Source organism: Orcinus orca, chromosome 3, assembly GCF_937001465.1.
Source record: "Orcinus orca chromosome 3, mOrcOrc1.1, whole genome shotgun sequence".
In the NCBI taxonomy this organism is placed as follows: domain Eukaryota; kingdom Metazoa; phylum Chordata; class Mammalia; order Artiodactyla; family Delphinidae; genus Orcinus; species Orcinus orca.
In genome coordinates, this window is record NC_064561.1 from 1,891,388 (window position 1) to 2,162,358 (window position 270,971).

At 58.6% G+C, this 270,971-nt stretch overlaps 14 protein-coding genes and 1 non-coding gene across 64 annotated transcripts in view; 9 read left to right on the forward strand and 6 right to left on the reverse strand.

The window, feature by feature from the left end:
- Positions 1-13,234: 13,234 nt before the first annotated feature.
- TCF3 (transcription factor 3) lies at positions 13,235-49,025 on the forward strand. Of its 17 annotated transcripts, none has more exons than XM_033417533.2 (19): positions 13,235-13,531; positions 15,442-15,573; positions 18,770-18,842; positions 32,062-32,135; positions 32,295-32,373; positions 35,092-35,159; positions 36,420-36,549; positions 37,221-37,270; positions 38,487-38,589; positions 38,672-38,841; positions 38,932-39,064; positions 39,474-39,532; positions 39,634-39,712; positions 40,491-40,564; positions 40,921-41,082; positions 41,157-41,259; positions 43,830-43,959; positions 44,154-44,342; positions 46,631-46,764. In XM_033417533.2, the coding sequence occupies exons 2-18, from the start codon at positions 15,502-15,504 to the stop codon at positions 44,326-44,328; spliced, it is 1,734 nt and encodes a 577-aa protein (XP_033273424.1). In that variant the 5' UTR covers positions 13,235-13,531; positions 15,442-15,501; the 3' UTR covers positions 44,329-44,342; positions 46,631-46,764. The 17 variants fall into 17 exon arrangements, with proteins under 17 accessions (XP_033273424.1, XP_033273421.1, XP_033273422.1 ...); XM_033417530.2 differs by lacking the exon at positions 46,631-46,764 and adding an exon at positions 46,189-46,327 and having other exon boundaries at positions 44,154-44,349; XM_033417531.2 differs by lacking the exon at positions 46,631-46,764 and adding an exon at positions 46,192-46,325 and having other exon boundaries at positions 44,154-44,349.
- A 4,757-nt stretch (positions 49,026-53,782) lies between these two features.
- On the forward strand, positions 53,783-57,617 carry LOC101276993 (cytochrome b-c1 complex subunit 10). Its single transcript, XM_004286338.4, has 3 exons — positions 53,783-53,940; positions 56,815-56,963; positions 57,463-57,617. The coding sequence occupies exons 1-2, from the start codon at positions 53,891-53,893 to the stop codon at positions 56,933-56,935; spliced, it is 171 nt and encodes a 56-aa protein (XP_004286386.1). The 5' UTR covers positions 53,783-53,890; the 3' UTR covers positions 56,936-56,963; positions 57,463-57,617.
- A 6,274-nt stretch (positions 57,618-63,891) lies between these two features.
- Positions 63,892-75,219, forward strand: MBD3 (methyl-CpG binding domain protein 3). 9 transcript variants are annotated; one of them, XM_049708110.1, is made up of 6 exons: positions 63,899-67,920; positions 69,900-70,059; positions 70,654-70,752; positions 71,617-71,707; positions 72,166-72,343; positions 73,489-75,219. In XM_049708110.1, exons 1-6 carry the CDS (start codon positions 67,517-67,519, stop codon positions 73,679-73,681), a joined length of 1,125 nt encoding a protein of 374 aa, XP_049564067.1. In that variant the 5' UTR covers positions 63,899-67,516; the 3' UTR covers positions 73,682-75,219. The 9 variants fall into 9 exon arrangements, 7 of the variants coding, with proteins under 7 accessions (XP_049564068.1, XP_049564067.1, XP_033273399.1 ...); XM_033417508.2 differs by having other exon boundaries at positions 63,903-67,920; positions 70,615-70,752; XM_004286336.4 differs by having other exon boundaries at positions 63,908-64,238; positions 70,615-70,752.
- Positions 75,220-78,973: 3,754 nt separating this feature from the next.
- Positions 78,974-80,867, reverse strand: MRPL54 (mitochondrial ribosomal protein L54). Its single transcript, XM_004286335.4, has 3 exons — positions 80,708-80,867; positions 79,911-80,067; positions 78,974-79,330 (listed from the first exon to the last, which is right to left on the reverse strand). The coding sequence occupies exons 1-3, from the start codon at positions 80,823-80,825 to the stop codon at positions 79,198-79,200; spliced, it is 408 nt and encodes a 135-aa protein (XP_004286383.1). The 5' UTR covers positions 80,826-80,867; the 3' UTR covers positions 78,974-79,197.
- A 776-nt stretch (positions 80,868-81,643) lies between these two features.
- Positions 81,644-88,837, forward strand: APBA3 (amyloid beta precursor protein binding family A member 3). Of its 2 annotated transcripts, XM_004286334.4 has the most exons (11): positions 81,644-81,804; positions 82,430-83,032; positions 83,121-83,160; positions 86,037-86,182; positions 86,314-86,400; positions 86,497-86,658; positions 87,015-87,194; positions 87,314-87,526; positions 88,179-88,298; positions 88,386-88,526; positions 88,615-88,837. In XM_004286334.4, exons 2-11 carry the CDS (start codon positions 82,457-82,459, stop codon positions 88,684-88,686), a joined length of 1,737 nt encoding a protein of 578 aa, XP_004286382.1. In that variant the 5' UTR covers positions 81,644-81,804; positions 82,430-82,456; the 3' UTR covers positions 88,687-88,837. The 2 variants fall into 2 exon arrangements, with proteins under 2 accessions (XP_004286382.1, XP_033273398.1); XM_033417507.2 differs by lacking the exon at positions 87,015-87,194.
- Positions 88,838-88,925: 88 nt separating this feature from the next.
- On the reverse strand, positions 88,926-118,548 carry TJP3 (tight junction protein 3). Of its 4 annotated transcripts, none has more exons than XM_004286333.2 (21): positions 118,370-118,548; positions 106,077-106,133; positions 105,852-105,961; positions 105,016-105,118; positions 104,435-104,783; positions 102,630-102,733; positions 101,415-101,574; positions 101,029-101,137; positions 98,343-98,401; positions 98,040-98,106; positions 97,735-97,891; positions 96,793-96,901; positions 96,412-96,649; positions 95,602-95,813; positions 94,373-94,468; positions 91,986-92,056; positions 91,355-91,565; positions 91,167-91,267; positions 90,542-90,829; positions 89,533-89,579; positions 88,926-89,154 (listed from the first exon to the last, which is right to left on the reverse strand). In XM_004286333.2, exons 2-21 carry the CDS (start codon positions 106,122-106,124, stop codon positions 89,052-89,054), a joined length of 2,742 nt encoding a protein of 913 aa, XP_004286381.1. In that variant the 5' UTR covers positions 106,125-106,133; positions 118,370-118,548; the 3' UTR covers positions 88,926-89,051. The 4 variants fall into 4 exon arrangements, with proteins under 4 accessions (XP_004286381.1, XP_033273396.1, XP_033273395.1 ...); XM_033417505.2 differs by lacking the exon at positions 118,370-118,548 and adding an exon at positions 110,106-110,305; XM_033417504.2 differs by lacking the exon at positions 118,370-118,548 and adding an exon at positions 110,094-110,305.
- TRNAG-UCC (transfer RNA glycine (anticodon UCC)) lies at positions 90,177-90,249 on the forward strand. The gene has a single exon. It is a non-coding gene; the product is annotated as a tRNA-Gly (tRNA).
- A 3,907-nt stretch (positions 118,549-122,455) lies between the features above and the next one.
- On the forward strand, positions 122,456-182,514 carry PIP5K1C (phosphatidylinositol-4-phosphate 5-kinase type 1 gamma). Of its 7 annotated transcripts, XM_049708108.1 has the most exons (19): positions 122,456-122,673; positions 151,260-151,291; positions 152,717-152,809; positions 154,658-154,788; positions 155,609-155,726; positions 160,846-160,998; positions 162,298-162,597; positions 163,338-163,543; positions 165,248-165,331; positions 166,566-166,614; positions 168,490-168,574; positions 170,229-170,390; positions 171,194-171,332; positions 171,423-171,455; positions 172,614-172,718; positions 175,213-175,312; positions 176,732-176,809; positions 179,362-179,445; positions 179,741-182,514. In XM_049708108.1, exons 1-19 carry the CDS (start codon positions 122,580-122,582, stop codon positions 179,741-179,743), a joined length of 2,049 nt encoding a protein of 682 aa, XP_049564065.1. In that variant the 5' UTR covers positions 122,456-122,579; the 3' UTR covers positions 179,744-182,514. The 7 variants fall into 7 exon arrangements, 4 of the variants coding, with proteins under 4 accessions (XP_049564065.1, XP_004286377.2, XP_033273360.2 ...); XR_007476543.1 differs by having other exon boundaries at positions 176,732-179,445; XM_004286329.4 differs by lacking the exon at positions 176,732-176,809.
- A 1,563-nt stretch (positions 182,515-184,077) lies between these two features.
- CACTIN (cactin, spliceosome C complex subunit) lies at positions 184,078-197,188 on the forward strand. Its single transcript, XM_004286326.4, has 10 exons — positions 184,078-184,410; positions 186,739-187,222; positions 189,860-189,955; positions 190,414-190,559; positions 191,340-191,502; positions 191,589-191,703; positions 194,856-195,048; positions 195,560-195,682; positions 195,773-196,053; positions 196,554-197,188. The coding sequence occupies exons 1-10, from the start codon at positions 184,238-184,240 to the stop codon at positions 197,042-197,044; spliced, it is 2,265 nt and encodes a 754-aa protein (XP_004286374.1). The 5' UTR covers positions 184,078-184,237; the 3' UTR covers positions 197,045-197,188.
- Positions 197,189-201,904: 4,716 nt separating this feature from the next.
- On the forward strand, positions 201,905-212,585 carry TBXA2R (thromboxane A2 receptor). 3 transcript variants are annotated; one of them, XM_033417541.2, is made up of 4 exons: positions 201,905-202,482; positions 206,905-207,134; positions 207,276-207,773; positions 211,829-212,585. In XM_033417541.2, the coding sequence occupies exons 2-4, from the start codon at positions 206,988-206,990 to the stop codon at positions 212,072-212,074; spliced, it is 891 nt and encodes a 296-aa protein (XP_033273432.1). In that variant the 5' UTR covers positions 201,905-202,482; positions 206,905-206,987; the 3' UTR covers positions 212,075-212,585. The 3 variants fall into 3 exon arrangements, with proteins under 3 accessions (XP_033273432.1, XP_004286375.1, XP_049564070.1); XM_004286327.4 differs by having other exon boundaries at positions 206,905-207,773; XM_049708113.1 differs by lacking the exon at positions 201,905-202,482 and having other exon boundaries at positions 206,903-207,773.
- Positions 212,586-213,303: 718 nt separating this feature from the next.
- On the reverse strand, positions 213,304-219,576 carry GIPC3 (GIPC PDZ domain containing family member 3). Of its 3 annotated transcripts, XM_049708105.1 has the most exons (7): positions 219,186-219,576; positions 218,247-218,432; positions 217,952-218,132; positions 216,646-216,758; positions 216,271-216,365; positions 214,226-216,152; positions 213,304-214,153 (listed from the first exon to the last, which is right to left on the reverse strand). In XM_049708105.1, exons 1-7 carry the CDS (start codon positions 219,426-219,428, stop codon positions 213,488-213,490), a joined length of 3,411 nt encoding a protein of 1,136 aa, XP_049564062.1. In that variant the 5' UTR covers positions 219,429-219,576; the 3' UTR covers positions 213,304-213,487. The 3 variants fall into 3 exon arrangements, with proteins under 3 accessions (XP_049564062.1, XP_033273431.1, XP_049564063.1); XM_033417540.2 differs by having other exon boundaries at positions 213,304-216,152; XM_049708106.1 differs by lacking the exon at positions 213,304-214,153 and having other exon boundaries at positions 215,870-216,152; positions 216,284-216,365.
- Positions 219,577-222,197: 2,621 nt separating this feature from the next.
- Positions 222,198-227,796, reverse strand: HMG20B (high mobility group 20B). Of its 5 annotated transcripts, none has more exons than XM_033417501.2 (10): positions 227,707-227,796; positions 227,371-227,426; positions 226,775-226,883; positions 226,084-226,287; positions 225,325-225,445; positions 224,933-224,979; positions 224,580-224,652; positions 224,139-224,354; positions 223,379-223,511; positions 222,198-222,682 (listed from the first exon to the last, which is right to left on the reverse strand). In XM_033417501.2, the coding sequence occupies exons 2-10, from the start codon at positions 227,406-227,408 to the stop codon at positions 222,205-222,207; spliced, it is 1,419 nt and encodes a 472-aa protein (XP_033273392.1). In that variant the 5' UTR covers positions 227,409-227,426; positions 227,707-227,796; the 3' UTR covers positions 222,198-222,204. The 5 variants fall into 5 exon arrangements, 3 of the variants coding, with proteins under 3 accessions (XP_033273392.1, XP_004286372.1, XP_033273393.1); XM_004286324.4 differs by having other exon boundaries at positions 222,198-222,853; positions 227,707-227,795; XR_007476579.1 differs by having other exon boundaries at positions 222,545-222,682; positions 223,379-223,615.
- A 9,461-nt stretch (positions 227,797-237,257) lies between these two features.
- MFSD12 (major facilitator superfamily domain containing 12) lies at positions 237,258-252,535 on the forward strand. Of its 6 annotated transcripts, none has more exons than XM_033417495.2 (9): positions 237,258-237,666; positions 241,422-241,632; positions 243,390-243,528; positions 243,649-243,831; positions 244,122-244,214; positions 244,299-244,391; positions 244,788-245,137; positions 246,285-246,415; positions 246,531-252,535. In XM_033417495.2, exons 1-9 carry the CDS (start codon positions 237,369-237,371, stop codon positions 246,551-246,553), a joined length of 1,521 nt encoding a protein of 506 aa, XP_033273386.1. In that variant the 5' UTR covers positions 237,258-237,368; the 3' UTR covers positions 246,554-252,535. The 6 variants fall into 6 exon arrangements, with proteins under 6 accessions (XP_033273386.1, XP_033273387.1, XP_033273390.1 ...); XM_033417496.2 differs by having other exon boundaries at positions 244,788-244,958; positions 245,043-245,137; positions 246,285-252,535; XM_033417499.2 differs by lacking the exon at positions 246,285-246,415 and having other exon boundaries at positions 244,788-244,958; positions 245,043-245,137.
- TEKTIP1 (tektin bundle interacting protein 1) lies at positions 244,501-250,467 on the reverse strand. The gene is given in 5 exon segments (XM_012539317.3): positions 244,501-247,550; positions 247,649-247,675; positions 247,678-247,770; positions 247,868-248,133; positions 250,332-250,467. Coding segments are annotated over 5 exon segments (648 nt in total). The 5' UTR covers positions 250,415-250,467; the 3' UTR covers positions 244,501-247,371.
- A 1,295-nt stretch (positions 252,536-253,830) lies between the features above and the next one.
- Positions 253,831-270,971, reverse strand: part of FZR1 (fizzy and cell division cycle 20 related 1) — a 28,763-nt gene continuing 11,622 nt past the window's right edge. For 2 of the 3 annotated variants that reach the window (XM_049708238.1, XM_012539316.3), the window contains exons 2-14: positions 260,272-260,353; positions 258,990-259,115; positions 258,828-258,891; positions 258,621-258,748; positions 258,044-258,126; positions 257,465-257,648; positions 256,576-256,641; positions 256,006-256,108; positions 255,719-255,903; positions 255,336-255,569; positions 254,932-255,036; positions 254,392-254,493; positions 253,831-254,032 (exon numbers count right to left, since the gene is read on the reverse strand). In XM_049708238.1, coding sequence (XP_049564195.1) covers positions 253,991-254,032; positions 254,392-254,493; positions 254,932-255,036; positions 255,336-255,569; positions 255,719-255,903; positions 256,006-256,108; positions 256,576-256,641; positions 257,465-257,648; positions 258,044-258,126; positions 258,621-258,748; positions 258,828-258,891; positions 258,990-259,115; positions 260,272-260,340 — 1,491 coding nt within the window. In that variant the 5' untranslated portion in view covers positions 260,341-260,353 and the 3' untranslated portion in view covers positions 253,831-253,990. The remainder of the gene's footprint in view (positions 254,033-254,391; positions 254,494-254,931; positions 255,037-255,335; positions 255,570-255,718; positions 255,904-256,005; positions 256,109-256,575; positions 256,642-257,464; positions 257,649-258,043; positions 258,127-258,620; positions 258,749-258,827; positions 258,892-258,989; positions 259,116-260,271; positions 260,354-270,971) is intronic. The other variant, XM_004286321.4, reaches the window with a different exon arrangement.

A 270,971-nucleotide genomic window follows, 5' to 3' on the forward strand; every position in this document is an offset into this window, starting at 1 on the left:
CACTCTTCAGAAGCAGTGATGGAAGAATATTCTAGAAGCAGTGATGGTGGAACAGTCTAGCAGCGGTGACAGTGGAATCTTCTAGAAGTGGTGATGGGGAATATTCTAGAAGCAGTAATGGTGGCCTGCAGTAGCAGTAATGGAATATTCTAGAAGCAGTGATGGTGGAATAATCTAGAAGCACTGACAGTGGAATCTTCCAGAAGCGGTGATGGCAGCCGGCTCAGGAGCTGGAATGTGGACTTGCCTGGCGTGCTGTGGACACAGCCCTGGTTTCCAGGGCCAGCTCTGACCAGTGCCCAGCCAGGCGGCCTTGTTGTCAGCCGTAAATTGGGCTGAGGAGCAGGTCACATGTCGTGAGTGCTCGGAAGAACAGGCCTGGACCTGACTTGGAGTCACTGTGTGCCCAGGGCTTGCTTGATCTCTGACCCTGCTGACCCTACCCCCAGGGACCCTCTCTCCCCCTCCACACCTTGCCACCCCCACCCTGGCTGAGGGACCCCTGTCCTAACCCTGCAGCATCCCCCCACCCCGCGCTCCAGGCCTGACCCCACTTCCTTGTCACTGTCCAGGTCCAGGGTCGGGGCTGCCGGGGTGAGAGGAGACTGATGGAGCCCCTGACCCCATGGCCACCGTTGCCAAGGAGATGGCCCCTGGGGGCTGGGCGGGGGTGGCCAGGCCGGGGGTGACAGGGGGACAGAGAGAGGGAGGAGTGGGAGGTAGGGATAGAGGGAGGGGATGGACAGACAGAGGGAAGGACAGAGGCACGGAGGGAGGGGCGCACATCAGAGCCTCCTGGGCAGCATGTCAGCTCTACCAACAGCTGCGGGGTGGCCCGGGAACCGGCATTCACCCTCCCTGTAGTCCACCTTTGATGCACCACTGATGGCCTTCTGTGTGCACACTGGGCTTGGACCACCCGGGGTCAGCCTGCCTCCATGGTGGCCTCTCATCCGTGCACGCCCAGGAGACCAGGCGAGGCATCCTAGAAGAGGGGCCAATGGCACAGGGCCCCACAGGATGAATAGGAGTTTGAGGGGTGGAGAGGGAACAGTAAGGAAGAGTGGTGTGAGTAGAGAGGAAGGGGTGGGAGGCTGGGGTATCAGGCAGGCTCCCTGATGGTGGCACTTCTCCGAGGCTGCCGGACTGTGGCTGGTTGTCAGAGCCGGGCATAGATTTCCCATAATCATGGGGACTGCTGGGCATGTCCTTCAGACAGTCGGGCCTCTGAGCTGTTTCTCAGGTAGGTGCCCATGGGGTGCTGGACGTGAGGGGTGACTTCACAGAGCACAGGTCATCATGGGGGAGAGGCAACAGCCGACACCGAGACCTGGGCAACAAAGGAAAGAAATGGGGTGGGGGACCTTGTGGGGGCCAGTGCTGGCCAGAGGTGACGCCAAGCGGGGGACATGCCAGCAGAGTCCTGGGGAGGTCTGGGCCAAAAGCCACAGCAAAGGCCTAGATGTCAACTCGGCCAGAAGCTCCCTGTGCAGGAGCTGGGAGTTTGGAGCAGGTGACATGGAGCCTGTGGCCACCGATGGGAGGAGATTGAGGGTAGGCCATAGAGAGAGCAGGGAGGGAGAGGGATGGGCGTCAAGACCTCGGGGAGGAAGAGGACGGCTTCACGGTAGTCAGGCAGCTGAATTGGTAGGAGGGGGTCCTGCTGGGACCAGGGTCTCCGAGGGGGGGGCCGAGTGTGGGCTGTGGCTTTGAGTAAGCACAGGTGTGTACACAGATATACACATGAGCATGCGTGAGCACACGTTCATGTGCCCCATCACAGTGCACATGTGTGAGTGCCCCATCACAGTGCACATGTGCGAACACGCAATAAACATGCCAGAATATGTGGACACGTGTTTGCCAGGACATGCGGATATGCCAGGCAGCACGTGGAGACTTACACGTGTGACCATGCCGGAGGGCAGGCGGACAGATCTAGGCACAAAGGAAACGTGGACGTCTGGGAATGGCCAGCACGTGTGCACACGCATGAAAAAACATAAACACGCCTCACGGGTGCAAACACAAATGTGCGTGCATGTGCATGGACACGCCAGGGCACACGTACAGATGTGAACACAGCTGAGCACTCTATACCCAAACGAGCTGTTGCAGCCCGTGTGGGCACCCACGTCAACGTAGACACGCCAGCGTGCAAGCAGGACCGAGCGCGTGAGCACAGCTGAGAGCTGCGTACACGCGAGCACATTGTACTCGCACGTGCGAGGACCCGCCCGGGCACGCGTGGACTTACCTGCGCGAGTCGCAACGCCGCCAGCACTCAGAACCCACGGGCACAGGGCACGCTCGTGCGCAGATGGTGGCCGCTCACAGCAGGCGCCCCGCGGGTTTCTGGGCGGCGGGCGCCCCCTAGTGGAAAATGGCCGCGGCCCGGGCCCGGCTGCGCGTTTGTCCCGGGTAGCGCAGAGGAGGGTACAGACCGGAAGACCCCAGACCCCAGCGCCACCGGGTCAGGCCGGGAGCGTAAAGTGGTCAGCTTAGGGTGAGAATGGGACGGGAAGGTTTGGAGAAGCAGGGCGGGAGGGGTCTGGACAGGGTCAGGACAGGGCAGCCGGGTCGGGCCCCCATTTCTTTTCTCACCATTGAAGCCTCTCCATCCCGCCCATTGGCGTCCAAGCGCCCGGGTCCGGGGAGTCTGGCCCGGCTCGGTATCCCCGCACCCGGGGGCTTCCCGGGGTCCCCCAGCGCGCGGTGGTCTCCATAGGGTGAGGGCTCCGATGCCGGAGGAAAACCGGCAGCCCCACCTCGGGGCGCCACCAGGTGGCAGCACGCGCCCAAGTGCTCACCTCGGGCCTGAACCTCAGGACCCCGAGTCCCCAGGGTCCAGCCCCCGCCCCCGCGGCCCCTGGGAGGGGAGCGGTCTTGGGAGGACCCTGTGTGACCCCGAGCACGCGGCCTCGTCGCTCTATGCCTCGGTTTCCCAGCTTCGTGATGGGGACCTGGAGGTGACAGGGCTGGACACATGCGTGGGCAGGGTGGCTCAGAGGACCGCTCAAGAGGTGACCTTGTAGGGAAAGGAGGAGCACACCCGGCGCGGGGAGGGAGCGGGCTGCATGTGCTAAGAACCCGAGGTGGGCAAGTGGGAGCTGGAAGGCGTCCTGAGCCTGGGTTGAGAGAGCCTGGGGCCAACTGTGGGGCGCACCGCACCCACCACGGGGGCTGCAGGGAGTGGGGGTGGGGGCGGGGCTTCTGGCCTGAACGCAGGAAGTGGGGATGACTGCTGCATCCAGGGTCTATGAGAGAATCCGCAGGTTTTAAGGCAGTCTGATCCTAAATTCTCAACTTTCCCATTATGGGATGCTCAGGATGGAGCCGCCTGCAGAAAATTCCAGAATCCCCATTCCCGCCAGGGTTGATGCCCCAGTTTCAGGAGCAGAGACCTGGAGACCCCTCGGGGACATGATCCCTGTGACCTGAGGGTCAGGGATCCTGTCCCCAGAGACCCAGCCCCCCCCACCCCTGCCCAGTGAGGAATGCCCCTTCCTCACCCCTCAGCAGTTCCAGAGTTTGTGCACCTTTAACATAATGCGGCAAAATTAGCAGCTCTGCCTGCATTAATATGCAAAAATGCAAATCAGGGGGTGATTAAGCCACAGCCCCCAGAGGATATTTCTGCCTGGATGGATTCTATTGTCAGGGAGGTGCTGGCAGAGGTGGGGGGCTGTGGCCTGGGTGGTAAGGGTCCTGGGGGGGAGGGTCACCCAGCTCCCTGCCTCTGCAGCGTCCTCCTTGCAGCTTGCACACCCTGGGGGGCCGGGGGGGTGGGTACGGACACAGTGGGCAGGGTCAGCCAGCTCAGCTTGCTGTGAGACCTGGGGGTGGGGACCCAGGAACTTGGCTGAGGGTGGCCCCAGGCCTCAGGGCTTCTGCATAGGCTGGGGCCCCCACCAGGATCGCTCCTGGCCTCTGTATCCTCTCCCCGGGGCCCTCTCGGGCCACCCAGCTTGGACCCCCGACAGGTTTAGATGCCTATAACGTGGCTCCTTGGTGACTGTTTCTTCCCAGGCTGGCTGTGACCCACCCCCACCCCCACCCCCGTGCCCTGGCCCAGAGAGGGTGCCCACAAACACTCTACAGGTGGGAGACTTGCTCGGGGTCCCCCAGCCCATGAGAGGTGTGTCCCAGGCTCCCCATCTGGGGAGGGATAGAGACCACAGTGAGGGTACAGAGGCCTGGGTGTCCTTCAGTTCAGGGAGTCATGCAGGCGGGTCTAAGTGAAGGGGGGATTCTAATGCTCTGAAATGGGGCCAGCCCCGCCCCCAGCCCCGACGGAGGAGGCAGAGAGCGAGAGAGGGGAGACAGAGACAGAGACAAAGAAACAGAGACCCAGAGAGACAGAGGGGGACGGGCAGAGAGAGAGATAAAGAGAAACAGAGACCGAAAGAGAGAGAGAGAGGGAGAGAGACACAGTCCCCGTGCAGCCCCTCCCCGCAGAGCCCCAAGCTGGCGCAGGGCCAGCCACCAGCTGCTGCCTTCCCCTCCCCCTCCCCCTCCCGCCCTCCCTCCTGCACTCCGGGTGGGGGTTGGGCCCCAAGAGCCCCAGCTGCTGCTGCCACACAAGCAGGCCCGTTAGGCGCCCCACCAGCTGCCCCAGGACCCCGCAGCCCCCTGAGAGGGAGGAAATGCCTTTGCCTGTGCGGGGGCTTCTAAGTGCCTCTCTCTGCCTGACCTCAGGCCTCTCCCTCTGAGCCTTGGTTTTGTCACCTGTGAAATGGGGACCACCATCCTCCCCAGCCTCTCCACCCAGTGGGTGCCCACCGTGTGCCAGGCCCAGGCCTGGGGGCTGCCCTGCAGGAACTGGGGTGGGGGCACTGAGCAAGCAAATCAAACAGTCCTGGGCATTGGTGGGGCGAGGGGCGAGGTGAAAAGCCAGCATAATAGGCTGGAGAGTGAGGGAGAGAGGTGCTCCCGTCCAAGGGACCAGCCCTGCAAGGGCCCAGCCGTGCAAGGGCCCAGCCGTGCAAGGGCCCTGAGGTCAGAATGAGGCGTGGTGTCCAAGGAGCAAGGAAGAGGAAGCCAGTGTTGCTGCAGGGGCTGGAGGGAGGCCAGGTCAGAGGGCACAGTCGGTGCTTCTGCCCCCAGTTTGCTCCTTCTCCGGATCGCCCCCCACTGAGGCCTGCCGGGACCCCAGCCCTGGCTGGGAGGTGTCATTGTCCAGCCTGACACAGCCAGGCCCCAGGCAGGGAAGGAATTAGGAGCTGGTTGGTCTGGTGGGTGAATTTCTCGTTCTTCTCTGTGCCCATTCTGCAGACCTTATAAGTGAGGCACAGAGAAGTCACGGGCCGCCTGGGGCCAGCTGGGGGTGGGAGGAAGCCAAGGAGCAGTCAGGGGCCAGGCCCCACCCAGACAGCAGGGTGATGGGGAGGTCAAGCCAGAGAAACCAAGAGCTGGGTGGTTCCGAGGGTCTGAGGTAGGACCTCCACTCTCCAGGCTCCATGCAAAGGGGGAAACTGAGACAGGGACCTTCAGAGGGGATGCTCCGTCACCCCGCATTACCCAGTTCCTCTAGGCAGTGCTTGGGGCCGTCCCTGCCCTCGGGGAAGGGGGCCCTCCCTCCGCGCTCCCCTAGCACCTGCTGGGAGACCAGGCAGCCCAGCCTCGCCCCTGGTGGGTGGCGTGCTCACCAGTCCACTTTACCTGGTGAGAACTTGGGCCCCGAGTAGGGAAGTACCCCACGCTGGACTCTCTCCTCAGTGCTCCCTGTACTTGGCGTAGTCTCAGGGTCGCCCTTTGTGGGGGGGCCTCCCTGGGGCACCTCCCTGGCTTTCCCCCCCAAGGACCCCGGGGCAGCTGGAAGCCTGCTCCTTCCAGGGAATGCCCAGTGAGCCTGGTCCCCGAGGGGGTCAGGGATCCCCCAAGTGGAAACCCACCCCACCCCATCCCATGGCTCTTCAGAGACCCAACTTCAGCCATGAGTTGAAAATGAAACTTTCTTTTAAGTTAAAAAATACCAGAACACACACACTCACACAGAAATACAATCCAACCTCTCAGCTCATCCCACCTCTTGAATATAAATATAAAGTAAGAACTGAAAGTTCCCCCTCCACCCCGCACCCAGAGGAACCGCGGAACCCTTGGGGCATTTCCTCCGCCTGTATTTCTTCAATACACACTTTTTTGCGTCGCAAAAAACTTTACTCTCAAAATGGCACCATGGGTCTCGAACTTGTATTTTGTCTGAACAGTCCACCTCGGATGTCCTTCTGGCTCAGGACAGGTGTGCAAACTCCCTCTGCTGTCAGGCAGGATGGTTTTCCTTGTCCAGTCACATTGGAATTTTCTCACGCATCCCCGGTTGCCCGCACGGGTTGTTGGGTTGTTTCTGAGTATTAGCTGCCACAAACCTTGTTCTAATGAACACCCTCATTTTTATTAGATTCCTGAGTGTTAGGGCTGGAATTGGAGGGAGTTCAAAGGGATTCAGAGCTTCTGTTTTGTTTTGTTTTTTTTTTGCGGTACGCGGGCGGGTCTCTCACTGTTGTGGCCTCTCCCGTTGCGGAGCACAGGCTCCAGACGCGCAGGCTCAGCGGCCATGGCTCACAGGCCCAGCCGCTCCACGGCATGTGGGATCTTCCCGGACCGGGGCACGAACCCACGTCCCCTGCATCGGCAGGCGGACTTGCAACCACTGCGCCACCAGGGAAGCCCAAAGTGGTTTCTTATTTGCATATTTGTTTACACTTTTTTCAGTCATGAGTGACTAAGCTTCTTTTTCTCTGTCTCTCCAGTGGCCATTTGTGTGTCTTCATGTGTGAATGAATTGTTCCTTTCTTTGCACAGTTTTCAGTTTGGTTGTTTTCTTATTGATTTGTAGGAACTCTTTGTATACGAAGGACCCAAATCCTTATTCTCTTACCATGTGGAAAATATTTTCTCCCCAGATGTCCCACCTCATCTAACCTCACCTGTCGGTTTGTTACAACTCAGAAGCATATTTATGGAGTTACATTTGAAGATGTTTGTCCCTTTATACCTCTGGCTTTTCTGCCTTTTCCACCCCCAAAGAAGGTAAGGAGGTGGGGGGAGATGGGAGGCCAGCCTTTTCAGAGTTTCCTCCAATCCTGGGAGCACAGGGAGCTCAGCTGAGTCAACAGATCCCACCCCACACACGCTCCCTGCTGGCTGCACAGGACAAGTAGGGGCCAGGTGGAAAGATTGCAGGAGATGCTGGGCAGAAAAACTGCATCATGTTGATGGGTGACACCATTGACTTGCCCCTTGTAAGCACCTACCCAGGGACCCTGCCCTCAGATGGTCCTGAGCATGGAGCCCTGCTGAGTTCGCCGCCTGGTCAGGTGGCTTTGGTCATGTGGCTGCATTCCTCTGGGCATCAGTTTTACCATGTACAACACGGACGCCGTATGGTCACTGCCTCACAGGGCTGAGGTGAGATTCAGTGAGATGATACCTGCAGGGAAAGTGCCACTGAACAGTTCCTGGGGCCCGGAGATGACCCAGTCCAGCTCTGCCCAGGGTCATACAGCCAAGACTTGGGGTGGGGTGGGGGTGGGACTTGAACTCAAACCTGTTGGGGAGCAGGGCTGAGGGGCTGGGAGGAGTCCTCACGCTCCGGGTCCTCCCCGGGACACCCACCTGTCTGGCCCCAAACCTGTCCCTAGGAACCAGGAGCCCTGCTGGACCTCGGCTGCCTCACTGCCACCCTCCAGGCCTCCACAGCACCTGGTATGCCCCATGCCTCGTGGCGTGACAGTGAGCAAGGAAGCTTGGGCCGCCACCCGGGAGCCCTTAATCTGGCGCGAGTGACGGGGTGACAGAAACGGCAAAAAGACGGATGAATGGTGACAGGAGTTATAAGACAGGCAGGGGGCCTGGCCTGCCCTGCTGGCTGGGAAGGCTTTCTGGAGGAGGTGGCACCCAAGCTGAGGGCCGAAGGATGAGGAGGAGAGAGTCAGGCACAGCAAGAGGAAGGGTGACCCGGGAGGAGGGCACAGCCAGGACAAAGGCCTGGAAACTCACGGGGGGCTGGGGAGGGGCAGGCAAGGGGTCCCAGCTCCAGACAGGGTGGCCGGGACCAGGGTCGGTGCCAGGGCTCTCCAGGGCCCTCAGTGCACACCAGGGAACAATTTTGATCCCCCAGGCCACACCCGGCCCTGGCCCCAGCTGTGCCCTCTTCCTGATCACCCTCCCTCAACCTTTCAGTCTCAGCTCCTGTGTCCCCAAGGAAACCACGTTGCCCTCCTGGCTTTCCCCAGCACCCTTGAGTAAAACCCACACCCCTTAGTGTGGCAAGGTGCTGGCAGCAGGATGTCCCCCTGTTCCTGGAAGGCACCAGGGAACAGGTGAAGGAGCTTGGGCGGACAGGTGAACCAGGTATAGGAGGCTGGCCTGCCTTAGGCAGGGGCCAGAGCCTTAGTTTGCCCATCTGAGCAATGGGTGGTTCCCACCGCATGAAGCTCAGGGGAGCTGCAGGGCACTGGGGAGAAGGGTGTCTGTGCCCTGGGTAGCTAGGAGCACCCCCATGCCGCCACAGGCAGAAGTCAGTGGGGCCACCCTGTGGGTGGGGCCATGGGCAGCAGCAGGTCCCCTGCCCTGCCCCCCTCGCCCACCCCCACCCCCGCCCCAGAACTGGGCCGAACAATGCCTGGGGGCCAGTCCAGGGGGAGGCGCCCAGTGTTGACACAGGCCGCCCCGGAATGTGGTGGGACAGGCCCCCAGGGCCCCTGAGTCAGGAGCTGTGGGCACCGGGCCAGGAGGAGGAAGGGCAGCCCTCGACAGGTGGCACCAGCCCCCCGGGGCGGATGGGCACAGGGCAGGGGGAGGGGGCAGGTGGGGGGCCCGGGTGGGAGAGGCTCAGTGCGGTCGGGCTTGGGCCAGGGCCAGGGGCTCAGCTTGGTCTCAGGGTTTGATCCAGGGTAGGGGCTCAGAGCAGAATTGGGGCTCAGCTTGGGGCGGTGCTCATTCATTCATTCGTGCAGCCCCTCGTGGCCAAGCCCTGGCTCTGCCCCCTGGGGCTCTGTCCCCTGGGGCCTTGGCAGGGCTGGGACTGGGACGCGGGCTTCCTGTGCCCCATTCATCCCTGTCACTGGCCCTGAGACGGCCCTGCTCAGAGGAGGGCACCACTACTGAGGCAGTGAGGTCCCAGGCCTCACACCCAGTGCCCATAGGTGGCTGCCTCCTCACCCCCACCCCAGGCAATCCTTCTGTTACCCCTCAAACGTACCCCCAGCCCACCCAGCTCACCACCCCACGGCCAGCCCCTCTCTCCCCTAAAGATCATCCTTCCTCCTCCCCTTTGAACTTGCAGCCTCCAAATGGCACCACTGGGACCGCTTCTCTCTCCTGCTCAGATCCCCACGAGGCTCCATAGTGACCCCACCATGGAGACCCAGTGCCCCTGACCTTCGCTCATTTTCCCTCCAATTGTCTGGGCTCCAGCCTCATGGCTTCCTGAAGTAACCTGTGCAGTGCCCCCACTCCCAGTGCTTCCTATTCTTCACCCACTGATATCATTCATCTTTCTGGTCACATCCAAGTGTCGCTGCCCCAGGGAACCCACCGCAGAGAAGGGCAAGTTTAGAGCCCCTCCTCGTGCCCCGGCAATGGGGAGGACGAGGCTGGGGCTCCAGGCACCCACCCCGCCCAGCCCTCCTGGCCCTCTGGCTCTCTAGGACAAGCTCAGGTGGAGGGACGGGGTCCCCTCCTTATGCCCACGGCTGTGAGCGCCAGGGGAGGCAGGCTTGGGGAGTGGCCAGCAGTGCTGCTTCATCGTCCACTTTATGCCCGCCACGGCCAGCACCTCCTCCCTCCTCTGCAGAGGGTAAGAAGCCCCCCACCCTGTATCCAGCGAGAGCCCTTGGCCCCAGACCCGAGCAACAGGCCCTGCAGAGACCTCTCTCCCAGAATCCAGGGAGAATGAATGAATGAATGAATGAATGAGCCCCGATGATGTCTGGGGTGGGGGTCATGGTGAGCGTGGACAAATCGGGGCCAGGCCCCTCCACAGGGGTGGCTTACCAAGCCCCCAGCTCCAGAGGCAGTGCCGCCCCCTGCTTCCCTCGGGACCCTGAACCTAGGTTTGTGTGTGGGGTCTGGCTCGACTGATAAGGGCCCCTCCCTTCCTCCCGGGCTTCAGAAAAGCAGGGAGGGGCTGGGTGGGGGTGGGAGAGTGTTGGGGGTGGGCTTGTTCACAGCCCAGGAGAAGGTGCCCACTCTGGAGACAAATAAGCACGATGTCAGCAGGGTGGCCCCCAAGTCCTAAGTCCAACTGCTTTCTCTCCGTGCTCAACCGTGGCCTGCACAACTACTGTCTTCTGGAAGTTTCCACCACCATCCCCATGTTCTGTCCCCAGCTGCCCCACTCGCTGGTGGGAATCTGTCCTTGGCATGAGTTTGCTCAACCAGGAATGGGGTCCTCCTCCTCCTCTGGGTCCCTAACCCCGGCAGCGCACAGTAGGTTTGGCTTGGGGGGAGGAAAGGCAGCCCCAGGTGGGGAGGCAGGTCCCTGGCTCCAGCCTGCCTGCCCGGCTGGCACCCAAAGGAGAACAAAGGCCGCAGTCAGGAGGGGGGGGGGCGGGCTGTGGCTGGCCTCGAGGGGCCCCTGGCACCAGCTGCTGGCTGCCTGTCCCCATGCCAGGGCCCTGTAGGGCACACCCGGGCCTCGGGGCTGGGCAGAGCTTGTGGCCGAGTGGGGCCCCCACGGGCTGCTCCTCCCGGTGACTCAGCCCCAAGCTGGGTCTCCCCAAGGAAGACAACGGTGGCCTGTGGGTGCTGGGAGGGCCTTCTGGCAGGTGTGAGCCCCAGGGTGGACTGGGCCCCAGGGAGGAGATTTCTAAACCTCATTTTCCTCATCTGTACAATGGGTTTAATCACTCAGGCGTGAGGACCTGACAGCCAAACATATGGATGGAAAGAGCACATTTGGGACTAAAGGGAGGAGCCTTTTAAAAAAATTAATTAATTAATTTATTTTTGGCTGTGCTAGGAATTTGTTGCTGCGCACGGGCTTTCTCTAATTGCGGTGAGCGGGGGCTACTCTTTGTTGCGGTGCACGGGCTCTAGGTGTGTGGGCTTCAGTAGTTGTGGCACGTGGGCTCAGTAGTTGCGGCTCTTGGGGTCTAGAGTGCAGGCTCGGTAGTTGTGGTGCACAGGCTTAGTTGCTCCGCGGTATGTGGGATCTTCCTGGCCCAGGGATCGAACCTGTGTCCCCTGCATTGGCAGGCGGATTCTTAACCACTGCACCACCAGGGAAGCCCTGGGGGGGGGGGGAAGCCCTGGGGGGATGCCCTGGGGGGGAAGCCCTGGGGGGATGCCCTGGGGGGGAAGCCTTTGATGGCTCATCTTGCCTTGGAGGATGGGGACTGGACAGGTCACAGTCACCAATGTGCGCCAGTGTCCAGCACCAAGCTTGGCACACTATCTGTGCTCAGTATTTGCATGGCCCATGAATGGATCATTCCCCTGCTTCGGTGGGTGTGTCAACTCCAGGAACACTGGCCCCATGCGGGTTAGAACCTTAGCATTGTTCGGGGAGAGGGTGCTGGCCCGACCTGAGTGAGGCTGGGGTCCCGGAGGGGCCTCAGCCTCAGCCTGGTCCTTGAGAAACCCCTCAGGCTAGGAGGAAGCCAGAGCAGACCATGGACTTGTGCGGTCATGGTTGGCCCAGGGAAAGACTGTGGGCTGAGGGGACCCTCATTTCGGACACCTAGGTCTTACAGTGGGGAGAGGCCGCAGGATGAACACACATGTCCTCAGCACCTACTCTGTGCCCATCAGCACCTACTCTGTGCCCATCACCCTTCCATTCTCCTGATGGGGAAACTGAGGCCAAGAGAGTGGCAAGAACTTGGCCGAGGTCACAGTGATGCTGGGAGGGATGAGGGATTTGAACCCCGACCCCAAGACCCTCAGTCCTCTCCCCAGACCTGTGGCACATGGAGGCGCTCTGGCCCAGACGGGGTCAGGGTGAAGGTCAGCCCAGTTTGCATGTAGCAGGAAGAGGCTTTATTAAAGGAGCCCCATGAGCTCCCCACCTGCCCCTGGGGTCTTCTCCACCCCCCTCCCCCCAGGACCCCCACTTTTCTTCCTTCCTTTCAGCCCTGCTCCCTGGACCGAGGGCTGCCCTGAACTGTGGGAACTCAGGGCTGCAGATGGGGTGGAAGAGCCTTCCAGGCAGAGGGCACAGCCAGGGCAATGGCCCAGAGATGAGAATGAGCATGGCAGGTTCTGGAATAGTGAGGAGGAGGAGGAGGCCGCTGAGGCTGGAGCCCAGTGGGCCAGGGGTACCCGTGGCCTCTTCCCAGCCTGCAAGGGAGTGTAGCTTTCTCTCTGAGGACACAGGGGGCCACGAAAGATTGTGTTATTTTAATTTATACTAATTATTATTTTTATTCTGTAGGGTCTATGGTTCCCAAAAGCTGAAGAGCCCCTGGCTGTGTGTGTGGGGCCTTGGGATCTAAGTGGACTCTCAGACCACTGAGAGTCAGAAGCCCTGGTCCGGCCTTAGTACTGCCCAAACTCAGGTCCAGATCCCATTTTATGGATCAATAAACTGAGTCTCAGGCAGGCAAAGGCAACCAGCAAGTCAGAAGCACAGAGCGGGTTACACGTGGGGCTGTCTGACCCTAAAACAGAGCTGGCATCGGTGGCCTGGCAGGTAAGATTAGTCTGAATCGTTCTCGGGGGGTCTGAAACGCTCGCCACACCCAGCACCGGGGTCCAGCATTAGGAACTCAGATACGACCGAGCCAAAACGGCCGTGCGGGCGGCCACGCAAACCTGAAAATAAAACTGCAAGCCCCACCCCCTACCGCTTCTCGCGGCCTCTAGCTCAGAGAGTCCTGCCTCTTCCTTCATTGGGACGAGCGAAGGGGGCGGGGTGGAGGCGGGGCCTAGTTACGAAAGGCCGAGGGCCCCGCCAATCAGGCTTTCGCACTCTCCGATTGGCCCCGGTCGCTCTGCCTTATCTTTCCATCTCACTGCCCTACCCGCTTGCGTCAGGCAGTGCACTGAGACCACGTGCGCCTCCGCGCTGGAAGATAGTCCCTGCCCTCGACCCCGGCCGTTGGCCGACGGAACCCCAGCGCTCCCGCTCCAGGCTCCTGACTCCGCGGGACCTCAGCCGCGTTCAGCGGAAGCGTGGGGCGGGCGGCGGCGGCCGGGCGAGCGGGCAACGGCGGAGGGATCCGCGGACGGCGGCGGGGCGGGGCGCGCGCGGGGCGGGGCCTGGCAGGGGCGGGAGGCGGGGCGCGGCGCGGGGTGGGGGGCGGAACATGTCTCCCACCGCAGGAAGATGAGGCAGCGGCGGCGGCCGCGGGCGTAGCGGGCCGGACCGAGCCCAACGACGCGGCCGGCGGGCACCGCGGGCTCCTCGCACGCCGCCTCCGCCAGCGCCTTGGCCGCGTAGGGCCCGCGGGGCGGACACGCGGGGAGCCGGGCCACGCGCCGCCGCCCACGCGCGCCCTTCGGGGCCGCGACGCCCCTTTGTCCGGGGGGGCCGTTCATGCCGCCGCCCCCCGTGCGCTGCGGGCCGGGCCACGCCGAGCAGGTGAGCGCGCCGGGACCGTCCGCCGCTTGGTGTCCGGCGGGCCGGGCCTTCCTGCACGGCGGCGGGACGCGGGGACGCGGGGACCCGGGGACGCGGGGCGGGGGCGGGCGGGGGGCGGGGGGCGGCGCGGCCGGAGTCATTGTTCTCCAACTTTGCGCGCTGGAGGGGGCCGGCGACGTGGAGTGCGCGCTCGGGCCCGCGCGCCCCCGCCGGCCGGCACTTCGGGAAAGTTTGCGGAGCCGGGCGGGGGCGCGGGGGGCGCCGCGGGGCCGCCCAACTTCGCGGCGGGGCAGCGGCGCACAGGCCGCGAGCGCCCCTTCCCCCGGGGGCCCGGCCGGCGGCGGAGTTTGGAGGGAAGCGAGTGAGGGAGAGGGAGCGTCCTTTTGTCTGCGGGGAAGGTGCGCCTGCGGGCTCGGGCCGGGGGCCCCATCTGTTCCGCGCTCCGCGGGCACGGGCGGCAGCTTCGGGGCGAGCAGCGCGGTGGCAGCGGCTGCGCTCCGAGCTTCAAAGGGTTCCCGGGCTGCGCCGCCCGCACCGGCTGCGGGGGGTGGGGTGGGGATTGGTTTCCCGGGCCTCCTCCCACCCCTCCCCCCCCAAAGGAAGACGTTTCTGCTTCTCTGCTCCCAGGGTGGCTTCACACGTCCTTCGAGTCCCCTTCGAGCCCCCAAAAGTTCTCGTGACATCCCAGAAGTGTTTCAGCTCTTCTAGAGAAGCCTGTTTAGCCCCCCCAGATCTGCCTTAAAATCGGTTTCAGCCACCCCAAGAAAAAGTGCGGTTTCGTACTCTTCAAAAAAAGTCAGTTTCACACGCTTTCCAAAAAAGAAAAAGCTTCGCGGGGGAGGGGTTGCGCTGGGGCATCCGTTTCACACTCGTCTTCAGTTGGCAAACAAAGCGGGGGTTTCTCCGCTTCTGAGGTCGGGTCTCCCTCGATCTCGGAACCCCCTTTCGCTCGCGACCCCCGCCCGCACCTGGGGCTCGGGGAAGAGAAGCTGGAGGGACTTCACTGTCTGACTGTGGGACGGAGACCCTGTCTTCCTCTCTTTTCAGGGTGTGGGATGGGGCCCGGCAGGTGGATCCCCCCCATGCTAGAATGGAGCCCCTAGGGACCATGCGGGGTGGGGGGAAACCCTGGTCTTGGGACCCCCACCCCCGCAAGGGATGTTTTCAAAGTTGCTTAAGAATAATTCCCGGATACATCGTGACAATAAAACAATCTAGGGTGTTGTTTTTTTTTTTTTTCCAGAATTTGGTGGTTTTTTATGGGGGGGAGGAGGTTAAGTGTAGTGGGAAGCTTTGCGGGTAGGTCCCTGCGCGGGGCGTCCCCCCTATTTAGTTGTGGAGCAGGAAGGAGGTTTCGCCGTCTTGTGGATTTCTTTTGCTTTGAATTTGGGGGTGACCGGGCCTTCAACGTGCTCTGACAGCTGCTGGGGGGGGTGTCACCAAATTTCCCTTGGGGCGGGGCCGGGTCGCCCCTCCCCCTTCCTGGGGTGGGGCCAGTGGAAAGCCTGAGGGTGGGTGGAAATGGGAGAGGTGGCGGGGGAGAGGGGCGGGTTCTGGCTAAGCTGGGAAGGGGCCACTCCACCCCGCATCCAGTTTAAAATTTGCAACTTGATTCCTTGGTGGTCGCAGAGGGAGTTCAGGGAATGTACTCTGCGCTCCCCCCACATTGTTCAAACTCCCTGAGGGCTCTGGGGAGGGGTCTCTAGGGGCCCCAGTCCCTGAATTCTGGCTGTCCCACCCCCATGTCTCAGAGTCTGGGAGGGACGCAGCCTTGGAAGACCCAGATCCAGAGCAGTTAGAGGGGCTCTTAAAGAGCTCTCCCCCATCTGCTCACCTTGGCCACTGTCACTCATAGCTCTTCTTTTCTCCACCCCTCACCTCTCCTTGCATCCGTTGCGGGCACCCTGCAGGGCTGTCTCTAGGCCTGAGGAGCCCACCCCCGGCCCCTGGCTCCCCGTTGCCGCTGGAGAATGAACCAGCCACAGAGGATGGCGCCCGTGGGCACGGACAAGGAGCTCAGTGATCTCCTAGACTTCAGCATGGTGAGCGGCCCTCTCCGTCCCCCCCCCCGTCGTCTCCCCCCTGCCCCCCGCATGCCCAGCTGTCCACACTCCTGCGCCCCCCAGACATTGGGAAAGAAGCTTGTGCCAAAAACACTGCCAGCATCTGGACCTCAAGCTCCTATGGGTTAAAGAGCCCCAGGTGGGGCTAGGGGAATTGGGGCGCCCTCGGATGGATGTGTTGACGCCTCCGCGGCGGGGTGCAGCTTTGGGGCCCTTGTCGGCTTCCAGAGGCACCCGTCGTCATCCAGCTGTTTGCCCAGGCACAGAGTGGGTCCAACCCACCACTTTTCAGTTGGGGAAACTGAGGTCCGGAGCGAGGGAGGGACTGCCCATGGCCTTTAGCTTTTCTCTGGGGAGGCTCGGCTGTGAGGCCCCAGCTTGGCTCTGGGCATGCAGTGACCTTGCCTTGGGACCTGGAAAACTGTGTGATCGGGGTTATTCATGCTCTCGTGGGTGCCAAAGATGGTGGGAGCCCATAGTCTAGGTGTCCTCTGTGGAGACCTTCTGTAAATGAGGAGAGGTCACAGGCAGTGGACGTGTGATTCCTCAGTTTATTGACACGAGAGCCAGTGCCGTGGGTCTACGGGGTGGGGGGGGGCAGGGGGATGTCCTCACACTTCCCAGGCGGTGTGCTCCATTTGACACAGCCCGTTCCCTAGCCAGGCCGATGGAGGTTCAGAGAGGGTACTGCCTTCCAGAGGTCACACAGCTCAGGCGGGCCCAGGGAGGCTGGGAGCTGGACCGTCCCTTGGAGGGCTGGGGGCCTTGGTTTGCCTGTCTGTGCAGTGGGCCACCTGTGTCGGGGGGAGGGGGGGTGGTCTGCGTTTCCTCACAAACCCAGGAGCTGTGTGTGGACTCCCTAAATCCTGCCCCCACCCCTCCCCCAGCGAGCACTATTTTGGTTTGAAATGGGTTCAGGGAGGATGCTTTCGGTCTGAATTTAATTCTCTGCCGGTATGAGGCCTAGGCCACTGAGGTCTGTCGAAACAAAAGTCCCCAAACTGAAACGACATCATCCGCCCTGCGGAAAAACACAGCCCACGGGACGGAGCGGCCGCGGCTCCGGAAGGGCCATGCCGGTATTTTTAAGCCCCGTTTTATTTTTGCGTCCCAGCTGAGGAATCAGGGGTGCTGCTCAGTTGTTTTTTTGTTAAACTGACAAGTCACAGACCACTGGGCCAGAACAGACCGGCTTGGGGGTCAGGGGAGGGGGTGGTACAGGTTCTGATCTCGCCCCCCCCACACCCACAGCCTCAACCACTTGCCCACCACCCCCTGCTGTCCAGGGGGTCCAAACTCCCCCGCCCCCCAGCTCAGACCCATTTCACAGATGAGGAAGGTGAAGCTGAGCGTGCGAGGTGCCCAGTGTGTGTCCTCTGGGAAAACCCAGAACTGGATTTTTGTTCGACCTCCTTGTTCCCGTGAGGAGAGAGGCCCTGAGGCAGCCCCCCATCACAGGAGGCTCACACCCTTTTCTTCCCACCTGCCCCAGAGACACTGAGTTAATTTGTTTTTCTGAAACAAATTTTCGACTGAAAAGATTTTGAAGGGAAAGCGCTTCCTTGGGGTAGGTCCCTCTAAAGTCAACGAGGCAACTGCCAGTTCAGTGCCAGGAAAAGCGGCTCCTCCTAGCTGGTAAAACTGCACCTCTGCCCCAGCCCTGAGCTTCGCCTGCTAAGCTGGTGGCTCCGAGGGGGTGTGGGCCTCAGGTGGTCCCTGGGTCTGACGACAGCCGTGAAGGGCGAGGGGCCGGGGAGGGTGCTGTGGGCTTGCCTGGTGGCCCGACCGTGCTCCTCTGAGCTTTGCGCGTGCAGAGGCCCTTACGTGCCCACGATGCCCACGTGCGTTTGGGTTTCATAACAGCCCGCATGGTGCGAACGCTGCATCCGTTTCACAGAAGGGAATACTGAGGCTCCGAGGGGGGTGTGGGGGCCTGGCTGGGCTGATCACAGACCTTCAGTGCCCGCAGGACACAGACCAGTTCCCTCCACCCACCCCACCCGCCCCGCGGCAAGTGCCACGTCAGCGGCCCCTGGCACCCTGGAGGGCGAAACAGAAACAGAATTGAGCACCACCCCGCTCAGACTCCTGATCCCCAGGCCTGCCCCTCCCCCAGCGCAAGCCTCAGTGTCCCCAGCAGGAAAGGGGCCCGCCTTGAAGCCAAGGCCCTGGGTGCGGTGAGCACAGCCCTGCCCCCGGAGAGGACTACAGACCCCGTGAGAACCCGAGTCCTGGGTGTGCCTGGGTGCACACCTGCCCCGAGTCTGCACTCGCCCTGCCAGCTCAGCCTGTGGCCTCAGTTTCCCCTTCTGGAGAACAGGGTGTGGGGGCAGGACCCCCTTTCCTGGGTCACTCCCAGGGCTTGTGATGCTGCCCCAAGTCATGCCCACAGAACGCACACCCCCATGTCCTGCTTGTCAGCCGCTCCCCACAGAGCATTAATGCTGATTGCGGCCACTCTAAATTGCTTGGTCCCCAAAAGAACCTCTGAAACTCAGGCCGTTGGGGCAGGGCAGGGTCATGGTTTGTTTCTTCTGCAGCACGAGGGTTTGTTGATGTTGGGTTTTCCCAGTTAATGCTGCTAAGCTGTTTAATCTTGAGGGACTTAACACTGGGTTTGGGTGAGCGAGTTGGGGGGGTCGTGGCCATGCACTCACACTCGGTGCCCGCCCACCCGGGAGAACTGTACTGTCGTTGGCCGGGAAGGGTGCAGCTCTGAGCCCGGAGCCCGGCTCGTGGGGGCCTCCCCGCTCACTATCACAGTGGTGGGGCCTGGCTGTCTTCCCTGCACTCCCACCGCTCGGGGTCAGGGGCTCGTGGGGAGGTGGATGCCGGGCTCCTAGGGTGAAGGTCGGGGTCCGCGGCTGGGACACGGGTGGGACAAGCGATCCACCTGGGAGTGTAAATGATCTCATTTTTTATAAAGCCAAAACTTGAAGAAAACTTTGGATCACTTTTAAGCGGATACATTGTATCAAATGCCTTCATGTTATTTCATTCCCATAAAACAAATACAGAGGTAAACAGGGGAGTTTTCCCTGCTCCGGAGGGGCACCGGGGAGCCTCTTCCCACCAGGGCCCTCGGGGCGCCTCGGGCCTCCTGGGGGACAGGACCCCGGCAGAGCTGTGGCCCTGGGCTGTGCACCCCCCCCTCACCCCCTCTTTCTCCCCGCAGATGTTCCCCCTGCCGGTGGCCAATGGGAAGAGCCGGCCCACCTCCCTGGCCGGGGCCCAGTTTGGAAGCTCAGGTAGGACCCCGCTGGCTGCCTGGGGGCTTCTTGTTTGCTTGAGGAGATCACCGCGTGTGAAGGGTGGGCCCATGGAGGGTGAGGGGGGGCGACCGTGGGGTGGGGCTGGCTGCCGGGCGCAGCCTTGTGGACTAGGCACTAAGGGGAGAGGTGTTTGGGGGCAGCGCTCAGGCCCGCCAGGTGGAGTGGGGGTGAGGGGCCTGGGGCGGAGGTCCAGGTGCCCATGTGGGCGTGCGGTAGGGGGATGGTGAGCCTAAGGGAACCCCAGGAGGCGGCTGTCGCTGTGCTTGTGTGACTTGCCTTGGGGCTAAGGGAGGGAGCCCCGTGGTCAGCATGGTGTCACCGTCCACCCTGCCCCGAGAGCCTGGCCCCTGGTCCGGGTGTGGGGGACTCTGTGACTCACGAGGGCCTGGGTGAGCTGGGCACTTGAGCCTCCAGGGTCTCCTTGGCCCCAGTGGGGTTCTGGGTGTCCAGTCCATCCCCAGCGAGGGAACCTGAGGCCCAGGAGGAGTGTGATATGGAACCCCAGCTTTCTCCAAATCCTGCTCTGATCCTGGCTGTTTTCATTCAAGTATGTATTAGGTGCTGATCGTTGATGAGACCTGGCACTAGCGTGATCACCTGGCCTGGTTTGTTCGAGGTCTGGGGGGGGTGTTCCTGGGATCTGGGACTTTGAACGTTCCAACTGGGGTCATCCCAGGCACACCTGGATGAGCTGGTCACCCTGCCTGGTACTGAGTGCAGAGGACATGGCCCAGGGAGGACAGATGGCATGGCCTCAAGGAGCATAGAGCAGGGGTCAGGTTGCAGAGTGGTGGGGAGGGCAGTAGGGGCTGTCTCCACAGAGGTGTTTGGATGTTTGAGCAGAGGCGTGGGGGCTCAAAGGCCCTGGGGCAGCACCATGCCTGGCGAGTTGGAGGAACAGTGAGGAGGCCTGTGTGGATGGAGCAGAGTGAGGGAGGGGGAGAGGGAGGAGGGGTGGGGAGAGGAGGGGGGGAGGGCAGGCCGTGCAGGGCCTTGTGAACTCGGGCTTTTGAGAGGAGCCACGTGCATGGGGAGGAGCCCGCTCTGGCTGTCGGGAGGATATAGGGGACCCCTTGGGCAGGCCAGAGCTCTGCACGGACTTCAGTATCTTTTTGGGGTCTTGGGATGGGGGCCGTGTCCCCCCACGTCTCTGGGGTCCAAGATGGAAGGGTCTGTCTTTTCCAGATTCTATCAGGGTGTCTAGTGGGCTCTGGCTGGAGGAGGAGGGGGTTTCAAGGGTGGTTTGTACTCCCCCCACCCCCCCCTGCAAAAGGAGGGACATCGTGTTGCTGACCCCACTGCCCCACGCTGGCCTTCCTGTCCGCCTGAGGAAGTGGCCTCAGGGCTGGCCAGAGTCCTCCCTGAAGTGTGGAAATCCCCACAGGCCACCCTGCCTCCCCATTCCCAAAACAGCCCTGGGGAGCAGGGGGTGCTGCTGCTCCCCTGCCTCAGGCAGAGGGTCAGGCCCCGGCAGGCTTCCTGGAGGTGGTGGCACAGTCCCTCCCTCATCTTCCCCCAGGTCATCCCCCTGCTCTCTCCTGTTGCCCAGTGTCCACTTGGGGCCAGTAACCCCCAAGGAAGGGGCCCCTCCAGGACACCCCATGCCTGGCCCAGCCTGACTGGGACCCCTGTGAATTTTGCAGGTTGATTTTGTGTGGTTTCTGCAGCCGCAGCCCGCTCAAGGGCCCTGCCCTGGCCACTTCAGGTGGGGAGGGTCCAGCCTTGTCCCGCTGCACATCGGGCTGAGTTTTCTTCTTCCCCACGAGGGTTGTGGTGTGGTTGGTCCAGCCCAGGAGGTCTCCAGTTCTGGACACACAGCTGGGGACCCCTTTCCCCAATTCATTTGAGCAGTTAGTGCTGTCTGGGGCGGGGGAGGGGGCACAGGACCGGGAGCCCTAAGACCTGAGCTTAGAGGTTCCCTCCTTGCTGCCACTTCAGGCACAAGGCAGGCCGTGTCACCTGACACAGGTGGTGTGACTGCAAGCCTCAGTTTCCTAGTCTGTAAAATGGGAGTCTCACCATCGGCAGAGGGTTCAGCGAGTCCTTGGGCGTGAAAGTGCCTTATAAACTGAGGCGTGGGGCGCATCTCGGTGTCTGCCTTGAGGGGGTGCAGGGGTTCGCAGCTCCAGACCCGGGAGCCACAGGAACTGAGACTGGTCCCTTTGGGGGGCTCTCCCAGCTCTGAGCTCATTTCCCTACTCCCTTGTTGGTGGAGATGGAGACTCCAGGGGAAGGTGGCGGGGGTGGAAAGGTTGGTGGTCCAACAGCGGGATAGGGCTTGGGGAAGTCACCCCTTTCTGAGCCTCAGCTTTTTTCATCTGTAAGATGGGTCACCGCCCTGCAGACGGGCAGTGCCGCTTTAAGGGGACAAGAGTTTCTGAATGCTAGTAGGTCACGCTCAGCCACATTCTCCCCTTCACCCTCCTTGCACGTCTTGGCCTAGTGTCTCTCTACTTAGAATTCCTTTGAGTCAACTTGCTTCTTTTAGATTCACTTCGAAAGGGCACTTCACGTTAGGAGAGGAGCAACCCAGGCCAGCGGGGACAGGTCTCTGAGGAGGGGTCTCTGAAGGTCTCGGGAAGAGGAGCTGAGCGTGTGGGGTGTGCGGGCTGCTTGCGCCGTCCCTGAGGCCAGAGGATTTCTCCTCATCATCTAGAGCAGAAGACTGCAGAACGGGGATAATTTTTCCACTCCCTCCTTTTTGGGAAACCCCAAGGCACAGATCTCTCAGTGGCAGCACGTCCTCTGCCACAACCTACAGGGTCCGAGGCCCCACGAGATATGGGGAAACACCTGCTGACACCGGAGGAGACGACGTCTTCCCTGTTTTCCTGTCTCACAGCTTTCCTGGTCTGTGTGACTCTAAAGGTAACGTGCCCTTGGGTACAAACCTAACAGGTAGGCAAGGCGGCATCTACCCTGGTTCAGCACAGCTGTGCGGTTATGGCCTCAGAGTAAGTTCCCGGCTAGAACTGCCAGCCGTGGACTTGCTTCCACAGTAAGAATGTCCCTCTGGCGTCCCAGTGCTGGCTGTTTCCAACCTCCTCCAAATGTGCCGTTTCAATGGGCATTTACATGTTAATCATGGGCGATTATCTTTCCAAAAGCAGATTGGCCAGATGAGTTATTTTTTGATGAATTTCTGATCACTACCCCCTTTTTTTCTTGGATTTAGTGAACTTTTTATTTTGAAATAGTGATATATTCACAGGAAGTTGCAAAGAAATGTGCGGGGCGGCCCCACACGCCCCTCCCCAGCCTCCCCAGCTGTCAATCCTGCAAGTTCCTCACATGACACCAACTCGGGAGGCTGACCTTGGTACGATCTACAAGAGTTTATTTGGATACTGTAGTTTATTCACAAGATCTGCGTGCCCACATTTGTGTGTGTGTAGTTCTGCTTGGTTTTATCCCGTGTGTAGTGCCATGAAGCCACCACCGTGGTCTGTTCAGAATTGTTCTATCGCCTCATGACCTCCCACCTGCTGTCACCCACCACCCACCACCCCTCACCCTAACGACCCCTGATTTACTCTTTTCCATCTTCCCAACTTTGTTGTGTCGAGAATGTTACATACATGGAACCATACAGCATGGAACCTTCTGAGATTGGCTTTTTCTGCTGAGCACAGTTCCTTGGAAATCCCTCCAAGTTGTTGGCTGGATCAACAGCTTGTTCCTTTTTATTGGTATCTGGTGAACTTTTTAAAACAACAGCAACAGTAACACTTATCAACAGCAACTTAAGTCAACATTTGTTGAGCGCTGTATGCCAGGCACTGAGCCTGGATAGTTTATTCTGAGTCCTCACTCCTCACAGGTTGGTGAAATAAGGGCGATTGTCATCCCCATTTTACTTACGATGAAGCTGAAATTCAGAGTTTATTAACCATCTCAGCTAGCCACCCAGTGTTGTTTCCCTGTAGTGTCTTGTACTGCTGCACTGTGCTGCACTTACTGATTTGTAAGAGCTTTTTATAGAGGAAGGATGTTAGTCTTTTGTGATCTGCAGCCTTTTCCCTAAGTTTTCACTTATAACCGTTGTTGATGATGGAGACTTTTAATTTTCCTCAGTGCTTTACAGGTTTCAGTTTTATGTTGTCAAGTCTTCTATGTTGTTCTAGCTTTGGTGCCATTTCTGCAAAATCCTTGAGAATTAGATGACACAGTCCATTCTGCATTGCAGATGTGACAGTCATGAATGTGCCTGTACCTCATTCCATCAAGTTGAGGAATATACGGGAAAAGATGCTGGAGGGCAGAAAAGCATGCCTTTGCAGTTCTTGGCAGAGCAAAAAAGTGAAAAATAAGTGGGAGGTAGAGAACCTCAACAGTGAAGTGATCAAGGTTGAGCTTATGCAGCAGTTCCTGGCCAAGGGCACACATCCAGCTCACCCGTGGGAGTGCTCAGAACACACACCCCTGGGCCCTGGACCCAGAGACACTGATAAAAAGCCTGGGATGGGGCCTGTAAGAGTTTCCAGGCAATTCTGAGGGGCACCTCCAGTTAGAAGCCCTTACCTTTAAAGGCCATGCCTTGTAAAAGAGATCATACCATTCTTACAAAAATTGGTCACATACCGTGCACAGAAAAAAACCTGTAACATAAAGAAAGTGACCAAAAAAAAAAAGTGACCAAAGTATAAGCCATATTCTTTGAGAACAATGTGGTAAAACTGGAAGTGAAAGACCAAAAAGCGTAGAAATAAGTACAAAGCTTAATGACTTGGAAATAACAAAATTCTTTTTTGTTTACCTCTTGGGTTAAAGAGGAAATTAAAACAGGCTAGACGGAAATCAGCAATAATCTAAACACACTGAAGCTACAAGGTGCAGCTAAAGCTGTATTTAGGGAAGAATCATAGCCTTTGACAGTCTTCAGATACAATGAAAAGAAATGGAGTAAGCATTTAATTTAGGAAGTTCTAGGACAACAGAATAAACTCAAGAAAACCTTTCTTGGTGGTTCGAAATACCTTAAAGCATTTCCTAAATTGCCATTTACCCATGAATTTTTGTCTCATCTTTTTACCTTCCTGTTACTTTAGTACTACCTGGTGTCAGTTACCGTAGCTTTTTAGAATTATTACTAAATTTTTCTTTTTTCTTTTTCTTTTCTTTTCTTTTATTAGGCTGTGCGGGGTCTTAGTTGCAGCGTGTGGGATCTTCGTTGCCACATGTGGGATCTTTAGTTGTGGCGTGTGGGATCTTCATTTGTGGCATGTGGGGTCTTTAGTTGCAGCATGCAGAATCTTTAGTTGTGGCATGTGGGGTCTTCAGTTGTGGCATGTAGGATATAGTCCCCTCTCCAGGGATCAAACCCCAGGCCCCCTGAATTGGGAGTGTGGAGTCTTAGCCACTGGACCACCAGGGAAGTCCCCTAGTTACTTTAGCTTTGTGGTGTTTTTATAGTCTTCAATTGTTGTTTTTCAGGGTCCCCCACCCCCACCCCATATTCAGACATGCTGATTCTTCTTCATGATTTTTAGAATAACTGTTATGTCTCCTCCCACATCCCTCCAAAACAAACAAGCCTACCTGTTGGGATTTTGATGTTATGTTAAATTCATAGGTAAATTTCGGAAGAACTGTTTGTGTTTATAGTAGTGCATTTTCATATTTTAAGAACTTGGTGTTTTCTTCCTTAAGTTTTGACCCTTAATATTAAGTTTTTAAGATAAACTTTGAAAACGAAAGCATAAGGCACTTAGCCATTTTATAGTTTTCTTCCTTAATTTGCTCACATACTTTTGCAGTGAGGGTTGTTTCTAGGTGTTTTAGGATTTTCCATGCTGTGGTTTGGGGATCTTTTTTACCATATTTTCTACCTGGTTGCCTCCTGACATCCCCTAATTATTTGCATTCTTCCCTTGGCTTGGTTTTCCAGGTAAATCATCCTCAGGTCTCTTCCATCCTGGTGCGGAGGCCATGTGCCTTTTCACATCAGCAAGTGTTCGTAGAACCACATTGGGTGTGTGCTGTTTGGCTTCTTGTCAGCAGGACCGGGCCTGATCCTGGCTGTTGATTCAAGATAGATCTCTCTGACTGTCTGTGTTTATCATGTTCAGGGCCTTTCCTTCTGGTCCTATGTGACCATCCACGCGAGTGATTGGCATCACTGTGGTGTGTTGGGTGCCTCAGGACAGCCCCTGGTTTCCTCCTTCCCCACGTCCTGACGCTGTCCATTAATGGTTTTTCTCACCCAGCTATTCCCTGAATTTTGGGTTTGGTCCATATCCTTGTTTAGCTGCCAGACCAGATCTGCCAGCATCCGTTTTGCAATTTGCCTGCGTTCCCATGTCGTGTGGCACTGAGGCTTCTTGTGGCTCCCTGCCATGTTTCTGCACCAGTTTCTCTGGAACAGTCTCCAGCAAGTGGGGCCCCCCATTCTCTGGGCACTGGGGAGCAGACTGCCACCCTGTTTGCATGTGACACTTTCCCCAACTGCTTTATTTCTGCTGCGGCGATTGGCCTGTTGCGATTTTGTCCACTCCTCTTGTAAATTCTAATTCTAGCATTTTGTTAGGGGGGAAGAACATCATCCGTTTCAGGCACATTTAAAAATGGTTCATGTTGCATTCTTTAATAATATAGGAATCCGGGCTTCCCTGGTGGTGCAGTGGTTGAGAGTCCGCCTGCCGATGCAGGGGACACAGGTTCGTGCCCCGGTCTGGGAGGATCCCACATGCCGCGGAGCGGCTAGGCCCGTGAGCCATGGCCGCTGAGCCTGCGTGTCCGGAGCCTATGAATCCATGTCTCAGTCCTGAATCTACTTATTCTTTTTGTTCCCTTGTCCTGGACCCAGCTGTCTCGTGTCTGTATTGACTTTTTTCCCAAAGAATCTGCTTCATTGACGAATCGATCTTTATCAATTAACTGCTTTTCTCTTCACTACTTCTATTTAATTTAGTTAATTTATCCTTTTTTTTGCCATGCCATGTGGCTTGTGGTATCCTAGTTCTCCAACCAGGGATCGAACCCGGGCCCTGGCAGTGAAAGCGTGGAGTCCTAACCACTGGACCACCAGGGAATTCCCCACTACTTCTGTTTTAATTCCTCCCGTTTTTTTAGTTTTTCTTTTCTTTTTTCTCTTTTGACTTTTGAATAGAAGGCCCGTTTGTTTATCACTGTTCTCTTGCCCAGTAATCATGTTGAGGGTTATAGATTTCCCTCCGAGGACCACTTTGGCCATATCCTGTTGGTTTCAATAATGCGTATTTTCGTTATTTATTTTTTTATAGATTCTTGGTAATTTTTTTTCTTTTTTGGCGGTACGCGGGCCTCTCACTGCTGTGGCCTCTCCCGTTGCGGAGCACAGGCTTGGTATATCTATGTGCGTCGGATTGTCTTCCTGAGTCACTCGTTCCAGAACTGTTTTCTGTAGGTGCTGTGTTCTCAGCTCTCAAAACAATTGAGTCTGCATTTGTCTTACACTTTCCATGCTTTTATTTTAGGTTTTCCCGTCTTTATACTTTTTCCTTGCAGTCGTGCCTGGTGTTTTTTCTTGGGTTGGGTTTGGAAGGCTGTGCTGCTGGTGGTTCTAATGGTTTTAGGGAATGTGCTGAAGCCTCCTGAGTCTGGCTCCTTCCGCCTCAGGAGTGAAGTCACATCTTGTTGTCCTGCAGGAAAGCGTTCCTCCCCAACCCTCCTGTTTGGTATAAACATGTTGCCACTCTTTAGAAATGTTGTTTCTCTTTGTTCGCAATGTTTATGTCTGGCTGAGAAACACGTGTCCTTACTGTGTTCATTCTGCCACTTACGAGGCTTCAGTCTCCTCACCTGGGAAGTGAGGTTGATGGCGGCCACTTAAGGGTTCAGTGGGATAAACCACAGGAAGTGCCTGAAGCAGCACGACACCTGCGGGCTCTGGTGCCCGTTCTTGGGATGGCGTCGAAATTCCACTTAGTTTAACTTAACGCGTGGCCCAGATGTGCTCAGCATCCCTGCACCATTGCGTCCTCCAGACTCGCAGGGTCTGTGCTGGGACTCCCCTCCCTTGGGGTTGTTCTCCAGGGAGGGGTGCGGCTCTGGATGTGCACCTGGCTCCTGCCTCTTGTGAGGGGCAGTGGGTTGGGGGTGGAATTCCTGGGCCCTCGCCTTCCTTCTCTCAGCTCCAGCCCCATGGGTGTGTCATCGTGCGCGCACAGCCTCCAGGGAGCGTGCGCGGGTTTTTCCAAGTTTTTCTCTAACTCCAGGTTTGGGTGTTTTTCCTGTTCCTCCCGGGATGCCGGCTCCGGTGTCTGGGCTCGTGTTAGGCCCTCGTGTCTGTTGTCTCAGAATCCCCCCTTCCCTGGTGTTTGGGGGCGTCTCCAGAACCCACCCTTCTGTTCGATCACCTCTTCTGCATTGTCACTTCTGCCTCGCGGCCTCTCCCGTTGCGGAGCACAGGCTCCGGATGTGCAGGCTCAGCGGCCATGGCTCACGGGCCCAGCCGCTCTGCGGCATGTGGGATCCTCCCGGACCGGGGCACGAACCCGCGTCCCCTGCATCGGCAGGCGGACTCTCAACCACTGCGCCACCAGGGAAGCCCCTGACGCTGCTTTTAAAATCTCTTGTGAATTGGCAGCAGAAACTTCTTAGTTTTTCCTGCTTTGGCTCTTACTCTCTCCCTGAAGCCTTATCTTCCTTCTATTCTGCGGCACCCACAAGCTCTGCAGTTGCCTTGAGGGCGCGTGGTGGTGGTCTTAGATATGCTTCTGGGATAAATCCTAAATCTGTGAATGTCCATCTTCTGTGTTCCGCGCTTGTTTCGCCCTGGGCCTGTTTCTTGCAGGGAGGTCCCAGCTGGGATTCTGAGCTCATACTTGGCTGAGCGGTGGGGTGGGCGAGATCCTCCCAACCTCGCCGTTGGACAGAGGGGTCCCCCTTGAGACTGAAGCAGGATGGGGTCTTTCTGCTGTTGCTTTGGTCACGAATCTGAAATTCACAGGAGGGAGGGGGCAGGGCAGTTTCTGCAGCTGGGGGACCCTGTTCCTCTGAATTACCACGCATCTGTGGGCCCCCCACCTGAGGACCAGCTCTGCCCATTGGGGAAGCCTCTGGGGTTGGGGGGTTGCAGCTCCGGGGGTTCAGGAGAGGTTGGGTTGGACCCAAGCCCTGGTTTGGGGGACCATCTGCTCTTGGAAATGGTGGGCTGTGCCCTCCACTCACTTCCTCTCCAGCCTCAGATCCGCTTGCTTGGGCGCAGCTCCAGGTCCCCTGTCTCCCCACCCCCACTTTCAGGGGCAGGAAAGGCAAGGGCTGTGAGCCGCTCCGGCACTTTTCCTCCAGCCACTTGGAACCTGCTCCCTCTGGCGGGAGCTCCCTGGCGCCCTGGAATTCCTAGCAACTTTTGAAACTCTGAAGGCCAGAGACAAGAGTAGCTGCTTGTGAACACGGAGGGGCGAATGAAAAAGGGGGCGCATATAAGGCATGAGAGGGTCTGGGGCATGTCGTGCATCTCCCCGCAGCTTTCCTTCAAGTCTGAAATGATGTAAGAGTTCAGAAGTTGCCCCAAACATCACAGGAAGAGAGGTGAGGACCCCACTGGCCCGTGCAGGGAGGCCCCGGCCCACTTGAGGAAGGACTTTCTCCTGACTCACACCTGTGTTGGGCTTGCCCCTCATGAGACCCCAGGTGCTGCTGAACAGGCCACCATCCCGTTTCTCGGGGATTTTAATTCTAAGGGGAAAAAGCCAGAGGGGGAGCTGACGGCCTTGGGGAGCTGATAGTGGCGGGAAGGAAACACTTACGTGAGGACCAGCAGACGGCTGCCCTCAGGTGCTGTTAATTTTTTCTCAGCTGTGATCATGGTGCGTGGTGGTTATTTTTATTGCCGTTGCTACTTTAGTCTTTACCTAGGGGGCCACACGTCCAGCACAGCAGCCGCTTAGCCACACAGGGTCATCTACTCGTGCGTTAATTAACATCTCGTCGAGTGGGGAGCTCTTTCCGCCAGTCCCGTGGTAGCTGCCTGTGACCGCAGGAGGATGGCACTGCCGGAGGACATTGTGATTGGTTGGATAGTTATCAGAGCAATGAAGAGGCCAAAAACAGATACTTGTCGAGGTTGTTTGGGGGCCAGCCCTGTTCAGGCAATGCTGGGGACAGGGGGCCAGCAAGGCAACCTCCCTGACGGGCGATGAAGGTGTGGGGACCACTGGGGCAGAGCTTGGGTCGGGGTTGGGGATCTGCTCACTTGTTGGGCAGGGAGGAGTGAGCTGGGGGCGAAGGGCGGTCAGGGAGGGGTCTAGTCTTTACCCTGAGAGCAGTGGGGAGCCATGGGAGAGTCTAGAGGGAGGGAGGAGAGGCAGGTTTTGCTTCCAGAAGCTCCCATCAGGCTGCTTGGGGTGGAGTGTGGGCAGGGAACCTGGGGTGGGGGGGACACTGCTGTACGGATGGGGCTTGACCCAGGGGACACAAGGCCGAGCCAGGCTCTGATCCGAGACCACGGGTAGGGGGCAGTGGAGTGAGGGAAGGGGAGAGCACGGCTCCTGGGATTTAGCCCGGGCACCCGGGTGGGGGGGGTGCTGACAGAGCTGGGGCTGCAGCACGAAGCCCCTGACGACCATGGCTACGTGACAGGTTTGTGGTGGGGATGGTGCAGGGCCATGCCTAGGCCCTGTGACCACGTCTTCTCCACACTCCAGGTGCTGAAGTCTGGTAGTCTGGCTACTTCATACGGAGGGACTTGCTCCTGGAATCTTCTCCGTGCCTGGGTCAGCAGACCTTCCCTGTGAAGGGCCAGACAGCTTCTATCGCAACTGATCTCTGCGTTGTAACCAACACCGCTGTATACAGGGAACAAACGTCCGTGGCCATGCGCCAATAAAACTTTACTGACAAAAGTAGGCAAGGGCCATACTTGGTCCAGTCACAGTTGGCACACCTGCCCTGGAGGAATCAGCCGGGACGGAGGCCCCTCAGAGGGGCCTGCCCCCCCATGTCATCCAGCCAAGGGGGTGTCTGACACCGGCTGGAGCCCGGGCTGGGCGCGTCCAGCTGTGCCACACTGGTCATCCTGGCGGCAGCCCTCACGGTGGGCAGTTCTGTCACCCAGGCTGTCTCGGATCAGATCTGAAACTCCGAGGGGCGGGTGGTGCCCTTGGGCACACCCAGCCCTCTGCTTGTCCATCTCCCACCTCTTCCTGGGGGCAGGGCTGGGTCTGAGCAGAGAGATGACCTTTCCGGGGGCTGCCCTGCCACCACTTCACCTCCAGCACTTCAAAAAAAAGAAATTATATTGCGACAGCAACGTTTCATTCTATTAGTACATTTTAATTAGAACGTGAATAAGAGATGTTATGAATATTCATGATTGGGTTATTTAAAATGCATAATTAACCAGTGGGGGGTTAATAACTATTAATGGCAGCGGTGGGGGAGGGCCCATCCCTCTTTCTGTCGTCTGGTCTCCAGCAGCGGGGAGGCTGGGGCTGGGTGAGGGGGGTTTTACCAGAAAGGGCAGAGCAGGGCCTGGTTGCCTCTACCTGAAGCTTGTGGGGCCCAAGTTGGAGGGGTCCCTGGGTGTCGGCCTCAGGAGCGCCCGTCACCCTGCCAGCCCTCGGTGGTGGGGTAGGGGGTTGGGAAGGCCTGGCTTTGGCCTTGGACCTGGCCTCCTGCTCTCTTGCTCAAGGGTCCTGGCGACTCTGGGGCCCGTGGTGGATGCCCATGGGGGTGGGGGACCCAGAGCCGAACGAGCTCGTGGGCGGGCACCGGAGAGCGAGGGGATGACAAGTAAGTGGCCGTGGAGGGAAACGGGGGCTCGGGTGCTGGGCCTTCTACCAGGGTCACCCCCCCTTCACCAGCTGCTCTCGGCCCCAAAGCCCAAGTGGGGACTCAGGACCTTGGGGTGCAGACACCCCAAACCTGGTAGCACATGTTAGATGGATTTGTGGAGACCATGGGAGCTCCGTCTGACCCCCTGCCCGCCAAAGCAGCCCCCAGCTCAGCATTGTAATCACATTGGAAATTTTTGATTAGAAAACAGAATCTAACCGAGGTATATGAATATTTATCAGACTGGGAGATTAATATGCATAGTTATGCAAATCAGACAGCAATTAAACACCAACTCCCCAGGGGAATGATTAACTCAGAGGCACCAAAAGAGAAGGATGCAATTTGAAAGAAATTTCTGGTACAGATGCGCAGAGGAGGGCGGGGTGAAGGATTCCGGCTGGGGTGTTTGGGATGTCCACCACTGGGGTCGGGGGTGGGGTGGGGTACGTCCCCTGGCACAGATGGCAGGGCTGGGCACGGCCTCTCTGGCTCAGCCTGGCCTGGGCAGCTTTGACTCAGACTCGTACGTGGACACCCCCAGCCCTGCAAAGTAGGGCGTGTTTGTGACCCCATCTGAAGAGCAGGGAAACTGAGGCACAGGTGGGAGGGGCCCGGGGACTGCTCCCGTTCTGCTTGTGCAGGCCCTGAGCCCCGTGGCCCTTGATGGACGGTGTTGGAGCTCACGCAACCGGGAAGGGTGCAGGCCCGTGTGCCTGCCTGCTGGGAAGATCCGGGTCCTGGGCTGGGCCCCTGGGCTAGTGTTCAAGGAGATAAGGGCCCTGCCCTGCCCACCCTCCATCGAAGGTCCTTGTCCCCACGGTGGCTAACCCTGCCACACCTGGGCCTCCCGGGCCCCGCCTATCTTACCAGATTGGATTTCTCCTTCCCTGCCGCCAGCCTGTGCCTGGCGGGTAGTCCGCGGCAGCTGCCGCTGTTACTTCAACAAAGGGACAGCCCCGCCTCTCGAATTGCCAGAGATGGGAAGGGGGAGGCTCCCACTCTCGAGATGAGAGATATCCTTCATTCCCATTCCCTGACGCCTTCATGAGCCTGGGCCAGAGGGAGGGACTTGGGCCTGGGGAGGGAAGCCCAGAGTGCAAGTGAGGGCTCCGTCCAGGGTGGGCTGGGAGCTGCACGGGTGGGTAGAAGTGTGCCAGCAGCAATGGCAAGTTTGCCAGCAGCTGGTGGTGGAATTGTTTCTTGGGCCGTGGACCCAGAGGTCTGCTTAGTGCCGGTGTGTCCGGGGTGCTTGCCGCTGGCAGTGGTGTCACCATGGGTAGTGCTAGGGTGGGTGCATCTGGACGGGCTCCAGCTCCAGGCTGGGTCGGGAGGGGCCTGGAAAGCTTCCCAGGTCGAGTGAGGGCTCCCCAAGGCAATGCGGCTGGTGTGGAGCGGCCAGGGGCCGGGCCCCTAACCCTGCCTTCCTGCCCTACAGGTCTCGAGGACCGGCCCAGTTCGGGCTCGTGGGGCACCGGCGAGCAGAACAGTTCCTCCTTTGACCCCAGCCGGGTGAGGAGCCCCTGGAGGCCTGAGACCCTGGGGTGGGGGTGGGCGAGCGTGAGGAGAACCCCGGCCTGGCCTGCAGGTGCTTTGGGCTCTGTGGCGCGGTCACATCCTGACCCAGAGGCGTCCCTGAGCCTCCCTCATCCCTGCCCGTCCCCTCTACAGACCTACGGTGATGGCGCCCACTTCAGTGAGTCCCACGGCACCCTCGCTTCGTCCACATTCCTGGGACCTGGGCTCGGAGGTGAGTGTCCACGTGGTCCCTGCCCCCACCCCCGTGCCCACTCGGTCCTCGAGCACCAGGGCTTCCGGGATGGCCACCCAGAGCAGAGGACACAGGTGGGGACCAGCCAGGTGCCTGCCGGGAAGTGGACTCCGGAGTCCTGACAACCTGGGGAGGCCGAGTCTGAGGCCGGCCCCCTCGCCTGCTCTCCCCAGAGCACCGGCATCCTGACCATGAGAATCAGCATCGGGACCTGGGTGAGGGTCCCCTCTCTAGCCCCAGTTTCCCGACCTGTGGGGATGGGGATTCTCAGAGCCTTCTGCGTAGCCAGTGGTAAGGACTCACCTGGCTCCCTAGGCCCGAAGGCCCACCCCCATCTCGCAGATGAGCAGACTGAGGCTCAGCGAGAAGGGACCCGGCCTCTGGGACCCTCAGGCCCTGGTTGGGTGTCCGAGCGCTGGCCCTGCTGAGCCTGGGCCCTCCCTGTTCTGAGGGAGTGTCGGGGTGACTGCCAAGCTGGCATCTCTGGAGGTTGAAAGGGGCCGGGGGGTGAGTCAGCTCCCGCCTCAGGGCCTGGGCTGTGCACTCCTGGTGTTCCTGAGACACGAGGTCCTTGCACATGACAGCCGGGTGAGGTAGGCTCCTTTGGCACCATCCCCAGCGGTTCCCAGGCCGAGGTGCATGGCGGCGGGGTTGGTGGCTGCTGGGGGAGGTGGGTGAACTCTCGTTGCCGGGCCCAACCAACCAGTGGGGCAGCCAAGGCCGGAGGGCCTGGGGTCCAGCCCTTGTGGACTGGCGCATGGAAGGAGCCAGACGGGCGAGCGTGGCCTGGGTGCAGTCCCAGGCAGGAAGGGGGAGCACAGTGTCCGGCACCCACTGTGTTTAGCGGGAGTCTGTGTGCATCTCCCAGACCGGGATGTGAGGGCTGGCCGGGTGGCCTCTGCACCTGCCACGACACCGGTTCCCCTCTGCTGTTCCTTCCTCCGGCTTCTTCCTGGCACGGGCAGTTCCCACGGCCGGGCCTGGTCAGCAGGGCCCAGAGCCCAGCTGTGCCACACACCCGCCACACGCCCCAGTGGCCGAGGAGCTCAGAGAGTGCAGCAGGGAGCCCAGGCCAGGCCCAGCGAGACAGTGGGGAGGTGGGCGCAGTTTCGGCCTCCCTGGGCCCTGGTTTTCTTGCCTGTGGACTGGGGCTGGCGATAGCCATGGTGGGGCAGCGGGCGGTGAGTGCCAGGCCCAGGGGGCGAGGGTCGCTCTGTTCCCGTGGGGCCCCCAACCTGGTCCAGCTCCTCGATGAGACCTGGTGGGTCTGCTCTTGGTGTCTGTCCTCCTTCCCCCTCTCATACTCTGATGCCCGGGCCCGGTGCATGGCTTGGGCACCCGCTGTATACCCACAGGGCTCGTGGATCTCGCAGGTCCCCTCCCAAAACCTCTGTTTTCTCTCCTTGCCTCCCTCAGCCTTCCTTTCAGGATGCCCCTGCTTGGTGCCTGCTGTACGCAGGGTCAAACCACAGCAGCCCCACCCTGCAGTGGGGAGCCCAGAGCCCTGGCTGGGCTGGCCAGCTTTGCTTCCCACGTCCACCCTGGGAAGGGAGGGAGGATTGCACCCTCTGGACTGGGGGCGAGTCCCTCTGGCCTCCAGGCTGTGGTTTGTTCATCCCTAAATGGGCCCCGTGTCGCCTGCCCTGAGCTTGAGCTGGTGGGCGTGGCCTGTGGGGCATCTGCTGTGTTGGTAGGAGCGTGGTCCTTCTCCCTGTCCCCTAAACAGCATTTGCTCCAAGAGTCCACTTGAAATTGTCCTTTTAAAATCAAGGGGAGAGGGAATTTCCTGGTGGTCCAGTGGTTAGGACTCGGCACTTTCACAGCCGAGGGGCACAGGTTTGATCCCTGGTCGAGGAACTGAGGTCCCACAAGCTGCACAGCGTGGCCAAAAAATGAGTAAAAATATTCAAAAAATAAATGGATAAAGGGGAGAATTCCCCAACACCCCCTGCCCAGTTTGAGAATAAACCAAATTAGTCAAGCATTCTGATTTCTTGCTCACGGTAAGGCTGGTTAAGGTCCGCTCTCAGTCAGGACAGGTGCCCAGCTGAAGCCAGAAACAAACTGAAATTGTTCAGGTACTGATGGATCCAGGGACCTGCTTCAGGCGAGGCTGGATCCAGGTGTTTGTGTAGCTGCAGGAGTCTGTTCATACCAGCTGCTCTCTCGGGCAGGCTGTCCCCCCACAGCTTGGTCTTGCCCACCCACACAGAGGAAGGGCTCCTTCGCACTGAGTGGCTTGAATCAGCATCCCCAGCGACGCCACATGCTTGTTCGTGAGCTGACCCTGTCCAGGAGCTGGGGAAGGAGCCCAGGGCCTGGGTGCTGAAACTTGCAAGATACCAGGGACCTCGACCTGTCCCCTGGGAACCCAGCACCCTGGGGAGTTGACACCTCATGACCTTGAACAGAGGAAACCAAAGCTCGAGAAGGGCAGGGGTGGGGAGCCGAGTCGGTGCTGTCCCGCTCTGGGGATGGGGCACGGGGGGCCCTGGCGGGTTTGCAGAATCCTCTGCGGGTCATCTGGGGATAGCGTCTGGCTGGAGCCCCACTTGTCCCTCAGCCCCTCGCCACTTGATGGGGAGACCAGTGTGCCACCACGGTTTTCAGTGTCGTGAACTTGTGGAGAGCCTGCTGTATGCGGGCGTGTGCCGGCCTCTGGGTCAGCTCCGGGTGACCCTCCTTCCTCTTCCACAGGCAAGGGCGGCGAGCGGGGCGCGTACACCCCCTTTGGGAGAGACGCAGGGGTCGGCAGCCTGACTCAGGTGAGGCTGCGTCTGCAGGGTGGGCAGGGGAGGGCGTGGGTCCCGTCGGCCCCCAGTGGCCCTTGGAGCCTGGAGAGCCCCCGTCTCCAGGTGGTTAGGGATGGGAGGTTCCCAGTGGGGGCCACAGTCACCGCTTGACTTCTCACCCCACCTTGTATTCCCTAGTTTTAATTTGAAACGAATTCGTCCCAAATTTCCTCCTGATCTGGGAAGGCTCAGCCAAGTGCTGGTCACTCTCCAGCAGCCGCTGAAACGGGCCCGGTCCCTGGGTCAGGCCGGGTGGGTTGTCGATGGGGAAAGGGGAGGCTGGGGTCCAGCCTGTGGGGCCCTGTGCACAGCTGAAGGGGTTCCAGGAGACACCTGCCCGCCCGCCTGCCCCCAAGTGGCAGACAGGGAAACCGAGGCCAGCCAGGTAGACGAGGCCTGACCCTCGCTCCGTGCTCCCAGCCTTGTGGTCCAACCTCGGCACAGTCCCCGGCCTGGGCGAGATTGTCACCCGTGGCCACCCCACTGGGATGCTGACGGGCCAGTTGCCTGGCACAGTGGTCCCTTGTGGCCTCCTGTCCTGCCCCACCTGGTCTCTCTCCCGCCCCACGCCCGAGGGCTTTATTCCCTGCCTGCAGTCCTGGAACCTCAGGGTGCAGCTAGGCCCTGCTGCAGGCAGCACCGCCTGCGTGCACACTGGGCCTCAGCCAGGTCACAGCCACTGAGTGCCCGTGGGGCCCCAGGTCATCGGCCAGGGGCAGAACGTGCATGGCCCCATCTGTCCCCACGACGCCCCTGAGCCGTGGAACGTCTGACATGCCCATTGCACAGACAGGAGAGCCAAGGCTGCAGCACTGCGCCTCGAACCCCAGTCATTGTTGCTTTCCTGGGAACAGAGTCTATTTCAAACGCATGTCTGCGAGATTAAACCGTTTACCTTAAAAAAAAAGGGGGGGGGGATACGTACGAAGTAAAACACACAGATTCCCTTGAGACCTGAAGCATAGTTGTGCCCGTTTAGCGCCCAGACAGCAACACATCTTCAGGCTTGACGGTGTTTCTCTCCTCATCTTTTTCCTTCATGAAAATGAATCGGTGGTATCTTAGATAAGAGAAACGCCAGCGGTGTCAGCAGGGAGGGACCTATGCCCCAGGTCACTGTCACCCCAGGACCCTGCCATTGGCCTGGGCCCTTGCTCTTGCCTTTGTTGTTTTAAACCAGAATGGCCTGGGGGCTGGGCAGGGGACCGGCTGCTAACCCTCCCCCTCCCTCAGGCCAGCTTCCTGCCCAGCGAGCTGGCCCTCAGCAGCCCGGGGCCGCTGTCGCCCTCGGTCGTCAAAGGCGGGTCCCACTATTACTCCTACTCCGGTCACCCTCGGCGGAGAGCTGCAGATGGCGGCCTGGGTGAGTGGGGCGGTGGTGGGGACGGCGGTCCCTGTGGGTCCTGGCGGTCGCGTCCTGTGAGGTCGGGCAGTGCTGAATTGGCGCGGCGAGGGTTCCACAGTCCTTGGTCACTTCCCCAGCCATACACACCCTGTGCACCGTGCGGTTCTGTCGAAAGACGCTTCGTTTAGCGAGGTTGCTTTGATTTAGTGATGCTAAAGTCACCCACCCAGAAGTACACAGGTGCCAACGCAGGCCCACAGCGAGTGGGACCGGGATCCCAGCTTCCCGTCCGGGCCGCACTGGAGCCGGAAGGCCAGCGGCACCTGGCAACCATGGAGGCGCCCAAGCCAGGGTTGGGGCTTAGCAGTTTCGGCGAGGAGGAGCTTGCAGGTTCGGGACTCGGCGACCGGGCAACTGCCAGGAGCTGGGGCTCGCGGAGCAGGCACCGGCTCCCGTGTCCACGAACCCTGCGACCCGGCTCTCGGCACACACCCGCCCCCTGAGTTCGCCACGTGGGCCTGAGGCTGGTTTAAGTCATTCTCTTAGTAGGGGAGCTTGGGGGTCTCTTCTCCGAGCTGCAGGGTGGGACTGTCTCCCACCCCCTAGTGACAGGAGTGTCCAAGCGGGAAGGGCCCCAGTGGTGAGGGCGGGAGCCTGGCCGGGGGTGCTCACTCCTCTTGTCCCAACAGACACGCAGCCCAAGAAAGTCCGGAAAGTGCCGCCGGGTCTCCCATCCTCGGTGAGTTGTGGGACAAACGGGCCCCACAGGCCGAGTGCCTCTCGTGACCCCCTCCCGAGGGTGGGCTGGCCCTGCGTGGGGTCTGACAAAAGCCCCATGGGCTCAGCTGGACTTCTTCCCTGAGGCCCCAGCCCTGAGGTAGTCGGGAAGTCCTTCCTTGGGTCTAGCCTGGGTCCCTCCTGCTTTAAGAGAAGGTGGTTTCCTCTGGCCGAGGCGCCTCAGAAAGGGTGTGAACGGGGTCCTGGAAGCGGGAGTGGGTGGGCATCCTGGCAGCCAGTTGGAGGGTTTCCCGCCCCATCCGCCCTGCTTGGAGCTGCCCTCTGTCCTCACCCCATGCCTGGTGGCTGGCGGGCTGCCAGGCCCAGCAGATGGTGCTGAGCCGTCAGCGGCTCCCAGCCCCGTGCTCCCGAGACTTAATCACGTTGGGAGAAAAGGCACTTTGCTGGACTCCCCGGCTCGGCCACCACCCTCTCTGCTTGCCTTCTGTGCTGAGCCCCGGAGGCTGATGTGGCCCGTACCAGGCCGTAGGCCCAGAGGCTGTTTTAAGACTCAGCTCGTGATGTCACGTCCTGGAACATCAGAGCTGAGAGGCCCCTGAGCCCACTTTGTCCTACCATCTCTCGGCACTTGAACCCCGCTTTCTGCTCCAGTGCCGGGGCAGACGTGGCCAGTTGACCCCAGCACTTTCCTGCAGTGCCCAGCTGATCAGGGTCGGCGCTGATCCTTGAAAGCCTTTGCTGTCTTACTGCTCTGGGGCAACTGGGGCAGAATATTCACCCAGGGCCCTGCCTCTGAGGCCCCCAGGTCTCGTGTGATCAGGGCTGGGGTTAAGGCAGGTTCCAGTGCTGGGGGCGGCACAGCTGGGCTCTGCTGGATCAATAGGAGTTTACTGGATTAAGGAGGGAAAAGGCAGTCTGGGCTGGGGGTCCAGTCTACAGAGGCCTCAGGCGCAAGGCTGGGACTGTGGGGAGGGCAGCAGGTGGGGGTGAAGGTGGAACAGCAGAGAGAGGTGGTAACGCGAGCAGAGCCTCAGACGCGGGGCTGAGGTGCGGTTCTAGAGGGAAGGTTTGGAGAAGCACAGGGAAGTGGGTGGTGGGGTGGACAGCCCTCCAGGTGGAGGGGGAGACCCAGCAGGGGGAGCTGCGAGGCGGGGGCTGGCCGGTCCCCACCCCCCCCCGGCCCCTCCTGCCTCACCATGCCCGCTGGCCCAGCACAGGTGTACCCACCCAGCTCAGGTGATGATTACAGCAGGGACACCACCGCCTACCCACCCACCAAGACCCCCAGCGGCACCTACCCTGCCTCCTTCTACGTGGCAGGTACTTGAGGGCTCACCTGGGTTGCCTGGGGCGGGGCCTGGGCTCCCTCTGCCCGCCCACCTCACCATTCCCCTCTCCGCAGACAGCAGCCTGCACCCCTCAGCCGAGCTCTGGAGCCCCCCAGGCCAGGTGGGCTTCGGGCCCATGCTGGGCGGGGGCTCATCCCCCCTGCCCCTCCCGGCAGGTGGCGGCAGCTCCGTGGGTGGCAGTGGCAGCGGTGGGTTTGGCGGCCTGCACCAGCACGAGCGCATGGTAGGCCCCGTGGGGTGGCCGTGGCCGGGGCGGGGGAGGTGGGTGGGCAGTGCCCCGTCTGATCCCTCCTACCCCGTCCCCTGCACACAGGGCTACCAGCTGCACGGAGCAGAGGTGAACGGCGGGCTCCCGGCTGTGTCCACCTTTTCCTCGGCCCCCACGGGCGCCTACAGCAGCGTCTCCAGCCACACACCCCCTGTCAGCGGGGCCGACAGCCTCCTGGGTACGGCCCCCTCACCCCACACCTCCGGTGGGCTCAGGATCCAGCCCTGGGTATCATCATTAACCGCATCCCCCTTGCCTGGCTCGGGCTCCTCGGGCCCCCTCAGACGTTTCAAAGTGGTTCCTCGATGAGTAGGTCCGACTGTTCATTTGGGGAAACTGAGGCGCAGCGAGGGGGCTGCTCACCCCGAGCCCCGCAGCCTGCCTGTCCCCAGAGCACTGTGGAGGTACGTGGTGAGGCGTGAGGAGACACCCGACAGAGACCGGGGCTGCCCAGGGCCAGGCTGTGGCATCCGTGCAGGCAGATGCGTGCAGAAGGGAGCTCCCCGTCAGCCGGGGCGAGCAAGCCCAGCCCAGGTGCTGGGGCTGCTGCATCCCAGAGGCTGGGCCTCACCTCTCTCCACCCACAGGCTCCCGTGGAACCACGGCCGGCAGCTCTGGGGACGCCCTTGGGAAGGCGCTGGCCTCGGTGAGACTCGGCACGTGGTGGGTGGCTGGGTCGGTGACCCAGGAGGCTGACTCCTGACCAGCCATGTGGTGGCCCTTTCTCTCTCCCTGTCCCCGTCACAGATCTACTCCCCAGACCAGTCAAGCAATAACTTCTCATCCAGCCCCTCCACCCCCGTGGGCTCCCCACAGGGCCTAGCAGGTCTGTGCAGCATGCTGGGGGAGGGGACTGGGTCTGCTGACTAGCCCCGGGTGGGCGGGGAGCTGGACAGACCACATGCCTCAGAGCTCACGTTCCCTTGGCCGTCGAGGAGGGCTCCCTAGAGGATGGGGGGCTTCTAAGCCAATGCTCCTAGGTCACAGCAGAGGCAAAGGTCAGGAGGTGCGACGCGGCAGGCCATGCGTTGTGAGCGTGAGGGGCATGTGGGATCCAGCGGGGGGGCCTGGGATGCCCAAGAAGCAGAGCAGCCGGCCCGAGGCTCCTGCCTGGACTCCAGGACATGGGCATGTTGGCATTAATTCACCCCAGAAGCTGTTAGGCACCTACTGTATGCCTCATGTTTGGCTTTGCCAAGGGGGCCGGGTCCCCTGTCCCTAAGAGGTTGCACCCGGGGCTCAGCGAGGGGCCGTGGAGAAGTGAGGGCCACGGTCTCCAGAGGGCACACAGGCCTGCACGGTGCCTCGGGCTCCGGTGGGGCGGGACTGGGAGGGGCCGCCTTCCCCGTGGGTTTTGCAGTTGGAGAAACTGAGGCTCAAAGATGTGACCTGCCCACTGGGTTCACACCCCAGCCTGGCAGAGCTGTCGGGCCAGCTGGGCTGAGATTTAGACGTGGGTCCCTTAGACTGCTCTGTGGGCGTGGGAGCCCCTGTGTGGCCAGTCTGGGCATCACAGCCGCAGACTCCCAGCCCAGCCTTTCTCCTTTCCTGGGTCAGGCTGCACCGACCACCCCCCCCCACTCACGCGCATCTGCCCCTTCCAGGGACGTCACAGTGGCCTCGAGCAGGAGCCCCCGGTGCCTTATCGCCCAGCTACGATGGGGGTCTCCACGGCCTGGTGAGTGTCCTGCGGGCTGGGGAGGGTGCACCCTCGTGGGAGCGCAGGGAGCAGAGGTGCTTGTGAACACACAGGGACACCCGTTTGGGGTGGGGGGTGGCTTCGCATGTCTGCCATGGCCACAGAGCCACATCCTGTAAGAGGTCTCAGGTGTCGTGGAAACAGCAGAATGTGCGACAGGACAGGTGCCCCTTGACCAGGTTAAACTTCTCAGCTAATTTGTTGGGAATAGGGTCCAAAGCTGGTGGGTGGCCAAAGCTGTGGCCGTAGCCTGTGGCCCGCGACGGGCAGCTATGCTGTTGGCAGCTGTATGGGGTCCCGGCGGCCCAGGCCCCTCACCCCTGTCCACCCCACAGCAGAGCAAGATGGAGGACCACCTGGACGAGGCCATCCACGTCCTCCGCAGCCACGCTGTGGGCACAGCGGGGGACGTGCACGGACTGCTGCCCGGCCACGGGCCGCTGGCCTCAGGCTTTGCTGGCGCTGTCATGCCACTGGGCGGGCGGCATGCTGGCCTGGTGAGTGCTGGGCAAGGGCAGGCCGGGGGGTCGGTTGGGGCCAGGCCAGCACTGATAACCCCCCTCGTCCACAGGTGGGCGGCAGCCACTCGGAGGACGGCCTCTCCAGCAGTGGCGGCCTCGTGCACAACCACGTGGCCCTCCCCGACCTCTCCCGGCCGCCTGACTCCTACAGCGGTAAGTCCCTGTTACGTCCCCTGTGCAGAGGTGGCTGCACCCCAGGGTGGCCCACACCGTGGGCCCGCCAGTAGGTGTCACTCCTCCTTGGAGCCACATTCCTCCTCTGGAAAATGGGGACTGAGAGCCACCTGCCAACCTTCCCGGTGGCCTATGGGCCCGGGACTGTCCACCCGCATCTCCAGTTGAGGAAACTGAGGTCCAGGGTAACTAACTGGGCACTGGTGCGGAGAGGGGGAGATGCCCCCTGCCACATCACCAAAGCCCTACCTGGCTTGGTGCCAGGATCCCACAGGGGTTGGGAGGGGCCCTGCTGCTTCCGGGGTGGGTTGCTACCTCTCTCTCTGTTCGCCTGGTCAATCGGAAGAGTCCCAAAAGGCATATGTTTAGTGTCCATCGTGTGTCTGGCACTTCTCTCGGCACCAGGGAACAAAACAGATCAGGCAGAGAAAGGGGGTGACTTGTGCAGAAACTGGAAGGTGAAGGAAGCGTGTCAGGATGAGTGCTGGGGAGAGAGTTGTGTGTGTGTGGGTGCACGCATGCAAAGGCCCTGGGGCAGAGCTGTGCCTTGTGTGTTGGAGGAACAGCAAGGAGGCCCGTGTGTCTGGAGCAGAGTGAGCGAGGGGGAGAGAGGGAGGAGGGCAGGGACGGGAAGGGACGGGGTAGGGGATGGGGCAGGTCGTGCAGGGCCTTGGGGAGGACTTGGGCTTTTACCCCAGGGAGGTGAGGGCCCTGGAGGGCTGTGGGTAGAAGAGGGGCAGGGCCTTGCTCAGGTGCTCATAGACATCCTCTGGTGGCTGCTACTGGAAGGACAGACTGGGTGGGGGGCTTGGGTTGGAAGTGGGAAACAGGGCAGAGGGGGACTGCTGGTCCAGGAGGAATGGTGTGGGTGGATGCTATGGACTGGCCTGTGAGGGGCCGAAGAGGGGGCAGTGGTGTGCGATTTCCAGGTGCTTTGAAGGATTTGCAGATGTGGAGGAGGAGGTACGGTTTCAGTCTGTAGGTGGGGTCTCGGGGTCCTTGGCACACAGTGGAGTTGATGGTGGGGAGCCTGGGCAGGTCCCAGGTGGGGCAGGGTCTTAGGCGGGGCCAGGGTCCCAGGCACATCGGGGGGGCGGGCATTGAGGGGCCTGGAGGAGGGTGCACTACATTGGATGCTGAGTTGAGGGCCCCGTCAGGGCAAGTGGGGCGGCGTTGGTGGAGTTCTGGGTTGTTAATTGTCTGGGGAAGCAGAGAAATCAGCAGTAGCGAGAGGGGCAAAGTCACTTGGCACAAGGTTAGCTATAGAATGGGGTAACGGGCAGGCTTGTGCATGCCCACTGGGGTTTGGGGCCCTGGGTGTCACAGGGTCCCGTCCCAGGGTCAGTTAATGCTGACCCTGCAACAGCCGGTGAGACCCAGGCCTGGGGAGGATCCAGGACTACACCCACCCTGCCCCCATCGACCTGGTGAAAAATGCGCTGTGCCACATGCTGCGCGCATTTGACCGCAAGGCCCCCCTGAACCCACCACACAACCCTCAGGCCCGCCTGAGGGCCCTGCAGCCCCAGAACCAGCCTGACTCTTGACTGGGTGTCCAGATTTTGTCACTGCACACCTGGGTGGCGTCTGGGGACATCTTTGGCTGTTACAGGGGCAGGGATGACGCTCAGCCCCCCACAGGGCCCAGGATGCCCCGGCCTGGTGGCAGCAGTTCTGAGGGAGCCCCCAAGCTGGTCTTTTAAGCACTGCCTGCGTCGTGCGGTTCAGCTGCGGGAGAGCCCAGGCCAGTCCCGCGGCCACGTGGTGGTTTCAAGCAGCTGTGTGCCCTCGGCCGCGGGTCTCTTTATGTGGCCTGGGCCTGGGGTTTTGTGGGTCATTGTCCTACTGGGTGGCTTTCCCACCCGACTGCTTGCTCAGCTGCCATGCAAGGACCAGCCCTGGCCTCACGGGACACTAGGTCCCGCCCCAACCTGGGCCCACGCGTGGGCGCTCTTCCGAACCTTCTGAGCGTGTCTCCTGGTGGCGGGTGTGATTCTGGGTTGGAGGGTTGCTGGGCACACACGTGCCCGCCTTTTCCAGATAAGGCGGAAAAAGTGTTTTCCAAAGCGGTCACACCCATAAGCGATACTCAGACCTGCAGCATTTCAGCATTTCCTGAAGCGATGACGCAGATTGCAGGCTCCCGGGGGCCCTCCCTGCCTCCCTCGGGCTTCTCCATCACGTCCGCACTGACTTGTAGCAGTTCTTTGGGATCGTGGGGACCTGCCCTTTGTTGGCTTGTACGTGACGGCGTCTTCTGTCCAGTGGCGCAGCCGCTTATTTTCTTGGTGATGAGAAGTTCTCAATTTTGATATATTCAAGTTTATCGATTTCTGTTTCTTTTGAGGACAGCTCCTTAGCGTTTTAGGAAACAGTTTTCCGCCCCTGAGTGGCCACGACATTTCGGCGCACTTTCTTCTGAAGGCCTTTCGGTCCGTGGGGTCTGGAACGGGTGCCCGCGTGTGGCGTGAGGCCGGTGTCCCGCTCTTGGTGGGCTTCTGGGTGGCTTGCCGTTGCGCACGGAGGCCCCTGACTCCGGCCCGTTGCAGATCTCGGGCGCGGCGCCGCCCCAGGGCCTGGCGACATCAAGCGGGAGGAGCAGGAGGACGGAGAGAACGTGGCGGCCGACACCGCCGAGGACGAGAAGAAGGACCTCAAGGCCCCGCGCACCAGGACCAGGTGCCGCCCCCCCCACCCCCACAGGCCGGCTGCGCATGCGCACGGGGGCCTCTCAGGGCGCCCGTGCACACGCACGGGGCGCCGGCTCCCGAGGCCGCGGCAGGCCCTTGCCCGGCCCTGCCTCACTGTCTCCCTCTGGCCCCTGGCCCCGTAGCCCGGACGAGGACGAGGACGACCTTCTCCCCCCAGAGCAGAAGGCTGAGCGGGAGAAGGAGCGCCGGGTGGCCAATAACGCGCGGGAGCGGCTGCGGGTCCGAGACATCAATGAGGCTTTTAAGGAGCTGGGGCGCATGTGCCAGCTGCACCTCAACAGTGAGAAGCCCCAGACCAAACTGCTCATCCTGCACCAGGCCGTGTCGGTCATCCTGAACCTGGAGCAGCAGGTGCGAGGTCAGTGGGGGCGCCGCTCCCCTCCCCCACTGCTGCCCTCGCTCTCCCCTCCTCCCTTCCTGGAGCCCACCTCCCCTGCGTGACATCCCCCGCTGTGACCTTTCTCCCTTGCCCTGTGACCTTTTCCCTGCAGTGACATCACCCCTGCAGTGACCTCCTCTGCTGACTTTCCGCCTCCTACAGTGACCAGCCCCCCTTCAGCGACCGTTTTCCATTTCCCTGCTGTGACTATCCCCCCAGTGACCATCCTCCTCTGCAGTGGCCGTTCCCTCCTCAGTGACCATCTCCCTCCTGACCGTGGGCCCTCTGCCTAGCCAGGCCCCATTGCTGTCTCCAGTGGGTTTTTTTGGCTGTGCTGCGTTGGCAGGCGGGATCCTAGTTCCCCAACCAGGGATTGAACCCGCACCCCCTGCAGTAGAAGCGGGGGAAGTGTTAACCACTGGACTGCCAGCGAAGTCCCATCCCATTGTCCCCTCAAGTAAGAGGAACAGACTCTCGACTCCTAGCCCTGTAGCCCTGGGCACTTTGGCACAGAACTGTCTCCTCAGACCCCAAAGACTCCACCTGCCCAGCCCTTCCTTCTGAGGAAGCCCAGAGTCCGGCTGGCAGGGACTCGTGTCCCCTGGCTCCCAGAGAATGTCACTGTCGCTCTAGCTCTGAGCAGACACTTCGTGGGGCGCCTGAGCCCATCGGTCCCCACTTGCAGGTGGGGTTCACCCCCCATCCCCAAGGCTGAGTGAGGGTCAGGGAGGCTGTGTGACTCCCTCCAGCTGATTCCTTAACGACCCCCACCCCACCCCCGCTGCCCCATTAACCCTTTCTCTCCTGCAGCGCTGTCGCTTGGACCGGAGCTAGGGCCCTGGCCTGCCGCCCACTGTCCCCTGAGCTCTGGGGTTTCCGCGTCCCCACGGCGGCATGGGCGTCACGCCGCGTCCGCCCGCCTCTCTGCTCTCTGCCCCCCGTGCTCCCCCACCCTGGCCGCCCACCTCCTCATTCCCACCGGCTGCCCTCCTTACCTCGCACTTGCGCCCAAGCGCTGAAACAGCAGGGCTGCGACCCGGGCCTTTCCTCCCCCACGGCCCCCATCGGGACTTGAGGGAAGAAAGGGGCCCCGAGGCCTGTCTGTCAGTTTGGTCTGCACGCTTGTCCTGAGCTCCGGCCGCCGCCGCCACCCGCGGGGGTCGCTCAGGCCCGAGGGCAGGGTGGGCGGGCAGGACGGGCTCCCAGGGAAACAGGCAGATGGAGAGGTTGTTCGTGCAGAGCCCCACGCTGCGCCCCTGGGGGGCCTGAGCTGGGGTGTGGACCCCGTGGTCAGCTCTCTGAGCCCCTGTTCCAGACTCGTTGGGGGGACTCAACACTGTGCCCGCCACCCAGCGGTTAGAGCACAAGTGCCAGGCCTCAGGGTCCTCCAGGCAGGGCTCAGGGTGGCCACTCCAGGCCCAGCTCTCAGGCAGCCAGGGTCCAACGTGGGGCAGGTGCAGTCCTGTGGCGCCCAGGCATGAGGGGTCTCCAGGCTGTGAGCTGGTTTGCTTCTGTGGACTCAGTGTCCTGAGCTCTGGGAGCCCCAGGCCTAGCTCTCCTTCACCCAGCAAGCAGCTGCTCTGAACGGGGAAGGTCGTCATCCTGGGGGTGGGGGGCATGGGGCCTCCCTGTTTCCTGGCCAGTCCTGGGCACGGCGAGCGGGCGGGGGCAAGGGCTGCGCCCAGCTCCATGCACATGCGCGGGTGGGGGTCAAGGCCCCACCTCCTGCCAGGCACACGGCATGCGCACTCGCAGCCAGCGGGTGCCCTCCCCACGACCCCCGCTCGGGACTAACGGGGCCCCGGTGCTGTGACCCAGCAGTACGGAGGAGGTGCTGTCCCTGGAGGAGAAAGACCTGAGGGACCGGGAGAGGCGCATGGCCAATAACGCGCGGGAGCGGGTGCGCGTGCGGGACATTAACGAGGCCTTCCGGGAGCTGGGGCGCATGTGCCAGCTGCACCTCAAGTCGGACAAGGCGCAGACCAAGCTGCTCATCCTGCAGCAGGCCGTGCAGGTCATCCTGGGCCTGGAGCAGCAGGTGCGAGGTAGGCGCCCAGGCCGGCCCCGCCCCGCCCTCCCGCCCACCGGGGACCTGAGCCGCCGGCGCCCCCCGACGCTCATCCTGCTCTGTAGACCCCCGGCCCGTATGGCCTTCTCGGGGACGGGGACAGGTCGAGAGATGGAGCAGCCGTGCGGGGCCCCCCCCAGTTCTTCCTCCCCCCGGGGACCCTCTCCCACAGTGCTCTCCCCCTCCCCCCAGAGCGTAACCTGAACCCCAAAGCGGCCTGCTTGAAGCGCCGAGAAGAGGAGAAGGTGTCCGGCGTGGTCGGAGATGCCCAGATGGTGCTGTCGGCCGCCCACCCAGGCCTGGGCGAGGCCCACAACCCTGCCGGGCACATGTGACAGGAACGCTTCCCAGACGAGTGACCCCACCTTGGTCTAACCTGGGACAGTCCACGCCAGGCGCCTGGTCCCCACCCCACGCAGCCCGTGGTCAGCCTTGAGCCAACACCCCCTGGGCGCTCCGGAGGCAACACCACCGCCAGGCCTCTGGCTTGATGGATCCTGAAAGTGCATCTCGGCCCTGCTGCCCAGGCCTGGGCGGCAAGGAGCATTGTTTTTGTTTTTGGTATATACATGTTGTCAGACAAGAAAATGAATGCCTTAAGTATAAAACGTGAAGACTCAAACATACCGTTCACAGGAGGGAAATGCTGTGCGGAGCCAGCTTGGTCGGCAGCCACCAACCAGCAACTTGTGCCTACGCCTGAGAGGTTTTTTTTTTTTTTTTTTTTTTTTTTAAGGAAAATAAAAGGAAACTTAGTTATGAGAGTTTTTTTGTTTTAATGTAGAAGAAAACTAGTAAGAATGATGCCTTTGGTCTCTTTTTTTTTTAGCTTTTTTTGCGTATGTTTTCTAAGCAACAAATTTTTTTGTATAAAAGTCTCGTGTGTCTTGCTATTTTTGCTGCTGTTTCTAGAAATGAGCATTGCATTTCATGATCAACAAGGTTATTAAAAGTTGTATTAAAAAGACCCCAGGACTTCCCTGGTGGTCCAGTGGTTAAGATTCCACGCTCCCAATGCAGGGGGTACGGGTTCAATCCCTGGTCGGGGAGCTGAGATCCCTCGTGCCACGTGGCGTGGCCAAAAAACTTTAAAAAGATCCCGTGTAAACTTGAGGTGCCCCCGCCCCGGGAGCCACTGGACCAGGGGTGGCAGGTGCCATCCAGTTCAGGTTCTAGTGTGGGGGGCTTGCTCTTGTGGTTTTGCTCCCTGCGAAGTAGCAGGTGGGCCCTTGCTTGGTGGGGGCCTCCCCTGCCAGATCTGCTCCCCTCCCTCAGGAAGGGGGACACCCTGCTGGGGCACCTCCAAGGAGGCAGGGACGCTCCCCTGTCACACAGCTGAGGTTCCTGCCCGCAAGCAGCTCGGGTCCCCCAGGCCCCTGCCTGCGGCCTGCCAGCCCCACATCCCTCCAAGTCCTGGGACCTCTCTCAGACGGGACTTTGTGAGGAGCAGCATTCCTGGGCCCGGGGCCTGCGTTGCTGAGCGTGGTGCTGGGGGGCCTCCCTAAACACCCCGTTCTTCATACTCTGAACTCTGGCACAGAAACCCCCTGCTCCCCGAGTGGCCTTCCTGGTGTGGACTGGGGAAGTTACAGGATCCCCCTGCCCAGAAAGGCCCCCAGGCTGTGTGTCTGTCAGGGTTGACGCCCCACTGTAAACCAGGAGGCTGAACCGCTCTCAGGCCCTGGGTGCCAGCTCCCAGGCCTCCCCAAGTAGCCCTCTCTCCCGTATGTTCAGGGGAACCCACTCGGCCTGGGCTGTCCCAGGTTTAAACAAAGTCCAGGGCGGTTGGTCACCTTACGTGTCACCTGGGTGTGGGGTCAGGCCTGCTGGGGTCTCACCTGCCCTCCCTCTACCCCCTGCAGAGAGACCTTACGTACCCCCAGGCTGGCTGCGTGCACCCCACCCTACCAGCATCCCAGGTGTCTCCCCCCAAACCCCCTCACTCCCCGAGCACTGGGGCGGCCTGACTCCTCAAGACTGGAACTCCCCACGGCTGGGGGCCGGGTGCCCCACGGGAAGCTTGAGGGAACCCCAAGGCCAGCACGAGCGGGACATCCCAGCTTGGGGCCGGGGCCACCTCCAGGTCCCTGGGATCCCCTGGGGTCTGCCCCTAAGACCGATCAGGGGACTCTCCTTGGTGACTCCCCTGGTCTGTGGGTCTTGTCTCTCTTTGGGGAAGCTGCCTCAGTTTCCCTCTGCCTCGGGCCTAACCCACAGACCCAGATGGGCAGGGGCTGAGGAGCCTCTGCGGCCCCCCCGAGGCCCACAAACTTTTGAACTGTGTATTACATATATAATTTAAGTTTTATATATTTTATATATATATAATGAGATTAACCCAGCACGGGAAAAAGTAGCCTTGGGGGAGGGGAAGAACTACAATTACAGGGAAAATTGTGCTCTGAGTGCCTCAGGATAACTGATTTTTTTAAAAACAACAAAAAGTTTTTTAAGTAGAATAATTTTATATAAGTGTCAACACAGCTGGCTGAATTCTTTGGGATTTTTAATAACGATCCTCTAAAGTCGATTTGGAGACCTGTACATAACAGCACTGTAGCAATAAATGTGACATTTTATGACAATACTTTGCTGTCCCTGGATCTTTCAGCTGCTGTGTGCTTACAGATGAAAAGAGGGGTTGGGAAGGTGGTGCCCCCGGTGTCGGTGTCGGCGTAGGCGCTCACTAGGTGGCCTGAGTACATCCCACCAAGGATGGCCCCGGGTGTTGTGGACTTATCCGCACTGCACATCTGGACAGCTAAAACAGCTCGGCGGGCGGGCAGGGGGCTTGGAAACCACAGGAATCTGTTCTTACACATTCTGCAGGCCAAATGTCCCAGGTCCAGGTGTGGTAGGGCCGCGTTCCCTCCTGACCACCCCCCACCCCAGGAGAGTCCTTCCTGCCTGCCTCTTCCAGCTTCTGGGGGCCTCAGGTGTGCCTCGGTTTGCAGCCGCATCACCCTGATCTCCACCTCCATCTTCAGGTGGCCTCTCCCTGTGTGTCTTGTGTCCAGGTGTCCCTCCTACACACACACCTGTCATTGCCTTAGGGCCGCAAAATCTCTAGCATGACCTCATCTTAACCAATCACATCTGCAAAGACCTTATTTCCAAATAAGGTCCTGTTCACAGGTAGCAGGGGTGGGGGGTGGTCAAGACTTGAACATGTCCTCTTGGGAGGACACAGTTCAGCCCTCAACCGGGGTTTGATGGGGTGGTGGTGAGCAAGGCCGCAGACACTGGGAAAGGTGGCCACGGTGATTCCTTGTTCTAGAAGCAAAGTTCCTCGGGCAAAGCCAGGGAACTGCACTTGGAATAAGGGCTCCCGGGATGTGGAAGCTGACTGGCTCCTGGCAGAAGGCCACTCCCTGAGTTAGTATGTATGTATGTACGTATGTATTTTAACATCTTTATTGGATCCCAATGCAGGGGGCCCAGGTTCTATCCCTGGTTAGCGAACTAGATCCCACATGCCTCAACTAAGACCTGGCGCGGCCAAATAAATAAATTAAAATAAATAAAAAAATAAATATTTTAAAATAAATAATGTAATACACCAAAACCCACTGAATGATTGATGCACACTGAATGGGTGAATTGTATGGTGTGTGGATTATATCTCAATATAGGTGTCTAAAAATACCTTAAAGGTGCCAAAATCCTTATCCAGGGAGGCGTCGCCTCTCTGTCCCAGCAGGGGTTGGCTCCATGAAAATTTCTTGAAGGAGCATCTGCTTGACTCAGGTCAGAGAAATCTGGTGGCAGGGGGTTGGGCACAGGGAAACTGGGGCGGTGGATGTGTGTGTGGCTTGACAGTGCCAGTGGTGTCGCAGGTGTGTTCCTGAGTCCAAGCCTTTCAAAGCCTGCGGCTCCCCATCTGCTGGATGCCCACCGGGCCCTCCAGGGCTGACAGAGAACGCGCAGAGCCCGGTCCTGGAACAGCCCTGACACCCACAGGCCAGGGAGGGAAGGGACATGCCTGACTGAGACAGATGGTGCCGGGCTGCAGCAGGGTGATGGGAACCACAAAAGAAAGGCCCACGTCCTGACCTGTGAAGGGCACCCTATTTTGAAAAAGGGTCTTTGCAGATGTAATCAAGTTAAGGATCTCAAGATCATCCTGGATTAGGGTGACCCCCAAATCAATGACAAGTGTCCTTATAAGAGACAGAAGACAAGAGACACAAACGAGAAGCCACGTGACAACAGGCTGGAGGGATGCAGCCACAAGCCAAGGGATGCCGGGGTGGGGTGGGGGCGGGGTGGCAGGGGACAGAAGCTGGAAGAGGCAGAAAGGACCCTCCCTTGGAGCCTCCGGAGGGACCACAGCCCTGTGACACCTTGATCTCAGACATATGGTCTCCAGAACTGGAAGAGGATAAACCCCTGTTGCTTTAAGCCACCCAGCTTGTGGTCATTTGTCACGCAGCCACAGGAAATTAATAGCATCTGTGCCTTTTTTTAAAACGGCAAAACATCCAAACGCAACAGGGACTCTTCATACCTCGCTGGTCGGAACACAAACAGATACAAGGACTTTGGAAAAGACTTTGGCGGTGCACCTGAAACTAACATGTTACACATCAATTACACCTCAACAATAATAAAAGCCTGTGGCAGTTTCTTCTACAGTTAAACATAAGCCTCCTCTACAAGTCAGCCAGCAGCCAGTCCACCCCAGTCATCCACCCAAGAGACACAAAGACACATGTCCACACAAAGACCTGGATGCAACTGCTCATTGCAGATTCCTTTCCCATCGCCAAAACGTGGAAACCACCCAAATGTCCTTCAACAGGTCAGTGGGTAAACACAAGGGTCCACCCACTCCATGGTCCACAACTCAGCAGTGGAAAGAATGAAACTCTGACGGAAACAATGGCTTGGATGATTCAAAATAGCTACGCTGCGTGGACAAAGCCAGACACCAAACAGAACATACTCTATGATTCTCGGTAGAAAAGTCTAGAAAATGCAGACTAATTCACAGTAGCGTGGTTGTAGGGGCTGGAGGGGGGAGTGGGTGGGGTCCCAAAGGGGCAGGAGGAAACTTCCAGGGGACGAGGGGGGAGGTGTTCATTATCTCCACACTGTGATGGTTTCATGGGTGTGCACATATGTCGAAATACCAAGTTGTATGTTTTAAATACGTGCATTTTTGTAGGTCAAGTATACATCAGTAAAGTTGTAAAAATTGTAAAAGAAAAGAATCCAACAGATGAACGGATAAACACCATGTGGTCCCTCCACACAGGGGAACATCACTCAGCCATGAAAAGGGGTGAAGCCCTGACACTCGCTACAGTGTGGATGGACCTTGAGAACACGACGCTCAGTGAGAGAAGCCAGACACAGAAGGACACACAGGGTGTGATTCCATTGATGGGAAACGTCCAGAACAAGCAGATGCATAGACAGAGAGTGAATTCCTGGTTGTCAAGGGCTGGGAAGGGGGTGGTGGGTGGGGTGACTGCTGATGAGGATGGGGCTTCTATTGGGGTGATGGAATGTTCTGGAATTAGATGGAGGTGGTGGTCGCACAACCTTGTGAATGTACTAAAGACCACTGAATTCTACACTTTACAATGGTTAATTGTATGTTATGTGAATTTCACATTGATGAAGACAAGAAAAGTCGTTCCGTTTCCTGAGGGCCAGATAGGGATCCTGCATGGAACCCAGGAGGCCAGGGCAGAGGGCCAGCAGGGTGCGAGCGGGGCCAACCGTTCTTGCTTATCCACCATCTCTTCTGGTCACAGAATCCTGGTATTTTTGGGGATTCTCCTCCAATTTCAGCCCACATCCTCAAATGAGAGGGGCCAACTCTGCCCTGTTTCCACAGCACGCGAATGAGAAGCAGCTTGGGGGCATTTTCTGTGATTATTGGGAAAGAGGTGCCATCTTCCTGCAAGGGTTGCTGTAATGTCAACCAAGAGTTTCTCGGTGCCTCTGCTCAGAGTTCACCACAGAGTAAGGGCAACACAGAGGAAAGAAGAGCTGAGAGATAGAGAGAAGATTCCTAATCATATTGCTAGACTCCTGGATGCAGCTGTGCCTGAAGCCATCTAACATGCCACAGAACTTCCTTCTGTTCTCTTAAGCCAGTTTTTGTTCTTCGTTTATCATTTGAAATGAAAAGCATTCTGCCTCGTGAGCTGAAGTGCATTAAGCAGAAGGAACAATGCAGCAGAGCTTCAGAAACTGCTGGATCCAGGACCTGCAGCCCCAAGGCCTCTATGCCCACCTCTGCTCATCTTTTCACGCAGGTCTAGTCTCTGTCTCATGATTTCTAATCTCTGTCTCAGATTCTACAATCTCCAGGGTGGCCCCTACATCCCACTTTTTAAGTTTCCATCGAGGACAGAGACTTAATTCAGGTCCTCTCTGATCCCAAGCTCAAAAATCCCAGGCCAACTGGAAAGGCGGAGAAACAATGTCCAACTCAATAGCAACGAGCACCCCTCCTGCCCAGACCATGGTCTCCAACCAACCCCATGGTCGGAGGCCAGGGCTAGGTGAGAACCTGCAGCCCTCTGGGAACCGCAGTCTTGGAGGGTGCCGAGGGGCCGATCCCAGCAGGATGGGCTGGGCTGGGCAGACAAACCCCACGGTGTCCAGTCCGCATCTCCAAGCCTGCATTCGACGCTGGGACCCCGGAGGCGGTGAAAGGAGAAGGCGAGCCCGAGCGAGCCTGGGGCGGCGGAAAGCCGAGGGAGGAGGACCCACCTGTCCTGGGTCCATCAGCTAACAGGTGGCATCCTGAATGTTGACAGCGCGAGGAACCAGGCCTCCCTCTGCTGCCGGAATGAGGAATCACTCCCAATCGAAACGTGCAAACAATTTGCCACCGAGCCTCTGAGCAACAGACAACAAAATGCCAGCAAACCGAGGCTCGGGGAAGCGCTGTCATCTGGCCAAGGTCCCACACACAGCGAGTCCAGTGACAACGCCTAATTCCTCCAAAAGGGAGTTCAAATCCCACCCTTCCCCTCTGTGCGACTCTGGGCTTAACCCTTCCCTGTTTGGCCTGCTTCTTTAACTGTAAATAAAGTTCTGGCACGTAATAAGGACACAAACTCACCAGTCAAATGTCGCGGGCCACACTTAGTCGCTGGACGTTGCGCAGCTTGGGGCCACTCTGACCGCCGGAGCGGAGAAGCAGACCCCGCGTACTCACGTCACGTGGTCAGAAAGCCCCGCCTCCCTGGCCCGCCCACTCTAGTCTGCGTTCTTCAGACCCTCCCCGGAAGTGAGTGCAAATATTTTCCGAGTCTGCGCGCGCAGCGGCGGCGGTCCCCGGATCTCGAGCGGTCAGCCCGCCTGGGCTGGGCTGGGCCGGGCAGGGCGGGGCGGGGCCTCCCTGCGGGCCTGCGCGCTGCTGGGGCCGCGCCTGCGCAGTGCGCCCGAGCCGGAGGGACCAGGGTCACCCTGAGCTGAGACGGCGCCGCTATGTTGGAACGGTTCGTGGGCCCGCGCTACCGCCAGCTGGCCAGAAACTGGTGAGGATGCGGCTACCGCCCCCGGACCCCTTGTCCTCCCAGGTCCCAAATGGGGAAACTGAGGCACAGAGCGGCGGCGCGGTCTGCCCCGCGAGTGGCTGGCCCCCGACCCTGAGGCGCTTTGCCTGGGGGCCGCGATGGTGCCCACGCAGTCCGCGCCCAGCACCCCCGGCTCAGCTCCTGGGGCTGGAAACTGACCCTATGCGCTCCTGGCTTTGCTTTTGTTTGACGTTGTTGTGAAGCCGAGGGCTGCGCCTGTCCTTGACTGACCCCCGTGGGAGGCGGGTGGGATGGGGGTGACCCCACGTGGCAGCCGGGATTGGGGAGCACACGACGTGAGGCGCTGAGAAACAGCGGGCCTGTACTCCGCAGTCGTGTCCCTGAGCCCCGGCAGGGACCTTCGGGTGGACAGTGACAGTGGCGCTTTACAGCTGGGGCGACCCAGGCTCAGGACGAAAGTCCGTCCCTGGCGTCGGGTGGGACCGCCAGCGGCCCCTGCAGCCCCTACCGCGGGCGGCTCGAGCCTCCGGGCGCTGTCGGTCCGTCCCCATCTGCGCGTGGTCAGAGCAGCGACCCCCTCATCCAGGGTTTCGTTCAGTCGGCAGCAGCACCCACTGAGCAACTGATGTGTGCTCGCACCTACCACTGAGTCGGGTGCCGGAGACACAGCGATAAACGGAACTTTCCTGGCTGACGCTCTAGGTCGTGGACCAGAAAAAAATTAAACCGATGTGATCCACGGCATGAGGTTGATGTAAAGTAATAAAGGGGGTGGGTGCAGCCCTGTCCCACCCACACTGGCTTCCTGAGGCCAGGAAGCGGGACTCACCCCCAGGAGACACTATGGAGTTGTGGGGTCTCAGTCTCGGAGCATCCGCGCTCACCAGCGGGGTACTCTGCACTCAGCTCCTCCGGGTGTCTTCCTGTGAAGAGGGGGAGGAGAGGTGGTGAGGGTGTAACGAAGTCCCACGAGGGACTGTCAGCAGCATCATCACCTTCGGTGCCCCGTGGAGGTCAGGCGTGTGGCCACCTCCCTCTTTGTGAGCTCCACCGGGCCCCAAGGGGAGTGGCCAGGATGATTGCGGGGCGGGGCGGGGCGGGCGGTGGAGGCCTCCCTGAGGGCAGGCTTCTCTGATCTCAGCACCCCTCAAAGCTGTTGGGCAGTGAGAGGAAAGATCCCCTCTCTGTTCGTGACAGCTGCCCCAGAGCCTGTTCCAAAAGCAGCAATAACCCGGGACCCCACCAAGGCGCAAAGTTGAGTTGTACGGGCCTCTCCCCAGGGTCTCCCCAGGGAGCAGGGGGTGTCGTTGGTGAGGCAGGTTGGGGAGGGGGTGTTGCTGCTTCCATCTCTCCACCCCAACACCCCAGGCCCATGGGTTATGGCGATCCGGTGAAGTGGGCACCCCTGCACAAATTCTGCCCCTGCACAGACCAGCGATGGAGCCTGTGAGAGTTCTCTGTCGCTGCATAACAAAGAGCCCACCAAATGCAGCAGCTTTGCAGACATTCATTATCAGTTACTGTGGGTCAGGAATTGGAACACAGCTGAGTCCCCTGCTCAGTGTCTCATCTGAAGGCTTTACTGGAGGATGTGTTTCCAGGTCACACCTGTGGTTGCAGCAGGGGGCCACCCTCAATCCTCTGCCACAGGGGCCCCTCTACAGGGCAGCTCACAAACTAGCAGCTGGCTCCCCGCAGAGAGGGTAAGAGCAAACGAGCACGCCCTGACGGAGCCAGTCTCTAAAAGTCCATCTCAAAAGTGACATTCCCTCGCGGTCCAGTGGTTAGGACTCGGCGCCTTCACTGCTGGGGCCTGGGTTCAATCCCTGGTCGGGTAACTAAGATCCCGTAAGCCGTGTGGTGCGGCCAAAGAAAACCAAACCAAAACGAAAGAAGTGACAGCCCATCATCTCTCATATTTGATTTATCAGAGGCGGGTGACTGGATCCTGCCGACCTCAAGGGGAGGGGCTGTACAGGGGTGTGAACACCAGGAGGTGGGACTATTGGGGCCGTCCTGGACCCTGCCCATCAATGGACGTAAATGTGGAGTGTGGTGGTCTTGGAGTCCCTGCCTCGGCTCTGCACCCGGTGGGCTGTGTGTCTCGGGGGCATGGCTTGCCCTCTCTGTGCCTTGGTCTCATCTGTGAGACAGGGACCCTGATAACTCACACCTCCCTCAGTCCATCGGCTGTCTCAGGGATCGAGCTGCTGCAAACCACATTAACGTGCCTACCTGCAAAGTTTAGATATCCTTGTGCTTTACAAGCTTGGGCTTTTTTTTTTTTTTAGTGGAATTCCTCAAATAAAACCTTAATCAGGGACTTCCCTGGTGGCGCAGTGGTTAAGAGTCTGCCTCCCAGTGCAGGGGACCACGGGTTGGAGCCCTGGTCCGGGAAGATCCCACATGCCACGGAGCAGCGAAGCCCGTGTGCCACAACTACTGGGCCTGCGCTCTAGAGCCCGCGAGCCACAACTACCGAGCCCACGTGATACAACTACTGAAGCCCGCACGCTCACAGCCCGTGCTCCGCAACGAGAAGCCACCGCAATGAGAAGCCCGTGCACCGCAACTAGAGGAAGCCCGTGTGCAGCAACGAAGGCCCAGTGCAGCCAAAAATAAATAAATAAATTTACTAAAAAAACAACAACAAAAACCCTCATGCATATCCTAATATGAAAGTAGATGGGAATGGAGTTGCCTTAGGGTCACTTGCCTGGTGCCTGCCCTCGGGGTCATCAGCAGGATGTGTCCACAAAGCTGGGCAGGGCCCGGTGCGTGGGGGTGGTGTGGGCACCTGAAAAATGGCAGCTTGGGATGGGGGGGATCCGGCCACGCTACCGGGAGGGTGAGGCCTGACCCCCATTCTTGCAGGTTACCCACAGTGGGCATGTGGGGCACCGTGGGAGCCCTGGGGCTGGTGTGGGCCACTGACTGGCGGCTGATTCTGGACTGGGTGCCCTACATCAACGGCAAGTTCAAGAAGGACGATTAATTAAACCCATCCCCCTCGGACCCCTCCGGTAAGTTTCAGCAGCTGTCGGCTGGTATAGCCCGGGATTCCTGAGCAGCAGAGGAGCAGTGTTCCCCGCAGGTCCAGGGCTGGGCCGGCAGGTGTTGGGGGCACACCTGGAGAACCCTGCCTGAGGGCGGAGCCCTGCACTAGCCTCCTGCCTGGTGGCGCAGAGCTGCCAGCCAGCAGCCTCGGTTTGTGGGGCTGGGGAGTGGGCGCTGCCCCTCGGGGCTCAGTCCTGGAGGCTGAGCCTGCACCCTGGGTGGGGCGGAGGGATGCCCCATTTTACAGACAGGAAAATGGAGGCTGGCCTCCCTGGGTGGGCTGCTATGAGCACTGACGAGCCTGGCGCTGTGCTGCCCACCTGACAGCCCAGAGTGCACGCGCATCCCCATTTCACAGACTCCTAAGTGGCACAGCCAGATCTGGTGTTAGAGCCTGTTGGCGGCGTCTGTGCTCTTACTGGGCGCTCAGCATCTGCTGCTCACCCTGCTTCATTCCCCCTCCAGGTGTCTGGTGGTGCTGCCCCCTTCCATCTGCATCTGGAACGGCCCAGGCTCTTGGGATTGACCTCGAGGAAATACACGGCGCGAGTTAGGTTTCCTACGTTGGTGGAAATAACTTTGGTGTGTGAACACACATGGCATTAAACCTCACCCTGAAACCTGCTGGCCTGCACGTGCTCATGCTGGGGCTTGGTTATGTTGACTTTAGGCCCAGGGGCCCAGATGACCCGGGGAGCCTTTCAACTCCAAAACTGCAAATCTGCAGTTTCCCAGCGGCTGGCAGACATGGTTTGATTACTTCAGATGTTTAGTGGATAATACCTGCACGGGGTTTTTATCGATTGCTGCCTTAAAAAGTTACCCTTGACCTAGTGGCTCCAGACAAACATTCATTATCTCTCAGCGAGAATTTGGGAGTGATCTGTCTGGGGGGGTCTTGGCTGAGGGTCCCTCATGAGGTTGCAGTGGTGGCATCGGCTGCATGATGAAGGGTGGCACCGGGGTGGGGTGGGGAGTCGGGGCTTCCCGGCGGCCCCCTCACGTGGCTCCTCCCCACGTGGGCCTCCCAGACGCTGCTTGAGCCTCTCTACTACACAGCGGCCCGAGAGCAGGCAGGGAAGAGCCTCTGTGCCTTTTATGACCTACTCGGGACTCTCAGGCCATCTCCTGCTCCACACCTTATTCGGGAGGAGAATTAGGCTCTGTGCCTTGAAGGAGGAACATCAGAACCTGTAGACGTGTTAAACCATCACCGGGGATACAAAAATGAGCGGGTACACGAGGATATACTGCATACAGGCAGTTCCCTCCAACTCCTGCCAAGTTCCGGAAAATTCTAGAAACGTTCTATTTGTGAAGAAGAGCTATTTTATTAGTCTGTTTGGGCTGCCACAACAAAACACAGGCCAGGCAGCTTAAGCTACAGAATGAGTGTCTCACAGTTCTGGAGGCTGGAAGTCTGAGCTCAGTTCTGGCAGGGTTGGTTCCTGGCGAGGGCCCGCCTCCTGGCCTGCAGACAGCCCCCTTCTCACTGCATCCTCACGTGGCCTCTCCTTGACGTGAGCAAGTGAGCTCTCCAGGGACTCTGAGGACATGCTAATTCTAGGGGACCAGGGCCACACCCTTCTGACCTCATTTAACCGTAATTGTTTCGGGGGGGGCATCTCCACATACAGCCACACTGGGGGTTAGGGTGTCAGCATATACATTTCAGGGAGACAGCAGCTTTGTATATTTTAACACAAGTAGTGGCATGTTCTACACACTTTTCTGCACAAACATTTTACACCTATTGCTTATTTCCTGGAAGCCATGCCACTTTGGAAAGCACAAAGCGTCATGAAAAAGTCTACAAATAAGGGATTTCCCTGGTGGTCCAGTGGTTAAGAATCCACCTTGCAGTGCAGGGGTTGCAGGTTCGATCTTAGTTCGGGGAACTAAGATCCCACATGCTGTGGGACAACTAAGCCTGTGTGCCCCAACCAGAAGCCTGCAACGAAAGATCCTGCGTGCCACAACTAAGACCCAAAGCAGCCAAATAAATATTTTTAAAAAGTCTGCAAACAAATGCTGGAGAGGGTGTGGAGAAAAGGGAACCCTCCTAACACTATTGGTAGGAATGTAAACTGGTGCAGACACTATGGAGAACAGTTTGGAGGTTCCTTTAAAAACTAAAAATAGAATTACCATATGATACAGTGATTCCACTCTTAGGCATATATCTGGAAAAGATGAAAACTCTAATTCAAAAAGATACATGGAGGGCTTCCCTGGTGGCACAGTGGTTAAGAATCCGCCTGCCAATGCAGGGGACACGGGTTTGAGCTCTGGTCCGGGAAGATCCCACATGTCGCGAAGAAACTAAGCCCGTGCACCACGACTACTGAGCCTGCGCTCTAGAGCCCGCGAGCCACAACTACTGAGCCTGCGCTCTAGAGCCCGTGCGCCACAACTACTGAAGCCCGCGTGCCTAGAGCCCGTGCTCCGCAACAAGAGAAGCCACCGCAATGAGAAGCCCGCGCATCGCAACAGAGTAGCCCCCACTTCCTGCAACTAGAGAAAGCCCGCGCGCAGCAACAAAGACCCGATGCAGCCAAAAATAAATAAATACATTTATTAAAAGAAAAAAAAAAGATACATGGACCCCAATGTTCATAGCAGCACTAGTTACAATAGCCAAGGCATGGAAGCAACCTAAATGTCCATTGACAGAGGAATGGATAATGTGGTGCATGTACACAGTGGACTATTACTCAGCCATAAAAAAGGATGAAATATTGCCATTTGCAGCAACATGGATGGACCTAGAGATTATCATACTAAGTGATGTAAGCCAGACAAAGACAAATATCATATGATATCACTTATATGTGGAATCTAAAAAGATGATACAAATGAACTTATTTACAAAACAAATAGGCTCACAGACAGAAAACAAACTTATGGTTACCAAAGGGGAAAGGGGGGAAGGGAGGGATAAATTAGGAGTTTGGGATTAACATACATTGCTATAAATGAAATAGATAAACAACAAGAACCTCTATAGCACAGGGAACTATAGTCAATATAATAAACCATAATGAAAAAATATGAAAAAAATATACATACATGTGTATAACTGAATCACTTTGCTGTACACCTGAAACTAACACATTATAAATCTGCAATTCAATTTAAAAAAAAAAAACCACACAGCATCCTCAGTTTTTAAACGGCTGCCTGGTACCAACATTTACTAACCAGTCTATTAGCAAAGGACATTCATTTCCTGTCATTTGCCACTTTAACAATATCTGTGGAGTGAGGTTATTTCAGACATAAATGAATAGATGCCACTTAAATACCTATAAGTGACGGATTCTGAGATAAGTTACTCGATTTTTTTAAAAAAAATTTCTAACTCATGCAGATGTGGAGAGTCCCACAGCCCCCCAACAAAGCCTGAAACAAAAGGAAATGTGAGCCCCTATACACGAGTTTTTATGTATTTTTGTAATGGCTAATGGTTTTAATGAAAATAACTCAGTTTGCTTCTGTGAAAGCCAAAAGTAAAATTTTAATAACTTCAGGTTCAGATTAAGTACAATATTTAGGCTTAAACTTCTGTGAGTTTTCATACAACTCCTTTTCAACATTTCAATACTTTTTCAACCACTTCAGTGTTCAGGGAGGGGAAAGTTAACCATCAAAAACTACACAAAGGACTTCCCTGGTGGCGCAGTGCTTAAGAATCCACCTGCCAATGCAGGGGACACGGGTTCGAGCCCTGGCCCGGGAAGATCCCACATGCCGCGGAGCAGCTAAGCCCATGCGCCACAACTACTGAGCCTGTGCTCTAGAGCCCGCGAGCCACAACTACTGAAGCCTGCGTGCCTAGAGCCCGTGCTCTGCAACAAGAGAAGCCACCGCAATGAGAAGCCCACGCACCGCAACAGAGTAGCCCCTGCTCACTGCAACTAGAGAAAGCCCGCACGAAGCAACAAAGACCCAACGCAGCCAAAAATAAATAAATAAATAAACTTATTAAAAAAAAAAAAAACTACATAAAAACATATTGTATAAAGGGGGACTTCCCTGGTGGTCCAGTGGTTAAGACTCTGTGCTTCCAATGCAGGGGGTGTGGGTTCGATCCCTGGTCGGGGAACTAAGATCCCACATGCTACGCTGAGCGGCCAAAAAATAAAATAAATTTAAATTAAATTAAATTAAATTAAAAAATAACTAAATAAATAAAATAAAAATATCTTCCAAAAAAAAAAACTTCCTACAATGTCTTGTACTAGGTTGGTGTTCAGTAAATATTGCGTTAAAAATGTATAAAGGGCATATCTTCCTCATTTTGTCTCACTTTAAAATGGCACAGTAGTGTTCAATCTGTATTTAAATTTTTTACATTTTGTATACAAATAGCTCCTACAATTCAATAACAAAAAAAAAAATCCAATCGAAAAATGGGCAGAAGACCTAAATAGATATTTCTCCAAAGATGGCCAATAGGCACACGAAAAGATGCTTAACATCGCTAATTATTAGAGAAATGAAAATCAAAACCACAGTGAGTTACCACCTCACACCAGTCAGAATGGCCATCATTAAAAAGTCTACAAATAGGGCTTCCCTGGTGGCGCAGCGGTTGAGAATCTGCCTGCCAATGCAGGGGACATGGGTTCGAGCCCTGGTCTGGGAAGATCCCACATGCCGCGGAGCAACTAGGCCCGTGAGCCACAGTTACTGAGCCTGCACGTCTGGAGCCTGTGCTCCACAACAAGAGAGGCCACGATAGTGCGAGACCCGTGCACCGCGATGAAGAATGGCCCCCACTTGCCGCAACTAGAGAAAGCCCTCACACAGAAACGAACACCCAATACAGCCATAAATAAATAAATAAATAAAATTTTAAAAAAATAAAAATTAAAAAATTAAAAATTAAAAAAAAGTCTACAAATAATAAATGCTGGAGAAAAGGGAACCCTCCTACACTGTTGGTGGGACTGTAAATTGGTGCAGCCACTATGGAGAACGATAAGGACGTTTCTGCAAAAACTAAAAATAGAAGTACCATATGACCCAGCAATTCCACTCCTGGGTATATATCCAAAAGAAACAAGAACACTAATTCAAAAAGATACATGCACCCCAGTGTTCAGAGCAGCACTATTTACAATAGCAAAGACACGGAAGCAACCTAAGTGTCCAGTAACAGATGAATGGATAAAGATGTGGTACACATATATAATAGAATATTACCTATAAAAAAGGAAATTTTTCCATTTGCATCAACATGGAGGGATTTGGAAGGTATTACACTAAGTGAAATAAGTCAGACAAAGATAAATACTGTATGATCCTGGTCATCTATGGAATCTAAAAAATACAGCAACAGAAAAGAAGCAGACTCACAGATATAGAGAACAAACTAGTGGTCACCAGTGGAGGGGGAGAGGGGCAAGATAGGGGTTGGGGGTGGGAGGTACAAACTGTTGGGTGTAAGATTGGCTCAGGGATGTACTGTAGGACATGAGCAATATTGCCAATATTTGGTAATAACTGTAAATACACTTTGAAAACTGTATAAAAGTTACAAAAAATATATTAATGTTTTGCCCTTCTCAAAAAATGAACAAAAACAAAAAATTAAAATGTAGGATCGCCACGTGATCCAGTGATTCCAGCTCTGGGTGTGCACCCAAGAGAAGTAAAAGCAGGGCTGGAGTGGTGCTGGGGTCTCCTGTCACAGGAAGGCTGACAACTTTTTCCTTTAAGAGTCTTCACGTGCTTTCACTGGTTACAATGCACGCGTCTATCTTTGCAACTTTGATTTTTAAATTAAAACGAAGTCGCACACACTGGGAGAAAACACAACAGCGACCAGTACTGCTCTCTGTGGAAGGCCAGGTCCTGGAGCACTGGGTTTGGGCCTGACCTGCACACAGGCATACAGTGCCCCGAACCAGCTTTGTAATGGGGTGACCGCTCGCCGATCAGGGTGCCTCCCGGCCACTATGCCCTTTGTCTGTGGGAGAGCAGCCCAGCTACCCCTTGGGGAACGCAGGAGGGAAAGGGACGTTAAGGAATTGAGAAGTTACACTTACCCGGGGACTTAATATAAATAAACAAGTGACACCTGCGGGCCATGGTCTTCGGCGTCCCGCCCAAGCCCCGCCTCCAACTAGAGCAGGGACCTGGGGGGCCCCAAGGCTGCGAAGACACCTGCAGGGAGCTCCAGGTGTGCGGCCCAGGCCTGCTGCCCTCGGGGGAGCCCAGGGCCTTCCCACCCGCAGCCTCCCCCTCCCCCAGGGACCCGACGCCAGGACAGGCCCGTCGGGAGGCCCAGCCCGCACCTGGCACTGCGCACAGCTAAGGCCACTCACTCAGCAGTCTTTTCTTAAGTACTTGACCTGGGCCGGCCAGGCTCTGCCCTGGGGGAGCAGGGCAGGCAGGAGAGGGCCTGGGGGAAGGGAGAGGGGACACAAGGTGGGGCGGGAGATTCCCAAGTAAGGGCCTGGAGCCCCAGGAGACAGAAAGCGGCTGGACTAAGGAGGAGGCAGGAAAAGGGGGCCGATTCTGAGATGTCATTAAAGCGTCGGGTGGGCCTTGGGGTGTGGAGGTGGGTGGTCACCGACAATGACCCTAAACGCGGATGCCAGTGACGAGACCAGGGAAGCGGCGGGATGGCGGTCCGGCACTGAACGGGCATCCCGGGACACAGGCCTCGGAGGAGACGCGGGAGAGACCAAGGCGGACAGCGCAGCGGCAAGCAGGGGCCACCAGCCACTTGCGGGCGGACCAGGGCGCAGGCGCGGAGCGGATGAGCCGCGCGCCGCCGCAGGCCCCACCTTCAGGCCGCGCGCTGATTGGCGCCGCCGCCGAGGGGCGGGGCCGGAGGCCACGGGCGGGGCGGGACCTGTGCGGCGCCTGCGCAGCACGGGGCCCCCGCGCGCGGGCGGGTGGGCGGAGCGGGCCCCCCGAGCGGGGGCTGGCGAGCGCGGGGAGGGGGCCGAAAGGGCGGCAAAGCCGGCGCGCGCCCGGCTTGGGGCGGAGGGCGGAGGCCCACGGGCCGGAACAGCCGCGGCAAGTGGCGGCGGCAGCGGTGGAGGCAGCTGAGGCGGCGGCGGCGGCGAGCGGGGGTCCGGGCGGCAGCGGCGGCGGCGGGTCGAGGAGCCGGGCGCGATGGAGCGGAAGAGGTGGGAGTGCCCGGCGCTCCCGCAGGGCTGGGAGAGGGAAGAAGTGCCCAGAAGGTCGGGGCTGTCGGCCGGCCACAGGGATGTCTTTTACTATAGGTGAATGAACGTGCCGGCCGGGCAGGGCCCCAACGGGCGTCTCCCAGCGGCCTCTGCGGCGGCCTGGGCGCCCCGACCCGGGCCGCGGCCTGGGCCCCGCGCGTGCGTTGTACGTGCATGCGTGCGTGCGTGCCGGCGCGCGGCGGGCGCTTGGCCCAGTGCGCGTGCGTGCCCGGCGGGCCCGAGCCCAGTGCGCGTGCGTGCCCGGCGAAGCCTTCGCTCTGTGTGCTTGCGCTCCCCCCGCTGCCGCATGGTCCTGGGACCGGCCCCGGGTTGGCGGCGGCCTTTGTTCGGCGGCCGCGGCGAAGCGGCCGGCTGGGCAAGGGGCACCCCGGCACGGGCCAGATGCCGCTGGGAGGCGGGGGTGGGGGCTGGGCTGTCCCTTTGGTTCTCGTGGGGCGCTCCTGGGGCCGCGCGCAGTCTGGGTCGGGTGGGGATCCCGGGTTTCAGGGAGCAGGGTTCCCTCTGGGGGACCAGGGAGGGCTGCCTAGAGATGCAGGTTTCTGGGCCCTTCACAGGGTGGCCTGGTCCTGGAGCTGCGTGTCTTTTAAGAGCCGCCCCTCCCCCATCCTTGGGCACCGTGGGTAGTGGCCTCTCCAGTCGCCAGACCGGGGACGCGGCCTTTGTGAGCTTCCCTCACCCAAACTGGAGGGAGGGCTGCCCTTGGCCCGAGAAAGGTGGCAGGGACCCCCCCACCCCCAGTGAAACAGAATCAGTAGGCGGCTGGAAGCCCAGCCTCAGACCGTCAGCCACCTGCTGTTTGCCTTTTCCTTCCTTTTTTTTTTTTTTTTCCTCTTGATTGGTGGAAGATGCTTTTGTTTCTGAGCCAGGCTTGATGGCTCCCTCCCCTTTGCTTTAGGACCCTGACAAAAGAAAAGCAGGCGGGACACCTGCCACGTGTTGAATGCCTGCCAGGTGTTGGGGGGTGTGCAGCAGGTCCTGGGCCTTTGCTGTCCTCGCTTTGGGAGGAGTGAAGGAAGTGAGCAGGGTAAGGATGGCAGCTCATCCAGGACAAGCTCAGGTTCTAGTGTCCAAAGAGTGCTGGTGGCCCTCCAGTGTGTACTGTAATTGGCTGCCCCTCTCGTAATGTCAAGCATGAAATAGTGGGGTTACGATAATCTTTTAGGGAAACGTGTGTATTCCCCCTCACTGCGGCTGTCTGTGACGTCACTCCCTCGCTGGCTGTTTAGAGAAGCTTCCTTCTGGGTGCGTGAAGAGGCCTCTCACCACCGCCCCTCATTTAATTCTGAGCGCACTTGTGTTCTCACTTCTTCCTTTTAGGTCTGAAGAATGAGGCAGGTCTCTGTTCCTCTAGTCCTTTGTTAATTTAACAGATGCCTCTGCAGCACATGCTGGGTGTCCTGGCCATTCAGCTGGGAGTGAGACCTGGGCCCTCCCCTCGTGGGTGACAGCTGGTGCCCCAGCCATCACCCCGTTGCTTTCATAGTTAACAGGTGATGACATATGCAGAGAGATGTGGGGGTCTGTGAGGGGCAGATTGATGGGAGTGCCTGGTCGAGCTGGGGGCGGGTCAGTGAGGGCTTGTCTGGGGAGGCAGCACAGAGGTGAGCCCTGGCAGTGGGGCCAGGAGGAGGGTCCAGGCAGCGCCAGCAGCCTGTGAGGAGGCTCAGGAGCTGAACCGGGGCCAGCGTGGCTAGAGGGCCTCAGCCTGTCATCGCCTCACCTCTTGTCCCCACCTGCCTGGGAACCTCTCCGGGCTTCCATCAAGTGGGACCCCGCTCCAAGGCCCCGCCCCCGAGCATAGGGGTCTGGTGGTAGGGAACAGCTCCAAACTGGGGCTGGACAGATGGAATTTCAGTTTTCCCACGGCTCCAATGAGAGGTGAGGGCCTGAGACAGGATGCAGGGTGCGGGGTCCAGTGCCACTCCCAGGTCTCTGGTGTGGATGACCTACCCTGTCCCAGCAGGTCGGAGGTCTGGGGGGGATGTGATATCTTTTCTGGAATGTGGGCCCTTGGCCTTCTCACCACCTGATGCCGAGCCAGGTGTCTAGGCAGGGAGCACAGATGGATTTCCCTGGTTCTCTCTCTCTCTTTTTTTTTTTTTTTAATATTTATTTATTTGGCTGCGCCAGGTCTTAGTTGCGGCACATGGAATCTTCGTTGCTGCTTGCGCGATCTGTAGTTGTGGCATGTGGGATCTTTTACTTGAGGGATAAGTATCTAGTTCCCTGAGCAGGGATTGAACCTGGACCCCCTGCATTGGGAGCGCGGAGTTTTTTTTTTTTTTTCCCCGGTGCGCGGGCCTCTCACTGTTGTGGCCTCTCCCGTTGCGGAGCACAGGCTCCGGACGCACAGGCTCAGCGGCCATGGCTCATGGGCCTAGCCGCTCCGCGGCATGTGGGATCTTCCCGGACCGGGGCACGAACCTGCGTCCCCTGCATCGTCAGGCGGACTCTCAACCACTGCGCCACCAGGGAAGCCCGGAGCGCGGAGTCTTAACCGCTGGACCACTAGGGAAGTCCCTTCCTGGTTCCTTAATGCAGAGGGAAAGCAGATCTCCGGTGCTGTTGAGTCGGACAGACCTGTCCTTGGATCTTAGCCCTGCCCCTAGGGATGTGGAACCTTGGTTTGCTAGTCCAGAGAGTGGGAGAGAGCCAGTGTGTTCTTTGCAGGAGAGGTGGAGCGACCTCACAGACAGTTCTGTAGGACTCACCCACACACCCCTCCAGCTTGGTGACCTGGCCCTCAGGACTGGGAGATGGCGGTGGAGCATCTGGTTACAGCCGAGCATTTTCTTTGGAAAAATCATCTCCCTGCCTGACATTTACAATCCAGGCAAGAAGTTGAGGACTTGGAAGTTAGCGTCATTCTTTGGGGTGTGTGGAATAGAGAGGACTTTCCAGAGCTTTTTTTGTTTTTTTGGCTGCACCATTGCAGCATGCAGGATCCTAGTTCCCTGACAAGGGATAGAACTCACGCCTCCTGCCTTGGGAGCGTGGAGGCTTAAACCACTGGACCACCAGGGAAGTCCCAGAGCTCTTTTTTTTTTTTTTAAATAAATAAATTTATTTATTTATTTATTTTTGGCTGCATTGGGTCTTCGTTGCTGCACGCGGGGTTTCTTTAGTTGCGTCGAGCGGGGCTACTCTTCGTTGCTGTGTGTGGGCTTCTCATTGCATTGGCTTCTCGTTGTGGAGCATGGGCTGTAGGTGTGTGGGCTTCAGTGGTTGTGGCACGCGGGCCCAGTAGTTGTGGCTCGTGGGCTCTACAGCGCAGGCTCTGTAGTTGTGGCGCATGGGCTTAGTTGCTTCGTGGCATGTGGGATCTTCCCGGACCAGGGCTCGAGCCCGTGTCCCCTGCATTGGCAGGCAGACTCTTAATCACTGCGCCACCAGGGAAGACCCCAGAGGTCATTTTAAAGGTGCAAATACTCAGGAAAGCAGGAAGTGCTCGGCAGGTTGACCCCCCTTCCTTGGGCAGCGGGCTCAGCTTGGCCAGAACCAGCTTCATCTTGCTGTTTGGGCCTCACTGGGCATCTCGGGTTACAAGCCTCCTTATAGGCCTGGGGTCAGCACTCACTCATCACGGCTCGTACAGCCCTGCATCCGGCCCAGGCCCTGGGCTCCGCGCTTGGTGCTGGCTCCATCCCCATGACGGCCCCAATGCTTCAGGGTCCTGCCGAGGGCCACCAGGCTTCTGGCTACCTGTCTACTCCACCGGGTAGGCCTGTTTCCCTAGAAAGACCGCAGTGCTCATTTTTGTTCTACACCTGTGGTTTTACTGCAGAAGTTTTTTTCTTTTATTGGATAAAACAGCTCATTTTTCTGTCCCAATACAGATCTGCAAAACCTGTTTTTAAAATTGAGATATAGTTCACATTCCATACGATTCAGTCTTTAAAAGTGTCCAGTTCAGCAGTTTTCATGCACCCATCACCACTCTCTAGTTCCGGAACGTTCTCATCACCCCAAAATGAGCCCTGTGTCCATTAGCTCCCCAGCTCCTCGTAGCCCCCATCCACTCTCTGTCTTGCGTTCACTTTTGTGACAGCTTCATTGAGGTAGGAGTCACATGCCATACTGTTCACCCGTGTAAAGCGTACAATTCACAGGTAGCAGCACCCACCACCACGGTCAAAGTTAGAGCCTTTTCCTCCCCCCAGAAGAGCCCTAGACCTTTAACTATCTCTGCCCTTAGCCCTGCTCCCCAGCCCCTAGTCTACAGTTCTGCGTTTCTGTTTCCCTGTCCTCATGCATTTTTTAAAGCAGAACAGCAGCAGGTGGGGTGACTGGAGGCCAAGAAGTGCTGGCGAGTGCTTGTCAGGGTCCTGGCCCTCTTTGTGGCCATAGTTGGAGCCAGAGTCCGGACTCAGGGTCCTTTCCGCTGCTCCAGGCACGTGGACCCTGTTCACGTCAGCCAGCACAGAGCATAACGGAAAAATGGATCTTCCAGAAGAGTCCACGGGGGTCTCAGAACCCAAGGTGGTGGGGCTGGCCCTGACCCAGGTGAGGCCCTGGTGGGGCTGGAAGGGGTTCCACTCTTCACACTTTTGCCACTTGTCCGCAGTGCCCAGGGACACCTGGAGGGGGCGGGCGTGTGCTGGCTTGAATTCAGGCTCAGCCTAGAGGCTCTCAGGGGAGATCAGCAAAGTGCAGGCCCTCGTTAGCCTCAGATGGAGAGTGACAGGGACGTCCTAGACGGGTGCCAGGCCTGCTGGAGGATCATGTGTGCCGCTCACTGGTTTCTAGTACATTCAGGGCTGTGCAACCATCACCACTAATTCCAGAACATTCCATAACCCCAAAGAGAAGCCCCAGTCCCTGACAGCCAGGAACCCACTCTCTGTCTCTGGATTTGCCTGTTCTGGACGTTTCCCATCAGTGGAATCACACACTGTGTGTCCTTCTGTGTCTGGCTTCTCTCACTGAGCATCATGTTCTCAAGGTCTGTCCACGTTGTAGCGAGTGTCAGGGCTTCTCTCTTTTTTGTGGCTGAGTGATGCTCCCATGTGTGGAGGGACATCTGGGCTGTTTTCACTCTGCCCAGTGAGTCATGCTGCTGTGAGTAATTAGGTGTAAGTTATTATGTCGACATGTGTTTTGATTTCTCTTGGATACTTAGGGGTGGAATTGCTGTTTAACCATTAGAGGAGCTACCAGACTGTTTCCCAAAGTGGCTGCAGGAGTCCCCGTGCCCAGGGACGTGTCATTATTAGTGCTCACTGGGTCCCGTTCTGGTCACCTGTAGCATGAGCTCTGAGTCTGCACTGCAGCTAGAGGTTGGCGTTAGCTTTTCCTAGAAAGGCGAGTCCGCTGAGCTGGTCCGTGGGGTGAGCAGGATGGCAGAGCTTCACAGCCAGGTTTCAGGCTTTCCCAGCAGGTCTCGCCTGGGCAGCTCTTTGGTGCCCAAAGAGCCCCAAAACTGAGGTTTTACAGCCCAGCCCCCCCAGGACAGGTCCATAATGCTGTAATGGACCTGCTATCCTTCGGTCTTTTCTCGAGAACATGGCCAGATTCTGCTTCTGGAATGTTCCAGAAACTCCAGCCAGGCTCCCAGGGCTGGGCCCCATCCTTCCGAAGGTCGGGGCGTCCATCCCTGCTCTCGGCCTCAGCATCTGCTGCACTGGGGAGAGGGTGGACCGGCTTGGCCTGGCGCCCCCCTCCCGGCTCCCCCCTCCGCTGACCGCGCTGTGTCTGCAGCCCGAGCGGGAAGAAGTTCCGGAGCAAGCCCCAGCTGGCGCGCTACCTGGGCGGCTCCATGGACCTGAGCACCTTCGACTTCCGCACGGGCAAGATGCTGATGGGCAAGATGAACAAGAGCCGGCAGCGGGTGCGCTATGACTCCCCGAGCCAGGTCAAGGTGAGCCCACGCTGACCGCTGCTGGGTAGGGCTCACCCACCGTCCTGGAGTTAGAGGCCTAGCTACTCACTGTGGGGAGCTCAGCAGCTGTGGAAAAGCAGAAAGAAGACAGGAAACCGCCCATCATCTGTCCCCAGGAGAGGCTCGGGCACGGGGCCTGGGAGGCGGCTCAACTCTGGTCCACACTTGGGTGCCTGGTGACCAGTGTGTCTGTGGGTCTTTGATGGATGCATGTTCGGGGGACTTTGTTCCCTGCCCCGACTGCAGAACAGAGGTGGCCAGGGCGCCCCCAGTCCCGTTCTCTGCGGAGAACGAGGCGCGGGAGGTGAGAAGGGCGGGGTGGGGGGATGAGAGAGAGCAGGTGTGTGTACGGAGTCCCCGCTGCGGCCGCACCGAGGGCAGCGAAGCGGCTGGGCCTGGGCTTGGCGTTGCCTCTGGATCCGTGGGTGCCACGGGGTGTGTTGGTGACTGGGGCCTGTTCCCCGAAGCCCCTTGTGGGGCACGGCTTTCTCGCTGACGGGGAAAGCCCGCTGAGGACCCTGCCCGACCCTGCAGGGCAAGCCCGACCTGAACACGGCCCTCCCGGTCAGGCAGACGGCGTCCATCTTCAAGCAGCCAGTGACCAAGATCACCAACCACCCCAGCAACAAGGTGAAGAGCGACCCCCAGAAGGCCGTGGAGCAGCCCCGGCAGGTGAGCTCCAGCACTTGGTCCACTCTTTAGAGCTGAGTCCGCGGGCCCGGGGCCCCAGCGCCGCGGTCAGGAGCCGTCACCCCGGGGCACGGTCCCGCGGGCACCAGCACCCGACACGCGTATGCGGGGCCTCCTCGGGCCGGCTGCTGTCTTGAACAGATTGAAAAGATCCCACAAATGCAGTTTTGTGATCTGTTTTCCAAAAACTGAGGCTTAGCCGCGTTTTCACGCATCTTTACAAACGCCCGGTAGATAGCGGGGTGTGGAGGTGCTAGGCCAGGGCAGGGGGCCATGGCCGTCAGAGGGGGAGACGCTCAGGGACCCTGCAGGGCATGGGCCCCGCCATGGCCAGCCGCCCTGGGTGCTGTTCCATTTGGGTTGGAGCCCTCTAGGTAAGAGGTCAGAAACCTGTGGGGCTGCCTGTCGCCCCCCTCCCCAGAGTCTGGAGGTGCAGTTGAGGGTGTGAGCTTGTTGCCTGTCCGGGGGCTCCTGGGTCCCCTGTCTGCACCAGGCGGTGCCCACGGACAGCGCTTGTTCGGGCTGTGACAGGGGTCGGCCGGGGCTGTTGCCCTGGGCCCGTGGCTCAGCCCGGGGTGGAGGTTGGACCTCCCAACCCCCAACTCCAGGGTGAAGGGGAGCCACAGACTGTCCGATGGCGCATCTGACGTCCTGGGTCTTCGTCCTGCCGGAAGCAGGGCTTGGGGTTTCTCTGCCCTGTGAGGACCCCGGGGCGCGAGCAGCCCCAGCAAGTGTGGGGGTCAGAGGTCACACTGAGACCCCCATCCTGGCCGCCTAGGGTCGCCTGCTGTGGGAGCAGGTGGCCTGGCCGTCCCGTCGGCCTGACGTCTGTCTGTGTGGCGGCAGCTCTTCTGGGAGAAGAAGCTGAGCGGCCTGAATGCCTTTGACATCGCGGAGGAGCTCGTGAAGACCATGGACCTCCCCAAGGGCTTGCAAGGTGACCCCCTGCAGGGGGCAAGGGGGAGATGGAGGAGGGATGAGGCCCGTGCTCCCCCAACCTGGGGCCAGCCAGGCTGCACCTGACGCTGGGGCCGCGTCTGGTCACGGGGTCCTGAAAACACTCGGGGGTCTGGTTTCCCTGCCGCGCCATAAAAGCATCCCTGCTGTCCCTGAGAGGGTAGTTGTCTCCCTGTATGTCGTGGAGTGACCGCCCCCTTCCAGCGTCCGGGTGTGACATGGAAATGGCCAGGGAGGGCTCGATTCAGACAGGAAGACGCCTGGGGGACAGGGCTCCTGGCCCTGCGACGGCTCCCCTGAGTGGGACTGCCCGTGGGCTGTGAGGCCCTGGCACACGCAGGACCGGGCAGGGCCTGCTGTAAAGGGAGGTTCAGAATGAAATCGGGGCTGAGGGGGCAAGGCTGGTGCCCGCAGCGACCACCCTCCCTTGCCCGGCAGGCGTGGGTCCCGGCTGCACGGATGAGACGCTGCTCTCGGCCATTGCCAGCGCCCTGCACACCAGCACCATGCCCATCACCGGGCAGCTCTCAGCCGCCGTGGAGAAGAACCCCGGGGTGTGGCTCAACACAGCCCAGCCGCTCTGCAAGGCCTTCATGGTGACCGATGAGGACATCAGGTAGCGTCCCCCCCCCCCCCCACGCCAGTATCCAGGTGTGATGTGGAAGTGGCTGGGGGAGGGCTCGGTTCAGACAGGCGGGCGCCTGGGGGGTGGGGCAGCCTGCAGGGGCGGGAGAGGACAGGGCTCTTGGCCCTGCGATGGCTCCCCTGAGCAGGACTGCACGTGGGCTGTGAGGCCCTGGGTCAGGGGGCGCTGGCACATGCAGGACCGGGCAGGGTGGGCTGAAGGGAAGCAGAGCACGTCCCGGGCCCTGGATGCTGGGCCTGTGCTTGGCCAGGACCCTGTGGGTGGTGTCCAGGTGCGGGTAGAGCTGTCTGGGAGGGCCTCCTGGAAGGTGGTTGGAAGTGGCTCCTGGGCAGGAAACATCTAGAGGTGCTGAGAGGGTAGAACATGCATGGTGTTCAGCTTTGAAACATCAGTGCACAGCTGAGGTTGGGAGAAGGCGGAGGGGCTGGAAGGCAGAGCAGCTGCACCTGGAGTGCTGTGGGGGGCAGTCTTGGCACTGCAGGTAAAAGCCAGGTGGGTGCGAGAGGGCAGCCCTGTGCCCCGAGAGAGGCGAGGACACGGCGGTGAGACCACACACATGTGTACACACACACACACACAGAGGTACACACGTGTGTACATACAATGCACGTATGCACAAACACGTACACATATGCATGTACACATACGTGCACACATACACGTGTGCATGTTCACATACGTGTATGCACAGGGCTCATCCCTAGGGAAAGGGCAGGAAAAGAGCACGACTGTCTGAAAAGTCCAAGCAGATCTTTAAAGCACAACTTGCAGAAATAGAAAGTCAGTGAGGTGGGAACCGTAGGTGTCAGGTCCAGCAGTGGCAGTGGCTGTGGTCCTGCTGGGAGGAGGGACTCGTGGCCGGTGGAGGGGAGCGACAGGCACAGAGTCAGGTCCACGTGCTGAGGGGGGCACCTTAGAGGCGGCAGGGAGGGGACAGGGGTCCTTGGCCCGGGCCGGCAGCTGCCCTCTCAGCCGCGCTGATTTGGGGAGGGCCTGGGGGCTGTGCTGGGGCCGGGGGCGGGAGCGGGGGCGTCTGTCTGGACGGGGCGCTTGCAGCGCCCCTGTCTCCCCAGAGATGGACGTGCCCTGGCCAGCAGGTCTTCCTGTGTCCGCAGGAGGCAGGAGGAACTGGTGCAGCAGGTCCGCAAGCGGCTGGAGGAGGCGCTGATGGCCGACATGCTGGCTCACGTGGAAGAGCTGGCCCGGGACGGCGAGGCGCCGCTGGGCAGGGCGGGCGCTGACGGGGATGAGGACGACGGGGACCAGGAGGAGGGGCCCGACCAGGACCAGGAGATGGAGCACGTGTAGAGCAGGCACTGGCCGGGTCCCAGCTCCAGCTCGCGCGGGCAGCGACCACGAGTGAGGGGTGGTCTGGGTCCCTGGGGCCTGCCTTGTGCCAGTGGCAGCAGTGCTGGGCCGGGCGCCTCCCGAGAGCACCTGTCTTCAAGGAGGACGGCCTGCCAGGCACGGATGGTGCCCTCTCTGTCCCTGCACGGGCCCCACCTGCCTGCCCTCCCGCATGGGGCCACCTGCAGACTCGGCCCTCACCCTGCCCAGGCGTGTCCCCTCCCCTGGGCCACGGGGACATGGCTGAAGCACGGCCTCTCGCCTGATGGACCCCCCATGTCTGCCCCTCCTCGGGGTCATGGCTCCACACTGAACTCGGGCCAGCCTGGTCCCCGTGGCTGCTGCCCTGGACCTCTCGCACAGGACAGCTGTCACTGGGCCGCCTGCGAGGCTCCCCGCGGGGCTGGAGAAACATTTGTGGAACTGTCTCCCCTCCCGACCTGCACACATGAGGGACGGTATCCCGGACCGCCCATCAGCCCTTCCAGAAGGGGATGCAGGATGGCTCCCCAGGGCCCACCCGGCGGGCACAGCGCTCCCAAGAGCAAATGGCACAACCCGGACATTTTCCTTCAGTAAAACTCATGGTAGAGGTGAGGCCGATGTCCACGTAGCTGCTTAACCTTCTGTCTGTTGCACACGGATGGGAACTCAGGCCTCAGCGCCTGAAGACCTCACTGTCTGCAGCCCGGCCCAGCCTGATGGTCAGCGCCGCGGACAGAGAACTAACTGCTCACGGCCGGACTCGGGCCAGGCTCCAGGCCAGCGCCGCCATCGGCTGACCTCCAGGCCTCAGTCTCACCTCATAGAACAGGGACAGTGGCGCTGATCTGGCAGGTGTGGGGCCTCCCACTACCTGGGGCTTCTGCATCCCCATCCCAGGCGCGTTTCCTGGCCAGTCCTGGGCAGCGGCCTCTGTGGAGCATGGGGTTTGGAGGCGGTCAGAGTCACGCTGTCCCCCCCTGCAGCAAGTGCCCCTGGCCAGGGGAGCTTCTGCTACCCTGAGTGGACCCCGGGCCAGCCCCCTTCCCTCAGCCCCAGGAATGCCCTTGGGGTGGCCCCCAGCCCCTCCATCGCCTGGAGACACGAACCCCGGGCCGGTGCAGCCCCAGGGCCCACCAGTCCTGTCCCAGCCCTGCCACACGCGCGGCCGTTACTGTCGGGGGGGCGGGGGAGCCTGGGTCGCTGCCTCATCGGGCCAGACACCGTGGGCTGCCGTGGCCTGCCCGGCGGGGTGACAGTGGCAGTGGGAGCCCCTCGGGGCTGGGACTCGCTGCCCACTCCCTCCAAGGACTCTGGCCCAGGAGGTTGGGCTGACTGCATCCTTCCTAGTCCAGTCAAAGCACAAAGCCCTGAGGACTGCGGCCGCTGCACTGCGGAGGCTGCAGTGACACTGCCGGGGGCCAGGCCATCACGGGCCCCAGGAAGGCCCCTCCACAGAGGCTGCGGCCCCGAGGGAGGCTCCTGTGGGTGGGGTTGAATAAAGCGTGTCGGGCCAGCGTGGTCTGGGGCCTTGGTTTATCAGAATCCCAGGTTTTGTGTCGCAGCGCTGGGAGCCTGCCTGTGCTGAAGTTCATCATCCTGCCCTGGGTTGGGGGATGGGAGGGGATGGCAGACCCCTGGCCTCTCCCAGGCAGGGTGGGCTTCCCATGGCCCCAAGTGGGGCCTCCTGACACTTGGGCCCCGGCAGTGTTGGCGTGAGAGCTGGGTGTGGAGGCTTCCTGAAAGCCAGCACACTTGGGTACCTTCAGCGCAGTCCCCGCAGCTCCCTTGGAGGCCCCTGCCGACTCTGCGGGTGGGGGCGGGACTGATGCCAGGTGCGCCCACGTCCTTCCTGGGAGAGATGAGGACCTGTCAGTGGGGTCCACGCCGGGAGCTCAGCGGGGGCTCCTCGCGGCCCGGCGCAGGGGCAAGGGAGAGGGTGTGGCTGAGCTGACCCTGTAGGCCCGGGCCAGTGCCGACAGGTGGCTGGGGAGGGCGGTGCTAGGACATCGGCCACACCCGTCCCCTTTTCAGCTGCCCTGCCACCCCTGGTCGGGTGGTCATTGCTGGCTTTTCTTCTGACCCAAAGCCAGGGCACGGGAGCTGGGAGAACCCTGGCCCCTCACCTGCCCAGGCACCCCAGACTGATTTTTGCAGGCAGCAGAGGGTCTGCCTTGCCCAGGGGGAGCAGGGTCCCTCCCCAGCTGCCTGGACCCCCTCCTCACCCCTACCGTGTGGGTCTCACAGGTGTGGGCAGGGCGGGTCCTTCCGGAGCCTCCAGGGGAGCATTGGTTCCCGCCTTCAGCTTCTAGAGGCGCCGCATCCCTGGCTCGGGGCCCCTCCTGCATCCTCACAGCCAGCAGCGCATCATCTCCCGTCTCTCTGTGACCCTCCCGCCTCCCTCTTATAAGGACCCTGTGATGACACTGGGCCCCTCGGGGAATCCAGGGTCATCCCTGTCTCAGGGGCCTTAACCCCACCTGCAAAGTCTCCTCTGCCCCGTGAGGTGACACTTCCACAGGTCCCAGGGTGACTTTGGGGTACATTAGCCTGAAGACAAGTTTTCCTGTCTTGCCGAGGCCGCCCCTGGCCACATGGCCTCAGCTTCCACCATCTCTTCTTTCATCCCCAGCTCATTCCAGCCGCTTGGGCTTTGTCCCCACTGTCCCCTCAAGGGGAATGAACAGCTGCTACAGAAGCCCTAGGACTGGCCAAGCTCGGGATGTATCGGGTTTGCAGAGCAAGGGAGCTAGAGGTGACCGGAGGCAACGATGCCTGGTGACAAGTTGGGAGTTTCCCGGTCAGAGAAGAGGCAGCGAGACCGGCTGGAGCAGAGGGGCCAGCTCGGATTTCTGGAACAGTCCACCGGGACCCCCCACCAGCCACATGTGGCTCGGAAGTTCAAACTGGTGACAACAAATTACATGTTGCGCTCCTCAGCTGTCCTGGCCACATGGGGCTGGGGGCCATGACTGCACAGAGCAACAGGTAACATCTCCATCCACACCATCTAGAACACGGGTTCTGAGCCTTGGCGGGGGTGGGGTGGGTGACACCTGTAAGATCAGGTAAGTCTTGTCAAAAACTGACCACACAGGGCTTCCCTGGTGGCGCAGTGGTTAAGAATCCGCCTGCCGTTGCAGGGGACACGGGTGCTGTCAGGCCCACGACTTTTTGTTGAAACCATTTGGGAAAAGAAATTGTTTCTCCCGGGACTTGGAACTGGGAGAGTACGAGCCGCTGGGCAAACGGATCTGCTCAGAAGAGTGAGGCTGCTCAGCACAGAGGAACCCAAGCCACAAGGGGGGGCCTCCCCAGGACCCCATCCCCGCCCACACTTTGCACTTTGAGCCAGTGGATTCCCTCTTCTGCTTAAGTCAGTTTGAGCAGACATTTGTCACCTGCAGCCCAGAGTCTGTCCTTGACCACGTCCCTGCTGACCCCACCTGAGATGCGCCACAGCCGAGGCCTGACTTGGTGGAAAACACCGCCCCCTGGGAGCCTCCAAGGACCGTCCTGGGGCTCCACCTGCTCGGATGGGGGGGTGTTGGTCCTGCTCACGAAGGCATCATGGCCACCCTTCCCGGGGCTGAGCTGCACTCCAGGTTGGGGGGAGGGGGGAGCTGGCAAGGAATGGGATGTCGCTGCTGCCTGGAGCTGGCCCAGTGCCCACATGACAGGGCACCTCCTTAAGGGATGGGGCAGCCAGGGTCAGAACAGGAGAGTGCCGTGTTCTGGTCGGGGGCAGCACCCCAGTCGCTCCAGGCTCTGTCCAGGAAGCTACCACAGGTACCAGGACATTCCAGGAATTTCACTTCTAGGTCCTCACACCCAGATCGCCTGCCCACTGGGGCTCTCAGCTGGCCTGCTCACCTCCAACCTCCAACCTCCAACCTCAGGTGAACCCGATGGCCTGTGTGCTGTCTACACTGCAGCAGCCAGGCCAGCCATCCATCCAGTCATCCGTCCACCCATCCAACTTACGATAAGGACACGACTGAACAAAGCAGAGAAAGGCCTCTGCCCTAGTGGAGCTGCCACTCCAGTGGGAGAGAGACAAGAACTACGATTTTAAAAATAAGTAGAACATGGAACACCTGCTGGTGGTAAATGCTTGGGAGAAAAATAAAACCAGGAAGGGCGATCAGGAATGTGTGGCAGGGTTGCAATTTAATAGGGTAGTCAGGGGAGGCGTCAATGAGAAGGCAACATCAGAGCAAAGGCCTGGAGGTGAAAGAGGGAGCCTTGAGAACATCCGGGGGAAGAGCGGCGCCGGCAGAGGGCCCAGGGGCAGCACCATGCTTGGCACGTTGGATGAACAGTGAGGAGGCCCGTGGCCATGACAACTTCTGTTTTTACAGAGAGCCATGGGGAACCATGGGAGGGTTGGGACGATCCGCCTGCCTAGAACAGGCCACCAGCGAGGGCAGGTGTGGGGTAATCTGCATGGCAGAGTCCTCCTAAGAGGATGAGGGCCCTCATTTTCCTGGGACCAGACAGAATTAGCCTCGGGGACCCTGCCCTGCCCTACCTGTCCAGCTCTGGAGGAGCCTGGAGGGCGAGAGGGCCCTTATCCAGCCCCCCAAGCAGTGTGGTCCTGGCACTGTGTGTGTCCTCCAGCTTCCTTCAATCTGGTGGGCACCAGTGGTGGTGGATGGAAAGGAGAATGATGAGTAGGCCCAGGTCCCTCAGCTCAAGTGACTGGCAAATGAAGATAACCCCTGTGACCCTGGCAGAAAGGAATGAGAAGTCCCTTCCTTGTGGCTGGGCTTGCTGAACTGGATAGGGGGTGTCAGCTAGAAGCCCTGGAGCCACTCCTCCCCGAGGGAACTACCCACTGGAGTTAAAAGGACCCAGAGATGGAGAGCCACAGCTGAATACTGAAGCACCTGGATCCAGCCGTGCCTGAAGTCAGACCGTACCCCTGGACATTTCAGTTCCTGAAGCTCACAAAGACTCTCTTCTGCTCCGGATGACTTGATTCAGGTGTGAGTCCAGTGCAACCCAGAGCGGCTTGGCTAGAAAACCCTCCCCCTCGAGGATGGAGGTTGGGGCCTCTTGGGCAACACTAGGAATTCCAGGAATGAGGGTGAGCAGCTCAGTGAGGCCGGGAGGGGAAGATGGACCTGCAGACGCCCAGCAATCATTGAGGGTGGAGGCTGGGCCATGGGACCACTGGGTCTGAAGTGCCCACCTCCCCACTGCCTCCCCCAAGTCCCTCCTGGCCCTGACATACGACAACACCCAGAGGCATCTGGAGCCTGCCAGCAATTGCCCCAAGAAGTCTTTATTGGCCCCCAGGGCCCTGATCCAGCTTCAATGCAGGGGCCACCCAGTAACCCCAGTGAGGGTGGTAGTCTCCTCTGTTCTCGAAGAAGTCTGTTTTTCCAGAAAATAAAAAGTCCAGGGGGTGGGCTGGGGGAGGTACCCCCCCACCGACCCACCGCATCTCCTCCAGGTCACTGGAGGGTCAGGGTGCTCTGGTCCCTCTCCCGCTAGAACTTCTGGTTCTTGCTCAGCCGGTTGTGGCGCCAGATGTTGTGTTTCCGCAGCAGCCGCCAGTACTCCCGGGTCTCAGGGTCCAGCTCCTCCAGATTCTTAGGGGGACCCACGTTCATCTGGAACAGCCTGACGGGGAGTGGGCAGAGTCGGGGTTGCAGAGCAGCCCCCTTCCCCGCGGCTCCCCCACCCCAGACCCCCTGACCTCAGGGCAGTCCCTCCCCACCCTGAGGACATGGAACAAGGGAGCGCCCCTATCCCAAGGGTGCTGGGATCTGAGGTGGGCGCACGCCAAACCTTCTGCCTCCTGGCCTTTGTCCGTGCCGCCTGCCCACCTGTAAGGCCTCCCCACCCACTCGCTCAACCTTTCTAAACCTTCCCCAGCTTGAAGGATTGGCACGTGGCAACAGCTTCTGCATCCTGCCACTGCTCTCAGGGCCAAGAGCAAAAATTCCCCCTGCAGCCCCCTGAAAGCTGGGCTCCATCAAGTTCCTGCCCTGTCTCGCCCTACTCTCCGTCTTGCCTCCCGGGGTCCACTAAGAAACCAGGTGCAGTTCTGCCTGGAGCCTGTGCACTGGCTGTTCCTGCCCACCTCTAACGCTCTGTCCACCCACTCAGGTCGACTCACACACCACCTCCCCAGGGAAGCCCTCCCGGATCCTCAGATTCGGTTAGCCAGGCCCTCCTTACCCAGTCCTGGCACACTCACCACTCTGGGTACTCGGAATCCGGCTTCAGGACCACATCCTGGCCCTCCTTGTAGATGTTGACACCCATGGCGTGCGTGGTGAGCCGGATGGGGTCTGTACACACCTCTGGGTCCTTCAGGGCCTCACCGACCACAGCACCTTTGCCCCCCTTAATGACTACGGTGGGGGAGAATCATTTCAGCCCAGCTCCACCCTCGGGAGGCCAGCCGTCCCTTTCTGCCCTGGCTGGACCCTGTCTGCTGCATTCAAAATGATTTTAACTGGGATACGGATAGTGCATTAAATGACACTGATATTCAGAGAAACCAAGTCATTCCTCTTCAATCCCATTTTAATTCCTTCTCTTTATCTCACGAAAAAAGAGCCTCCGCTGGCTGCTCTGTGTCTTTAAAACCTCACGTCTGCCAAATCCCTCCTTACAACAAAGGAGATTGGGCAAGGCTGTATCCAGAGAAAATTTAAATAACCTTGTTTTGGTTTTAATACTTAGATGGGCCCCAATTTCTGGTGATAACCTGCCAAAGGTGACTAATTTGGAAGCAGAAACGTCACAGGGACCCAAGTCCATGACCTACTCCTACCCCCGCCCCGACATTAAAAAAAAACAAAAAAAAACTTGGGCCTGCGCACTGAGTCCAATCGCGCCCTAGGTACCTCAAACTGCGCCTGCGCAAACAGCTTAGCCTCTACGCTTGCGCGCTGACTCTAGGACGTGCCTCCCCAACCAGCGCTTGCGCACTACCAACTCCCCAATGTCCCTACCATTCTCATCTTGGTCCCTCCTAACCCAGCTCACCCGGTCTCTTGGCATAATCTCGTACATGGAGTCTTACAGAAGCGGCGGGGTCCGGGAGCTCCCGAACCCGCCAGCCGGCCGAGCTCCACGTAGCACCTAAGAGGCGCCTGGCCGCCATGACGTATCCCGGCCGCCTGCACGTTCACGTTTCCGGAGGACGTCTGCGGCCGAGGGGTGCTTGGGAGTTGTAGGCTCCTAAAGATTTATGGGAAATGTATTATTCCGGCCGTAAGCATATGTTAATTGTGATTTCTTTAAACTTTTGTAGATATCCCCAGGTACTGCACGAGGCGACTTCCAAAGGATGTCTGACTTCTTGCCCTTCAGTTACTTATCACTTACTTTAAGTATCACAACTTATACATCCTTGATTCTAGTCAATGAGCAATTACTGAAAACCTAAAACTAATAAAAGTTAACACCATTATTAGGCTCATTATTTTCTAAATCTATTGCTAAATCTGTAACCAGCTCGATTTCGTTTAATTAGGAGGTAGGTGCTATTATTATACCCAGTTTACAACTGAGGAAGCCGGAAGTTTAGGGAGGTAAAGTTAAGCCAGGCGAGCCATGCGGCCGCCCTACTGAGTGCCACACCGGAGGTCTGTCTACAATATGGTCCCCTCGTCGCTTCCGGTGTCCCTGGAGTCGAAAGAGTCCGCCTTTCACGCTCCTTTAGTATTTTCCAGTCCTATTTCTTCCCATCTGCCATCCCTTGGAATAATGAGCAAAGCCGTAGCAGTCAAGCAGTGGCTCTAAACCGCACTTTGCAGTTCAGGAAACAGGCTCAGAAGCCAGCCCGAGCTTTCACTGTGCGTAAATGAAGGTTCCGGACTCGAACTCACGGTCCCAACATCTAACGCCCCCGCGCGGCCAGGCTGGCTGAGAGAACTACATTTCCCAGCAAGCCCCGCGGGCGTGCGCATGCCCAGTGGTCCAGGAGTGCTGCGCGGACAGATCTGCCAGCGCCCAGTCCGGGAATTGGCGAGCGGCGGCGACTGGCAGGACCGGACAAGCCAGGGAGCGGGGTTCTGGGGGCCGCGCGGGTTGAGGCCACCTCGGTTTGGGAAGTGAGTGTGCCGGCGGAGCAGAGCGGGGTCTGGAGCCAGCGCCTGAGGTCACGGGTCTGAAGTCTTGAGTCTGGGGTCCGCTAGAGGACTGGGGTCTGAACTCAGCTTTAGGCTCGAGTTGTGTCTTCAGGTTGCGTCTGAGTGGACCTCAGTCTGGGGTCTGAGTCTGGGGTCGATCTTGAGGGTGGCATTGGAGGTTTTGAGATGAGAGTCCGTTTTCTGGCATCTTGGAACTGTAGTATTAAGTCTGGAATTCTGAGTCTCAAGTCTTGGACTGAGGTCTTGAGTTCTGCGTCTCGGCGACCTACACCGGTCGGGTCTATATAGTCAGAGTATGTCTCCAGCCTCCACATCTCCGGGGAGGAAGACTTGGAAGAACCAGGACTGGGGTGAACAGGGTCCACGGATGGGGAGAGGTCTGGAGCAACGGGTATAGGGGAATCCCCCGGGGTTTGGAGCCTGGGAAGCCACAGCCTTGCAGCTGCTCATTCTGCACCTCAGTTTCCTCGTCTGTAAAATGAGGATCATAGCAGAACCTTCCTTGTGGGGTATGATGGGGATTAAATTATGTGTTCTGTATGAATACATACCAGGTGAGAGCCTGGTACCAAATTGGAAGCCAGGAAATCTCATCTTTGATTCTCTCTTTCAGATGCTGGCTTGAGCCCAGGGTCCAGGCATGGAATTCCTGACAACCTCCCAACCCCCTCCAGGACCTCCAGCCATGGACTTGGAGGAGCCCAGGGACACACTTTCACCCTCTCAGGACCTCACCCCTGATTGCCTGTGGGACCCGGCACCAGGAGGCCCCGGCAGCCTGAGTCAGATGGAACTTGACGGGCTAAATATTCAGGACCTGCTGCAACAGTTTGAAGCTCTGCCAGGTGATCTGGTGGGCCTGTCCCCAGACGGACCCCCGTGCCCCTTGCACATTGCCACTGGCCATGGCCTGGCCTCTCAGGACATCACCGATGCCCATGGGCTCTTGTCCGCCGAGGCTGGCCGGGAAGACTTGCTGAGCCTCTTGCAGCAAGACGAACGCCCTCCTTCCCAGTCAGGTCCCCAGGAACCTCCGGACCCTGCTCCTCGCCTGTTGCAGCCCCCTGATGACCCAGAGGGGGATATGGCCCCCCAGGAGTGGGCAGAAGGAGCCTCTGTCGAGCAGGACGAGGGCAGGAGCTCAAGCAGCTCCCCAGAACTCTGGCTGGAGACAGTACCTCTGGTCACTTCTGAAGAGCCACCTGCCAGTGCCCAGGTAGAACCCACCCCGCCCCCCCAGACCGCTCCACTGCTGGGAGCCAAACAGGAGGACTCAGGCCTACCCCTCTTCTGTCTTCTTCCAGAGCCCTGAGACCCTGGCTTCCTACCCTGCCCTCCAGGAGGGTGAGTGTCCCGCCCACCCTGGCCCCAGGGACTTCGGGGTTTCAGAACAGCCCGACTCAAGCTCCCAGAACCTGGCACAAAGTTTGCCAGTAACGAGTTGCTTCTAGAGAGACTCTGAGGTTGGGTTCGAGTAGATTCCAGACAACTGAAAGAAGAGAGACAGTCCTGAGAATGTTCTAGAATGAATAGGGAGCGTTAGGGCAGACTTGGCAAATTGTAGCACTTGATTCTAGAGCAAGGGTTGGTAAATTACCATCTGTGGACTTTCTGGTATGTTTTGTGAGCTAAGACGGCTTCTGCATTTTATTTATTTATTTTTTAATTAATTAATTTATTTTTTGCCATGCCGTGCAGCATGTGGGATCTTAGTTCCCCAACCAGGGTTCGAACCTGCGCCCCCCCCTGCAGTGGAAGTGCGAGTCCTAACCACTGGACCGCCAGGGAAGTCCCATGCATTTTTATTTTTATTTTATTTTATTATTTTTTTTTAATTTATTTTTGGTTGTGTTGGGTGTTCATTGCTGCTCATGGGCTTCCTCTAGTTGCGGTGAGCAGGGGCTGCTCTTCATTGCGGTGCGCGGGCTTCTCATTGCAGTGGCTTCTCTTGTTGCAGAGCACGGGCTCTAGGCGCGCAGGCTTCAGTAGTTGTGGCATGTGGGCTCAGTAGTTGTGGCTCGCTGGCTCTAGAGCACAGGCTCAGTAGTTGTGGTGCACGCACTTAGTTGCTTCATGGCATGTGGGATCTTCCCAGACCAGGGCTCGAACCTGTGTCCCCTGTATTGCCAGGCAGATTCTTAACCACTGGGCCACCAGGGAAGCCCCCATGCATTTTTAAATGGTTGAAAAAACTTGAAAGAAGAACATTTCTTGACAGGTGAAAACGATAGGCAATTCAGATTTCAGTGTCCGCAAATAAAGTTTTATCGGGACAGACTCACGCCCGTTCATTAGCGTGTTGTCGGTGGCAGCTTTCATATTACAATGGCCAGACTGAGTAGTTGCAATGGAGACCATCTGGCCCACAAAATAAAAAATATTTACTGTTTGGGCCTTTGCAGAAAAGTTTGCCAATCTGCTCTCAAGGCATGAGAAGTACCTGTTCTGGCCACCTGGAATGTTCTAGAACATTCTCCCCCACACTATCTGAGGCTCTAGGTCAAAGAACAAGTTCTGTGGTTGTGGGAAAGGAAGCTGGTTTGAACTTGTAGTTCCAAGAAGATTCTAGAGTCATGGGTGGAGCTGTGATTCACCTAGAGAGTTCCAGACCTAGCATTTTGCCTGTGGTTCTAGATTAAAGTGACCTCAGCTGATGAGGGTGTTCTGGAATGATGAACAGAGCTGTCAGGTTCTACTTAGACTGGGGAGTTCTAGAACCATGGAGTGAATAGAATTTATCTCTGGTTCTAGACCTTTAGGAGCTGTACTAGAACTGGGCAGAACTGTCCAATTCAAGAAAGTTCTACAGCTATACAACAGAAATGGAATTTGAGGCACATGTCACTTGAAATTTTTTAGTTATCCACATTAAAAAAGCAAACACTTAAAATTATCTTTAATAACATTTAATTTAAGCCCAAGTATTTAAAATGTTATTTCAACATACAATCAACAGTTTATAATTTTATATTTTTTTATGAGGGCTTCTAAATCCGGCGTGCATTTTACACTTACAGCACATCTAAGTCCAGACCAGCCACATTTCAAGTGCACAATACCCACATGTGCCTGGTGGCTACCATATTGGATGGTGCAGTTCTAGAACCCAGAGCAGAGTTATCTGTTGTTCTGGAATGCTTAGATCATGAAGGACAGTGGGCAGAACTGGCTATCCTTTAAGTTCACTGGAATGTGGTTTCATTCCCTGTGGCCTGTGGTTCTCCAAAAAGCAATAGCTATTGATTAGAATATTCTAGAATCACTGGCACTGCTGTCTGGCTCTAGGTTGCTCAGGGAATTCTAGAGCCATGGGGGCGAAGCTTTTTGTGGTTCTGGGCTGGGTTGGGGGGATTCTAGAACCATGAGCAGAGTTGGATTGTTCAGATCATTCTTAGAATTGCCCCGTGCGTCTGCAGTTGCGAGTTATTGAGGGGATTCTAGAACCACAGGAGGAGCTTCCCGATGCTGCATTGATCAAGGCGTTCTGGAATCACGTAGTGGAAAAGTGTGATTCTGGAGCAGTGTTGGTTTCTAAATTCCCAGGCAGAATTCTGTGGTTTGAGACGTGTCAGGGAGTTCTAGAATCACAGATCAGGAACCACCTGGGTTTCTGGACAGTATGAGAGTCTGAGGTATGTGGACAGTTGCCCCTTTCTACTCTGTCTGGGCAGTTCTATGACCACGGGGTAGAGTTGTCTGTGGTCCTGGGCCGATAGAGAATCCTAGAGCAGTGGGCAGAGCTGACTGGCTCTAGATTGATTGGGCTTCCAGAACCATCCAGCAGAGTTGACTATGGTTCTATAATGTCAAGGGTTTTAGAAATAGGAGTGGGACTGTCTGGTTCTAGCCTGACTCCTGGAATTCTAGCCACAAAGGGCGGCGCTGGGTGTGGGCACAAGAGCTGCTTCTGGCTCTGGTTCTGGATACAGAGCCTGCTCCTGAAACCGCGTCCTCTGCCCGGGAGTCCTTGAGCTGTGGGCAGAGCCAGCTCTAGACTGACGGAGGGCTCTACATCCATGAGGGCCGAGCCACTGACCTGTGGCTCTGGCTGATGGGGTGGCTCTGGGGCCGTGGGCAGGCGTGTGTGGCTCCAAGTGCCAAGCCGCGGGGCAGAACTCTCTGTGCTTCCAGACCATTCAGGGCTCTGGGCAGAGCCCACAGGGGTGGACGAGCCTGGCAGAGGTTCTAGGGGGCTGACCCGTCTCTGCTGTCGCCCTCAGCGTCCGGCCCCTGTGACCACGAAGACCTCCTAGATGGTGTCATATTCGGGGCCAAATACCTGGGCTCCACCCAGCTGGTGTCTGAGCGAAACCCGCCCCCCAGCACGCGCATGGCGCAGGCCCAGGAGGCCATGGACCGCGTCAAGGTGAAGCCAGGGGCCGGCAGGTGGGTGGGCGGGTAGGTGGGCTGCAGGCCGGGTACCCCGAGGCCCTCTGAGCCTGGCGGGTCAGAGTCTGGGTCTTTGGGGGCCTCCACGTCCCACCCCGCCCCCCACAGGCCCCCGATGGGGAGACCCAGCCGATGACAGAGGTAGACCTCTTCGTCTCCACCAAGAGGGTCAAGGTTCTGACGGCTGACTCCCAGGTACGGGGCCCAGGCCTGGCCTCTGGGGCGTGGGCGCCTCCACTGCCGAGCTAGGCCCCTGCAGCCCACCCAGCCTGGTTTCCCCATTCCCTCCAGGAGGCCCTGATGGACCACGCCCTGCAGACCATCTCCTACATCGCTGACATCGGCAGCATCCTGGTGCTCATGGCCCGGCGGCGGCTGGCCCGGCGGCCGGCACCCCAGCCCCACAGCCGCCGGCTCTACAAGATGATCTGCCACGTTTTCCACTCAGAGGACGTGAGCAGCGGGCTCCGGGTGTCCTGAGGGCGAGGGGGAACTCACAGTGGCCCCTGCTCTCCACCAAAGCCCCACCTGGTCGCACTGTCACCCCAGCGTCCTTCCGTCCTCACCCTCCTGAAGGCCCTGAGCCATATATTCCAGGCCTTCCTGTAAGAGCCTCAGACTGGCAGCTGTCTCCCCAAACCCTCCCTGCCCCAGGCCTGTCTCCCTTCCCCTCCCCCTAGATGCTCGGCCAGCGGCTGGCAGGTCAGTCCCACTTGGGGGTGGATGGGCTGGTAGTAGGGATGTCAGTGGCTGGGGGGGACCTGAAGGAGGTGGGTGGGACCCCCAGAGAGGTGCCGCCCACCCCACAGGCCCAGCTCATCGCCCAGGCCATCGGCCAGGCCTTCGCCGTGGCCTACAGCCAGTTCCTGCGGGAAAGTGGGATCAACCCCAGCCAGGTGGGCTCCCAGCAGAGCCAGGGTGCCACGGGCCCCGGCCACCTCCACAACGGGGACCTCGACCACTTCTCCAATAGCGAGAACTGCAGGGAGGTGAGCAAGTGGGTCCCCCACCCCGGCCCACCAAGTGGCCCTGAAGCCCTCCCGCACCCCCCACCCACCTCCTCCTGCCTCCTCCAAGCAGCCCTCAAGCGCCACCTGTGACCCCCCAGGTGTGCATCGAGAAACGCCGGGGTGAGGGTCTGGGCGTAGCCCTGGTGGAGTCGGGCTGGGGTTCCTTGCTGCCCACGGCCGTCATCGCCAACCTGCTGCACGGGGGCCCCGCCGAGCGCTCAGGGGCCCTCAGCATTGGAGACCGCATCACCGCCATCAACGGGACCAGCCTGGTGGGGCTGCCCCTGGCCGCCTGCCAGGCTGCCGTCCGCGTGAGTCCTCCGGGGTGGCCGGGGCAGAGGGCCTGCGAGGGCCCCCCAGATGGCAGTCCCCCCCTCCCCACGCGGCCGGGAAAGTGAGCACGAGGCCAGCTCTCTGTGTCTCAGTCCAGAAGGGGCAAGTAGAGCTTCAAGTCCTACCCGCACCCGTGCACTCTGGGAAACCGAGGCTCAGAGAGGGTAAGTCCAGGGACACCACTCTGGTGCGGGAGCAGGATTGGAGCACAAGGTCTGTCCTCTGTGCCATGAGGCAGCAAGTGTATTCTTGAGTCTTGACCCTCGTTGCCCCGACGGGGAGACTGAGGTCCAGAGATGGGGTGGGCCTGGCCAGGCCAGAAGGGCAAGTCTGACGCGGTTCACGCAGTGTGTTACTGAGTGCTTGTAACCCTGCCTTGTGGGCACTGCTAGAACCTTGGTTTTGACCATGAGGAAACTGAGGCCCAGGGAGGTGAGAGGTGGCGCAGCTCTGACTCCAAGGCCACCCAGCTCTGGCCTGCATTCTTAACCACTTCTCAAGGGGTCTTGTAGAATCTATAGGCTCCATTTTATGAGTGGGTAAACAGGCCCAGGAGGGGCTGCAGCCCAGCAGGAAGTTTGGCAGCCCCCCCGGAGGCCCAGCCAGGCCAACAGCCCCCATCCTGTACAGGAGGTGAAGTCTCAGACGCTGGTGACCCTGAGCATCGTCCACTGCCCGCCGGTCACCACGGCCATCATCCGCCGGCCCCACGTCCGCGAGCAGCTGGGCTTCTGCGTGGAGGACGGCATAGTGAGTCCCCAGCCCGCGGACCCGGTGGGGGGGTGGGCGGCCCCAGGCGTGGCCCCCTGGGCAGCGTGGCCCTTCCTGTCCCCCCAGATCTGCAGCCTCCTCCGGGGTGGCATTGCCGAGCGCGGGGGCGTCCGCGTGGGGCACCGCATCATTGAGATCAACGGGCAGAGTGTGGTGGCCACGCCCCACGCCCGCATCATTGAGCTGCTCACGGAGGCCCACATTGAGGTGCGCTGCGCGGGGGTGGGGGGGTGGGGTGGGCGGAGTCTGAGTGGGAGGAGGCCGCCTCCAGCTGCCGCCTCCTCTCCGCCCCCAGGTCCACATCAAGACGATGCCTGCTGCCACCTACCGCCTGCTCACAGGCCAGGAGCAGCCGGTGTACCTGTGACCGGCCACCTTCCCCCCACCACTGTGCCTTAGCCCCCGCCGGCCCCGGAACTCCGTCCACGGACCCTCCTCGGCTGGCCAGGGCCCCAAAAGTTTCTTGGTTCTATATTATTTTCTTATGTAAAAAATTAAAAGCTTATCGAATGGGCAAAGTCTCAGATCTGGGTCTGTGGGGTTGAGGGAGGAAAGACAGCACCCTACTCTGGCCCCTTGTCCCTGGAAGTCACTAGAAGCCAGTGCTGTGAAAATACTCCATTTATTAAAGACCGGGCAGAGGGAGGCAGGTTTCCAGGTTCTGTGTGGGAAGCTGAGTCTCAGCTTCAGGGAGAAAAAGGGAGGACAGGCCAGCTGGCCACCTGGGAGGGGTCACAGGTCAGTGGCCGGTCCCCAGTCATAGCCATCTTCGTCAGAGGACTCCACATCTCGGGCTCGTGTAAACTTTTTCCTCAGAGCATCCCGCTCATATGTCCTGGGGATCAGAAAATAGAACAGAGGCTGTGGGTGGGGAGGGTGTGGACTTACCTACCATTATCTGAGTTGACTCTGGGCTAGGCACAGTGGGTGCAGTCAGAGATGAGCGAGACTTGACAAACTCCTACACATCCTTCAAAGCCTGCTCCAAATTCCCCTCTTTCAGGGAGCCCTCCCAGTCCTCCCAGGAAGAGGATTCCTACTCCCATGGCCCTGACTATATGGGACTTGGAGTAGCTCTGTCTGGCTCTGTCTCACTCAGTAGGCTCCCAACACCACGAAGGCATAGCTTGGTTCTAGGTCTCTTCTCCACCCCACACCCTGAGTCCCAGGGGGAGGGTTGAGGTCCCCCAATGTGGAGTACAGGGGCTCTTACCGCATGCTGTCCTGTCGCCGTTGACCCTGTGGGTGGTGGCCGTCCACCTTGCAGAGGGAGAAAGGAGGTTAACACTTATCCCCCAAGTATGATAAACTGGGATGAGTAACCACTCCATCCCACCTCCCCACCTTTGCCCCCGACAGTGCTACCCACAGGCTTTCTCCTTGCCCCCACAGAAGTCTGGAGCTCATCCCCAATTTTAAATGAGAAAACAGCCTGGGACAGGGGAAGGCCTTGGCTGTGATCTCCCAGCCTGTCAGCAAAGGGGGAGTGGGGTTTCCCATCTGTGACTTTCCTCAGAGGGCTGTTGTCAGGAGTTCATAAATGAATTCATATATGTCAAGTGCTTAGAAGAGAGCCTGCCCCATAATCAGGATGCCATGGACAGCTGAGCGGGTCGGGTACTGCACAACCCCACGGAGCACCATTCTACCAGAGACATCATAGACTCGTACATTTTTACATTTCCCTAGAGAGGGTCTGGAGGAATTTGTCAAATTCACAGAAAGGCACCTTGGAGGCTGAGGCAGCCGCACAGAGAATAAGCGCTAAGTCAATATTTGTTATTGTTAAACACCCGACTCCCATGGGCCGGGACTTGGACTAAGTGTATTCTGTTTAAACAACAAGCTTGTGGGAATTCCCTGGTGGTCCAGTGGTTAGGACTCTGAGCTTCCACTTCAGGGGGCCCAGGTTCGATCCCTGGTCAGGAAACTAAGATCCCACAAGCTGCGTGGCCAAAAAACAAAACAACAACAACAAAATAACAAGCTTGTGACGTCAAGACTTTACCATCAATCCCTGTATCTCAGATAAGGAAACTCATGCAGAGGTTAAATATTTGCTTTAAGTGACTCAGTGGTTCAAGTACCCTAGATCAAGGTCCAAGCTACTGATCTGGTCGGGGAAGTATCTGTTCCTCGACATCCTGGCAGAAAATAGGCTCCCTAGGTGTCTCAGCCCCATCCCGAGACCCTTGCTGGGGCCAGCCTGGTGCTCTGCTCACCTGGGTCCCCTGGTGACCCGAGGATCTCCCGTGATCTTGCAGGATCCGAGGCTCATCCTCCAGCACGGGCTCCGAGGACCGGGCCAGGGCTGGCGCCGGGGGCCCCTCGTCCACGTCCATGTGGGGCCCACCCTCGCCATCCGTGTAGCCCTCGCCGTCCGTGTAGACGCCGCCCTCGCCGTCTGTCTCATAGTCGCTGTTGAGCCGGCTGTCGCAGCTCAGATCCGCGGAGCTGTCAGCCAGGCTGCGGTAAGGGAGGTCCAGGTTGTCCTCTGAGGAACTGTCCAGCTGCGGGTGCACATGGCCTGGCTGAGCCGAGCCCCGGCCCTCCCTGATCTTAAGAGAAAACCCCGGACCCGGGACACCACCTTCCAAACTCCAGTCCTCAACCTCAAATTGAGCCTTAACCCTTGACCCCAAGGTGAGTTCTGACCATTGACCTTGGTCCAGACTGATACCCCAAATCTGAGCTGAGCCCCAACCCTGACTCCAGCGTCAGGAGAAGACCCCAATCCCATCTCACCCCAGGAACCAGGTCCAGATCCTAGCTCAGGTCAAATCTGGGCCTTGGCCATGGCCCCTAACCCAGCCCTAACTGCGACTGTTCCCAAACCCTCACAGGTACCTGGTCCTCGGCCGTCCAGATGGGCCGCATCTGCTGCTCGCGGATGACAGCCTTGAGCTCTTTGTACCAGGAGTCGCTTGTGCCCTGCAGGGGGATGGTGGCTGCGGGTGGTGGGGAGGGGCATCAGCATGGCTGGAGACTCAGGCCAGGACCCACCGCCCACCCCAGACCCTAAGCTCCCACCCCACCTGTGAAGAGGTGGTCACTGTGCTTCCTCAGCTTCTGGGCCTGAGCGTAGAGGCGGCGGGAGCTGCGGCGGGAGGCGGGGGCCAGCCACTGGCGCAGTGCCTTGAGGGCTGTCCGGCTCTCGGGGACACAGAAGACCACGATTGGGTAGTACTGCACGTAGTTAAGGCGCTCAATGGCTGAGGGTGTCACGTCCAGGAGTGCGTGTTTGTCCTGGGCCGGGCCAATGTTGGGGGCCGTGGGGGAGGGAGACAGAGAGACAGTGGAGGGAAAAACACCCAGAGACAGAGCATCAGAGACAGGTGAAGAATCAGAGAGACAGAGATGAAGAGTCTGAGGTCAGAGTGGACCCCAGCCTCTCACATCTGCAGGCCAGCATGTTGGGGTGGGGCTTGGTGATAGCCCAGGCCACAGTGTCTTGAGCACCAGAGCCCCAGTTTGAGTCTCTGCCTCTTCCCAGGACTTGCTGCTGTGTGACTCTGGGCAGGCTCTGTCTCCCTCAAGTCCCCCACATCACAAAGCCTCCAAGAGGGGGAAAACCACACTTGCGGGGTGTGGGGCCAGAACAGGTTGGAGACCTGGGCCTCGGTTTCCCCATCCGTGAAATGGGACCCACAGCAGAGCCTTGCTTACTTTCTCTGCAATCACCCGCACGGTGTCCAGTTTGATGATCTTGGAGGGGCTGTCGGTCCTTGACATGCTCTCTGTGGAGGGGAGAGGCGACTGGCAGCTTCGGGAGGGCAGTCCACTGGCCCTTCAAATTCGTCTCCCTGCCCCTCCCCTGCTCAAGAACCCACCACGGCTCCCCATGGCCCTTGAGAGAAATCCTAACGCCAGCAGCAGCAGCAGCAGTTCCTGCTGGCCCCGCTCCTGACACCACACTGGGTCCCCTCCTGACCACGACCCTCACCTCCTCCTCCTGAACAGGAGTGGCTGTTACTGGCAGATGGGGAAACTGAGCCAGGGACATACGGTCACCAGCTCAGAGTCACTGAGCCAACGACTGGCATGATGGGGAGACGGATGCATGGTCTGTGCTCCACACACTCACTTTCCCAGGCTCGGTCCAGACTCTGGGCCTTTGCTTGGGCTGTGACCCGAAAGAAGCTACTCTCCCATCCCCTATGTGTCCTCTAGGACATGAGATGGAGTACTGCTTCCTCTAGGAAGCCCTCCTAGATAGCATGGCAGCTGAGGGAGAAGGCACGCTGGGGCCTAAAAGGAGGGGGACGCATACTTGCCTTTTTTCTCTTTGTTGTGGTAAAATGTGTGTAACATAACATGTACCACCTTAACCATTTTTAAGTGCACAGCTCAGTGGCTTTAAGTACATTCACACTGTCGTGCAGCCATCCCCACCATCCATCTCCAGAACTTTCTCATCTTCCCAAACTGAAACTCTGTCCCCATGAAACCCTGACTCCCCACCCCTCCCCCAGCCCCTGGCCCCAGCATCTACTTCCTGTCTCTGTGGCTGTGACTCCTCCAGGACCTCCTGTGAGTGGAGTCAGACAGTGTTTGTCTTTTTGTATCTGACTTATTTCACTGAGCATCATGTCTTCAATGTTCATCCATGTTGTAGTGAGTGTCAGAATCGCCTTCCTTTCTTAAGGCTGAATAATATTCCACGGTGTGCATGGAGCACGTTTTATTTATCCATCACCTGTCGATGGAAACTTGGGTTGTGTCCATCTTTTGGCTGCCGTGAATCATGATGAATCTTCATGTACAAGTATCTGTTCTAGTTGCAGCTTTCAGTTCTTTTCACATGTCACAAAAAAAATGTTTTAACTTCTTTTTAACCATTTAAAATATATCAATACCATTCTTGGGCTTCCCTGCTGGCGCAGTGGTTAAGAATCCGCCTGCCAATGCAGGAGACACGGGTTCGAGCCCTGGTCCAGGAAGATCCCACACGCCATGGAGCAACTAAGCCCGCGTGCCACAACTACTGAGCCCGTGTGCCACAACTACTGAAGCCCGTGCGCCTAGAGCCCATGCTCCACAACAAGAGAAGCCACTGGACTGAGAAGCCCATGCACCTCAACAAAGAGTAGCCCCTACTCACCGCAACTAGAGAAAAGCCCACGCGCAGAAACGAAGACCCAATGCAGCCAACAATAAATAAATAAATAAAAGAGCCACACCTATTTCAAAAATAAAATAAAATAAAAATATATATCAATGCCATTTTTTTTTCTTAATTTATTTATTGTTGGCTGCCATTGGGTCTTCGTTGTGGCACACGGGCTTTCTCTAGTTGCGGTGAGCGGGGGGCTACTCTCCATTGCGGTGCATGTGCTTCTCTCATTGTGGTGGCTTCTCTTCTTGCAGAGCACAGGCTCTAGGCGCACGGGCTTCAGTAGTTGCAGCATGTGGGCTCAGTAGCTGTGGCTCGCGGGCACTAGAGCTCAGGCTCAGTAGTTGTGGCGCACAGACTTAGTTGCTCCGTGGCATGTGGGATCTTCCCAGACCAGGGCTCGAACCCGTGTCCCCTGCATTGGCAGGTGGATTCTTAACCACTGCACCACCAGGGAAGTCTCTGAATACCATTCTTAATTAGCAGGCTGAATAAAAACAGCCATATTTGGCCCAGGAGCTGTAATTTGTTGATTCCCTACTCTAGCTTAATTGTTCCTGCAGTTGTTCATTTTTGGTCTCCTCAGGAGACCCTGTGTATTCGTTCGATGCTGTGTCTATAGCTCAATAGACAAATTTCTTGAACAAACAGACAACTGGCAATTGTCCAATTGGCTCCATTGGCAATGGCTGCTTGGTGAACTGTGTTAAGAAGGATTCTGAGGTAAAGGGTGGCAAGATTGTGGCAAGATTGTTTGAGGATGTCTGGCTCAGGGGTTGGAGGGGCTGCTGGCGGCTGATCTGCCTCATGTTTGGCATGGTTGTTCTTACTCTTTCCCCCAAACAGCATCATTAGCAGCCCCCTTATCAAGCTGCCTCAACCTGGGAAAGGGTTATGAAATGATTCACCAATGAGGTTGCTATGGGACCTGGTTTCTCACCTGCAATTTCAAACTCATCAGGCATCTCAGCAGTCAACTTCTGCATAGCAATGTCAGCCACAGGTCCCAGGATCACCACCGGGCGCTTGAAACTGGCTGCAGGGCAGAGAATCAATGACAAGAATCAGGATCCCATGTGGGGCAAAGGCTGCTAGCTTCTTGTGCAACTGCCTCTCCACTTTCTCCACAGTAGATCTAGCCAGGCCCACAGCTGCCCAGCTAAAGACTACAACTCCCAGTCTCCCTTGAAGCTAAGGATGACCGTGTGACTACATCCCGGCCAATGGGATGCAAGCAGGATGATGTGTGAAATCTCGGTTGTATCCTTCAAGGGAAGGTGTGAGACCTCTTGGCCTTCTTATACTGGGACTGTTACTTGAAAAGGAAACTTCTTGTTTATACAGTTTGGGGTCTGTCAGAGCAGCTGAACCCAGCTAACTCAGTGATTGGCAACCACCATTACAACCCTCAGGCCACATCTGATCCACTGCCTGTTTTTGTAAATAAAGTTTTATTGGCACAAAGCCACATCCAGCATGTCCCCTCTCTCCTACCTTCCTGCAGAGTTGAGTCATTTGGACAGAAACCATCTGGCCTGTAAAGCCTAAAATACTGTCTCGCCCTTTGCAGGAAGAGCTTGTTTGACCCCTGGCCTCACCAATACTCCCTTTTACCAGTGAGGAAGTGGGTGCAGAAGGCATCTTGGCCGGAGAGAAGCGAGTAAGCAGACCACTCTTTACACCTGACCCTTCTCTTTTTCTCCTCTCCTTCTCTCTTGCTCTTAAAAACTTGATATGTTCAGATTTCTAAACTTTCGTTGGCTGGGGGTAGAAATTAAGTACGTAGCCTTTTATGTTTGAGTCTTTTTCATCTGGACGATGGACCAGCAGCTGGAAAGCAGCTGCTCAGCCCTTTCCCGTCCTGGCTCACCTGCTATTCCCACCCTCCCGCCATTTTCTTTAAAAAGCCTCAGCACCTGGTTTTAATCCTTCTGCCCTGAGGCTGTGGGCAAGCGCTTCATCTCTTCCGTTCCTGAAATCTGAATGAGGTGTATTTTTACCCCTGGTTCTCGGGTAGGGAAAGGATCTATGTGCTGGTTTTGTGCGTGTGTATTTTCATCCTAAAGCAACCAAAAGGGGGTATTTTGGGTGGAAGGAGAGAGGTGAGGATCGTGGCTTCTGAACACTCTTTCTTGAGGGCCCCCCTCGGCCCCTCCCACCCTGGCCCACCTTCTCGCAGCACCACGCGTTCATATGGCGGGTAATGACCCTGTCTGGTCAGAGCCGACAGATCCTCACGACTCCGATGGGTGGTCTTCTTGGCTCCCCGACGAAGACCCCTCAGCCGCCAGAACTCGGCCCGTGTGCTGGAGCCCGCCGAGGCTCCAGGCCCGACCCCCACGGCCCTCTGGGCAGCCTCCAGACTGGCCAGCTGCTCTGCCCTGGAGAGAAGAGAGGAGATGAGTGAGCACCGGGGTCCGGGGTCCAGGATCACAGCCCCAAAGATGTCCAAGGCCGAATCCCGGGACCTGTGAATATGTCACCTCTCACGGCAAAGGGGACTTTGCAGGTGGGGTTAAGGCCCCTGAGATGGGGATGACCCTGGATTTCCCGGGGGTCCTAGTGTCATCACAGGGTCCTTATAAGAGGGAGGCGGGAGGGTCATGGTCATAGGCAGAGAGAGACGGGAGATGCTGCACTGCTGGCTGTGAGGATGCAGAAGGGGACGCAAGCCTGGGGTGCGGCGCCTCTAGAAGCTGGAAAAGGCGGGAACCAATGCTGCCCTGGAGCCTCTGGAGGAACCAGCCCTGCCCACGCCTGAATGTAGCCCCATCAGACTCATTTCTGACCCTAGAACATGAGAGGATAAAAGTGTGTTGTTCGAAGCCCCTCGGTTTGTGGTAATTTGTTACAGCACCTGCAGGAAACTCATACAAGCGCTGACTGGTCAGTCCTGAGCCTTCTGCATGGCTCCCCGGAGGGAATCACCAAGGATGCTAAGTAGTGATGCTGTGCCCTGTCCCAGTGGGCGGTCCGCACCTGCTCTGGCTGGGGATGATGCCCCGCTCTTTTTCCCGGAGGTCACGCCCCATGCGCACCGCCAGCCAGTGGCCTCCGCGGGCGTGGCTCTGTCCAGGGCCGGGGTACAGTGTGTCCAGCACGTGGAAGACGTCTCCGCGGGTGAAGCCCAGGCCAGACGGCGGGCTGGGCTCCATCTCAAAGTGCATGCGGATGTAGAAGGAGTCGCCCACGCCGGACTGCACCATCTTCCGGAAGACTGTGGACAGGGAGGCTTCCTGAGCTAGCAGGGCCACAGCCCAGACCCGACCCCTCCCCAGGGCCTGGCCGTGGATCCCAGCTCCACGCTCACATACACACGCGCTCTCACACACGCACGCACATACACTCACACACACTCACTGTCCTGCTTCCTCTGCGTCACCAGTTCCACCTCCTCGCCCGGGGGCAGCTCCAGCAGGAACTGCACAGCCTCCTCCCGGGTCAGGTTCCGGAATGGAGTATCATTCACCTGCCGGGAAGTGGGTGCAGGGGTGGGACAAGGGCACAAGATCCCAGCTCTTCCTCCAGACAAAGCCCTCCACCCAGCTCCTTCCAGAGCTGCTGTCAAGAGCCCCAGAGATTGGGGGACGGCTTTCTGAAAGGGGCACTGCCCTGTGGCAGCCTGGGCATCACACACACACACACACGTGAAGGTCTGGCCCAGAAACCAGGATACAGGGAATGCAATCGGTACGGGCATAACCGAGGCTCTGCGTGTTGTCAACATCGAGACATGGGAACGAGGGGCCACAGCTGTGACAGGACCAGGACACTGGTGAGAATTTTGTGATACTTGAAAGAGTCAAGACAGACATGCGGTCGTGACCGGGACACAATATACAGACCCGGACAGCAGGTCACAGACACTGATTATCATGGAGGTAAAGACATACCATGAAGGCGCGACCTGGATAAGGGCACGACCCGGACACGGGAGACCGGAGGTGGCACAGAAAGGGACTGTGGATGGACGCAGGGATCAAGGGTGTGGCCCAGGCAACATGGTCAGGACACGGTCAACTCAGTGACACAAACAAGGAGACTGTGACATCGATAACGAGGCAGTGACCTGGGAAAGGTCGTGAGCTGGACATCGAGGTCATGACATTGACAACAAGGATGTGACATGCACAAGGTCATGACCCAATCATCAAGGTCATGCCCCAGGCTGGGAAGCCCTTAAAATGTTTGAATGTCTCTGGGGGTCTTGCCGGTCCCCAGGGGGTCCCCGGGGGTGGACACACAAGCAGTAACAGACTCGGGTACCACCCAGCAGGCCCACCCCCAGCCTCCCCCGCTCACCTGCAGAATCTCATCTCCCTCCTGGATGCCCTGCCCATCTGCCGGGCTGCCCGCCTGCACCCCGGACACGAAGATGCCCACGTCATTGCCTCCGGCCAGCCGCAGCCCAATGTTTGCGCCCTTGAGGAAGCGGACCACCCGCGAGGCGGGGCTGTACCTGAGCAGTGAGGCAGAGACAGTCGGCATCAGGCCGAGGATGGGAGAGCCCCACCCCCATGCTGGTGCGAGAAGGCAGGTGATGGGAAGCAGGAGGCAGCCCAGGTGTGCGGGTTCTCAGCTGGGGGGCTCTGTCCTGGAGCACATACCCATGGTCCTCCACGCTCTGACCACTAGGCACGCTGTGCATGTCACAGCTCCTTTGCCTCGGGGAGTCTGAAAGGGAACAGCCAGTTTTTCCCGAGCACACTGATTGGTCCAGCCGCCAAACCTTTGCTGGGGGGTGTCCCTGCCCCTTGGAATGCAGCCCCCAGCCCCGCGCTTCTTCCCAGGGAACTGTCCCTGGCCTCTTAGGTCTGTGCCCGCCTTCCCCACTCTGCTCGGTAGAGCCTCATTGGCTGCCATCAGAAAAATCAGAGGAGGGGTGCTCAGAGTCACCACTCTTTGCTCACCTGGTTCTGACGCAGTCCTAGAATCCACTGAACCTTCCTGCTGAAGCTGGGGGCTCTCCCTGGTGGGGAACAGATTTGGGGTGAGGTGGGGGTAGGGGGATGTTGAGCAGCAACTTTTAGAAGAATTTTGATTTATTGGCACTCAGGTTCTAATCCTGGTCCTGCCCCTCTGCAGCTGTGTGACCTCCGGCCCTCTGCTTCCCCTCTCTGAGCCCGTTTCCTCCTCCGAGCCCTGGGATGGCTGAGTCGAGTCAAAGCCTCAAAATGACGTGAGCCTGTGACAAACAGTCATGTGTACTGTTTTAATATTAGTGAAAAGTTATAGAAGGTGCTCTTGACCCAATGTCTGTGTCCCCCCAAATTCATATGCTTAAGTCCTAACCCCCAGTGGGATGGTCTTAGGAGGCGGGCCTTTGGAAGTGACCAGGTTTAAATGAGGTCATGAGGGTGGGGCCCCCATGACGGGATTAGTGTCCTTATAAAAGACACCAGAGATCACTCTCTCCACCGTGGGAACACACAGCAGGAAGGAGGCCGTCCATGGGCCAGGAAGAAGCGTTCACTAGGAACCGGCCATGCCAGCACCCTGGCCATGGACTTCCGGCTTCCTGCCCATGGTGTTTTGTTAACAGCCTGAGCAGACTAACACAGAGTTAAACCACAGGACGGAAAGGAAGTTCCCTGAAAAATCAACCCACTGTTAGCACAGAAGAGTTACTTTCCAGATCTTTCAGATGCTTTCAAAGAAACGGTGAGGAAATATATACTTCTGAAAGAAAATCAAGATCAGGCCATATGTTAGCATTTCCGACACACAGCCTGTGAACCCCCAGTGCTGAGTGACTGGGGGTGGGGAAAGACACTTGAGAATGATGTACCCCCAGCCCAGGTCTCACGGGGCAGGTTCGAAGAGTACAGGGTCTGCATCGGAGAAACACATCAAGCTACTTGGAGCCGTCCGTCCACAGATCCTTCTGTGTGCCCATGGAATCCCTGGGAAGATCACACAAGAGTCCCCCAAACCCTCTGAGATGCTGCCCTGTGTCACTCTGCAATCCGGTTCATTCACCGTACACAATGCCAAGTGCGTTTTCCCAAGGCCTTTTCAATATACTCTCGGAGACATCCTGTTTCATGGCTGTCTAATATTCCCAAGCAAGGATTATATTATAACGATCGTAATAAAGAGCATTCACTACGGGCCAAGCACACACACACCATCTCCTTGTGTCACCGTTAGTTAGTGCCCTAATTAGTGGTGGAGTAAGATCTGGGGCCTTGGCGTGGGCCCTCCTCTGGCCTCTAAAATGGACCGCAATGACCCCCACCTCCTGGTCCTCCCGCTAACAGCCATGTGAGGGAGCTTAGAAGGGGATCATCCACTCCCAAAAGCCCACAGCCCTAGACTATGTCTTGACTGTAACCTCATGAGACCATGAACCAGAACCACCCAGCTAAGCCGTCCCCAATTCCTGACTCTCAGCAACAGTGAGGTAATACATGTTTACCATTGTCTCAAGCGGCCAGGTTTGGGGGTCATTTGTTATGCGGCTGTAGATAACAGATACAACCCCCTACTTCACAGGGGACTGCAGGCTTAAATGAGGTGCCTGTTACCTAATCCCCAAGTGTTGTGCAATCATGTTTTTTAAGGCGTTGAATTGTGTACCCTCAAAATTCACCTGCTGTAGTCCTAACCCCCAGGATCTCAGAATGGGACCTCATTTGGGAACAGGGTCATCACGATGTGATTAGTGAACTTGAGGTCATACTGGGGTGGGGGCGGTGGCTAATCCAGTCTGACTGGTGTCCTTATAAAAAGGGGACATATGGACACAGAGACACATACATGGGGGAAGATGACATGAAGACACACAGCGGGGAGATAGGGGATTCTAGAAACAGATACCTTGGTGAGAGGGACTAGAAACACACAACCCTCAGGGGTTACTAAAAACAGACATTCTCAACAGAAAATGATAGAATTGCATTCCTGCTGTGAGAGGAGACTATGCCAATAACTGACCTCCAGAAGAATTCTAGAAACAGACAATTTTCTAAGAGGGGTGGGGGGGCGCTAGGGAAAAATTAAAAATGGATTCCTGGAAGCCAAGGAATGCCGGAGGCTACCAGAAGCTAGGAGAAAGGCCTGGAACAGATTTCCCTCTAAGAGCCTTGAGAGGCAGTGTGGCCCTGACACCGTGACTTGAGTCTTCAGTCTCCAGGGCTTTGAGACCATAAATTTCTGTGGTTCTAAGCCGACCAGTTTGTGGCACTTGGTTACTGCAGCCCCAGGAGACTAACAAAGTAACTGCCACTCTGTCCCTTTTATAAACATCATCATAACGAATAAGCATCCTCTAATCCCTGCACACAGCTGTGGCTATTTCACTCCCAAGAGAACTCTCTAAAAGACTTGCTCGGTGACAGGGCTTATGCATTTTGAAGTCTTCTAGGGCTTGTTGGAAAATTCTGTTATCCCTTCTGCTTTAAGTCCGTCCATATCTGGTTCTCCCAGGACTGAGAACCCTGAGCCACAATAAGGAGGCAAGAAGGACTGTGTGTGGAAGGAGAGGCCTCTTCCAGGCAGGCCGCCATGACTGCACCTTCAAGGCTACCCCATGTTGGAAAAGATAGGCCCATGTTCCCATCCCACTTGGCCATTCTAGCCGATGAGGTTACATACATGGGGGAGCTGGCTCGGCTGGCGTCCGGACTCCGCTGCCCATGCTGGGGTGGCGGTGGTACATGGGATGGTGGCGCCTGAGACAGTTCTGACCCGAGGTCTGAGATGTCTGCGGGGGAAAGCGTGTCTCAGCCACGGGCACGCCTTCCAGGCTGCCATTTCACAGAGGGGCACATCAGGCCCCTCTAAGCAAAGGGGCCCAGACCAGAGTCAGGCTCAGCTGAGGGCCTCCAGCCCTAACTTGCTGTGTGGCCTTGGGCAAGTTTCTGTCCCTCTCTGAGCCTCTCAGGGCCAGGCTTCCCAACTCCTGCTTGGTCCTGCCTGGCACAGCCTGCCTCCCTGGCTCTCCATTTGAACCTCCCAGGGCTGGCCTCTTGGCCCCTCACCCTCCAGAAGGGAGCTGTCGCTGTCGCTGACGGCCGGAGGGATATTCACCAGGAACTGGCCTCGGTCCCTGAGCACCAGCAGAGTCAGTTTCCCTTCCGACTTCTCGATCAGTTGCCGTGTGTCACTCAGTGACAGATTCTCACTGGACACCCCGTTGATCTAAAAGGAATCAGGAAGGAGGAAGCAAATTCATGAGAGATAGGGGATACTAGAAACAGATACCTTGGTGAGGGGGACTAGAAACACACAACCCTCAGGGGTTACTAAAAACAGACATTCTCAACAGAAAATGACAGAATTGCATTCCTGCTATGAGAGGAGACTATGCCAATAACTGACCTCCAGAAGAATTCTAGAAACAGACAATTTTCTAAGAGGGGTTGGGGGGCGCTAGGGAAAAATTAAAAATGGATTGACTCTCATTTCCCCAGAGGGGGAAATTTCTCAGGAGACACTGGGAACAGATATTAGAAACAACTCTAACTGGGGGAGAGGGGGTAAATATGTAGATACTAGAAACAGACAATCTCTGGGAGGTCTGGAAACAGACATCTAGAAGTTGATTAGAAACATACAATTCCTAGGAGGGATTTAGTGTCATCTCCGCTCACCAGGAATCCATTGCTAACATTTTCTCTTGGGAATGTCTGTTTTCAGTAACCCTTCTAGCCCCCAGCCCCACCTCCAAGCTCTGTTTCAAGTGTCAGCCCCAAACTACTAGAAACAGACAATTCTTCAGGGTCACTAGAAACAGATGACTCTGAGGAAGCTCTAGAAACAATCAACCAGAAATGATTTGTATATCAAACACTAGGAATCACTAGAAACAGATTTTCAGGGGAGGAGTCTAGAAGGAAACCAAGCTCTTAAGGCAGAGCTGCTCCTCAAAGCCTGGTCTCTGGACCATTAGCATCCAGGCACCTAAGGCAGGCCCATGAATCAGTGCTGTAGCCAGCACGTCATGTGATTCTGGGGATACTAGAAACAGACAACCCAAAGGGGGTGCTAGAAACTGACATTTGGCAATGGATTTGCGGCAGATGCGGGGAAGGGGGGAAAGTCCTGCGTAGCCATCTCCAACCTTTGTGAAACAGGCCACAATGCAGGAGGCAAGTGGTTCAGAACCAGCTTTGCTGACTGTGCCATATGCCTCGGTAACACTGTTACCCTCTGGCCCCGGTCTCCCTGCCCCCTGACAGGAGGAAGGGGCTCACCTGTAGGATGAGGTCTCCTTCCTGGAGCCTGCTGTTCTGGGCAGCCAGGCCCGATTCTGTGATGTGCTTGATGAAGATCTGACTGCCCAGTTTGACCCCAAAATCTGTGGGTGGAAGAGGAGGGAAACTGAGGCAGGGCCTGGGTTCTGGGCTGCCAGGGGCTCTCAGACCTCAGCCTTCTCGCCTGCCCTCAACCATCCCATCTTCCAGGCTGCTGTCGTGCAGGGAGGGGGCAGGCTTCAGCCTGCTGCCCCTTTCCGGCGGGCACTCTCCCCCTGAAGGTGCCTGTCGGCGGGTGACAAAGCAGACCTGGTCCCCTGTAGTTGGGGGAGGTGGAACACACAAGCACCCGGTGATGCTGAGCGCTGGGAAGAGAGAAAGCTGGGGGACTTCCCTGGTGGTGCAGTGGTTAAGAATCTACCTGCCAATGCAGGGGACACAAGTTCGAACCCTGGTCCGGGAAGATCCCACATGCTGCGGGGCAACTAAGCCCGTGTGCCACAACTACTGAGCCTGCGCTCTAGAGCCCGCGAGCCACAACTACTGAAGCCCACGCACCTAGAGCCTGTGCTCTGCAACAAGAGAAGCCACTGCAATGAGAAGCCCGTGCACCGCTCTGAAGAGTAGCCCCTACTCGCCTCAACTAGAGAAAGCCCACGCGCAGCAATGAAGACCCAACGCAGCCAAAAATAAATAAATAAAATTTTTAAATAAATAAATAATTAATTAAAAAATAAAAAGTATTAAAAGAAAAAAAGAGAGAGAGCGTAAGCCAGGAGGTGGGGAGAGTGGCCACGGAGGGGCAGTTTGGGGACAGGTGTTGGGGGATGGCCTCTCTCAGGGGGTGACGTCTGAGCTGGGTCTTGGATGAAGCAAGGGAGCAAACCCTGCAGGAGTCTTGGGAAGGTCATTTCAGGTGGTGGGAACAGCCCGTGCAAAGGCCCTGGGGCAGGGATTCTGATATCATTGCACAGCAGTCAGCAGCAGGCACCTGAGAAGGAGCAGAGCCCAGGTTGTCCCTTCCCAACACCCTGATGACATCACCAAAGCGGCTTAGGGGTCACAACCCCAATACTCAGTGACATCACGATGAGCGTTTTCAGGATTATTAAAATTACAATGTGGGGTAGATATCCCAGTGTCATTTGTCACATCATGACCAGAATTCCAAGGTCACAATACTGCCATTGACTCAAGACAGGAATGAGAGATCACATCCCTACTGTTCTATACCTACTAATCCCTCGACAGTCTACTGATGTCATGATGAGTGAGTTTCCCGTTGCTGTACCAAACCGCCACAAACGTAATGGCTATAATAGAACACAAATTTATCGAATAGTCTGAAATGGGCCTCACGGGGCTAAATCCAGGTGTGGGCAGGGCTGATCCTTCCCGAGGCTCCAGGGCAGCATCGGTTCCTGCCTTTTCCAGCTTCTAGAGGCGCCGCATCCCTGGCTCGCGGCCCCTCCTGCATCCTCACAGCCAGCAGCGCAGCATCTCCCGTCTCTCTCTGCCTCTGACCCTGCCGCCTCCCTCTTATAAGGACCCTGTGATGACACTAGGAGCCCCGGGGGAATCCAGGGTCATCCCCATCTCAGGGGCCTTAATTTAACCCCACCTGCAAAGTCCCCTCTGCCCCGTGAGGTGACACATCCACAGGTCCTGGGACCAGGATGTGGGTATCTTTGGAGGCCATTATTCTGCTGACCACACACCACATGTGATCAGATTTTGGGGCAGCAGTGCTGCCTGTTCCCGGGGATGCCAAGCCCCACTGCCGACAACGTGGCCCCCACGCTCACCGTCGCTGTCTCTCCTCCGCACCAGCACGGACTTCACGGGCCGCATGCGCATGTCCTGCCGCGGCAGCCGCTTGAAGCCAGACACCAGGGCCAGCCCGTTGGCCTCGGAGCCGCCGCTCGGGCTCCTGCGCCCATGGCTGCTGGCCTGGCTCCGGCGACCTGTCCTTGGCCGGCGGGAGCGCTCGCCCCAGGAGTGGCCAGAGCCGCTGGACGTGTCACCCTCATAGCCCTGGCCGTGGTCAGCCTCGTCCAGGCGCCGTGGCCCATCTTCCTCATCTGAGTCCTGGTGTCCCAGGCCAGAGGTGGCCTTGGTGGCGGGCAGCTGGACTTTCCGGGGACGCTTCACTGTCTGTTAGGGCAGGCAGAAATGGTCGGGGTGGCAGGGGGCAGCTCAAGGCTTTGCCCCATCCCATGGCGGACCCTGGGGGACTCTGGTCTCTCTGGGCCTTAACATCCAAGCTGTGAATGGAAACAAGATTCCACTTGCTTGGGGAAGCTTATACTCATACTGCCCATGGGCAACAAGACCAGGAGAAGTGGGGTCAGCCAGGGGCTGCCTCTCCCACCGAGCCCCCACTCACAATGTTGGCCACTTTTGTGCAGGTCTTGAGTATCTGAATGGCGAAGGTGGAGGTGACACTCTCCATGGAGACCCCATTCACCATGACGATGTGGTCCCCTGTCCTGAGGGAGGAGGCCGGATCTCAGGGAGGAGACATCATCCAGGAGCCCCTCTCCCCAGGCCTGCCCTGAGGGCCCCTGGAAGGCACCCCCATGTGTACAAAGCCTGGTTCTGATTTACTGGTGTTCCCAGACTCATGAAGACATTTATCCTTCTGGGCCTCAGTTTCTTCATCTGTAAAATGGGGCTGATCGCAGAACCCACATAGTGAAATGCAATCATAGAACATAAGCTGCAATTACACCTGGTGTCCCTGTACCCCCTCACTTCTTTCTCTCGGGCCCTCTCTTCCTGCTTTTCTCCCCTTCTCTCCCTGTCCGTTTCGTACTCTCTCTCTCTGAAGCTGGTCGCTGATTCTGAGCTGAGCCATATCACCTGTCAGCCTCTTGGGTCCCAGAACCATTTTCCCAACATAACTCCCAGGAGCCTTCTATCCCCAAGAGCTCAGGACACTGGGTCTCTCTCCCTCCAGCCAAAAAGAGGTTTCCAGGATATTTGCTCTGGGAGCATCCTGGGGCCACTATGACCCCCAGAACTCATCAGAGGACCAGTGCCTTGAGGAGAGTGGGGGCTAGTCACTGTCTGTCCTTCTGCCAGCCCCAAGCCCTGTACTGACAGAGCTGGAAGGCGCCAGGCACTTTCCAGCCTCCTGGTTTGGGCCCACACAGTTCTCTCCTCTTGATGTGTCCCCCCCCACCCCCACCCCCGCCAGAACCCAGCTGCCTTGACACTCACTGTAGCCGGCCCTCAGCTGGTCCTCCGGGCACCACATCGGACACAACCACTGATCCACCGGGCCGGTCTCGGCCACCAGATATTGCAATGCCGAAGCCTCGGCGGGGGTCCTGAGGGGGGATAAGAGACAGAACGTGATTTTGCTTCTCACTGGGACAAAGGCTGTCCTGCAGGAACCAACCCACCATTCCCATCAGCACCCACGCGGAGGGAGGGAGGCCTCACCTTGCTGATCGTGACTGTGTGCTGTTCCCAGATGGTCAGCTCCTCCATGTCCAGCACCTGGTGGGAGGTGACAGGGAAGGTGGACATGAGGTCTATCAGAGCAATCAGGGCTCCCCATACCTGGGTGGGTGTGGAGCCTGGCTCTGACACTCTCATGGCCCAAGTCTGTGAGTTAGTTGCTACCTCTCCTGAGATCTCAGTTTTCTCATCTGCAAAATGGACTTAAATCAGTGGTTCTCAATCCAGGACCATTCTACCCCCTCTCCCAGAGGGCACTGGGTGGTATCTGGGGACATCTGTGGTTGTTATGATTGGGGGGTGCTCCTGGCATCGAGGGGGTGGGGGCCAGGGGTGCTGCTCAAACCCCTACATGTAGTGCACAGTCAGACCCCACCACAAACAATGACCCATCTCCAAACGTTAATAGTGCCATACTGTGGTGGGAGCAGAGGAAATGTTAGTCCTTGTCACTGTCCTTCTGGAAGGTCTGGCTCAGTCCCTGTGGTGGTGGCGGTGGGGATCTAGCAAGGCCTGCAGACACAAGGGTCTCACTCTGCTCCAGACACTCAGGGCTCCTCGATGTTCCTCCCACACACCAAGCCCGGTCCTGCTCCAGGACCTTCGCACGAGCCATCTCCTCTGCCTGGATCTCTCTTCCTCCAGATCTGCACCTGGCCCGCTCCCTCACCTCCTTCTCCCAACCACCCTGTCTGGAATTGGAATGCTTGCCATCCCACAACAGACCAGTTTATCCTCCTTTCCCTGATTCCTCGTTCACAGAACTTGTGATCCCTCGACACTCTCTAGGTTTTTAAAATCTGGTCACTGCCCTTCTCCCTCTAGAATATTGGCTTCAGAGGTCAGAGATTTTTATCTGCCTCATTCAAAGTTGATCCTGAGTGCCTGGATCATAGGAGAGATTCTAACTATCTAAGAAATGAATGAATGAATGAAGTGCTTCCTTTGCGCCAAGCACTTCACAGGTAAGATCTCATTTAATCTGCTCACTAAGGGGCATTCTATTATGCCCCGCCACAGAAGAGGAAAGCCAGGCACAGAGAGGGGAAGTCACTTGCCAAGACAACAGAGCAGTTGAGGGTGGGGCTGGAGGGTGGGGCTGTGGGGCATGAATTCTGTTATTTTCAAGCCCAAGGTACAGATGAGATCACAGGCTCCGGGAGTAGAGGTCACTCAGCCGGGAGATGCTGGCAGAAGCAGGGGATGTGGAGCCCTCCGGGAAGCCAGCCCCCACCCATCCCTTACCTTCTGCGGGGCTGTCCCACTACCCTGGGGGTCTTGTAGAAATGACGCTCCCTCCCCAGCCTGGTTGCCCAGCTCAGCACTGCAAGGGCGGGGGGAGCCCTCCGCTGGTGTGATGTGTTCTGGTGCCTTTTCTTAGAGGTTCCCGGGAGAGCAGCATTCCAGGCTCCCCCGAGGTAGGAAGGGGGCAGAGAAGAGGGAAACAAAGCCAAGGGCAGGGCCTCACGGACACCCCTGGGAGCCAGGTCTGCTCTCTCAACTGAGCCTCAAATCCTGCAGTCTGCCCTTTGCTGGCTGTGGTGGTGCCTCTCCCAGCCTCATCTTCCCCATCTGTGAAATGGGTACCTCCCTCACCCCCGCCGCCCCGTCTTTCAGCGCTGACGTGTGGGAAGCGGGCGTGGAGTCATGCACGAATAGCAGAAGGAGCCTCTAGGAGAGATGACAGTGCTGTTGTGAGAAGTAATAATAATGACCTTCTTCCTCTGCATACTACTACTAAGCAACACTATTCCGTGCGCTGCCAGCGAGCGCATTGCACGTACCCATTCATTTACTCCTGAGTGACCTCAGAAATGGCACTTCTCCTATTCCTGCCTTCCTGCCTTACAGGGAAGGAAAGGGAAGCCCAGAGAGGTTCAGTAACTTGCTGGAGCTCACACAGCGCGCCGCAAACCTTGGCAGCCCATCCCATACCTTTAATCTTAACCACCGGGCTACAGTATCCTTCTGCTTTTTTTTTTTTTCTTTCTGAACTTATTTTTCAGAACAGAATCTTTTCACTTGCTTTGATTTTATGCTTAGTGTCATTAAACGGCCTCCCAGAATTTTGATTTCTTGGCCTTATTTTAAGAAACAGCCCACAGGGAGTCAGGGCCCCTAAGGGGGCAGGCACAGGTGGCTGGGGCTTGTCCCAGCTTGTGTGGGTTTGCCTCCATGGATACTGCAGGACTCTCCATGACCCATGGGGTCACGCCTAACGCCACATCCCACCTCAACTTAGTTCCAAACATTTCCCTGGCAGTGCCCTGTGCCTGGTTACCCTCCCAGGATGCACACAGCTGCCCCGGACACTCAGGTCTCAGCTCAAACGCAACCTCCCCAGGGGACCCTACTAGACTAGCCAATCTTCCCTGGCACCCTACCACCCCTCCCTACTTAATTTATGAGGTTTTATTCATGACATCCAAAACCATCTTAAATTATCCTGTTTAATCATCAGTTAGTGAGTTTCTGGTCTTTCCTCTTGGTCTGTGAAGGTTGGGCAGGGCTGTCTCTCTGGGTACGTTGGTGATGGGCCCTCCAATCAGCTCCTTTCCAGGCTTTTGCACATGCTGCGCTCCCTGGCAAACTCTTATTCATCCTTCACAGACTGTCTCTTCCTCCAGGAAATGAGTCCTCAAATCCCCCCGCCCCACACACACACACATTTTACGTCTCTGATTACTGGGGCCTGGGATGTCCCAGTCCACCTGTCTCCCCTACATCCCTCTAGTCAGGGGATTCCTAGTGGGCAGGGCTGGGGGCCCTGGGACCCCAGCATTGTCCCCACAAGACCAGGCACGCGGGAGTTTGAGGAATGCGTGAATGGTGGAATAAAAGGCTGATTCCGCCAGGAACTCAACCAGGTACGTCCTGAGTTCCTAGCCTCCTCAGCCCCGCCTCCGTCGAGGTGCGCTCCGAGGGGGCGGGGCCCGGGCCTTCGTCCTCGCCCCCTGCCACGCGCGGGACAGAAACACCGGAGAGGAGACGCCTCCAGAGGGACAGGTCTTACCAAGGCACACCGCCCCGGGCACTTGGTTACCAGGCTGCTGTCCGCTCTCCCCCTCCCCACTCCAACCTCTGGGAACAACGGCGGGGGTGGGGAGGGGGAGGGGAAGGGGGGTCACAAATACTCGAGCTGGGGACTGGATTCTGGGAGCGGTTCCTTGCTGCCGGGAAGGAGGCGGCGGGAACCAGAACTGCCCGGCCCTAGAGCCTCGGGCGGTCCGGCCTGGGGCGAGCCAGGTAAACAGCCTAGGCCTGTTTACCCCTCTGGGGCCCGACCTGAGACCCAGCGGGGTGGGTGTGACAAAGTCGATTCAAGTTTCAGCCCTGGGGAGCGCAGTCCCCCCAGACAGAGCCACAGGGATTCCCTCTCGCAGCCCCGGTCGGCTTGCTCGGTGCAAAACGGGGCTCTCGACGCCCACGTCTAGCAGGTCGCCCAAGTGAACGGCTCTGTATACAGTAAGCACCCAATAAATGGGGATCCCCTCGTCCGCAGCCTAGCCGCATTCGCCAAAGCCGCTCCCGCCCACATATGAAGTCCCTGCCCACGGTTCCGCCCTTAGTGCTCAAGCTTAACTCCGCTGATCTCCCGGGAAACCGGGCACCTACTACGTGCCAGGCGCTTTGCAACACACTTTTGTCCTGGAATCCTTCCTACACCCTTCTATAAAGTGACCACCGTCCACTTTATAGATGAGGTTCGGAGACGCATGGATTCAGCGGCCCAAAGTTACGGAGAAAAAAATGGGATTTGAACTCAGGTCTACCTGCGAAGGCAGACTCAGGACAGAGGAAGCTCCCGGAGGCCGCTTTGGAGGCCAGTGGGCGCGGACGCCTCTGCCCGTGCAGCCTCGGGCTAGCCACCACATTCCTCTGGGCCTCAGTTTCCCCATCTGTTACCTAGGCAGAGGGTGATCTGGGGTCCTGGATCCAGGTCCCAGCCCTGACCCCAGCTCGGTCCCCTCTCCCTCCCGCCCTCGGCGGGCTACTCGCCTGGAATCTCACCGCCATAGTCCACCCGGGGGCCGTCCAGTGCCTCTGCCCCAGGGGGGTCTAGAAACAATTGGCCCCCACCCTGGCGTGAGGGAGGAGGCTGGGGAGGGTCGCGGCGAAGCAGGTCCCCGGCTCTCGCCCTCCTCCAGCCCGCTCCGCCGCTGGGGCTGCACCTGCACCTCTTCCTCCTCCGTGGCCCCTACCGGCTCCGCCCCCGCCCCGACACGCCTTCGGGACGCCGCCGAGGCAGCCTTCGTCCCCCTTCCCCTCCCAGCACAGGATCCAGGCCCAGGGGTGGGAATTCCAGGCCGTGTTTTCCGCCCAGCTGAGCACTAGCCAGCGGCGGGGCTGGAGACCAGCCAGGCAAGGCTGCAAGGAAGACCGGGAAGGGATTACAGCCGCGTTCGGAACGGAGCCTGCGCTTCGGAAAGTTTAACATCCGAGAAAAACTCTACATGTTGAAATTCAGTAGGGAGATCTCTTGGATTAGGAGCTAGTCAAGGGTCAGAGACCTCAGGAGCATAGGGCTGGTCTTTCTCGGGTCACCCCCATCTTCGGGAGGTTTACCCTATTTTAGAGAGAAAAAACGGAGGCCCAGGGAGGCCAGGGGCATGGACTCTCTGAAGGCGCACAGCAGCCGCCTCTGGGCCCGCCCCGAATCCAGTGGTACCCGCCTGTCTTCACACCTAGCACCTGGCTGGGTCCCCAGCTGGGAAGGGCGGGGCGGCGAGGGCGGAGGAAATTCTTTAGGTTCCTCTGAGTTAAGGTCAGGCTTCTTTCTCCTCACCCAGCCTCACCCTCAGGAGCCATCTAGGAACTACAGGACGAGAGCAGGAAACCCTCTACCTGGGGGTGAGGGAGGGAGGAAGTCACCTGGATGGGTGGAGCCACCATCGGCCCCACCCGCACATTCCTTTGTGCTTAAAAAAAATAGACCTTGAGGCCCAGCTGTTCCTGTGCCCCATCTCAGGCCAAGGTTGAAGGGGCAAATCTGGGCATAGACACCCCTTCCCAGCCTCATCCAGTCAAGACTGGGCAGAGAGGAACTCCAGACTGTGGGAAGGGGGGAGGCAGAGGGGAAAATGGAGGATCAGGGAAGTGTTCCTGGAGGAGGGGGTATTGCCACTAGGGTTTTTAGGGTTGGATAAGAGTTTGCCAAGTGTACAAGACAGAGAATATAATCAAAATCTTTGAGGCCCCCAAAATTGATTTCTCACCACTCCCCACTGCAGTTATCCCCCAAAACCTAGTCTGGAGACCCCAGTTAGCCAGAATCAACCCCTCAAGAGTCCCCAAAGGCCCCCAAGGCAATAAATATTTGCAGAAGCCCCCTTCTAAGGACCTGCTTGGAACCTCATGGCTAAAGGGGAAAGCTCAGTCTTTCCCGACATGACCTTGGGTCACCAGCAGGTGGCACACAACATGATTTTAGGTAGAAGAAAGTCAAATATTTTCTAAATAGATGTGTATTTGCTTTACTGACTCATAGGACAAAACATAAATAGGTTCCCCACTGCCACGTGCATGCAGGGGTTCGTGGCTGCGATTACTGGGGAGGACTGGGGAGGAGTTACTGATTGGATGTAGGTCTGGCAAAATAAGCTGGCTCGTGCTTATGGAGTGTTTGCTTTGCTCCAGCCACTGTTACACAGATATCCACGTGACCATTTTGCAGCTGAGAAAACTGAGGCCAGATGGGTCGAGTGGCAAGCCCTACTAGGAGAGCTGGATTTGGCCCTGGACTTGGCTCTCTTTGACCCCACACCGCTCAGTCTATACCCGTGCTTCTCACTGTAGGGTAATTTGCCTGACACCCCAGGGAACGGTTGGGCCCCAAAAGCCAATAGTGCTGAGGTAGAGAAACCCCACTTTAAACCCCTCTAAGAAGGGGGGCAACCACCACAAGACACATGGTCTTCCTCCAGCCACCTCACATATTCATGCCCTGCTCAGGAACACTCACTGGGACTTCCCTGGTGTCGCAGTGGTTAAGAATCCTCCTGCTAATGCAGGGGACATGGGTTTGATCTCTGGACCAGGAAGATCCCATATGCCTCGGAGCAACTAAGCCGGAGTGCCACAACTACTGAGCCTGCGCTCTAGAGCCAGGGAGCCACAACTACTGAAGCCTGCGTGCTTCAACTACTGAAGCCTGCACGCCTAGAGCACGTGCTCCACAGCAAGAGAAGCCCCCGTTCACCGCAACTAGAGAAAGCCCCCGGGCAGCAACGAAGACCCAACGCGGCCAAAAATAAGTAAATAAATAAATTTCAAAAAAAGAACACTCAGTGTCTCCCTAGTACCCATCGGATGACGCTGTGCTCAAATGCAGGGCTTTGGAGAAGGGTGCGTCCACTGCTGCCTCACAGGCCAGAGGCGGTGTCATTCATGCATTCATTTTCCCACCTATTCAGTCATTCACTCAACAAAAATATTGCAAGCCCCTGCTATGCGCCAAGTACAGAAAGGAGAAGTGATGGGGGACGGAATTCCCGTCTGAAATTGCAGTGCCAACTACAACCAGGAGGGAGCAGTGTGCGCATGGCCGGAAGGGGTGGGGGAAGGGAGGATTCAGAGAAACCTGTGGGATGATCCTCCTCTGCCCCCTCTGAGCACCTACAGGGAAACTGAGGCCCAAAGGGGGTAGGGACTGGGTTGAGGTCTCCCAGTGGGTCGTGGCCGCCAGGAGGGGTGGGAGCCTGGGGGGTTCGTTCACGCTGGGAGCTTGGGGTCTCCCTGGTGTAGGCTGCTTTGCAGGGCTGCAGGAGGCTGAGGTCTTATCTGTGGCATAACAGGTCTGACCAGAGCCCAAGAATGAAGCAGCCCTGCAGCCTGGCTGGGCGCTGGCTCATTCACTCGAGGTTTACTGATCGCCTACTGTGTATACCCAGCACTGATGCAGACCCAGTCCCTGCCCTAAAGGAAGCCAAGTGTCCTCAGGGGAGATAGACAATAATCAGATCATCACGTAACAGAAATAACAAGTCCGACCTAGATTTCTGAGAGCATAGGTACAGAGGCACAACCTGGGCTGGGGGCTCTGGGAGGGCTTCTCTGAGGAGGTGGTACTGAGATTAATAGGAGTGACCTAAGTGAGAGGTATCTGTGCAGAAGTAACAGCTAGACCTGAAGGAGGTAAAGGAGGTGCCATGGGAGAGCTGGTGCAAAGGTCCTGGGGCAGGACCATGCCTGGCGTGTAGGAGGAACAGCGAGGAGGCCCGTGTGTCTGGAGCAGAGTGAGCGAGGGGGAGAGAGGGAGGAGGGGAGGGCAGGGAGGGGACAGGGCAGGTCGTGCAGGTCCCTGTGGGCTGCCGGGAGGATTTGGGTTTTTACCTCCAGGGAGGGCGGACCCTGGAGGGCTGTGGGCAGAGGAGGGGCGGGGCCTGACTCGGTGCTCACAGGCGCACTCTGGTGGCCACTGTCGAGAGGACAGACTGGGGGCTGTAGGCGGGAGCTGGGGGAGCAGTGACTCCAAACCCAGAGGCCCTGAAAAGAAAAATGTTTTAAATAAACATTTTATTTTGAGGACTTCCCTGGCGGTCCAGTGGTTAGGACTCTGAGCTTCCACTGCAGGGGGCCCAGGTTCAATTCGTGGTCGGGGAACTTAGATCCCACAAGCCACACAGCGTGGCCAAAAAACAAAAGAAACATTTTATTTTGGACTAGTTTTAAATTGACAGAAAAGTGGTAGATATAATTCAGAGAGTCCGCCTATGTTTCTCACACAGTTTCTCTCAACATTAACGTCTTACGTGACCACCACGGTATATTTGCCAAAACTAAGCAGCCACATCCTCGCTATTAACTAAACATCCTCGCTATTAACTAAACTCCACGCTGTATTCAGGTTTTACTAGTGTGAAATCTGCACCAGGAGCCCCTCCAGTATCCCACAGTGTGTTCACGTCTGTGTGATCACGTCTTCTCGGGCTCCTGGCCTCGGGTTCCCTGACCTTTTCCGTCTGGAGGAGACGGGTCAGGGATTTTCTACGATGCCCCTCGTTTGGGGTTTGTCTGATGCCTTCCTCATGCCTGGACTGGAGTTATGGGTTCAGCCAGAGGGCGCAGGAGGAAGGGCGGTTTCTGGGTGGGGTGGGCTTGCTGATGAGCACAGCACTGAGGAATGGCCCAGTGGCAGGCACCATGCGGGTCCCGGGGCACCTTAGGGCGAGTACTTTGATGTTGGAGGGAGGGGAAAGCGAGGAGGGGGGAAGACCCTTCTGGGGGCGGCTGGAGGGGGCTCACAGAGGGTGTCACCCACCCCCCCACCCCCTAGGTGGGAGGAAGCCCTAGAAGGAAGCTCCACGGCAGGGGGCAGAGCAGTGCCTGGTGAGAATCCCAGCCCCTCTGCTTCCTGCCTCAGTTTCCTCATCTGTATAATGGGACCTAGTTCCGACTCTGAGCGCTATGATCGCGAAGGTTCACAAATTAAAGCAGCTGGCACGTAACAGGTGCACAGACAGTTTTGCCTGGGTGCCTTGAAGTTCCTCCACTCAGGCCAGAAGGAGGGAGACAAGCCCCCACTGGGAAAAAATGAAAGGGAGTTATGGTGTTCTTCAGAGCTGGATGGGGACCGCCTGCAAAATTGTCTATTTCGAGCTTCCATCGTTGTGTGCAATGGCTGGGGGAAGAACCCAGGCCCCTGACACCTTCCTCACCATCCCTGGTTTCAGTCTGGCCTCTGCACCTGTACCCACACCAGCTCCCCCCACCACACCCCATGAAAGGTCCCCTGAGACCCCACCCTTACCTGCCTTGAGGCTGGGCCTGCCACAGCGGGAGTCTGTCCTGCTAAAGCACACAGCACTGGCCTTTCTATTCTGTTCAGAATCTTAGGTGGTTCCCCATGAGCTATTAATTCATTTATGGAGTGCCTGCTGCATACCAGGCACTGTTCTGGGAGCCTGGGTCACTGGAGAGGTAGAGCTCACAGACCAGCATGGAGAGCAGACATTCAACAAATAAGTCGGGACTTTCCTGGCGGTCCAGTGGTTAAGACTCCGCGCTTCCACGGCAGGGGGCGTGGGTTCCATTCCTGGTCAGGGAACTAAGATCCCAAAACCAAAAAGTGAACAGTCTCAGCAATGAGCGCGTAGTTAACAAGCTGTGGCCTTAGCTCAAGAACACTCCATAGCTCCCTAGCATTCGGTCAAGGATACTTATTGAGCATCTGATCAATGCCAGGCTCTGGGTATCCTCTTTAGTTATCCGTGCTTCTTATGGTCTTCGAACTATTTTACAACTCTGTAAATTATAAGAAACTGGTGGTATCTCAAAGGATTCTTGTCCATAGAAATACAAATGAATTTTGTCCCGTGGCGACCACTGATTATTTCCCTGTGGCTATTGACCACCTTTACAACTATTTGTAAATTCATTTCAGCATTGATTGCCTGTGTGTGTGTTCTTTCTTAATATTCTCTCCTTTTTAAAAATATTTATTTATTTATTTTTCGCTGCGTTGGGTCCTCGTTGCTGAGCGTGGGCTTTCTCTAGTTGCAGCGAGCGGGGGCTACTCTTTGTTGCGGTGTGAGGGCTTCTCATTGCGGTGGCTTCTCTTGCTGCGGAGCACGGGCTCTAGGCGCGCGTGCTTCAGTAGTTGTGGCACATGGGCTCAGTAGTTGTGGTGCGGTTGTTGTTGCTCCGCGGCATGTGGGATCTTCCCGGGCCAGGGACCAGGGCTCGAACCTGTGTCCCCTGCATTGGCAGGCGGATTCTTAACTGCTGCGCCACCAGGGAAGTCCCAATATTCTCTCCTTTAAACAATCTGTAAAATCTTGCTGGTTCTCATATTAATTAATGAGTTAAGTAAACTCATAAAGCACCTGTTTGTTTTATATTAGTATAGAGTCATGCTTTACATTTTTGAAAAAAAAAAGATCCCTTAACTCCATTACACCTAAAGCCTTCACTCTAGCATCCAAGGCTCCTCCCTGAGGAGATTCCCAACTACTCCATCTTACCTGTTACCATCTTCAAGTCCTAGAGCATTCTTTCCACTTTTCTTCCTAATCATCCTGAACTCTGTCTTTCGTAGTCAGCAAATGCTGTTGGTTCTCCCCAAATCTGTCCAGAATCCGCCCACTTCTCCTCACTTCTGAGCCCCCACCTGGTCCACCGCATCCTCTCCCACCTGGACTAGCTCAGTCCCCTCCATCCAGGTCCCTGGTTACGCCCTCATCGCCCACAGTCTGTCCTCCCCGAAGCAGCCACCAGAGGGCGCCTGTGAGCACCTGAGTCAGGCCCCTCTGCCCACAGCCCTCCAGACTGCACGACCTGCCCCGTCCCCTCTCTGCCCTCGCCTCCTCCCTCTCTCCCCCGTACTCACTCTGCTCCAGACACACAGGCCTCTTAGCGGTTCCTCCAGCTCGCCAGGCATGGTACTGCCCCAGGGCCTTTGCACGGGCTGTGTGCTCTGCCTGCAATGCCCCTCCCCCAACTACTCACTTCTTTCAAGTCTTTGTTCAGATGTCGCCTTCTCAATGAATTCTCCCCTAATCTTTCTACTTAAGACTGTAAAACACCCCCCTGCCTGTTTTACTCCTATCCCTGTACGTCTTTCACTTTTTTTTTTCCTGTAAGGCTGACCATCCTCTAACCCAGGATACAATTTAGGATACAATTTACTTCCTTATTGTGTCTCTTGTTTCTTGCCTGCCTTCCTCCACCAAACCACAAGCCCCACAAGAGCAGGATCTTTGTTTCCCTTATCACCCCTGAATCCTCAAGCCCCAGAACAGCACTCGGCACACAGTAGGTGCTTCATAAATGCAGGTTCATTCCGTGGGCACCCCCGCCCCCCCAGTCATGTTGCCCGCTAACCTCAGCCCATTCCAAAGGGTGTCAGGCTCCACCCTGAGCAAACACAGCTCCCCTGGCACCAGGCCAGACCCGAGGTGGAAGAACAGGAACCCAGACTCCCGAGGTGGACTTTCCCCAGAACTGGGGCCACACAGAAGCCCTGAGCCGGGGAGGCAGGACTCTTACAGGTGCTGAAACTGGGGTATTGGCTGGGGGCATAGGCAGCCCCCAGACCTCCCCACTCTCTGCAATTTGACTCCTATCAGGCTGACAGCCCTACTTTACTCTGCAGCCCAGGGCAAGTGGCTACCCCTCTCTGAGCCCGGGTTCAACCTCCGCAAAACAGGAAGGCGATGGGACATTGCCACTGGCTTGGCATTCTGAGTTCTGATTTGGGGTGGGACAGTTTACCTTGACCCCTGCATGACTGGGAATCTATTACTTGCTCTATCATATGCTGTTCTCAGCAGCCCTGCGACGTGGTGACTCATTATACCCAGTTTACAGAGTGCAAAACTGAAGCCAGCTCTATTTGACTCCATGGGTCTTTCTCTCCAAACCCAGGCAGGGTGGGATCTGACAGTCGAGATGTCCCCCCTCCCAACCCCACAGAACCCAGATCTTAAGCAGCTCTGCTTCCCGGGAGTGACCCCAAATGCCAGGCCAGCTCTATACCCTGCAACTGGGACGCTCATGCCTCCGGAGCCCCAGAGGGCCCTCTTGGGCCCAGACAAAGAGCCTTGAGGCCTTGAGGTGCAATCAGACACTTGGTTGGCTGGGAAGTTCTCTTTGTCCTGCACTTTTTGGGAGCAAATGACCCAGAAAAAGCTCTTGCCACTGGATCCCTGTCTTCTCCTGGGTCTAAGCTTCCTTTGCCCGGAGACCATCCTGGCTCCTTGCCCGCAGTCAGCTCTGCAGACTGTTGTGACAACCATCCATCCGCCCCTTCCTGCGCTTCTCCGCTGGGAGATTTCATCCAGAGAAGAAATCAAGATAAGCAAGATAAGCCTCCCCAGAACCCCCCGTGCCTCCCGCTCCAGCACCTGGAGAGGGGACGGAGATGAGATGCAATTGTCTGAAAACTTGGGGGCCTCTTAAGAAGTACCAGGAGGCCCAGATACCAAGCAGGTGCCAGGCTGCCTCACCTGCCATCTCCCCGCCAGCCTCCCCTCCTCAGTTTGGGGGATCAGAGGCCAGTCTGCGCCCCCTCAGCCCCCCTGCAACAGCCGGGGCCAACAATGACCCTCTGAAGTCTGTGGCTATGGCATCCTGGGCAGGCTGCCAGGGGCAGTAACTGCCGGCCAGATAATCCCTTAGAAACTATGTCAAATGCCCACACAGCAGTGTCAGTTTCCTGCTTTCCGGGGAGCCTGGTGGTGGGGGGGGAGGTGACAGGGGGCCCAGGACCCCACAGTGGGGAACCCAGTCTGGACAGTTGCTTCGGGATGGTGGGCAGATCGGGGTGGGGGACTCACCTGTCTAGGAGGCTGGGTGGCCTCTGGGCAGGCGACAGGAGCTAGGGCCTGGGCTTCCGCCTGGCATCAGGGGCGGGGAGGGGACCCGAGGCTTGAGCTCTGGTCTCCCCACCTGTTTGCCCAACTTTACCTCCCTGTGGTGGCCACAGGCTAGCCGGTCCCGTGCCAGGTGGAACCAGCAGGGCGACAGGCGCAGGCAAACCAGCGAGAGTGAGAGAGACCTGGTTGGGTGTGTGGCTCTGTTGCAAGGTGCTCTCACGTGGGAGCAGCTGACCTTAACCCCTGCCGGCCCAGAGGCCAGGGACGCCCAGTCCCGCCCTGCTTGCACTGGCCACCGCTGAGCCCTTGGCATCAGCAAGGGACTGGCTCATGTGGCAGGTCCTTGGGAGACATTTGTGGAAAAATTCAAGGATGAATGAATGAATGGCGCATTCCTGCCCCCCCATCCCCTCACTGCTCCCCTTGCCTTCCAGCTGGCACAGCATCCCACCGCTTGTGGCAGGGCTGCTCCTTCCATCCCCACAGATCTGAGCTCAAATTCTGCTTCTGTGCCACCAAGTGACCGGCCGGATTCCTACACTGAGAATTTTCTATCACTTCCCAGCTGGGCAGCTTTGGGCAAGTCACCGGCCCCCCAGTTTCCTTACCTAAAAAAATGGGAACAACAGGGACGTCCCTGGCGGTCCGGTGGTTAAGACTCCTCGCTTCCAGTATTGGGGTCACAGGTTCGATCCCTGGTTGGGGAACTAAGATTCCACATGCTGTGCGGCGTGGCCCAAAAAATATATGAAAATAATAATAATAATAAAATGAAAACTAAAATAAAATTTAAAAACGGGAACAACACTGGCGTCTGCTCCTAGGGTTGTTTCCTACAGTAAAGTGAATGAATGTCTGTCCAGAAAGTGCTGAGAACTCTGCTGGGCACACAGTAGAGTTGCACCTTCCAGCTGCGACCCACAGGTGGCTGGTCTGAATGAATGACATGCAGGTAAAATACACATCGGATTTGGAAGAGCAGCTGTGCAGAAAAGCATGTAAAATAGCTCATTGGTTTTACCTATCGATTCCCTGTAGAAATGATAATAGTTTTGAATGTATTGCGTTCAATGAAATATAGTGTTAAAAGTTATCTCGCCTGCTTTTGGTTTTTTAATTTTTTCAAATGTGGTTGCTAGAAAATTTTAAATGACATTTAAAAAGTTAAACTGAAATGGGCTTGCCTTGTAGTTCTAACAGAAAACACTGGAATAGGAGCTTAATACGTATTAGCTGTGGAGCCTTTTGCAGTCACATTCTGTTGCCATTGTATCACATCTGTATTAGTTTCAAAGTATTTGTTAGCAGCTGAAACGCCTTGTGTCTTGTTTGCTTGTTTGTTTGTCTTCTAGATGTCTCTCTTTTTTTTTGGCCGCGCCATGCAGCTTGTGGGATTTTATTTTATTTTATTTTATTTTATTTTTTGCGGTATGTGGGCCTCTCACTGTTGTGGCCTCTCCCGTTGCGGAGCACAGGCTCCAGACGCGCAGGCTCAGCGGCCATGGCTCACGGGCCCAGCCGCTCCGCGGCATATGGGATCCTCCCAGACCGGGGCATGAACCCGCGTCCCCTGCATCGGCAGGCGGACTCTCAACCACTGCGCCACCAGGGAAGCCCAGCTTGTGGGATTTTAGTTCCCAACCAGGGATCGGGCCCTCGGCAGTGAGAACGTGGAGTCCTAACCACGGGATCACCAGGGAATTCCCTAGATGTCTCTTCACTGAGGTCGGGGATTTGGTCCTGCTTATTCGTGTATCCTCCTGGCCTAGAACAGTGCCTGGTATACAGTAGGTGCCCAATAAATATTTGTGCAATGAATTAATGGAATATGGGGAGGGGGTGGAAGACTCATAAAGTCCCTCTTACCTGCAGGACCCAGTGCTGACAGCAATAGCCACGGGGGGGCGCCCGAAACCAGGCAACCAGCCCCAGCTGGGCAGCCTCAGTTTTCCATCCTGCAAAATGGGAATATCGAGCAGGCACTTGGGGGAATGAAGCAAGAGGAGCAAAAGCCGCTGCCCCACGGGATCCCGGCCCCTCCTCTCCATTCCCAGTTGTCTGAGCCAGTGGTTCTCAAACTCTATCAGGCATGCGAATTGCCTTGGGAGGCTCATTGAAAGACAGACTGTGGGTCCCCGCCCCCAGAGTTTCTGATGTAGGAGGGCTGGGCTGGGGCCCGAGAACCTACATTTCTAACAAGCTCCTGGTTGATGCTGATGGGGACAAGTCCAGGCACCTCGCTTTGAGGATCACTGATGTAGATCTTCTCTGGAGACAGATTCAAAATGAATCAGGAGTTCTATCCATGGCGCGTGTCCAGAGAACTTCTGGAGCCTTTTTTAAAAATGGTGGCAAAATACACATAACATAAAATTTACCGTCTTAACCGTATTTAAGTGCACAGCTCAGTGGCATTAAGCACATTCTCATTGTCGTGCATCTATCCTCTCCACCCATCTCCAGAACTTTCTCATCTTCCCAAACTGAAGCTCCGTCCCCAGGAAACACTGACTCCCCAGCCCCTCCCCCACCCCGTGGTCCCCACCATCTACTTCCTGTCTCTATGGATTTGAGTCCTCTAGGGACCTCATGTGAGTGGGATCAGACAGTACTTGTCCTTCTGTGTCTGGATTCTCTCACTGAGCATCACGTCCTCCAGGTTCACGTACGTTGCAGCGTGTGTCAGAATTCCCTTCTTTTTAAGGCGGGATCATATCCCATTGTATGAATGGACCACATTGTGTTTATCCATCATCTGTTGATTCCCTGGAGCTGTTTGACTCCTCCTCTCTGGGTAGGCTCAATTCTAACAGGACACAGCTAACCTAGGGGATCCCTCCACCTCATCCTGGGTCCTGTTCTCTGTGTCTTCCTTTTTCTTGATTTGTCTCCTTGTTTTGATGGAGAACATTTCAGGAGCATCTATCTAAGCCCTGGGTCGGACCGAGGCCTGCTCCATCTTGCTGATTCCCCCTTATCCCATCACCAAGCACCCCTAAGCCCAACCTTGTCGGCCTCCCGCTGACCTCACCAGCACCCTGACAATGAAGAGGGATCACGTGTCTGGAGTCGGACAGGCCTGGGTGAAAACAGCCCAGCTTCACCCACACCAGCAGAGTGTCTGGACTCCCCCACCTGCCTCCCAGCAGAAATCATTAATAATGAATAAAACTACTAATAGCAACATTTATTACTCCCCAAACCATGACCTCAGAATGAATGACTGCCTAACCATATCGTTGGTGCGTTCACCATTAGACTTAAATAATATTATTATTCTTAATACAATAAGTAAAGGGGATGCTTCACAACACGGTCCTTTGTGTGATTCCAAATATGTGGCTTCAGCTCTCTGGGCTCCTGTTTTGTCATGTGTAAAATGGGGATGATAATAGTTCTCATCTGGTTGATCAAATTGTCTTCTAGGTGTAACGTTCTGTGTTAGGTATTGGGAATATGGTAGTAGTTAAAAAAAAAGGAAACAAAAAGCAGGTCCCTAACTTATGGAGATATTGCATATAAAGGCTTTAGCACTAAACTTGGCATTTAAGGATGTTATTGTTTCATATAACTAAATTTTACTACGTTATATATCATAAATAATATTTTTACGTTACATATTAACATTACTTATTATAATACCATATTACTGTTTGTTTAATAGTCACGTTAATGTATCATGACAATATCACATACAATTTGTATATTGTGCATAATGATAAAAATTTGTTTCTTATTATTACGTAACTATTACTTATATAAAACATAAGCACATGTAATAGAAATTTTATTTTTAATATGGTGATAATTTTTAACTGTAATTATTATTTATGCTCGTTATGTATAATAACGCTCTTACGTACTACAGTAATATTGACAGGAATGGCGCTGCCCTTCCACCCCTGGGCACGTGAGGGCGCTCGCGCCGCTCCTGGGGCCCGGGACGCACGCAGGCCCCGCCTCCGAGCCCCGATTGGCGGTGCGCGCGGTGCGCGATGGCGCAGCGCCTGGCCCCGCCCCTGGCCCGCCCCTCACTCCCTGAGCCCGGCCCCTTCCCTCAGCTCTCCAGCCGGTGGCGGTTGTTGTTCAGCGGCGGCTGCGGCCGCATCTCGGGTCGCAGCCTCCGGCCGGCCGGCCGCCCGCCCGCCCGCCGGCAGGTCCGCGCGCGGCCATGGAGCTGGAGGTGCCGGACGAGGCGGAGAGCGCCGAGGCGGGGGCCGTGACCTCAGAGGCGGCCTGGGCGGCAGAGAGCAGTGCGGCAGCAGGTAACGGTTCCGGACCTTCCTCCTTCTCTCCCCGCTCCCCGAATGGACCCGCCCTGCCCCCCCTGCCGGGGCCCAGTGGACCCGTCCGAGCGCCGGAGGGGCGTCGGGACCCGCAGCGGGGAGGCCGGGACGTTCCACTCGGGGGCGCTCGCGGGGGGGACGGAACGCCCCACTCCGGGGCTGGGGGACGCGCCGCGGGGCCCGAGACGCCCCGCCCTGGGGGTCGGGGTGGCGCCGCCCATTCCCGGGGTTCTTGGGGGAGCCGGCTGTCTGGGAGCGGGGGTTGGCGCAGGGCCCCATTCTGGGAGGCTGTGGGTGGAGCAGACCCCGTTGGAGACATGCGGGGAAGATGGGTCCTCACCTCTGGGAGGGGTGCGACCTCTATTTAGGACGCGTGGTGGGTGGGTGCACTGCCTCCTGCTGAGGGCGCTTGGGAACGACGTCCCACCCAGTGTTGTCAGGGGGCTGCTCTGCATGTGGCATAGTGGAGTACCCCCGTTCCGATGGGGGACCTTGCCTCCAAGGGGTGACGCTGTCCCACATGTTTCCCCCCGCCCCGACCGTCTGGACCCACTGCTCGGGGCCGCCCACTTTGCTGGTATCAGCTTCCGGGCCTCACCCGTTTCCCTGCAAGCCGTCACCCTGTGGGCACATCTTACTGGTCGTTAAGGGCAGGGGCTGCTGTGGCGGAAGTGGGGGGTCTCGGAGGCCAGATGGGTCAGCCTCCTGACTACCTCATTTTTGTGGAATTCACCAGACCTGGTTTCTAGTCCACTGGCCATTCCTTCCCTTTCTGGGTCTCAGTTTACCTCCTATAACCGGAGGTAGGTAGGGGGATGACATCTCCAGGCACCTTCAGTGCCAGGGCTTGCCAGCAGGTGGGGGAGGAGAAGGCCCCCTGCAGCCTTTTCCCTGGATGTTGGGGGGCTGCCGTAGCTCTGTAGGGGCAGTGCTTTCTTGAGCCCCTCTCCTTGGCATGCCTCCCTGGCCCTCTAGCAGAGCAGGTTTGGGGAAGGAGGCAGCCTCGCCCTGCCCTGTGGGCCCGCGGTCTGCCTTTCCCTGGGGCGGTGTGCAGAGCCCAGCCACTGCCTGGTTCCTTCTTGGTCAAGGTTGCAGGCTCCCAGATAGGAAGTTTCTGGATCCGCAGAGTTCTCTGTTCCAGGCAGCCCTCTCTGGCGAGTCCCCTGTAGACACCCACAGGGGCATCCATCCTCCTTCTCCCCCGGGCCTCCCGAAGCTTCCTTGGCAGGCAGGGAGATGCTGTGCTGCCTGGGAGTTGGGAGAAATGTCTGGAGAAAGAGCCAGAGCGAGCGAGCTCCCCCGGGCTCCGGAGGACTCCCACCGCTTCCTTTCCTGCTGCCATCTGGAGCTGCTTGGTGGGTTACCCTGGTTCAGCTCCAACAATCCGGCCCTCTGGCTCCCGTTCTTTGCTGGCGGCGATGCCCTGCCTGGCCAGCCCCAGACATGGCAGAGGGACCCGGCTGAAGTCCTTTGTCAGCCCCCTGACCTCCGCCAGCAGCCCTCAGCCCTGTGCTGGGCAGAGACACAAAAGACTAGGATGCAGTGCCCACAGGAAAGCCACACAGCATATATTTGTCTTATCAGGGGCTAGGTGATCTGGTGGGGGCAGATAAAGTCCCAGGCCCCGGCTGTGGTTGGGTCTGAGCACAGGGACCTGGCCCATAAGGGGCCGTCCCCGCTCCTGTCCCCAAACCCGCAGAAATCCGGTTCCCACAGCTGATCACTTACTTCACTCACTTTAGGGTTAATAGCTGTCTGTCCTCCGCCGAACCCGTTTCTCTTAAGTTTGGGGAACAACTGTTCATGCCTTTCCTGCTGCTCGAATAGATGCATAAACACACAGATGGGTCTGTTTGCTCACCAGGGGGTTCGTACGATGCCAGAGTCTCGATGCCTCTGCGCTAGTTTGGGGCTGGAAAGTTCTTTGTTGTGGGTGCCGTCCTGGGCACTGTGGGGTCCAGCGGCATCCCTGCCCCCACCCACTTGATGCCAGGAGCCCCCCCAGTCCTGACAACCACAGGTGTCCCTGGACATCGCCCAGTGTCCCCTGAAGACACAGTCGCCCAGGGTGAGGGCTGCCGTACTTCACCTTCACCCATCATTCTGTAACTTGCTTGCTTTTTATCCATAATACGGCATTTTTTCCCCATGTTGGTATCAATTCTTTTCTTCAGAGAGAGAGAATATGGTGCTGTGATTGAGAAGGTGGAAACCCCTTATCCTGCCTGGGTTCCACTCAATTTCTCTGTGACCTCACAGGGCCTTGATCTCTCTGAGCCTCAGTGTCCCCATCTGTAAAATGGGGCCACACTGCCAGCTTTACCTGAGTTAGTGCATCAGCAGGTGGAGGGCGCTTGGTGAACTTTAGTGACAGCCCACCCCCTTTAGGCATGAGCTTCCTGCTGAGGGACGATCCAGTGGTTTCTGGAGCCGCCTTTTGCTGTTACAAGCGATGCTGCAGTAAACACCTTTGAACGTGGGCTTGTAGCCGTGGTACTTTCAGTTCTAGTGGTTGGAGTCCCCGCCTTGGAACGGCTGGGTCAGGCGCAACCAGATTGATGCCCGCTGGCTTTCTGGAAAGGTCCGGCAGGATCCAAGAGAGACTATCTCCTCGCAGCATTGCCAGCTCCGGATGTTATCGGCCTCGGCCATTTTGGCCAATCTGATGGGAGGTGAAAGGTATTGGTGGTGTTTTAGAATCCGGTTACTTTAAACTCCTGGGCTCCCGAGGCCCGGACCAGGGAAGGCCCGATGGTGTTCTCTGCTGGCTTTTGGGGGCTCTGTGGAGTGCCTGGTTCTGTGGAGGATCTCAGGAAGGCTGGGCTCTTGGGCACATTCACGGGGCCCCTGTCGGTGTCCACGAGCTGCCTGTGGGCTTTGGCCTGAGCTGTGGCCTGGTGTTTCTGAGCAGTTTCCCTCCTGTCCTTCCTGCTTCCGTGATGTCTCAGAATAGTCAGCTGTGTTCCCCTCTGACCCCTGGCCCCTCCCACGTCTAACCTGGTGGCAAATTATGTCGGCTTTGTCTTCAAAGTGGACCGAAAATCCACCCATTTGCCTCCCACTCCCTGCCACCACCTGGTTCATCCATGTGAATTCAGCCCCATCATCCATGGCTGGCCTGGCCCCCTGTCTCTTCCTGTGCTCCCTCCCGCTCACTCCAGAAGGCTCCCACTAAAAGCTGACTCAGGCCCCGCCCCTCCTCTGCCCACAGCCCTCCAGGGTCCCACCTCCCTGGGACCTGCGCACCATAACGAAGAGTAGCCCCCGTTCGCTACAACTAGAGAAAGCCCGCACATAGCAACGAAGACCCAACACAGCCAAAAATAAATAAAATAAATAAATAAATAGCAGATACTATCTTAAAAAAAAAAGAGAGAGAGGCTGATAAATGGGACCACATGAAAACAAAAACACCTGCCTGGCATTGATAATCATCTTAAGAGAAGATGGGAAAAGCTACTTAAACTTACTTGTATCATGGATTTAAAAAAAAAATCTTCCATAATATATAAAGAGCTCCCACAGATCAATAAGAAAAAGACTGGTAAATAATTTGAAAATGGGAAAGATACAATCAGTATACAGTTCCCAGAAAATGAATAAGAGTCCTGAGATGTGTAGGATTAAATGCAGGAATGGGGTGAGTAGTGAAAAGGGGTCTGCCCAAGTCCTCCCTGCGGCCCACAAGGCCCTGCACGACCTGCCCCGTCCCCTCCCTGCCCTCCCCTCCTCCCTCTCTACCCCTCGCTCACTCTGCTCCAGACACACGGGCCTCCTCGCGGTTCCTCCAGCTCGCCAGGCCTGGTGCTGCCCCACTGTGCCCTCTGCCTGGCATGCTCATCCTCCATATCCCTGTCATTTGCTTCCTTAGTTCTTTCAAGTTTTTGCTCTGCTGTGTCCTCTCAACGAGGCTTCCCGTGACATTTGAGGGAGGCCTGAAGGAGGCGCAGGAAGCCAGCAGGGCCCAAGCAAAAGGCCTCATGTGCTCGAAAAGCAGCGTCCGGCCAGCATGGCTGGGGGTGGGGCCTCATCACCAGGGGCCTCCTCTGTAGCTGTGGGCGGATTGTAACCGCCGGCAGCAGCGTCCCTCCTCTGCTCATTGGTAGTCAACAATGGCCTTTGGAGGCAGAAGGCTCCCGGTTCTAATCCCGCCCTGGCCACTTTCTAGTGAGGCCATGTCCGGCGCTTGGCCCGGCAGCCTGGTACTCTCCGTGGAGAGCCCTCAGGAGCCGGACCGCCTTTGCCAGCCAGGGGGTCCTCTGCCTCGGTGTCTCCATCTGTGAAATGGGCGTGATGACTGTGCCTTTCTCGTGGAGCTGGATCAGGTCGATTGGCTTGTAGAGCCCTGGAAGGGTGCTGCCCTGGCTGGCCCCACGTGGGTGCCAGTTCGAGGGACCGCTTCCCCCAGAGCCTGGGTGGGCGGGGCCGCCGTCTGACTCGGCTCACGGGGACGTGCGGTCACCTCTCGCTTTGCCCTTGGGCAGGGCCTGTTGGACATTATGGAGCACCTGCTGGGGGGGCAGGGGTCCGGCACCTGGGCTCCCTCACCTTCAGATTGGTAGGGGTTAGGATGCGATGGCGAGCTAGTAAACAGGTGAGGCCCGCGGTTGCAGACTGGGGCCCCGGGTCCATCCCGCCCGCCGGTTTTTGTCTGTCACGTCTTCCTGACGCTTCGCCACGCCCTGTCATTCGCCTGTGGTCCACGGGGCTGTCTAGCTACAGCGGCAGAGCTGAGAGTTGAGACAGAGACCCGTGGCCTGCAAAGTCGGAGACACTCACTGGCTGGTCCTCTACGGAGAACGCTTGTTGACCTGAGTCAGACCACGCCAGCCCATGGGGAGCTGCCAGAGCAGTGAAATGGGCGCCGTGGCCCCAGGGGGTGACCAGGGCCTGCTGCTGCCAGGTGGTCAGGGGAGCAGGTGACCCAGGCAGCTGCGGTTGAGCATTCAGGCAGAGGGATCAGCAGTGCAAAGGGCCTGAGGCAGGAATGAGCGTGATTTGTTCCTCAGAAGGGAAGGGGTGGGGGGCCTGGCCCTGCTCGGGGTCTGGTCTGAGTCCAGTCGGTGGTGCTGGTGGGTTTAAGCAGGGCAGAGAGTCATGTTTTACAGAGCGAGAGCCCTCTGCCTGCCTGGTGGGGAGGGGCTGCGGGGGTGGGCATCCAGGTGAGTGGGGCTGGGGGCCTGGACGGTGGTCTTGTGGCAGGGAGGGTGGGTAGGGAGGCCTGCACCCTGGAGTTGGTGGGGGGAGGGTGGTTGGTGAGGGCCCAAGGAGGAGCAGGTCTGGGGGTCCAGGCCCTGGCAGGCTTGTGCTGATGGGTGAGGAGCAGGTCTGGGGGGCTGCTCGGGGCCCCCAAGGCTGGTGGATTCCCACGGGATCCTGGGCAGCGTGGCCTGGGGCTTGACCGGGCTCAGCCCTGCCTGGGCTGAGGACAGTGTGCCTGCCTCCACCTCTCAGAATGAGGGCAGGGGTCCCAGGGATTCGGCGGGGCATGGAGAGGTGAGCCCCGCACCCCCGGCGGTGCTCGTTAAGTGACAGCCGTGTGGCCCGGGCATTTACCAGCCTGGTGACCAGGCCCCGGGCCCTCCTGTTCCCGCTGCCCACACTGAGCTGCGTGGCACCACGTGTGACAGGGCAGGTCGGGATCCCGCTGGGGATTTTCTGACTGCTGCCAGCTGGACAGCGGGAACTGCGCACGTGGGGGGATTACTGACCTGGGGATTAGCCTTGGCGCCCCTGTACTAGGTGCCACCAGGCCCCATGGAGGGGTTAGGGGTCCAGCCTGAGGGGCCTCAAGTGCCTGAGCCAGTGGGAAGGCATTTGGAGACCTGGCCTCTGGCTCTGACCAAGGAAAGAGACCCCAGCATCTGCCCCAGTTGCTATTCTCTCTCGATCATGCGCGTGTCATGCACACACATGGGCCGTTATCCTGGGGGCACGGGGTTGCCGTTGAAGGTTTGGGGCTGTGGGGTGCAGGTCAGGTGTTCGTGAGCAGATGCTGCTGAAGACTGCTTGGGCCGGGTGCTGGGGAGGCCCGAATGAGACGGGCACGGTCCTTGTATGCGTGCCGGGGGTGCGGGTGGGGTGTGTGCAAACAGTAAGTGACGCAAGGAGAGAGAGGTGTAACACGGCAGGGGAAGTGAGTGCCGTGGGGAAGAGCAGAGCGGAGAAGGGGAGAGAAAAACGGGCGTGGGGGGAGTGATGGAGGCCAGGTACTCAGGAGGGGCGACGGGCAACATCTGAGCAGAGATATACAGGAAGGAGGGGATGTGCACTGAGGGGGTGTGGGGAGAGGCTCCCAGGCAGAGGGCACAGCCCGTGCAAAGGCCCTGGGGCAGGACTGTGCCTGGGTTGTTGCAGGAACAGTAAGGAGGCCCATGTGGATGGAGCAGAGTGAGTGAGGGGGAGAGAGGGAGGAGGGGAGGACAGGGAGGGGACGGGGCAGGTTGGGCAGGACCTTGTGGGCCGTGGGGAGGACTTGGGCTTTTACCCCCAGGGAGGAGGGATCCCTGGAGGGCTGTGGGCAGATTAGGGGCGGGGCCTGACTTAGGTGCTCACGGGCTACTTCTGGCCACTGTGGGGGAAAGACTGTGGGGAGGGAGGGTGGGAGCCGGGGACCACGGTGGAGGGGACTGTGCTGGTCCAGGTGGTGATGCTGGGACTTGGGCTTGGGTGGAGGCAGGAGGAAGGAGTGATGCAGAGCAGATTTTAGAAGCCGAGTTGACCGAACTTACTGAAGGGTTGAGTGTGGCGGGGGAGGGGAGAGGAGTAGAGGGTGACTCCCAGGTTGGGGTCTGAGCCCCTGGAAGGGCAAGCTGCCTCAGCTGAGATGGGGGACGGTCAGGCGCAGTGTGAATATGAGACATGGAGACGTGGGGGGCAGAGGACCAAGTTTGGAGCCCAGGGGGTTTTTGGGCAGACGGCCATGGGGCGAGGAGGTGGGGACGAGGCAGGGAAAGGGCCTCCTCGTGCAGAGCGATGACCGGGCAGCCGATGTGTCCGTGGGGGACACGTCGTAGAGCCCCTGGCAGGACATGGCCTTTACAGCGTGTGACGAGGGGAGGTGACCGAGGGGGCGAGCGCAGGTGGAGAAGAGGCAGGACGTAGGGTCCCAGCAGCCACGGGAAGCTCATTGGTGAAGCAGCATCCAGGCACGCCTTCCTCTCGGGGATCCCATGAGGATTAGATGAGCCAGCGCATGCGAACCGTCCAGGACGGGGCCCAGCTTGTGGGAAATGGAGGCCCTGTCTCTGCAAGCCAGGTCGGACGCGGAGAAAGCACGGGTCCTTACTGGGGTTTCTGCAGGATGGGAGGGACGGGCAGCATTGGCACCCTGAGCCAGCTTGGGATCGGCTCGTTCGATGGCGGCAGCTGTGGGCTGGCGTGGGCTCTGGCTGGGGGCGGTTGAGGCGGTGCCCCTGGGCTTGCGTGTGAGCAGGATGAGGAGTGCTGAGGGTGTGGCCCATAGTGGCTTGGTTGGCACAGCAGAGATGTGCTCACAGGCAGATGGTTTGTGATCTAGGGGTTGGCTGACTCCAGGAGGGACAGTCCCCAGGTCTGCAAGGTCCCCGAGATGTCAGAGCATCGTAAGATGCATGTGATGAACCCAAGGTGAACCGTTCCAAGTTCCCTCCAGCAAGGGTGAGAGCTCCGTGCCTCGCCCATTTCTTCCATCTTTGCCAAACTTATGGCACAAAGGGAGGTCTGGGTATTTATCATAACGTGAATCAGAGAGAAACGTGAATCAGAGGGAAATGTGAATCAGAGGGAAATGTCTTCACGTATTTTTTCCTTTTAATGTTTCATCTTTGTTTTATTAAAAATGTATCCCAGCAAAGGGAGCAGAGACTTGCCCGCCCAGGTCACACGGCAGTCCAGTGGCACTGGACTGCCTCACCTTGACAGCATCCTGCACTTTGTCAGAGCTGGAAAATGGAGCATCGGCCACCAGGGAGTCCTTGGTGCCTTTGCCCCCACAAGCATTCATGTCTCCACTCTGTCTTGTCTTGATTCCACACTCACAGACCCCTTTTCACCACTCACCCCACTCCTGCATTTAATCGTACACATCTCAGGACTCTTATTCATTTTCTGGGAACTGTATACTGATTGTATCTTTCCCATTTTCAAATTATTTACCAGTCTTTTTCTTATTGATCTGTGGGAGCTCTTTATATATTATGGAAGATTTTTTTTTTTATATCCATGATACAAGTAAGTTTAAGTAGCTTTTCCCCATCTTCTCTTAAGATGATTATCAATGCCAGGCAGGTGTTTTTGTTTTCATGTGGTCCCATTTATCAGCCTCTTTGTTTTTTTAGATAGTATCTTCTATTTATTTATTTATTTTATTTATTTTTGGCTGTGTTGGGTCTTCATTGCTATGTGTGGGCTTTCTCTAGTTGTAGCGAACGGGGGCTACTCTTCGTTGTGGTGTGCAGGCTTCTCATTGTAGTGGCATCTCTTGTTGCAGAGCACGCACTCTAGGCACGTGGGCTTCAGTAGTTGTGGTGCGTGGGCTCAGTAGTTGTGTCTCTCAGGCTCTAGAGCACAGGCTCAGTAGTTACGGCACATGGGCTTAGCTGCTCCGTGGCATGTGGGATCTTCCTGGACCAGGGCTCGAACCTGGGTCCCTTGCTTCGGCAGGTGGATTCTTTTTCTTTTTTTTTTTTTTTGTGGTACGCGGGCCTCTCACCGTTGTGGCCTCTCCCAATGCGGAGCACAGGCTCCAGACGCGCAGGCTCAGCGGCCATGGCTCACGGGCCCAGCCGCTCCGTGGCATGTGGGATCTTCCCGGACCAGAGCACGAACCCATGTCCCCTGCATCAGCAGGCGGATTCTCAACCACTGCGCCACCAGGGAAGCCCGGCAGGTGGATTCTTAACCACTGCGCCACCAGGGAAGTCCCTATCAGTCTCTTTTTATGGTTTCCCAGTTTGGCGTCATGATGGAAATGTGTCCTCTGTTCCGAGGTTACAGTTAAATTCTTCTAGTACTTCTGTAATTTTACTTATTTTTTCTTTACATTTAAATTCTTGCTTTATTTGGCATTTATCCTGGCATGAGATGTACAAGGGTTTAATTGAGCCAAGTCTTCCCAGGTGGCTCAGGGTCAGCCCACCCCCGCTTCCTGGGTAATCTGCTTTCCTCACGGATTTCAGGTGCCACCTTGATTACAGACCAGATTCTTGCGTGTAGCTGGTCTATTTCTGGGCTTTCTGTTCGGTTCCCCTCGTCTGCCTCTGTCTTCGTGCAAAAGGCATGCCTTCAGCTACAAATAATAACATGCTTACTGGAAAAAAGCAGCAGCCCAGACTTGCAGTCAGTGGAAAGTGAGCATTTATTTGTCTTGACCCTCCGTTTCTACGGAGGTAATGACCGTTATTCCGGATGTTTACCTGTCTCCATATATATTATTATTTTTTTAACGTTTTATTTTGAAGCCTGTGGAAAGTTGCAGGGACACTCTGGCGACACCCACACGCCCTCTGCCAAGGGAGGGAGGACACGTGGGGCCAGGCTCCGCCTCTGTCACCCCATCATCACAACTGATCCCCATGCAGCAGCCTTGTGTGATGTACGTTTCTGTTTAAAGACGCCTTGTCTGATACCAGTTGTTGATTCATTCACGGCGGGGATGTAACCCTTGCCTGAACTAAGCTCATCTGACACACGTACTGTCCCCGTGAGCACGTCACCGTCCTCCTGCACGTGGGGCACCGGCCAGCAAGCACTTCAGCGCTACGCTGGAGGGCCGTTTTAGTTGCAGAATCACTCACCAAAAACACAAAAATGCAGAAAACATGGCACTAAAGAGATCACGGAAAGTACACTTGTCTGTGGTCTGAGAGCTGAACCGAGCAGGCAGGGCGTCACCTGGCTCGGGCTCGCTGGGCATGTGTGTGGGGCACCCGAGACCTCGCTGCCCTGTGTGTGCCTGAGAACGAGCGTGGCAGCCCCCCGCGTGTGGGTTACAGATAAATTCCAGCCGGTAGGTGGACTTGCAGACGTGGAATCTGTAAGTAAGGAGGACGGAGGACGGGCTGTACATCCGATAAACAAAGACGCTCTCTGAGCTGAGTGCAGGGGTCACGTGGAGGAAATGGAACATCGGCGCAGCCCGCAGTTAGGACTCACAGTTTTGTGAATTAACCCAAACCTTCCCTTATGGTAACTTTTTTTCCCTCTCCCGGATTCAGTCCAGGATCCACATGGCATTTGGAGACGTGAGGTCGGCGGGGCCCTCCAAGGGCCCGAGACTGGACAAGCCTCCTTCCTGGGCTGACAGTCCCTCTGTGACCCTGACCCAGCCGCCTGAACCCTTCCACCTGCGGAGCCACTGAGAATGTGCCTGGTGACCCCCGGAGCCACCCTCCTTGCCTCGTTCCTCCTCCCCACTGTACAGTCCGTCCTCTGCCTGCTCCTCCAGGAAGCCCACCCGATTTCCATGACTGAGTCCGCCCCCCTTAGATCTTCCATGTGGTGATTGACCTGAGGGCCGTCTCTGCCCAGAGCCTCGGGCTCTGAACTTTGGCGGCAGGCCGGTGCTCAGCCCAGACAGGTGTTAGGCTGTGTCTGTGGCATGAGTGGTGAAGGTTCTGGAACCTTCTTTCTCTTAGGGCCTGTGAGTTCTGGATTAACACCTTGCCCCCCACCCCCACCCCTGGCCCTGTCCTTTGCAAGGTTTCCTGTTTACCACTATGGAAACACTTGCTCTGTGCAGTGAAATGGTGGGGGGGGGGCAGTATGGGCTGCTGGTCAGGGCTTGGCCCCCAGCTGCACCCTCCCCTCCAGCCACAACAGACCCTTTCTTTGCTGTTCCTGGAGAATGTCCTGTCACCACAGGGCCTTTGCATGTGCCCCCCCCCCCCCCCGAATTCAGCTTTCTCGGGATTTTTCTTTTCCCTCCTTTGGAAAGCTGCTGTGTGTTTCTGGCGCGAAATACAGGCCTGGCCTCACCCTCATACCCACCTCAGGCACCTCTGTTGCCAGCCCCTTGGGAGGCACTCGCTGTGCACACCTGCCCTGGTCACACACCTCCTACTGTTGTGTTTGTAAAATGCAAGCAGACCTCGGAGACACTGCAGGTTTGGTTCCAGACCCCTGAAATAAAGCAAATACCTTAGTAAGGCAAGTCACATGAATTTTTGGTTTCCCAGCAGATATAAAAGTTATCTTTGGGAATTCCCTGGTGGCCCAGTGGTTAGGACTCTGCGCTTCCAGTGCTGGGGGCACAAGTTTGATCCCTGGTTGGGGAACTAAGATCCCACAAGCCGCGTACGGCCAGAAAAAAAAAAGTTATCTTTACACTATACTGTAGTATTATTAAGTGTACAGTAGCATTATGTCTAAAAAACAATGCACATACCTTAATTTAAAAATACTTTATTGCTAAAAAAACGCTAACGGTCACCTGAGCCTTCAGAAAGTAGTGATCTTTTTTTTGATAGTAACATAAAATATCACTGACCACAGATCAGCATAACAACTTAATAATAGAGACAGAGTTTGAAATGTTGTGAGATATAACACAGTGTGACTCAGAGACACGAAGGGAGCAAATGCTGTTGGGAAAATGGCGCCGATAGACTTCCACAGACCTTCATTTTGTCAAAAACTCAGTATCTGCTCAGTGCAGTAAAGCGAGGTCGGCCTGCAGACCTCATTCTGCTCTTAGACTTTTTTCTAAACACTTTTTTTTTTTTTTTTTTTTTTTTTTGTGTTACGCGGGCCTCTCACTGTTGTGGCCTCTCCCGTTGCGGAGCACAGGCTCCGGACGCGCAGGCTCAGCGGCCATGGCTCACGGGCCCAGCCACTCCGCGGCATGTGGGATCTTCCCGGACCGGGGCACGAACCCGTGTCCCCTGCATCGGCAGGCAGACTCTCAACCACTGCGCCTCCAGGGAAGCCCTCTAAACGCTTTTTTTGAGTAACAGCTTTGTTGAGAGATAATTCACATGCCACATGGTTTTACCTATTTAAAGTGTGCAACTGTATTCACAGAGTTATGTGACCATCACCATAATCGATTTTAGAACATTCTCATCACCCCAAAAGGAAGCCCCGTCCTCATGAGCAGTCACCCCCATCCCCCTCCTCAGCCCCTGACAACCACGAATCCACTGCCTGTGTCTGTGGATCTGCCTGTTCTGGACGTTTCCCATCAGTGGAATCACACCCTGTGTGTCCTGCGTCTGGCTTCTCTCACTGAGCGTCGTGTTCTCGGGGTCCATCCACGTTGTAGCGAGTGTCGGGGCTTCACCCCTTTTCATGGCTGAGTGATGCTCCCGTGTGTGGAAGGACACGTGTGTTTATCCATCGTCCGTCAATGGACATTTGGGGTGTTTTGCACCTTTTGGCTGCTGTGACTCGTGCTGCTGAGAACATTCACGTACAACCTTTGGGTGGACATGTGTCCTCATTTCTCTTGGGTGGACACCCCGCTGTGGTGATGCTGCGTCAGATGGAAACTCCATTTAACCTTCTGAGGAGCTGCCGCTCCGCTCCCACGGCGGCCGTGCCCCTTCCCCTCCCCCATCCTCACCAGGGGGTGGGGGGCTCACCGTGGTCTTGGTGTGCATTTCCCTGACGGTTAGTGATGGTGAGCATCTCTTCGTGTGCGTGTTGGACGTTTGTGTGGCCTCTTTGGAGAAACGTCTATTAGGTCCTTTGCTCGTTTTCCAGTTGGGTTAGTTTTCCTTTCATTACTGAATTGTAGGCGTTCTTTCTGTGTTCTAGACACGAGCCCCTCTTCTGGTGGATGATCCACAGTATTCCCTCCCATTCTGTGGGTTGTCTTTTCATCTTCTTAGTGGTGTCAGTTTTTTGTTTTTTGGTTTTTTTTGCAGTACGCGGTCCTCTCACTCTTGTGGCCTCTCCCGTTGAGGAGCACAGGCTCCGGACGCACAGGCTCCGGACGCGCAGGCTCAGCGGCCATGGCTCACGGGCCCAGCCGCTCCGCGGCACATGGGATCTTCCCGGACCAGGGCACGAACCCATGTCCCCTGCATCGGCAGGCGGACTCTCAACCACTGCGCCACCAGGGAAGCCCAGTGGTGTCAGTTTTGACCAGCTTCCGTTTTTTTTTTTCTTTGGCTGCTGTGCCTTGGTTGTTGTAGTGAAGAAATTCCTACCTGACCCAAGGTCGTGAGGATTTACCTGTTTTCTTCTAAGGGTTTTATGGTCTCAGCTCTTGCGTTCGTGTAGGTTTGTGATGCGTTTTGAGTTACTTGTGTTGCTGTGGGCGGGAACCCAGTGTTTCCCCCGTCCAGTTGTCTGGGTGCCCTTGTGGCCTGGCCTCTGGTCATAGTGGGGGCCAAGACAGACCCTGGCCCTGCCTCCAAGGAAGCCCCCAGTCTGGGGAGCACTGGAGAGGGACCGTAATCACCAGCCACACGTGGGTCCAGTGGTGACAGTGGTGTCAGGCCTGTCCCCTCCCTGCCCTCACCTCTTGTCACTGACTCTGCTCTGGCATCACAGCCTCTTGCCGACCGCCCCCCACCCCCTGCCCCCCCTCCAGCTCTGCAGGCACGGTCCTGCCCCAGGACCTTTGCACCGGCTCTTCCCACTGCCTGGGAGGCTGTGCTGGCTCTCAGCTGGCTCTTTCCTGTCTCCTTTCCTGGATACAGTCGTTGCTCAGGCCGAAGCCTGCCGTCTGGAATCAAGTCCATCCGTCCCCTCTCTATCCTGGGTGACCTCAGGTGAGTGACCTGGTCTCTCTGAGCCTCAACTTCCACATCTGTCATGTGGAGGTAATCATAATACCTGCCTTACGGGTCCGTTGGGCAGATTAAACAAATTAACAGCCCTGGCCTCATGGTACAGACTCGGTCAGCGTTAACTCTTTGTCCCTGCTGCCCTGGCTGGTCCCTGGAGTGACTGGAGGGTTGGAGCTGGTGGCTCGCACAAAGCAGCCTGTGCCCTGGGGCTCCTGCCCCCTGTGTGCCCTCTGAGCCAAGCCCTGGCTCCCTGGCCCCGGACCTCGTCATGACTCCTGGGGCCATCACCAGGGAGAAGGGGGTGGGTGCTAGTGCCCACGATCCTGCCAAGTGCCAGGCACCCTGGGCTGTAGATGTGCAGGAGGCTGTGATTGCTGCCCGCACGGGGCTCATGGCTACTAAGGGAGCAGCCAACGGAGGAGCAAAACTATAAAAAAGAAGGTTTAAACCAAGCAGACTTATAAGTGGCGGAGAGTGGGGTTGGGAGCCAGCTGCAGCCGGTGGTCAGGGAGGGTCTCTCTGAGAGGGTGGCGTTTGATCCAGGCCTGAATGGTGAGCTGGGGAAGAGCGTTCAGGCAGAGGAGAAACACGTGCAAAGGCCCTGGGGCAGGACTGTGCCTGGCGTGTGTGAGGAGCAGTGAGGGGGCCACGTAGGGGGAACACAGTGAGGGGAGGGGGGAGGAGGAGGAGGTGCAGGCCGGGAGGGCCCTCCATCTGGACAGCTCTCCCATCTCCATCCACTCTTCTCGTTTGTGCCTCAGGGGCCATGTTGAGACCCAGGTAGCATCGGTTAGTTATTGCCTTGTAACAAATTACCCCAGAACTTCGTGGCTTAAAATAGTAATAAACATTTATCATCTCACACTTTCTGTGGGTCAGGAATCTTAGGGTGGCTTAGCCCCAAACCTCGCGGCTCCATCTCTCACGAGGTTGCAGTGAGGCTGTGGGCTAGGCTGGAGGAGCCGCCCCCAGGATGGGCCCCTGCTGTGGCTGTGGGATCAGGCAGCTTGTTTGGCCTTGGAGCCTCTGTTTTCTCATCTGTAAAATGGGGCACTTGTAGCCCTTGTCTTACTGGGTGCAGCTGGGCAGTCAGCTCCACCATGCCTGGCTCAGAGGGGCCTCGAAGTGCAGGAGCCCCTGTGACACCCCCAGGGCCCAGCTGGCCGTCAGGGGCCTGGCTCCTGGTCTGGCCTAGGGTCTGGGGGCCCCTGGGAAATGGGGCCCAGAACTGGACTGTGAGAGCAGCACCCCGCAACCGGCAGTACCACCCCGTGAGCAACCAGGGGGCCTCCGGCCACGGCCCCGCCTCCCTCAGTGCCCTCGGTCTGCTGGAATCCAGTGCGGTGTGTGCCACCCAGCCCGGGCTGCTGGAGAATAAAATACATCTGGGAGGCAAACTGGGCCAAGAAACCTCGAGCATCAGTCCTGAGATAGCGCGTGACCCTCTGCCAGGCACCTTCAGGGTGGGGGAAGCACTGTCCCCACCGCGCTCTGGCCACTGTTCTCCGACCTGGCTCCCGTCTGCCGGCCCCTTCCCAAGCACTGACGCTGGCGACCTGGTTTCCCCTGGGGAGCCCCTGTCCAACCCACAGGCAGGGCGCCTCGGCCCTGGGTGAGTGGGACCAGGCCTGGCTGCATCAGAGCCTCACTGCTCTGGGACTTCATGTGGGACAAGAGGATGGAGGGGCTGGTCCACCCCACACCCAGGTGCCTGCCGGGGGGGGGCAGCAGCAGAGCTGAGATGGGGAGACTGAGTCCTCGGGGCCCCCAGCCCAGTGAGGCTTGAAGCCCATCGCCCAGCCTCCTTGGTCTTGGTAGGTTGCAAGCTGTCTCTGTGAGGGGTTGGGTGGTCTCTGTGGGAGCTGATGCTGCCATGATTGTGAATGAGTGGGTGGGGCCGTGTGCCAATAAAACTTTATTTATAACAATTGCAGTGGGGGTTGAGTCCCCTGGGCAGTTTGCCGGCCCTTGACTTACATTAACAAATATTCCCCCCCTCACACATCTTTTTTCTCCAAGCAGCATGAATTGGGTTTCTGTCTCAACTCAAAACACCCAAATACCCCTTCTCTGAGCCCAGTTTCTCCCACTTAACAGGAGAGACGAGTAGGGCATCACTCAGGACAGGCTGGGCCGGAAGCACCACGGGCCGTGGCCGTTCTGGGCCTTCAGCCCTTTGTCTGATGTCCAGCTTGAGGGAACGTGTCTGAGACTCGTGAGGGCTGCGTCCCCACTGCTCATCTCTGAGGCTCTTGGTGGTGCTTTTCCTCAGCCTCCTCCATGCAGCCATCCAGGGTTTCTCGCTCAGCCGATACTCACTGAGGTCTACTCCATGCCCAGCTCTGGGCTGGTGCGGGGACACTGAGGGGGCTGGAGAGGGGAAGCCTGCGCCGTGGAGCTCTCAGTGGAGTCAGGAGAGCACCAAAGGTGGGGTCACAGTGTGTCGTGCCGGAGGGAGAGACCCAGGCCTCCAGGAGAGGGTAGAGCTGGGACTGCCGAGGTCCTAAGACGGGCATGGGGAAGGCGAGCTCCACCTGGGTGTGAACCAGATGCGGCTTCCCTCACCCCAGCACCCAAATCCCCAGAGGAGGAGGTGCGGTGATAGTGTGGGCCCGGTGGAAGGCTGCGCACGGCCAGGCACGTCTGTGCCCCGGGGCAGAGCGAAAGTCGGTCATCCAACGTGAGGTGAGCTTGCGCTCCGTGCCAGGCTGGTGCCGGCCCTGGCAGCGACTCTGTCCTTGAGCCCAGTGGAGGCGGGGACAGGTGACCAGATGGCCGCAGGGCCCCAGGCCAGGTTCAGGACACAGTTGGCAGCACAGCTTCACCCGGAGGGTCAGGGAAAGCCCCAGAAAGGGTTCGGGAGGAAGCTTCTGGTTGCTGTGCAGACAGGCCAGCCCAGCTTGGCCTGGTGGCCTGAGCACCTCCGAGAGTTGCCCTCGGGGGCTCAGTGAGTCTGCAGGGACCCAGGTGCACACGGGGCCCTGGGGACCCCCTGGAGCTCCACTTAGCTCACACTTTGCACGGGAGACATTAATCCCCACTCACCCCAGAACAGAAAGACTTTCTCCTTGATTTCCTTCTAAAGTTTTTTTATCTTTCGCTTTTAAGTCTTTCCCTGTCCAGGGTTGATTTCTGTGTACGGTGTGAGGCAGGGGTCCCCTGCAACTGGTTGTCTGGGTGTCAGGTGGGCGTTTCCCAGCAGACCTGCAGCGCCCTGGCATATACTGTCTGGCGGGAGGCTGCTCTCGGCTCCCCTGATGCCTGCCCGCCCGGGGCTCAGGCCGCCCAGCTGGCTCCCCGCAACCATCGAGTCTGCTGAGAAGGGGAGGTGGCCGTGGCCCTGGAGGGCAACCACAACTCCCTCCCCACACAGAGGACTCCGGAAAGGAACCCAGGCACGCAGGGATGTTATTCCAAGGGCGAGGGTTGTGTGGCTCCCTGGAGATGTTGGTGTGAAGGGACACGAGGCCAGGAACCAGATGGGAGGGTGTGAAGTGGGCCATGTTCGCTTAGGGGAAGCTCAGACCTCGCATGGCTGCACACCTGGGTCAGCAGGGGAGCGTGTGGTGCCAGCTGTCCAGTGCTGCTTCCACCGTGTCCTGCCTGCGCCCCCATGACCGTCCCCACCAGACTCACCAAGTGAACATGCGTGATGAATGGAAGAAAGTGGGGGAGGGTGACAATGGGAAAACTAATAAGGTGCGTTTGGGGGCGGCTTTCTATGTGCCTCAGACTCCTCTCCACACCCTGGGAGCTCAGCACTGTTCTTACCTGTTTGGCAGGGGGTAAACTGAGGCTCAGGAGGTTGGGACTTGCCCCTGAACTGCCAGGCTAGGAGGGGAGTTCCCCGTGTCACCTCGCGAGCTGGTGCTGTCCTGCCTCTAAGGACAGGGAGCTGGGGGGCGAGGCTGCCAGTCTGACTCTGAGCTCCCTAGGAGCCAGAGTGAGGAGGGAAATGGGACTGGCAACTGCTTCATGGTGAGAAAAGAGGCCTTATTTCCTGGTGCCAGGACCTCGTGTGTCTTGACGGCTTGAGTTGATGAGATACCTTTGCTAAGAGGGGGCCCTGCCCCCATTTGTCTCCCTGCCCGCAGCCCTGCGCTGTTGGGTAAACGGGCCCAGAGCTGTGTGGCAGCACAGCTGGCTCTCTGAAGGCCTGGCCTCCTGGAGCGTGTTTGCACACAGTGCACTTGTGTGGGTCTCTGCATCTCTCCGCCAGCTGCTGGATGGGCAGCCGGGGGTGGGGAAGGGGCTTGCCCTGGAGCCTGGTCGATCTCAGAGGCTGAGAACCCCACCCAGGCCCCGGGGCTTGCTGGCCATGCAGCCTTGGTCAAGCTCCGTGGCTCCAACCCCTGGTTTACCTGAAAACGGCACCAGAGCCTTCCTCCCCCTCAGGCCTGTGATGTGACTCTCGGTGCAGCGAATGGTGACGTTGCAGCCTTTGAACTCGCTGGACCTCTGGGCCTCAGCCTCCCTGGCTATGAAGTGGGTCCAACGGTGATTACCTCCCAGGGGTGTTGAGAGGGTTGGAGACTCAGCTAGTGGGGCGCCAGCCCAGTACAGGGAGGGCTGTGTGTGTGCCATAGCCTTTTATTACGGGGCACCTCAAACAGAATGCAAGGCAGACAGGATAGTAGGAGTAAGTATATTTTTATCATGAAATATTTTAAACACCCAGAGAATAGTATAATGAACCCCCATGTACAGGCTCTGCCCCCCGCCGTACCACACGTCTTTATATTTGCTCCGGGTCTCCCCCCGCCCCTGCTGATGTCAGGCTGGGTCATTCCCTGGGGGTATCCTGGGAGCTGCCGGTTGTGGAGCAGCATCCCTGCCGCCACCCACTGGATGCCAGGAGCCCCCTAGTGGTAACGACCACAGATGTCCCCAGACATTGTGCAGTGTCCCATGGGAGCAGGCCACCATGGGGGAGAACCACCTTTAGGTCACTCCCCTCACCGGGACGCCTGGGTGGCCTCTGCTGGGTCTCCTCTGACCCTGCACAGAAACTGCTTGCTGACCCCTGACTTAAGGGATAAACAAAAAAAGATTCATTTAACCTGCATAGTAACACATTGTTGTCTTTTATTTTATTGTGTGCTTTTCTGGGTGTTTAAACTCTCTTCTTATTAAACATTAGGCAAGGAACCAGTTTCCTCTGGAGTATTTTATCTGTAAAACAGGACCCTATACCTAAGGGATGCTCACTGAGGTTGTTACGAGTGAAGGAATGAAGGAATGAGTGAACAGACAGGATATCATCTGGGAAGTCGCTTACTGGGGAAAATTTTTCATTCCTCACCTGGTTCCGTTCACCGTTCCGGGGTGCAAAGTGATACATGCAAAATCATAAGAGAAAACATATGCAAGAGGAAGGAAATAGCTTGTATTAATCCCCATACATTTTTTGGAGACCTGCCATCTGTTCTGAAGTTCCAGACCATGGCCCGAGTCCTCCCGCGGTGAGGCTCCACTCGCTACGCCACAGCCCCAGCTGGTTGGTGGCTGTGGACTCGGAGCCACCTGGCTGTGACGGGGAATCAGACCTCGGGTGTGGATTCCTCCAGTGGGCCCAGCCAAGCCCCGCTGTGGGCCGGGCGGGGCTTCCCAGCGTCCGTGTCTTCATCCATTCATTTGCTGACTCAGCGAGCACCTGCTGTGCGCTGAGCGCTGCTCTAGGCATCAGCTGTCACCTCCACAGGCCGTCTCCCGCGTGTCCCCAGCCCTGCGTGTCCAGCCACCTCCAGGATGTCCCTCCCGGGCCCCTGTCTCAGTGATAGGGGTCCCAGCCCCACTTCCTCCCATGACGGGGTCTCCTCATCCTGGCCGTCCCCCTCTGAGATTGCCCCCCGATCCGTCCATCCCCTTCTCTCCATCCTAGCCTCCCCTGCCCCAGCTCATTGGACCTGTAGTTACTATGCTCCTACTGTGTGGCAGCAGGCGGGCTAGGTCTGGGGAAGAGGCTGTGAACGAGACAGTCCGGTCTCTGCTCTCCCAGGAAGGAACAAGGCGATCAAGAAGTTAGCTTCAGACAGTGATGTGTATCATGAAATAAACGGGCACGGTAGAGGGTGCAAGGAGTTGGGGGTGGGAAAGGGCCGGCGTGGTTGGGGAAGGTCTCTAGGACGAGACATTCATGCTGAGACCCGAGCGTGGAGGACAGGAGTCAGCCACGAGGAGGTGTAGGGATAGCGCGTCCCAGGCAGAGGGCACAGCAAGTGCAAAGGCCCTGAGGTAGGCACGTGCCTCCTCCAGCGTGTGATGAGCAACGCCTGTTACACCGTGCCTCGGGCTTGGCACGCTGGTGCTCAGTAGTGTCCGCTACTGCCCCTGTGATCACTCACATTCTTTGGGCAGAATCTGCTCAAAAATGTGTTTCTCCAAAGTTCAAAAACACCTGACATCAAAGGTGAAAATTCACCTTTAATCCGGAGGAAAAAGATTTTATTAAGGAAATCTTCAACCATACTGAAAAGGTGAAAGAATTGGACAGTGGACACTGACTGATTACCGCTTGGATCCTACAATTAACATTTTGCTGTATTTACTTCATCCCTCCATCCACCTGCCCATCACTCATCCATCCTTCTCTCCATCTAATTTTACGGATGCATTTCAGAGTTGCAGACATCAGCACACTCCACCTGAAACACTTACGTATGTGTATCACTAACTAGAGTTTGATATTTTTCAACATGTTCTTTGGGATGTTAACTACTCTGATCAGTTATTAACTCTAGACTTCTTAGCCTTCCCTGTCATTAATGCTGGCGGTAAAAGTCTGAGGTAATATAAAAATATGAAAGTTCTTTATTTCTGTCACTGTGTGGTGTTGACCACAGATTCACATCTATTCAGTGTCACACCAGGTGTGACCTTGGTGAAGGAAGGATTAGCAGCTGCCCTGTTAATGTCTTTTAATCAGAGAGGTCGTCTACATTTGACAGATTAAAATTAACCCAAGTGTGAAACCATGGATAGGCAGACATATAAGAGCAGATGGTGGGTGCAAAGGGCAGAAACTCCCAGATCCCACTTCTTCCTGACATGTCTGCAATATGACCTCAGGTGAGTCACTGGTATCTGTCTGGCCACCTTGCTCTGCTCCATTTAATTCAATGATTGGTCAGTTGGTTCTCTTAGATTTTCTAAAATTTTGTCTTTTTTCTTTTCAATACTCATTCCTTTCACTGCATTGGCCAGTGCCCCCACTGGAGTGGTAACCCTCACAGCTGAACTCCTTGTCTTGTGGTTGATATTAATATGTTTACTGTGTTTGCTTTGTAGTTTTTTTTGTTTGTTTTGTTTTTGTTTTGGCCATACTGCTCGGCATGTGTGATCTTAGTTCCCCAACCAGGGATCGAACCCATGCCCCCTGCAGTGGAGGCGCAGAGTCCTAACCACTAGACTGCCAGGGAATTCCCCTACTTGTTTATTATTTTTTTAAATAAATTTATTTATTTTATTTATTTATTTTTGGCTGCGTTGGGTCTTTATTGCTGCACGTGGGCTTTCTCTAGTTGTGGCGAGCGGGGGCTACTCTTCACTGTGGTGTGCGGGCTTCTCGTCGCGGTGGCTTTTCTTGTTGCAGAGCATGGGCTCTAGGCTCATGGGCTTCAGTAGTTGTGCGTGGGCTCAGTAGTTATGGCTCACGGGCTCTAGAGCGCAGGCTCAGTAGTTGTGGTGCACGGGCTTAGTTGCTCCGCGGCATGTGGGATCTTCTCGGACCAGGGCTGGAACCCGTGTCCCCTGCATTGGCAGGTGGATTCTTAACCACTGTGCCACCAGGGAAGCCCGGCAGACGGATTCTTAACCACTGCACCACCAGGGAAGCCCACCCTACTTATTTTTGTTTGTTTGTTTTGTTTTGTTTTGTTTTTTTGGTATGTGGGCCTCTCACTGTTGTGGCCTCTTCCCGTTGAGGAGCACAGGCTCCGGACGCGCAGGCTCAGCGGCCATGGCTCACAGGCCCAGCCGCTCCGCGGCATGTGGGATCTTCCCGGACCGGGGCACGAACCCGTGTCCACTGCATCGGCAGGCGGACTCTCAACCACTGCGCCACCAGGGAAGTCCCCTACTTATTTTTAAGTAAAGGTTGTTCCTGCCTCACGACCCACCCCCGCTTTTTTTTTTTTTTCCCCTTTCCTGTAGTTTCTTAATAGTTTTTTGGACGTGGCTTATTCTGAGGTGTGATCGTAAGGTTTTTCACCTTTGACTTGGGATAACTTCCTAAATTTCTCCAAACCCGTGCATCCCCTTCTGTAAAATGGTGTAATGAAATGGGGTCATTAAATCAGGTGGTGTCTGGCTCAGGTACTCGCCGGCGTCCTCTGGCCACTGTGGAGGGAACAGACCACGAAGGGCAAGAACGTGGATCCAGGCAAGTGAGGATGTTGGCCTTGTCTATGTAGATCTGCTCGCTTTTCAAGAAACCCAGGTTTATCTCCAAAGCATTGTGATTTTGAAAGTTGACTCAACTCACATCAACGCTGTATGTCCAGAAAGAAAGCCCAGGTAGGGGGTTTCTGATGGTGTAACTGAGGGATATACTCGCCGAGCACGGGGCTGTGGGGTCAGGGGTGCCTGGGTTCACACCTCTGCCTGTGGCTTTCCCATGGGGACCGTCGCCTCAGGTCCCCATGCAGACTGGGGAGGCCAGTACCCATGTCCCCCAGTCAGTGTGGCGTTAGGGATGAGTGGCAGGGCGGGGCGGGTGATCTGTGGGACAGGGCCCGCACAGCGGCAGGGCGTGACGCTGGCTGTCACTGCCGTGGTAAACGTCTCGTCCGAGGGCTTTCGACCACAGGGACTAGGGCAGACGGTCTCACCTGGGCGACCCTGTCCCCTGTAGTTGTCATGACTGGGCGGCCCCTGGCGTCCAGTGTGGGGGCAGGGTTGCAGCTCCACATCCCACAGCGCCCAGGACGGCTCCACAGAGAGCGACCCGGCCCTCGTGTCTGCAGTGCTGGGGGGCGGGCTGGGTCAGCGAGTGGGCTTTGGGGGCACCCGGAGCCCCCCACACTGTCCGCAGAGGGGAGAGGAGAGGCCGAGGCCGGGCTGCACAGAGTGTCACAGCTGACATGACGGTGGGTCCTCCACAAGGTGAGAGCAGGAGGTGGGGGTCTGCGGCAGTGACTTCTGTCTGGTTTGACTGCAGTTGTGTGCGCGCGGAATCAGGAGCAAAACCTCGGGCCTGATCTTGCGTGTCTTTGCTTCACTTCTCCAGTAGCTGATTCTCACTGTGTTTTATGGATGTCTGGCCCCAGGATGGGTTGGAAATAGAAGGAAAAACTGGTCCTTCTCCACAGGAGGTTGGGGGTGCGGTGGCCTGGAGGGTTGGCTGCCCTTCCTGAGCTCAGACACCTCCATCTGGTTGCATGACCCTGTGTCAGAGGTGGGGAGACTGAGGCCTGCATACTCTTGCTTTGCAGCATCACTGCTAGAGGGGCAGGGTCTGGAGAAGGCTCTGGTGCCGCACATCACTGGGTGGTGTTTTTGCAACTAAAGGGATTCATTCCTTAAAAAAAAATTTTTTTGAGATAGAGTTCACATACCATAAAATTCACCCTTTTAAAATACACAATTCAGTTGTCTTTATTATGTTCGCTTTGTTGTGCCACCACCACCAAAATATAATTCCAGAACGTTCCATCCCCCCAGAAAGAAACCAGTCCCCATGAGCAGTCAGTCCCCATCCCCTCCCCCCAGCCCCTGACAGCCAGGAACCCACTCTCTGTCTCTGTGGATCTGCCTGCCCTGCACGTTTCCCATCAATGGAATGGAATCACCCACTATGTGTCCTTCTGCGTCTGTCTTCTCTCGCTGACCATCGTGTTCTCAGGGTCCATCCACGTTGCAGCGAATATCAGTGCTTCATGCCTTTTTAAGGATGAGTGATCTGCCGTGTGGCACGTTTAACGCTTTTGTGAGTGTGAGGAATGCAAGTTGGGCAGAGGAGGTAAAGTGCTCTGTCCTTTATCCCTCTCCCAAAGGAGTCCCTGGAACTGGATCCTTATATTCCTCTCGGAAGTGCTCTCGGTGTGGAGGTGTGGTACCTGCGTCAGTCAGCTACTAATGTGTAACAGCCACCTCGGAACTGCGTGGCTGCAAACTGCACACGCTTGCCTGCACTTCTGCCACCTGGGTTGGGTTCAGCGGGCGGCATGAAGTCTAGGACGCTCCCGCGCTCACAGGCCTCAGGGGAGGGGGCTGCCTGCCCCCCCCGGGGGTCTCCCCCAGGGCCCCAGCAGGGACCCCGAGGGTGGAACCAGAAGCTGCCCACCTTCCTCACATCACACAGTCCCTTCTGTCGAATTCTGTAGCTCGGGGTGAGTCACACGGCTGCTGGCCACAGAGCCGACCGTCCTTATGGGTTACAAGCAGATTTCCTGGTGTGGCTTGTGGGCAGCCCAGCCTGACCGGGGGCCCCAGCTTCCTGCCATGCCCATGGGATGCCCGGCTTCCCCGCGGCCTCCCTGCAGGACTCTGCTTCTGTGGCCAGACCTTTCCAGCTAATAGGGGAAGTGAGTGAGTGCTGGCCCTGGCACCGCTTCCTGCTTTCTTGGGCCTTGTGCTTTCTTGTTTGCTGAGTCACGGGGAGCCAGCCCTCTCCTGGGCACCAGGTGGGCAGTGCTCGGGGCACAGCCCCTGCAGTGACCCCACAGGCCTCATGTCCCCTGCCACCCCTTTCTGGAGGGACCTCTCCCTCTCAGCACTCAGAGAGCTCTGCAGGTGCCTGTTGGCAGGTGACAAAGCAGACCTGGTCCCCTGTAGTTGGGGGAAGATGCAACACACAAGCACCAGGTGGTGCCAAGTGGTGGGAAGAGAGAAAGCCGAGAGGTGGGGAGAGTGGCCTCAGAGGGGCAGTTTGGGGCGAGGTGGTCAGGGGACGGCTTTTCTGAGGGGGTGATGTCTGAGCCAGGTCTTGGATGAAGCAAGGGAGCAAACCTTGTAGGGGTCTTGGGAAGGTCCTTTCAGGTGGTGGGAATAGCCCGTGCAAAGGCCCTGGGGCAGGACCAGGCCTGGCATGTTGGAGGAACAGCAAGGAGGCCTGTATGTCTGGAGCAGAGTCAGCGAGGGGGAGAGAGGGAGGGGGGAGGGCAGGGATGGGATGGGGCAGGTTGTGCAGGTCCCTGTGGGCCACAGGGAGGACTTGGGCTTTTACCTCCAGGGAGGTGGGACCCTGGAGGGCTGTGGGCAGAGGAGGGGTGGGGCCTGACTCAGGTGCTCACAGGTGCCCCCTGGTGGCTGCTGTGGGGAGGACAGGCTGGAGGGAGGGTGGGAGCTGGAGACCAGAGGGGAGGGGACTGAGCTGGTCCAGGTGGGAGAGGATGGGGGCTGAGAGGAGCCGGGGACAGTGGTGGACTCTGGGTAGACGTCAAGGTAGAAGAAACCTAGTGGTTTTGCTGAAGGACAGATGTTAAGGCCCCTCCCAGGGTCCTTGGGGAGCTTTCTCTGCCTCATTTTCCACATCAGATGTAGAGAAGCAGTCCTGTGTGTGCTGAGGAGGGGGTGGGTCCCTCGTCAGCGGGCTTCAGAGGTGTCTGCGGGGAGCCCGGCCCGAGGCACAGCTATGCCCCCAGATTCCCCCAGGTCTCAGCTCTGCAGCGCCTCACACTCTCCTCCTCCCCCCGGCTATTTTTAAAACTTAATTTCCTTGAAAACAGGGTGGCTCATTCAAAAGATAATTGGTTACATCTTGGGCTGGGAGGAGTTCGACATCTTGGCTGGTCCCTGCCGCCCCTGGCCCGGCTGGTGGAAGCGGGTGCAGGAACCGCATGGCCCCTGGCAACAGGGTCACCTGGTCAGGATGGCGACTGACGGACGAGGTTCCAAAAGGGAATTGCAGAGAGTGAGTGAGAGCGTGTGGATGGCGGGACCCGGGGAGGCCATGAGGAGGCCCCTCCGAGGGGACGTTGGGGAGAGTGTCCGGGCAGAGGGCGCGGCGCTGTCCCCAGTGTTCCATCCATTCTCTGTCCTCCCCTCGCTCTGTCCCTGCCCTGTGACCTGGGCCAGCGTGGAGCCTGCCTGCTGCCCCTCCTGGCCTCACACCTGGGGGTATTCCGGGTGGGGTGGGTCTCCCCCTTCAGCAGCCAGGAGAAGCAGGGGGGCCTGGGGGTGAGATCCAGGCACAAAGCGGGGAGACCCTGAGGTCAGTCCCTCAAGTGTCCCCAGGCAGGGCGGACCCGGCTGGGACTTTGCGTCCGATGCTGGTGTTGGCCAGGCCGCTCCCACAGGCCTGAGACTGCAGAGGCCTCGGTGGTGGGCTGGGGCTTGGGGGGGAATCGGGACCACCGTGTTGGACCAGCTGGACCCCGGGATGAGGGGCCGGGAGCTGCAGAGGATCGGGTGGGCACAGGGGTTGGGCTGTGGGCTCAGGTGCCCCAGGTGGGCCGAGAAGGGGCTGCCTGGGGTCAGACGAAGTCTGGAATGTTCTGCGTGGTCCACTGCCGCTTCCTGCCTTGTTCTCTCTTCCTTCCCCCCACACCCCAGACACAAAACCATGCATTGTTCTGCTGTTGGACAGCCAACGAAAATATTATGTCGGCTTTCCAGCACCTTCCGCCACCCCCCCGGGCCTCGGGAGGGGCTGAGCCCAGGTTCGTCCCTGTGGCCAGGGAGCCCGGGCTGGGAGGCCCGCGTGTTGCCGGCGGGCGTGACTGTTGTGACCCACATGTGGCTGGCGTTTCCCGTTGTGGTGGTGGTATGCGCCTTCCAGGGCCCGTGGGCTTTGTTCTGTGTGGGTGGGGGTTCCCTTCTGTGGGCCATGCTGCCACGAAGCGCCCAGCTGGCTGCCCACCTGGCCTCAGTTTCCTGTCTTCTGGGGGTCGCGCACAGAGATGGGCACTCCGGGGAGTCCCTACCCTGTCCAGCCTGGCTGTACCACGGCCGTGTCATCTTGGGTTTATGTTCTTTATTGAGAGATAATTCATAGATACCATAAAATTCCCTATTAAGTGTACAATTCAGTGTTTCTTGCACAGTGTTGTGCAGCCGTTACCACTGATTCCAGAACATTCTCATCCTCCCAGAGGAAGCCGAATGCCCGTTCGCTGTCAGTCGCCAGCCCCCAGCCCTGGCCCAAGCCGGGTGGATAGAGTGGGTGTTCTGACCCCTGACCTGGGCCTGCTGCTCCCCGGCTGCCCTTGTTCCCCCCACCCCCCTCCGTGGGCGTCTCTCCTCCCCCACCCCTACCTTCCCCGGATGGCCTTGTCTGCTCCTGGGGCTCGAACCCCATCTACCCCCGGACAGCTGCCTACAGCCCTGTCTCCAGCCTGGGCCTCCCCGAGCTCCTGACTCAGGGTCCAGCTGCCCCTTGACGTCTTCACGCAGGGGGTTCACAGGGCTCTCGCACTCAGCATGGCCACCCTGCACCCAACCACCCCCCAAACCTGCTCCTGCTGGGTCCCCCATCTTGGTCGAGGCAGCTCTCTCCTTCTGTGAGTCGCTCCAAGATCCTGAGTCATTCCCGACTCCTCACTTTTCTTCACTCCGCCCCCAGTGCACACAGCCTGTCTATCCTGACTTCAGAGCTAACCAGAATCCTCCCACTTCTCACTCACCCCTCCACAGCAGCCACCCTGGTCCACCCCATCATCTCCCACCTGGACCAGTGCGGTCCCCGCCCCACTGGTCCCCGGTTCTGTCCTCACCCTGTCTGTCCTCCCACGGCCACCAGAGGGCACCTGAGTCAGGTCCGGTGTGTTTCCCACCCCCGGTCCTGCAGGACTCCCACCTCCCTGGGGTAAAAGCCCAAGTCCTCCCTTGCTGATCTGACCCCCCACCTGTCACCCCAAGTCATCCTGCTGGCACTCGCTGCACTGTCCAGGCCCTTCTCTGCTCCCCCTGGGCTGTGAGCCCTTGAAGGCGGGGGACGGGACTGTCCTGGTCACCACTTGCCTCCCCTCTCCAAGCTGACACCTGGTAGATACCGGTGTCTGAGTTTCCTGTTGCAGCTGTGACAAATCACCACAAACTTGATCTGAAACCAGACAGATTGGTTCTCTGACAGTCCTGGAGGTCAGGAGTCTGACTCGGGCCTCACGGGGCTAAATCCAGGCGTGGGCAGGGCTGGTTCCTACCAGAGGCTCCAGGGCAGCATCGGTTCCCGCCTTTCCAGCCTCTAGAGACGCCGCACCCCTGGCTCGTGGCCCCTCCTGCATCCTCACAGCCAGCAGCGCAGCATCTCCCGTCTCTCTCTGCCTCTGACCCTCCTGCCTCCCTCTTATAAGGACTCTGTGATGACGCTGGGCCCCCCAGGGAATCCAGGGTCATCCCCGTCTCAGGGGCCTCAACTTAACCCCACCTTTAAAGCCCATTCTGGGATCAGAATGTGGACATCCTTGGGGCGACAGATATCTGCTGATCACACTCACTGAACAGATAATCCTCAGCAGAAGCCTGCTTTCTGGGTGAGGACACCGAGGTCAGAGGGGTCAGTGATTGGCCTGAGGCCTCCCCACGTGAGCCTCCTGGGCCCCCCAGACCCCAGCTGGGAGCCAGGCAGCATCCTTGGCTGGCCCGGCTGCCTCGGGAGCCACGCCGTCACTCCAGCCTGGGCCCCAGCCACCTACTGCTGCTGCCCCATCCCTGCGACGACCACCTGCCCTCGCCCAGGGCCCTCCTGGCGGTGGGCTGTGCCGTTTCCCCTCTCCCACCCCCCGTCTGTGCGGCCACGTTGTGGTGGTTGCTCCCGCAGCTTTTCCCACCTCGGGGCCCCTCGTCCAGCCCGTCTGCATCACGTCCCCAGGCCGTTGGCCATGTGGGGTCCTCACGGCCTTGCCAGGGGCGCAGGGTGTGTGTATGGTGGCACCTCCATGACCAGACTGAAGTCTCCCTTCTCCCCCTCAGGTTCGGCCCCGAAGAAGACGACCCCAGTGGAGGTGAGTGTCCCATGGGCCCCACCCTGGCCTGCCTCCCGAAGGTGGACCGGAAGTGCCCGGCCCAGCCCGCATCCTGCTCCGTGGCCTCGGGCATCTCCCTGCACCTCTCTGGGCCCCAGATGCTGGCCAAGCAAATAAGCAACTGTCGTCAGATGGTGAAAACCTGTCTGTCCCGCCAGCGTCTTGAGTTTCAGGGAGGCGTGGGGCGGGCGGGAGGGCCCCGAGGATCCTACCCTGGGCTGTCCAGGGAGCGGGGAGGCGGAAGGGACCTGGAGAGGGTGGTGCCATCGCCCGCCAGCCGCGCCTCCAGGACGGCGCCCCAGCAGCCCCACATACCTGTCCGGGTCCCTCCAGTCCTGTCCGCTCGCGTGAGCCCCTGGCGCCCAGTCCCTGGTCAGTTTCCGGTCACTCCCGGAGGCCGCCTGCGAGGGGCGTCTGTGAGCCCTGTTGTCCAAGGAGCCGCGGACAGCGGGTTAGAGGCAACCCAGGTGCACAGGAGCCCCCGCCCTGCCCGGGTGTCTGCCTTCCCTCCCAGCCAGGCTCCTCTCCCAGGACGCAGCTGGGCACTCAGGTCCTTCTTAGGTGAGCTTTGTCCACCTGCTGGGGTCCCGGAGGGCGTCCAGGCCGCAGGCAGTGGGGAGCCAGAGATGGGTGCAGAGCAGGGCTGGCAACTAACGTTCCCTGAGCGGAGCCTGGCCCCTGGCGGTCAGCAGAACAGGCTGGTCTGAGCCCTTCAGGTGGCGGCAGGTGCTTCTTAAATGTCTGTGACTCGTGGAGCCCCGGCCCTGAGCTGGCACCTGTGTCCCTCCAGGCCCCACTGCCCCATCCACCATCCTCCCCCTGTGATGTCACACACGGGGGCCAGCGGCTCCCACACGACTTTGCTGGGATGCCACATGTGTCCCCTGGAGCTGGCAGGAGCCAGCCTGCTCCCAGGCCAGCAGGACTTCTTCCCTCAGGGAGGAGATGCTGTTTGCAGTCATTCCAGCCCAGAGGGTCTCACCTGGCCATGTCTGGGGGCGTCTGTGGTTGTCACAACTGGGGGGCTCCTGGCAGCGAGTGGGGGGGGCCAGGGATGCTGCTCCACACCCCACAGCGCCCAGGACGCCCCCTTCAGAGTGACCAGCCCCAAGTCAGCAGTGCCAGGTTGGGGGAGACCCTGAAATTGGGGCTCTTCTCCCCCCGCCTGCAGAGGGCCGGGGCTGCCGACCTTCCTGCTTTCTAGAGGAGCCGGCAGTCCTGGTCTGGGGGTGGCCCCCCGGGCGTGGAGCCCGAGTGCCCTGCATCCCGCCCCCAGCGGCCCCCGCCCTGGGCTCCGGCTGGGCGGCGACGAAGCCCCTTCTCGGCAGGATTTCTAGAGCACTCTGGCCCCTGCAGCAGTACCTCGTTGCCAGTTCTAAACACTTCCTGCTTCCTCTTCTCCAGGCCCCATTGATGACTGGACAGCCGGGCCCTGGCCACGGGAAGAAGCTGGGTCATCGGGGTGTGGACGCATCCGGCGAAACCACCTACAAGAAGGTTCCTGCTCTGCCCTCCGTCGGCGGGGGTGGGACGAGGGATCCTCGTGGGTGCACCGGGCCCTGAAGGTCGGGTGTGGGCCGTGGCCGTAGGTGGCTGGAGACTAGGTGGCTGGAGACAGTTGGTTGCTGGTTGCCGGCAGGTGCTCTGAGGCTGTACCACCTGCCGGGCTCCTTGAGTCATCTGTGGCCTTGGGTGTGACGTTGGGCAAGAGGAAATCACAGCTCCCTCCCTTCCCTCTGAAAGTGGGGCTGAGGAGAGGAGGGGTCGGGCCAGGGATGTGAGAGGCAACCCTGGGCCCCGCTGCCTCTGGTCCCCGCCCTCCCCCCGCCTTGCTGCGCCTCCTAAAATACCAGCTTTGCTGGGAGCCAGTGCATGCAGCCTATGAGTCACCCTTCTGAAGTGTTCAGTTAGGTGGTTTCTAGAGTATTCAGAGCTGTACAGCAATTGCCACGGTCAACTGTAAAACATTTCTGTTAACCTCCAAGAGAAGCCCCGTACCCCTTCGCCTCCTCCACCCCCTCCCCAGCCCCTGACAATGAGGAACCCACTCTCTGTCCCTGTGGATCTGCCTGTTCTGGACGTTTCCTGTCAGTGGAATCACACCCTGTGTGTCCTTCTGCGTCTGCTGCTCTCACTGAGCATCGTGTTCTCAGGGTCCGTCCACGCTGTAGCGAGTGTCGGGGCTTCCCCCCTCTTCATGGCCGAGTGATGAAGGGGGAAGCATTCATCGCGTGTGTGGAGGGGGAAGCATTTTGTGTATCTACCATCCATCGATGGACACTTGGGTTGTTTCCACTTTTCGGCTGTTGTGAGTAGTGCTGCTGTGAAGGTTTGTGTACTTTCGTGTGGACTGTGCTTCTCTCTCTGGGCTGCACACCTAGGAGTGGAACCGCTGAGTCCCATGAGAGCCATATGTAACCCAGTGGAGGAGCTGCCAGACTGTCCACAGCGGCTGCCCTTTTTTCCATTCTCAGCAGCCGAGCACAAGGATTCCACTCTCTGGGCCTCCATGGTGCTTGTTGTCTGTCTATCTGGTTCTGTCCCTCCCAGCACGTGGGAAGCACGTCTCACTGTGTCCTGATTTGCATCTTCCTGGTGGCTGGTGGTGTTCAGCACCTTCTCCTGTGCTTGTGGACTGTCTGCATATCTTCTCTGGAGAACTGTGTTCAGTCAGTAGCATCTTGAGGGAGTGGCTCGCGGGGGGTGTCAGGAAGAGAGGCGGGTGCTGGGGAAGGGCTTGCTCCTGCAGTGGGGGTGCTGGGGACCAGAGTCAGTGGCTTGGGGGCCGAGGTGTCTTTCCTCAGTGGTGGGCACGTTGCTTAGGGCTCACAGTGACAGTAACATGAGCGGCGGTGCTGACAGATGGACAGGCAGCTGCTGCTTCTCCAGTGTGGGCGGGCATGAGGGTGGCCCCGGGAGGGCTGACGCTGTCACCTCCATCCTCGACCGGGGTGGGGACCGAGGAATAGAGAGGCAGAGCCCCTCGAAGGTGGACAGATGGAACCCTGGTCTCGGAAGTGCAGCCTGGGCACTGCTGTGTATTGTGCCCTCCCCGCAAAGGAAACCCTGGCAAAATCCCCCAAAGACCCTTGCTGTGTTGGGGCAGTTTTGAGATGTAGGAACCTTCTAGAAGCTGGATAGAAAACAGGCCTTGGGGCCGCGCCAGGTGGCGTTGGCGTCTCAGCCAGGCCACTTCCTTGCTGTGTGGTTGTGCAGGCTGAGCGACAGGCCAGATGCCGCCCCCCTGTCCCAAGGGGGCCTCCCACCTTGCTTCTCACCCTGGCGGCCGAGGGCTGGGCCAGGGACCGGCCCCGGGGGTCTTGATGTGGCTGGGTTTCTCCGCAGACCACGTCCTCCACCCTGAAGGGGGCCATCCAGCTGGGCATTGGCTACACCGTGGGCAACCTGAGCTCCAAGCCGGAGCGCGACGTGCTCATGCAGGACTTCTACGTGGTGGAGAGCATTTTCTTCCCCAGGTACCTGGCCCGGCCTGCTGGGGCAGCTCCCGTGCCTTCAGCAGCTCGCCCTGCTCGCAGACAGCGGTGCTAGGAAATAGTCTTCCCGTTCTCTCAGCTCCTTTCTCTGCCAAAAATAGCACTGGCCCCTCCTGGGGTCTCCTGGTTTTGAGGTCCAGCCCTGTGTCAGGATGTTAGTTTGCTGCTGAATCACAGGGACGCAATGTAATGGTGACTTTTAAAAATAGGGAAAGACAGAAGTTTGTTGTTTCTCGTGTGTGTGTGTGTGTGCCTGTGTGTGTGCGCGCTTGCGCGCGACACACTCACACACTGATAGTCTAGGGCTGGTCAGGTGGCTCTGTGATGTTGGGGGGCCCGGATTCCTTCTGGTTTCTCCAGCATCTTCAATATGCTGCTTTACTTACCAGTGGCCCCCGGGGGCTGCCTAGGCTCCTGCCATCACACCTGCATTCCAATAGCAGGAAGGAGGAGAAGGAGAGCACATGCCCTTGCCCTTTAAGGGCATGACCAGGAAAGGACCCACATCATTTCTCCTCCACTCACAGGGGATTGGCTGAGCACAGCTCCCTGACCACACCAGGCTGTGGGAGAGGCTGGCAGTGGTCTTATTCTGGGCAGCCATGTGTACACCCAATGCTTTGGGCTCTGTTGCTGATGAAGGGAGGGTGGTTGTTGGGGGACAGCCCGAGGCTGGCCATGGCCCTTTGTCCCATCGGGAGCCCCGTGTTGCTTTCTGGATTGGCTCTTTGGGGACCTTGGGGCTGAGCCTGGGCCTGGGCAGGCAGGTCCCTCACAGACCTCCCCCCTGCTTCCTCTGCAGTGAAGGCAGCAACCTCACCCCCGCCCATCACTTCCAGGACTTCAGGTTCAAGACCTACGCGCCTGTCGCCTTCCGCTACTTCCGGGAGCTCTTTGGGATCCGGCCGGATGACTACTTGGTGAGTGTGTCCTCGGCTGCTGCTGCGTCGCCAGCCCCCGGCTCCAGCCCAGGCTCGCCGGCTCAGATCACCACCTGTTTGTTGCCTCTTGGTCTCTGTGGGGCAGGAACGTGGGTGCAGCGTCGCCGGGCTCCCTGCTCAGTTTGTAGTCGGGGCGGGCCGGACTTGGTTCTCGCTGGCTGTTGGCCGGGCCGTCTGTTCCTTCCAGACATTACAGTCTTCTGTGCACTCATCCTGGAGGGACTGTCCCGTCACCGGCCATGCTTGTGCTCCTGGCCACCAGCCTGGACTCTGTCCTCCCGGCTCTGCTGTGGTTTTAGTCTCTCAAGTTAGAAAAAACAAAACCTAGGCCAGACCCTCTGACCTCGCATCCCTGTCAGGACTCGTGAAGGTCACGTCCAGATGGGGCTTCACGGCAGCAGCGTCTGGGTCATCGGCCAGAGTCTCCACTTCAGAAGGTCCGGCTGGTCTGTTCCAGGCCCGCCTGGTCACACGTTGTGACTTTGCACGTGGAGGCCTCGGCGTCTGCAAAGACGCCCACGTCTGACCTCCTGGCACCTGCCGTCTCCGGGGAGGCCCGATCCGTGGGTTTGGGGGGCCTTGACCGTGTTCCGATTGCTCCCGTTCGGGTCTTAATCTGTGGGAAGGCTGTGCCCTGAGCCGGGGCCACGTCCTTCTGGAGGCCCAGCGTTTGCTCCGGCCGGGGACACGTGTGACCTGGGGCTCCCCAGCTCTGCCCGGTCAGTGCCCAGAAGTCACCGAGTCCCACGCGACCTCCCCCATCCCAGCCCTGGGAAGAGCTTCCCTCGTCTGCGAGCCCCGCAGCGCGCGGAGGAGCATTTCGTGTGCAGCCTGGCGGTTCTACAGCAGAAAGGACGCCGGTTACCCAGACTCTGTGTTGTCATGTCACCGGGAGGGGAGACCTATGGCCTTGTTCACAGTTGGGGAGAAATGGCCTCGGTGTCCATTAGCAGGGAGTGGACAGTGGAACTGCCACGTCCACAGAGGTGGGCCACGGAGATGGCTGGGGCCTGATCTCGAACTTGATAAGTAAAGTGTAGGGACCTCAGACGTCTGAGGTCACCCAGCCCCACCTTGGCGACCTTCAACTTCATTCTCCCTGCTCCTCCCAGACGGGGAGTGTTCTCGTTTCTCCCTAACCTCCACTCCCACCAACACCGCCAGGGACAGGCAGGCAGCAGCCCTGCGGCCTCCAACATAGGCCATGGAGGGAGCGTGAGCCTGGAATGGCAGCAGGAGGGCGGAGATGGCCTGGGTGTTCTGGGCCACGGGGCCCTGGCGGGCTGGAAACTCGCTGGAAGGTTCAGACCTAAGGCGTGTCCATCCTGGGCCTGAGGGGTTGGGGGTGCTGCAGACAGGGCCTCGGGGAGCCTGCTGGGGTCGGCCGTCGGAGAGCAAGCTGGGAAACACGGCAAGGAAGTGGGTGCCGTGCGGAGGGCAAGTGGAGCCCCTCAGCCTGTGGGCCGGGTTGCTCCGAGCTGCAGGAGTGAAGCCCGCGCGGCGGGGCAGGGATGGACCGGGCGCCCGGACTGTCCCCGCCTCCCTCGCCGGCTCTGCCTCCCCCGGGGTTCCCCTCTCCTCCACGGTCACGGCCTCGGCCCCTGGCTGCCGCCCCCCGCCCCAGCTGCAGGCACCAGGCCCGAGTTTTTTTGTGCATAGTCATTCTCACCCCTTGTGAGACCCCTGTGCTCTCCTGGGGTTAAATGTCATTTAATCTCAGCTCAGGACAGCAGGGCATGGGGGTGGGGTGGGGTGGCGGGCTGTTTCCTGAATCGGGGGTCGTCTGCCCATGACCCCGTCCTGACGGTGGGTTACCTGGCTCAGGAGCCCCTGCTTGTCACCCGCCTGCCCCTCGGCAGTGGCGCCTAGTGAGGCCCAAGACCCACGGCCCCGACCAAGCTGCTCACCAGGGCAGCTGCTGTCAGCCATCTGGTTCTCGAACTTTCTCCTCCCGTAGATCTATCCTGTACAGAACTGGACACTCCCTTCTGCTGGGTTTTCCGCTCGACGTCCCTGCTGTCCTGCAGGGTGCTTCACTGTAGTCTGTGCCCAGAGGTGCCCGGCGGTGGCTGCGGGCCCATGCCTGGCGGAGCGCAAGGAGGGCGGGGCACCTGGGCGGGGCCTCTGTGCTGTGGATGTTTGCGGCTAGTGGCTACAGGCGGAGCGGGGATGGACAATGGCTGTGGCCGCAGCTGCATGCCCCTTGCCCCCGTCCGAGCCTTCCCTGAGCTGCTCTTGCTCCCACGGCCAGCCCTGCTGTCGGATGCATCGGAATCTGGCCACTCCTCGTCCTCCACCGATGCCCCTGGCCAGCCCCCGCCCCGCCCACCTGGGCACCCCGTCGGGCTCGCACCCCCAAAGTCCAGAGGGGCCTCTTAAGGCACAGATCACACCATGTCACTCCCTAGCTGTCCCCGCACTCGGAATAAAGGTTGGCCTCCTTGGTTCCCTTCCCAACCGAACTCCGCTGCACCATCCCCTTGGCCACCCGGCCTCCTCCCTATGCTGTCCTCCACCATCTGCACGCGCTCAGGGCCTTTGCACAGGCTCAGTCACATTCTTTTGCTCGATGTTGGCTCCTCAGGGGACACACCTTTCCTGGCCACCTGATCACCGTAACTGCCTCCAGCACGTCTGCCTTTCAACCGAGGGATGTTTCTCTGTGCCCTTTGTCACCATCTGACACACTGTGTATTACTTTATTTATCTGTCTGGCTTCAACTAGAATGTCAGCTCCAGGGCTTCCCTGGTGGCACAGTGGTTAAGAACCCGCCTGCCAATGCAGGGGACACGGGTTAGAGCCCTGGGCCAGGAAGATCCCACGTGCTGCAGAGCAACTAAGCCCATGTGCCACAACTACTGAGCCTGTGCTCTAGAGCCTGTGAGCCACAAGTACTGAAGCCCACACGCCACAATTACTGAGCCCGCGAGCCTAGAGCCCCTGCTCCACAACAAGAGAAGCCACCGCGATGAGAAGCCCGCGCACCACGGTGAAGAGTAGCCCCCGCTCACCACAACTAGAGAAAGCCCGCGCACAGCAATGAAGACCCAACACAGCCAAAACTAAAAATAAAATAAATTAAAAAAAAAAAAAAAGAATGTCAGCTCCAGCAGCCAAGGATTTGGACTGTTTTGTTTACTGCTGTGTCCCCGGTGCTAAGACTGGGCTGGACTGACTGTCCCCCCACCACTCCAGGAGAGATGCCGGAAGTGTTAGTGCCTCACTTGGGGTGGCCCCCGCCTGGGCCCCTGAGTGACAGCGAAGAACACAGCCCCAGCTGACCCACAGCAGACGCACTGTGAGTGCTGTCTGGGGGCTGCTTGTTAGCTGGCATATCCTGACTGTGCTGACTGCCGTATGAGCTGGCTTCTGCCTCCATCACACTGAGTGGGGGCAATAAAACTGCCGGCTCCTACCTCTCAAGGCTGAGGTCAGGCACCAGCAGACCAGGGGGTGCATGGAAATATGCTTGGGTGTCAGGTAGTACTGAGAAAGTAGCAGTTGGCTTTTGGTCAAGGGACTGAGGAAGGCCCCTCTCCTCCTTTGGACCTGAGTCTGCCTCTGCTGGTGCTCCTGAGAGTCAGTAATACGTGAGAAACAGGAGCACTGGGAACAGCATGTATCAGTCAGCACGGAGCAGATTATGCTGGGTAAGAAACAGACCCCTGCATCCGTGTGGCCTAAAATGACAGTGGTGTGTTTCTTGCTCACACTCTGTGTCCGCCCTGGGTTGACTAGGGGCTGTGCTCATCACTGGCACACTAGGCTGACGAAGCAGCTCCCACCCCAAACGTCTGGCCTCCGAGGCAGAGGGAGAGTTCTGGAAGGCACACAGCAGCATTTACATCTTCCAACCTGGGGATGACCCACCACTTGTGCTCACAGCTCACTGGCCAGTGCTTGTCAGACAGCGTCACCCCACCCCAGAGAAGCCAGGCAGTGCAGTCCTGCTCCGTGCTCGGAAGGGGTGATGGCGGGTGGGATCCAGGGTTGGCTGTCAGTGGGCTCCGGCTGTGAGCACCCCCACACCTAGTGCTTGTGGACACAGGGTAGCCTTTGGCTTAGGGGCCTGAACATCCAGGGGCAGCTGTGGCGTCAGGTGTAGTTGTATCCAGGAGCTGGGCCTAGGGCAGTGGGGTCCTGTGTCTGTCTCCCTGCTTTTCTCTGTGGATAGGAAAGGGGGCCCGTCCTCCACGCTGTGTATACCAGCGGTACTCAATTAGGATTTGGGGGGTGCAAGAGACAGAAAACCTGACCCAGACAGCCTCAACTCCAAAAAGTACTTCATTGACTCAGCTGAAAAGGCCTGCAGGCCTTGCTTTTCATTCATTTGCTTAACAATTGAGCATCTACTCTGTGCCAGGCACTGAAGTATGTGCTGGGAACCCCTTTTGTTATGTGAACAAATCATGTAGATATCCTTGTCTCCCTAGAACTTACCATCTAATGGTGCGGAGGGGGTGCGCGGGGACGATGGGCAGTGATCGCGGAGGTGGAACGTGGGTGTCAGGGACTAGGAGGTGGGGAAGAGAGGTGGGAGGGGCCAGGGTGTCCGGGGGGCCGGGGTGGGGCTGCTCACCAGGCACGCAGCTTCTGTTTTTGCTGTTCCCGGTGCTGGGCTTCCACCCCCAAGGTCACCACGTGGTCCAGTGCGGCTGCGGGGTTCCAGGTGGGGAGGAGAGAGGGGTGCAGACAGGAGGTGCGCCAGCTCCTGCCACCCGTTTAGAGAGCCTCTCCCAAGTCCCACGCGGCAGCCTGTGCTTACGGCTCACGGGTCAGAGCTGACCTTCGTAGCTGCAGGGAGGCTGGGAGGCAAGTCGTGGCCAGGTGTGTCGGCTCCCCATATGGCCAGGTGTCTGTCCCTCACAGGAGAGGGAACACACTCTAGTGGGTCAGCACTGAGGCTGCAGGCTTAGCCCGGGCTCAAATCCTTGCTGTGTGGCCTTGGGCGAGACCGTCCCCCGCTCCAAGCCTCAGTGGCCTTGTCTGTAAAATGGAGCTGACGGTGGCCAGTTTCGGGGTTGCCTGCCAGCCCCTGGGCCCCCGGGGGGGTGGGGGTTGGTGAGCGCCCCGCCCACTCGCTGCCCCCCTTTTCAGTACTCGTTGTGCAATGAGCCGCTCATCGAGCTGTCCAACCCTGGTGCCAGCGGCTCCCTGTTCTACGTCACCAGCGACGATGAGTTCATCATCAAGACGGTGATGCACAAGGAGGCCGAGTTCCTGCAGAAGCTGCTGCCCGGCTACTACATGGTGGGAGCGCCGTGCCCCTCCAGCCCCAGCGCCCCCGACCTCACACCCTCCTCCTCCCTCTGCCCGAGGAGCCGTGGGCACTAGTCCCCCCACACCAGCACTACCCCCCACCCCCGGGCACCGGCATCTCCCTCCCCCAACACACACCCTGGCACCACCCACCCTGGGCACCATCCCCTCCAGGCAGGCCGTCCTGGGTCACTGAGCCCCACCCGCAGGACCCCCTCACGTGGCAAGCAGGAACAGCCATCTGAGCCCTGTTGGCCATCCCCCCAGCCCACTGCCCTGAGTCACGGGTCCTAGAAATCATGGCTTCGCGCCTCGTGTCTCAACAGCCGGTGACTCAGAGAGGCGCTGGGGAGGTGGGCCTGGCTGCCAGCTGGCATTTGGGCCACTGGGCGGGGGTGGGAGCAGGAGCCTCAGACTTGCTGGCCTGCAGTAGCGGGGGTCCTGATACACACACAGATGTGGGCAGGGGCAGAGGCCCCGGGCAGCTCTGCACAGGTCGTGACCCATCTCTCCCTGTGGGGTGCACCACCCACCCCAGCCGCGTATGATCTTGGGTGAGACCCCCAGCTCCCCTAGCTCACGGGGTCAGCAAACTTCTTCTGTAAAGAGCCAGACAGTAAACATTTTCAGCTTTGTGAGTGACAGCCTCTGTCTCCACGGCTCAGCTCTGCCGTGGCAGCGAGAGAGCTGCCTCAGACGAGGCGAGAGCCAGTAGCCATGGCCGAGTGCCAGTAAAGCTTCTCTTCTGGACACTGACGTGAGCACTTTACGTAATGTTCGCATGTCACAGGACACTGTTTTCCTTTTATTTTTTTAACAATGTAAAACCATTCTTAGCTCCCGACTGTACAAAGACAAGTGGCCTGGATTTGGCCCTCGGGCCGGAGTTTGCTGACCCCTGCCCTGGACACGCCTGGAGGCCGTGCCCGCCATCCCCCTAGTTTGGGCTGGGGAGGTGGGACACCTGGGTCTGACCTGGTGGGAAGCCAGGCCCAGACACCTCGGCAGCATCCCCTGGGGCCCTTTATGGAAAGGCTGTCTCTCGCTGGGCCTGACTCTGTAGAAACAGATCCTCCTGGCTCTTCCAGGTGGGGTGATGGGGAACTCATCTGGCTGGCTGTACAGTCAGGGTGCTGGGGGCGCGGAGAGAGGGACGAGCCTGGGAGAGGTGGTCAGGGTGGGCTTCCTGAGGAGGTGGCCTCTGGCCTGAGATCTGTGGGGCAGACAGGGTGCCGTGCAGGCTGCGGGCACAGCTCCCGGCGTCATCTCCAGTGACCCTCTCCTCCCCAGAACCTCAACCAGAACCCACGGACGCTGCTGCCCAAGTTCTACGGACTGTACTGTGTGCAGTCGGGCGGGAAGAACATACGCGTGGTGGTGATGAACAACGTGCTGCCGCGCGTGGTCAGGATGCACCTCAAGTTCGACCTCAAGGGCTCCACGTACAAGCGGCGGGCCAGCAAGAAGGAGAAGGAAAAGAGCATCCCCACCTACAAAGACTTGGACTTCATCCAGGACATGCCTGAGGGGCTCATGCTCGACGCCGACACCTTCTCCGCGCTCGTCAAGACGCTGCAGCGCGACTGCCTGGTGAGGAGGGGCCTGGCCGGGGCCGTGATTACGGGGCCTCCGTCTCTGAGACCCGATTTTCCCACCTGTAACGTGGGGACGCAGTGTGAGCTCGAGATACGCGCTCCCTCCCTGCCCCAGCCCCACCTCAGGCTGCGTTCCTGCTGCCGAAACAAAGCCCCAGGAGCAGCCTGGTGTTTTCAGGGAGGGCCCTCACCGTACAGTGCACCTCAGATCAGGCTTGTGCGGGCTCCAAGCTGCCCTCCGTGGGCAGGTGCTTCTTAGGAAAAAAGAAAACTCGCCAGGCCCTTCGCAGGCCTTGCAACTGCAGTCTGCCCGCGCCCCCTTCGGCCTCAGAGGCGAGGATACGGAGGCCTGGCAGGGCTCAGGCCAGGCCTGGGTCCTCCAGGGTCCCCTCTGCACCCCGGCTCCCAGACCCCTCCCCAGAAAACCACCAGACACCTCAGGGCCCCACGGCTTTCAAGAGCCCACCCCCCAGGGCCCGGGTGTCCCTGTCCTGGGCTGCACCTTGGGGCCTGCAGCAGGAGTGGTGACCAGAGAACCGGGCTCCTGAACCAGGGCCAGGGCGGCCTGGCCTCGAGTCAGAAGCTGTGCCCCAGGCCCACCGCTGGGGTCCCCAGTGGGATGAGGATGGGGCCTCCCACCTGGCTGTGGGGACTGAGTGGACACAGACCCAGATGGGGGTGGGGTGTGGGGGTTGGGGGGCAGCTGGCGCCTCCCCCTGACCCCCGGCCCCACAGGTGCTGGAGAGCTTCAAGATCATGGACTACAGCCTGCTCCTGGGCGTGCACAACATCGACCAGCAGGAGCGTGAGCGGCAGGCCGAGGGCGCCCAGAGCACCGCTGACGAGAAGCGGCCGCTGGGCCAGAAGGCGCTCTACTCCACGGCCATGGAGTCCATCCAGGGCGGGGCCGCGCGCGGGGAGGCCATCGAGACGGACGACACGTAGGTGGCGGGGCTCGGGGGCTTCCCGTTCTCATCTCTGCCCCGGCCCCCTTGCCAGGCGAGAAGCGGGCGGGGGGAGTCGTGAGGAAGGTGAGAGGGATACGACCGAGTCCAGGGTCTGGCCTGTTCCTGGTTTGTCAAGCGGACAGCAGCGCCTACCCATCCCCCAGCCCCCCGTGCCCCGAGGGGTGGACGGCAGACACACAGCTGCGGCCAGGTGTTCTGACCAGGGCGTCCAGATCAGTCAGTCAGTAGATGGAGGTCATTGGCCATCCCTGTGGGAAGCACAGATCCCCTTCCCTCCCGCTGGGCCCCAGGGTGGGTTAAAGCGCCACCGTAGGCAGCAAAGCTGGAGAAGTGTTGAAAGACGGCCCCGGAGAAGGTGGAAGATACCAAACCCGGGACCCACCGGGGGCAGGGCTGAGAACGGTCCTTCCCTGGCGATGCCAGGCGGCAGTGAGGGGTGACCGGGTCCAGAGAGGAGTGCGTCCCCTGACCCCACCCACCACCTGGCCGACCTGGTCCTGCCCTGGGGGCTTGGGCGCGGTCGCTGACATACTCACAGAGTATCCCTACCACCCACCCTGTGCTTCTCACGTTCAGGGTCGGGTCACTTTCTCTGGGGCGTCCTGAGCACTGTGGTGGGTGGAGCAGCATCCCTGCCCTCCAGTCGTGACAACCACACATGTCCCCAGACAGCATCACTGTCCCCTGAGGACAGTCGCCCCAGATGGAAACGGCTGCTGTGGACAGGTGTCACGATTGTCCCCTCATCACCAGGCATTGACCATGCCGGGAACTGGCGGCACCCTCCATTTCCGGACCCTGTTCAGTCCTTGGGGGGTAGGGGGCCCTGGAGGAGGAGGGTGGCATCCCCATGTCTTCAGCTGGGAAAAGGAGGCTCAGAGGTGGGGCTAGCCGTCAGGGTGCAACAGCCAGCTGGGGGACGGGCCGAGGCTTGACCCCGGCCTGGCCACCACACTGGGCCGCCAGCTGAAGGGCTCTGACTGGGCTGAGGCTGGGAGGACACGAGCTGGCCCGGAGCTCAGCCGTGTGGCGTTCGTAGGGTTGGTGCCAGGCCAGGCGAGATGGCAGGGCGTGCAGGTGAGCTCGGGTGTGGAGTGTGGCTGGCAGAGCCTCTGGGGCCCTAATGACTGCAGGACAGCTGCTGCATCGTGCAACCTCGCTAAGTGCGCGGGGCAGGCTCAGCCCGGGGCTGCATGAGGCCATTAACTCTCCAGGTTGCACCTGGAAGCCTGGTCCTGCCCGGGAGCCTGCACGTGCACATGCGGGCATGTGTATGCGTGCCTACGTGTGTGTGCAAGTTCCGCATGTGCACGTGTGGGTGTGCGCACATCTGGGTCTCATGGCCGGGACTCCTCTGCACCCTGTGGCCTCCAGCTTTGACTTGGTGAGCTGGCCGGAAGAGCTGCTCGACCCCTCACCAGGGTGGGGTTCCCAGGTGCCTGGACCCCCTCTGAGGGTCCAGCCAGGCTGCCATCTACAGGGAGCGTGTGGATCCTCAAGCCCCAGGCCCCATCAGTCCTGCCTGCGTCTCCCTCCATCTCTGTCCCTGCAAGTCCCAGACCAGGCCCAGGGCCCCAGGCTCGGGGCTCCAGGCCACCTCCAACCTGTGCCCCTGACAGGCAGGCCTGCCCCTGAGGCAGCTCTGCAGGTGCTGATACTCTCGACCCCTTTCCCCAGGATGGGCGGGATCCCCGCTGTGAACGGCCGCGGGGAGCGGCTTCTGCTACACATTGGTATCATCGACATCCTGCAGTCCTACAGGTGGGTGCCCGCCCCCCATCCTGTGGTCCTCCAGGTGGGAGCCCGTGCCCCCTCCAGCCTGCGGTCCCACGGGTGGGTGCCTGCCCCCACCCTGTCTCCCCACTCCCCAGTGAGAGCCCGGTCAGGGCCAGTGCAGGGCTGGGTGGTGGGTGAGCTGTCGCCAGCTGACTGACTGTGGGCCCTGCCGTGTGCCAAGTGCTGGGCGGAACAGAGCAAGACGGAAACACCCTGTGGCTGGGAAGCGCAACATCTCTGGAAGGTTCCTACACTTCCAGAAATAAATGCTCACAGCCGATGCCGTGTGCTGTGTGGTCTCGAGTGTGGACACGAGCGTGGTGTAGCCGAAGGAACCAGACGCTCTTGGGTGACGGGCAGCTCCGTTACCCGTGCCTTGTGCTTTGCACGCTTACAGCAGTGAGCGTCTCTTGTTAGTTTTTTATCGAAGGAGTTACACACAGTCCAGGCGTGACAGGCAGGTTGTGGCCGTGGCGGTCCCCCTTTCCCGTCCACACCCCACCCCATGCCGGGAACTCCACTTGGCGTTGGGTGACTCCTCTGCCTGCTGGTCACCTCTTGCCCATCAGACGGCTGATGTTTGCAGCCTGTTTCCTCTCCTGAGGGCTGACCCCACCCCCTGCAGGCGTCTCCCTCCCGTTTGGAGCAGGAGCAGGCAGCTCCAGGGTTTCTGCAGAGGCCCCGGGTGGGGCGAGGGGAGCTCACCCTGAGGCGGAGGTGTGTGCCAAGGGAGGGGCTCCTTCCCCCTGCAGCCTAGAGGTGTCCAGGAAGGCTGCCTGGAGGAGGCAACATTCTCCCCAGCCCCGGTGTCAGGCGGGGCCTAGCTGGGGGTCATGGTGCAGGGCGCTCACTCCAGCAGCGAGGGGCCGGGCTCAGCCTGGCCCGTGGGAGAGAGGAAGGGTGGGCTCTGTCCCCCACGGGGGGCTATGTACCACGACCTTTCCACTGCCACCCCCAGAGAATGTGGTGGGAGCAGCCAGCAGGTGGGGGGGGCAGTCAAGGGGGCAGGAAAGGGGAGGTGGCCTCTGGCTGATGCAACAGGTGGCCTCATTGCTCTAGACCAGGACTCCTCTACCCCCTTGATGCCAGGAACACTCCCACCCGTGCTAACCACAAACGTCCCTAGATATCAACAGTGTCCCCTGGAATGGGCTTGCCCAGAAGAGAACCCCTGGACCTGCAGGTTTGGCTGACGTTCTGGGCGTTTTCTTCTCTGCAGGTTCATCAAGAAGCTGGAACACACCTGGAAGGCTCTCGTCCATGATGGGGTGAGCATCGTTTGTTCGTTCATTCCGTCCATCCGTCCACAAACGCACTGACCGTCTCCCTGGGCCAGGCACAGGTGCTAAAGAGCTGAGAGATGCGTCCCCCTTTCTGGAGCCACAGTCATGGGCCAAGGGGTCAGGGCTGAGATGAGGAAGCAAGGCAGCTGCAGGATCCTCAACGAGGGGTCCGAGCCATCCGTGAGCGGTACACGAAGGCTTCCTGGAGCGGGTCGGGGGGCCCCGAGCTGAGTGGGAAGGATTCCCAAGGACAGGCTGACCCGGAGAGTCAGGGGCCGGCCAGGCAGAGAGCATTCTGGGAACGTGTGATGTGGAGGGCGTCTTGGGCCCCAGCTGCACCCTGGGGGCAATACTGCACAACTCTGACCCCTGCTGCCCCATGGGGGTGGGGCCTGCTTAGATGGACCGGCTCAGTTATTTGAGAAAAGCTTGAAATTCATGTTTTCCTGTGAGCGCAGCCAACCCGTGAACACTTGCAGTGAATTACTTCAGAATGTAAAAGACTGTGAGGACCAAGAGTTGGGGCTAAACAGAGCCTGCCTGTGGGCCCGAGGCAGCCTGCACACCCCTGGTCCAGCTGTGGACCCTCAGGCGGAGGCCTCTCCTCCCATGGGCCCCCCCGCCCCCCGCAGGCCAGCTCTCACTCAAGTGCTAAGGGCTGTGTGTGTGCCTGCAGTCTGTAAAATCCAGCATCCTAACTAGCCCGCCCACCACTCAGCATTTGGAGGGTCTGGGGGACCTTCCGGAATAAGCGCTGAGAAGGTCCAGGTTACAGCTGGGCGGCCGCAACCCCCATCAGAGGATTTGGGTCGACTCCCCAGGAGCCTCAAATGTCGATGGAAGTAACCGTCCAGGTGTGAGCATCCTGGGGCCAGTAGGATGGCCCTCAGTGTTGGGGGCCAGGTTCTTCCTGTGTGTTGCTGCACACCCCCAGGCGTTGTCCTCAGCCCCTGGCCCCAGCCGGAGGGAGGGGCGCCCTTCCTCTCAGGGCGGAGAGACTCTTCCGTTATCTCAGCTCATCTCAGCTCGCCAGCCATCGGCCAGAACGTGGTCATGTGGCCATGTGGCCACGCCTCCACGCAGGCAAGGATAGAGTGCAGCATTCATTGTGGGAGGCCACATGTCCAGATGGGTTCTGTTATGTTACAGCCGGGGGAGGACACCGGGCGGTGTCAGGGGACATCTGTGGCGGTCACACTGGGGGGCTCCTGGCATCGAGTGGGTGGGGACCGGGGATGCTGCTCCACACCCCATAGTGCCCAGGACGGCCCCCAGAGAACGACCGGCCTGCTGTCAGCAGTGCTAGGGAGACCGTGCCATAGCGGGCGAGGAGACTGGATCCCAGGGACAGCAAGGGTGTCCGTCCAGGGGCCCAGCCCGTATCGCGCCCCGACCGTGTGCCGGGCTCCCTGCCTCACGTCCCTACATCCTGGCGAGGCCGGCAGCCTCCAGTCTCCGCGTGGCACAGATGAGGAGCAGTGCGTGGCCAGGGCCGCCCCCACCTGACTGCAGGACGCCGGGCCTGCCTGCACCGAGGACACCAGCCTCCCTCAGCCACAGGGACAGGCCTGCAACCCAGCTTTCGAAGCAGGCACGGGCCGTGCTCTCCCCTACCCTTGCTTTAGAGATTCTTTCCGGTTTCTTGATTTTGATACTTACCTGTTTACCTCTTTGAAACATGGTTCAAAAAGTTAAAATTACAGATGCGATTATTAGGAAACCACCTTCCTGCTTCCCTGTCCCTACCTGCTCCTTGGGTCCCCTCCCCACAGAGGCTACATCCCGCCCCCGACACGGGAGCCTCCATGGGGCCACAGCGCTCACACCTGCCTGCCCTCGGGCCCCTACTTCCCTTCCCAGGACACCATCTCTGTGCACCGACCCAGCTTCTACGCCGAGCGCTTCTTCAAGTTCATGAGCAACACGGTCTTCCGGAAGAACTCCTGTGAGTGCCCAGGCCCTCTGGGTGGGGGCGTGGAGGGAAGAGGGCGGAAGATCAAGGGCAGGGTAAACCTGGAGCGCTGGTCCTGTGTTCAGCCAGCCTTGGGCCTCAGGCGGGGACCTGGTCCAGGGCACAGGGCAGTGGGGGTGGCGCCCGCCCAGTCCCAGTCCTCTCCTTCCCGCGCAGCCTTGAGCAAGTGATGCCCCCTCCGCACCTCAGTTTCCCCATCTGTACAGAGCCAGGAGGGGGAGGTGTGTTTACGCACGCGATCAGTGGGGAAGCACCGTTGCCAAGGAAACGGGACCTTGCCACACGGAAGCCGGCCAGTCATCAGCCCAACTGGGCGTCGTCGGGGAGGGCGCAGGGCAATCGTGGTGGCCATGGCCCATGGTGGCCTCTGGAGGTCCCATGTCCGTGCTGGGCCTCCAGAGTCACAGACCCTGGTGCACCCCAGGCCGGACCCCACATGGGGCCTGAAGGGGTCTTTCTCCCTACATGTCTGTCGTCGGCCCCCCCAACCCCTCACTTACCCCCAAAAGGCAGGGTGCTTGTTCACTCTGGTCACTCCACGTCCCCAGTGTCCAGCTCGGGGCCTGGCACACAGTAGGTGCTCAGTAAGCGTCTGTGGGCGTGGGGGTGGTCTTGGTGTGCGCCTTACTGTCCAGGCCTTGCACTCCATGGGGGCTCCACGCAGGCAGTGGGAAGGGGCAGGCCCAGTGTCTGGCTCTCAGTTGGGGGGCTGCTCTCACTGCCTGGGCCAGATGTGTGCGGGCCATGAGCCAGCGCCGGTCACCTGCAGCTGGCTCTCGGCACAGCTCCACGTTCTGTGACATCTAGTTGTACGCTGAGGTTGACTGTGGAGGGACCGTTTACACCATGGAAATCGGCAAATACCACAAACCCAGCCTCTGTCCCCAGAGAGCCGGTTGTTAACCTTTACCAGTACATCTCTTCCTGGAACCTTCTCAGGGTGCTGTGGTCCAGGGAGTGCCGGCCTCCAGGGACTGGATGGCTGTACCTAAGGCAAACCGAGCGCCTACTGTATGCGGGAGCTAAGCTCGCCATGCTGGGGGCAGAGGTCACAGGGCCCGCTGGGAGAGGGTGGTGACAGGTCCTGACGGGGCGCAGAGGGCGTCTCGGGGTTTACCCGCCTCCCCTGACCCTGATGTTGCAGACAAGGACTTGGGGGCCCCGAGAGCTGAGCTGCGTTCCCCAGGCCATTGCAGCCTGCATGGGAGCCAGACCCTTGGTGCTGAGCCCCACTGTCCCAGGCCTTGACTTCCATGTCAGCGGCGGGGCCGTGGCCGGGTGGGCTGCGACACAGTGGGTGAGGCCCCAGAGTGCGTGGCAGATGTTGGTAGCTGCTGGTCTGCTGCTGTTTCTGGGGGCCGGGGTGGGAGTGCTGGATCCCCGGGGGCTCGTCCCATCTCTCTTGACGGTCAGGACAGGTACCTGGGGCTCCTGGCACCTCCCGAGGCAAGCCGGGTGGAAAGCAGGGCAGGCTTTCTCCACCAAGAGTGAAGAGCACTGGGGGACAGGCTGGAGGTGGGGCGGGGTGGGGGGGTGGCAGCCAGGCTTTTGTACAACGGAGGCACAGGGGGCTGCAGGGCCCGGCCTCGGTGCTGCCACCCAAGCACCAACCGCCCTTCCTCTGCAGCCCTCAAGTCCTCGCCGTCCAAGAAGGGCCGCGGTGCCTTGCTGGCCGTCAAGCCCCTGGGGCCCACCGCCGCCTTCTCGGCCAGCCAGATCCCCAGCGAGCGGGAGGACGCGCAGTACGACCTGCGGGGGGCCCGCAGCTACCCCACGCTGGAGGATGAAGGTGAGCAGGCGGTTGGGAGATAAGGGGGCCCCTGGGTCAAGGCGTCGTCCCTGGGGGGCTGGGAAGGGAGGGGTTCAGGGAGCAACAGCAGCAGTCCAACAGGAGGAAGCAGCCCCTGCAGCTGGGCCTAGCCTGGATGGGAAGGGGCGGTGACTGGAACCCAGCTGGGAAGTGGGGAGCAGCTGGGACGGGGCCCCCGGAAGAGCCACAGTGAAGGTTGAGCATAGACTTTGCCTCCCCGCCCACCCCCACCCCCACCCCCCGCAACCCACGCCCCAGAGGTGACAGGCTCCCTTCACATCAGAGGTGCACAGAGACCTGGAGGGATGAAGTACTTGATGGGGTTGGGCCTGATGTTCTGGAAGGTCCCTCCCGTCCCCTGGGTCAGAGATTCCAGGCAGGGAGGGGCTGGTGGAAGAGCATCAAGGAAGGGAGAAGCTGCCTGTGCAAGAGGCCCTGGGGTGTGACCTGGCCTAGCCTGTTGTGTGGGAGGCACAGCAAGGAGCCTGTATGTCTGGAGCAGAGCGGGAGGGGGGAGAGGGCAGGTGAGGCCTGTGGAGCAGGACCCCCTGGGGGCCGAAGGGAGGGGTTCGGATTTCAGTTTGAGAGCAGTGGGAAGCTACTGGAAGGTCTTATGCCAGGGGGAAATTGGAGCACATCTGCCCGCTTAAAGCTGGCAGGGACGACAGTGTGGGGTGGCAGGTGGGAGTAGGGGGCATGGGTGGTAGAGGGTGAGCCGAGTTGTAGGTGGAGCCCAGAGGCCTCCCAGGCCCGCGCAAGTGCCCACCCACTCCTCGCCACAGGCCGGCCAGACCTCCTGCCCTGCACACCGCCTTCTTTCGAGGAGGCCACCACCGCCTCCATCGCCACGACCCTGTCCTCCACGTCCCTCTCCATCCCAGAGCGGTCCCCCTCGGAGACATCAGAGCAGCCGCGGTACAGGTGAGCAGACCAAACGTGTCCCTCCGCGGGGGCCTGTGCGTGGGCAGGGCCTCGCCCCACTTCTCCCACCTCCTTGTGGTCTCTCTGCAGGCGGCGCACGCAGTCCTCCGGACAGGATGGCCGGTGAGCTGAGACCCCAGCCCTCTCCCTCTTTCTCTCCCCCGCCCGCCCGCCCGCCCCAGTCCATCCCCCGCTTTCCCCACCCAGAGCCCTTCGTCTCTGACCACTGCTTTCCGGGCACAGATTCAAGTCAGGCTCTAGACCGCATAGGATATCTCAGGTGATTCTGTGTCTGTCTCCCACCTGGCTGCCCAGAGGACCCTGCTCCCACACGTGCCTGTTGGTTCTTCTTTCTCTTTTTATTAATATTTTTATTCTAAGAGATACAAAAAGGAAAATAGTTAAGATGTTTCCCCCTGCCCCATGCCTGCTCCCCTTTCTGGGAGCAACCCCCGGACGGAGTTTTTGTCTCTTTCCGGAGATATTTGTGAATATACAAGCAGACACACGTTCGGGCCTGTCTCTCCTCACATTTTGACCAGCGTGCACTCTGGGCGGCACACTGCCCCTTACTCTGTCACCTACCAGCAGAAGGTCACCTGTCTGAGCAGGTGGAGCATGTGCTGGTTGCCGTCCCTCTAATGGGCCATGGACACTTGGGCTGTTCCCAGTTGTTTCATCTTGTAACAGGACTGCAGTGAAGAGGGCATTTCTGTAATTAGTTTTTTTGGGATAATTCCTGCCAGTTGAAAAAAAAGTCATGGTACAAAACATCTTTGGTGCAAAGTGCATCCCCCTCTGTCCAGCTACCTGCTCTGATGTCAGCCACCATTTTGCTCCCTGGTGTTGCCATCCAGAGATTCTGCACGTCTGGATGCTGCAATGTTCTGACCCACCTGCACCACGGGTCTCAGCCTGGAACCCCAGAACTACCTCACCCCCTAGTCCAGGCCCCAGGCAGGTGCCTAGCTGCCCCCAGGGGGTGGGCGGGATCCAGGCCACCATTCACTCATTATGCCTCTGCTGGTGCCAGAGTCACAGGATAGCCCCAGGTGGACTCTTGCAGCCCCCAGGTGGGCATGACAGCCAGAGGGACCAGGTGCGAGCTGGGCTGGCTCAGGGCCCTGGTCTGATGGTGCGTGGAGACAGCACCTCGTGGAGGCTACCAGCTTGTTACCGGGACTGGAAATTGGCACCGGCCTGGAGCTCGGCTGGTGCTCCTGGGGGTGTGTGGGGGGGGGTGAGGAGGGAAACTGAGGCGCGGCTTCCCATTGCCTCCAGGCCCCAGGAGGAGGCGCATGCGGAGGAGGACCTGCAGCAGATCACGGTGCAGGTGGAGCCCGCGTGCAGCGTGGAAATCGTGGTCCCCAAAGAGGAAGATGCGGGGTGAGTGGCCCTCGAGTCCCTGCGGTCCCGTTACCTGGTTCCTGCATTCCAGTTCTGCTCTGGCCCCATTGGTCGAGCGTGGTCACGTGGCCAGCTGTCCGCTGGGCAGGCTGGGAAAAGTAGTCCGCAAGCTGGGGGCGGGAATGGGGCTTCCGGGGCGTGGGGCATGGGGGGGAAGGGAGAACGTGAAGCCGGGAGCAGCGGGGGTCTTGCACTTAGGGAAGGGTCGCCTCCTCCAGGGCTCAGAGCTGCCCTGTCATCTGAGGTTACTTTCCCTCCCACCCTTCCTCTCTTCGCCCTCTTAGCTTTGCTGGGGCTTGCGAGACAGCAACTTACAAACTTTTCAAAGAACCAGTTGGGGACTTAGTTACCTTTTCCCCTGTTGTGTTTTGTTTTTATTTCATTCACTGTAACTCACTAGTAATGACTTCTTTCTAGCTGCTTCTGGTTTGTTTTCTCACTTGTTTCTTTCTTCCAGTGCTTAAATTCCTTTTTTTCTTTAATAATGAGGCCCTTAAGGCTATGTAGTTTTCTCTGAGTACTGCTTTTGCGGTGTCCCGTGGGTTTTGACGTGAAGCAGTTCTTTTATACTGACTCACATGTGCATGGTTAGTGATTTTTTTCTTATTTCCTCTTTGAATTAAGATAGTGGCTTTCAACCACTTGAGAGTGATTTTGCCCTCAGGGGAGAGTGGGCAGTGTCTGGGAACATCTTTGGTGGTCATGACCGGGGGTACTCTTAGCATCATGGTGGAAGCCAGGGACGCTGCTCCACACCCCACAGCGCCCAGGATGGCCCCCAGCAGAGAATGACCTGCCCGATGTCAGCAGTGCTGAGGGGGAGACCCTGGACTAAGGCTTTTTAGGGGTGTCTCTCAAGTGTTTAAGATTTTTTGTTTACCTTTTTGGTACTTCTAACTTTATTAGGTTTCGAGCTGAAGAAAATGGCCTAAAAAAGTCTACGCTTTGGGGAATTCCCTGGTGGTTAAGACTCAGCGCTTCCACTACAGGGGGCAGGGGTTCGATCCCTGGTCGGGGAACTGAGATCCCGCATGCTGCTCAATGCAGCCAAAAAATTACGCTATTTTTTTTTTTTTTTTTTTTTTGGCTGGGTTGGGTCTTTGTTGCTGAGCGCGGGCTTTCTCTAATTGCAGTGAGCGGGGGCTACTCTTCGTTGTGGTGTGCGGGCTTCTCATTGCAGTGGCTTCTCTTTGTTGCGGAGCACGGGCTCTAGGCATGCAGGCTTCAGTAGTTGTGGCAGGCGGGCTCAGTAGTTGTGGCTCTCGGGCTGTAGAGAGCAGGCCTAGTAGTTGCGGCGTACGGGCTTAGTTGCTCCACGGCATGTGGAATATTCCTGGACTAGGGCTCGAACCCGTGTCCCCTGCATTGGCAGGCAGATTCTTCACCACTGCACCACCAGGGAAGTCCCCAAAATTCCCTTTTTAAGTGTCCGTGGACACTTGGGAGAAAAGTGTCTTCTCTGTGAAAAGATGGAAAGTTCTCTACAAGCCTTTTCTGTCCAGTGTCTTGATTGGTGTCATCGGTTCCTTTATGTCCTTACTTGCCTCTTATCTGTTTGGGCTGTTTAATTCTGTAATTGCCTTATCCAGTTCTTCTTGCCTTTCCCATAATTTTTGCTTTATATACTTTTTAGAATTTCTGTTCTATTTCTAGAGACTTTACTTAGCACTCCCAGCACACGTTCCCAGGTGCACTTTGCTATTATTTCACACACACGCACCAGTTCCTGCCACTGTCAGCTTTTTTGCCATTAACTGAAGTGTCGCGGTGGGAAATGTCATTCAGTCTTTGCCCCACAAAACAAGTTGCCCTCAAACGTGACTGGAGAACCAGTTCTGCACGGTTACAGGTGCTCTTTCTTCTCAGAACTCGTCATTTCATCCAGGAGGTGAAATTTAGTCACCAGTCACATGGTCGCCAGCCAAGGCCTCGGGCACGTTCCTCACCTTCACTCTGAGCCTCAGTTTCCTCATCTGTAACACAGGACAGCAGCAGCATCGCCCCTTCCCGAGTGGAAGTTTGGTGGGTTCATTCACACAAGGCCCTCAGACAGGCCTGGCACCTAGTAAGTGCTCAGAAAAGAGGAGAAAGAGGTTCTGGCCCCTCGGGGGTAGGTGCCATGTGTCCCCACTTTACAGACGAGGAAACTGAGGTTCCGAGAAAGAACGTGGTCCTCATGGCTGCCCAGCAAGTGAGTGGTGAGGCGGGGATCTGCCCACAGGCGTGAAGCTGAGCAAATAGAGGGGGAAGGGCCCGCCTGCTCGGGGGTGGGCACATTGTTCCCTGGGCTGCAGCAGTGCTTGGGGGTGTTCTGTTTGTTTTGTGCGGGAACTAGAACGTGTCAGACAGGATGCATCCCTGCAGTCGCAGGGACGGTGCGGAGCAGGGAGGGTCCTGGGGTGTGGGCTGGAGAAGGCGCGGGCTGTCCAGAGCACCCCCAGCCAGGACTCCCGTGTCTTCCCCGTGTCCCCAGGGAGGGGTCATCCCCGGCCTGTGCCTCTGCTGCCGTCGAAGTGGAAACTGCCAGCCAGGCCTCAGACGAGGAGGACGCGCCCACCACAGACATCTACTTTGTAAGTCCTCCCGGGATCCCTCCCGTCGCCGGACCCTCCACCACTTGTGCTCACACGTGCACACACACGCACGTGCCTGTACGAACCCACGTGTGCTTACACCCACACCCGTTCGCACACGCGCACACTGCTCCCTCACAGGCTCGTGCTGACACGTCGCACATTCAAGGCGCCTGTGCACACCTGCACGTGCACTCACACTCAGGCACACGTGTGTGCTCACCTTTCAACACTCAGGGCCACGTGCCCGGCCAGCACGCTCACACTCAGGTGTTGGGGAGCACCCCCGTCCCTCACCATCCAGCCCAGGCCCTCCGGCCCAGGCCTCATGACCACATCTGGTCACGAGCCAAGGCCCTGTCTTCAGCGGTGCCCCGGGAAACATCTGGAGTCCTCAAGTGCTCGGCCCCGCTGGCCTGAGGGGAGGCCCAGGCCCTGGGTCCCGGGGCAGCCCAGGCTGGCCGTGGTGGGCTGGCATGACGCGCACCTTCTCTCTCTGGGTGGTGGGTGCGGAGGGTGGGCTCCGTGCTCAGGGAGGCCAGGGCCCCGCCGAGAGGGGCAGGTGGGCTCCACACTGCCGACTTCACAGGATGAGGATGCACAGCTGCTCCTGGACAAGGTGGCGTCCGTCAGAGTAGGAAGGGGCCCTGCCCCGGGGACCCGGGACCTCTCTCCAGAGCTGGGGGTCTCCTTCCCCACACACCTCCTATGGGCGGGCAGGGAGCTGAACCAGGAGCCTGGGTGAAGTGGGTGCCCGGGGGCCAGGGAGCCCCCGATAGTGGGTCCTGGAGCCATCTCCCTTGGGTGGCCCTGCTCAGGGATCACATGGTCCCAGTTACAAAAGAGAGGGCCAGACACGCGCCCAGCCGCCCATCCTCTTCCCGGACCTTCATTTTCACTTCTGACCCCTGACCCTGCCCCAGGAAAATGAGCCGGGGCCTGCCCCCTGCCCGGCGCTGGGCCTTGGGGCCTGTTTGGGTGAGCTTGGCCCTCCCGCTGGCATCGCTGCTTCGTAACTAACACCGGCCTCCCTGCTCTCGGTCCCCGAGCCAGTGCTGCCAGGGCACGGCCCTGCCTGGCCTGGAGGGTACCAAGTGCACCCTGTGTGTCCCCCCACCTGCCGTCAGCTCCTGCCGGGGCTGGTTGCTTCCCGCTCTCTGGATCTGGGGGAGGTGGCCCCTGGGGCCGTGTCCTGTCGTGTGCGTCAGGGTTCCGAAATCCCCGAGTGGGCGGCCAGGCCCCGCGCAGCAGAGAAGGAAGCCAGTGGGACCCCTGCCCGCACCTCCTGCTTGGCCAGCGGCTCACCTGCCCCTCCCGGCGCCCTCCCTGCCTGACCACCTGCCAGATCCCTGTGGCCTCATCCTGTCACTTCATCCTGTCCTCTGTTTGCTTCCTCCCCCGCCCGCCCGGCCCGCCCAGTTCACCGATGGGAGGTACTGGATTTACTCTCCCCGGCATCGCCGACTGCGGGCCGTGACGCTGAGCTCCTCAGGGACTGTAAGTGACCGTGGCAGGCCTCCAGGGAGCCCAGCCCCGCCCCGCGCCGTGGGCAACAGGGAGCCACAGGTCCTGGCTGTTCCTCTTCCTCTGAGAAGGGACTTGGGGAAAATGTCACTGTGGCTGAGGTCAGCCGCGCTGGCCCGTGTGGGGCTCTGTGCTGCAGGCATCCCATGGGGACGTTGCTTACTCCCCTCTGAGGTGGGCATCACTGGGCCTGCGGGCACACAGCTGGGGCTCCAGGGGCTGGCCTGGCTGTGGCAGGGTCTGCATCTGACCCCCATCCCCTGGCCGCCCTTGCCCCTTTTCCCACCCTCCCGGGTCAGGGACGTGCCAGGTGCCCTGCTCCCACTTGTTCAGACCTCACTGCTGACGGCTCCCACGGGGTGTCTGTCCCCTGAAGGGGGTAGCGTCATGAGTCAGCAGCGGGACTGCAAAGCCAAGCCCTTAATTGCAGGAGAAAGGAGCTGGTGCCTCCATACCCATTTCACAGATGGAGACACCGAGTCCCTGGCTCTCCAGGGAGCCCCTGAGAGTACAGGGTAGACACAATCTGGATCCCAAGCTTCAGGCACCTGTGTGTCTAATAAACGCTTATCCACCCAGCGTGCCTGGAATGCTATGGGGATATTGTGTAGCGGTGGCATCGTTAGTACTTGTTATTGTCATTGTGAGCAATAAATGGGGGCCCAGAGAGGCCAAGTAACCTCCTAGAGGCACACAGCACTCAAACGGGCAGGACAAGGCAAAGGCCTAAAGCGAGACTTTGTGTTCTCAAGATGAGGCCTCTTGGAGACCACACTCCAGCCCCGTCAGCAGCCCCTCTGAGCGTCACTGGGTGTCGGGCGCTGCCGGGCGAGCCTGAAAAAGGGAGACTGCTTCCACATCCCTCCCACCATGCTCGGTCCAGCCAGGGATGCCGCTCCCCAGAGATGGTCCCAGAGTCGGGTACACGTGGCGTGCAAGGGCCATGGGGTGGGGTGCTGTGGCAGAGGCTGCCTGGAGGGGGGTTGACACGGACTTCTGAGAAGCGCGTAGGGTGTGGGGAGGCAGAAGAGGAAGGGCGGTCTTGGCTGGAGCACCGAAGAGGCAGGAGCCTGGAGGCCGACGGGAGGAGAGGAAGCGGCAAGAGGAAGGCTGGACCCCGAGGCCCGCCGTGCGGGGCAGGCGTGCCCTTGGCCCAACTTACGTGGGTCACCCAGGGCCGGCTCTTCACGGGGTTCCCTGCGGGACCCCTGTGTCATCCCCACTCTGAGCCCAGCAGGGCAGCCACCCCAGTGTCAGGGCCTGCTGTGGCCCCAGACGGGCCCGGCCCCGCCCCCCGGGCTCCCAGGTGGGCAGGGGGCCAGGGGGGTTATTGCTTTGTGACCCCCTGAAGGAATGAGCAGGGCCCGAGCTGGGGTCTCGCCCTGCTGCCCCAGATGCTTTGTGCGAACCCCTCCATAGGTGGACACGGTTCTCGTGGGTGCACGACCTGGGCCCACACGGGTACCGGGACGGCCTGTGAGCTGCGGGGATGGTGGGGTGGTGGGGTGGAGAGGCGGCCGGCGGGCCCCGAGGGCAGCAGGGCAGAAGCTGGTTGCTGGTGGTGCCCCAACCCCGCCGAGGAGGGGTGGGTCTTGGGGTGCCATCGTGGGCTTAGGGGCCGTGGGACGCCCAGGGGGACGCGGCCAGGACAGGTGTGTTCTCTGGCGGCAGGGGTGGAGGTCACAGGCTGTGGGGGACGTTGAAGGAAGAGAGAACAGAAGGCGGCCGGGGGAGCCCCAAGAATGTTCTGGTGGTGAGAGCAGACCTGGGAGGGACGAGGGGGCCGGAGGAATGTATGTCCTCCCCGCAGTGGGACCCAGACTGGGACCCCACCCCAGACGCAGCTGGAGGAAGACCATCCTGTGGCCCCTCGGCGGCCAGTCCCCGCTCTGCCTGTCCCCAGGCCGGAACTTGGGCTCCGCTGCGCCCCCTCCCCAGGAAGGTGACCCCGGGCTCTTGGAGCGGGGCGGGGAGGCCTCTGCTGCTTGCTCTCTGGGTGGCGCCTGCCTGGGTCTCTCCTGAGCAAACCTGTGTGTGCCGGTGCTGAAAGGCTTCCCGGGTCAGGAAATGGGCCGCCCCCGTCGCCACCACTCAGGGCCCCCAGCAGAGGGTCTCCAGGGTGCTGCCGGGCTAGGCTGGAGGTCAGGGTGCCATGGCGGGGGGTGGGGGGGTGGGGGACAGCAGAGCAAACCAAGCCCCGCCCACCCTCCCCGCCTCCTGCTGTGCCGGCCCTGCCTTGACACCCCCCCACCACTCACCGCTTCCTGCTGCCCGCCCCACCGCTCTCTGGCCACTCAGCCCCAGAGGCCCGGCCCCCCGCCCCGCCGAGCCCGAGGGCCATCCGGGTTGGGGCAGGTCCCCGTCAGGGAGAGGGCAGCGGGGGCTGAGCCGCCCACCCGTGCCGCCTCGGGGGCCCCCTCTTTTATTTCTGTTTCTTCCTTCCTTCCTGTCGCCTCTGTCGCACCTCCTCGCACCTTGCTCTTCTTCTGCGCCCTTCCCGCACGTGCTGCCCGCCTGCCCTCCAGCCCACCGATGAGAGGAGCTGGGTGTACTCCCCGCTTCACTATAGCACGCAGGCCCACCCCGCCTCCGACGGCGAGAGCGACACAGTAAGTGCGCCGCGGCTGGCCAGCCGGGCCCACTCGGGGCTCAGGCCTGTGGCCTTGGCCAAGGAGGGCCTGAGAGCCTGGCCTCCAGGCACCCCGGGACTGACAGGGAAACTGAGGCCCAGGGTGGGAGGGGCAGCCGGGCTCTACCGTGCGGGGGCCTGTGTCCAGCCCTCATGGCTCCTGGGGTCCCTGGCCCTCGGCATCAGCTGTGGGGCCCGACCCGGCCAGGGGAGGCCCGGCGGGTGTGGGTCTGGCCCCGGCCCAACATGGCCTCACCCGCCCCCTGCCTCTTCAGTAATTCCTATGCAGGCACTGATGGAGCCGAGTGTCTGCTGCTGCCCCGGCTGCTCCCTGGAGGTGCTGCCCACCTGCTCAGCCCAGAGCTCGGGAGACGCCCGCCTGGCCGCCGGCCCTCACCCTCGCCCTCCCCTCGACGGCGCGGACGCTCGGGCTGCAGCGATCCCAATCCAGGCGACTCACCTGGCCCCAGCTCCCTGTCAGCTCCCTATGCCTGATACTGTGAACCCTCCTGAGTTTCCGATCATGTATTTATTTGGGGCCCTTATTCTTTGCACAGACATGGCAGCACACATGTGTGTTTTTTTAGAAAAAGAAAAAGGCCAAAAAAAACACAAAACCACCACACAATGGAAAAGAAAAAACTCCATTCCACTGCACTTCTGGTTCTTTGCTGTGCTTGCATGTGTCTTGCTGAGGGAACCAGGCCCTAGGCTCTGGGGACCTGCACCCCAGTGGAATCCATTCCAAGTCCTGGCCAGGATGGACGGGCCCCTGGGATGGAAGGGCCGCCGGGTCCCCAGGGCGCCTCTGGAGGCCTCCCATCGCGCCTGCCAGGTGCTCTTGGCTCAGGGTTTTGGGCCAAGAGCCGGACACAGTCCTTGAGGGTGGCCGGGCGGTGGCTGGGGGCGCTCTCCACCCTGTCACCCCTGCCATCTCTCAGCATCTGTTTCCCACCTCCCCGGTGACCTTGAGCAGGAATCACCAGGCGTGATTAGAACCTCCATGTGGACGTACGGCCGCCCCCTCTCAATGGAACTCAGGGCCGTGGGCTTACCTCTCCTCCAGAAGACGGACCAAGCTGGGAGGAGGCGGCCGGGCCCTCAGCCCACGGGACTTCCCGAGAGCCGTGTCCTGGAGCAGAGCCCCACAGTCAGGTGCCCGGCCTAGAGGACCAGACCCCCTTGAGTAAGAGGACTGACGTGGGCATCCTCTTTCTTTTTAATGGTGGGGGCACCTGTGCCGATTGAAGGACAGGAGAAGAAATTCTTGGTGAAAAACAAATTTTTTTTTTTTTTGGATGGTCATCTTCAGCAGGGCAACCACTGCTGGGCCCAGAGCCCCACAGGTCAGCCGCCAGGGGCCCCTGCTGTGTCCACAGCAGGCTGCTGGAGCTGGCAGCTTTGCAGGGTCTCTCCCGCCTCTGGAGAGGGACACAACAGGGATGGTTTCCCCTGGCCCGCCCTGCCCTGCATGGGAGGAGCTGGGAGCTAGCGTGGAGTGGAAGTTGCACCTTCTGGGAAAATTTCTCCCCACCTTTGCCTCCCTGGTGGAGCCTGAGACAGCTGGAGAACCCACCGACCCAGGAATTTGATTTTTTGAGTCCATTGCAAACTGCGTACACTGCTGTCTTCGTGCTCGGCGGGCCCCCTCCTCGCGTCCCCGGCACAGCCTGCTTCGTGCACCTGGCCAGAACCTGGTGTCTAGCTGCACCTCTCCTCCCTGGAGAACCGGGCTGCGCCCTGGGGGCTCTCCCCGCGCAGGGCCGCCAGGGACACTTCAGCACGAAGCAGCTCTGGGAAGAGGACCTGTCCGAACAAGCCTGCAGTGTCCTGGACTAGAAGCAAAACAGCGTCCTCCCCTCCTGTCCACGGAAGGTGTGTCCAGACTCCAGAACGTCCTCGCCTGGACTTCACACGGGCGCCCTCTTCAGTGCCTGCCCCGTCCTGCCCAGGGGGAGGCGGGCTGAGTGGGCAGAGGTCTGAAGGGGACGAACAGGGACTGCTGAGTCGCCCAAAAGCCGACCGGAGTCCCCGCCCAGGCCCCCAGAGGCCGCACACAGAGACACTGTGTCCCGTGGGGACCACCAGAGCATCGGGCCCCACGTCCAGGGTGCCCTTAGCCACCTCGAGCTGCAGGAGCTGGGCCCCTCAGGCTTTCCTGAGTGAACCACGGAACAAATGCATCAGTCCGATGCTGACTTGGAGAAATTTGCAAACCTTCTGGTGATCAAGACGTTTTCATTTTTGTGCTAAGTCATGAACACCCCTTTGAAGACCCCCTTTGTGTTAGTTGCATTCTTTGTCCCTTTTTCAGAGAACTGTCACACGGATACAAAGTGGTCTGCGGACTGGGCCGATGGGAGGCATGTGCTTATGGTCAGGGCAAGGGTAGGAAGGCAGGACCTTATTTATCACGTGTAGTGAACTCGCGGCCTTCCCCAGACCCCCAGCAAGGAGGGCCCTGGACCCAGCCAGCTGTCGCCCCCACCCCGCCCCAGGATGGAAGTCTGTCGACTCCTTTGTGGCGATGTCCTGGTTCTGTCGCAGCTAGTCCCTGACGGCTGCTGTCACTGCGAACGTGGGCATGAGTGTACAAATGAAAGGCGTGTTCTGAGACTGACAAGGTGGAACCTCCGGTGTGTCCCCTGCTGGCCTCTGGCCTCTGCCTCCTCTCGCCCTCTCCCTCCACCACCTGGCTCAGTGCAATACTCCCGTCCCACTGGGGCCCCCTGCCATGGTACTGTCGCCGCAGCCCCTCGGTCCCCACTCCGGGACGAGCACCCTTGGCCACCTTCTCTGGTGGTTCAGTTGCATCGCCTGTCCCCATCCCAACCCCGTTTTTATGGCCGAACTGATTTCCAAACACAACGAAACTGCAAACCTTGTGTGTCTTAATTCTCACCGGGGGTTCCGTGTGCTCAGCCCCCATGGTCTGGTGTGTGACAATCCGGGGCACAGCCTCCTCGGGCACAGGACGCCATCCCGCTCAAACCCAGAGCCATGGGCGCCTCTGTAACCGCAGCCACTGCTGGCCCTGTAACACTCATATGCAGCCCCGGGACCCCACCCCCCAGCCCCGCCATCCCCCCCCCTTTTTACTTGGAAGAGATCTCTCTAATAAATCGGGTAATAAGCATTAGCCACCTCTTTGTCTCTCTGTGCGTTCCGATGGTCTGAGGGGGAGTTTAAGGACTGACTTTGAAGGAGAGCACAAAGAAACCTTAGTAAGAATCAAAATAATTAAATAACAACGGACCCGAATGCCTTAATAGTAGTGAGTTCCAGTTCAGCTCGGATAAACTTAAAAGCTCACATCAGTGCAACCCAGCTGGAAGGAACAAACACTCCCCGGAGTTTGTATTTGTTCTGCCAGAGTCTCTCAAGTTGAGTAATGCGTGGACCCCTTTTAAGGGGAAAATATTTCTCCCGGACTCCCAATTTGAGAAACACTGCATTGAAAATAAGATCCTGTCTGTAAACAAGCCCTTGGAAAACCCAGTTTTAATCCCAGACGCATACGGCTTGGCTTGTTTATACACAAGACTAGGCGATCGAGAATGTGCTCACCTTACATTCAGAGATGAGTATCCAGATAAGCTCAAGGATGCATCTGCATCGGGAAAATCACCAGGACAACCCACATCCCATGACAGGCAGTCATCAAGGGTTCCCTTTGCGCCACCACCGCCACCTCGGCACCAAGCAGAGCATACAAAGCTAGCATCTAGGGTGGTGTTAGGAAGTTGTGTTATAGGATAAACATTTAAAGTATTAAGTGCCATTCTCTGGGGTGGGCTGGGAGAGCTCAGGGCAGGACTTCGGGACTTCGGGGTCCTTCAGATCTCCGGGCTTCCATTCTTGCCCCTCCAGTCTTGCCCCTGCCTGCCTGCCCTGAAGGGACCCCACCTAACGACCCCTTTCATCCCTCCCTGCTCAAAGCCCTCTTACGGTTCGCCAGCACCCAGAGGACAAAGCTGGACCACCAAGTTCAAATCCCAGCTCTGCACTGCCTCATTGAGAGCGGGAGTGTTACAGTGACTTTCACTCTCTGAGCCTCAGTTTCCCCCCCTATAAAATGGGTTAACGGGGAACTTGAGTTATCCAAGTTTTGTTTTTTTACCTTAACCCCTGAAACACATAGGTATTATTGGCGGGTGGTGAAGCATGATGGTGATTCTCACAGAGAGTCAGCCCAGCATCTAAGGCTTTTCCATCTCCGTCCCAGCTCCCACCCCTCACCTCCTTGGGCAACCTGAACTCTCACCTACGGTGAGGCTTCCCCGCCTCCACAGGCCGCGAGACCTCGCCCCCGGGACACGCCTCCCTTGGCTACGCCCCGAGACCCCGCCTTCTCTTGATCCCGCCTCCTAGGCCCCGCCCACGCCGGCTCCAGTTCCTCTCTGGACCTGCTTCTTGGTCCCGCCTCCCAAGCTCCGCCCCCTCACAGTTCCTGGTTCGTCCTTGCTCCGCCCACTGCTCCTCTGGCTCCCTAAGGCTCGAGGACCCACCTGGGCCTGCCCCCAGTACTGCCTGAAGAACGAATCCCCAGCCCCAGCGACAACAGTCCGGCAGGAGTTCATTACGCAGGCCACGTTTGAGGACGGTGGGGAGGTTATGGGAGGGTCGGAATCCCCGAAGGATGAGCCGCGAGATGGGTTCCTATCTCCCTGCTCAGGCGTGGGTGGGGCAGCCAGGCACGCGCCGCGATCGAGGAAGGCCCCCGGCGCAGGTCCCGGATATTTGTGTCCGCGCCGACGCCACCGTCCCAGCCGATGGGTCGCGATACACGCTCTCGCTCGCGGTCGGCTGGTCGCAGGGGCCGAAGGCAGCGGAGGCGGAGTGGGAGTCGGAGTCGGAGCCGAAGTTGTAGCGGGAGCCATGGGCGGCGAAACCGACGTCGCCGGGACGACGAGAGGCGGCGCAGGCGGAGGAGCCGGGAGCGCAGGTAGGGTCGCTGTGTGAGCCGCGCTGGGGGTCCGGCTCCAGCCCTCGGGGAGCTGGGAGACCCCCTAGTTAGTCAGGGAGGGCTTCCTGAAGAAGGGGACGTCTGATCACGTCGGGGTTAACCAGACAGCGAAAGGAAAGCGAGAGGCGTTCCAGGCAGGGCGCCTGGTGGTTGGAAGTACAGCAGGAGGCGCCGTGAGCGAGGCGGAGGGGAGTCGATGAGGTCGGAGAGGAAGCGGGAGACCAGATCGTGCGGTCTTGTGTACCGTGGTGAAGGGTTTGACTGTTATTTGGAGGGGAGTAGGGAGCTGTGGAGGATTTTGAACCAGGGAGCGATGTGGTCTGGATTACTTTGCAGAACTCCTGCTGGTTTTCGCGTGGAGAAGGGACTGAGCGTGTCGGCAGGAGTGACACCAGGGAGGAGGAAGATAGTGCAGCTGTCCAGGCAACAGATGATGATGGCCTTCAGGAGAGGGAGGCTGTGGGGAGGTACAGTGGGAAAATGGGGAGATTTGAGAGGGATTTCCGAAGTAGAGGTGACAGCACTTGCCAGTGGAGGTGGGGTGTGAGAGGGAAGAACTGTTGATGGCAGGTGGCAGGACTCAACTGACTCCTGAGACGTGGTGCTCAGCCGCCCCTCAGCCCGCAGCCCTTTTCTTCTGGAGATGGGGCACCTGGCCAGACTTGGCTTGAGTCTGCTCCAGCACAAAGGAACCAGCACCGTGATAGGGACTGACTCTCAGACCTGCGTCCTAGTGCTGGCTCAGCCCATAACTGACTGTGACACTCAGGCCAGTACCTGCCCCACTGTCCCCCAGATTTCCTCATCTGTGCCCTCAGGATCTCCACGGGGCTTCTCCAGGCGTGTGCTGTCCCCCATCCCTCCAGCCTGTTCTCCACACCATAGCCAGAGTGACTGTTGTCAGATATAGCTGATCACCCTCTAGGTTTGAGAAGGTGGCTTTTCCTTTTGAGTCTCATAAGATCATTGTCACCTAGGAATTCCAGGAAGAAATAAGCAGAGGGAATAGTAAAGAGATGGTTTAAACCAGGGCTTGGCAAACTGCAGCCTGTGGACCAAGCATAGTTTTTACATGCTTAAACGGTGAGGAGAAAAAAAAAAAAATCAAAAGAATAGTATTTCATGACACGTGAAAATTATTTGGGTTGGCCGAAAAGTTCATTCGGGTTTTTCCACAAGATGTTACAGAAAAACCCAAACAAACTTTTTGGCCAACCCGGTATATGAAATTCAGGTTTTGGTGTCCAGAAGTAAAATTTTATTGAACAAATGTATGCCTATTTGTTCATGTACTGTCCGTGGCTGCTTTTGCACTGTGACTGCAGGGTTGAGTAGTTGTGCCATAGACGCTCTGGCTCTTAACAGAAAAAGTTTGCTAACTCTGGTTTCAGCTCCTGGCCTTGATGTTTTAGTATTGGTTCACATGTAGTTGTAAATCTTGTTATTATCAGCTAGGGGTTTCTAAGATTTTAGTTATTCACAAGAATCAGCCACCCTAGAAATGTAATTAGAGTCAATGTCATTTATGAAGATTTGATTCGATTTGCAGTCTGTATTTACGTACTTGAAAATCAAATAATTGATTTTCATGATATAGATTCTTTGACGTGAACTTAGTAAGTGGAGCATTTGGCAAACTAAAGACAGATAGTTGCTCAGAGGCCCCCAACATTAAAGAATCTATCCCCAGGATTCATATGTTGCCTTCCCTGCTCGCAGTGCCCTTCCAAGGCTCTGTATTCCCTGCAGTCTTACTCCAGTTCACTACTGCCCATCCTATAGGACCAGATAAACACCATCTTCTCCTGTAAGCCCTCCCTGGACACCTTGGACAGCGCTTGTAGCTCCTGCACCATCTGGCCCCAAGCCTGCCTCCCTGCCTTCCCCTCCTCCCTCTCTCCCCCTCACTCACTCTGCTCCAGACACACAGGCCTGCCTGCTGCTTCTTGAATAAGCCAAGTAAATTCCTGCCCCAGGGTCTTTGCTCTTGCTGTGCCCTCTCCCTGGATCACTGTTTCTCCAGATGTCCGCCTAGCTCCCTCCCCCACTTCCTCCAGCGTTACTTCCTCAGAGAGATCCTCTCTGACCTCTCCACACCCTAATGCTGCATCACTGTCTTGGTAGCTCATGGTACCATCTAGTGTCACACTGTGTGTTTGTTGATGTGCAGGGAGGGGCCATCAACGTTTTGGTCACTGCCGTCTCCCCAGAACAGCTCCTGGCACCCAGCAGGCGCCCAGTAAAGGGCGGTGGGATGGATGGCTGGCCAGCAGGCAGCGAGCAGAGCTTCACGGGTTCCCTCCGCAGGTTGGATTCGGATGAGAAGCAGTGGCAGCAGCGGCGAGGCAGGCAGAGCCGGAGCCCCCCGCCAGCCCACCGGCGCTCCCAGGACCGCTCCTCTCAGTCCGACTCGGGTGACGAGCGGCAGCGGCAGCGGGGCCGATGGGCCCGCCAGTGGCAGCAGCGGCCACACTGCTGGTCCCCCAGCTCCTCCGCATCCAGCTCCGCGTCCCCGGGCCACTCCCAGAGCCCTCGGGCGGCGGCGGTCCTGAGCCAGCGGCAGAGCCTGCAGGAGCGGCTGCGCCTGCGCGAGGAGCGGAAGCAGCAGGAGGAGTTGATGAAGGCCTTCGAGACGCCCGAGGAGAAGCGGGCGCGGCGGCTGGCCAAGAAGGAGGCCAAGGAGAGGAAGCAGCGCGAGAAGATGGGCTGGGGCGAGGAGTACATGGGCTACACCAACACCGACAACCCCTTCGGGGACAACAACCTGCTGGGCACCTTCATCTGGAACAAGGTGAGCCCGAGGTGGCCACCGGCCACAGCCCTTACTTCTGCTTGTGTTGCTCGCCAGGTCTTCCTGTGCTTCTGCCGCTTTTTGCTTCATGAACTGTTTACAACTTATTTTCAAAGACGTTGCTTAGCATTCTCAGCACACGTGCCCAGGTCGTACCTGCCCATCGAGAATGTATTTTTACCCACACGTGTGCACACACTGGCTCCGCCAGCTTTTCCCACGCTGTCTCGTGCGGTGTACAGTCTCAGGCACTCTGCCCACAGAACCAGCCTAACCTCAAGACAGCTTCTCAGCGTCACATGCCCAGGGTGGGATTTCACCTCAGAGCTGTCACCTCATCCTTGAGATGAACACTACACACCAGGACTTCTCCTGCGGTCCAGTGGTTAAGACTCTGTGCTTCCACTGCAGGGGGCGTGGGTTTGACCTCTGGTCTGGGAACTAAGATCCCGCATTCTGCGCGGTGCGGCCAAAACAGATAAATAAAAGACTAAAAAAACCCACAAAACTACACACCAATCCCTTACCCACCGGCCGGGGCCTTGGGCACTTGGAGTAAAGCAACACAATTTCCCTCGCAGTCCTGGAGCCCAGAAGTACAAAGTCAAGGTGTCAGCAGAGCCACGTTCCCTCTGGAGGTTCTGGGGAGGATCCTTTCTCGCCTCTTCCAGCTTCTGGTGGCTGCTCGCCACCCTTGGCTTGTAGCTGCATCACTCCAGTCTCTGCTTCTGTCGTCACGTGGCTGTCTTCCCTCAGTGTCTGTGTCCTCACATGATGTTCTCCTCTCTGTGTCTCTGAGTCCAGAGTTCCCTCATCTTATAAGGACACCAGTCACTGGACTAAGGCCCAGCCTAGTCCGGCACAACATCAACTAATCACATCCACAGAGACCCTTTTTCCAAATAAGGTCATGTTCCTGGATTCCCGGGTTGGGACGTGGACATACCTATGTGGAGGACAAATTCGACCCGACACAGCTGTGGGGAGGGTGAGAGCTGGTGGACACAGGCAGAAGCCACCATATCTACCGCTGTCTACATACACTCTGAGCTCACAGCACCTCAGGGCCTTTGCACTCACCATTCCTCTACCTGGAGCACTCCCGAGCCCTCCCCATGGCTGTTTCTTCCTCAACCTTCAGATCTCAGCTGATGTGTCCCTCTTCTGAGAGGCCTCCCTGGCCCCCTTGGTCCCCCAGGTCCCCTGCGTCCTTTATCAAGGCACTGCTTCTCCCTTCCTAGTGCTTTACTAATAGACGTGAATCATGCGCCTGCCGGGTGCTGGGTACCGTGTGGGCCCTGCACATGCATCAGTGAGCGACAGAGAGAGACGCCTGTCCTTGTGCGGCCATCAGTCTCAGGGGAGGCTGGCTGTAAATAACTCATTTAGCTGAGTCCGCAGAGGAAGGAACGAAGGCAGGCGGGGGTGGGCGAGGAGGCTGCAGTTGAAACGCACGGGTCCAGAGAGGTCTCGTTGCAAAGGTGACATCTAAACACATGTCCCACTTTATGGCGTGTAATTCCTGTGGACTGTGAGCTCAACGGGGCAGGCTCTGTCCCAGGCGCTGGCACGCAGTCGGCCCTCAGTAAATGTCGAATGGGTGAGCGGGCCTCGGGGCGTCTGAGAAGCCCCGGCCCAGCCTCTGAGGCCTCTGTAGTCGGGGGAGGGCACTAGACGGCCCAACTGTGTGAGCGGTGTCACGCATCTTGTCCCGGTGTCCTCGGGGCGCTGGGCTGGCAGAGTGGGCAGGCATGGTGTTGGCCACGAACATGCCTCTCCGGGCTGGGCATTGGTCGAGGGCTCAGTGTCTGAGTGCGGGCTCTCCCCGTCCAGGCCCTCTGCGGCTGTTGTGTGTGGCCGTAGAGACAAAGTGCGGTCATTGTCACTGTGTGGCGGTGGCCCCGGGCCGTGCCACGCCGTGTCACCCTGGGGGCACGCTTTTCTGTGCACAGGGGCTCCTGGAACGACCCTCGGAGCCGGCGGAGGTGACAGGAGGCACGGGTCTTGGCACGTGCCACCCACAACAGTTGTGAGATGACTTGGGAGGAGCGGGGAGTCTCCGGGAGCCTGTGCCCGGGCCCCTCCATCAGGTGAGGGCACAGACAGGGAGGAGCCGCTCTCCGTGCTCGGGGTGCCCCGAGGGGTCCGTGAGCCAGGACCCCAGCGAGTGTGCTTTCAGAGTCCCCCTCTCGCTCAGCCGTTGGTTCTGCCCCTCCGCGTGGCTGCTGGGGGTCTGAGCTGCTGAGAGCCGGACACCACCCAGCCGGTGCAGCCAGGCTTGCGTGTAAAACAAGAGTCAGCAGCCCCAAGTAAGACTGTCCCGTGTGTGACATGGTCGCGTTCTGCAGGGGTGGGGCTGCCTCTCCCTGTGTCTCAGCACACGGCTCGGGGCAGAGGGCGCCCCACGATGCTGGAGTGTACTGAACCGATTCTGCAGGCGAACGGGGGGCCGCGTCTTCCGCTGGAAGTCGGGGTGTGGCCGCGGGCAGGTCACTTCTCCCTCAGCCTCGTGCTCCTCATCGGCAGAGCGGGTGCTTCGGTCTGGTGGATGCCCGCCTCGTAGAGCAGCAGGGGGTCCTGGGACGGGCGGCAGGAGGGGGCATCGCTGCTCAGCGGGCGTGTCGTTGGCCCTTCCAGGCCCTGGAGAAGAAGGGGATCAGCCACCTGGAGGAGAAGGAGCTGAAGGAGCGGAACAAGAGGATCCAGGAGGACAACCGGCTGGAGCTGCAGAAGGTGGGGCGCCCCGGGCCACCCTCCTTCCCTCCTGAGGGCTCCCAGGCTGGCTCACCCTGGCTTACGTCAAGGGGGACCTGATTGGCTTACGTGGAGAGTCCAGGGGACATTGGCTTCAGGCACGGCTGGATCCAGGGGCTCGGGCAGTGACTCCAGAGAGCTGTTTCCCTCCAGCTCGGCTCTGCTGGCCTCTGGGATTTATTCTAAGACGCTCCCTGCTGGGTGGCCAAAGTGGCCCTGGCTGCTGAAGGCTGCTGTGTCTCTAGCAAAAGGAGGGCTCCTTCTGCCACAGGGTGTGTCCAGCGTTTCAGGCGTCCCCGGACCGATTCCTGTATCCGGGGCCGGGCCATGGGTGTGGTCCCACCCGCCCCTAGGGAGCCCCCCAGCCTGACAGGATGAAGGCAGACCCACAAGACCCCCATCATACACTGGCCGCTCATGTCCTCGTGTGCCCGCAGGTAAAGCAGCTGCGGCTGGAGCGCGAGCGGGAGAAGGCCATGCGGGAGCAGGAGCTGGAGCTGCTGCAGCGCGAGAAGGAGGCGGAGCACTTCAAGACGTGGGAGGAGCAGGAGGACCACTTCCACCTGCAGCAGGCGAAGCTGCGGTGCGTGCGCCACCCTCCGCCCGCCGCCCTCCGCCCGCCTCCGCCCCCGGGTGCAGGGAGCGTGCCGCACCACCCCCCCGCGTTGCCCCTGGGCCCTCGGCTTTCCACCACCTCCTCCTCCTCGGGATCCCTCCTGACCCTCTTTCGGGCGCTGCTTTCCGTCGCTTCCTTCATCGCGCCTGTCTCCCCAGGGGCCGGGTGCCAAGGGGTCACACGAATGTACTGCGGAGCAGAGGGTGCCGGGTGCCCCGCCATCCCCAGGCCACGGGGTGGTTCACTCAGCAGCCTCGTCTAGAGTCAAGACAAGTGAGGCTCCTGGGGTGTCGAGAGTTGCCCGAGCTCACACGGGGTGTGTGAGCTCCAGGCCCGGCCCCCTTCTCACCTTGCTGCTCACCAGCCGCGCCAGCCCCCAGGGGCTCAGACCTGCCTGGTCCCAGGGCTCCCTGGGGTCGGACCAGGGTCAGCCTCTGATGCGTTTTCCCACACACAGCACTGAGGCTCCAGATCTTTCACCCCGGGTGGGCCTCTCTGACCCTGTGTCCCCGCCCACCCGCTGCTCTTCAGACCCCTTGCTCCCGTCTCTGCCCCTTTCAGGGCCTGTGCCTTCCAGCTGACCTGTCTTGCTCCTCTGCCTGACGCCTCCTCTTCCAGGAAGCCTTCCCTGACCACCACCCACAGCAGGCCGGGCTCCTCCCCTGGCTCCAGTCAACCCCTGCGGGCGAGGTCTTTAGGAGGGTGGACACAACCCCGGCTTTGACACTGCCCCCCGCTCCCCGGCAGCTCCAAGATCCGCATCCGGGACGGGCGGGCCAAGCCCATCGACCTCCTGGCCAAGTACATCAGCGCTGAGGACGACGACCTGGCTGTGGAGATGCACGAGCCCTACACCTTCCTCAACGGCCTCACGGTGGCCGACATGGAAGACCTGCTGGAGGACATCCAGGTACGGCCCTGCTGTGCGCCTGGCACTGCTGCTGCCACCCCAGCCCCGGGCGTGCCTTCACCCACCGTCTGCACCTCCGCCTCCAGGTGTACATGGAGCTCGAGCAGGGCAAGAACGCGGACTTCTGGCGGGACATGACCATCATCACGGAGGATGAGATCGCCAAGCTTCGCAAGCTGGAGGCCTCGGGCAAGGGGCCAGGTAATGCGGGCCGGGCCACCGGAGACACACCGGGATGTGCCCTCGGGGAGGCACCTCTGGGTCTGGTGGGAGCCGCTTGGGCCGGGTGGCTCCACAGAAGAGGCCTCGGCTTCCTCTCTGGGGGTCTCCCTGCCAGGGCCTGTCTGCGAGCCACCAGGGGGCAGCACTGGGCAGTGGGGGCAGCGGGTCCTGAGCGAGGCGCTCTCCCGCTGGCGTGCGGGCTCACCCAAGCAGCACCAGTGGCTTCCTTTAAACAGCTGCTTAGCGCTGGGCTTCCCCGGGAGCGGCGTCTGCGGGTTTTCTGTTTGGGTTTCAAGTTTTCGCCAGAGGCTTTGTCCGTTTGAGAACAGGACCTGACTGCACTTGGCGGGAACCCGTGCAGCGTGGTGTGCTTCTTTAATCAACTTTTCTTTTCCTCAGAATGATTGCCTGCACATAATTGCAAGGGAGACAAGCTCTAAAGCATGGTCTCTCTTCCCAACACTGCTGACATTTGGGCCCAGACCGTTCTCTGTGGGGCCGTCCTGGGCCCTGTGGGGTGTGGAGCAGCCTCCCTGCCCCACCCACTCAGTGGCAGGAGCCCCTGGTCGTGACAACCACAGATGTCCCCTGACATGGCCCAGTGTCCCCCTGGCGGGAGGCAGATCCAACTCCAGTTGAGAGGCACTGTTCTAAAAGCTCGTTGGCAACCACTGCAGTCCCACCCCTCCCGCCCCCCTGAAGCCACCGGCTTTAATGACATCTAGCTCTTGGGGGCCTTGAGCCTGTGTCACTAGCTCTCAGCTCCATGTCAGTGCCCACCCATGGTGGCTGAGGCCGAATGCCCTCCCTTTCCTGAGCCTGTGTAAGTGCTGTTCTCTGCTCAGTTGGGGGTGGTCGGGGAGGTTTCCTTCCTCTTAGGAAAAGGAGGAGCATCCTTTATCTTTGTAAGTGGAGTTTTATTTCTCCCGTAGCGGGGCACATCTTGTAGTAATTTCCAGAGAAAGGAAAGGACTCTTTGCTATCAGAAATGGGTGTCCAGGGGAATTCCCTGGAAGTCCAGTGGTTAGGACTCTGTGTTTTCACTGCCGAGGGCCCAGGTTCAATCCCTGGTCGGGGAACTAAGATCCCGCAAGCCACGTGGCACGGCCAAAAACAACAACGACAATGACAAAAAATAAATGCATGTCCAGAAACATCTGCTTTGGTGGCAGTGGTGCTGGTTGGGAGGGTGCTGCAGGGCCCTTGGACAGAATGACAGTTACAGGTGTGGCTCTGGGTGCACACCCGGGCCGCCCAGCAGCTTGGCCACCTGGGGCCGATCGGTGACCTCCCCAGAGCTTGGTTGTTCCTTGCATCGCACGGGGTTGAGAAAACACCTCCGGGAGGATTGCGTGAAGAGGAGTGAGTACATGGTCGTCAAGCATTCAAAACAGCGCCCGCTCTTAGGATGCCAGCGCCTCAGCGCAAGGACCGTGGGTGGGGGATTCTGCACCACCGACCCCACCTTCCCCAGGGGGTCAGACACCTGGGAGGCTCCCATCAGGCCCCCTGCCCCGTCCCTGGGCCCTTTCTCCCCACTCCCTCTTCCACCGCGGGTGGGTTGTCTGCTGCCACCCTCCTGCAGCTTCCTGCACTCGCCCCAGAGGAGGAGCCCCTTTCTGGGACCCCACATCTCTCTTTCCTGTGGTTTGTGCCCTCGCATCCTCCAGTAACTTGTAGAGAGAGGCAGGAAATTGTTGGCGTCCCACGTGTCAGGAAATGTCTTCTCTCCCCTTGGCTGGTGGCCGCGGGGCAGGGGGACGTTGTGCTGGGTCCCTTCCGTTTCCAGGGCTCCCCGCATGCCTTGCCCACGGTCCCTCCTGTGGCACTTCCCTTCCCTCTCCCCCTCCCTGCCACGTCAGTCACCCCTCTGTCCCCTTTCCCTTCTCGCGTGTTACGGTCAGGGTCCCAGGTGTCCTCAAAGAGAGTGTTAGTGTTTGTCTTCTTTTGGCCTGATTTGTGAGAGAAGAGGGGGAACTTCTTGTCTCCACCACTCCTGGAGCCCCTCAGAGGCGGCCTTCATTTTAAATTAAGTTGGCCCTTCCCTTTCCTTTCCCTTTTCCCCTTTTCTTTCTTTCCCCCCCTCCTCCTTTTCTTCTCTTTGCAGCTGGGAAATCCTAACTGTACAGTAGAGCGTGCAGTAGGAAGTGGGTCCCGTTACAATCCCTGTGGGTCCTCCCAGGGAGCATCTCTGAGGAGAAGCCTTCCCCCCACCCAAACGGTGCCACCCCCCCCTCCTGAAATGGTGTCCCAGAGGGCACTCAGCCGGCACTCTCCAGCCAGGCCTGTTGGTGGACCCTTGGGTGGCATCCAAACCCAGGACCTGGCTTCCTTTAAGCAGTGGCTCAGCACCCGGGGCTTCTGTGGGAGCGGCGCCCACTGGGGCTGTCTGTTTGGGTTGTAAGTTAGCACCGGTGGCTCCGTCTGTCTGAGCGAGCAGAGGCCTGGCTTCTGTTTGAGGTCTGTGCAGGATGCAGCTCTGCTTGGCCGGGTGTGAAGGGTGTCGCCGAATTGGGTTTTGGTCCCGTGATGTGTCTGCACCTGCTACAGACCGAGGCCGGGCTGCCGGCCCTGTGGGTCTGCCGCTGAGGCCAGGGCTGCTTGGGAGCCCAGGTGCTGATTCCAGGGTCCCAGGTTGGTTGGCTGGAGGGGACTCGGTTTCTTGACCCTGTCTGATCATCTGGGCTTGGAGAAGCCGGCTTTGGAGCAGGGAACACGAGCCGGTTGCGTGCCCCCACGTTCACCCAGCAGCTGCGTACGGAGCTCCCTGCCCTTGGAAAGCCGGGAATCAGGCATCCAGGCCAAGGGAGCAGTCTGGTAGTTGACAAAGGCTTCCCAGTAGAAAGGATGCTCTCGCTGAGGACTGAGCATGGCTGGGATCTAGGAGGCGGACTCGATGTGGAAGAACTTATTGCTGGTGGGAAGCACCCACCACATGTGCAGGGGCCTTGGGGCAGGGCAGGGGTCGGAAGGGCACAGCGTGCTGTCTGATGAGCCACAAACAAGGAAGCCAGCCATTGTGAGGGAGAGCTGGCGTCAGGCAGCATTGGCCTCACCCTCAGGGGCCTCTCAGTCTAGAGGGTTAGGACCTGGGCCCAGCCCCATGCCGAGCAGCCCTCACCCCACTGCAGGTGAGCGGCGAGAGGGGGTCAACGCCTCGGTCAGTTCCGACGTGCAGTCGGTCTTCAAGGGGAAGACGTACAGCCAGCTGCAGGTCATCTTCCAGGGCATCGAGGGCAAGATACGGGCCGGGGGCCCCAACCTAGACATGGGCTACTGGGAGAGCCTGCTGCAGCAGCTGCGTGCCCACATGGCCCGTGCCAGGTGAGCTGGTGGGGCCTCCCTGGGAGCCACAAGCTGGGGCCCCAGCTGGAAGGCCCCCGCCCAGCCCCCAGCAGCCTGCCCGCCTTCCTTCCGGCCTCTACTTAGCACCTGGTCTTTGTTTTCCCCGGGTCAGCGGACATCCCAGGAAGCCCTCAAGGCTGCTGTCCCCCGCCTTCCACAGGCCCCATACCCTCTGTGTATGAATCCTCCTCGTGCTTGGCGCTGTCATGTAAACACGGCCCCTGTCTGCCGCTAAGTGCAGTCGCTTCTAAATTTATCCTCTTCCTCGCCTGTCCCCCATCCTTTTCCAGCCCAGCTTGGCCCTTAGGTCACGCCTGCATGTGAACACCCCAGTACAGGGACCTGCCCCCTCCCGGTGTCCGCCTGTGTCGTGGCCACTTGCTGCCCTCAAACTCCGGGTCCTTGCAGCAAAATGGGGGGGTCATGAGAAGTCCTTGGGGGGGGCCTTCCCCCTTGGAGTGTCAGGGTGACCACCCGGCCTGCGTTCCAGGCTCCGCGAGCGGCACCAGGACGTGCTGCGGCAGAAGCTGTACAAGCTGAAGCAGGAGCAGGGGGTGGAGAGCGAGCCCCTGTTCCCCATCCTCAAGCAGGAGCCGCAGTCTCCGGGCCACAGGTAGGCCTGGCTCTGGACGTCCCCTGCCGGGCGGCGGGACTAGAAGCCCCGCCCACTGCCCGCCCCGCTCAGTCCAGCCCTCTCTCGCAGCCTGGAGACTGAGGACCCGGCCCCCACCCCGCCCGGGCCCTCGGAGGGTGGCGCTACTGAGCCCGAGGCGGAAGCCGCCGCACCGGCGGAGGCCGAGGCGGACGGGGAGGCGGTGCTCATGGAGGAGGATCTGATCCAACAGAGCCTGGACGACTACGACGCCGGCAAGTACAGCCCGCGGCTGCTCACGGCCCACGAGCTGCCGCTGGACGCCCACGTGCTGGAGCCGGACGAGGACCTGCAGCGCCTGCAGCTGTCCAGGCAGCAGCTCCAGGTCACAGGTGCGGGGCGGGGCCAGCAGGGGGCGGAGCCTCCCCTTGGTGAAGGGGGTGTTGGTGGTGAACCCGCTCTCGATCCTGCTCCGCGCTCCGCCGCCTACTCTCTTGAGAGTGTCCGTTCATTCACCTGCTCGCTCGCTCGTTTGTTCGTTCTGGGCGTGACCGGCTGGCTGGTCCCAAGGACACAGGGGTGGTGGTCTTTACTTCCCGTGCCCAGCTCTGCTCTGAGCTCCTTATACTGCCTGCTTGCCCGGGCCTTGGCCTTCCTGGGCAGCCATCGTCCCGGAACAGTGGAGAAACGGCCTCGGAAAGGCCCCGGTCCGGGGGTCCCACTGCGGGCTTCTGACCACCAGGCTCTTCGGCCAACCCGGCAGGGGACACGTGGTGTTTGGTGCCCACCCGGGAGGGCGGGGGGCACCGGGCAGGCGGGCCCGGGTCGGGGCATGTGACCGGGAAAGGGAGGCTGCGGTGCCGGGGTCCCGGTTAACGCGCCCCGCCCGCAGGCGACGCCACCGAGAGCGCGGAGGACATCTTCTTCCGACGCGCTAAGGAGGGCATGGGCCAGGACGAGGCGCAGTTCAGCGTGGAGATGCCGCTGACGGGCAAGGCCTATCTGTGGGCGGACAAGTACCGGCCGCGCAAGCCGCGCTTCTTCAACCGCGTGCACACGGGCTTCGAGTGGAACAAGTACAACCAGACGCACTACGACTTCGACAACCCGCCGCCCAAGATCGTGCAGGGCTACAAGTTCAACATCTTCTACCCCGACCTCATCGACAAGCGCTCCACGCCCGAGTACTTCCTGGAGGCCTGCGCCGACAACAAGGATTTCGCCACGCTCCGCTTCCACGCCGGGCCGCCCTACGAGGACATCGCCTTCAAGATCGTCAACCGCGAGTGGGAGTACTCGCACCGCCACGGCTTCCGCTGCCAGTTCGCCAACGGCATCTTCCAGCTCTGGTTCCACTTCAAGCGCTACCGCTACCGCCGGTGACCGGCGGGCCCCCTCCCGGACCCCTGCGAACTGACCAGGGGTGTGGGAAGCCAGCAGCCTCCCCTGGCTGGGCCTCCTCCTTGCGGGGCCTCACTTCCTGGTGTGAACAGGAGTCGCTGCGGAGCCTGCCTCAGAGAGCTGAGGAGACCCACCACCAGGCGGGCCTGGGGCATTGACGCACAGGAGGGGCTGCTGATGGGATTTTCAGAGCCCAGGGAACCAAGCAGGCGTCTCCAGACCTCAGTCCTTGGATTGACGCTGAGCCCCACCCAAGAAACAGGCCCTGCATCACCGGGGCTCTGGGGGGCTTGCAGGGCGTTGCTCAGCCCCTGGACATGGCCAGCGGCTTCAGGACCCAGGCTCCAGGCCCTTGAGTGCATGTTCCCGGAGAGGCCATCCGGGGACGTCTGTGGTCCCCCAGCTCGCCCCTGGTGCTGGCTGGGGTCAGCCTCCGCCCGGTGGGCACGGAGGATGCGTCACCGCCCGCCATCAGGTCTGGGAACATCCTTCCACAGCCACCGAGCACAGGAGCCCCCAGGGTGCGGCCGTGGCACCCCATCGGGCCTCTGGGCCTCTGCGCGTCCCTCAAGGCTGCGCTCCTAGAGCCACTTCCCAGCCACCACAGGGCTGCCCTCCTTGTTGGCAAGTCTCAGACACGGGCAGTCAAGGGCCTGGCAGGTACGATCACTCACCCAGTCATAGACTGTCAACGGTGCCCCAGGCGGGCCCACCCCAGAAACAGATTGCTTTTAGCGTTTTCTTACGGAGACATTTCCAACCTCAAGTGGTCAGAAGCCTGAAGGGCCGCTGCCAGCTCCTCAGACAGCCTCGCCCAAATACCCTATTTCATCTGGAAACATTTCTGTTTCAGGCTGTTTCTCTAAAATGATTTTTTTAGGTGGGGGGGTGGGGGGGAATCTTGTTTATTTTCATTTAATTGGTCTACTTGTGAGATTGCATGTTTCTTTTCAATAAACATTTTATTTTAGAATAAGTTTAGGTTTTCAGAAATGCCGCAGAGATAGTCTAGTGTTCCCGCACCCCACACTCAGCTGTCCCCATTGTTAACGCCTTACGTAACCACAGCACATCTGTCACAACTAAGGCACTAAACAGCCAAGAAGACCTTTTGAAAACCACCACCACACCTAAAGATAGTCAGTGACAGTTCCTCAGGGAGCCCCTCGCAGTCTGAGGGCTTCCTCCCGCTTTGTCCCCCACCCCCGTCCTCAGCTCCCAGAAGGAGGCTGTACTTCTGAACGCTCCAGGAGGTGCGCAGCAGCTCACCTAGGCCAGGGGACGATGCTCATTGGCGTCTGGGGACATCTGTGCTGGTCATGATCTGGGGGGCTCCTGACATCGCGGCGTGGGGGCCAGGGATGCTGTTCCACACCTCACAGGGCCCACGATGGCCCCCCACAGAGAGTAATCTGCCCCTGTGTCCCCAGCGCTGAGGCTGACACTCCCCAGGCCACTGGTCATCTACCAACCCCGACTTAACAATGTCCCAGGAGCCTCTGGCTCAGCTCTGGCCTCCACTGCCCTGCCCCACCCCACACATGCTCATACATCCGTAAACATGTTCTAGACAGCAGGGCTTGGGGACTCGGCAGGGAAGTGCATCTGGTCATGGGACGCCCAATCCCCACTGCAGACCCTGTCCCACCCAGCCAGCCTGGTCCAGAATGAAGACTACCCTTTAGAGCAGAACACAGACCATATCCATCCCCTTTGGAACCCTCCACAGACATTAGTAATCAATTGCTGATTGCCAGAGCAATCTTAGAATCCTCTGGGCAGCCGCTACCAATTAATCCCTGGCCTGCTCCACTGTCATCAAGTGTGGGACAGGCCCCGGGAGCAGGGAGCAGGGTTGAGTCGGGGGCAGAGCAGGGAGGCACTTTCGCGCCTAGCAGGGTGCTTGGTCACCAGATGGGTCGGGCCTTGTTCTGTTCTCAGAGCACAGGCTCTGTGTGGCTGCAATAGCCTGGCCTTTAGCCTGTGTTTTGTGGACCTCACGCCAGCCCTGCATGACAGCGCTTGTGTCCATTTGGGGAAACAGGCTCACAGAGGCACATGTTTTCAAGCCTAGAAAGCAGCAGTCAGGGTTAGAACCCGAGTTTCTCCAACCTCCCATTCCCAGCCTGTTTCCCCACCTGCCCCCCGAGGAGTCCTCCCAGCCCCAGCATCCTGGTTCCTCCTTACGCCCCTCCTGCAATCCAGGCAGGGAGTCTACCCAAGGGAGGTGGTGGCTCTGAGCAGGGGGAACAAGGTGGCTGTGACCCCGACTCGCTGGGCACGTGTTTAGCCAGGAGCCCCCGCCCAGAGGGAGGAGAGCGGGGCTCAGTCGCCCTCCAGGCAAGGAGTCAGGGTAGGGCAGGGGAGGCACTGAGTCTGGGGGGCCCCAGAAGGGACACTGAAGGCTCCCTGGAGGAGGGGAGGGATGCCCGTTCTGGGCCTGGGAGGACGGGGCTGCCGGGCAGAGAAGGAGGGTGGGGCCTGCCTTGCAGAGGAAAAGGCAACAGGTGCGCCCAGGGCAGGGCCGAATGCAAGTCCAGCTGCTGTACTCTTTCCCAGCACTGGGGAGCCATAGAGGGTGAGTAAGCTGGGCAGGGCACAAGTTGAGTGTCAGGAAGACCCCTCAGGCAGACTGGAGGCACATCACCCCACCCAGCTGCCCCATGACACAGCCCCAGCCCAGCATCCACCCAGTGTCCCTCAGATTGTCCCCAACCCCCACCCCAGCCTCTTCCTGCCCTGGGCTGTGAGTGAAGCTAAGAATAGATGCTCTCTGCCTGGCTCCCACAGGAAACCACAGCCATGGCCGGGGGGGGGGGGGGGGGGGGGGGGCACGTCCTGAACCTGGTCTCTGTTCCCACCATCTGGAGCCCCCAGGCCATCTCAACCCCTCCCACGACTCCCGTGTGCCCTATGAGCAGGGTGGGGGGCGGGGGGGTGGGAAACGGAGGCCAGGAGACCCCCAGCCACCAGCCCAGGAGGTGGGGGAAGCCCAGTACTCATATTCAGATCCCACCCACACGTGGCCTTTGACACGTCCTATCTGCCCTCCAGGCCTCAGTTTCCCCATCTATAAAATGAGCATTTTTACCCCCCGCCTTGCAGGGTCGTGGTGAGACCCAGGCTAATTGCAGGTCAAGCGCGCTTCTCTGACCCCTGCCCTGGCTACTTCCCAGAAGGAGCACTGTCCTTCTTATCTCAGGCCAGAGGAAGTGAGACCGGAACAGTCCCCTTTCATCTCACCCACCACTCCATCTGAAGTCCCAGCCCCACATCCTCTTCCCACCAAGTCTGCCCTCCTTACAGTTCCCCGAAGCCTCATGTTCTCTCTTGCCTCCAAAGTTTTGCACGTGTAATTTCTGCCACGTCTCTTGGACCTGTGGAACTCCTACGCATTCCACAAAGCCCCAGTTCTCAGTCCCTTCTCCCTTACCCCCACCCCAGGATGCCTTCCTGGCTCACCTCCTGGGCTCCTAACTAAGCCCTGTCACTTCCTTGGGCCCAGCCCTGAGCGCAGGAGAGTGGGACTGTCTGTATCCAGCTTTCTCTCTCTCCAGCCTGGGGGATCTTTGAGGGCAGGTCAGGTTTAGTCTACCTGTTCTACCACATGGGCTGCCACAGAGTTGCCCTTAAGGAGGGGGTGGGGGAGGCAAGACTGCCTGGAACAACTAGGCTTTACAGAGGAGAGGGCCTCGGAGCCAGGGCTCTGCCAGATGCATAGGAGTTGGGGAGATTCCTTGTCAAGGAAGAGAAGTTACGGTTAAGTGGGATGGAACAGAGGAGGTGCCATCTGGAGGGATGCAGAGGCCGGAAGGATAGTGGGTAGACCCAATGGAGGGGAGAGCAGGGCCAGGGCAGGAATCCATCTTTCTCACTCAGAGCCTATACTCTGTGCCCCTCCCAGGCCCCCGAGGACTGGGTAGGGTGAGGTCAAGGCCAAGCCAGAGAGCCCCGGCTCACTCCAGGCCTTAACTGAGCGCCAAGGAGGCCCAAGGCCACCCCTCCATGCCCAAGCCCTGCCCTCCACACATCTTCGAAGGCCAGCCCCAGGCCCGTGGACCCCCTTCACCCACCTGAGGCCCAAGGACTGTGGGCAGGAAGGACCTTTAAGGAGCTTCTCACTTTCCTGCATCACGGTCCAGCCTCCATGCCTTTGCTCTAGCCGTACCCAGGTGGTCATCCTCTGCTTTCATGGCTTTGGGCTGATCAGACCCTGGCCCACAGCCCTGAGTGAGTCTGGGGGCTTCCAAGGAAGCCAATCCTTCCTGGGGAGACATTCCCCAGCCCTGCTTCCAGCCCGCTGCTCATCCTCAATCACTCCTGCAGTGCCGGGCTCTGGGCATCCTTCCCCACCCTGCACTGCGGGGGCTGAGGGAAAGCACACCTCCCCACCCGGACCGCAGGCGGCTCTGCAGGGGGCTTTGCCTCCTCTGGCCCCAATGCCAGCCTGTGTCCTCACAGGACCCTCCCCCTAGAATGCCACCACCCACAGCCCTCCCAGATCACCTGCTCGAGAAGCCTGTCTCAGCAGGCTGCCCACGAAGCTCCTGGGTGGAGAGTGTGCTCGCCTCTCCCCTCTAAACGTCCCTGCACCTCTACCCCCAGCCCGGGCAGGGGCCTCAGACAGACCCTACATTGATGAGGCACCTACTGTGTGCCAGGCCCCACCCCACCGGGTTCACCAGCTCTGAGCCCTGGGTCCCTGGGTCGGGGTCTGGCGCCCTGGGGAGCGGGGCCCGCCGGGCCCGCCCCCGCCCCGCCCCCTCTCATCCTCGGGTGCAGCCCGGACGGTGAATAACACTGGGCTTGGCGGCCGGAGCGCCGGGAGGGGACCTGGCTGGGGCGGCCTTGGGGGAGGGGAGCGGGCGGAGGCTCCCGAGAGGGCGCCGGCCACCCCGGCCACCGCCCCTGCCCCTACGGCCCTGGGGTCCCATGGGCGCCCCCTCCCCCAGGAGGCCTCGCGGTTTCCCCGCTGGGCTAGGGCGCGCCCACCGACCCTCATCAGCCAGGCCCGGGCGGGAGGGGCGTGGCCAGCGCGGGACTGGAGGGGCTGATGGGAGACAGACACTAGCAGAGACGGGCGCCGGCCGCAGAACGGAGCCCCAGCCCCGGGCTATTTTTAGTCCCCGCCGAACCCCCTCCAGGCCGGGAGGGGACCTCGCCGCCCCTCCCGCGGCCCGGGACCCCGCCCCGCCCCACCCTCTATCTGTGTCCCGCCTCGACGTGGCAGTGCCGGGGTCCTCGGCGTGGTTCTCCCGCTGTGACTCAGTTTCCTCAGGGGCCCCGGAAGCCGCCCTGCTTCCGCTTCCGCACGCCCCCCTCCAGCCCGGCACCCGCAGGTCCGCCGGGACACGACTGCGCGGCTGGCTACCCCTGTACGCCCCATCGACCATCGCCTGCTGAGGACAATTGGCCATCAGGTTAGGGGCGGGGCGTGGGTGGGCAGGTGTGCCTTGGGTGTATCCTGCGGTGACCCGCCCTGCTGTGGGTGTTTCACCGTGGGCGGTGACAATTGCCAGGTGCTGGGTGTTCCGGGGCATTGGTGAGCTTGGGTCCCGTGCCTGGAGTGCTACCGGCCCTGGGCACCTGCGTGTGCCTCTGTGGCCAGTGTGGCGGAGGATGTACTTTGTGTGTGGGTTTCCCTGGGTCTGTGCCCGGCCATTCCGTGTCCTGTGGTGCCACTACAGCCGGGGAGGGAGCCAGGGTGCTGGCTGTGGCTGTGAGTGTGAGCACACGTCTGGTTGGTTGTGTGTCTATGTGCACACTCGGAGTTGTGCCCATCATTAACCACTGGCCGCCTGGCTTGGGTCCTGTCCCTTCATCACCCATCCGTCCCCCGCTGGTGCTTGGGGACACCCACTGGACAGATAAGGAAACTGAGGCTCACAGGGAGGGACTGTGTGAGTCCGGGCCAAGGCTCAGCTCCAACCCTGGCAGGCTGACTGTGATGCCTCTGGGGTGGGGGCTTGGCTGCTGTCACAAACAGGAAAAGTTCCTGGAAATTGAGTCTTGTGGTGGGGGAAGGCAAGGGTGGGCCTGGGGACTGACAGTGGCCCTGCATGTATGCGTTTGTGTCTGTGTGAGCGTCTGTGGCTGCACAAGGGCGTGGAGGGGGTCCATACCCTCAGGCGTGCAGGTCTGCATCGGGTAAGGGCAGGAAATGATGCAGAGATTGGCCTGGTCCCTGCACTTTCATGCCAGAGGACATCGTCGTTTGTCACCTGGGCAGCATTAAAGGACTTAGGAAACGTGGAAGTGGGCCAAGGTCACACAGAGCATCAGGGCTCCCACCTGGCTGCCCCATGCACGCAGCCAGGAGATGAGCTGTGAGCACAGCCAGAAAGCAGGAAGGGTGCACCAGGCGGGGTGGGGATGGGGGGGCACAGAGGGGGCAAAGTCTCAGTGGCAGGAGCAGGTCAGGCCTGGGAAGACCAGCCAGAATGCCAGCAGGCGAGTCGGTGTCCTTGTTATCCCCATTTCACAGAGGGGGAAACTGAGACTCAGCAAGGTCGAGCCCCCAGCTGGGCAGTGGCAGATTGCGGGCTCCAGTCCGAGTTTGTCTGAGGTCACCATCACCCTTGGGGGAGGCTGGGTGGGTCCATGGCGTGAGGACAGGCAGGCCGGGCAGGCCAGGTGGTGGTGTGTCAAGAGGAAGAGGGACTTGTTGAAAGACGGATGGATCACAGAAGCAGGAGAAGAATGAGGCAGAGGTGATGACGGACCTTCAGGCAGAGGAGGGGCCTGGCCCTTGGGAACCAAAGACCACATTCCATCGGGGCCACCACGGTGGGTGGAGGGAGGACCAGCCTGGTGCCCGAGCCCAACCCAGTGCACAGGCCTCTGGGACAGCGGTGGATGGATCCCTCCCAGCCTCACCGAGGGAGGCTGAGGGAGCACTGAAAGTCCATCCTCCAGAGAGGAGCCAGGACCCGAGAGAGATTTCTGGAACCCAGGACCCAACCAAATTCCCATCAAAGTCCTGGAACCTCAGCCCCTTGAAATTCTAGATTCTTGGGACCTTCAGCTTCCAGAACTGGGAACTCGTTAGAATTCCAGAACCCGGGACCTTCAAAGTCCAAACCTCCCCACTCTCGGGCCATGGAATCCTGGGTTTGTCCAGCAAATCTGGGGTCCATGTTTCTTTTGAGGCACAGAGAGGGAGAGCACTTCCCCCAAGGGCCACACCGTGGTGCTTATGGCCCTCGGGCTGGGAAGAGCACGGTCCCCTGCAGGGTGGGGGCCCTGCCAGCCCTCCCGGCCAATGTGGGAGGGGAAGGGAGGCCTCGCCAGGTGCCCCTCTGGCCCGCTTGCCTGGGGAACTTGAGCTGCCCGCTCTCACCTGAACCCCTCGGGGGGACTGGAAACCGCCGGCTGGGGCCAGAGGGAGTGGTGCCAGTTTCCAGCCTCCCCCAGGCCAAAGGCCCTGGGCCACAGGCTTGTTCCCAGACATGGGAGACGAGGCAGACACGGGGTGTGTGTCCCCGGGTGCATAAGCTCCCGCGCAAGGGTGGGGAACCAGGAGACCATGAGACCTGGGAGGAGCTGGCGGTCACTCAGGGCTGAGGCAGGGGCAGTGACTGCAGGCACAGCCCTGAGTCCCCAGGAATGTTTAGAAACAGCGCATTGCCAGCTCTCAAGGGAGGGAGGGAGCAAGCGCCCCGCCCCAGGGGGAATCCAAGTGCAGGCCAAATCTGAGATGGCAAAGAGCACACCCCTGCCGGGGAGTGGAGGGCTCAGATGGCCGAGCACCGTGGAAAGCCCCCACCCCTCTGGGGTTCAGGTTTCTGTCTCCAGGCCCCGCCCCCATCGAAGTGGCAGTGGCCTTGGCTCTCAGCCTGGGAGGGAAGCTCTGTGGAGCTGGCCAGCAGGAGCTGGATAATTTATGAGGCTCAATAAGGAGTTGCTGAGCTGAATTAATGAGATGGGGAGTGAGGGGGTAGCGAGCACGCTCACTGCTGAGGCCGGGTCACAGGCATGGGCTCAGGGCCAGCACGAATGGAGCGCCTGAGTGGGCTTAGCCCTGGGCACAGACGAAGTCATTCTCATCATCCGCCCCATCTTATAGGAAGGGAGACTGAGACTCAGAGCGGGGGCTTGACTCCCCTCAGGGTTCGTGGCAAAGTCAGTGTTCGAATCCAGTCTGACCAACTTTTTAGAAAAATTCTATCCCTTTTTTTTGTTTGTTTGGTTGGTGTGTTTTTTGTCTGTCTTGTTTGGCTGAGCTGCACAGCTTGCAGGATCTTAGTTCCCTGACCAGGGACTGAACCCATGCCCTCGGCAGTGAAAGCTCGGAGTCTTAACCACTGGGCCGCCAGGGAATTCCCTAGAAAAATTCGATCTGTTTTTCATCAAGGAAAATTCCGATGATGGTGACCCTCCACACCCACCTCCCACCAGCCTCCACCTGACTCGCAGGCCTTTGACTCAATTACACACATTTGTATGTAATGAGGCCCGAGTTTAAATCTCAGATCCACCCCGGCTAGGCTGTGTGACTTTGGATTAGTTATTTAACCTCTCTGTGCCTCAGGTTCCCTGCCTTTGCAAAATGGGGATCATAAGAGGACCTTTCTGAGCTTTAACTGCCTGGGCCATCTGTGCCTCCCATGGTCCTGCCTCCCCACCTTTGCCCACTCTGATCCTGCCACCCAGTGCCCCCTCCCTGCCAGCACAAGGATGGCTCGTGGTGTGCGCCCAGGGTGGGGTGCCGGCCCCCTGGGTGACCTTACGCCCTCCCTGCTGTGTCCTTTTGGGGAATAGTTGCGGCATGCAGACTTCTTAGTTGCAGAATGCAGACTTCTTAGTTGTGGCATGTGGACTCTTAGTTGCGGCATGTAACTCTTCAGTTGCGTCATGCATGTGGGATCTAGTTCCCCGACCAGGGATTGAACCCAGGACCCCTGCATTGGGAGCACGGAGTCTTACCCACTGGACTACCAGGGAAGCCCCTGGAAGCTGGCTTTTGAATGGTCTCATTTTATTTCTACTCGATGTCCCCATATCTGGCTGATTCGTCCACACCCGAGGCAGTCAGACCCATATGTCTCTCCAATTTTCTCCCCCAGCCCCACACAGGGTAGTTTATAGCCCATTACCCTCCTCCTATTGTTTATAGCCCGTCCCTAGGGATCCTGCTGCTCCACATGACCTGAGTTTTGCTCACAGATGGAACTGGATTTCTGGGTTTATTTCTTATTAAACAAAAACGGGGGAAAAAAAGAATCTACACGATTCCAACATGTGAGGAAGGCTCTCCCTAAAACACCAATGGGGCCGGGTTTCTCCCACAATTTCACGAGAAATTGTGACCCACAAGGCTGACCTTGGAGCCTGCTCGAGAACCAGCGACCTCTGGCCACCAGCCAGCTGCCCTCCCCACACTGGGTGTGTCCTGTTTTACAATAGCTGAAATCTGTTCTGGATTCTGCAGTCCACCAAGGGCTCAGATGGATGACCAGCAGGGAAATGGAAGTTTAGAGAGAAGAAATCATTTGCCTGGGGTCACACAGTGGGTATGAGGGCTGGAGTTCAAACTGGGGCTTCTCAGCCCTTCTCTGAGACCTGGCAAATACTAACTGGTGTCTTTCAGGGTTCCCAGAGGAGACAGAACTGATCCTCGCCCTTGAGGGTCACTGAGCCTGGGCAGGACAGGGCTGGAGCTAGTCATAGTAGTAATAGTAATACTTACTGAGTAGGGAGTGAGATAGGTCAGGAAAGGCTTCCTATAGGAGGGAATATTTGAGCTGGGGCATTGAAGGTTGTGTAGGAGTTCACCAGGGCTGCTCAGACTAAAATGCAGAATGTCACCAGCAAATCTTCTCTTCCGCCACCACCCTCCCCAGGTGTGCCTGAGCCAGTGCCAGTCCACCCCACCTGCAGCCTTGGCCTGATGGGGTGGTGACCCTCCCCACTCCGCTCTGGCGCCATGTGGCCCAATGGCAGTTCTCTGGGGCCCTGTTTGCGGCCAACAAACATCACGCTGGAGGAACGGCGCCTGATCGCCTCCCCCTGGTTCGCGGCCTCCTTCTGCCTGGTGGGCCTGGCCTCCAACCTGCTGGCGTTGAGTGTGCTGGTGAGTGCGCGGCAGGGCAGCTCCCATGCGCGATCCTCCTTCCTGACCTTCCTCTGCGGCCTGGTCATCACTGACTTCATGGGGCTGCTGGTCACTGGCATCATCGTGGTGTCCCAGCACGCCGCCCTCTTTGACTGGCAGGCCGTGGACCCCGGTTGCAGTCTCTGCCACTTCATGGGCGTCATCATGGTCTTTTTTGGCCTGTGTCCGCTGCTGCTGGGGGCCGCCATGGCCTCGGAGCGCTACCTGGGCATCACCCGGCCCTTCTCACGGCCCGCAGCCTCCTCGCAGCGCCGGGCCTGGACCACGGTGGGGCTGGTGTGGGCCGCCGCGCTGGCGCTGGGCCTGCTGCCCCTGCTGGGTGTGGGTCGCTACACCGTGCAGTACCCGGGCTCCTGGTGCTTCCTCACACTCGGTGCCGAGCCAGGAGATGTGGCCTTCGGTTTGCTCTTCACCCTCCTTGGCAGCCTCTCGGTGGGGCTCTCCTTCCTGCTCAACACGATCAGCGTGGCCACCCTGTGCCACGTCTACCACGGGCAGGAGGCCGCCCAGCAGCGCCCACGGGACTGCGAGGTCGAGATGATGGCTCAGCTCACGGGCATCATGGTGGTGGCCAGCATCTGCTGGATGCCGCTGCTGGTGAGTGGCGGGGGCAGGGGCTGCCAGGGTCTCCCACCCACCCTTGGTGACTGGGCCTCGGTTCCTCCCGAATGAATTCATAACCCTCAGGTTCTCATCCGCCCAAGAAAATGTGGGCATGACCCCAGTGTTCAAGGGTCCTTCCTTGAGGAACCCATGAGCAAGACACAGATAATCCCAAACTGGGGGCAGGACTGGGGCAGAGGCAGTGTCCTGGGACTGAGATGCCCAGGGAAGGGCTTCCAGGCTCTCCCTGGGATATCAGGGAAGGCTTTCTGGAAGAGGGGCATTGGAGCTGGGGTTTTGAAGGATGAAGAGGAGTTTACCTGCCAGAGAAAAGCAGGGAGGACATTCCAGGTACAATTACTGAATCATTTCTACTTTGTGCCTAGTTCTGGGCTGGACCCTAGCCTTGCACAGATCTTCCCTGAGTCAGGGGAGCTTGCTGAAGTCCTTCCACTGATTGATGTAATTGGCCGCTTGGAGTGGTTATTTTTCCATTTCTGACTGTATGGCGACAAGTCTGGAGACTGGAATCAGATACTTGGTTTCCAGCCCACATCCAACAAGGGCTTATCATGTGACTCTGGCTACGGGTCAATCTCCAGCCTCAATCTCCTCCAGCCTCAATCTCCCCCTATTATGGGGATGACTAAAAAGGTGCCAGCCTCTCAGAGTGACTGTCAGGATGATGACATGAACTCATTTGTTCATTGGTTCCTTCAACAAACATTCACTGAGCTATGAGTGTGTTGCTGGCTCTGGTCTAGGCACTGCACAGGGAACAAAGCTGACAAAACTGCCTGACTTCCTGGAACTCTTAGGTCGTGGGGAAGACAGAAAATAAACATAGTATATAAATAAGTGAAGTGGTAGATATTAGGAGGTGATAAGGGCTAAAACAAAAGCTAAACCTGTGGGCTAGGAAGATTGCAAATTTGGTTTGCTTTGTTTTGCTAAGAATGTTTTTATGTGTGTCAGTGGTGGGAAAAAAAAAGAAAGGAACATAATTTTTTTTGTGATACGTGAAGCTGCAGGCACTGATGGGTCCCAGGGGAGTGGCAGTTACAGGATGATGCTTCCGGCTGAGAAATGTGCTTCTGTTCTGTACCTGGGGTGTCCCTCCCAGGCCTGGTCTCATAGAGCTGAGGCCATTTCTTTTTTTGTATTTTATTTTATTTATTTTATACAGCAGGTTCTTATTAGTTATCTATTTTATACATATTAGTGTATGTATGTCAATCCCAATCTCCCAATTCATCCCACCACCGCCGCCCCACCCCGCCACTTTACCCACTTGGTGTCCATACGTTTATTCTCTACATCTGTGTCGAGCTGAGGCCATTTCTATATTCACTTGTAATTATTATCATTATTATTTATCGAGCAGCATCTAGACGGTGCCTGTGAGCACCTGAGTCAGGTCCCCCCTCTGCCCACAGCCCTCCAGGGCTCCCACCTCCCTCAGGGTAAAAGCCTAAGTCCTCCCTGCCACCCACAAGGCCCTGCACGACCTGCCCCGTCCCCTCCCTGCCCTCCCCTCCTCCCTCTCTCCCCCTCGCTCACTCTGCTCCAGACACATGGACCTCCTGGCTGTTCCTCCAACATGCCAGGCCCGGTCCTGCCCCAGGACCTTTGCACTGGGCTGTACCCTCTGCCTGGAATGCTTTCCCCCACCCCAGATCTCCACATGGATCACTCCCTCACTCCTCCATGTCTTGCCTCAAATGTCACCTTCACCAAGAGGTCCCTGACAAGGATCTGTCTCAGCCTCTTCTTTCTCCCTGCCCTCCAGCCTTGACTCTCTTGAAATACCCAGGATGAGCCCTGCCCTGCTCTGAGCCATTGGAACTGAGGCTTTGTAGGATAAATAGAAGTTGAACTATTAGGTAAAAACCAGGAAGGCATCCTAGGTAGAATCACTGAATCATTAAACGATTCCTGGTCCCCTTGGGCAGCAAAGTTTTTCCTAAAAGGCCATATAGTAAACCCTTTAAACACAGTCTCTGTGACAACGACGCAGCTCTGCTGCTGTGGCATGAAAGCTACATGGAAACAAACGGGCGTGGCTGTGCACCAATAGGACTTCCTTTACGGACTCTGAAATTTGAATTTCATGTCATTGTCACGTCACAAAATATGCTTTCTAGGCCTCTACCCTGGTGGCCCAGTGGTTAAGACTCCGTGCTTCCACTGCAGGGGGTGTGGGTTCGATCCCTAGTTGAGCATGCTGCGTGACATGGCCAAAAAATAAAAAATAAAAATAAAAATTTTTTTTAAATTAAAAAACCCCCAAAATATGCTTTCTAATTTTTTTCTCTCACCATTGACACATGTAAAAACATTCTTAGCAAAACAACAAACCAAAAAGGCAAAAATAAAAAACAAAAAAAACAAAAAAAAAAAGGCAAAAATAAAGCAAACAAAGCAAAACAAAAACAGGTGGCAGGCCAGATTTGGCCCGTGAGGCAACTCCTGCTCTAAAACCTCCCATAGCTCCCTATTGTCCCAGAAGAAAGGCCCACAGACACTTCCTTCAAACTTACCTGGGAAACTCCTATTCGCCATCTGGTTACCTCTCCCAAGCCCGGTCAGGCTCCTACTCTGGGCTCCAACAGTGCCTCCATCACTGCTAGGTCACCCCCACTCCCACCGCCAAGCTGCAACCACCTGGTCACATGTCCTAATGGGGCTGTGAGCCTGTGAACCTGTGCAAGTGGGACCTGGGTCTGTCTTGGCCACTGCAGTGTCCCCAGAATTGCCCAGCACACTAGGTGCTCAGGAAACAATTTTAAAATAATAATTGTGGGGGAATTTCCTAGCGGTCCAGTGGTTAGGACTCTGCACTTACACTGCTGAGGGCACAGGTTCAATCCCTGGTCAGGGAACTAAGATCCCGCAAGCTGTATGGTGCAGCCAAAAAAAAAAGAAAAAATTTCTTTTAGTATAATACATGCAATACAATATGAATATAATTATATTAACTATAGTATAAATTTGATTATAATTATGAAATATAATATAATTAATTAGATTAGATTAGAATTAATAATTATATCAATCATTATATAATTTTTAAATACTGTATAACATATAACTATAATTACATATTATTACTTAATATTTAACAATTATATCAATCATTATATAATATATAGTTATATATTATATAACTGTTAAATACTATATAACATATAACTGTAGTTATATATTATTCATTCATACTTAATAATATATCAATCATTATATAATATATATTATGTAATTGTTAAATATGATATAACATATAGCTATAATTACATATTATTAATTAATACTTAATAATTATATCAATCATTATGTAATATATAGTCACATCCTTATAATTATGTTATATATTATATAATTACATATATAACTTTAAATACTATATAATATATATAACATAACTATATATAATAGTTATAATTAACAATATATTAATTATTAGGTAACTAATTATATTCTATGATAATCTGTAAATACCTTATTACATTATATATTGTATAATATTAAATATAAAATCCAATATTTAATAAAATATATTAAAGTGATTTAATATAAGAATTTAACAAAAATTATTTAACATAAAATTTTATAAACTATAAATTTTAATGTAATATAAACTGACTTAAAATAAACAACATAAAATTTAATTATTTAATATACAATTTTATACCATAATTTGATATTATATTATAAAATTTGTATAAAATATAAATGTTTGATAGAATAATAAAACTGGCAGTCACAGTGATTCCACCTGCTCGCACCTGCAAGTCCTCTTGTCCACCACGTTTAATTGTGCCCAGGAGAGGAGCAGGAAAAGTGTGCTATTTTTTGGCCACATCAGCTGAAGCTCAGAGAGGTCAGGCAGCTCTCCCGGGGTCACACAGCACCTCGGGGACAAAATCAGCACGGGGTCTCGGTGGATGGCAGGTGGCCCGGGCAGGTACTGGTGGAGGGCAGGGCTGGTGGCCGGCCTGGCCCCCGGCTGACCGCTCTGGCCACACGCACACACACCCCTCCCCCCGCAGGTCTTTATCGCCCAGACGGTGCTGCGGAGCCCGCCTGCCATGAGCCCGACTGGGCAGCTGTCCCGAGCCACCGAGAAGCAGCTGCTTATCTACCTGCGCGTGGCCACCTGGAACCAGATCCTCGACCCCTGGGTGTACATCCTGTTTCGCCGGGCGGTGATCCGGCGCCTCCACCCTCGCCTCAGTACCCGGCCCAGGTCTCTCTCCCTGCAACCCCAGCTCACCCGCAGGTCCACGATGCAGTAGGGCCAGGGCTGGACGTCGGGGGCAGCTCTGGAAGGACAGAGCACCCTGCCAGCATGTCCCCCATCTAAACTTTGTCCTCCCTGTCAGTCGCATCTGCCTGTTCGGAAGTCCAGGAGCCAGGAGTGCAGGATGGACAGTTTGAGTGGCAGGATTGTGTGCTGTCTTCCATCATCCCTGGGGACCCTCCAACTCTTCCCTGACTCCCCTTTCCAAAGGCCCTCCCCTCTCTCCGCCCCTCCCCACTCAGAGGCCCCTCCCAATCCCAGGAAGGGTGTGGGCAATGCTGGGATGGTGTCTGGAGGAAAGCAGACTTGTAAGCCTCCCCTTGCAGAAATCCTCCAGAAATGGGGGACTCTGACCCCCTCTGACCCCTGAATATGACCTGCTTACTGGGGTACAGTTGATTCCCTTTGACAGCCCAATTTGAGAAGGCTCTGTCTAGAAAAGGTTGAATGAGAACGGGCAAGAGACTCCCTCTCTTGCCAAAATATAATCTCTTTTGGCTCTGAAATCGTCAATTATTGAAGTTTCTTGTATCAATATTCCTATCCAACCGTGTGGCAGCCAAGCAGGACTGGGGGGCTGTGGAAGCCCCAAGAGGTTGGGCTGGCTTCCAGCTCCTCTCCCCACTTCCTTTATTGAGTCTTCCCTAAGCACTTTACAGCTTGGATCTCCTGGAAGCCTCCCTACAGCCCCTAAGAGAGGGTTCTGGGATTAAGCCCATTTTGCAGGTGAGGAAAAGAGAGGGCAAGACACACAGGGACCATGGCGTACACGCCTGCTTCCTCCACGGCAGATGGGATGCACTCCCTCATAAGCTTGTGGTTTAGCCATCTATTCACTCAGCCCTTCAGACTCCCCATGCCTTGAACAAGCAGCTCCTGGCCCATAGTAGGTGCTCAGTAAAGGCAGACAGAATGGCCGAACGACTGAGTTTGTCTAGAGCACCGTGTGTCTGCAGGTCCATGAGCACCTGCACACTTAGTACTTAACAATGTGCCTGGCACATCGTAGCCACGTAAGAAGCATCTAGTGCTGTCATGTCAGCCCCCCAGACCCTCACGCCTGCCCCTTCCTCTGCTGTCCCCCAAACACCCCCCAAAAACGACACACAGAGCTGCAGGGGTGGGAGGTGCCTTTATTCCCCATGAGCCCTCGAGGTACATGAGGGGGAAACCGCCTCCTGCCCCAACTTCCACCCCCCCCCGCCTCACCCCGCCTCCCCTCCACAGACCTGGGATCTGCTTACAGCTCCCAGAGCCAGGCCCGGGTGAAACCAAAGCCCCTGTGTCCACCCTCCCTCACCACCCCCAAACCCGCCTGTGGGGGAATGAGGTCACCTGCTGCTTCTGGGGGACCCAGGCTGGGAGGGGCAGGAGAGGGGATGGGGGCCACAAGTATGTCACCCCCAAGCTATAGCCCCCCATGGTAGGGGAGGGGCTCTGACGCCGGCGGAGCTGGCTCTGGCTCCCTGAGCTCGGGGGAGGGGGCAGGCCCCTGAGCTGAGGGTTCAGGGGGCTGGGAATGCAGGAGGGCCGCCCTGGTGGCAGAACTAGGGATGACAGATTTGGTGGGTGGGGTGGACTTCTGGGGTCTCAGCTGGGGCTTGGGGGGAAGGGCTGGTTTCTGCGGGACGGAGGGGGACCACGGCCGTGGGAACAGGGCAGAAGTGGATGGGCTTCGGCCTGGGCCAGTATCGGCCTGGGCTCCTTGAACCCGATCATGGGACTGAGGGTGAGAGACCCTCCTAGGACCTGTAGGTGGGGCTCTGAGTGATGGGCCTGGGTGTTGAGGTCGGGCTGGGGCAGTGGCATCAGCCTGGGTTCTGGGGTCAAGGCCAGGGGTTGGTGGGCGGAGCCCATTTCTAGAGCTGAGCTGTATTCTTGAGCTGGTCTGGCTTCTGGAGCCGGATTGCGTTTCAGAAACAGATTCGGTTCTGGAAGTAAGGTGGATTCCAGAGCTGGGCTGGGTTCTTGAACTGGTCTGGGTTTCAGGGCTGTGGTGAGTCTCAGCTCTGAACTGAATTCTAGAGCTGAACTGGGTTCTGGAGCTGAGCTGGGTCCCAGAGCTGGGCTGGGTCTCAGAGTTGAGCTGGGTTCCAGAACTGGTCTGTGTTCTGGAGCTGGTTTCGGTTCCAGAAATGAGGTGGACTCCAGAGAGGGGCTGCATTCTTGCACTGGGCTGGGTCCCAGAGATGAGCTGGGTTCCAGAACTGGTCTGCATTCCGGAGCTGGGTTGGGTTCCAGAACTGGGCTGTATTCTTGAACTGGTCTGGGTCCCAGAGCTGGGCTGGGCTGTAGAGATGAGTGGACTTCCAGAGCTGTTCTGTCTCCCAAAGTCCGGCTCAACAGCAGAGCTGCCTGGGGGTGTGGTCTGGAGTTGGTCTCTAGAGCTTTGCAGGGTTTCTGAGACGAGCTGGGTCCCAGAGGTGTTTTGAGTTCCCAGGCAGGGCTGGGTCCTGGAGCTGGGCCTGCTCTCAGAGCTCGACAGAGCCGTGGAGCTTAAGTCTGTTGCTGCATTGGTCTGGGTCCCAGGCCCAGACTTTAGCTGGACTCTGGAACTCAAGTAGGTCTCAGCAATTGACTGTGTTTTAGAGCTCGATGGGATTTCAGAGCCGGCCTGCGCTCTAGAACTGAGCTGAGTTCTGGAGCTGGGTGGAGTGCCTGAGCTGGACTGAACTCTGGAAGTTGGCCAAGCCTTGAAGTCTGTCTGGGTCCCAGAGCTGGATGATGTTCTAGAGCTGCTCTGTGTTCTGCAGTGAGGGTGGGTCTTGGCATCAAGTGGAGCTCTGGAGGCGGGCCTTGCCCCAGAGATGGATGGGGGTCCAGAGCTTGTCTGAATTCTGGAGACAGGCCTGCTTGTTGCTCTAGTCTGGTGTATAGAGCTGGGCTCAGTCTCTGAGCTGGACTCATCGTTGGAGCTGGGCTGGGCCCTAGTATGGGGGTGGGGTCTGGGCCTGGACTGCTCTGCAGCGTGCATCTGGGTTCCTGAGCTGGTCTGGGCATGAGAATAGGGTTGCGTTTCGGAACTGTCTTTGAATCCTGAGCTGACGTGGCTTCTGGAACTGGGCTGCTTCTTGAGTCTCACCTGGGTTCCAGAACTAACTGGTGTTTCTGAGCTAGACCAGGTGTCCAGGTACAACTGGGTCATGGAACTGTCTTGCGTTCCAGAGTTGGGTCGAGTTTTAAGGCAGGGCTGGGTCATAAAGCTGGCCTGACTTTCAGAACTAGGATTGATTTCAGAGCCGGGGTGGCTCTTAAAACTTGTCTGGGTTCCCAAACTTGACTTTATATCAGAGCTCAGCTTAGCCTCAGAGCTGTCCTGGGTTCTAGAGGAGAGCTGGGTTCTGGAGCTGGGTTGCATCTCAGAACTGGCTTGGGTTCTAGTGATGAACTGGGCCTCAGAGCTGTCCTGGGTTCCAGAGCAGGGCTTGGTCTCAAAACTGGTGTGGGTTCTAGAGGTGAACGTGGTCTCAAAGCTGGCCTTGCCTCTAGAGGGGAGCTTGGTCTCCGAGCTGAGCTGGGTTCTAGGGGAGGGCTGGGTCTCAGATCTGGGCTTGGTCTCTGAGCTGGCCTGGGTTCCAGAGCAGGGCTGGGTCTCAGGGCTGCGCCTGGTCTCAAAACTGGTATGGGTTCTAGAGGTGAACGTGGTCTCAGGGCTGCGCTTGGTCTCCGAGCTGAGCTGGGTTCTAGAGCAGGGCCGAGTCTCGGGGCTGGGCTCAGTCTCAAAACTGGTGTGGGTTCTAGAGGTGATACCAGTCTCAGATCTGGGCTTGGTCTCTGAGCTGGGCTGGGCTCTAGAGCAGGGCTGGGTCTCAGATCTGGACTTCTGGACTCCAGAGCAGGGCTGGGCTTGGGGAACTGGCCGGGAGGGCTGGGACATGGGGCTGGGCTCCGGGCTGGGGCTGCGCTCGGCCCCGGGGCAGACTAGCCACAGGCCTCCCTGGCCTCGCCGATGGCGGCCCACACCTCCACCACAAACTCGTCCGGGAAGGCGAACTCGCCCAAAACGGAGTCTAAATGGCGTGCAAACTCCTGGACACTCACTGTCTTCTTGGATGTCTCCACCATGGTGGACGCTGCAGGCCGAGCCGAGGGGAAGTGGGTGAGGGCGCTCCCTGGGGGGACGCCAGCTTCCCCTGGGACCCTTGCCTCCTCCCCATGGGCTGTCCTCCCCCCAGGGTCCACCCGGCTTACCCTGGCCCCTTACCCAGCTCTGGGTCCCGAATGCCCATGTAGCTCTCCAGCAGGTCATCCACCCTCCGAGATGCCTCCTCCTCAAATTCACTAGGCTGGGGTTGTAGGGAGCAAAGCAGAGGGTCAGAAGCCTGGGATCACTCTGGCCCAGCCCCCTCCCCAGTCCCCCACCCCTTAGGTGACAGCAGACTGGGACCACACATTAGTCAATGCTTCTGGTCCCACCATTACTGCCCTGACTGACAAGGGCCCACTTTGCAGGTAGGGAAACTGAGGCTGGGCAAAGGAGAGGGTCTTACCCAAGGTCATGCTGAGTCAGCGATAGAGCTCTAGGTGCAAGAGACCCTGATGTCCACCCTTCTCCCCTCCACTCACCACTTCCTCCACAGTGGCGGCCCCCCCAGACCGAAGCCGCAGGGTCTCCCTCCCACTGCTGACTTTTGCCTCCGTGGGGCATTTGCTGCTCCGGCTTCTCTGGCCGATCATATCTGGAGGGGACAGAGTGGAGGAGGTGCATGTGTTCTGGGCAGATCCATATCTTCCTAAACACTCAGAAGCCACCAGCTGAGCCTTTCTAGAACCTTCCTACCCTTCAAAGTCCTCCTTATGTCCATGGGTGAATCCTCAGGGACCATGCTTGAGAATCCTTTCTTCCCTCAAATTTCCCTCCTCCTCTCAAAGTGACTTTCTCTAGAAGAGACTGCTTAAGATTCTCCTTGTTCCCAGAGGATCAATCTAGAAAGCTCCTTGCTCTAGAATTGGCTCTTCCTAACCTGCTCACGGCTCTCAGAGTTCACTGTCCTGCTCCAGGGCAGATCTAGGACCCCATCCTGTCGCACTCCCCTGGGACCTCCCTCCAGATGGGCCAGGGCACCTTTAGAACCTCTTGTTCTGGGACAGGGTGACTCAAAGGGCCAGTCCATGATGAGATAAGAAGCCTGTGCCAGAAAGGAAATTAGCATCCTGCTTCCTTCCTTGAGAAAGTCTACTTATGGAAAACAATTGTCTGCTGAACTAAACAAGGTGATCTACATTCTAGATCAAGGTTCTCAACCCAGCTTGCACGGGGGGCGGGGCGGGGGAGGAGTGTGATTTTGCACCCCCCCCCCCGTGACATTGACAATACCTAGAGACGCTTTTGATTGTTACAACTCAGGGGAGACACTGGCACCTGTTAGGTCGAACCTGACAGTGCCCAAGACTGCCCCACAACAGTCATCCAGCCCCAGATGTGAGTAGTGCTGAGGTTAAGAATCCTTCTTCGACGGGGACCTCCTTATCTCATCCATGGACCAGTCACAGACTTCTCTTTGAAAAGCTCCATTCTAGAGCTCCCTTTGAGAGTCACTCTCAAGAACTCACCAGAGCCTCATAGCAGTACTTTAAAAGCTCCCAGACCAGCTACAAAATAGATCCAGATACCTCCTCATCCTTTCCCAATCTTCCCAAGCCTCCCCCGACCCCCATGCCCAGACCAACTCTATAACAATCTAGAAATGACCCTCCTGTTCCTCATACAGTGCCAGAAGCTCCCTGTCCTGTCACCAGAGGCATCTAGAACCTTCCATCCTGTCCCATCCCCCCACCCTTTGCCACCCGGTGCATGCAGAGGACCAATTTCTGGAAGAGCTTCCCCGCCGCCCCCCACCAGCCTGCCCCCTGGGCCCCAGGTGGCCCTCACCGAAAGCTCTCTTGGGCTGAACCAGGCGCAGGGTGAAAGGCTGCGACTTGGGCAGCTCCCGGAGCATCTTGGCCACCTCGTAGTGGCGGCAGCCAACGATTGAGTGGTCGTTGATGGCCTCAATGCTGTCGCCCACGCACACTGCCTCGATCCGGTTGATGATGCTGCCTTCCTTGATCCTCTGCAGGGACCCAGAGTCACTCACAGGGCCACCCCAGCGGCCCCTCTCAGGTCCTGTTCACACCAGAGAGGGGCAGAGAGGGGCACCCGGGAAGCCACCCGCCCCCACGGGCACCTTGATGAAGGCATAGCCAGCCCCGTTGTCAGTGATGGTCAGTCCCAGGGCGTCCTCGGTCTTAGTGACCTCCACCTCTTTGGTCTCGCCGCGCACGTGGGCAAAGATAAAGTCCTCCAACCCTATCTGGCCGCCTAGGAGTTTCTGCATGTCCACTTTGTGGCTGTTTAGGGTGCAGAATAAGATCTGTCCCGAGGGGAGGGGGAGCCCAAAATTAATGACAGACCTCATTCATCCCCCACCGTCTGCGCAGAACAACCGGGGGTTGGGCTCAGGGGGAAACCGAAGCGCAAAGAGGCACGAAACTGACCCCAGTCATCCCCTACCAGGATCGCAGTCACGTGTAATGGCAGAGTATGGGATCCTCTCAGAATGGGGTGGGAGGCGAGGAGACTGGGACCCCCAGAATGGGGAGCAGGGTGAGAAGGAGACTTAGGGCAGGAGGACGCCCCCTCTCCCACCCCCCCAGATTTCCCTTTTTAACCCTTCGTTGCCCTGTCACCCCCAATCTTTTAAAACTGTTCTAAATCTGCTGGCGCCCCCTCTGGGCTGCGAGGCGCACCTACAACCCAGCCCCTGACCCCCCGCGGCCTCGGACTTCTCACCTGAAAGGGGGCTGCCTGGAACCACAGCCCCGCAGCCGCGCCCAGGAAACATAGGCGCTTCCCTGAGAGCTGGGGTCCACTCCTAGCTGGGTCAGCCCAGTGTTTTCCTGGACGAACTAGGCATCCGTTAACCCTAAGACGTGCGCATGTTTTGCGCAGGGGGTCCACCGGGTACGGACACCCCAGGATCTGAGAGGTGCGTCTCTGAGATCCGGAGATCGGGTCCCCTCCATCCGAAGATGGGCGTTCTGGGGCCCCAGTCCCGGCGTCCAGGGTCCACCCCTACCCCCGGTCAGCCGGTGGGCCTCGGGTGCTGGGGGTCCGGGGGCCTCACCTCGGTGGGCGCGATCCCGAAGGCCTCGGCGATCTTGGCGTAAAGCTCGCGGACGTTGGTGAAGCCCTCGATCTTGCCCGTGGGGCTGCCGTGAGCCAGCTGCGTGCGGAAGATGAGGCGCGGGCGGGCTCGGGGCGCGGCCGGGCTGGGGGACGCGGCTGGGGGCTCGGCGGGCGAGGGCGGGGGCGCGGGCAGGCGTGGGGCCTCGGCCCCCCGGGCCTCGCGGGCCGCTGTGGTCTCCATGGCAGGAGGAGCTCGGCCACCGGGGCCACGGCCACAGCCGCCGGATCCGCCGCTTCCTGCAGCCTCCCCTCCCCCGGCCCAAGGAGCGACAGCCGAGCCGTCGGGGTAAGGGGATCCGGGAACCCGAGCCTCCCGGGAAGGCGACACCGCGGAGTGCGGGGGTGTGGGGAGGGAGGGCAGGGGGGCGGGGGGGCTGGCCCCAGGTGTGCCGGCCTTGCCAGGGCCAGCTGTGAACTCTCCGGGGAGCGGGAAAAATAAGGATCACAAATAAGGATGGGGCAGCCGTGGGTGCCCGGGCGCTTGCTCTCTGCTGGGCGCACTCATTTAATCCTTGCAACAACCGTAAGAGGTGGGGAGGACGCTTACCCTGGTATAAACTGAGCCACAACGTGTCCATCCTCTGCCCACAGCCCTCCAGGGCTCCCACCTCCCTCGGGGTAAAAACTCAAGTCCTCCCCGCCGCGCACAAGGCCCTGCACAACCTGCCCCGTCCCCTCCCTGCCCTCCCCACCTCCCTCTCTCCCCCTTGCTCACTCTGCTCCAGACACACGGACCTCCTTGCTGTTCATTCAACACACCAGGCACTATCCTGCCCCAGGGTCTTTGCACAGGCTGTGCCCCTACACTTGGAACATCTTCTCCCAGATCTCCAAGTGGTTCACTCCCTCACCTCCTTCGGCTCTTGGCTCAGCTGTCACCTCCTATCACCACCTCCCAATCTCTCTTTCTGGCTTTTTTCCTCCCTAACACTGAGCATGACCTGACATAGCAGATAGTTCATTTATTCATCTTGTGTTTCCTCTGTCTCCTCAACTGGAATGTCAGTTTCAGGAGGGCAGGAGTTCTGGTCTCTTTCATCCCCTGCTGTATCCTGGCACACAGTGGGCACACTGGGTTACAGATAAATTAGAAGGAAGTTCTGGGCACCAGGAGGCGTCTCTCAGAATCCCCTGGGAACACAGCATCTAGGCATCACCAACAGGAACGATGGTTGGCTCAATAAACAGCAGTGGCATGCCATATAGCAGCTCCAAAGAGAGGCCTTTCGCCTTGGATGAATCTCAGAACCCAAGCATTGATGAAAACAGGCAAGTTGCAGAAGGCTTTGGACGATGTAAGAAAATTTATGTAAAGTTTAAAAACGTGCAAAATGGGATACACACTATAGCACAGATGAACCTTGGAAACATGATGCTCATTGAAAGAAGCCAGATTACAAAGGCCACGTAGCGTGTGATGCCGTTTAGATGAAGTGTCCAGAACAGGCAGATCCATGGAGACAGAAAGTGGATTCGTGGTTGCCTGGGGCTGGGGGAGGGGAGGATGGGGAGTGATGGCTAATGGGAGGGGGGTTTGTTTTGGGGGTGATGAAAATGTTCTGGAATTAAGTTGGGCTGGTGGTTGCACAACTTTGTGATTAAACTAGAAGCCACAGAGTCCTCTACTTTCGAACCTTTAGAAAACGAACCAAAAAAAAAATCCATCAGGATGGTACTCTTGTGGGAAGACATCCTTTTGTGCTAAAAGTAGGTAAAGACCTGCCCAGGAATGGTAAACTCCAAATTTGGGATGAGGGTACGGAGGCAGGGAGGGCGTGAGAGGAGGGAGCACACACTTGGACGTGGGTGTGTGAGAGTATCGTTTTTCGAGTCTCCTGGGACAACCGTAACAAAGTACCACCAACTGGCTGGCTCATGAACAACAGAAATTTACTCTCTCACAGTTCTGGAGGCTAGAAATCAGCAAGACCAAGCTCCTCTGACACCCTGGGTGGCATCCTTCCTGCCCCTCCTGGCTTCTGTTGGTGGCTGGTCATCCTTGGCATTCCTTGGAGGCGTGCTTTGCCTGTGTCTGCCTCCGTTGTCACATGGCTGTCTCCTTTCTGCAGCTGTGTCCAAATCTTTATCTTCTTATAAGGACATCAGTCATATTGGATTAGAGGCTGCCCCACTCCATGACCTCATCTTAACTAATCATATCTGCAGTGACCCTATTGCCAAATACGGTCACATTTTGAGGTTCTGGGGGTTAGGGCTTCAAGATTTTCTTTGCAGGGGACAAAATTCAACCGGTAACATCAGTGCTTGTCAAATTACTCCCCAGAATTTTTAAGCTGCCCCAAACATTCCATTAAAGGCTGAAGTCTCTGAGAGGGTTCCCCAGTAAGTTAAGCATAGAATTGCCATCTGACCCAGCAAGTCTGCTTCTCAGGATCGACCCAGAAGTGAGGGCAGGTGTTCAAACAAAAACCTGTACATGCATGTTCTCAGCTGTACGATTCACAGCAACCAAAAGGTGGGAACAACCCGAATGGCCATCAACAGATGCTGGATAAACAAAATGTGGGCCATCCACACAGTGGAATATTATTCAGCCAGAAGAAGGAATGAAGCACTGACATACACTACAATGTGGATGAACTTTGAGAACACGATGCTCAGTGAGAGAAGCCAGACACAAAAGGACACGCAGCATGTGATTCCATTTATATGAAATGTCCAGAACAGGTAGATCCAGAGACAGAAAGTGGATTTGTGGGACTTCCCTAGTGGTCTAGTGGTTAAGGCTCCGGGCTTCCAATGCAGGGGGCATGGGTTCCACCCCTGGTCGGGGAACTAAGATCCCACATGCCACGTGGTGTGGCCCAAAAAAAAAAAAAAAAAAAAAAAGAAAGTGGATTTCTGGTTGCCAGGGGCTGGGGAGAGTAGGCTTAGGACCCCAACAGAGGGTCCTGGCCTGTTTCCCTCCAAAAGACACACAGGCACAAGCTTGAAATTCAAATTCCATTTTTATTTAAAAAGTCCAATTGAGCAGTGGCAAAGGGGCCCCCTCCATGGGGGTCCCTCAGCTGGATGAGGGTAGGGTGGTCAGTACCAGCCCCCCCATTCTGGGGTAGAGGGCCCCGCCCGGAGTGTGAGAGTGTGTCCCTGCGGCGTGCCTGGCCGTGTGGGCACTTAGGGTGGCACCTGCCAGGCAGGAGTCCCAGTGTGTCAGGTGTGGGTTTTCTCTGCCCTGTGTCCGGGGACTGGTCCTGGAGAGCCGGTGTAGGGTGTGTAACTCTCCCCACACTGGGCGGATGAGCGGCTGCGGGTCTCCTCCTGTCCCGGGTCACGCTGTCCATGCGTGCTGTTCCCACATCCGTGTAGTGTGACGTGCCCTGTGGTGGGCCCTGGGGCCATGGGGTTCTGTGCACTGTGCGTGGTGGGCGATTTTTCTGGGTTGGGGTGCTGGGGAGACTGATAGCTAGAGGGATGCTGTAGAAATTTAATTTTAGGGGGGCTGGAGCCCCCAAGGTGCAGGACTGGGCCTGGCCCCAAAGGATGGACCCACACCCCTCCTCCATGGGGTGGGGGTGGGGGAGGGGCCATGACCAGGGCTTGGTCTTCTCTGGATCATGGGGCAGCAGACACCCTCATAGATGCTCACTGTGACAGAAGGGAGAAGATCTGTGAGGGGGGACCCCCATCACCTCTCAACCCCACCCCCTTCCTGGGTACCCTAGAGGCCATCCTTCTCTGCTCCTTCAGATGCCAGGGTGGGGAGCCTGGAGTTGATCCCACCTATCCTGGGCAGCTGGGAGGCACCCAGAAAAACCCACCCCGAAGCTTTGGGGAAGCTCGGGTCCCCTGGGCCAAGGGAGTGCTGGATGATTCACCAGAGTCGTAATAGAGTACCAGGCCGAATCAGCGCCCCCAGGGGCTAGGTCATTAGCCACCTGCATCAAACCAGCCCCACCTAATAGATCCCGCATGGGCTGTGCCCTCCGAAAAAGAGCCGGCAGCCAGATCCCACTGGGCAGCGCCCACAGACCCCAGAAACCCCGCTGGAGGCCTAAAGCTAGTCTATTTCGCCGGGTCCCGCCAGCGAAGGTCTAGCCTGAGGCAGCCCCTACGCAAGGCAGCCCCAGCTGGGCTGAACGGGCCTGGGGGCAGACCGGCTGGGGCACACACCTGGCGACCTGGGCCAGGATCTCCTTGATGCGGACGATGAGCTTCTCGTGCTGCGCGGGGTCGCGCTCTATGGCACCGTGCAGCCGCGCCATGTAGAAGTCCAGGGTGCTGAGCGTGGGCGTCTCGCCTGTGCCTGGGGGGGGGGGGACCCGTCAGCCGAGCCCAGCGGAGGAGTCACCGCGGTGGGGTCTCCACCGAAGCAGAGGTCAGAGGGTGGGGGTCTGTAAGCGCGGGGTCCTGGGTAGAGGGTCGGGAGCGCACTTCAGTGGGGCCGGGCGGGCGCGGTCAGGGTGTCTGGACCCGGGGAAATCAAGGTCAGCTGTGGCAGGGGTCAGATGAAGCAAGTTGGAGAGGGCGGGGTCGTGATGGGGGAGGGATGCGGAGGCTACTGGGGGAGGGGAAATTGGCCCAGCTCAGCTGTGGAAAGAACGCGGAAGACTGGCATGAGGGGAGGGGTCAGAGGCGGGGCGCGAGAGCCAGCGTGGGCGGGGCTGGCGCAGCAAGGTCTGGCAGCGGGGCGGGAGGCGCTCGGGTAGCCGGGAGCGGGGTCCGCAGGGGCGTGGCGAAGGGGAGGGAGGTGAGGGTTTGTGAAGAGACTGGTGAGGGGGTGAGGGGTAGGGCTCGCGGACCCGGGCCAGAGGGGGCGGGACTCGCGGTAGCCTGGGCGGAGCCCGAAGTAGTCGAGGGCGGAGTTAGCGGGGCGGGACTCGCGGGGGTGGGAGGAGCGGGGCTAGGGTGGTTGGGGGCGGGGCCTCCGCACCCGGCACCGGCAGCGAGGCGAAGCTGGCGGTGAGCGCCTGGCGCACCGCGTGGAGCTGCTGCTGCAGCGCCAGTGTCCGCCGCTCCTCCAGCGCCAGCTCCTGTTCCAGGCGCTCGCGCGCGCTGCTCATGCTCTGCGTGTGCCTCTGCAGCACCGCGTTCTGCTCCTCGAAGGCCACGTTCATCTTCCGCAGGCGCCGCAGCTCCGCCTCCCGCGCTGTAGGCAGGGAGCCGGGTCAGATCCTGGCGCTTCCCTGCCTTCCCTCAGCCGCGCTTTGCCCCTCGCTGTGCCTCACGCCAGGCCTTCCGTCACTGCTCTGCCTCCAGCCCCACACCGCAGCTCTCTGGTCTACGGGGGCAGGGGAGGAAGGCACCCACTGCCTACCCCCTTGGCGCCCTCTGGGCCCAACACTTGCTCCAAGAACCTGTGGTCAGCGCTCACCTTTGTTTTGGTCCAAGAACTCTTCCGTGAAGATGGGGACGTCGAAAGTGGAGAAGCCGTCACAGTCTCCACCCTGGGACGACAGGACAAGGTGGCAATATTTTTGGGAGAGGGTGGGAGGGCAGCCACACCCCCTCTGGGACATCCCCTAAGCTTGGGAGGGTCTCCTCAGGCCACCTGGGTCAGAGTCCATTTTACAGCCTTCCCATTGTGTGGCTGTCCAGCCTCTGCTTGCACACATCTGGACCGGGCGCTCACTTCATCCCAGGAGCGACGGTCCTCACTCACCCAGAGGTCTAAGTACCTCCAGACCTTTCTTGCCCAGGTGTCCTCCATGGAGGAGGGAAGCTTACCTTGTGTCCATTCAAAAGGGTATTCATGAGCCCGGAGCTGGAGTCCTCTGGTGGGGGAGGGAGGAGGGCAGGGTGAGCCTCCCAGGTCTCCTCGGACCCCACGCTTTGCTCTGCACGTGCTGTTCCCCCTGCCTGGAACACCATCATTCCCCTCCCCTAGTCAGCCCTACTCATCCTGGGTCAAGATCCCCACCTGGCCCCCTCCCCCCGCCCCCGCATCTGTGTGTGCCCAGTCTCAGCGCTGACCAGCCCTATTCACTCACAACTGTCTGGTTATGTGTGTCTCATTCCCACGGGACCGTGAGAGCCCTTTGGAGGGGGTAGGTTGGTCTGCCTGTGTCACCTATCTCAGAGCAGGCACTCAGCTGCCTGGGGGCTGGGGCCCTTCGCACCTTTCTTGATCTTCTTTTCCTGGATCTTCTCTGTGCACATCTTGTAGGCTTCTGACTGCTGGTACGCCCTCAGCTCCTTCATGTACTGCTGCTTCTCCCGCTCAGCCTCGTCTAGGTACCGCTGGCGGGGGCAGCATGAGAAGGCTTGGCCCAGCCCAGGGGCAGGGTAGCCCTCGCAGGCCAAGACCCCATCTCCATCAGTCAGCTCACTGTGCTGCACCTTCCCACAGCGCCCTACTGCCCTCCAGACAAAACCCCACCCTTCAGGCTGCTGCTCAGGCTACCTCCCAACTCCCTGACCTCACCGACCTCATCCCAATTCCAGCCTTTATAAACCACTCCCTGGTGTCTGAATGTCTGCAGGCTCCCACCTCCAGGCTGGACTGCCCTCCCGAACGCATTTTGCTTGTTGAAATCCCAGGGTAGAGGGTGCAAGCTGGTGCTAACGTTTCCTTGATGTTTTTGCAATTTTTAAATTAATTACCAGAACTTAAAAACCATAAGGTTTCTAACAGAAATCCAGCCCCCACCCCTACTTCTTTAGTCTAACGTTGTTTATTAAATTTTATGTCTATTCCAGCCTACTGCTACTCTCCCCTCCCTTCAACAAGCTGGAGAGAGCTAATGGGTGGTCAGTTCTCCAGGTCCTGGAGTCCAGGAGGAACGAAGGACCCTCCACACCTGTTCCTTTGGGGTAAGTGGCTGCAGGTGGGTATCTGAGTGGGTGAGGGAAGGTCAGTTGTCCCGAGCCGTCCCCACCTGCTTCTCCGCCGGCTGCAGCTTGCTCCACTCGGCGCCCAGCATCTTGGTGATCTCAGGAAAGGGCAGGTCCGGGTGGCGCGTCCGGATCTGCTCGCGCCGCTCGTTCAGGAAGCGCACGTAGCCGGTGACAGGTGCCTTGGGCCCATTCGGCAGGATTTTCTTCCGCTTCTTGCCTTTGGGCCAGCCTCGCTTCTTCACCGGCTGCAGAACCCAGCCTCGCCGTTGGGAGGGGCCTGGAGGGCTGGGGCCGGGCCCAGAGGGGAAGGGGCGGGGCCCTGAAAGACTTGGGCGGGGCCTAACCACGAGGTAGGACCCAGAAGGCCTGGAAGTATGGCCTGGTCAGGGTTCAGGGTTGGGAGAGTGTGGTTAAGAGACCCCTGGCCAGGGGTAAAGGGATCAGAGAAGTACTGGGGACAGAGGATCAGCCCAGGGTTGGGGCTGGCTTGTGTTGTGGGCGTGGCCTCGTTGTGGCCGTGGCTTCCGTACTGGCTTCGATCCCTGGGCAGTGGGCGGGGCCTGGACTTAGAGTGGCAGTGGAGCTCTTGGGGCGTGGTATCTGGCACGGGGCGGGGCCTCAGCATCTGGAGGGAAATCTGGACTGTGGGCGGAGCCACAACGAATTCAAATTGAGTTCGGGGCGGAGCTTCAAGACTAAGGGCCGCCGCCACCACAGTGCAGGGACTCTCACCTCCTCCTCGTGGGACCCCTTATCTCCGGCCCTCGGGCCCTCGCCGCGCTCTTGCTTGACAGCCACCACGAAGCCCCCATGCTGTCCTGGAGCCTTGCCGCTCGCCGGCCTGGAGCCATGGGAAGCCAGGGTCACCCCCACTTCCCAACACCGACGGCGGAGTTGGCAGAGAGGGCCCTGAGTCCTCCCTCAGAGGAGGGCTCTGAGAGGGTCAGGATCCGGGGGTTGAGGCAGAAGCACTAGGGGGGGCCACAGGGGGCGTGGGAGAGACTAGAGCCACGGGACGCCAGGGCCACCCACGCCCCCACGACGCTAACGCTGGCAGCTAGGGGTTCCTGAGTTCAGGAAGCAGGGGTCAGAGGAGGTCAGGATCCAGGGTTCGGGCAAGAGCAGTAGGGGAGGCTAGTAGGGGACCCCTGAAAGGAACTGGAGCCCGGAGGTTTGGGGGGAAGCCCGTGGGGGCCCAAGGGGGAGGGCCTGCTCCAAGTCGGGGAAGTCAAGACCCTGGGGGGCGGGGGTCGAGGAGCTCCAACGGGACGAGGTGGGGGCTAGGCTGCAGCTCCGAGTGGGCTGGGGGGAGGGGATGTCGCACTCACGCGGCGGCCGCGCCGGGCTGCTTGGGACCATGGGACATGGCCACTCCCGGCCGCACCTGGAACGTAGACGCGTGGCCGATGAGGGCCGCCCAAGCCGGTGACGACGGGGCCGGGCTGGGGAGCCCCGGAAAGCCGGGTCCGGGGCGCCTGGGGGGGCCGGAACCGGGGGCGGGGAGGCCCTCGAGGGCAGGCGCCCCAAGGATCCTTTGTTGGGCAATCGCCCCCCCAGGAGGCCCAGGTCCGCACCCCCCCGGCCCTGGAAGGGCCCCGCACCGGCCCCTGGACCCCCGTGCCCCCGCCGCCTCGCAGGGCCCCGAGTTCCGCGGCTGTTTTCACCTCCAAAGAAACTTTCCCGGACCTCTCGGCTTCTACGACGCTCCAACCAACCTCCCCGAGCCCGCCCCTGCCGCCCACCCCTGCCGTCCGCCCCGCCCTGTCCCGCCCCCGGCATGCTAATGACGGTTCGGCGAGCGATCGGATTGGGTATGCCCTTCCCCTGGGGCGTGACCATGTAGATGAGGGTCGGCGCGCCCGTTGGTGATTGGCTGGGGCGGCCGCTGAGCCGCGTGGGAGGTAAGTAGGGAACGCTGCGGGCGGGTGCGTCAAGTTCGGCTGCGCTCGGCGGCTCTCGGGACCAATCAGGATGCTTTGAAGCATCGCAAGGCGGAGCTTCTTAAAGGGCCAGTAGGCGCGGCGCGGACTCCTCCTCCCCCTCTGAAGGCGAGACTCCCCGCCCCTGCAGGATCCGGGGACCTGTGACTCCGAGTTGAGCCCCGCCCTAGTTACCCTGGGACGGCGGCAGGTTGCTAGGGGAGGGATTAAGGTCTTTCGGAGCAGCCCCTTACCCCACGGCAAGGTGGGGACCTGTTCTTAGCAAACCTGGAGGGGAAATTTCCCGTTTATTGACAGGACTTGTAGCCCCCGACGCCCTCGCCGTGCCCCGCCCTGCTCTGAGCCGGGGGCCTTTGGATGCAGGGGCTACTCTCTTTCCTGTGAAGGGGCCTCTGCTTTCTCTCCTGTGCAATGGAGATTTTGCACGGTGTTCAGGACCAGGAGGCTGGGATGCTGCGAGGATGAGACCGGGAGCTGGGCTGGAAGCATTTAGGAAAAGGTGGTGTGGACAGGAAAATTGCAAGGACCTCGTGAAGATGGAGGGCCAGGAGACTCTGCCCTGGGATCTTGGGGATCCCCAGGCAGCAGCCTGGTCTTCTTACAGCCTGGACTGGGGTTGCCTCTGACCCCAGGATGCTAGTTGTGGTTACTGGGTGCTCATGATGGCCCATTAGAACCTAAACAATCTGCCGACATCACCTTCCGGCTCTCACCTCCCTGCACTTTCCTCCTCACTCAGCACCGGCTACCTCGATGTTCCTCAGATACCTACATTTCATTCATTCCCACCTCTGGGCCTTTGCACTCGCGCTTTCTTCCACCTGGAGTGCCCTTCCCCCAGATTAAATGGCCCCCTTTTCAGTGAGACTTTCCCAGGCTTGTACCCCACCTCGTCTTATCTTTTCTCCATATGTTCGTTTGCTCCCTGTGAGCTGCCTGTTTGCTCAATGCTATATTCCCAGCACCCGGAACAGTGCCCACAGGCACTCTCCATACATATATGTTGAATAAACAAATAAATGAATCATGTAAATTTCTAACAGGCAGGTGCAGGAGCTTTGGCAAACAGTCTGGCAGTTCCTCAAAAGGTTAAAAAAACAAACCATGGAGTTACCATGCAATCCATCCATTGCACTCCTAGGGATATACCCAAGAGAATTAAAAACATACGTCCACAAAGACACTTGTACATGAATGTTCACAGTAGCAAGATTCACACTAGTGCAAAAGTGGAAACAGGGACTTCCCTGGTGGCGCAGTGGTTAAGACCCTGTGCTCCCAATGCCGGGGGCCAGGGTTCGATCCCTGGTCAGGGAACTAGATCCCACATGCATGCCACAACTAAGGAGCCGGCGAGCCGCAACTAAGGAGCATGGCTGCCGCAACCAAGACCCAGCACAGCCAAATAAATAAAATTTCAAAAAAATTTTTTAAAAAGCGGAAACAACCCAAATGTCTATCAGTTGATGAACAGACAAATGCTGTGGTCCATCCATCCAATAGAATATCACCGGCCATAAAAAGGAATAAATTGCTGATTCATGCTACAACAAGGATAAGCCTTGAAAACATTAGGCTCGATGAAAGATGCCATCACAAAAGCCCACACAGTGTATGATTCCATTTATGTGAATTGTCCAGAACCAGCAAAGCCAGAGAGACAGGAAGTGGATTAGTGGTTGCCTGGGGCTAGAGAATCACTGGGGAGGGGCAATGGAGAGTAATTGCTAATGGGCACGGGGTTTCTTCTGGGGGTGCTCAAAATGTTCCAAAATTATACTGCGGTGATGGTTGCATAACTCTTTAAATACACTAAAACCCACGCAACTGTACACTTTAAATGGGTGCATTATCTGGTGTGTGAATTAAATCCCAATGAACCTGTATTTCGAAGAGCCAGCCCAGGGCTGAGGAAGATGAGTAGGTCCCCGGGATCTTGACAGACCCAGATTCCACATCCTGCTCTGTTGCTTCATCCGATGTGGCACTTCCCACTCTCGCTTGCCTCTCTGCTGGGTTAGAAACTAGCATATCTAGGTGAGAATTCCAAGCTAGAAGACAGGGGAAGACCTACCCTCCGAGCCCCGCCTCTTTGGCTTGATTGACAAGGCTGGTGTTGGCATAGAAACTGTCCTTCCACTCCCAAGGTACCACACAAGGAATTTAGGGGTCTTCCTGTGTATCAAAAAGAAATGAAAGGTTTTGAGGTTGATTTTTAAAATTTTTATTGGAGTAGAGTTGATTTACAATGTTGCATTAGTTTCAGGTGTACAGCAAAGTGGATCTGTTATACATATACATATACATATAGGCATTCTCTTTTAGATTCTTTCCCCATATAGGCCATTACAGAGGATTGAGTAGACTTCCCTGTGCTATACAGTAGGTTCTTATTAGTTATCTGTTTTATACATAGTAGTGTGTATGTCAATCCCAACATTCCAATTTATTGAGGTTGATTTTTTAAAATTTATTTTATTTATTTTTTGGCTGCGCTGGGTCTTTGTTGCTGTGCGGGCTTTCTGTAGTTGCAGCGAGCAGGGGCCACTCTTCGTTGCAGTGTGCGGGCTTCTCATTGCGGTGGCTTCTCTTCAGGAGTTGTGGCACGCGGGCTCAGTAGCTGTGGCTCGCAGGCTCAGTAGTTGTGGCGCACGGGCTTAGTTGCTCCGCGGCATGTGGGATCTTCCCGAACCAGGTCTCGAACCCGTGTCTCCTGCATTGGCAGGTGGATTCTTAACCACTGTGCCACCAGGGAAGTCCCTACTGAGGTTGATTTTGAAAGAAGTTTGGAGCTCTTCGGCATCGATACAAATTCCTTGCTGTGTGGGTATTTTCTAGAAAAAACAAAAGTGTCTTGGGTCCAAACTGCATTGCATTCAGTCCAGTGCATGCAATCCAGACACACACCACCCCCCAACAAGCATGTAAGAAATAGCATTTCTGCTGTTTGACTTTACATCCTTCATACGTTTATCTAAAAGCACATCCTTTTGCCCCCAAATTATAAATAGGTTTTTCTTAGTAAGAAAGTTCTCTCAAGTCCTAGCTCTCAGTAAAACCAGGAACTCTAGCTGTCTAATGTCATATAATTTCATGCTAGTTTCTTTGCATTCATTTCTATGCTCCATTTGGAAATTTTTAAAGTACGAAATCAGGAAGAGTATCCCGATTTGTGGTCCTAGAAATATGAGATCTGTTAAGGATGGCTTAAATGTCTTTGTTTACAAAATTAATTTTATTATGCAAATAATGTGCAAATTCATTTCATTTGTACAAAATTAAAGTAGTGTATGAAGGCCACCATACCTCCACCATACTCTCCATTGTCAGCTTGTTACATTTCTTAGCAAAACTTCTCCTAGACACACACACATGCACGCACGCACGCACGCACGCACTCTATGAGTCTCCTAGGGCTACAGTTCTGGGGGCCAGAAGTCCAAGATCAAGGACTTGGTCAGGACTGGTTCCTTCTGAGGCCGTGAGTCTGTCCCGTGCTCTGTGTGCTCTGCCAGCTTCCGGGGGTCCCTGGCAATCTGCGGCACGCCTTGACTTATAGAAGCATCACGGCATCTCTGCCTTCATGCGCACATGACGTTCCCTGTGCGTATGTGTCTGTGTCCAAATTTCCCCTTTTTCTAAGGTCACCGGTCATATAGTACTAGGGCCCACTCTGCTCCAGCTGTGACTCATCATTACATCATTACATCTGCAGTGACTCTATCTCCAAATAAGGTCACATTCTGAGGTCCTGGGGGTTAGGACTTTCACCTAGGAATGTTGGGGAGACACAGTGCAAAACACAACACGTGCAGGACTTCCCTGGCCGTCCAGTGGTTAAGACTCCATGCTACCAATGCAGGGGGCCCGGGTTTGATCCCTGGTCAGGGAACTAGATCCCACATGCCCCAACCAAAGATCCCGTGTGTGGCAACGAAGATCCCGTGTGCCACAACTAAGACCCTGCACAGCCAAATAAATAAATTAATTAAAAAAAAAACCCAAAACACACAACACGTGCGTGCGCGCGCACATACACAAACACACACACACACACGAGTGTGAATGTATTCTATAAGGAATGTGAGCTCACATCTTGCTTTTTGGGATCACATGGCCATCATGCTGTGAACATCCCCTGCAAACTGAGGGTTCATAGCCTTTCTCCCAGTGGTTTTATATGTGAGGTCCGGAGCAGTGCCTCGTTCCCTCTGGCGCTGGGTAACATTCCACAGCAGGACCGCATCACCGCCTGTTTAATGAGCCCTGGCTGACGCAGGTTCTGGTTTTTCTCGATATGACTGTATTGCAGCCCCTGCTTCAAACGTTCTCAACCTGCTGTCTGATGTCCCTGGTTGGCTTTTCCAGGGTAGGTAGGAAGACATGAAATTACTGGGGTGTGGTGCCTCCCGTTTATTTTTATTTTTTTTTTGGCCATGCCGTGCTCATGTGGGACCTTAGTTCCCCGACCAGGACCAGGGGTCGACCCTGTGCCTCCTGAATTGGGAACACGGAGTCTTAACCACTGGACCGCCAGGGAAGTCCCCCATTTACTTTTTTAAAGATTTTTTTGATGTGGACCATTTTTAAAGTCTTTATTCAATTTGTTACAATATTGCTTCTGTTTTATGTTTTGGTTTTTTGGCAGCGAGGCATGTGGGATCTCAGCTCCCCGACCAGGGATTGAACCTGCTCCCCCTGAGTTGGAAGTCAGAGTCTTAACCACTGGACCACCATGGAAGTCCCCCGTTTATGTTTTTAATGCTTATTTGCTAGCATAGGGTGGTTCAACTTCTCTCCACCCCCGGGAAGGATCAGGGTGTTGTCGGTGCTCCCAGGATATATCAGCCCTGCTCAGGCTTTTTTACAGAGTGAATTTAATCCAGGGGATTGCTTTCATCGGCATCGAAGGGCCGAGGAGGCAAAAGGGAAACACAGAGGTATCAGCTGCCGCAACGAAGGGGTGTGGAGACGGGGGTCTCAGACCTCTGAGGAGGGGGCACCGCCACTGCTGCTGGACCCTCAGGAGCTCAGGGAGCTGGCGCTGAGCCCCAGCTGTGTGACTTGGGCAATTTATCAAAACTCTCTGCACCTCAGTTTGCTCCCTCTGTGAAGTAGGATAATAACCATGTCTGCCTTTATGAGATGTTGGAAGGATATAATGAGTTTAATTCACTCGAATGAGTTTACTTCACGGCATAGTGCTCAGATCAGAGAAGGCCCTGCCTAGGGGTAGGGATGACGCAGGAAGGAGAGATAAATGCCCAGCCCTCAGGGTAGGACAGAAGGACAGACAAGCATTGGCTAGTCTTGTCCACGGAGACTGAAGCCCGTGTTACAGAGGATTTTCTACTGCAGTGGTTCCCACCTTGGGGCAATTCACCCCCTCCCCTGCCCCCACCCGATGTCGAGAGACCATTTTGGTTTTCACGACTGGGGCCGGGGGTGGGTGGGGACCAGAGATGCTGCAATGCCCAGGCCAGCCCTCACCACAGAGAACAATCCAGGGCCAACTGTCAATACTGGCCAGCTTGAGAAACCCTGTTCCAGGGCCCACGAAGTTCTTTACCTGTCTGATCTCCCTAAGACCTCCCAAGAACCCTATTCAGAGTTGCTTCTCTCACCTCCATTTCACAGAAAGGGAAACTGAGTGGCTTGCATGAAACTGCCTGGGTTTGGTCTTGGCTGTGGGCTCTGCACAGCCACCCAGGGATCTAAGGAAATTTCTTCTGAGCCTCCATCCGAACCCTCCCTCTCTGAGTGCCCCCCCCGTCCCCCATTTTGACCTGGGTCAGAAGAAGATCAAAGCAAGCACCTCTCCGGAGGCTGGACAGCAGCCACCGGGACATCTGATCTCCAGCTGGGAGGAGGGGAGACGCGGTTCTGGCGCGTCTGAGGGGGCTGGGGATGCTCTGGGGGCATCAAAGGATGTCCAGATCTCTCCTGACCACAAGCCTGTCTGTCCTTCTCTGAGGGCTGGGCATTTATCTCTCCTTCCTGTCATTCCTTCCCCTAGGCAATGGCCTTCTCTGATCTTCCCAGCAAGTCTGCCTCTTATTCGGGTCATGTATGCCCTCCACTGGTGTCCCACCCATGCAGCTGAGGCCTGCTTTGGAATAAACCACCCTCACCCTCACCCCCACAGACTTTTTATCTGACCCTCCCCGCTTCTAAAAACTCTACTGTGGCTCCAGTGACTTGGGGGTAATGTCCCAACTCCTCTGCCACTTAATCACCCTTTTGGTCTGATTCTTCCAGCCCCAGCACTGACCACGGGGGGCTCGGAGGGTGTGGCTCCGCCCCCCCCACCTTAAGACGAGGGGCTTCAGAAGCTTTGGGGGTCCACAGTTGCTCAGCCTGAGACCAGATCCACTGAATGAATGAGTTCATGAATGAATGAATGAGTTCATGAATGAATGAATGAGTTCATGAATGAATGAATGAGTTCATGAATGAATGAATGATGATGCTCCGGAGGCAGCTCCCTGGCTCCCCCAGGGTCAGAATCAGCTTTGTTCCTGCCTTCCCCAGAGAGTCAAGGCCAGGAAATACTAGCTGACTCTAACAGCGCAAGGACCCAGAGATCAGAGATGTGCTGGTGCCTCTGCCAAACATCCCCTCGTTCCCCTGCTGCATCTGCCCCAAGGGGCTGCGGGGATGACGTCTTGTGTTCCTGACCCACACAGGAGGCGGATAAGAGGGAAAACTGAGCCACCTTTCCCTCCAGGTGGGCTCTCTCCTGCCAGTGAATAAATAACTCAAAGGTATTGGAAGTCACAGGGATCTCAGTTGGAAACTTGAATCCGCCTCTTGTTAGCTGCTTGCCCTCTGGCAAGGGACGTCTGTCTGAGCCTCAGTTTTCTCATCTGTAAAATGGGTGTGGCGACTTCCCTGGTGGCACAGGGGTTAAGAATCCACCTGCCAATGCAGGCGACACAGGTTCATGCCCTGGTCCGGGAAGATCCCACATGCCGCGGAGCGACTAAGCCCGTGCGCCACAGCTACTGAGCCTGTGCTCTAGAGCCTGCGAGCCACAACTACTGAGCCCACGTGCCGCAACTACTGAAGCCCGCGCGCCTAGAGCCCGTGCTCCACAACAAGAGAAGCCACCACAATGAGAAGCCCGAGCACCGCAACGAAGAGTAGCCCCCGCTCGCCGCAACTAGAGAAAGCCCGCATGCAGCAACAAAGACCCAGCGCAGCCAAAAATAAATACGTTTATATATATTTTAAAAAAAAAAGCAATATTGTAACAAGTTCAATAAAGACTTTTAAAAAATGGGTGTGAAGTGTTGAGGGGTGAAAGGAGAGGAGGAATGCAAATGAAAAGCTTAGCCTAGTATTTTTTTTTAATATTTATTTGGCTGCACTGAGTCTTAGTTGCGGTATGCAGGATCTATTTTTAGCTGCAGCATGCGAACTCTTATTTGCAGCATGTGGGATCTAGTTCCCTGACCAGGGATCGAACCTGGGCTCCCTGCACTGGGAACTCCGCAGAGTCTCAGCCACTGGACTACCAGGGGAGTCCCTAGGCTAGTAATTTTAAAAGTCGTCTTCCATTTCCTTCGGAGAAATCATCGAAGGGGAGCATACCCAGCAGGGAGGAAAGACTTGTGGTTCTTATCTCTCCTAATCCATTTATCAAAGATCTGGGTCTACCCCTTATCTCCTTTCTTCCCCTGCCAGGCTATATCTCTTGGAGCCACTATTCCCCATCCACACCAGTTTTTCAGGCTCCTTTTCATGAAAGAATTGTCGGTGGTCTGCGTCAGTGTGGGCGTCTGGGCCAGGCACCCCTTGGGCTGCCTGGGCTTCAAGTTTATAAGTGGGTTCCCCTCTGTTTCCCAATTTCTGTCTGCATTTCTGATTCTCTGCCTGTATGTCCACCATTCAGTCGTTTGACAGATGTTTCTTGAGTTCCTACTATGTGCCAGGCATCGCTGGGGACAACGCAGTGACTAAGAGGGACCTGGTTCCTGCCTTCACAGGGATCATGGTCCAGTGGGGGAGACAGTTACAATTGGGGCAGGGAAAGGAGGAGGTGTCAGGGTTGTGATGGGGGCAGCCCAGGACACTGTGGAACCCGGAGTAATAACCGAGGGGGGAGGAGAGGGTGCTGGAAAGCCTTTCTGGCTGAGAATATTGAGAGAACGCTTAAAGGACTTCCCTGCTGGTCCAGTGGTTAAGACTCCTCGCTTCCACTGCAGGGGGCGCAGGTTCCATCCCTGGTCAGGGAATTAAGATCCTACCTGCCGCGCGGTGAGGCCAAAAAAAAAAAAAAAAAGATAAAGCTTATATCCTTTTAAACATACATTATACCCATTCTAGAGCTCGGGAGACTGAGGCCCCCCCGAAATGGATTCGTCCCAGCCGGAAGAGCTAGGAGGGGGTGGGGCTGGGGCTGGATCCCGTGACTCTGGCTCCAGAGTGCAGTGGAGTGCAGGCTTCCACTGCTGTTGGAGGCCCGGAGGCCGGGGGAGCTGCACCCTACGCTTGGAGGAACTTGAAACTGCTTGCGTGGTGACCCAATCGTGGGAGGGCTGTTGGAAGGAGGATGGGGAGGGGTCCAGAGCACAGGCCTCAGAGTCGCATGCACTTGACTCACTGTGCGCCCCAGAGCACCTGCGTCCCCTCTCTGGGCGGGTTTGTCGCCTGTGAAATCGGAGATTTGCCCCGCCTCCTGCTCTAGTGGGATGAGAAAATCCACGTGGGGCGCTCGGCACAGTCAGCGCTCATTAAATACCAGCTGGTGTTAGAATTCTGATTATCCCCATTATTATCGTTAATAACTAAATAATTAGAACCAATGCGTCCTCTCTGCATCCGATTGGGTCTCTCCGCGTCGGGAAATCACCGGGCCCCAAGAGAGGCGAGGTCGGACTCAGACCTCTCTTCCACCCACCCACGCCCCGAACTCACCCCGTCTGCCCCGGCCTCCAGCAGGCAGGCCTCGTAAATTTGCAGTCAGGCTGAGATGGCGCGGGCTTGGAGACGGGGATGTGATTAGGGGTGCCCTTGGCGTCGCCCCCCACCTCCGTGGTAGGGGTCCGCAAACCACTGTGAAATCGTCGGGCGCTAGGACCCAGCAGCCCCGTCGGTGCCGGGCGTCGAGGCCGGGCTAACCCCGCGACCACGCCTCTCTTCGTGATGATTGGCTTTCCGTCCCTGGCCCGCGGCCCCGATTGGCGGACGCGGACGCCGCTCCCGGGATTCCCCGCCCCGCCCGAGCTAGTCTCGGGTCCACCGGCTTTGTCGCCGCAAAAGCGCTCGGCGGGGCGGGCGGGGCGGGAGAGGACAGCGAAGCAGGGAGAGTGGGGCGCGGGCAGCCCGGGCCGGGGGTCCCGTCTGCCGGCACTGGACGGACGGGCCGAGCCCGGAGCGCCGCCATGGGCCCGGGGCCCCCGGCGGCCGGAGCGGGGGCGCCCCCGCGGCCGCTATCCCTCGTTGCGCGGCTGAGCTACGCCGTGGGCCATTTCCTCAACGACCTCTGCGCGTCCATGTGGTTCACCTACCTGCTGCTCTACCTGCACTCGGTGCGCGCCTACAGCTCGCGCGGCGCCGGCCTGCTGCTGCTGCTCGGTCAGGTGGCCGACGGGCTGTGCACGCCCCTCGTGGGCTTCGAGGCTGACCGCGCCGCAGGCCGCTGCGCCCGCTTCGGCCCGCGCAAGGCCTGGCACCTGGTCGGTAAGCCCCGGTCCGGACTCCCCCATCCGACTGCCTGGCTCAGAGCCCGAACCTACCCCCTCTGTCCCACTGCTCCGTCCTCTCTAATTGCCCAACCCATGAGCCTTCCCATCTGTCTGCTTAACTGCCCAGTACCCCTTCTGTTTGTCTGTCGCATGGCTGCCGGCCGACCCGCGGAGCCTCCTCCGTCTGACTGTTCGTGTGACCGTCCAGTGTCACTTTTCTTTGTCTGATCCTCCGGGGCACCCTGAACCCTCTCTGGGTTGGGTCTACTGCCCGCGCCTCCTCTGTCAGTCTATCTGGTCTGGCCTGACTTCATCTGTATCAGGGTGACCACCCAGGACAACTCTTGAGTCAGGCTGCCTAGAGTCCCCTCTGGCTGTCTGTTCCCCCAGTGCACTTTGTGCATCCATCCCCTCACTCATCTCGGGCAACCTGGCACTTGGTGGCTTTGGGGAGCTGTCCTGGGAACTGGGTTGGGGACCGGGTGAGCCAGAAGGGTCGGGGTTCTGTGCTTGTCCGGCTGATGGGATGGGGATCTGCAGAGCAGGTAATGGGGTCACCCTCTGTTTGTTATGAGGGAGTTACCTGGACTAGAGGGCTGTTGGTGAGGGGAGGAGGTGGGTCCCACGGGGGCCGGGGCACCCTGCCCGGTGCACACCCATGATAAGGCCCGGCTCCTGGCATCCCTTCTCTGCCCGCCCGGACCCTGGGCCCTGAGATTAGCCCTGGCCACTTTGCCTGCTGTTCTTTCGCTGGCAGAAGTACCCGCCGCATCCTGGCGCTTGGGGCATGCCGGGCATTTAAGGAGGCAGAACCAGGAATCCTGCCCGCTTCTGGGAATTCTGGGCGGCAGCTTTCCAGAAACCAGGAGGGCCGGCTGGTATCTCCTTGCCCTTGGGAACAATGACTGAGGAGGCAGTGATTTGCCTTGGCCTTCATGAGGGACATTTTTTGCAAGGTACAACAGATCTCCAAGTTGCCTGCAAGTGGCTGGCGTTGCTGTGGCCGTGGCTTAGGGGCTGGATTTCAGTTTCTTAGACACTGAGGATGCACAGGCTGTTCTTGGGTCACATTAGGCTAGCAGCCCGGGTGCGGGGGCGTGGCGGGAGCAGGGAGAGGCATGTGACTCAGACCCTAGACAGAGGTATCCCTCTGCGGGCTGCGGTTGGGATTGCTTACAGAGCTGAGCCCAGAGTATCAAATGCAGTTTTGTTCATAATAGTTGAGTAGACACGTTGACACACAAAAAAGGTAGTTCTTGGGTCAGAGAGATGTGAGGGCTGTTTTCTCTGGGGCAGACAGGTGAGCCCCTTCTAAGGAGATGGAGTCAGCCACAGGTAGGTTTGCCTGGCAGTGGACGCTGCACGTGCAAAGGCCCTGAGGTGGGACCTTGTAACAACCTGTCTTCCCGTTTTGTAGGTGGGGGGCTGAGGTTCAGCGACGGCCCCACCTGACCCCAGGGGGAGACGCTGAGTCCCCTTGCAGAGGGGAGGTTAGGGTAGTGGAGGCACCTTTGTCAGTACACTGAAGGCTTTGTGTTTATGCCTTCAGCTTATGATGGGTGCCCCAACCAGATACCAGGGCCTCCACCTGTGCCCTCTCCCTGCATATGCAGAGATCCAGGAAGATCCGTGGAGAGAGGAAGCCAGGGTGGCCCCTTGTGATGCCTGATAAGGTGACTTGAGTGAAGGTCACCTCGGCCTCAGTGCTCAATTCTCTTTTCTACCCAAGTCTGTGGGTGGTGGGGACAGACTCATTCTTTCCCTTAACAAGCCCTCGGGGTTCCCCGTCTAGCGCAGAGAGGACCCGGAAAGCCAGACATGGACACTCCTGTCGGGTCCAGGCTGGGCAGGTGGGTAGACTGGGCTTCATAGGAAGAAGCAGAGCTCTGGAGGAGGGGACATTAGCTTTGGGGCTTTGAAGGACGAATAGGAGTGTATGTGTGTAGGGGGGCATTCCAAGTAGTTGAAACAGCTTTTGCAAAGGTGTGACATCTCATGGCTTTGAAGTTGCTGAGACAGGAAGTGGCGCAAAGAAGTAGGAGCTTCCGATTTCACACATTAACTCTTAATTCTCATGCCAATTTTGTGAGGTATTTTTATTAGCTCCCTTTCCTGGAAACGGAGGCCCAGAGAGGCAGTCACTTGCCCAAAGTCCCCCAGCCAGGCAGCCTGGCCCTGACAATGGTTAACGTGTCTTGGGCAGCAGCAGGGTACAGTCCGTCCGACCAGGGCTGCACATTCTTTTGACCAGAGTCTACAGTTCCTGTCTGGCCCCGGGGTGGCCTCCAGGCCACCAGGAATCTGCCTGGGGTGCCTCTTCCAGGCACCAGTTCCAGAGAAATACCAAGCGTGGTTTTGGTTTCATTTCCCAGTCCCTGAACTGTTGGGGTGGGCCCAGGGTCTGGGGGATGAGGTCACCTCCGGGGCCTGGTGGGGAGGAAGGAAGTCTGGCTCCAGGCGCTCTGGGATGGGAGGAGAAGGGTGGAGGGCTGGAGGGAAGGAGCATGGCTGAGTCCAGCAGGCTGGCCTCGCAGCTCTGCAGCTCACTCAGTGGGCCTCAGTTTACTCATCAGGAAATGGGTTGGTTTAATAATAACGTTCACCTCTTTGGGCTGTTTTAAATAGAGACCACTATTATTATTATTCACTCATTCAAAAGATCTTGATGTGCCAGACTCTATATTGGGTGCCAGGGACACAGAAGTGACTTGGAGAGACCTGTTACCCACCCCCCACACAGAGAGACAAAAGAATTTCTGTGTGTGCAAAGGGGTATGAAGGAGAGAAAGCAGGGTTCAGACAGAGGGTGTCAGAGTGGGGAGGGGACTGCTGGTGACTGGGCTGGTCAGGGGGGCTTCTTTGAGGAGGTGGCATTTTAGTTGAGTCCTGGAGGGATGAAGAGGAGTGCGCCTTGCTAAGATGTCATGGGAAAAGCATTCCAGGCAGAGGGGACAGCCTGTGCAAAGGCCCTGGGGCAGAAAGAACAGGGAGGAGGCCCGAGTGGCTGGAGCAGAGTGAGCGAGGGGGAGAGAGGGAGGAGGGGATGGGTCAGGGCGGGTGGTGCAGGCCCCTTTGGGACCTCGGGGAGAACTTGTGCTTGTTCTGAGGTATGAGTGTTTTCCAGGGAGAGGCACCTGGGCCTCCTGACTCCTGGCAGCCCCACGGGACGCCTGGTAGGAGCTGGGAGGAAAAGGCCCCCTCCGTGGGTGAGGCGGGAAGGGGAAGTGATGCGCATCTGTGGTGGGCAGTTCCCCAGGGGACCTCCACAGCGCCCTTTCAACCTGCTGCGTGGCCTTAGGCTCGGCTTGTTTCCCCAGCTGTCACCAAGGGGGCAAACTTGGCGAGCCCTGAGCCGGCATGGCAAGAGCCCATTCTTGCCCCCTGTCATCTGGCCCTGCCCCTGCATGGTTACAGCATGTGGCCGGCTCTGTGTCAGTTCCCCCATCACACACGAGGGGCGTAGGGCCTGGACTGGGAGGCCCAGCCCCTCTGTCCTGTTGGGCTGTGTGTCCTCAGGGGGGGCCCCAGATCTCTCGGCCTTAGTTCCCCATCTGTCACAGGGGCTGTAAGCCTGGGGAGCCCCGGGCTGCTGACACCCACTCACTGTGTGACTTTGTTGTGTGTGTGTTTGTGGAGGGGGTCTCTAACCTTTTCCATGTCTCGGTTTTGTCCCCACCCGCTCACCTGGGGAGCCCTGGGCCAGCGTGGGAAGACCCTGCAATGTGCCCTCCCCGCTCTGCTTGTCCACAGGCACTATCTGCGTCCTGCTGTCCTTCCCCTTCATCTTCAGCCCCTGCCTGGGCTGCAACGCCACCACGCCTGAGTGGGTTGCCCTCCTCTACTACGGGCCCTTCATCGTGATTTTCCAGTTCGGCTGGGCTGCTACACAGATTGCCCACCTCAGCCTCATCCCGGAGCTCGTCACCAACGACCACGAGAAGGTGGAGCTCACGGCTCTCAGGTGCAACCTTCGGGGCAGGGCGGGCAGGCGTGCGAAGAGCAGGCATGGCGGGGGGCCCAGGGCCACCCTCCCATGTCTGGGCTCTGCTTGGCTGTGCGGCTCTGGGACTCTGCCCCAGCATGGGCATCTGTACATTAGTGTATTATTCAGCCATTGCTGCGTGACAAATGAGCACCAAGTTAGCAACTTCAAACAGCACCCATTGACCACCTCCTGGTTTCTGTGGGTCAGGAGTCTGGCTTAGCTTAGCTGGGTTCTCAGCGTTAGTCTTGAGGCTGCAGTCAAGGTGTCGGCTAGGGCTGGGGCATCATCTGAGGCTTGGGGTCCCTCTGCCCTGCTCTTGTCATTGTTGGCAGTGTTTGTCTTCTTATAGATTTAGAAGTCTTGGGGGTGGGGACTTCCCTGGCTGTCCAATGGTTAGGACTCTGCGCTTCCACTGCAGGGGCATGGGTTTGATCCCTGGTCGGGGAACTGAGATCCTGCACGCTGCGTGGCACGGCCAAGAAAAGAAGTCATAGGGACTTGCTGCTTCTTCGAGGCCAGCACGAGTCTCTCATCTCAGGGATGGTGTGAGCCCACTTTCTGAGGGTCGCCTGATTAGGTCAGGCCCACTCAGGATAATCTCCCTTGCTCACATCCACAAAATCCCTTTACCTTTGCCACAGACAGTTACCTAACACGGGCTTGACGTCCCATCACATTCACACGTCCTGTTCCCCAAGGGGAGGGGGTTAGAGGGGGCAGGGAGGCAGGCCATGGGAATGTCTGAACCATCTTAGAATCCCGCCTCCCACACGTGGGTACAGCTAGCGCCCAGCGCGTCCGTTTCTTGCTTGAGGTGCTGAAGGAGGTGATTCTGCATGTGATGGTAGCAGGGGCACTTATGGAACGCTTGCTGTGGGCTGGGCACAGTTCTGGGCCCGTCATGCAGAAGATCTTGAATTCTCACAAGTCCGAGAGGTTGTCATGTGCCCAGGGACAGGGTTGGAGCAGAGTGGGGCCTGTGCAGTGGGACCAGGGATCAGATGACAGTTCTCGGCAGGAGGGACGTCACACATGAAGGTGGCCGTGCGGGCATAAGCGCTCGTCATGAGGGCCCTGCCTGTCTGAGCCCAGTTCCCCATTACGGCCGAGAGCTGCGGGCACTAACGGCGGGGGTTGCTCAATGCCTAGGGCCCCAGCTGAGGGGGACAGGCTGGGCCCGGTAGAGGCCAACCTCTGGGTGCTTTCTACCCGCAAGTGCTTTACCGCCTGCCTCGTGTCATTTTCGCCTTGAACTCTGCGGGTGTTCTTGTTCTCACTTTCAGAAAGGGAAGTGGACTCCTGGTGAGATCCAGAGGCTCCTTGCCCCGGCCAGGGCCCTAGGCAGGACATGGCTCTGGGGCTGCAGGCAGGAGTGGACTCGGATGACTCTAGACCATGGAGCCCTTGCCCAGCTGAAGCCCAGGATTTCTGAGTATCTTGGGTTCTCAGGCTTCTGGGTTGCAGGCCTGACTTGGCCCTGCTTTGCTGAGTCTCTACATTCAGGCCCCAGGCAGATGGGACCTCACGGTGGGGTCTTGGGCCAGAGAAATCAGATACGTGCAGGCTGGGGAAACTGAGGCCAGCAGAGGCTTTCCTGGGCTACCCAGTGTGTTGGTGGCTGAAATCACCTGGCCGGAGGTTCCCCAGACGCTCTGACTGTACGCCTGCCTGGGGAGTAAGTGGTTGCGTGGCTCCCGGGCTGCCCTGCTGAGGCCTTGCCTGTGCCCTGGCAGGTACGCCTTCACCGTGGTGGCCAGCATCACCGTCTATGGGGCTGCCTGGCTTCTGCTCCACCTGCAGGGCTCTCCCCACATGGGGTCCACCCAGGATGTCTATGACCAGCTGGGGGTCCAAGATGTGCCGGTGTTCCGGGTGAGCTGGGGCCTGGGGTGGGCCAAGGCTGGCTGCTGCCCGGGTGGGACAACCCCAAGGCCCTGAACTCAGGGCTTGGGCCGAGAGTCGCTGCTGACCCCTCTCCTGCCCGGTCCCCAGAACCTCTCGCTGTTGGTGGTGGGCGTTGGAGCTGTCTTCTCACTGCTGTTCCACCTGGGCACCAGGGAGGGGCGCCGGCGGCAGGTGGAGGAGCCAGATGAACACAGCCCTCTGTTGGCCCCTGCTACTGCCCGGCCCTTGCTGCTCTGGAAACACTGGCTTCGGGAGCCGGCCTTTTATCAGGTATGTCACAGGGGCAGAGGCTGTTGGAGTTGATGCCCCTCTCCCACCAGGCCCTTACTCTGTGCGGCTGCAGGCAGGGATGGCAGACATTGGAGCAAAATGTAGTCCCTTCTCCAGCCACACCCAGGGCAGACATTACTAATGTCACTGCTCTCTTCTCCACCTGACCAGCTAGGCAGTCACTACTAATGGATCGGGTGCCAGCTGCAGGGTTACTCCCGTTGTCCCCCGGTGCTCCCCGCTTATGGGAGTAGAGGAGGGCCCCCTCTGACCCGTCCCTCTGTTTACAGGTAGGCTCGCTGTACATGAGCACGAGGCTCATTGTGAACCTGTCCCAGACATACATGGCCATGTACCTCACCTACTCCCTCAACCTGCCTAAGGTGAGCCGGCCGGGTGGCGGGGCTGCGGGGCCCTGAGCCTGAGGAGCCACTCCTCACACGCCTGTGCCCACTCTGCCCCGACAGAAGTTCATCGCCACCATCCCACTGGTGATGTACCTCAGCGGCTTCCTCTCCTCCTTTCTTCTGAAGCCCGTCAACAAGTGCATCGGGAGGAATGTGAGTAGCCCGGGCAGAGGGTAGTGTGCCTTGTGCAACCTGGGCGACTCCAGACCACGGCCCAGCGTGGGAGCCAGAGGGTGGCCGGCGTGACTGAGGAACTGAATGCTTCATTTTGTTTCCTTTTAATTGGGTTGCGTTGAGACCCAAGTAGCCGCCCACCTCTAGTGGCAGCTGTAACAGCATAGCCCTAGAACATCTGCTCCATGGAGCTCGGAGCACCTCTGAGGCTCAGAATCCTCTGAGGTCAGAGCTGGGGGCTCCTTAGGGATAACCCAACTCAAACCCCCCCCCCTTTGCTGGGGTTGGGGGCCGGACTGAAGATCAGAAAGGGCAAGTGCCAGGCTCAGGGCTGCCCAGCGAGGTGGGCCTGATGCTGGGCCGGGCTCTCTGCAGATGACCTACTTTGTGGGCCTCCTGGTGATCCTGGCCTTCGCAGCCTGGGTGGCACTGGCAGATGAGCTGGGTGTGGCTGTGTATGTGGTGGCTGTGCTGCTGGGCATGGGCTGTGCCACCATCCTCGTCACCTCGCTGGCCATGACAGCTGACCTCATCGGCCCCCACACGGTAGGGCCGCTGAGCCAGTCCGGGTTGGTGTTGGGGACCAGGGCCGAGGCCTGGGATGCTGACCCCCTGCTCGTGCCCCCCCAGCACAGCGGAGCCTTCGTGTATGGCGCCATGAGCTTCTTGGACAAGGTGGCCAATGGGCTGGCAGTCATGGCCATCCAGAGCCTGCACCCCTGCTCGTGAGTACCCCTATCCATTTGTTCTTGCGTTTAATGAGCTGTGCTGAGGCCGTGCTGTGCCCCAGGTGCTGCCCCAGGTCTGCTAATTCCATGAGAACAGAAGACCCCGCCCCGGTGGCCTCACAGCCAGGGAGACCGGGTTATTCCCCACCTCGAGCACCCATTTATTTACTGAGCCGACAGTCTGTCCTGGGCCGGGTGCTGAGGACACACACATGGCTCGGGGGGGATGTGAGCAGACAGGGCAGAGGGAGAGCCTGGAATCCCTGCAATTCAGACCCTCAGAACCTAGGGTTCCAGCCCCAGATGGTTCTAGACCTGAGTTTGCACCCTGTAGAAGCCCAGGATTTGGGAATGAAAGCTGGCCTGGTCCTCTGTCCTCATGGAGCTGGGGACAACACGAGCCACATGAATAATCTCATGAATAAATGTGTACAAAGGGTGTGAAGGACACCACTTGGGGAGGCCTGACTGAGGCGAGAAGTCAGGAAGGGCTGCCTTGAGGTGACGTGGGACCCAAGACCTGGAGGATGTCAGGGAGTTCTAGGCGTATGGGGAGGAGCATGCTTGTGCAAAGGCCCTGGGGCACGACTGTGCCTGGCATGGTGGAAGGACAGCAACGAGGCCCTTGTGGCTAGAGCACAGTGAGAGAGGTGGAGAGAGGGAGGAGGGGAGGGCAGGGAGGGGACGGGTCGTGCAGGGCCTTGTGGGCCACAACGAGGACTTGGGTTTTTGCCCCAAGGGAGGTGGGCCCCTGGAGGGCTGTGAGCAGAAGGGGCGGGGCCTGAGTCAGGTGCTCACAGGCGCCCTCTGGCGGCTACTGCGGGGAGGACAGACAGGGAAGGGAGGGTGGGAACAGGGAGGGGACTAGGATGGTGGGGGGGGGCAGGTGGTGACGGGGCTGGATCCTGAGGAAGGAGAAATGGGCGGTCTGGGGTAGACTTGGAAGGCAGAGCTGACCTTACTGACTTAAGTATCAGCTGTTGGAGGGGAGGAAGGGGTTGAGGGCAACCACTTGGTCCTGGCCTGAGTGCGGGGAAAGATGGGGTGCCCCGGCTGATATGGGAGGAGCAGGAGGTCCAGGCTGGGGCTGGAAGGTACCGACAGGCGTCTGCTCACCCCCCTTCTGCCCTTCCCCTGCCCCCAGCTCAGAGCTCTGCTGCAAAGCCTGCGTGGCCTTCTACCACTGGGTGATGGTGGCCGTGACGGGTGGCGTGGGCGTGGCCGCCACCCTGGCTCTGTGCAGTCTCCTGGTCTGGCCCGTCCGCCTTCGGAGCTGTGAGTTGCAGGCCCCGCCACCCCACAAAAGCCCCAAACCAGCCATGGGTGTGTAGGTCTGGGCCAGGACAGGCCCCGCCCTCCCTAACCCCACTTCCACCCCCTTCTCTTGCAGGGCACCCTGGAGCCCAACCTTGACACCGCCCCATGGTCCTTTACCCTTTGTAAATTAACCGCGACTGTGAATGCTCGCTGCCCTACAAGGCCTGCAGCGGCCCCTTTGCTGCTCTGATCCCACTCCTGTGTCTGTCCCATCCCTGCCTGGCTGTGGGGGGGTCAGGTGGGGCTTGGTGGGCGCGGTCAGGGTGGGCGGGATACCAGCAGCTTCTCCCCGCTAGGGCGGGGACACCGAGCTAGGCCCTCTGGTATTCAGGGGCTGGTGGGGTCCTTGTGGGTCTGGGGTACCCCAGTCCCGACTCTAACCCACCCCCAGCTGTCTGGATGATTCGGGGTGCCCTGTGTTGTGTGGGGGCCGGATGTGAGGCTCCTGGGCGCTGGGCCTGCCCTGAGCTCAGCCCCGGCCAGCCTAGGGTCTCCTGGGTGCTACTACCGGGTGCCACCAGGCCCTGGAGGACAGAGCCATTGCGGAGCCTGCCAGGAGCCCCAGCCTCAGGGTTAGGGGGCTGGGCCCAGACCCTGCCCGTGACGATGGTGAGGCTCAGCATGCCGGGGCCCCGAGTGCGGCTCCCTGCGCCCAGGCCACTGCTGACAGTGAGTAAAGAGCCGCCTGGGGCCAGGACTGTGCCTTGGCCTGGGGCCCGGGGTAGGGGGAGCCGAGGGCAGGAGAGGTCGTCTGTCTGACTCTGCCCTGGAGCTTGGTCACTAGGGTCCTGGTTCAGAGCTCCCTTCATCTGGCTGCCTGACCTCCCCAGGCCCCAGCCCCAGAGGTGGACAGACGCCTTGGGGGAGAGGCGCCGGGTCCCTGAAGAGCCACACCGGGCAGCACGAGATCTTTATCAGTGACTGGGCGTGTAGACGAGCCGGGGCTGCTGGTTGGTGGAGGGGTAGCAGGGTTCCAGGTCCCACTGCCGGTAGTTCTGGGTGGTGTAGCGCGGGCGCTGGGGCGCCGACAGGTATGGCCCGTAGTCAGACGCCTGCCACAGCGGCTTGACCCCGAATTGGTGTCTGTGGATCACTGGGGGGCCAGGACCCAGGTCACCGGCTGGCCCCGCCTCCTGGCCCCCAGCATCTCACCGCCAGCCCCTGGGTCGCCTGCCCCTGGCCCAAGCTCACCGTACTCCTCGTCCCGGTTGGGTCTTTCCACAGCACGCTCCCGTACTGCGCGCGGGGGCCCCTGTACTGCGCAGGGATGATGGGGTCGTACCAGGCGGTCTCCCGGAGACGCTGGGTGTAGGCTGTGGGGTAGGGGTCAGGGGTCATCTCTGCACCTGTGGGCCTCACCCTCCCCTCCAGGCAAGCCTGGTGTCAGGGAGGGCCGGGCTGGGCACTCACCCGAGGGCATGCTGGGCATGCTGCGCTCCGGGGGGGGGGGGGGGGGGGGGGGGCTGTGGCATCCGTGCCTGCGGGCATAAGCCTCGAAGTGCAGGCTGTCCAGAGCCCGAGGGAGCATGTTCCAGGCTTCTCGAGAGTCCGAGTTGGTCAGGCCCGTGTACCACAGCTGGCCGGCCGCGTCGCGTCCCATGGGTGTGTACTTCCAGCGCATCTCCTGCTTGATGGCCGGTGTCTGGCGGGGCCCCTCCTGGGACAGGTAGTCATTGCTGAGGGCAGGGGTGGGAGGAGAGAGACTGAGTTTTCAGCCCCCCTGCCCTCCCCGGGCCTCTTCATCCCCATCACCAGCACTGAGGGTGCAGAATGCAGAAGCCTGGCCCGAGGTGCGGGGGGCCTTGTCTGTCCTTCAGTACTGGACACCCTCCCACCTAGGCTGGCAGAGGGTGGAAGGCTGACCCCTTGTAGCCCCTCCTCTCTGCCACATCCTCCCCAACCCCCAGGACCTCCTAAACATTTCATCTTTTCTTGCCTCTACTAAGTCCTTTGCCCAGCCTCCCAGACCTGCAGGCCCTTTCCTCCAGGAAGCCCCCCTGGCCTGGAGGTGCACCAGGAGGACGTGGTCTCAGCTATGGCTCAGTGAGTGGCGCAGGTTTCACCGTCATTGGTCTGGCCTGGGAGCTGTGGGTTGGGGACACTGGGAAAGTGTATGGGGAGCCCATTCTCCCAGGGAGACCTTCGGGGAACCCTTGTGCCATCGCCACCCGCCCAGCTATGGGGGCCAGCGGGGAGTGAAGGCAAGCTCACATTTAAAGGAGAAACTATTGCAGCTACACAGGAGTGCCTGTTCCAGGGGCCACTGTTGCCAGAGCCCGTCCCAGGCTGAAAGCATCAGGAGGGCTCCCCTGAGGAGGTGGCAGTGATGTGAGGAGACTCCCGCTTGTGCAAAGGCCCTGGGGCAGCAGGGATGGTGTAAGGAACAGAGGCTGGCAGAGCAAAGAGGGAAGTGGAAATATGCTAACGATGGCAAAAATCAAACCTCAATGAGATACCATCAAAACTAAAGCTATCCTTCGGGAACACCCTCGCAGCACCACTGCCCAAGAGACAGACATGGGCACGTGCTTTGACCTGACGAGCTTGCTCCAGGGAGATGCCCTAGGGAATGAGCCCATGGCCCCAAGATGGTCCAAGCAGGGCTGCTGATAAAACGTTCTCCCCTGTGCCTGCTTGGAGTTCCCACTCCACACGGAAGACCAGAAACCCACGTGTTTCATAAGAGGTGGGCTCGGCCTGGTCAGTTCTGGGAAGTGGCCGCAGGCTGCTTTGCCACTTGCAGGGAGAGGAGTTTGGGGACCGTCTGGCAGGCCCCACTCTTTTGAACTACAAAATGAACCAAAACTACAAAATGCACCTGGCTTGTAAAAAGGAATTAAAACAGTCAAAAATAACACACAATGAAAAGCGAGTCTCTGTGTCAATTACACCTCAAAAAAACTAGTAAAAGAACATCGCGTTATGGCTGAAAAACATTTTTTTCTCCTAATAAATGAATGCCTTTTTGACGTAGAATCAAGAAATCCAATGGCATTTAAATAAATAAAAGTACTGGAAAAAGCAGCGAGTCTCCCTGACCTAGCTGCCAGTCCCCTCCACCAGGGCCGCCACTCTTACTGGTTTCTGCTTCATTCCAGAAGCAGCGTGTAGGCACCAGCCATTCCATCCCATCACACGCCTGTGGGAACCTGCTTCTATCGTGGTGGCAGTTTTTTTTTTACTTAATTTTCTTGGAAATGGAACAGCAGCAAAGGCACTGACTCGCCTTTCCTGTAAAGCAGCATGGTGACCCATTATAGTTTATTAACGCTTATTAATGGGTCCTCTAATGGGTTGAACGTGTCCCCCCAGTTCATGTCCACCCGGAATCTCAGAACATGACCTTACTTGGAAATAGGGTCTTAGCAGATGTAACTTAAGACATAACTTAAGACAACAGGGTCATGCCGGGTCAGGGAGGCCCTAATGCGGAGCCCTGGTGAGGCTGGGGTATCTACACGGTCAGGGGAGGTCACGAGACAAGGGACGCCACGGACTGCCAGCACCCCCAGAAGCCAGGAGGGACACGGGGCAGATGTTACCTCATGGCCTCAGAAGGCCCCAGCCCTGCTGACACCTTGGTCTTGGGGCTCCTGGCCCCCAGAGCTGGGAGAGGTAAATTCTGTGCTCGAGGCCGCCCCCTTGTGGGGTTGTTCCAGCAGCGCAGGGCTCCCGGGAACCTATCTGCTCTGCTGGCTGGCTGTGTGTGTGTCCTGCATGCGTGAACCACCACTCCTGCCAGATCCCAAGCCTGGTGCAGGTGGGTGGGGAGGGTGCAGGGAGCAGGTGCAGCACCCACATACCTTTATGGAGACTGAAAGACACTGGTGGGAAGCAAACCCAAAGAGGCAGTGCAGGGGCAGGACGTGCTCACCTGTAGAGAGATGCCGGGAGGTTCACTTCCAGGGTCCCCCGGGGGACGTAGGGCCGGGCAGCCTCCTGCCTCAGGGTCTGCATGTCTGCCTCTGGGTGCCCCGGGGGCTCCTGCCTCCAAGGCCTGCGGGGCCATTGTTGACAGCTACAAAGGCAGCCCGGAGTCCTGGCAACAGCTGGGTCTGCTGGCCACCATCCAGGCCACTGCCTCCCTCAGCTGAGGGGCCGAGCCGGGAAAGCAGAGGCTGGAGAAGGAGGCGGGCGCTCATCTGGGTAGGGCCAACCTGGGGCTCAGCCCTCCCACCTCTTCTCTGCCCCCCAACACAGCCGCATGGGGGCCTCCAAACCCAACGAAGCTTCTGAATTTCCTTTCCACAACCTCAGCCCTACCCTTCCAGGTGCTCAGGCCAGCAGCCCTGCAGCCCCCAGGTCCTCCCTTCTCACCCCACCCCCGTCCAGTCCTCCATCTGTTTCCAAAATACGTCCAGCGCGAGAATCTGCACACGCGTGTTCACAGTGGCACGATCCACAACAGCCAAAGAGTGGAAGCAACCCAAATGCCCACCAACCGCAGGACAGAAACCCAACACAGGGTCCCTCCACACACTGCAACGTTAGCCACGGAAAGGGGTGACGCGCTGACACAACCTGGAGAACACGAAGCTCAGTGAGAGAAGCCGGGCACAACAGTGTCTGATTCCATTGATGGGAAACGTCCAGAACAGGCAAATCCACAGACACAGAGGGTGGATTCATGGTTGTCAGGGGCTGGGAGGGGGATGGGGGTGACTGATAATGGGGATGGGGCTTCTTTTGGGGGTGATGGAATGTTCTGGAATTAGATGGTGGTAGCCAGCACAACATAGTAAATATACTAAAACCCACAGGATTGTACACCTTAAAATGTTACACACATTTTACTACACGTTAAAACATTCACAAGAAATCTGGAACCTGCCTGCCTTTCACCATTTCCACCTGCTTGTGGCTGCAGTCCTGTCATTGCCTGCCCGGGTAGGGCGTCCTCCCTGGTCGCTGCGCCCCTGCCCACCTGTTTCCAGGTCTCCACACCAAGGGGAAGGGTGGCCCTTCCCCTCTCTGCCCACAGCCCTCCAGGGTCCCGCCCTCCCTCCTGGGGTAACAGCCCAAGTCCTCCCCAAGGCCCTGCACGACCTGCCCTGTCTCCTCCCTGCCCTCCCCTCCTCCCTCTCTCCCCCTCGCTCACTCTGCTCCAGACACAGGGGCCTCCTGGCTGTTCCTCCAGCTCACCAGGCACAGTCCTGCCCCAGGGCCTTTGCATGGGTCCACAGCCTGGAGCACCAGCTCTGCCCGGGTGTGTCCGTGCCCCCCTCAGGCCCTTGCTGACACGTCAGCCCTGGGCTCAAGCTGCCCTCTCCCAAGGCCCACGCCACCCTTCACACCGTGACGGCCACATGCACTTACACTCTGTCGTCCACTCCCTGACATACAGAAGCTCCTCAAGGGCAGGTCTGGGCTCTGGCCTCCCTTGTCCCCGGCTGCCCAGGATGGGGATCTTCCCGGGCTTGCGGGGAGGGCATGGGGTGCGCCACCAGTTGTGGGCAGCTGCTCACTGCAGAGAGCCTCACCTCCTTTCCTTCTCAAGACCCCTGGGGCCCCTGGGCCCGCAGGCCCACCCAGTGTCACAACCCCTCTGGTCCAGGCTGCTTTCCTCCCTGGGGCCTCCTGGCCCTCCCCACGCAGAGGGTGCTGGGCCAGCAGTGTCCCTGCTGGCCCCGGAAGCCCATCTGTCAGGCAGAGGTGCCGCCCCCTCTACCCCGGGCCAGGCCTCGCTATGTGCTCAGACCACCAGCCCCGGGCCCACCCTCTACTTCCCAACAGAACCAGCCTGGCTGCAAGGACTGGCCTGGATCACGGGGGCATGAATTCAAGGACCCCGGCGCCCCCTGCTGACCGCCTCTGAGTGGCCCCCGCAGCCTCTCCCCCAGAGCCAGCCACTCCCCACCGGTTTGTGACATTCAGGCCGCTCTGGGGTCCCGGTGTGTGCAGACTCCAGATGGATCGAGAGACAGGCAGCCCCAGCTGGGCACGACGCACATGGTTTAATGACGGCGATGCTGAATTCCAGGAGGAGCGAGGTTCACCTGCGCCAGGCGTGCGGTAGACAAAGGACTGCTCTCTTATTTAAAAAAAAACACAACAAAACTCAAACAAACAAAAATAAAATCTGGACCCATCGGAATACACACATCTATGTACACTGTCCCTGCTCATCCCCGCCCGTCCCCAGCAAGCAGCTGGGATGGGCCGGGAGGCGGGACCCACCCTTCCCCAAGTTCATGCAGGCTCAGCCGCCTGCCCCTCTGAAGAAGACCTTAAGAGCTGTGACTTCTGTCTCCCCCAGGGGTAGGGGTGGGCCACTGCTCTCCCCCAGCAAGCCTTAACGTTTTGGGGACTGATTTACAGAAACACAGAAACAAATCCAAAGGAAAGTCACAGATACACATATACACATGCACACGTGTGGCTGGCTGAGCAGAGCACAAGGCCCTCACAACCGGAGGAGCGGGGGCTCCGGCAGAGCCGGGGTGACCGATGGGACTCTGTGGGGCCCCCCTGGCCACCCGCCCTGCCCAGGCCACGTCCATCAATGTCCTCCGACCTGGGAAGGGGAGAGGGAGGGAGAGGAGGAGAGGCAGGGTGGCTGCTCAGGCCCCTGGCCACACACCGGCCCCACCTCCCTCCTCCGTCTCACCTGAGAACAGGGCAGAAGAGGACAATGAGGTGGGCCCAGAGTCAGGGGGAGCTCAGGAAGCTTCTGGGGGAACCCTCAGGTGCCCCCTCCCGCAGCCGAAGGCGCAGATGGACAGGACCCACTAGGGTGGCCTGGAGGAGAAGGGGCTGGGGAGGAGGGCTGGGCGCCCACAGGACCTGACCCGCAGGGTCAATTCTGTCCTCAGGTTACCCTGACCGGCCGCCCAGCAAGCTGCAAGAACCACAGTCGGCTGTGACCCCGTGAGCGACAAGGACAGTTGGGGCGAGCCATCATGGCGAACAGGTCCCACATCAGTCTCCCTCAGACAACAAGTCCGCCTCAAGGTGACCTCCTTTGGCGTGTGGCCTGCTCCCAATGCCGTGCCCCTGAAAGAGCCACCGGTCGGCTGCTGGGACAGGGAGAGCAGAGGTGGCTGCAAAGAAACCTCTCGAGTGGGGACGTCATTTCGATTCACAGGCCAACCTGAGCTGCCATCCTGCCAGGCCCTTCCCCAGCCGACCGGCCTGGTGTCCAGCCGTCTGTCCCGTAGCAGGTGTGGACAGCAGTGAGCACGAGCTTCCGGGCAGAGCCTGAAGCCCCAGCGAGGCGGTGATGGACACGGACGGAAGGAGGCGGCATCCAGGAGGCGTCCATCCCGCTCCGAGAACAGCTGTCCGAGCCGGGGCCACCCAGGGTGGAGGGATCCGGAGGCCCCACTACTGCTGGTGCCCGAGCCCGGCCCCGCCCCAAACACCGGCTGACAGGGTTCACAATCAGGCTTTAATAGAACCTTCAGGGTCTCTCCAGGCCCGGCTCCCGCCCCACCCTGGCTGCCTGTCTTCCTCTGGGGCCCATGTTCGGGGGAGGGGAGGGTCCATGCACGCTGAGAGGTGGCGCTCTGCGACCAGGACGGCATGGCCACGGGTTTACCGGATCCTGGTGAAGAGGTTGAGGACGGACACGGATTCCTGCAGGGCACACAGGAGCGACGCTGAGCCCTCGGTCCGGTGACCTCCCGCAGGGGCCAGCTTCGAGGCTGGGCCGCTGGGCTGGGCGCCAGCCGCTTGGGCACGGGAAGGAAGTTCTGCCTGGAGGGACCCCGAGGCTCCGGGCCTGAGGAGGGGCCTGTGCGGGCACCTTGCGCGGCGAGTGCCCCAGGATGTGCAGGGACACCAGGTGATGCAGGAGGAGAGAGGGGGTGTGGGGATCCCGGGGAGGGCACAGCTGATGGGGTGACTGGGGCTGGCTGAGCGGCGGGGGTGGGGCAGGAGGCCCCAGGATAGGCTGAGGGCACACACGTGGGGGAACATCTGGCGCTGATACCGACCCACTTTACCTTTGTCGAACGGGTTTTGCTAAAGACATTCCAGAACCTCAGGGTTTCATCTCCAGCACCAGTGACTATGGCCTCTCCATCAGGGGACATGGCCTGCGGGAGAAGAGAGACCCCCTCTGTCCTTGTGGCCTAGGGGCAAAGCCATGAGAACACAAAGGATGCCACATCCTGCTCTGTGCAACTGGGCAAAGGATTTGCTGGTTTAAGCACAGAACTTTTTTCTAGAAAAAACCAAAATATTGAAGAGTGAGTGGATTTGGGGAGGGGCTTTCTCCAGACACGTGCAAGTGGTTATTTGGTGAAACATCTAGAGGTGATCTGAGGGGCTGGATGTGGGTTATTCGTGGCATCTTCTATTTTTATGTGGAAACAAACACCTGGAGATTATAAAGGCAGGCGGAGCTGCCCCTGCTCACAGGGCAGGGGCGCTGGTGAAGCAGATTCAGAGTGATGCTGCCGCGCCCTGCAGTCCAGTCCCAGAGCCCGAAGCTGTTCCAGGTGGAGGAACAGGGCCCAGCTGGGGAGACTCACCAGGTAGAGAACCCGGTAGGAGTGCCCGGTCAGCTTGGCCACCTGTGTCAGGGATGGGTATTTCCAGACGAGGATCTGGTTCTGCGAGTAGCCATGCGTGCTCACCTAGGGGACACAGAGAACGCTGTCAGAGCCTGGCGCTCCCCCCTCCAGTGGCCCCAGGGCACAGACCCCCCCAGACACACCCACCGAGGCACAAGGACACCAAGGCGTGCCCACAGGGTGCAGAGACCACAGGTGTCAGCCCTCAACCCCACACCCTGGTCGATGACTGGCTCCAGACAGGGAACCACACTGCACATGAGAGCCCTCGGGCCTCTCCTGCAGTCACTGGGCACAGGTACCGGGTCAGCTTCTGCCAGACCTGGACAGCTGGGGCCTGGCCTCCTGCGCCCCGCACTCACCAGCTCATTGGCGTGCTTGGACCAGGCGAGGTTGCACACCTGGGAGCCGGTGTCGATGCACTGCAGCGGCTGCCCCGTCAGAGTGTTCCAGAAGCGGATGCAGCGGTCGGCTGTGCCGCCGCCGGATGCCAGCAGCCCGTGCTGGTGCGGAGACCAGGCGATGGCCTTCACGGCCGCCAGGTGCTCTGTGTACTGCTGCACGGGGCTCAGGCTTGAGTGGTTCCAGACCAGCAGCTGCAGGGACGGGGCTGTGAGGCCCGGGCAGCTTGGCCCCCAAGGGAAGGCAGGGCCCATCTTGGCCTCCCTTGGGGTGCACCCCTGTCACCCCTGCTCCACGGCACGGGGGCCGGCGGGGAGGGAGGGAGGGCAGGGGCTGGGCCTACCTTGTTGTCGTTGCCCCCTGAGGCGAGCAGCTGGTGGTCCGTGGACCACTTGAGCCCACACACCTCCTGCCGGTGGCCCTGCAGCCGCCGCTCTGACTGCAAGGGCGGCGTGCGGATGTCCCTCTGCAGGATCATGCGGTCCCGGCTCCCGGACGAGAGCTGGTCAGCGTTCCAGGCCAGCGCCCCTGCGGCCAGGCAGAGGGTGGGATGAGGACGTGGCCCGGCCCCTCGGGCCCCGCCCAGCCCCTCGGGACCCACCCACCCCCGGGCCCCAAGCGGCTCCTCACCGACGCGCGCCGTGTGGCCTTCCAGCATGGACAGCTTCTTCCCTGCGGCCGCATCCCAGATCTGCACGAAGCCCTTGTGTGTGCCGACGGCCACCAGGTTCCCCTAGGACGACAAAACGGGCAAGAGCGGGCATCAGGCCCCTGTGTGGGGACCCCTTGCTTGGGCGGCCGGGGAGCTCCCTTCACCTCCCCACGGCAGAGCCTTGGGCCCACTTCTTTCAAGGTCTCTAACACGCGCCCCTTCGGACACCCCTCTAGGAACTTTCTGGGCAGACAGTCGTACAGAGAGTGGAACTATTAAAATCCATGCAACGTGTCCCAAGATCTGCATGCTTCAACATGTGGAGCGAGCCTACCCCAGAGTCTCTGTCACTCCAACCATCTCTACCAGGCTGGGGACAGCTGGGGGCACAGGTGTCACTGGGGCTTGGACAAGTGACCACAAGGCCAGATTCTGGCTCCTCTGGGTCTCCAAGGCCCCCAACACTGCCGAGGGCCCCTCCAGTGAGGGCCGGTCGACGTCCCTTGGGCCAACCCTGCCCAGCGGGGTGATAGGGCTAGTGTACTGACCCTCTCAGACCAGCCAACGGAGGTCACCGAGTCCCCTTCCACGGAGAGATCACAGAGCCGGGTCACCTAGCAGAAGGGGGAGCAGTTGGTGCCCACTGCTCCTTCAAGGTCCAGACTGTCCATTCATCCATCTGTCTGTCCACCCATTCATTCATTCATTCACACCTCAGGCCTGGGGGCACTGGCATTAGTGCTGGGACCCAGTAGAAGGCAGCTAGGAGGCTCGGGAAGCCACAGGCCAGGAGGGGACACACCCAAGCACAGGGATGCTGACTGCACAGAGCCTGGAGGGACGCGAGCATCACGCCCGGGGGCGGGGGGATCCCTGCAGCAGGTGTTGGCCACAGGCTGCCGGGCCGGGCCGTGCTGTGCCGTGCCGTGTGTGTGTGCGTGCCGGCCTCCCTGTGCTGGCTTCGCTCACCTTCTCTGAACCCACTTGCATCTGGTTTTGTCCCTCAAACACCCCACCTGCAGGGTCTTTGTGCCCTGCAGACCCTGAGCCCACATGTGTCCAGCAGCCACTCCGAGGCATTTACTGCTGGGTGGGGGACACTGCACTCAGCCGGGCCCGGACACCGTGCCTCTTCTGCTGGCACGGGCGGAGGCTGGAGCTCAGGCCGGGGAGCAAGGACTCCTGACTCTCAGAAGCCTGCCCAGGGAGGGATGGGCGTGGGCCTCCGCTCACCCCTGCTGACCGACCCCAGGAGAGTCTGCACACTGAGGAGACAGGCCTGGGAGGAGGGGGTGGCCGGGAGCTGCCCCAGGCTCTGGAGGCCCCCGGCAACACTCCCACCCTTCACGCAGGCCCCGGCCCGGCTCGGCTACCGTAGGAAGCCGCTCTGCCGCCCCCCAAGCCCGTGCGCATGCGCACAGGCTCAGCGGCGCCCACCTGGCTGGTGCAGGCGCTCCACAGGTACACGCAGGTCCCCAGCCCCACGCTGAGTACATTGAGGGATGACCAGTCCACCAGGTTCAGGTAGAAGTCGTCCTGCAGCTCGGGCGCATCCAGGACCTTGAAGGGGATCTTGGAGATCTTGCGGGTGGGTTTCCGTGGGGACCGCAGTAGCTTCTGACTGCAGGGAGACCGAGGCAGAGATTAGGCAACAATTGCACAGAACTGCAGAGATGCCATCTCCTCCCGGTGGCCCTGGGAGGCTGCGTCATTTCCCGCTTGTCCCGACTCTGTCACTCTGTGATCCCAAACCCGTGGGTGACCCCATGGCCACCGACCCCTCCACCACTGGATGTTCAGCTGCCCTGAGCTCCGACAGCCCCGCCTTCCCCTCTGCCCGGCGCCTCCTGCAGGACCCCTCTCGGGCTCCCAGCACCTGGTCTGGGCCCACAGCAAGTCCCCAATGAGGGGGGTCCTCTGGGCCACCCCGTACACAGCTCTAGAACTGATGGCAGCTCCCGGGCCCTGCCAGCTGCCCCCCAGCCCCAACCCCGGCCAGTGCAGGTCTGGACTCACCTTTTGTTGCTGACGGGGGACAGGGAGTAGGGAGACACGTCATTGCCATCGTCGGGGCTGGAGCGCTTGGTGCTGAGGGAATACTGGGGGCAGGGGACACCCACTGAGTGGATGCTGCGTCCCGGAAGCCCTGTGCCCTGTGCCTGAGTCCAGGGTGCGCCGAAACTGGGAGGGGCTCTGACTAGAGATGCGCGTCCCGGGCAAACCAAGCCTCGCACCCAAGGCGTCCTCCTGCAGGGCTGCTGGCATCAGCCTGTCTCTCCAGCCCCCATGCAGCCACCAGCCCCTCAGCCCCATCTCCTGAGGGACCCAAGCCAGGCCTTCTGGCGCTGCTCCAGGGCCCAAACGGGGAGGTGGGCTGCGGGGCGGCTCAGGCTGAGGCCCCGCCCCTCCGCCCTGCATGCGGCACTGGTCCTAGGTCCCTCCAACCCGCAGGCGCGCAGAAGGGCGACAGGCCTGGTGCGGGGCACGGGGTTAAGTGGGCCCCTGCGCCTCTTGTATTCCAGCCCCCTGGCAGGGCTGAGATGGGAAGAGATGCCCGCGGAGGCTGAGACCGGAGGCAGCCAGCGGGGCTCACCGTGAAGAGGCCCTTCCTCTCAGGCGTGGAGGGCTGCAGCCTGCGGTCCTCCGTCTGCGGGTCCTGCACCTTCTCGATGCCGGCACCGAGCAGTTCGTTCTTCAGCAGAGCCGAGTAGGCCAGGCCGTCTGTGGGCACCAAGCTCCGTGAGGCTGGGCTGGGGGCTGGGGCGGAGGGGGCGGGGGGCGGGGGTACCTGAGTCCCGACCTTTGCCGTTGTCCGAGGTGGCATCCTTGGCTTTCCGGTTTTGGCTGGGAGATTTCTCATTTTCCTGCGGGACAGGGAGGGGAAGGAGGTAGGGCTGAGTGGGAAGGACCCGGCCCGTGCCCCAAGGCTGCGCGGTCAGGGTCCCTCTCCCGACCCCCTCACGTTGATCCTGTGGAAATTCACGCTCCAGTTGGCGCCGGCTCTCGAGGGGATGAAGCGGTCCCCGTGCTTGCTGGGGGAGGACACGGGGGAGTTGGCGGGTGTCAGGGTTCGCCGCATCTCTGCAACCTGGAAAGACAGCAGGGTGGGCTGGGTGCCTCAGAGCCCCCAGAGCACCCCAAGGCCACCCTCTCTCCTCCCCGACTGAGGCCCCGCCCACTGTGCCTCCTCGCCCTTGGCCTCTGGCCGCTGAACAAGGGTTTGATCTTGGTAGTGACCCACGTGCTGGAACCTGCTAGCGGCACCATGTCTGGGGCTCAGTTCGTCTGTCTGGCTCCGTGAGTGGGAAGAGGCCGGGGAGCGAAAGCCCGACCATGGACACCGCCACGTGCTGAGATCCGTTTCTCAGTGGTCACCAAAGGACGGGAACGTTGATAGCACAGAACAAAGAGCATCTGTCCCCCGACACTGAGAGCCTGTCGTCCTGCCAGCCCCATTCCCCACACACAAGGCTATTCCCCCATCAGACCACGACTCAGCCCCAGAACCAGGCAATGGGAATGTCCCAGGAATGTCCCTTTTTCTACAAGGGATCTGCTGTAGGTTGAACTGTGTCCCCCAAAAGGATATGCTGAAGCCCCAAACCCTGATACTTGGGATGTGACCTTAATTGGAAAGGGGGTTTTGCACGTGTCATCAAGTTGAGACGAGGTCATACTGGAGCAGGGTGGCCCTAAATCTAAGGCCTGGTGTTCTCAGAAGAGACAGACACACCGGTACACAGAGTGAGGGGGGACGTGAAGATGAGGCAGAGACTGGAGGGTGGGTCTGTAAGCCTAGGACTGCCGGCAACACCAGAAGCCGGAAGAGGCAGGAAGGGCCCCGCCCTGGACGGCCCAGCACGGAGCTGAGAGCGCTGAGAACTGGCGGGCACAGCCTGCAACGTGTCGGGAGCCCAGGACAGAGAAACACAACACGGCGGAGGGGGTGGGGACGCAGGAAAGAGCAAAACAGGGCCCTCCCGTGCCACCATCACTCCTCTGCCCTGGCTGCCCACGAGGATGAGGGGTCTGTGGCCCCGGCAACGGAGGGCAGTGCAGGGAGGTGCTGGGGGATCTCACACCTGGCGTGGCCATGCCACCGAGGGGGAGGACGTGTTTGTCGCCTGTCGGCACCTCTGTTCTCCGAGGGCCAAAGCCCAGCAGCTGCCCGCCCCCCCGCGCCCCAACTCTCCCCGGCTCCAGCGGGCCCGGGCAGCGCCGGTGGGGCAGCCCTGGGTACTCACGCTCGGCATCGTGTTCTCGTTCTGGATGACGATCTGCCGGAGGAGGCGCCGCTCGTAGTCCTGGTCCATGGCGGCCGTCAGCCTGGGCGGGAAGGGCGGGAGAGGTCGGCGCCAGCAGGCAGCGGTCCCCACTGCCGCCTGGCGAGCACAGGGCGCTCCTCGGGGACAGCCAAGTCCCCTGCCAGGTGGGGGCCCTTCCCTCCCAGGAGCCCAGCGGGACGTGACAGGGACAAACAGGCTCCTCTCTGGTTGTTCTGCAGGAACCTTCCACCGGGCCCACACGCCTTTGTCCTGGTTCTGGCCGGTCGCCCGCTTACCCCAGGCCCCCCCATCCCCCACAGGCACCCAGCTCGTCGCCTTCCTGCTTCAGACGCTCGAGGCCGTGAGCCGCCCCTGGGCCTCGTCCTCGCCCCTGTGAGGGAGGCAGGGCGGCCCGTCAGTCGGGGTCTGCGGAGCTGACCGGGCGCAGGGCCTGCCGGGGCGGGGGACGGTGGCCTCCAGCGGACACACGCCTCTGCCCAGCTCCCCCCAGCTCCCCCGACCGCCTGGGGAGGCCTCTGTGGAAGAGGAGCAAGAGTGCGGCAGCGAGGGGCGCCGAGGAGCATTCCAGGGAGGGAAGAGCAGACGCCTCAGAGGGCAGGGTGCCCTTCCCGGGGGATGGCAGGCCAGAGTCCAGGGATGCCTGAGGCTCGGGGCGGGGGGCGGCGCCGAGGGGGCCCCCCCCGAGCACAGCCTCCCGCCCTGCGCCTGCTCTGCCCCTACCCCCCAGCCTCGCGCCATCACGGTCACCCTACGCTTCCGGCTGCAGCCCGAGGGCTGGACGCGGGCAGTGCTGGCTAGTTCCGGCCCCCGAGCTTCCAGGCCGGCGCTGCTCTGACAACCGACCAAGTATCAAGAATTGGAAAAGTGAAGGCTGGCCAGAAATTAAGTTTACAAATACAAATTCCTAGGTGTAGTACCCTCCACACTTGCCTTTAAAAAAAATTAGGGTAAAATATACGTAACATAAAATTCACCATCTTCACCATTTTTAGGTGCACAGCTCAGCGGCATTCAGTCCATTCACGTTGTTGGGCAACCATCCCCACCATCCACCTCTAGAACTTTCTCGTCTTCCCAAACTGAAACCCTGTCCCCATGAAACATTCCCTCCCCATCCCCTTGCCCCTGTGAGCTCCTCAAGAAATCAAATACACACAGCCACGTGACCCAGCAACTCCACTTTGAGATATACACCCCAGAGAAAGGAAAGACCCACACAGAAGCTAATGTTCAAAGACTCTTACCAGTACTATTTACAAAAGCTAAGAAGAGAAACAACCCAAGTGTCACCCACAGTGAACGGATAAACAAGGCATGCTCCATCCCCACCCTGGAATATTACTCAGCCTTAAAAAGGAAGGAGATCCTGACACCTGCTACACCATGGATGAACCTTGAGGACATGATGCTGAGTGAGAGAAGCCAGTCACAGAGGCCACATGCTGTGTGATTCCACTCATGAGAGGTCCCAGGGCTGTCAAGTCCATACAGACGGAAAGTAAACCAGAGAGAACGTTTGCCCTTAAAAAAAAAGACACCTGAGGAAAGTCCAGCGCTCGCGTCTCTCTGTGTGACCAGGAGACTACGAGACACTCAGGCCGATCTGCTGAACTGCTACTTTCGTGCCCCCAAATGGCCTCTCCGAGCTCCTGGGCCTAACCCTGGGCTGAAGCACCGGCACGAGCCTGTCAGGTCCTTGTCCCTCACCGGGATTATGTGATGCACAGGGCTGCCTTGGTGTGGCTTCGGCCCAAAGCCAGATGCTCGGCCGAAGCAGAGCCAGTCGGGTTAGACCCCACGGGACAGTAACACAGCCACTGGTCACCTCAGCGTGCCTATCTTACTCCGTGTTCCCTCCGCGCGGCCCCGTGAACTGGATGCCTGCACCCCCTCGCAAAGATGAGGCTGTTGAAGCTGGGCAAGGGGTCAGGTGGGGGAAGAGACAGGGCTCCTGCCTGGACGCCCACCCGCCCCCGTGCCCACGGCCCTCCCTCCACTCAGCCTGGGGCCCTTCTGAGCCTGTGCTGGCCCAGAGCCACCCATGCCCTGTCATCGACAGACAGCGGGCTTCCTGCTTCAGTGAGAAGCAGGGTTGCAACACCTCCGCCCCCTCCTCATTTCAGGTAAACCTTTGGGAGCAGGCACCCCCTTGTTGGCCAACGGCTTCCTGACCCAGCAGGGGTCCCTAGACACATCTTGTCCATTCTGGCCCCAGAACATAGTCTCTGAAATGACGGATGGCTGTCTCCGTCTCTGGTCTTGACCTCCCCCTCCCCACGCGCCCACCCAGGGCCCCCCGCAAGCCCTCACCACACCCGACCGCTCCTGGGCAGCAGAGCCATAGCGGGACACAAAGGCGCCCATCTGAGCATCTGGCCTGGGGGGGAGACACCCATTCAGGGGACCGTTTTCCAAGCGCGGACCCGGCCGTCTCGCACCACAGTGCCAGGCCAAGTGCAAGCCAGAACCAAGCTCCAGCAGGGCCGGCGTCCACGGCGACTGAGTGGCCCGTGAACGCTTCGAGTGGGGCTGGACACCAGGAAGAGCTGTCACGGCCCCGTTCTAGCAGCTCCAGAGTTGGGCCAGTTGGCTGTCCCTGCTCTGCAGACACGGAAAGAAGGCTCAGAGAGCCTGGCTAACTTCCTGGCCCAACGTGTGTGGTCAACCACGGCGGCCCTGACCAGGGCCTCGTGTGCCGCCCGCCGGGCAGTGAGCCCTCGGGAGAGCAGGTGCAGGCGCACTCGGCTGTGCGCTCGGCAGTACCACCTCCAGGGCCCCCACTGCTAGGCTACAGCTCGGGGCCGGCGGGGCCCAGGGGAACGAGGGGCCTCATCATCAGTCGTCTAAGCCTCTCGGTCCACGTGAGCTCACTTCCGACGGAAACCATGGCCCCTCCGTTCACAGACCAAAGTCACCGTGCCAAAGACCCCAGCGGCTCCCTACGTGGTCAGACGGCAGGGCCCAGATAACAGCTCGGATGCCGCCCGCACGCCAGAACCTAAGCAGAGCCCAAAGCACCGCGTTCATCTCGGAGCACATGGGGCGGGAGACTAGTCTCCTGGGATGCGCAAAGAAGCTGCTCCTAAGACACCACGTGTCCTTGCACAGGGGGTGCGCTGAATCCGAGTCCAGAGAGTACGCCCAGTGTGGCGCGCCCCCCTCCATCTGCCCGCGACATCCCAACGGGACAGTCTACAGAAGCCCGTGCAGCTGGCTGACGTCTCACTGCTGACAGATGTGTCTGTTGAGGGTCAGAGATGTTCCTAGTCCCCAGCCTCTGGGTATGTTCCTTTATATGGCAGAACGGGCTTTGCAGATGGGGTTAAGGCCCCTGGGATGGGGATGTCCCGGGGGACCCAGTGGAGGCGGAGGGTCAGAGGCAGAGAGAGACGGGAGATGCTGCACTGCTGGATACGATAGAGATACAAGGATAGAGGACGGGGCCGCGAGCCAGGAAGGCGGCGCCTCTAGAAGCTAGAAAAGGCGGGAACAGATGCTTCCCTGGAGCCTCCGGAAGGACTAGCCCTGCCCACGCCTGGATTTTAGCCCCGTGAGGCCCAAGTCAGTCTCCTGACTTCCAGGACTGTGTGAATAAATTTCTGTTGTTTTAAGCCACTGAGTTTGTAGTAATTTGTTACAACTGCAGGACACGCACATGCTAGGGGCAGGCGGAGGAAGGTAGAGCACCGAGACCACCTTTGCTGATCTTCAGGGAGTGGTGGCTGCCAAGAGGGTGTCCTCAACGTGGGCCCTTAGAGGCACGCTCTCTGCCCCAGCCCGTGCGGCTCACGCGTCTGTCGGAGAGTCTTCATTCACCCCACCAATCCCATGTTTTCTGAGCACCCTCAGGCCTGGGGCGGGTGCTAGGCTGGAGCAGGCAGCGAGGACACAGTCCCACCGTGCTGAGCTCCCTGCCTAGCGGGGCGGCGAGCCAGAGACAAGTCACCAGGGGAAGAGGAGCCATGCCGGTGGCAGCACACCACAGCGGCCAGCTGTCTACGGAGGGCCAAGGCGGACGCGAGGTCCAGATTGGGCGGTGGGTGAGTGTGTGGGGCCGTCAGGTGCTAGCATCCAGCCCAGGATGATGTCTCCGAGACCCGACCCCTCACAGAGGGACTCGTGGAGGCGTGGGCACGGGTGCAGGGGCTCTGGGACTAACGCCTTCTCAAGCTCTGCCCTTGTAGATGCAAAGGACGCACCCCACCATGGATGCTGCTCTCTTTTCTAAAGTGACAAGCCAGCCTATGTGACAAACCCACAGCCAACATCGTCCTCAATGGTGAAAAACTGAAAGCATTTCCACTAAGATCAGGAACAAGACAAGGTTGCCCACTCTCACCACTCTTATTCAACATAGTTTTGGAAGTTTTAGCCACAGTATTCAGAGAAGAAAAGGAAATAAAAGGAATCCAAATCGGAAAAGAAGAAGTAAAGCTGTCACTGTTTGCAGATGACGTGATACTATACATAGAGAATCCTAAAGATGCTACCAGAAAACTGCTAGAGCTAATCAATGAATTTGGTAAAGTAGCAGGATACAAAATTAATGCACAGAAATCTCTGGCATTCCTATACACTAATGATGAAAAATCTGAAAGTGAAATCAAGAAAGCACTCCCATTTACCACTGCAACAAAAAGAATAAAATATCTAGGAATAAACCTACCTAAGGAGACAAAAGACCTGTATGCAGAAAATTATAAGACACTGATGAAAGAAAGTAAAGATGACACAAATAGATGGAGAGACATACCATGTTCTTGGATTGGAAGAATCAACATTGTGAAAATGACTCTACTACCCAAAGCAATCTACAGATTCAATGCAATCCCTATCAAACTATCACTGGCATTTTTCACAGAACTAGAACAAAAAATTTCACAATTTGTATGGAAACACAAAAGACCCCGAATAGCCAAAGCAATCTTGAGAACGAAAAATGGAGCTGGAGGAATCAGGCTCCCTGACTTCAGACTATACTACAAAGCTACAGTAATCAAGACAGTATGGTACTGGCACAAAAAGAGAAACATAGATCAATGGAACAGGATAGAAAGCCCAGAGATAAACCCACGCACATATGGTCACCTTATCTTTGATAAAGGAGGCAGGAATGTACAGTGGAGAAAGGACAGCCTCTTCAATAAGTGGTGCTGGGAAAACTGGACAGGTACATGTAAAAGTATGAAATTAGATCACTCCCTAACACTATACACAAAAATAAGCTCAAAATGGATTAAAGACCTAAATGTAAGGCCAGAAACTATCAAACTCTTAGAGGAAAACATAGGTAGGACACTCTATGACATAAATCACAGCAAGATCCTTTTTGACCCACCTCCTAGAGAAATGGAAATAAAAACAAAAATAAACAAATGGGACCTAATGAAACTTCAAAGCTTTTGCACAGCAAAGGAAACCATAAACAAGACCAAAAGACAACCCTCAGAATGGGAGAAAATATTTGCAAATGAAGCAACTGACAAAGGATTAATCTCCAAAATTTATAAGCAGCTCATGCAGCTTAATAACAAAAAAACAACCCAGTCCAAAAATGGGCAGAAGACCTAAATAGACATTTCTCTAAAGAAGATATACGGACTGCCAACAAACACATGAAAGAATGCTCAACATCACTATTCATTAGAGAAATGCATATCAAAACTACAATGATGTATCATCTCACACCAGTCAGAATGGCCATCATCAAAAAATCTAGAAACAATAAATGCTGGAGAGGGTGTGAAGAAAAGGGAACCCTCTTGCACTGTTGGTAGGAATGTAAATTGATACAGCCACTGTGGAGAACAGTATGGAGGTTCCTTAAAAAACTACAAATAGAACTACCATATGACCCAGCAATCCCACTACTGGGCATATACCCTGAGAAAACCATAATTCAAAAAGAGTCATGTACCAAAATCTTCATTTACAATAGCCCAGAGGTGGAAACAACCTAAGTGTCCATCATCGGATGAATGGATAAAGAAGATGTGGCACATATATACAATGGAATATTACTCAGCCATAAAAAGAAATGACATTGAACTATTTGTAATGAGGTGGACAGACCTAGAGTCTGTCATACAGAGTGAAGTAAGTCAGAAAGAGAGAGACAAATACCGTATGCTAACACATATATATGTAATTTAAGGGAAAAAATGTCATGAAGAGCCTAGGGGTAAGACAGGAATAAAGACACAGACCTACTGGAGAATGGACTTGAGGATATGGGGGGGGAAGGGTAAGCTGTGACAAAGCGAGACAGAGGCATGGACATATATACACTACCAAACGTAAGGTAGATAGCTAGTGGGAAGCAGCCGCATAGCACAGGGAGATCAGCTTGGTGCTTTGTGACCGCCTGGAGGGGTGAAATAGGGAGGGTGGGAGGGAGGCAGACGCAAGAGGGAAGAGATATGGGAACATATGTATATACATAACTGATTCATATGATTCATTTTGTAGCAAAGCAGAAACTAACACACCATTGTAAGACAATTATACTCCAATAAAGATGTTAAATAAATAAATAAAGTGACAAGCCAGTGCCCTCACGGGCACCCGCCCCGCACACCCAGGCTGTCTCAGTGAGGAGGTAGACAGACGCCAAGGGCCTCAACCAAGATCTCTGGAGGAACTTGCAGCATTGGCCGGCCGCAGTCATACCCAAACCACATGATGCTGGCGACAAAACTGGTCTGAGCCCCCGCTCCAGCCCATTCTCAGAGCCGAGGGCCTGCGGCTCCGCCAGGCTGCAAGCGGCCTATTCTAGAGAGTGGAGGTGGCATCCGAGAGAGTCCTCGGTCCCAGGACCTCAGGGACGCCCGCCCACCTCCTCTAAGACTGCTGCTTGCCGCACTGCAGAAGACCAGAAGAGTCCGAAGCCCTGAGAGAAAAGGCTGATAAATTCACGTGTGGAGAAATGAAAAGTGTCTGCAAGCAAATACACCACAAACACAGTTTTCTAAAAAAAGAACGACACAACCGGGAAAAGTACCTGCCACCCTCAGGACAGACCAAAGCAGCAGAGGATACAAACAAACGGTTCCTGGAAAAAGAGGCTCGGCTGCACGCGCGGCCCGAGGGCTGCGAACCCAGCCCAGAGCCCGCTCCCTCCTCTCCCCGAGCAGCTCCAAGATCAGATGACGCACCCTCGTGCCCACTCTTGGCAGGAGCCGGAGTTTGGCAACTGCTTTCAGAATCTAAAAACGCACATCCTCTCTGACTTCTAAGAATTTACCCTTAGAAACTCTGGCGCGCGTGGGCAAAACCCTGTGTACGGCGATTTCTCCGCAGTCTGCTTAGGAAAGCAGGGGACGAGAGAAGTCTACAGACCAGACGCCTACCTGAAGGGTGTGGCCCATCTCCCCACAGGAGGCACTGCAGTAAAAGGGGGGGGGGGTCTTTGGGACCCAGTGCATGTGACAACATGCTGTGTAGAACAAGCTATTTCTGGAAGGTTTGGGAAGGTCGGCTGGGGAAGAGGAACTAGAGGACGGGGTCAGGAGAGGAAGGAAGCCCCGGTCCTCCTGCCTTGTCACTCTGTGCTTCTTGGATTCTGCATCAGGGAACTCGCCTGGCCATTCAAAGAAACGAGCAGCCGGGGAGAGCGGGGACCATGCATGCCCCAGCTCGAGACCAGAAGAGTCTGGGCAGCAGGGGCATGGCTGGCTGTGCAGGGGAACGCTCTGCCACCTTTGCTGTGTGTCTGCAAAGTTTCCTAGTAAAAGGCAGAGAGAGAGTAGTGACTTTTCTGTTGAAAAGAAGTCCCGAGCACAGCGGCTGAGAAAGGCTCCCCCAGGCTGCAGGGGGTTTAGAGCTGCCTTGGGGGACAGAGCGGGGAAGGAAGCGATGAGAGCCTGCTCAGGGGGGGCCAGAACCCTGGCCCTGAAGACGCTCTGCCCGGAAGCCGGCACCTGCAGGCTGGTGTCCGCAGTCTGTGAGGTGGGCTGGGGTTCTCAGTTGCTGGCTGCCACTGCCCCCTCTGCACTGTCACTGGGAGGCTCGCCCACCCGCCAAGCTAGCCCTTAAGGTGGGTCTCCTCTTTACCCCTCGTGGCCCCCAGAATGAAGAGCCAGGAGGCCCACACCTTCTCTCATTGCTTCAGACTAGCCTTCAGTCTCCGAGCCTCAGCCTAGGCCTCTGGGAAATGGGCATGATCCTGGTCACCTGAAGGGACAGAATGAGGTCCCTACAAGGCTAGGAGTAGGGTCTGCACGTGTCACAGACCACCTGACCCCTCAGGGCTGCCCTCCTGTGCGCTCCCCACGTTCACCCCCGGCCCCGGTCCTCTCCGAGAGTGAGGTCGACTCATGCTGGATGAAGAGGCCCCAGTGACAGAGCAGGGCCCTTGCTTTCAAGCCGGCTGCTCAACAGCTGGCTGCCCCTCCTGAGGAGGCCTTCCCTGCGGCTCCTCGCTACCCCGACCTTGCTCGGCCCTACAGCGCGCCAGGGTTCCAGGCACCAGGTGCTCAGCAGGAGGTTCCCTCTCAGTACAACCCAGGGGTCCTCACCAGGGTGGTTCTGCCCTCAGGGGACACCGGGCCAGGTCTGAGGATGTCTGTGGTTGTCAGGACCGTGGGTGCCCGGGATGCTGCTCTACATCCCAGCGCCTGGGATGCGCCCCACCCCCATCCCCAGAGAATGACCCGACCCCCCGTGTCCGCAGTGCTGGGGGAGGGCCCTGTAGGGCCAGGCTAGGGAGGCTCCCTGGTAAGATGATGGTGCATGGGCTGGCCCTGGGGTTAGCAAGGACCAAGGGGCCTGAAGATAAGCCAGTGACCCAGCCCCACGAGCCCTCCTTCCAGCTGGAGCCGGAGGCGGCTGGGGTCCCACGTGAGGAACAATACCAAGAGCAAGCTTTCACCTCAGGTCACTGCCAGCCCCCAGGTGCGGGCAGGAACCGGCCCTCCCTCCCCAGCCCACAGAGGAGGAAAGGAGGTCAGGCAGGGGCATGTGGGGCAGGACGCATGACAGTGCAGCCCCTCTGACCGTCACTGTCAAGGCCTCCCTGGGGGGTGTGTAGGGCAGCATCCTGGGCACACCCTCCACTAGTTCACGCCAGGCCTGGAGGGGCCCAGCCAGCACTGCTTCCAGCAGTGCTCAAACTGCAAGTCCCTCAAGGCCTTTGCTTATCTTTAAAACCGGTCCTGCTGTTTGGAGGCCAAGGAGATACCGTGTGACGTGGTTCATGACTCAGTGCTCAGGCTGAGCACGGTCTGGTGTGGCATGTGGCCGCCTGCCTGCCCGTGGCACCGCTGACATCTGGGCCATCCTGGGCGCTGCGGGGTGTGGAGCAGCCTCCCTGGCCCCCACCTGCTCAATGTCAGGGGAGGCTCCCTCCAAGTTGTGTGGATCACAGATGTCCGCATACGTAGCCTAGTGTCCCCTTGGGGGGGGGCGGGGTGCAGGATCACCCCGAGTGAGGGTAACTCTGGCCTCGGGGGGGCTGGTCACACCAGCTCCCCACACGGGGCACAGGGAAGGGAGGGGAAGAAAGCATGCCAGCAGGGGCCTGGGCACGCCGCCCTGCCAGGTCCAGTGTGGGCACTGCGTCCCAGGCGGACGGGGCACTGCTCCTGGCCCTGTGGGGAGAGCATCAGAGCACAGATGCGGACAGTGAGAGCAGTGACACGAAGCACACCTGTGCCCCTCCAGCAGCCAGCACAGCGCCAGGCAGTCCAGGTGCTTGACTCAACTTGGTCCCCGGGTGCCACTCTATCTCCATTCCACAAAAGAGGGGCTCGGGCGCTCCATCCCGCCTGCCCCCACCTGCCCATGGCTGCTCGGGCTCCGCAGTGAGAGGCTCCCCAGGCCCAGCACCAGCAGTCCAGCCATCTAAAGCCCCAAGGCCCACTCAGGACCGGTCATCACGGCCGCCGGCCTGCCCCAGCAGGAGCCATCCAATTAGGGATCATGGTGACAAACGGCTGGGGCTCCCTGAGAACCGTCATCTCGGGGCACAGACTTTCAACGGGTCCAACACCTCGGGGAAGCGCCCTCCTTTCCGGAAGCATGCAGGCGGAAGAACCTGGAGACCGGGGCTGGCTCTGGTGCCCATCCCCGGCTTCCTGACTACCAGCCCCCGAGAAAGGCGGGGGGCTGGTCGTCTTCTTCCAGCCGGTCTCTGAGGGGTTGGGGGAAAAGTCCCACATGAGAGACCCAACCAGAAAATGTGGGTCGTCCACTCTTCCACTAGAGTCAGAGTCTGGCTCTGCCTCTTCCTCCTGGGCCCAGGCAGGCCGGCCCGGCGGCCCCCTCCCCGCACAATCGTCAACCAGTCCCAGCACGGTGGATGAGAAAGGGCGGGCTGCAGACAAGGACAGACCTGCTCTGAGTCCTGGCTTCAACCCTTACTGGCTGCATGGCTTTGGGTGAGCAACTTCTCCTCTTTGAAACCTCAGTCTCTTCATCTCAAAGTGGGGGATAATGGGATAACACCGCACGTGTTGCGGTGACCTGGGTACAGCTTCTGTGAAGCAGCAGGTAGAGGGCCTGACCCAAAGGAGACGCTAGGAAATGGGGGCTGGTCTCACGGGCTCAGTGACAGGCGCACAACAGGTCCCAGACGCCCCTGCTTCCTGCTCCACCGCGCGGTAACGTGGGCTGTGCGGCACGGGAGGTACCCTGGTGGCCACAGGCCACCAGGCAGGGCC

What these genes read in the sequence shown, in the direction of transcription:
- TJP3 (XM_033417504.2), bottom strand. An exon ending in CCAGCTGAGGGCCGGCTACA is followed by an intron (nt 105,119 to 105,851) that starts GTGAGTGTCAAG and finishes CTCCTCCCTCAG; the next exon opens with GACAGGGGACCACATCGTCA. An exon ending in CGACAGCTCCCTTCTGGAGG is followed by an intron (nt 101,138 to 101,414) that starts GTGAGGGGCCAA and finishes TTTCCCCCGCAG; the next exon opens with ACATCTCAGACCTCGGGTCA.
- MBD3 (XM_033417508.2), top strand. Translation starts at nt 67,517, where the DNA reads ATGTGGGATCTTCCCGGACCAGGGCTCGAGCCCGTGTCCCCTGCATTG. An exon ending in ACTCCCCGAGCCAGGTCAAG is followed by an intron (nt 70,060 to 70,614) that starts GTGAGCCCACGC and finishes CCGACCCTGCAG; the next exon opens with GGCAAGCCCGACCTGAACAC. An exon ending in CCTCCCCAAGGGCTTGCAAG is followed by an intron (nt 71,708 to 72,165) that starts GTGACCCCCTGC and finishes CTTGCCCGGCAG; the next exon opens with GCGTGGGTCCCGGCTGCACG.
- GIPC3 (XM_033417540.2), bottom strand. Translation starts at nt 219,428, where the DNA reads ATGGAGACCACAGCGGCCCGCGAGGCCCGGGGGGCCGAGGCCCCACGC. An exon ending in CCGCCACTGTGGAGGAAGTG is followed by an intron (nt 216,366 to 216,645) that starts GTGAGTGGAGGG and finishes CTACAACCCCAG; the next exon opens with CCTAGTGAATTTGAGGAGGA. An exon ending in GAGCTGGGTAAGGGGCCAGG is followed by an intron (nt 216,153 to 216,270) that starts GTAAGCCGGGTG and finishes CTCGGCCTGCAG; the next exon opens with CGTCCACCATGGTGGAGACA.
- TBXA2R (XM_004286327.4), top strand. Translation starts at nt 206,988, where the DNA reads ATGTGGCCCAATGGCAGTTCTCTGGGGCCCTGTTTGCGGCCAACAAAC. An exon ending in TCTGCTGGATGCCGCTGCTG is followed by an intron (nt 207,774 to 211,828) that starts GTGAGTGGCGGG and finishes CTCCCCCCGCAG; the next exon opens with GTCTTTATCGCCCAGACGGT.
- CACTIN (XM_004286326.4), top strand. Translation starts at nt 184,238, where the DNA reads ATGGGTCGCGATACACGCTCTCGCTCGCGGTCGGCTGGTCGCAGGGGC. An exon ending in CTGCAGCAGGCGAAGCTGCG is followed by an intron (nt 190,560 to 191,339) that starts GTGCGTGCGCCA and finishes GCTCCCCGGCAG; the next exon opens with CTCCAAGATCCGCATCCGGG. An exon ending in GGCCTCGGGCAAGGGGCCAG is followed by an intron (nt 191,704 to 194,855) that starts GTAATGCGGGCC and finishes ACCCCACTGCAG; the next exon opens with GTGAGCGGCGAGAGGGGGTC.
- MRPL54 (XM_004286335.4), bottom strand. Translation starts at nt 80,825, where the DNA reads ATGGCGGCCAGGCGCCTCTTAGGTGCTACGTGGAGCTCGGCCGGCTGG. An exon ending in AGATTATGCCAAGAGACCGG is followed by an intron (nt 80,068 to 80,707) that starts GTGAGCTGGGTT and finishes CCCCCACCGTAG; the next exon opens with TCATTAAGGGGGGCAAAGGT. An exon ending in GATTCCGAGTACCCAGAGTG is followed by an intron (nt 79,331 to 79,910) that starts GTGAGTGTGCCA and finishes ACTCCCCGTCAG; the next exon opens with GCTGTTCCAGATGAACGTGG.
- APBA3 (XM_004286334.4), top strand. Translation starts at nt 82,457, where the DNA reads ATGGAATTCCTGACAACCTCCCAACCCCCTCCAGGACCTCCAGCCATG. An exon ending in CTACCCTGCCCTCCAGGAGG is followed by an intron (nt 83,161 to 86,036) that starts GTGAGTGTCCCG and finishes TGTCGCCCTCAG; the next exon opens with CGTCCGGCCCCTGTGACCAC. An exon ending in TCTGCGTGGAGGACGGCATA is followed by an intron (nt 88,299 to 88,385) that starts GTGAGTCCCCAG and finishes CTGTCCCCCCAG; the next exon opens with ATCTGCAGCCTCCTCCGGGG.
- HMG20B (XM_033417501.2), bottom strand. Translation starts at nt 227,408, where the DNA reads ATGTCCCATGGTCCCAAGCAGCCCGGCGCGGCCGCCGC. An exon ending in CAGCCCGGCGCGGCCGCCGC is followed by an intron (nt 226,884 to 227,370) that starts GTGAGTGCGACA and finishes CCATGGCTCCAG; the next exon opens with GCCGGCGAGCGGCAAGGCTC. An exon ending in GGAAAAGAAGATCAAGAAAG is followed by an intron (nt 224,980 to 225,324) that starts GTGCGAAGGGCC and finishes CTCCCCCACCAG; the next exon opens with AGGACTCCAGCTCCGGGCTC.
- PIP5K1C (XM_049708107.1), top strand. Translation starts at nt 122,580, where the DNA reads ATGGAGCTGGAGGTGCCGGACGAGGCGGAGAGCGCCGAGGCGGGGGCC. An exon ending in CGCTGCAGCGCGACTGCCTG is followed by an intron (nt 162,598 to 163,337) that starts GTGAGGAGGGGC and finishes CCGGCCCCACAG; the next exon opens with GTGCTGGAGAGCTTCAAGAT. An exon ending in GGTCTTCCGGAAGAACTCCT is followed by an intron (nt 168,575 to 170,228) that starts GTGAGTGCCCAG and finishes CTTCCTCTGCAG; the next exon opens with CCCTCAAGTCCTCGCCGTCC.
- LOC101276993 (XM_004286338.4), top strand. Translation starts at nt 53,891, where the DNA reads ATGTTGGAACGGTTCGTGGGCCCGCGCTACCGCCAGCTGGCCAGAAAC. An exon ending in CGCCAGCTGGCCAGAAACTG is followed by an intron (nt 53,941 to 56,814) that starts GTGAGGATGCGG and finishes CCATTCTTGCAG; the next exon opens with GTTACCCACAGTGGGCATGT.
- TCF3 (XM_004286339.4), top strand. Translation starts at nt 15,502, where the DNA reads ATGAACCAGCCACAGAGGATGGCGCCCGTGGGCACGGACAAGGAGCTC. An exon ending in GGGTCGGCAGCCTGACTCAG is followed by an intron (nt 35,160 to 36,419) that starts GTGAGGCTGCGT and finishes CCCCTCCCTCAG; the next exon opens with GCCAGCTTCCTGCCCAGCGA. An exon ending in GCGGGCGGCATGCTGGCCTG is followed by an intron (nt 41,083 to 41,156) that starts GTGAGTGCTGGG and finishes CCTCGTCCACAG; the next exon opens with GTGGGCGGCAGCCACTCGGA.
- MFSD12 (XM_012539318.3), top strand. Translation starts at nt 237,369, where the DNA reads ATGGGCCCGGGGCCCCCGGCGGCCGGAGCGGGGGCGCCCCCGCGGCCG. An exon ending in ACTCCCTCAACCTGCCTAAG is followed by an intron (nt 244,215 to 244,298) that starts GTGAGCCGGCCG and finishes CTGCCCCGACAG; the next exon opens with AAGTTCATCGCCACCATCCC. An exon ending in ACAAGTGCATCGGGAGGAAT is followed by an intron (nt 244,392 to 244,787) that starts GTGAGTAGCCCG and finishes GGCTCTCTGCAG; the next exon opens with ATGACCTACTTTGTGGGCCT.